General features: G+C 30.1%; 2 protein-coding genes across 2 annotated transcripts; both read right to left on the minus strand.

Moving 5' to 3' along the window:
- Nucleotides 1–8383: 8383 nt before the first annotated feature.
- On the minus strand, nt 8384–115403 carry LOC113376289 (transcription factor collier). Its single transcript, XM_026616194.1, has 15 exons — nt 115379–115403; nt 112085–112379; nt 104466–104619; nt 101319–101382; nt 96627–96682; nt 78421–78494; nt 78272–78340; nt 25825–25906; nt 19307–19445; nt 14993–15150; nt 13459–13585; nt 12351–12495; nt 12083–12186; nt 10033–10215; nt 8384–8490 (listed from the first exon to the last, which is right to left on the minus strand). Exons 1-15 carry the CDS (start codon nt 115401–115403, stop codon nt 8384–8386), a joined length of 1782 nt encoding a protein of 593 aa, XP_026471979.1.
- Nucleotides 115404–117109: 1706 nt separating this feature from the next.
- LOC113376290 (titin homolog) lies at nt 117110–206271 on the minus strand. The gene is made up of 67 exons (XM_026616195.1): nt 206113–206271; nt 159819–159958; nt 155488–155560; nt 154766–154828; nt 154498–154560; nt 150799–150861; nt 149787–149837; nt 149185–149241; nt 148307–148423; nt 147804–147887; nt 142562–142621; nt 142425–142490; nt 142248–142313; nt 142111–142143; nt 141782–141862; nt 141623–141658; nt 140527–140577; nt 140375–140434; nt 139878–140015; nt 138060–138095; nt 137927–137980; nt 136485–136520; nt 136294–136332; nt 136114–136185; nt 135077–135109; nt 134121–134192; nt 131131–131238; nt 130542–130952; nt 129323–129412; nt 128109–128240; nt 127343–127459; nt 127148–127264; nt 126941–127030; nt 126739–126855; nt 126510–126569; nt 126366–126419; nt 126159–126269; nt 125946–126062; nt 125796–125855; nt 125549–125665; nt 124125–124241; nt 123984–124043; nt 123808–123867; nt 123566–123682; nt 123290–123406; nt 123070–123129; nt 122857–122916; nt 122675–122785; nt 122501–122599; nt 122316–122435; nt 122185–122247; nt 121990–122109; nt 121862–121921; nt 121638–121757; nt 121499–121561; nt 121278–121397; nt 121145–121207; nt 120916–121035; nt 120668–120787; nt 120413–120532; nt 120158–120277; nt 119950–120036; nt 119818–119877; nt 119674–119742; nt 119502–119609; nt 117265–117360; nt 117110–117184 (listed from the first exon to the last, which is right to left on the minus strand). The coding sequence occupies exons 1-67, from the start codon at nt 206269–206271 to the stop codon at nt 117110–117112; spliced, it is 6009 nt and encodes a 2002-aa protein (XP_026471980.1).
- Nucleotides 206272–288358: the final 82087 nt, after the last annotated feature.

The raw sequence follows: 288358 nt of genomic DNA on the forward strand, positions 1-288358 counted from the left end.
TAACAAATTATTTATTAGCTTTGATAAAACTTTCCCAGTGATTCTTTAATGCTTATTTTTATTAAGATGATAGGTTCATGGTATCAGATTGAAATTATATCATAAACTTTGAATAATATGTAAACCTGAGAAGTTAAAATAGTTAATTTTCATTCTAAATCAGAATAGATTTGTGTAACATGCCTTTTGTGTTCAAAATCCTTTAAGGATATTTAACGTACCTTTATAAATATAAATACAAAAAATATAACTGTATTCATTTATTATGTAATTGCAAAAATGATGAGTTTATTCCAAATGCGTAATGATGATAAAAGAAATATTCACAAACGAGATGAAGGTTTATTTTATTATCATTAGGAAAAATAAATGAAATAGTCTTGATAATAGCTTAATAATAAATAAATTGTGAATGAAGATAACGAAGGCGTTTTGTAGTTTTTATATATATGTATATGTATATATTTGTATACATCTTATTAATTAGCATCTTATTAACAGAGTTAGATGTTTGGTACTTTACCGTTAGTTAAGTTTAGCTATTAAGAGCCACGTCATACGTATTGGCTATATGCTGAATTATAAAATTAGTGATTTTATAGTTATACTTAGTACTTTTTATATAAAACCCCTTGTTAATCATTCATTAAATATTAAAGTCATGATTTTCACTTTTTATCTCTTTGATATTTTATTAATGTTGTTGATGTATGTACCAATCTTTTTCAAGTAATTTAAAAATGTTTTACTAGCGTTTAGCACAAGTAGCAGCTAACTAGTTACATTGTATCACAGCAAGTTTGAAAATGATATCGATCTTATTACTTGCTCCAGTATATTATTAAATAATTAGTAATGCCTTGCGAGTTGTACAACATACAAATATGACCTTTACGAAAGATCTTATTTCAGTATAAAAATATTATATCAATATTCCATGTAGTATATTGTTGTATATATGTGTATATATTTATGTATGAAAAATTATAATACATTGAAATATAAATATGTACATATATATTTATACATTTAAACTTTTATATATAAAAACTTAACTACACAATACATTTATGTGCTTTCCCAGAACACAAAAATGTTTTCAATATAACCAATAAACTTAAGCTTTAATTTTATTTTATTTAATTTATTGAATTTTAATTTTAGTTTTATACTCTTCATAATAGAATAAATAATTTTTTGATGGTTGTAAATTATAATAAACTATTTAACAAATTATTAATACTATGTATTGCTCATATTTTTGTGTTCTGTTTTATGATTTGTGATATTAATATAATACAAACATTCTCAATGAATGAAACAGTGAAATATTTATATTATATTCCCAAATCATACAAAGCTAAACAAACATAAATCTATTTGTGTAATGGTTACTTCGGTCACAAAGATCATTGTGCTATTTTCTTAAAAAATACATAATAATAATTTGAGACATAAACATTATTTTGTGAATAATTAATGCCTTTTAATGTTTGTTTCCCTTTTAATAACTTCATAGCTTGCCGCTATCTGAATATTAGTACAACAATGATGCAATTGTATAATGTTGTCGATGATATACAACATGCTTGTTGAGAGAGATTTACCTAAGATATACAGATATACATAAATAATATAAAATATATGTATTGAACTCTATAAACACACCTTAAACTTGTTGCTATTTACATACATACATACATATATATTTATATACGGGATATATATACACATACCGTTTGATTAAACGAAAAGATAAATCATTAAATATTGTGTACACACACACATATATATATATATATATATATATATATATACATCCTTAATATTTTGTTGAAGTACACGGTAGCAGATAACTTTCTTATGACAGATAACTTTCTTAAGACTCTGAATGACGGTTTCACAAAATTAGTTAGTCACATAAAAGTGGAAATTTAGTAGATTGTGGTAATAATGTTTATTTCATTTGCGTTTTTTAATTAAAATGATCTTTTATATAATGTTAGTTAAAATTTGTGATTAAAAAGGAAATATTGGATATCTTATTGAATTTTTTATATTTTTATTTTCCAAACTGTTTGTACAAAACAATGTATTTAGGATGATTTTGAAGTTTATATATATGTATATATATGAATGTTAAATATGAACAATACAACACATAGATCTTTAACACACACTTTATTTAATAATTAAAACGTTTTGAGACCATGTGAATATATACAGAAATATTTGAAAACAAATCTTAAGTGTCGAAGATGAAGAGACAGGATGGATATTATTATTATATGTAGTAATAAATGTAATAAGAATACCATGGTGTCAAAACGGCTGTAATTATTAAATAAAGTTTGTGTTAAAAGTCTGAGTGTTGTATTGTTCATATTTAACATTAATATATATATTTACATTACATATATATTTTTACATTAATATATATATATATATATATATATATATATATATATATATATACAATGAAACATTAATATATAGTTAAAACAGCCAATGTGTCGAAATAAAATGAAATATGTATTTCAGTTTATACGTTTCGAGACTATAATTGTTTTATCGTTCAATTAAAATATAATATCATTTAATACAAAATTATCAGTATAACAAACACAAAATGTAAAATTTTACATACCAAACTGGATGACAGCTAAGAGTAAACAATCTAATGCAATTATTATTACCTATAATAATAATTTATATTATTTATTAAAAAAAACTGTAGCATTAATAGCAGGAATGACAAATAAGTACATTAAAAAAATAAAAACATTGTAAAACTATATAAAAACTTATAATTATTTTTTGACATTTGATTTGACATTTGAGGTTATGTTAATAATTGTCAATTAAGAGCAGGACAGAACAATGTTAGAATGAGAAAGTGTAATTATTTAATTGTCATTCTTTTCTTAACTGTCACTTTTATTGACATAACCTCAATTTTCAGAAAAATCATTTTAAATAATCTTTTAATATAGTTGTACAATGTTTTTTTTCTATGTACCTGTTTGTTGTTTCTGCAATTAGTGCTACAGTCTTTCTAAATAAATAGTTGCATGAGTTTGCTGACTCTAGGTTTTCTCCTGGTTTGGTATGTAAAATTTGTCATTTAGTTATTCTTATATTGATAGTTTTGTATTGAATAATGCTATTTTTTAGTTGAATGATGAGACACATCTGGTCTCGAAACGTATAAACCATAATGAATATTTTTTTTCATTTCCATGCATTGATTGTTTTTACTATATATGATTTGTGTATGATGTGAGCGAGTGAGTGAACCAAATATCCAAAAACTGAACCAAATACCTAAATTAAATTATAAAAAATATTTATGAACTTCTTTTAGTAACAATTTTTTATAACCATGATACATTCATCTTTATCAAATTCTTTGTTTACAAAACACCATAAATATAAGAAGTATATAAACATTTTTTGTATATTATTCTGGATTTCTTGAGGATTCACTCAATCACACGCATACTTTATTAAACTTTGAAACTGAAATAAAAATTCCGAATTTAAATAATCTTATCAAAAAACATTGAAATTTCTCGTTTTAACGATATAATCGCTTTTTATCCTTCTGAAACAGAAATATAAATACAATACATTGATAAAATTTACTGAGCATATACCAATTCAACCTCCAATTCACCGATGATAAAGACCATCATATGTATGATATATATATATATATATATATATATATATATGTTTAAATTTATAATGTATCAATTTTAGTACATGCATATATATATAAACGTGTATTGGAGTTAGACTTGTCTATCCGATAATGAAATGCAATCATATACTTATGTACATACGTTCCCATAAATATATATATATATATATATATATATATATATATATATATATATATATAATATGTATGTATAGTATATGTATATCTTTATATATGCATATATGTATGTTCCTAGCAAAACTAAATAGTAACATTAGTTAACAGCATATATAGTATATAATGTCATTAATTATGAAGAGAAATAATTGTAAAAAGTTATAATAGTTTTAGGATGAAATGATATATGTAAATACATATGTGCATATATATTTATTTGTATGTGTACACGAACAATTAATAATATAACATGACATGATTTGCATAGGTTCAAATATCGTACAAATTTTTAACTTGTGATCTTGTTGATGGTAAACTCAAACTATATACTAACATATGAAAAATAAAGAAATATAATATAATGCAATCATAGAATATTTAGCTTAAATAATTGAACATTATACCCAGTGATTAAAGTATTTATTTTCACTTTAATTTGTTTGTGTGGATGTGTTTTAAGTGAATCGCATCGACGAGACCACATAAGTACCTGTACACGCAAATAAATATGTTCATATGTATGTATATATGTATATATTCATACACATAAATATATATTTAAAATTTGTTGTGAAAATATAGAGTATAGACATAACACACAGATTATTTAATTAAACTAACACAAGAACACTACATTTCACATAATTTCACACATTTATTTAAAAGAATATTGTTAGAGAATATATGGAAAAACATTACAAATAAAAATATATTATTATGAATTATAGTTAATAAATTATTAGTTTAATAATATTTTGCTATGAATATTATTATACTATTATTATTATTATTATTACTATTATTATTATTATTATTATTATATTATTTTTATTATTACATTCATATTATATTATATATTATTTTAATTATATTATAATTGATTATTATTTAATATAATGAAAATTTAATTATAAGCATTAAAAGCAACTTAGTTAAAATAGATCTTAATATATAAAAAGATAGTAAGTTTCGTTTGAAGGAGTTTATTTTTATTCAAATTATTATTAACAGTAGTGTATATATAAATTTGTGAGTACATTTTATTGTGAAGAGTAATATATGGGAGTTCTAGGTTTTGGTACAAATTCGTGAATGATTTTATTTTGTAACATTTGAGTTTTATTTTTGTTGAAATATTGCTCTTTCGTTTGAAATGGATCTTGGTATCAGCGTGCAAAATCTTTATTTCATTGGTAAATAATAGATGTTGTATTACAATTTTTGAGGGCTGCATCAAGATCCAATTTAGTTCGAATTAGTGGACAAATTTCAAATTATGGTGCTATAATAAGAACTATTATGTATTGTTTTGTTTATAACAATTAGATTACAATATTGTTTCAGTAACGTTTCTAATTGATAATTGAGAAGTGACTCCACTCTTATAACAAATTTAATTTACATTATCTTATAATACATGCTATTTTATAGCTTCATTTTATTTCAGGGTAAATTGTTATTTAATTATATTAAAATTTTATTGCTATCAAATATATTACTAAAACATTTGTTACTGAACATAAAAATAATTATTCTTATTTATATAAAAAATTTGGCATATTATTTTTATCCTGTTCACCCGTGTACATATTATTAATCCTTTATTTAATTTTTAATATTTTCAGCATTTCAAGATTAAAACATGATCTTTCTCAATATTAATAATGCATCATAATATCTGCCAATTCGGAATATATAATATATTTTGAATGCTCTAGTAAGCTTGATTCTTGGATATTCCGGTGAGAATTATTATGATATTATAATTTTTTACAGATTATTAAAAAAAATTAAGTTTTCGAAAATATTCATATTTATGTACCATATATGAAATAGGAAATTTAAAACGTAGACAGAATGATATATAGAAAAAAGTTCATTAATTTTATATTTACAAACTTACCCATTTGAAATGGTATTCCAATAATCCTAAAATAAATATATATCAGAGACATTTGTAGCTTGAAGTTATTGAAATTAGTGGAAAAAGAATTAAAAGACTTCAAGTATATAAATTAAATTTTATTCGACATTTTTAGTATGATGTAAATATGATAAAAACAATTACATGAAGAATATTTTAATACATGACTTTTCATTCTATAAATATAAGGAAAATCGTTGGTATATTAATGATATATATATATATATATATATATATATATATATATATATCTGTGTTTATATATGCATATGGTTCCTCAGAACTTCTCAGTTAAACAGAATTTGAAAATTTTGTAATAATTTCGTATACATGTTATTTGTGTTTTTGGGTCCAGTTGCATTTAAATTTCGTTGATAAATTTCTATAGAAGTTCTACTTAAGTCTTTTCTTATTGACTTAACACATTTAACTTATGAATTATTATCTACAAACATAACTTATCATATGCGATTATTATTATTTACAATATATACTCGTAAATATGTTTATTTTCTGTGATATTTGATTTGATTTTCTTTAGGCTCGTATAAAATGTTTGTACAGTATCGCTTATAAATATTAATATATACATTTTTTGTTTGAAGTTTAATAACATCTTGTGTAGTTAAACAATTTTGATTATAGATTTTTTTCTATATGTATTCATTATTTCCCAGCAAGGATCGATATGTTTTTTGTTTCCGTGTTATATTTTCACGTCCGCTTAAGATAAATTTGGTAATATATGCACAATTATTTATAAAAAGTTATAATTTAATCAAAATAAATTTAAACATATGGCACTTGAATTGGATATATAAGTACGAAAAAACAAAATAAGCAACTCGAAAAAAACGTTCTAAGGTCAATCTGATCTGAATTATATATGTTTGATAATCTATTAGAATATCAAACACAAATAATATACATAACATTTCTACAAATTGCTATATTTTTGTTTGCCTAAATTAGAAATGGGTTTTTGATTATGGATGTAGAATATTCTGTCTCTCGTTCTTTAACCCTTTCGCTACGGGAGTCGCCTATAGGCGACATCCTGTATGTTATTTATTTTGTTTTTTAAGAAAGGTTTGCTTTTACAACAAACTTTCATCACAAAGTTTATATGCGATCGTTACATATGTCATTGTCACTTAAAAAATGGTGTTGTGATAAAAACAGAATATTCTAGCATCCTTGTAATAATTTATACTTGTTTTAGTTTTTGTAATAATCTATACTTGTTTTATAAAAGTAGTGTTATCACAAATGTTTGGCAATATTGAGAAAAGACGATGATCGCAAACATCAGGTATTGTAACAATATAAACTAAATTATTATGACAAACGGTTTCAACTTATTCGTGGTACATTTACATATAATTATAGCCATATTAAAAAATGCTAATACAGTAATACCCTGCTTGACACTCTATGGGCCGGATTTCTGTTTTAAATCCAAAACAGGGGTACAAAAAAATCAGTAGTAAAATTAAGATTTATGCGTTATCTCACAAAAAAGTCGATAATTATTTGGTAAATCATCGAAAAATTTGGAACGTGACCTGAAAGTTACGGAGACCCATAGGGGATAAATGTTGCTTTGTTTTTACTTAGAACTTTTTTATTATTTAAATATATAAGCTTAGATGAGATAAACGTGGAAGATTTCAGATGCAGGTCTTTTTGATGATTATCTGAAGCGATTAATTGAGCAAGAAGAAAACAAAAATATTGATAGTAGTGATTTCGGAGAAGAGCATATAGAACTTGGTGGTGATTGTAAACAGATTTTTCACCACTATGAGTGAAATTAAGAACCAAGTTTTTGAAAATGTTCCGAATTTTGATAGGAATTCAAAAGCCAGCAGTGGGGTGTAATGGATGCTTTTTCCACTCATTAACAACTTTTAAAAAAACGCCAACTACGTTAGATAACTTTTTGACAAAAAAAAAAATAAAAATTGGAAATTGAGAATTGACCGAATCTAACTGAATTTGATTTTGACTGAAGTGTCTATAGAACGACACCGTCAGCGAACGAAGCTCTGGACAATTGACTGGAAATTTGACTTTTTTACTATTATCCAGTAATCCGAACATTCCAATATTTCGGCTCTAATTTTTAATAGCGCCAGATTAGTGGGATTCCACTGTATATTGGTTTATAATATTTTTATTTTTACCTTATTCTTAGCATGTTAAGATAGCCCTTTTAGAGCTGCTTAGCTTCATGGTCTACTTTGGAAAATTAACCACCGCGTTAAGCGAGGTATTACTGTATATGCAATATATAAAATATTCAAGAAGCACGTGATAAATCGTATATTAATTTCATTTTCACCAAACAAACTTTATATAAACAAATCAAAAATATAATAAAAAAACTTATATACCCCATTTCCTTCCCACGCAAATATCAGTTTCCAAGCATTCAGATTTATATACAATTTCGTATGCAACATTTATTTAACTATGTTTATATAAATAAAAAATTAGATATGTTTATTGAAAATGATTTGGTCACATTGCACATCAGGATTGTAGCAGCTGTCGAAGACTACAGTTGTCTGTTCTTTTTATTTAGAAGAGCTGACCAAAGGGCTCGGGGCGTAGCCTTGGGAACTGCACGTCGACAGGGCGAATGGATTGACGCTGCCGAAGCCTCCAACTAAACCACCGACACCTGTAATGGATAAATGATTTAGTAAACCAGAAAAATTAGATTAATAAAAGATGATTAGGGAATGAAACTATGATTGGAAAATAATGATATAATTCATGTGCGAATTAAAAAAATGGTTTTTAAAGAAAGAGTTTCGATTCTATTTCACATATTTGGGTGGTAGAAATGGATGGAAGGTAGAAATGATGATATAGAATTATTGAACAAGGATGAAATATTTTTCATCTAAGGTGATTTAGGAAATTGAAAACTGTTGTATTACTGATGGGTAATATTTAAATTATTAGAGTGTGCTATATATAATTAAATAAATTGTGATAAGCGAAATATGACTTGATGGAATGAATATTTTACCAAACTCTGGATACCAAGAATTATGTTATACAAAATATTTCTTTTTATACTTAATTAAAAACATAGGTTGAACAAAATATTTTACATTTTACATATTGGATTGATCAGTTAAAAATGGTGAAAAGAGTTGAAAAAGCATGGATTTTTTTCATAAAACGTGATATAGGAATTGAATAACGTTTTATTAGCGGGCGATATAGATTTTAAATATTACATATATTTTATATATATAATTAAATAAATGTGATAAGCGAGAAATGAGTTGATGGAATGAATAGTTTACCAAACTATATAGAATGAGGCATTCGTTAGTATTTTGCACAGGAAACCAATAATTTTGTCAGAAAAAATATCATTTATAAAATGCTTTATAATTGCATATGTATTTCAATTACGGAATTAATATCTTCATAAAAAGTAATCTTAATTAATTTGATTTATGAATGTAGGGTTTGAGCATTTTTCTTAGACAATTCCCCCAAGCAGCGGGTAAATAGAAATTGATTATTTTTCTGGATAGCTATTACAATTTATGATTTTATTTTGTTTTAAACTAAAAGCTTTCTTTTTTCAGAAATTTAATTTTTTATTTGTAAATATTATGGGGATATGCGGTGTTCCCTTCTTCAAATATACAATTTCCAGTTAATTTAAAAAAATTGTTATCTTTGAATTATTGAAACATATTTTTTTTTCAATTTCCAAATACTTAAAAAAAGTGTATAAATACATAAAAAAAAACATTACTCATCTCCGAAACGTATAAGAAATTTATAAATATAAAAATTAAATAAATAATTTTTTAGACTACACGAGTATTTTAGTTCAGTAAAATAAAATCATAAATAAAAATAGCTATCCAGAAAATTATTATTAAATTATATTTAATGTCAATATAGTGCATAGAATTGGCCAGACTACCCAGTTCAGCACGCTTATTTTCTTTTATTTTCAAAAAGGTACATAGTATTATTAGTACGTGTAAATGCACGGAGTTTAAAATGCACAATTCTGTATAAAATTTACTAATTTTAAGGTACATTCCAGAAATATATGAATAAAAAAATCACTAAAATGTCGATAAATATTTATTCAAAGATGAATTTGATTTTTTGTATTTGAATTTAACTGGCTGTTGGCGGTTGTCTATAAATTTCGATATAGTTTGGTTTCTTCGAGTTGACTCACGTGATGTGGAATTGAATATACCAGCAGAAGCCGGCGATCCTGGTAACCCGGACATGTTTGGTGCAGGCGCGTAGGCATTGGCACCACCATATGAACCACCACCAGAACTATGAGGAGTTGAAGCACTCGAACAATATCCACCACGTGGACTCACGCTACTACTTTGCTGTCTACCGTATTCATCTGAAAGAGATTTTTTTTAAATATTTATCTAACAGCAATCGAAGATAATATAATTTTTATTATAAAATTAATAAATAGATTTTTTTATTATTGAAATTAAAATTAATGTGTTGGCCAATTTCTTTTGAGGTTCTTATAAAGTGTTTAGATATAAAACTTCATTAAAGTTTGAAATAATAAATTATATTTTCTAAATTAAAATATTTAAATGTTTCCAAATCTCAATTATTTGATAGTTCTTTCAACTTGTCTTAAGGCATTTGTTGCAAATAATTGCTAATAACAAAGTGGGCAAATGTACATATCAATGTTATTTTTTTCGCCAATATTCTATTAAGCCATATAAGTTATACTATCAATGCCAAATAACATAGCATCGACATCTATATTACAGTTATGCAAAAATCGTTTGCCAGGAACAATTGTGGTGCGAAGTTCTTTGCAGTTTGATAAGGAATTTTTGGGCATGCAAGTACCTCAGTTACTTGTTGCACTTCAAGGTGAAAAGGACAAAAGTGTAGTGTAGTGTTCCGAGAAAATATTTCGTACTGAAAGTGTTGAAATGAATCTGATTCGGGTTTGCTGAAGGCGCTTCAGTTATATGTAAGTATCTTTTAATTATAATCTTTGGAATAATTTATGTTAATTGTTTGCTGTAAATCGTTGTTGTAGTTAAGGTGAATCCATAAAATGCGTGCGCAAGTTATATCTTGCACGAATTTATTTATTATAGTACATTTGTTTGACGGCACAATTATTTGAAGTTATGTTCTGTAAAATATGGCGAATATTTTTGTTGATATATTAATTTTTCGACTCTTGATTTTTGTTTTTGCCTGTTTATGGTAAATTATTATTGCACATTTTTGTTTAATGGCACAATTACTTGAAGGTTTATTTTATAAAATATAGCGATTATTAACTTCCCGTAGGGTAAGTTATAGTAATCGCAAAAAAATCGAAAATGAAAATTTTTATATATCTTTACGTTTCAGAGGTTTCTGAATATTTTGGCATACCTAATGGATGTATGTATGTGTGTGTGCGTGTGTGTATGTGTGCTCGGATACAAATTTTTGTCGACGATTTTGGGAACACGGATGAAGCGATTTGAATAATTCAAAAAACATTCGATTCGTATTGAAAAAGAGACGTGTTGATTAGTATTTGGCAAAGGCAAATTTTAAGAGAACGGAGCGTCCGATTTAAATAATTCAAAAAACATTTTACTTGTAATAACAAGATGAAAAACTGATCAAATTTTTATGAAGGCAGGTCTAGCGGTTTCGGAGATCTAGTAAAAAAGTAAAAAAAAAACATTTGGCGGTCAAAAATAATCATTTGATATATGCACATCAAATTATCAGATATTTTATAGAGATTTTAACAATAAGTATAAATTTTGTTTACATTCCTATGGGTTCCGTACCAATGTTTATCCGTTAGACGGCGAAGCGGCGCTTTCGCGCTTCTATATTTCGTCTCTATGCAGTTATAGCAGTACGATTGCTTTGAAAAAAAGTTTCAAAATATTTCAAAATAAATTTTTCTTCAAAAAAAAGTAAATTTCTGTCAAAAATTTATAGTTTCTCAAAAATCTATTTTTTTCAGAGTAATTTTTTTTCAAAAATGTTAGTCTTTTTGAAAAAATAATTGTTGGTACGGAAAGTTCCAGCAATTTGCCTTAAGGCACAATGCCATGCGCGCCACTAGTTTGGCTTTTTCATATGTCATATTACAATTTTTCTAACAATGCTGTTATGTTTTCTGAGAGCTATTATCTCCAAATATATCTCCAAATATATATTAAAATGCAATGTTTATCAAGGTTTCTTTAAATGCAAGATATTGCGTAATGTTTATTTACCTTCAGTCCATTGTGCGCCTGTATCTTGCACACTAACAGCCAGTTGACCAGTATACGAATTGAATCCTCCCATGTTTCCACTTGGGGATCGGGGGGCCCCGAGACTTAATTGATTATTTCTACAAAAAAAATTATCGATGTTTATTTATTGCTTCTAATATTATGAAAAATATCAGGTATATCATATAAAAACAAATGAAAAGTGTTAACAAGGCGTAAAGCAAATAATAATTCTGCTATAAAAATAATTTTTCGGGGCTATTATTACCTAGGCATGGAATAAAGTGCTTCCGCCAGATCAGCAGCTCTTTTGAGTATAATTTCTTTTGGTAATTTATCTGGATCTCCCGGATGCCTTGGAATTAGTTTTTGTAATCTTTGGAATCCGTAGTCGATTGTTGGTTCATTGAGAGCTATAAGAAAAATATTTATAAACACTAACGAAAATAATCATAATGAAATAAATAATAAACATATATATATATATATATATATATATATATATATATACATTTGTGTATAGGTATGTATGTATATTTATTATTGCATATATTTTTTTTATTATCACTTATATTTACAACTTAGAAAATTTGATTTTCGAATGTCAGTTTTTCGAAAGACATTGCATTAAACTAATGACGTGTTAGAAAAACAATTCAATAGTTGATTTTTAATTTGATAGACGAATTACAATAATATTTTATTAATCATAATAAGAAGCTAAAATATATTTTTAATCAATAAAATAAAGATTTAAATTTAGTTTTTATCAAGAATCGATGTTGACCTATTGTTACATCAAATGGCGATTTTTTTTTCAACCTTCCATAAAACTGTTTTTCTAAAAAAATTCTCGAAATGATAGCTGATCATCACTAAAAGCGTCAGTTTAGCATACACTCAAAACTATATAAGTATCTATTTTGAATAAGTTCAAACGAACGAGTGTATATTTCATATATAAGACGTGTTCCTCAGGGACCTTTTTCTCTTCTCGGGGTGTCCTTTGCTACTCAACGAGTGACAATGTAAAGAGAGAGCATGATATACTTCTTCAGATAAACTGACGGCAATATTCGCGAATTTATTTTTCTGTGTTATCGTCAAAATTAAGTAAATGTTTATAAGATATTTTAAACAGTAACAACTCTTTCGTAATATCTGGTTGGCGGATTTTTGATAGAAAATTAGACAATCAAAAGCGATTTTCACCCGAGATTATATGTAACATCTAAAACCTAAAGTGGATATCATACTGCTTGATATCGATCGAGGTTGCGATCGAACCAGGCCTAGTATATGCTAGCCCACGCTCTTAACCATTACACCACGATAGGTTTAGCATTTTAATATAGTAGATATGTTTATATACTCACAGACATAGACGTATCTTGCTGGTGCCCCTTTGCAAAATTGTTTGCTCTTATAGGATAGAGTTATGTCAACCACGCCAGGGATATGCCGTGGAGGCGTTTGGACCCTTATCGCGTGCGGGGTTATCAGCTGAAATTTCAATATGGTTTAGTTTGTAAATATATAATTAGCTGTATATAATATACATGCTTTGTACCAACAATCATCTGTGCTTTATATCAACAATCATCCAATACGTGACACCAAATCAACCTAATACTCTTAGAAGACGTTCATAATCACGTGAGGTTTTTAGGGGGGAGGGGGGGTTGACAAAAAATCACGAAATAACACGTGTTGGAAGAGAGGATATATCACGTGTCTTCATTTTTTACCAGATTTTTAATAAAAAATCCTAACATTTGTAAAAAAAGAAATTTTATAATTTTTTCTCGTAACTAAAAATACACTGCTGTTTGGTGGGGGAGGGGGGGAGTTTATTTTGAATATCACCACGTGTCATCAAAGGGATGAGGGAGGGGGGGTTTAAGAACTCTTAAAAAGTCGATTACGTGATTAATGGACGCCCCCTTAATAAATATGATACCATAAAATAGACCAATGGCATCTTTGTGATGTGCCATAATAACATATGAGTGAAGTTGCATGTTTTGTGTAAAACGCCTGATGGCATAGCAAATACATAGCATTTTCACTGTTTTCTCATTCTTCTATCAAACAAATGCTACTAGATTATTTTTTATTGTCTTTTACAATTTATTTTGTCTATTACTCTAAAACTTTCCTCGACTGTAAGAAATCGTATGTCCCTTGAAAAATTACATCAAGAACCGACATCGAATCGATCTTGCAATGTAAAAACCCTATTCGACCGTTTCTACTTCGTCAGTATAAAATAATATTTTATAGAATGCTCATAAAAATCGGTTTACGAGATTCGATCTGTGAAGGCCGAATGTGGTATAAAATACGATCTCATAAAATAACATTATTATATATTTATAATAATGATCATTAGACATCAGTTACGATGTCGTACGCGTCTATCATATCATTTATTTTATTGTGAGTAAATGGACAAATAAAAATAAAATAGTATGGCGATTTTTATAATATTTTGTGTAATCAAGATTTATTATAGTGAAAATTAAACTTTGGATAAAAACAAACAACTTACAATTATATTAATTTTGAAACAATAGTTAAATTTTTTATGAAAGTTTGTTTTTACGTTATTTGGCATTTTTTGATTTGTAATCATTTTTAAAAATATTACATGAAAGTAGTAAACATGATTTATTGCAAATTTATACATTAATACGAATTCTGAAAAAAATTATATTTCTAAAGCATTAGTTGTGCAAGTCAGTTTCTAAGGCATAAATGTATTTTTTCGTGGTACTACTGATTCATAATGATTCAAATTCTTCAAAAAAAAAATATTTTAAGTTTCACGTAAAAATTTCCTGGTACATTTGAAATATTTCTCCAACTTAAAATATACATTTTGTATAATATTTACTACTGAAATCTTACCTCACTCCAAACCAGCATCGTCCCAAAAACCACCTGAAGACCATCAAAGAAATTATCGCCCACGATTATAACTTGGGATCCTCCTGTGGTCCAACCTTCACTTGGCGATATCGCTTTTATGCAAGGCGTAGCCACGGGTAAAGGCGGGTATAGGCCCACTGTGAAAGAAAAAATAATATAAATAAAATGGAAAGCATATCTAAATTAAATATCATAATATCTATTTGTTTTATTAAACAAAAATCAATCGCCGATATAGATTGATTAGACCACGTTATCATTGATGGGTGGAAATTTGGACTCGTTATTTTCGGACATTAACCGTATAAGGGATCGTTCAAGTATTACGTAAGCATTTATTACAATTATTCGCCCCCCCCATCCCCCTTGTCAGTAAAAGTAAGCAAAGCTCTTACCCCCTACCCCCATGCTTACGTAAACATTTTGCAATTAATGTAAAAAAATAAAAATACTACCTATGACGTAATCATCAATCAGACTCCCCTGCCCCCCATGTCAACCCAAAATAAGCAAATCAACAACCCCCCGCCCCCCTATAGTGTTTACGTAATACTTGAACGGCCTCTAAATAAGTGTTCTGAAAAAAAATATAAATTACTTCATTAAGAAGTTTTTTAAATGAATGTATTGTTTGTCAATTTAGTAAACCTTGCGGCCACTTTCTTTTTGTTTTTTTTACAGGAATTTCTTTTTGCAGATCTTGCATTTGTGTGTTGAGATGATAAAATAATTTAATGTGGAAAATTTTATTAACTGGCATAAATCATTTTCTTAAATAAAACAAACGTTATTTTTGACTTAACCTTTTACATTCTTTTTGACTTTTTCGGTCTGCAAATATTTCACGATTTCATTTCCGCCGTTTATGGTTCATTCTAACAATCGCGCCGTACATTTCGCGAGTTATGTGTCACTCGCGCACCTACTCACATAAATAATTATCGTCACGCGCAAGCAGTAAAAACGATACACTGCTACCAGCCATCCGGCCAACTCTCCTCTCTTTTCTAGTCTAAGGAAAGAGGAAAGCGTACACATAATACGCATAGGAACAGCGAAAAAAACGAATTTGGCAGATTGCCAAAACCTGTGTGAAAAGAACAGTGTAGACAGGGACGGATTAGGACACCGAAATCGTAAAGACACGCCAAGTTTTTTTCTTAACGAGTCTTAAGAGCTGTTGTACCGACTTCTTAAACAAAGTGGCTTTCTAGACCCAAACGGTCACTCTATCTTATGGATTTATTGCTATCATTTTAGTAATACTGATAAATTAACATTATAATATGGTTTTTGTGATTTTTTCCATAATTCATTTAATTTGTATTGTCAATAATGTTTTAAATGATTATTTAATAATGAATTGTATTATTATCATAAGATAGATATACAAAATCCTTATTACTCATTTATTATATTATTGAATATATAAATATTTTCAAACCAACTGATGAATATAAAATTTCAAATAAAACAAATGAAGCAACTTTTTATGCGATCGTTTTTTTTGTAAGATTTTACGAAAACGAAACATTTTATAACGTGGTATATTATTATGCCATAGTTATGTTAAAATATAAATTTTATTCTATGAACGACATCCGCATGACGTGGTGTGCGTACGGTCGTCCATGGACGACATGCACTTTGTCGGACTTTGCTTTAAAATTCATAACTATGATAATAATTTTTAATTTATTTGTTACTATGATAATAATTTTTAGTTTATTTGAAGCGTAATTTCGGCGGATTTTCGGCATTTTTATTGATAATGACAGAAAAAACTTAAATCGTGCTACTGATAACGAAATAAACAAAGTTTGATCACATACATTACATAATAATGAGCAAAGTCGTGAAAAATAGAATATGAAACATAGAATTGTCGTATAGAATGGAAAATTGTAAAATGTTATATACACGTTTGCAAAATAATTAATAAAATGTACAAATTTAAATGAACAAAAATTTAAACAAATGAAGCAACTTTTTACGCATTTAGTTCTTTTGCGAATTTTATATCTATTTTCAGTCTAATGAAAAATAGAAAAAGGAAAATATTTTATAATTTGTGACTAAGATGTTTTCGCAGTCTCTGCGAAGATCGTGAATAGAATAACTATGTAAATAAAAAGAAAATAATTTATATTTACCAGAAAGTTTTATTGAAAATTAAGATATTTATCTAAATAAAAATAAATTTTAAAAAATTTTGTTTTTATTTGGTTTCATTTTATATTTCTGTCTATTATCACAAACTTCACGTATATAATGCTTCCATTAACTTTAAATAATTCAAATATAAATTAGAACAAAAAATTATGCAATATTTTATTTTACTTGATATTATTTAAGAAAAGTAATTTTTTAAATGATGTTTTTTGTGTTACAAAATGTATCGTTCTAATTTTGCAAACTTACTTACGACATCGAAATGTTTTTATTTTGATACCAAAAATCTAGATATTAAAAAAGAGGAAATTCAGTTCGGCCCTGAACCATTGAAAAAGAAGCAAAAAAAATTTGAATTCGTTCTCATGTTATGTGTTCTTAAACTACGCCGGTCGTCATTACCAACATTTATATACATGCTGGCGTTCGCGAATCGCGATAAATCAAGAAAGACAATACGTGTTCGAGGAACGTAAACAGGGTTTTCTGGCGCAGCGAATGCCGGATAAACTCTCGAATCCGGAGAGAGTTCTGGCCCTAGTCACCGGCATCAGTAGACTACGGGAAACGAAAATAAGAATACTACATACGAGTTAGGTGTGTATGCCAGCTTAAATTATTATGTACGATTTTATTTAGAGACCGAGATATCGTTATTGATATGAAATAGATTAAGGGTTCGATTCTGCCGTAGAATAGACCAATGTTATGGCAAGGCTATGTTACGTAACATATAAAATGGTACTAAAAACTATGTATTTGCTGTGCAATGGCCGTTTCATAAAATGTAACTCATATGTTATTATGCCACGTCATAAAAATGCACTTATGACAACAGTCATTTTTGATGTTTGTTTTTAGGTTAGATTTTATATCTAAAACGCCTGACTGCACAGCAACCACATAGCTTTTGTCAAAAATTGTACTCAACTTGTAATTAAAATTCGACCTGATGTTTTTTTTCGAAAATTTTGTTTTATATTGTTAACAGTAATCAGAACTTGGTCCTACATGCTTATTGTAATGCCTACTCGATGACGTAGCTTTAAGATTGTTTTTCGTAACCGTAGCTTTAAGATTCTTTTTGTCTTACTTAATTTAATTTCTAAAACTCTTTCTGTCATCATTTAGAGTAATGTCTACAGTTTTTTTTATAAAAACTCAATATTCAGGTGTTTTATTAAAAACACGTTTAAATACTCGATTTTAGGAGTAGATCAAGACATCAATACTGATATGATATACTACGCAATCTTTGCATAATATTGTAGAATTTTTTCAATAGAATTTTTGTTGGAAATTGTTAGGTTTGCATTACATATTTTTTACTCACATTTACAAGTTACTCACATTTTTTCATGATCAATTAAAGTTATTACTGCAAGTATTTTATCCTTTAATTTTTTTATTGAATTACAAACTGTCTATATTACCAGGACATTTAGTAATTGTTTTGATATCTTGGTATATGACTTGTTCAGAAGGCAACACAGTTGTTGTCTTATCTTAGTTGTGACCAATTATGACTTAACTCAAAAGTATTTTTTGACTTCATACTTTTCATGCAGCAATGCACCCGAAAGACTATTTGTACTTGAGGTCATATTTAAGATCTATGATCTCGAGTGAAAACCTGATGTGATATTGCACGATATCGTACTGACCCTTGGTTAGGATAATTGATACTGTCACCACACCACATTTAGTAATTGATACACCACGGATGGGTCAAATACAAATTTTTTATTTAAAAAATATTTGTCCTACTAATGTAACAATAATTTTTAAAGAAAATATAGGAACATGTTGAAACAAACAATAGAAACAAAATATAGTAACATAGCGTAATAGTTGCATTACAACCTACACGCCGTGACATACGTTCAGTTTTATTTCCCGATTAAAATCATAAATAAATTCGTGAATGATACAGTAAAAAATAAAGATGGTCAAAGAATGAGTTATTATTTTATCTATTTTTCCCGACGTGTCTCGACCTTGGGTTGGCATATTTAGACAAAATAAGAGCGGATATTAAAAGAAATCTTTTTGTTATTTTTTTAGATTTTTTATACGTCTATGTTTGTAATCGCACATCAATTACAGACTACGCATACGTACTCTCGACAGAGTCCTGCGTACCTTCGGCAGGATCGAGTCTCTTGGCTCGCCTGCCGTGCTTCGAGTTGTTGTGGACGAACATGTTGTCTGAAATCGCCAACAAAGGTCCATCTACAGCAACTTGAGTTGATATCACCACCTGAAAAAAAAAAAGATTTCGTAAATTAAAATCCAAATCAAAATTTAGGTTATTAATTTAAGTTGTTATTGTGCATAAATTTTGGCTAAACAAATCGTGAGTACATAAACCTATACTAAGAGTTCATTATTAAATGGTTTGACATTTAATTAAAAACATATTGTCGATGTCAATCTGTTGACATTTCGCTTTTATGAAATTGTGCGATTGCAAGTGATCTCTTGATATGTCAATTTATTCAATAGCGATTGAGTCGCATTACTTCGCATTGGTTTTCTGTTTCTGAATTGATATGTAGAAAAAAATGAAGTATCAAGGATTTACCATCATATATCCACTCACACATATATCACACGCTGATATATAAAAATAAAATCGGGCAGGCCATAACACCAAGCAAAAAAAGATAAGCTTTTTAGAACATCATTTTTGTAGACGTTTCGTCATACAATTTCATGTGATCATCAGTATGTATATGAACAATATTGAAAAACAAACATACAATACATTGTTAACCAAAAAAACTTAATGAATTGGTAACTTTTAATTAATTCTTTTTTTGCAAATATTTTATACAGATGAAGTTGAAATATATATTAAATTAAGTTATATCCTATTTATTTAATCCATAAATTCAGATCTCTATAGTTTATTTTCAAATTTTTAAAATATAGTTAGAAATTGAATTGAAGAATGAATATATAGTTTCATTACCATCATCTTCTCCAGCTAACTAGCTTGCCAATCACATGTATGTAGTTTAACTTGCAGTACAATGTTAGTATTAATTGTTGGATTGTGTTATTTGTTTTGCAATAGTTTTTCCAAGTGTATTTTTCTAAGTAATAGTTCTATAAAATCTTATTATAACGAACGTATATCAATTTCTGTAGTTCTTTCATTGTTACCATTTTTTCACTAGACAAGGTGTTCGTGAAGACCGAAGCGTATGGATTCAATAAATTTGTAATTATAATTATTTAATTATAATTATTTAAGCTCGAACAAAATCATATATATATATATATATATATATATATATATATATATATATATATATATATAATTGCTGCGAGCATTGAAAGAAAAGTGCCAGCTAGGTAAATTCTTTATTCTTACGATTCTATCGTCAGCGAAATAAAACAGCCAAAGTCGTAGTATTGCTTTGCGAGCGCAACATAAAATTGATTATTTTCGTATTTTATGCAACCATCAAACATTGACGACAATGGCGTTCGGCGGAGCGTTTGCGTTCGTATACAGGGCCACTTTTAGGATAGAAATTTTAAGGACCCGTCCGAAAATCCTATACGCAATAAACGTGTTTCGGACCCTTCGCGTTGACTATTCGAGAGTTTAGGAGGTAACTATGGCAACAAGATATCTATAAACTACCGTGGGGGTACACACGGGCCGGAAAACGGATAAGGGTAGACAAGTAAGAAGGTGGGAGTCGGCGAGGGTAGAAGAAGTCGTGAAGGCCTTTACACACACGAAGGGTAAGTCTGTGGGGTGTTTTTTGGAAACGGGTGCATGGCAAAGGCATCCTGTGCTGTGTCCTTGTCCTGCACGACGGATACCCTTAAGAAAGACATCAGACAGTGAACTCCGCGGAAAAAATAACACATACATACTACCGAATAGTACGTGAACCTAGGGTTCCCTCGGCGTAGTAGTGCGCCGTGCCAACGAGCCCCATTCCGTTTGTTCACGTATATAGAGTCGCTGTGTCGCAGAATAAAATAAGATGCCGTGCACACATCCAAGATGATTCTTATGGCCGCGCGGCAGTATATTACATGCAGGCTCGTGTGTGCTCCTCTTTTTTATACCCCTACGACGCCTACGCATTCGAACGACTCCTGAGACTATTTGATGCAAACGGTTGTATGTCGTGTACATAATGTTATTTAAAGACAGACGATTTTTTCTTGAATAATAGAGTTTAAATAGATTTAGGAAAATGATAGATGAATTACAAAAAAAATCGGATGAGCAATTCGTATATAGGGTAGAGCGGGATATACTAGCGAGATGCACAATAAGAAAATAGTACATAATAATTTACAATAAGTTAAAAAAAAAAAACAATTTAACAAGACAAGCTTTAAAGAAAGTCATTCCTACTCTAATGGTAATTTCTTCGGACAAAGTTTTATATGAAAATTATATTCAGTTTAATCTTCACAAAAAATGTGTCAATAAAATATGTATTTCAAACAAAAGCTGTGTTTATTATTTACAATGATTGTATTTAGAGAAACAATGAGTTTGATTATATAAAATTAAATAATAATAACTACCAAATCAAGAGGCCTAAAGTAATGAGAGTTGATACTTTTTTTTGTTTATGTTCAGCATCATGTCCAGATCATATTTTATATTTTTGTTGTTCAACCTATTAATCAAAATCTATCGCATTCAATAATGTAGCTATTATACTATAAAACTTTTTACAAAATTAGAAATAAAATGGTGAATCTTTTTGCACCATGTCGGTCCTTTTTTAGCCAGTTTTTACCCTATGGGGTAAAAAGGTCAAGGTGACAAATATTTAAAACAAAAATCTACGATATGAATTAGCCGGGTGTTTTACTGAACCTAGTAAGATAGTTGTTTTTGTGATATGTATTATTTGTTGTGATATAATTGGTTTGATTTTTACAATATAATTTCTTAAAGTCAAGTTAGATCTTTGTGCCCCGCCCTACTCTATATATGTACATATATTTATAATCATACTGAGACATAAATATAAATAAAATTTTCCTAATAGCTTATAATTAAAACAAGCGAAACAATTAAATTCCAGCGCGAAAACGATATGCATTATTCGCATTTATCCAACCAATTGACATTGCATTACACCGCTTTAGCTCGGCGCGATGACATCGCGCGATAATCATCTCTATTGCATTTCATAATAGAACGCGCGGTCATAAAACCAGAAAACGAAAAAAAGAGCACTCGACCGTGCAAATACTACGGACGAGAGAAAAGGTAAATGCGAATTTTTAACTTCCCGTAGGGTAAATTATAGTAATCGTCCAAAAATCGAAAATGAAAATTTTTACATATCTTTACGTTTCAGAGGTTTCTGAACATTTTAGCATTTATTTATGTATGTTTGTGTGTGTGTGTGTGTGCGTGAGAGAGAGAGAGAAAGAGAGAGAGAGAGAGAGAGAGAGAGTGAGAAAGAAAATTTAAAAATTTTTGTCAACGATTACGAGACACTGATCAACCAATTTGAATGATTCAGAAAACATTTGATTCCTATTGACGGCAAGACGTGCTGATTAGTTTTTAATCTAGGCAGGTCTATCCGTTACGAAGATAAAAGGTATAAAGTGTCGAAAATGGTAAATCGGTTTTAGAGAGAACGGAGCGCCTGATTTTAAAAATTCAAAAAACATTTTACTTGTATTGAAAATGAAGGACTGGTTCAATTTTTGGAGGTTTCGGAGGTGGAGTAAAAGAAGTAAAGACATTTGGTGGTCAAATATAATCATTAGACATACGAACATCAAAATATCAAATATTTTATAGAGATTTGAATAATAGTACAACTTTTGTTCCCATTTCTTTAAGTACACAACTGAAAATAAGATTTTTACTGGCTTTTTGGGAGGAAATCTGAAATCTCTCTCGATAACAAGGTACTTCTGTACAAAACTATCATAGTGCCCATTTGGACTTACGGAATCAAACTAAGGGGTTGCTCTTGTAAATCAAACATAAACATCATTCAAATGTGCTAGAACAAAATTCTGCGTATCCTAACTAATGCGCCTTGGTATATTTCGAACTTTTGCCTACATAAGAGATTTGAAAATCTCTACAGTCAACGAAATGATCAAAATTAGAAGTTCATCTTTCAACAATAAATTAATCCAGCATACAAATCCTACTGTTCAAGCGATTCACAGACCGTTAAGAAGATTGAGCAAGAAATGGCCTTTCGATCTACCAAACACCTAGCCCAATGTCTGCACGCCCCCTGGCTTAGTACGCGGCATACATCATCACGTCTTAGTTCATTTATGTTATTATTTTTGTATTACTGTTTTAATTTTATTTTTATTTCAACTTTTTTTAATTGATATTCAATTTATTGTATTTTTTTTTTTGTACATATTAATTTTGTAAATAAGATATTGAAGTCTCGATTAACAAAAATGAATTATAACAAAAAAAAAAAAATTATGTTTCGTACCAATGTATATCCGTTAGACTGCGACACGGCGCTTATGCGCTTCAATTGCTTTCAAAAGTTCAAAATTTTCAAAAAGATCACAATAATAAAAAAAAATTTTTTTTTAAAGTTTATTTCAAAAATTTCAAAATTCTCGAAGATCTCATTTTTTCAGTTTTCAAAAATTTTCGATTTTTTTTTTTAAATTTTAATCGGTACGGAAAGTTTCAGCAATTAGCTTTAGGGCACGATGCCATGTACCACTTTTTTCTTTTTTCATAGAAACGAAATCGCTACACTGCTACCGGTAAGCGCATGGAAATTATGACGTTGCCTTGTATACACGGCGGTCTTCCGGAGTAGAACGCGGTTCTGAAATTAAGCCGCTAAGGTAATTGTAGCACCTCTGAGATCAGATTAAATCCCCGCCGGCTTTAGTTTAAGTCGCTCTCGTGCCGCTTTCTCTCTCGACAGATCGCCGCCTCGCTTTTCCGTCTCGTCGCTCGTATCTCCTTTTGATGTTTTATGCGTCTTGTGTACTTGTTGATGTTTATATACGTTACGTAAGCTGCGAGCAATTCAGTCATTTGTTTTTATTACGTTTTCAATCTCGTGCGCCCGGCGAGAGGTGCTTCGAAGAAAAGCAGCGCGGAAAAAGGCGATCGTAATTAAAAAATATGATTCCACGTGACTCGTTCGCATTTCTTTTTTGCTTTGTCAGCGATTAATCGTAAATGGATATACGATAGATTCATAAATGGCTTAAACAACTTTAAAAAAACATATTTACGTGTTTATCTGTGAATCCTGGAAGCTAGGGGTTATTTGTAAGTGGGGTAAGTAGTAACAGGCGATTCAATAGGATCTTAAACGATATACGAGCATCGCTGCTGTACGGAGACAGCATACAGGCACGACAAAGATATTTAAAAAAAAAAAAAAAATTTATTAGCCTTGCTTACTCGAGCATTTAGCCACCTACAACATATTTCAACTTCAATACAATATTTCAATTACAATACAATCTTCAGGTTCATACTATTTTCAAAACCATATATATTTCAAGATATTTCTATGATTATCAATAAAAATGTATTAAATTAAAAATTACGCTTCTATTGAACTAGAAATTACAATAAACAACTAGAATTAACTCAATACTATCAATATCAATACTATCACTTCAACTCATACTGATAAATCTTGAAGCAAAGGCAAACACAACACGTCGTCCCTGGACGACATCCGTACACAGGGCACCTCATATGGATGTCATGTGAAAGGGTTAAAATAAATTTTTTGGTCTTGATTGGACATGTAAACAGTCCTGCATAGTTTCTTAAAAGCTACTGCCCATGCAGTGAACAGAAGTGTGCAGGCGCGTCATTTTTGTCAGGCAATATAAAATTCTTATAAAATTTTGGTTTTCATTAGTGTTATAGACTAATTTTAAATTTTATATATTTTATTTTGCTTCAAATTTATTAAATTTTTATAATATATAACAATTTTTGAGATTGCCAAATTTATTAATTAGTAATCTTGATTAATGTAAAAAATCACACAGGGCTGAAACAGAACCTTGGGGCTAGTTGTAGTATCCAAGAATTATACACAGATTCAAGAAGAAAAAAAAAATGGGAGAAATGAATAGTTTGAAAGATATGTGGGCACGTATAAATTCTGTTACAGGAGACACTATATCTTTCATTAGTGTTATGATAATAATTGTAATTTATGTTGATTCACAATATAAATTTATATTACAGTGCTCATTCTATATTTTATTTGTATTAACTACAGTTTGCGCTTATTCATAACAATTATTTAGAAACATGTAAATTTTTCTAAAATTAAGTAAGGAATAAATTTTTCAGATGTATTATTGTCATTTTTTGTTGTTACTACTTGCCACGGTAAATGTTGCAACCTTGCCCCAAGCACAGGATAAATTGTAATACCGCACTTTTTCTAAAAAACTATTAATTATGAAATAATGAACAACAGTTATGGAATTATTTTTACTAGATTCGATAGAGGAATAGTTATAGCATCAATCCGTCTTTATTTCCTACAATGGATTTATTTCCTATCAGTGGATCCCAAGATTACAGCAAGTTCCCAGCTTCCTTATATGAATATGATGTTTTTTACATATTTTATTATTCATGTTTGCTTTATATTTACCTGAAACCTCCGCATGTCCCTTGGATTTCCAGCATTTTTCAGACAATTTTGATTGCACTTAAGGAAGAATTTTAGGAAAAACCTGCAACAAAAATAATAAGTTCATTAAACACAAATTGACAATAGTTCAACAAACCGCTAAGTTATATGAATCCTAATGCCGATAGTCAGGTTATATGAATCTTTAATTAAGTTTATAACTTTGATGGTTACAGATTAGTTTATGTACCTGCGTTTTAACCGATAATAACACTCAAGAGTAAGTGTACTATAACGTCGGTATCAGGATGACTATGATAAGTAGTAAACAGTCATCGGGGAGTTGGTAGATATAACCATACGTCGATACCTTAATTAGTTCCTCTTCGACAGCCACATTGGCTTTAGTATATCTAATGGTTTCCAGAGTATGGAAAATCATATGATGTATCATACCGTTGTCTACACGTAACCCATAAAGTGGCTTCTACGTCGAATATGTATTTCAGTTCCATACGTTATCGACAGTAAATTTGCGAACTTCAAATCAATACATTATTAATTTTATAAGATTCTCAGTATTAGATAGAACATCAACGAAATGAATTATGCAATACTACAAATCATCGGTTTAACACGTTAATTGCCTCGACAACTTTAGAAAAAGGTTCATATGGGTCACGGTAACTTCATTAGATAATTTAGTTAAAATGTATCAAGGAAACTTAATGTATTAAAGAAAAAAATTGTTTATTAAAATTTCTGAAAAAACACTATATTTTATGTCACACATCTCACTGACATGTTATTGACCATATGCAGGAATGTTTTTTTTGTTTTAGTAGAATGTCTGTATGTCAGACATGGCTTATGTACAACTTATTCGCGTCAGATACATATGACTGACATAACAATTAACGTGTCAATATATTATATCATGCATATACGTTAATATATCATGTATATATGAAAATATTGCAAATACTATCATAATTAGGTAAGAAAAGGCATATTCTATTTTTACCATTACCAGCTTTATACTTTAAACTGTTATCTGTGTTAACTAAAATCTGATTTTGTAGATTTTTTACTTACTTGAACACATAAAAAATACTAGTTGTTCAAACAATTGAAAATGCAACTAAGTGGTGCATGGCATATCGTGTCTTAAGGCAAATTGCTGGAACCATCCGTAATTTTAAAAATCTTCATATTTTTGAACTTATTAAATATTGAAACAATTATTGCACTTCTCTATAAAACACCAAAGGCAGGTCTAGTGATTTTGGAGATCCAGACTAACAATCATTTTGGCGATCAATTTTTTTATTATTATTATTTTTTTATTTTAATTACTATCTGTCACACTTAGGACATTCAGTAATTGTTTTGACTTTTCTTCTTACATGAATCTTGAATGGATAGCAACCCAGTAGTTGTCCAGACCAGTTATGACTAATTATCTATACCCGAAGTATTTGCTTACATTTTAGAAGCGATTTTTACTTGAGGAGGCTATATTTGAGATCTATAACTTCAAGTGAAAATTTGACATCAAAATTGCCTGATGTCAGGCTTGGTGGTAGCGGGTATCGAACCAGCGAACCCGGGACTAGTTGGTGCTAGCCCACGTTCTAACCGATATGGCGATCAAAAACGACCATTAGACATATGTTCATCAAGTTTAACTTGACTTCGCAAAGTTTTGATAAATTCTATATTTTGTCAGTCAACAAGTCTTAATTATTGTTTAAAATTGGACGCTCCGTACTCTCAAAAAGTGAATAGCCATTTTTTGCACTTTTTGCCCCGTATCTCCGAAACTACTCGACCTGCTTTTACAAAAAACTAATCAGCACATCTTTTCATCAATAGGAATCGAATGTTTTGTCGAATCTTTTAAATTGGTTGTGTTGTGCCCTCAAAATCGTCGACTTAAATTTGTATTCAAATATACACACCCGCAAATACACATATACATCCATTTTTCTTGTATGCTAAGGGAGCGTCTATTAATCACTTGAGGTTTTAGGGGAAAGGGGGGTTAAAACAAAAAATCACGAATTATCACGTGGGGGAGATAGAGATATAGTAAGATATTACGTGTATTTATTTTTTAATAGATTTTTCTGAAAAAAAAATCTAATATTTTCAAAAAATAAACAAAAATTGTAATGTTTGGTGGGCGGAGGGGGGCGTAATTTTGAATATCACCGTGTATCACCAAGGAGGAGGGAGGGTCCACAAATCCTCAAAAACTTGCTCACGTGTTTAATGGACGCCCCTCTAAAATGTTCTGAAATTGAAGTATATGCAAAAAAGGTTCATTTTCGATGTTGTGCAATTACTATAACTTACCCTATGGAAAGTTAATAATATGTGATTTTTGTAAAAACGTGACTTCTATACGTCATTTGTGGTTACATTCATATCAATTCCTGTCTAATTTAATTTCACATTTCAACTTGAACCAAATAAAGCATTCTTTATCAAATAAGGCACGCTTGTTGTTTGTTTATTTTTCTATAAATTTTTCATTGCCTCCATCTTTTCTCCTAATATTTTCATTCAGTTCGCAAGCACGCGTACGCATATACGTGTGTATCCAAACGCTGTCGATTTCATCTATCATTTATCACTTGCGCGATCCTGGCGTTCCGTCGCCCCTAGAGCGACGCAGCTGACCGGCTGCGCGCTTGTTTGCGAACGCGAACGCTACGAGACGTACCCCTCGTGCTACGCCAGGATTCACCGCACGCGACCAGACACCTGGGGCTGTTAGTAAACCGCTGATCGTATAAAAATATTCATTTGGATTGTAAACAAATGCGGTTAAGATTTGTTTTAAATTATGAAACCGATATTTGTGTAGTTCTGGTACACAGATGTTCTATTACAAGGGAGAATTTTTGAATGAATTTTTTTTATTTTTTTTATTTTTGCGTGATTACTTTTAATCTAGTGCTGTTTCAACCCATAGTAGGTCATTTTAACGTTGGAGTGTTACTGAGATTTCATAGGAACATAATTGCTATTTTTTCTTTACCTATCTTTTGATTAACTCTTTGGGGACGGCTGTCCACCTGAGTGGTCAAACATATTCTGTGAGGGCACAGGCCATTTTATAAACAATGACTCAGTTTGCATCGAAAAGTTGAATAAATTACATATAGCAGTGATAAACAGTGTTGTATTTTAAAAATAATTTTAAATTATTTTAGTAGTATTTTTAGCCCTTTTCTTTTCTATATAGTCTTTTTTTAATATTTAAAACGACCGAGCGCTTTTAAATATGGCAAAACGACTGGTAAATTTTGTGAATTAAGCAGTAGTGAAAATGAGTTTCAAATAGACATTCATACAGACAAATTTTACGAAATTACTATTCGCACCGAAGATAGTGATGAATGTGATGATGATATTATCCAACCAACAAAAAAAAGAAGCTCGACAAATTAAATGAAGAGTGGAAAGACATTAGCGAATGTGCCGATTCTCCTTCAATAATCGAGTTTGACATACATCAACAAGCACCCCGACTACAAATACCAAGCAATATAAGACATCCAATAGATTATTTTACTTTATATTTTATAAATGAATTATTAGACAATAAATAGAAAAAATAAACCATTATGGCAGCAAAATAATGACCAAATATACTGACTAATCAGTGGCATATTCTAAATTTTGAAAAAGAAAGGGATTGTATTGTCTGTTCTGACAGAAAAGCACAAGGATGACGGCGGCGAACAACATTTTATTGTAAAACATGTCAAAATCAACCAATGCATTTTGGAAATTGTTCTGAACGTCACCATTCTTTATAAAATGATCAAAAATAAATTAATATTAAAAATGTATGTCCTTCAATGACCATAAATTTTTCAAACGAATCCATAAAATACACAATGAAATCAAGTTTACAGCCGGTAAAGTAGATTGTTTTGAGATTGGTGTCGTCCCGAAAGTGTTAAAATGGATACCACCAACACATCAGTAACACAATATGACTGACATGGCCCTAAAATAAAACTTTTTTAATTTAATATTTCATTACTTGTTCCAATAAAGGTTCGAAAGTTATGTATAAATAATTATTGATAATTAATAATACAAAAGAAAAAAAAAATCAAAAAAATAACATTGTGATTAAGTAATTAAAAATAATCAATTTAATAAGACATTTTATCATTTGCTCCAATAAATTACGAAACTTATGTATAAATAATTATGAAAATTAATAATACAACAAAAAAAAATGTACGTTAGATATTCTATTGAATCTATCTCCATTGATATTTCGTTAACTGAAATAACAGGATCACAATATGACTGACATACACAACCGTCTGCGTACAATTCCATTTCGTGAAATCTACGACGTATATTCTCCGCATGTAAAGCGGGTGCTGAGTATATATGCAGCGGCGTCAAATGCAAATATTTGATTTATACAATGTAATATATTATTCCAGCACTTAATTCTCAATATCTCACGAACTTCATTACTGTCAAGCGCGTCTACGAATGAACTTCTCAAATGCAATCCTAACATGGAATGCTAATTCCGCTTTCTACACAAATCGGTTGAAATGACACGAATCTCGGAATATCGAATTAGCATACGCAAATTATTACCTTTACTACACAACGGTATTTTTTATACAGATATATATATATATATATATATATATATATATATCTTATATATAAAAATGGAGCTCTCTTTCAAATGTCCGAATAAAACTCGAAAACGGCTGAATCGATTTGGCCAGTCTTAGTCTTGAAAAATTCGTGCCAATCCAGAGAATGTCCAAAAGGTGAGAAATTATTTCAAATCCGCGTAGAAACTTTACATTTATAATTTGAAAATTTTTGTAGAAGCGTAATTTAAATAGAACAATGGACGGTGGCAATTTCGTGAAATGTCAAACGCTTTTGACAGATGACGTTCAATTACGTTTAATAGGATGTTTTACGCAAATATTATTTATTTGTGATAAATTTGTAGTAAGTAGTTTTGTTTGTAGTTTTATTTATATACAAAAACGTTAGTAAACGGGCCCCAAGTGTTACTAGAGACTCAAAATATAAACTTTTTTGATATGTTAATATGAAAATGCATTTTTGGCATATTTTTCTCAAACACGGTGCTCTGAAAGATCTTATTTGTATAATTATATGCTCATTGGTATTTATAAAACATTTTCTAGGTTATATTATTTTTTATTTATGTTATTTAAATTCAGACCCTAAATTTGGTATCGATCAAATGGACCTTTTGTCGAATAACATTTTTCCAGTTATAATTTCCCAGAATTTATCGCAGAATAGATAGTAATATATGAAGGTCCGGGGTTAAAAAGGCCAACCACCGATTTGTCTCGCCCTGCTCTACATATATACTTTATATTAAATTTACTTTTTTTCACCGAATGTTACTTGAAACTTTTCAAAAAGCAGGTAAAAAAAGAAATACTTTTTTGAATTTTAAATATTTATTTTCTATCTTTCCTCGCAAAAATTTGAAAATTTTGTATAAACTCAGTAGTATTATTTACAATTATACACAAAATCCGGAATCCAAAAACAATATGAAACACTTGAAACGTAATCAATTAGTAGAAAGACCAAAAAAGAATTGGATGGTTTATACTGTTTCCTATAGAAAGTGTATAAATCTTCCAGTTTGATTGTCTTGACAAAATATAGATAAACCAATGGGGTTTATTGTTTTTATAATACTTCATTGTCTATATCATTCAAACAACACATCCTTATACACTTAAAGTATTAATATTTTTGATTCTCTAGAAATAGTCTAGAATATACCTTATTTAGCAAAAACAACGTTTGCCGGGTCAGCTAGTATATATATATATATATATATGTCCCTTGCCTGTTTTCTTTAAAAATTTGACATCTTGGTGTACCAGTTTAACAATTAGAAGAAATACTGACAATATGAATAAAGACAACAGTGATCGGCCTCATTTAAAAATTGGCTAGTTTTAATAACTTTTCCGCGACTATATAATACGATGGAAGCTATAATAATAATCATGTCAGATGTTGAGCGTCATTGTCACAGTTTTGTCGGAGTAATCAGTTCAACGTATCTTCAAAAGTTTATTTAGAGGGTGTTTTTCTCGTGTCGTTTTTCGTGACCTATTTAATGTTATTTATTATTTCTATTACAACTATTAAACTTATAACAGCACTAGGGATTGTATTCAATTTTGTTGCAATTATCAGGATAAAATGATATAGTACTATTTTGTAAGAACTAAAGGGTAGCTCATTCAAGACCAATAAAAATAAAATTGAAACCTGTCAAAGGTGAATGGTTTCTAACTTCTACTCTTAGTACTTCTAAAAACAGACCAAAAGCTCCACCAATAAAAAGAAAAGATTTGCAATTATTGCAAAATGTTCTTTTCACGTTCTACCCGAAAATGGCTGTTTATCATTTATGATTTCTTTCTTTAGGGCTCAGGCTTTATTTGCTGATGTTCCAATGAAGACCAAACAATTTATTTGTGAATTGCATCTCAAAATCGTAAAAATTACCATCTCATTCTGTTATTAACTTACATTTCATTTTGTTCCTACCATATGGACAGAATAGATTTTGTAATTAGTTACATTTTTCTTTAACAAATGTAATAGTTACATGAAAGACTACATTGCTGGTAGCCAAATATGAATAGAAACGATTAAATTAATAAATATAATTAAAAAACAAAACACTTCGTCATTTTGTACGTACTTTCCATACTGTAGTAAGCTTGTTTAATCAACTGTTGTACGTTATTTTTATGGCTTTTTTATTATCAAGTAATGTTTCGTATTATTTATACTCAATTAATCCATTAAAAGTGCTGCATTTACTTGCTGTAAGATATTATTATTTTGTTTTTCGTACATAATATTTAATCCCAGTACAGCCACGCCTTTACCAATTTCTATGTTATTCATACTTTTATCTGCTCATATCAAAATTCAATCATTCAATTTCTGATGTAATACGGGAAAGTCTTATAGCCGGTATATAAAGACCGCTGAGTTTCGATTTAATATCGATAAATATTTATCTGAATTTCGACGTGCGAATATATATAAACCAGTAGGCATTAACTCTGACATATTTTATACGATAGATATCGCGGTGTAAGAGGGTCGTATCACCGACATCGGGCTTCGGACGTGGAGCTAATCAGCATTCGGCCTTCTATAAATCGTTTCGGTGTATTCACGGGCCAAAGACAAACGAGCCGGTCACTCTTTCTGGCCGCAAGATAAACCGCGCGACCGTGCTACGTAGAGCAAACCGTAGCGTTCAAATGCTACGCTGTGTAAGGAACACAGGTAAAGGATAAAACTTGGCAAAAAAATTTTTACTTATTCGAAAAATTATTTAGAAGTTTCATTGTGTAAAAAAAGCTTTTTTTGTTATTGGAAACGAAATATTTACTCGAGTCAATGGAGCGTTTTGGGTTTGAATTTTTTTTACTGTTCTCCAATTTGAATGAAATTCCGGAATTAGGTTCATCTCGCTCTGAATTTCAAAAGTGGAAAGAATTTAGACTCCGCCGGGGGGATGACAACCTTTTTCAGCGGTGTAATTTTATTTATTTTTTCAAAATAACGTCGGACATCGATAGAAGAACTGATTATAAGAAAAAAAAAATATGTCTTTCAAAAAAAAGTTACTGACTACTAAAAATTCATTTATTTTTGGCGTTTTTCATCGTTCTTTGCAAATAACTCCAAAAATATACATGTTAACGAAAATCATAAAATGGACAAAATTATATCAATTAAAATCTTAATATATCGGTGTTTTATAATATATTCTAGGAACAATATTGAGTTAGTTAACAATATTAAGAAATGAATAAATTAAAAATTGAAAAACTTTTTTGACTTCTAATACAGAAATACTCGGAACGAATCCTGGTCATGTACTGTATGTTCGTATATGAAAAAGAACTGATGGAAATTCAAATAAATTAATATCAAAGTGAAAAATCGTGATTAAAATATAAAATTAAAAAATATCAATTGACAAATGTACTAGTTCACAAAGCCAAAATTAATAAAATACATTTTTTGTTGGTTAACTTAAGGGTGTATTCTGTTCTAAAACCAAAAATTTTACGCGATTTTTGAAAGGCTCTTAAAAAATGCAAAAAATACTTTTACTATATTTTTTATAAGCTATTAACAAATGTTTCGAGAATTTAAAAAAGTAAATAAAAAATAAATATAGTCAAAAAGTTTGAATTCTAGGTGATACATTTGGAGGTCTATTTTCACGAAATAGCTACTGCCTAAAAGAAAAAAAATTTACAACTTTCTGTTATAACAATTTGGGGATGAAGGTAGTTCATATTGAAGAGAAATATAAAAAAGATTCTGTACAAATTTTAAGCAAATTGGTCGAATGGAAGTTGAGGAATCGTGGGTATCGTCGTAGCAAAAAAGACAGTTTCGAGAAAAACGCGTTTAAAGTTTTGCAAAGGATGTGCTCAAACAGCTACATGCTCGAAAATAATTTAAATTTTGAAAAATCCTTTTGTACATATATTCTTGAATAGTTCAGTTTTGAAAATATTTAAATACCAAAGAATTTTTTTCAATTCTAGACCATAATGCCCGCTTAAACGCATCCTGATATTACGATAGATATTATTCGGTAAATTCAACCGCTGGCTTTCCTGCGTAAAATTTGACAGAACGATCTTGTCGATGAAACTAATGCAAGCAATATAAAAAATAATAAATAAGAAACTGGAGCGATGTAATTGTAATTGTAAAATATTGTCTCACAATGCCTTAGAAAGTATGAAGCAAATTTTGGTTCAAAGGTTCAACTGTGTAGCAAAGCTTTAAAAAGCACATACAAAGTTTTGAAAATGCTCGAAAACGATTTTTTTTCTATTTTAACCCTTTCCACTCGCTAATTCCGAGAGCGAGGGTTAATATTACAACATGAAATTTCCAATATATTCTTGAAAATGTGAGAACAAGTAGTTGTCTCTTCTATTCTTCAATATTCTAGCTACTTAATTATGAGTTGTTCGCTGGCATTATATTTATACTTTATCTTTATATAGCTTCACTTTCTAGCAATTTCCACAATAAACTTATAAATTTATATTTAAATTAGAGATATTGTGAATTATTATACAATTTTATTCTACAAATTTAAATATTGTATTTGCAGCTTGAATTAATTCCCAATTTTACTGTTTATTTGGAGTGTATTATTCCACACGTTCGGACAAAGTTTAGCGCGGATAAGTGGCCATGTAGGGTTCGAAAATCAGAAAAGTTTGAACGGGCAGAGTTGTGAAAACAATCGGGCACGGAAAAGTAAAAATATATTATACCGGTACAGCGCGATTCCTCCCTCGTCGCGAAATATTACTCTACGTAGATAGTTGTATGGCGAGTACGCTGTATATAATATCAATCAAATAAATGTCAGTTCTAATAAAATAATTGATATTGATCATGTCCTTAATGTGATTATTTTCCACTACATAACCAGAAACCAGTGAATTCATCTAGGTACTAATTTAACGCCGTTTTCGAGTTTGACTGCTTATGGATCGGTTTTGGTTAATCATATAATATTATGGTCGTGTTCGCACCTTGAACTTTTTTTGTGGAATAGGAGATACAGCATTATATATTTACGAATCTTTCAAACTGTCTTATAGAGAAGGCGTTCTAAAACTGTTATATGCAGAATATTATAGTTACTTATTCATGAACCACGATCAATACAAATAAATACTATTTCGGGCTCCTCAAGGTACAAAACGGGAACTCACAAGGAAATTCTATGGAATATAATAAATCGAAGGAATTGAGATTCTTGTGAATATATGAGTGAGGTATTTCAAGTACACGTGCTATAGAAGCAGTCCACTTATTATAACGAGGCCAATTCTCGGATAAATTCAAAATATTATTACAATGCTATATTACGGGTCTATCTTTGTATGAATTGGTAGTAACGAATTGTCAAAAAGTTACGTGTTTGCTGTGCGATCAGGCGTTTTACACATAGAACCTTTTTTTTTTTTTTTTTTTTTTTTAAACTCAGTTTTATTTAGCAATCAGAAATACATAAAGATTCCTATGAGCTAAAATGACAATATTTAAGAGCGATGCCTAAGAAGAACTCCAATGAGAACTTCTCAGTTTTACAATTAATATGATATTATATTAGACACATAAAACCTAACTTCACTTATATGTTATCAATGAGGACATAAGAAAGTTTTACTTATAATAAAATTATTTCACGTTTGTGCGTTTTGTAGGTTAGATTTTATGTATAAATACATGGCTTTTTGACAGGTTGTTACTACTAATTCATACAATGATAGACCCGTAACATAGCATTCCCATAATAACATTTCTATTTTATTCGAGATTTGGTCGAAAATATTATGAAATAAACGATAAAATTTTATCGTTACAATTTCAAAATTACCACTTACTAAATCTTAATTATTCACACACAGGGAAGTTTATGCAACTTTCCATAAGGCAGAATGCCACTTACGCCTAGTCTTTCAATGTCTTATAAATATTTGGAGACTAATTTCTATTTTCTTTTTTGTTGTTTTAATCTATTGATAAAGTAATACTAATAATGTTCTAAAGCCTAAAAATATCCGACGCTTCTTGTAACTATAATTTGATTATGTAACTCTATTTCACTAATGATTATGACAAATTTGATATTCTTCATAATCTAACATACGTAGTCATTTAATCTGTATCTCAATACAACAGTTCATTTACATCGTATACAACGCTCTATTAAATACATTTAGCGAACAAAGTATGTTATGACAAAAATAATCAAGTATATATGCCGGTAGAAAATCTTTCCACAGAAGCCACCCTCACATTCTGGGTTGTTCTCCAACCCCTATTATAGGTTCCCTATTAACATTTTCTCTATAAAAATACACTAAATGACGAATTTACACAGAGCTGGGGTATCTTTAACACAATTCAGCATCGCCCGAGAAAGTGTCGCGTTAATATGACCCCCGATTCGATGTCGGGACGGGCGATAAATTCTGTCGCATTGAAGGTCACATATGCCCATAGAAATGTGACGTATAATTGATATGTCTTCGGGCGCATATGCAGCCGTAAATCGTATTATTATACAGAAGTGTGTTTGCATTAGTGCAATGTTCTGAGGGTAGACCCGCTGTACCGTGTTATACGCGGATTAGTCATAGTTTATACTAAAAGTACGTAAGACTGCATGGGTCTAGACCAGAGTCTGTACGTATTGCTTTATTGTCTTTTGACCAATATTATTTTGAATAGTTCATTATTTCAACTTTTTCAAACGACTCAAAGAACTACTCATGCACGGCAATTTGCTAGAACTTTCCGTATAAAAAAAAAAAATTATGAAAGCTTTAAATTTTTTGAAACTTTCGAAAAAATTAAATTATTGAGAATTTTGAATTTTTTTTAAGTTGTAATTTTTTTCAAAGCAAAGCTGTTTTGAAGAAATAATATCGCAATATTTGAATTATTCAAATCGGTTGATACGTGTTCCCCAAACCGTCGACAAAAATTTGTATCCGCACATACACACACATCCATTTTTTCTAAGGTATGCCAAAATGTTTATAAACCTTTGAAACGTAAAGATATATAAAAAAATTTATTTTCATTTTTTTGCGATTACTATAACTTACCTTACCTAATTAGCAAAATTCCCGATAATTGACTTAGCCATCAAGGTTTAAGATTTAGGGGTCAATTCTCAGATAAAATAAAAATGTTATGTTACGGGTCTAAATCTATTTCAAAAACTTAACTTCCAATAGAGCTAAACATCAAACTATTAACTTTGGTAAACAAATACTTCACCTGTGTAGTGTTATCACAAGTGACAACATAAAGTTGCACTTGCGACAAAATTTGTCATTTGTCATTTGTGCTTTTTGTAGATTTTGAAAAACAATGTAAAAATACTCTGTTTTAGGTTTTCGCTCTTAAAATCATGGTTATTTTTTACTATGTTACACAGAAATATAAAATTGATCAGTGTTGTAGTGTTTTTTTTGCTAAAAAGAGGGCTATTAAATGTTTATCGTTGGTCGTTTCCACTTATTTGAATGAGATGTGTTTTTCTGGTTTTATGATACATTTTGTACTAGCCTCCTAGCACTTTTGCTGAACCGCATATAAGGCATGTCGTCGCACATACATTATTCACCGGCATCACGTAAAAATATCATACATATATAACCGTCATATATACATTTGAACATGTACTAAATTATATAAATATAATATTTGCTATGTAAAACTAATAATTCCTAATATAATTTACGTTTTGAGTTATTTTTACCGTCAAAACCAAATTAACTAAATCCCAACACATAACACGTATCAAACAAACAACTATCGAAAATATGTTCAGTAAAATTCCCAGAAAATTCATAATTAAAGAAATATATTTTTTTTTTGTCTTTTTCTAAAATATCTTATCTGTCCCTTCCTACTTCAGGGCAAACAGATCCAAAGTCTTATTTTAAATTTTAAAGGGATTTGACAAAATAGAAGCTGCATTTTACCGATGTAAAATTAAAATTTAAAGGGTATATTTTTTACAAAGTTCACACTGTATATAACCTTGATCTGGTATTTTGTTAGTTTTATTCATAAGCAGAATTAGGATTAATTTATCTCTTGTCAAAGTTAAAAGAACTTATTCATTTTTTTTTTATTGTTCACATCTAGCCAGTGTAAAGATTAAATCGGTCCTTTTTATACTACCTACATATAATTTTCATATTACAAAAATATATTGTAGACTGATATATTAGAATTCTATAATAAAAATATGTTAAAAATTTAAATATTACGCTTCTAATGAATTAAAAACTACAATAAAAGACTAGAATTTTCAATACTTCAAACTCGCAAGGGTTAATTGTGTTAAAAGTGCACAGTATCTGTATAAATGAACATTCAGTTGCATGTTATATTTTTTTATATTCTTATATTTCTAACCGTTCAGCGTATTATTCGACAATCACATAAAATTCTTATCGTAACTCTAGTGGTGTATGGCATCGTACCTTAAGGCAAATTGCTGGAACTTTCCGTACCAAAAATTAAATAAAAAATAAAACAAGACTAAAATAAAAGGATTTTGCTTTATGTTTTGACATATTTTGGCAATTTTGAACTTTTTCAAAGCAATCGCACTGCTTTAGACGCTGCGTAGAGACGAAATATCGAAGCGTGTAAGCGCCGCGTCGCAGTCTATCTGGTAAACTATGTTACGCAATCCATAAAAATATAAACAAAATTTATACTTATTATTGAAATCTCTATAAAACATCTGATAATTTGATCTGCATATGTCTAATGATCATTTTTGACCGCCAAATGGCTTTTGTTTTTTTCAACTTTTTTTACTCGATCTCCGAAACCGCTAGACCTGCCTTTCCAAAAGTTTAATCAGTTCATTTTCTCAATATAAGTAAAATGTTTTTCCAAATATTGAAATTGGACGCTTCGTTCTCTTAAAAACAGATCACGATATTTGGCACTTTTGTCCCGTATCTTCGAAACGGCTGAACCAGCCTTGATCAAAAACTAATCAGCACGTCTCCTTATCAATAGGAATCGAATGTTTTATTGAATCATTCAAATCGTTTGGACCATGTTCCCAAAATTGTTGACGAAAATTTGTATCCGAACACACGCTCACACACACACAAACACACATACATCCATTTTTACAAGGGTATGCTAAAATGTTCAGAAACCTTAGAAACGTAAAGATATATGAAAATTTTTATTTTCGATTTTTTTGCGGTTACTATAACTTACCCTACGGGAAGTTAATTAAGAACTAATTAGTGGACAAGAAGTGATTTGCTCTTGTGTCAGGAACCGAAGTCATCGATGCGTTTAAACGTTGCCCTGTGCCCGCGCTTGCGACAGTCACAACACGAAACACAACAGAACACAAATCTGCTCTCAGGCCATGTGCTTACGCTTGCTGACTGCGTATCAAATTACGGACTAAAGTATATTTTCACACATATTAACGAAAAAAATATGTCACACAATATTTATGTTATCCGGCTCATCATTATGTTAATAGATACATATACGGGATTATTTAACAGCTATTTAATGGACAAGGAAAATGAATGAATCGGATTTAAGTAAGCACACTATTAATGGAGGTGTTCGTGTTGGGTAGCTGGTTTATAGTTATGGTTGAAATTTTGATAATGGGACGAATAATTTTTTTTGATTTATTATGAGACTGGCATTATATAAATTTGAGAAATTATCGAAGAGATTGAAGTGTGAGACAGAACATGAGTTATTTTCATCATTCGTTAATCATCATTTTTAAAACATTTCATAGTTTCATATCATTCAACATATCAATTTTGCTTATTCTATTTGTTTTATGTTAAATCTGTTTTTTTCTCATTTTTTAATATACTCAATTACGACAAAAATCATATCCATACATGTATATAATTATAATATAAAAAGTATCCGTGGATATAAATTTAAATTTTAGTATGTACTCACATACAGGTGATAGTATTTGCAACGAGGTGTTAGTATTGATCATAACTGCCATGAAAAAAATGAGCAAAACATATCTCACCTAGTTTGAAAATTACGACCTTGTAAGTGCAACCTAAAACCTTGGTAAAAATGTGACCAATTTTCGGTTATTGATTGTGGTTAATTTTTATTAATTTTGATTATTTGAACTTTGCATCCGTAATCATAAATGAAATTTTTAGGACCACAGTAAAAAATAGTGACATAATTGCTTCAAGTTTTCAAGAATTAAGACTATGAATTTAAAATTTTTAAAATTGGTCAACTTTGAGAGGTCCTTCTTTAAAAAAATGCACTGAAGTGTGTTGGCAACTTTTATCTAAAATTGGCTTATTAAATCAGGATGGTAATATGGTAAAATATTTGAAACTCCAAGTTTTCAAAAATTAAGACAATAAATTTAAAATTTTCAAAATTGGTCAACTTTGAGAGGTCCCTCCTTAAAAAAAAAACGCGCTAAAGTGTGTTGGCAAGTTTGATCTAAAGTTGGCTTATTTAATCAGGATTGTAAAATGGTAAAATACTTGGTATTAAATTTTCAAAATTGGCCAACTTTGAGAGGTGCTTCTTTAAAAAAAAGCACTGAAGTGTGCTGATTTAATCAGGATTGTAAAATGGTAAAAAATCAAGTAAAAAATATAAGCTTTTTTTTAAAAGTAGTATATTAGACGCTCGTTAGATTTAGTTCAATAAGGATTATATGCTCTATTATGTTGATAATTATTTAACTAATTTTTCGGGAGTATCTACAATTGGACAGAGTAATAATAAAATCTAATCGATTGCTGATCTTCACTGTGTAAATATTGCACACTTTATCACAATTTATGAGAATATTTTAAAAATATTTTTATTTTATAAAAATATTTTAACAGTACTTTTTAGGCCTATAGATGCCTATTTTAAATTTTCATGACTCTTTTTTTAGAGTCGTTAACATAAATCGTAACAAAACGAGTCATAGGGGCTATTGTGATGATTTCTTTATAATGTGGCTTTATGCATGGTGACCCAACGGTTGTGCTATTCCTAATTGATGTGATGTCTTTTTACTGGAAATTCTAATACTGATTAATTTTATAAAATAATATGAGTCAAAAAATCTCGATTTCAGTTACTTTTATGTATCCTATAACTATGCCATCATCCCCAGTGCAGAAATCCACTACTGCGTGTAAAGCACTGATAAAGTACTTTATTAGTTTTTATCTCGGCGCCTGTTTTCATTGAACGACGAGAGCACTTTATTCGTAAAGGTTTCATCTGTGGTATATCATCGTAAATTTGATTTGGTAGCTCACAACGGTCAGATTTTAACAGAGTTATCGAATAAACGGCGAGCGACGATTTAAAACGAAATACATTCAACTCGGACCATTAAACTTCAACAGCTTTATTGTGAGGGACAATTAGAGGAAAATATTGTGCATGCACACAGTTCTTTATTTTGTTTGCCGTGGAATGTAATTTATTAGATGCATTACTGTTCTGGATGTCAAGTGCACTGTCATATGTCGACTTAAATATCTTGAAAGGGTAATTAGGTATGCTGGAATACTAGCCAACTGATATACTGATACTGATGGCATTGTCAACTAAAAATGTTGTAACAATTTTATTTAAGTGGCATGTTTAAATTTATAATTAATTGAATTTTGAATGTATGCACTTTAGAAAGTACTTTTCCGTGGCTTATTGATTCGAGCTTTGTCTCGGACAGCTCTATGTCAAGCAGTATTGACATCGGTTTTCATTTGAAAATAGATGTAAATAAGTTTTCAAGTAAAAATAACTCTTTCCTGGCATTGATGGATCAAGTTAAAAAATAATCAGTATTAAAGAAATTCTAATAATACAAATATATGGGTAATTGCTAATAGTGATCGTTGGTATAAAGTTTATAAAAGTTTATAAAACATCGTATTTTTATCAATCAAGTATCCCAAAAAAAATGTTTTCCAACTGAACTTTTTTCAAACAAAAAATTATGTTTGACTATATTTTGTTTTCCTATTGTATACTTGATATAAACAATTTTTGGGAAAACAAAAAATATATCGCGTGTCAAATTATAAGTGATTAAATTACTTATATATTATTGATTATAATACATCCACAAATATATCAAATAGAGATAAGCCAACTACTGGAATGCCTTTTAAAAAGCTAAAGTAGTTGAAAAATATTATCAAAACAGCTCATATAATTAAATTTCTGATTGCTATTCGAATATAAAGAAAAACTTTATGATGACGTTATTTTCGAAAATCGAACATACGTATGACTTATTATATTAAAGTTATGCTTACTATATATTGATTACTATTGCAACTACAGTAGTAAATTAATTATATTATTACACCTTTAATAAAATTCTTAAAGTTTGTCTTTTCGTAGGTAATAAGTAATGGAAAATGATGGAAAATAATTTGAAATTAATGAATTACATTTTTAAATTAATTTTATATATGTCATAAATTTGTATGCTATGAAAGAAATATTTTTTAGAAAATGTGAAATTGAATAAAACAAAATGTACCTTTATGATTATTAAGAAATATTATTTTGAATTTTTCTATTTAACTTAATATGCTGATAAGTACTTTTGCTTAATAAAAACATCTATTTTATTATTTATTTACTATTATTAATTTATATAATTGCTAAATTATCACTTACAAAATAAACAATGGCGAATTTAATTTCATTGTACATTAATTTAGAGTTGGCCATGTCTTTGGGTTAAAAACGTAGATTAGCAATCATTGATGTCAGGTTTGATACCCATCTCGGACAACTTGATATCAAGCAGTAATATCAAATTTTTACTTACAATTATAGATATAAAATATGATTGTAGGAAAAATTGACTATCGACATGGTTGCTACAAAAATAATAAAAAGTATAAACATGCTACTAATCAAGTGTATGTTACACCTAGGAAGGACAATTACTGGGTAGACTTTTAGCGTCATTTGTCAAAATATTTTGTTATTAAACTTTCAAAAAATATATGTATAAGATAATTTCGTGAACGTCATCAACCAATTTAAAATTGTTTCTATCATTTACCAATAGCTATAAAAACTCTGCCTTTAAAAATCTTACTAAAAGTAGTTGTATACTACTGCAGTTTTATATTTCACATATAGTAATTAAATAATAAGGTAAGGAATAAAAAAAATAGAAATTTAAATTAATCGTTGCTAATCAATAATCTTTAGTATTGAAATAAATGCTGTACATTTTCGCTATCCAAGATCCTCGTCAGAATATATAAATCAATCTGTACTCTGATACAATAACAATATTCGAAGAATCGGATGCGTATACTGTTCCTTCCAGCTTGCCAGAATATACATAAGAAAAAAGCCATAAATTAACAGCCGCGACATCGTTTTGCGGTATTATTTCTGGCTTAGCGTCTGTCACAACTTTTGTAACAGAAAGAAGCACATTTTCAATGTTTGGAGTCAACAACTGGAGAGGAGTTTCCTCACAATCTATAACCCTGTCAACGATTCCGAGATTATATATGTTGGGTATGATATGAGCAAAAAAAAAGTTACCGGGTGTCGGAATTTTAAATCATTATGAGTGAATAATACTGTAAACAATCGACTTCCGCAAAAAAGCAAAACGGTTTCCTTGTACACACTACTTGGATACAAATTCGTTTCCTATTTCAAGTCCGTGGAGCGTTTGCATCTACACGTGACTGGGAATCCTTCAGGGGTTGGTAACATGTAGGTAGACAAATGCTGTTTGCAAGTGAGAAAGAATAATTTCTATAATATATTTCATGATTACTACTTTCAAATTTTGCATTTTATAAGAAAGGGATTATAGGTGGTGAATTGTCAAAATTACATTTTAGTATATTTTTATATATTTTTCATTAAAAAAAATAGTATAAAGTATATAAAATATAGTAAAAATATATAAAATTTAAGGTGGCTATTTAAAGTGAAAGCATTTATTTCAAAAAACAAAAAAAAAACTATGTGAAACAAAAACATTTTTTTTTCATTTCGATTTTGGCTTAAGACGAGCTTAATATGCTAGAGATATTTTAAATTAATAAATGTGTTTTTTTTAATTTTTTTTTCAGATTCAACTGTTTCCACTCTAAATGATTAACGATATATTTTCCTCTTTATATTAAACTTTGTGAAATGTTTTGGTACAAAAATCGATAAGATTTATTTTGGGTCAAGGAAAGACAGTAAAAGTGTTAAACCTATTCAATTGATTAAATAATAATAGAACACAATTTTTTCATATATATTTTTTCCGGAAATCAATCCACTTTTTTGGTTTACCCTAAATTTTCACATCGTTTCCTTTATTGACAATACCATTTAGGAATGCAAGGGAATTTATTTTATTTCTTGTTGTAACAAATTTTATTTTATTTTAATTGATTGTTTTGATATCATGCTTTATCTTCATTTGTATTTGCACTTAGTCCTGAACATCAACAAATTTTTAGTCGTATTTAAAAAAAAATCTAAATCTAAATGATTACACAATTTATTTGAAGACATATATTGAATTAATTTTAATAAATGCTAATATAAAACCTCTATATATTAAAAATACGAGAAGATTATCGGTTTCTTTATACTGCCGATGTTTGATACTCTAGCTATAGACCATGTTCAGGGGTTGACTTCATACATTTATATATATATATATATATATATATATATATATATATATATATATATATATATATATATATATATATCAGTATATACGATTTCATCAAGTACGTTGTAAAAATTTTCACTGAACATTTTGCCATCTAGTAAATGAACTGGACATCATATGACACTTTGAACGCGATTGCCTCTGACCATGAATTTACGATGAACCAGAACGATCGATCAGTATGTTTACAAGAGGCTCATGGGATATGATAATTTTTTTTTTTTTTTTTTTTTTTTTTTTTATTTATTTTAACAGCGATCAGAACTTATGAGTTCTATGAGCTGTTGTGATCAATTATCTTACAATTATTATAGATGGCAACCCAAACAGTTGTCCCATCTCTATGTGCTGAATTATTACAATTGTTGTAATAGTGATGACTTTTTTACTTCCAAGTGGCATGTTGCCACTACAGCTATGCCCACGAAAGGCCATTTTCACTTGAAATCATATTTGAAATCTATGATTTCAAGTGAAAATTTGGTATCAAGCTGCTTTGATACCGAACCGACCGAGGTTGGATTCGAACCCGGGACTAAGATTTGCTAGCCCACGTTCTTACCACGGGACCACGGCCGGCCCTGGGATATGATAAATGAAAGCAATAAAAGAAATTCAAATTTAATGAGAACCATTTGAAATAATTCAAAGTATTACATAATACAGAAATGTACATAAACATGTAGGAAATTATGTTGAAATTTTAGTCACATATTTAGATATATTTGTAAAAAAAATTAACTGCGAAGAACTTGCGTAATACAATTATGATGGCAATGAAATCAAAATCCATTTTTTTATAATGCAGCTGCTAATTACAATTTTTATTTTTTCGTTTGTGGATTTGTAGCAAATGAGATTAAAGGGCCGATCTTGCCGTAAAATAGACGAATGTTATGACAAGGCTATGTTACGTAGCGTTTCTCATACAAAATGGTACTAAATACTGTCAAAATCTTACGTGGTTACTGTGCAGTCAGGCGTTTTAGATAGGAAACTTAACATAGAAAACGCACAATTATCAAAAAATGTTATCATAACTGCATATTTGTGATGTGAGTGAAGTTGCATTCGATGTGTAAAACGCCTGATCGTAAAGTAAGTACATGGCATTTTGACAGTAATTAGTACCATTTTGTATGAGAAGCGCTACGTAACATAACCTTGTAATAATGTTGGTCTAGTTGACGGCAGAATCGGTTCATAAATTGTACTTTATTCCAAGATTTTATCAATATATAGTCAAAGGTACAAGCTATGAGTTCTTTGTATCTATGAATTTTGTAAGTGTTAGTACTGTTCTTTGTCAGGACACGACATGTATCTTTTAAAAAGCTCGGATAACGAGTCGGACCGATTAAACATGGCCGCGTAGCGTATTCATTGCGCATTTTAATTCGAGTTAATTTCTGGGGTATTTCTTGTGTAGTGCCTTGGCCACCTTTCAGTTGGGTTGAGCTCCACCCAATTTACCCACCGACATCTAACATCGCTCGTTTCACCCTTCGCTTGCCCTGGCAAATATTACTTTAATATTCAAGCGGTCCCTTGTTCTAAATTTTCGCCAATTTAAATTACAAATTGGAATATTATTCGTTATGCATCCGTTTAGTGAGTTCAGCGTTTATGTGCCATCATATTATATGACAGTCAGTAATTTATTTTGTGCTACTGAATTAATCAAATATTTTACAACAATCGCTAGCTAATAAATTTGATACTTTTTATGTATTGGAGATTATATCTTTTGTCATTATTTTATTTTTTCAGGGCGCATAAAGAAATTTGGCATCCATCATAATTGATTATGAAAAGTATTATCTGGAGGAAGAACATTGAATTCTTTATCATTTTATTCGAGGATATATGGAGCTGCGTCTTAAGAGCTTTAAAGCTTCCGCTCATATAGGTATGTATCTGTGTGTATTTTATTTGACTGTAGTGCGTGTATAGATTTTTCAAAGCTTTCGAGCCTTGGAAAATCGTAATACACACACATGTATATGTATATATATGTCGGTTCATACATGTGTATTTATAATATACACATGCATACTGCACGATGGACTAGAATACCATTATATAACCTTCTTTCGCATTCACTCTCGATTGTTTTCCTATTCAGATAATTCTCAATGCTTCTCTGTCTCTTGTGTTAGATCCATTGAGAGAGTTGGCGTCCTGTTTTAGTCCGTCGTTTTGCCTGATAACAGCGTCTCTCTCATCCGCCATTTCCCCGGGGTCGCGGTATCGACTGTGTCTCCCTAGAGCTTTCGTCGATACCGTTGGGAACGCCCCCGCTTCTCCCTCAGGGGCTTTACTAACCGAGCTTTTGCCTTGTACAACTCTCCTTGCGAGCTTTCGCGGTCCGAACGAAATCTTGCAACGGGAACGCCACTGTCCGTCTACGCTGAGATGCATTAAAGCGCTCATTAGAGGAATCTAGAGCTTATGAACGTCTCACTGAGTACATGTCATGAACTTTAAATTAGTGCAAGTTTCTTCGAATAAAGCTCAAGGTCGCTTCAAACACTACAGACTTTGAAATTATGTTCTACGCTACGACTTTCAAACTGTTCTCTATTTATATTATCGTAGCAATTCGTAACTACATTACACGTGTATGGTGAACTACACACCGGAACTATGTAACGTTTTATTATCAACTACACAGGCGCATAAAAAAGTTGCCTATATTGGATGTGGGACATATGTTTTCCAATAAAGTATTTACCGCTGAACACATCAAAATTGGGGGTCAAATGACAATAAATATAAAAAAAAAATCAATGACAAAATCTTTGATCCGAATCGATTTTTGACCAGTTTTACCTATTGCTGTTGAGTATTCACTTGAATGATTTATTAAGTTTTTTTTTGTAGAATACACATATTTTCAAAAATTTAATTGCAAGGGTGTTGCAGATCACTCAGGTAATCAAATTATATAAAAAAACTAGACCATTTAATTGAAACCCAATAGTCATTTAATGTAAAAAGCGCCAAAAAAGGTAAGAAATTATGAGATTTTATTTATCATGCCAAAGAATTAAATGGTCCTAGATTCTGTCGATTTTTGATTTTTTTTTCAATTTTCTACCGTTTGACCGCCAATTTTGATTTCAGACTCGTGTTCAGCGGTAAAAACCACATTGGAAAACATATATCCCAAACCCAATACAAACAACCTTTTTGTCTTCTGGACCTGTGCTATCTGCTATTGTTATTTGATCAACATTTACTATGCACAATTTACCATTGCATTTCTCATCTCCGAAGTCCAAGAAAAAACTTTCCTTAGTATCTGGACTTGAATACAGACGTATCAAAAACTCAACAATACCCTGGACGACTACGCCGCGACTCTTGATGTATATGTCATCGGAAAGACTCCCTTCGGACCCCTTTTCTACTATGTGGGGGGTCATAGCCAAACTCCACTGTACGAAGTCCTTGTCGCACGCAACGGCACGCACATCGCAGCGTCCCCATCGCGCGTCGGGGTTCCTCATCTTACGCCATCGCCATGACTACCGGAGGGACCCTCCAATACACATTCACGAATATATATATATATATATATATATATATATATATATATATTCTAACATCTCTACCATTTGTTCGTACACATAATCCTCATACAAGTCACCGTCCCATTAAAGTAGAACTGCTTACTTGCATGACCCATCATGGCCCACTCTGCAAGTCTGGTCCGCGCAAACGGACATTTAATTTTTTTCTATCGTATGTCACGTGAATATACTCACTTCTATCTACTACGGTTCTGCATTACACAGCAAAAGTATAAAAATTCAGATTTTGGATAAATGTATAATAAGTTTTCTTATATTGCATCATTACAATATGTAGGAACCAAGAGTGGACGAAAGATAACTTTCAAAACAACTGTGCAAAATATTTTAAATATTGGAATTGCTAAAACTATTAAAATAAATTTATTTAGAGCTCATTATAATTAAAACATTAAACTTTGAAAGCCTGATCCATTATGATTACAAAGTATATAACTTATTCAATTATTGAATTATAATTTTCAGCCAGTCGTCATTCATTTTTAGCCAGTTCGTCAGTCAGTCAAAATAGACATTTAAATGTTTTATTATTAGGATTTTTGTTCACTGCAATTTTCAAAATGTACAATCTTAAAAAAAATTCCAAGCAATTTGCAATATTTTCCAATACCTGTTATCTATAGATTTCTCTGACATCGCAGCATCTATATGCTTTCGATCTAGTTTTTACAACGCTTTCAGATTCACTCCGAACATGCACTACAGTTTGCTTTATAAAAGATAAACAAACACGCTTTCCCAGTGTCCTGTACATAGTGACCAAAATAGAAGACTTCTTTCTAAGCATGCAAACTTTATGGCAAACGCTTACGACAACACGATCGATACAAAGAAAACGTAATTCTCGTGCTTGACCGATATTCTTGAGAATAACTTTATTTATAAATTTATTCAATGTTGCAAATTTTTAGGGGACGTATCTGCATAAAATGGTACCAATAATTTTTGTGAATAATGTATATGTGTGTATGATTTTATTAATTGATTTGGGTTTTAAATATTGTGAGTATGATTGTGCTGATGCAGTTTTTAGGAGTTTTGTTACTTATCAGTTTATCACAATATTTTTGGATAGCAAGGTGTTTATTACGTAGTGTAACGTAGCTCTTACTGTGAGTTTTATTCAAGTGCTCGTGCAGATAAACTCATCTGCAAATAGAGTAGACAAACTGCAAGTGAACATTCGGTCGTCGAGACCCATTAACCTTGAGAAGTAAAGTCAGGAAGACGAGTGGAGCGGCCACTTAAACATCTCTCACGCTCGGGTCAGCGTGACAATCGGAAACACCAACAGTAGCGGCAAATTCACGATTCGCGGCCGCCAACTCTGTTTCGACTGCTTTTCTTATACTTCTTTAATGTTCCGACACAGTAAAACTTTCAACTTTCTTATTGCAAAACAAATAACACGATGCCCTGAACTTTTATGTCAGCGTAGCAGTTTTGTTTTTGTTTGGTCGAGATTAGTTTGGAGCTGACTTTAAAGCGGAAGAGTGAAACACTTTAAATGTAAATATCTAAATAAATCCTGCATTATAAGGTTGTCTTTGTTTTATGCTGTATATAAAATCCGAATTGTGTTGCGATAGACTGTAATAATAAGCGCATTTAATAGTTGAGAAAGCATTTAATGGGGAAGTACAGAATTAAGGCACAGTTAAGGAATGACAAAGTGAGGAGAAACGATTCTTTCTTGCAAAAATAAATCAGCGTTGGTAAAAGAACGATTTTAATAAATATCAGAAAAATACTGCCAAATAATTGAATGCGTATTCACATATTGCGATATTCACACCACATCACATAGTGTGGTATTCATTTATTTGTTTGCATATGAATAATTTTGTTCTGCTAGTGAATTTAAATAAAATATGTAATAAAAAAAGGCATCACATAGTTGAGATAGCATTTAATGTGCAAGTACAGAATATAGGTAGAGTTAAAAAATGGCGAAGTGGAGATCACATTGTGGGATGTTTGATTGTGAATAATTTTGTTCTGTTAATAAATTTATAAAAAAAAATATAAGTGTAAGATAAAAATATGCATTGAAAATTTAGAATTCATAGTCATATATAGGGAATGTCAATATTTTTGAGTATTGCAACTGACTTTTCTAGATTTTTATGAACTTCCCGTAGGGTAAGTTATTGTAATGGGCCGAAAATCGAAATTGAAATTTTTTACATTTCTCTACGTTTTAAAGGTTTCTGAACATTCTGGCATACCTCAGAAGAAATGGATGATGAGGAATATTAGAGGCCTATGAGTAGCGGCTTAATTATAAAAATTAAAGTTTGCATTTAAGCAGCGCGCGGCATGCATAGCTTGCAATGCTTTTCCTTATCAGTAGCAGATTGGTCGAGTGGCTATTGTCTTAGTTTATAGAATGATATATTTTTATATTAAAGTTTCAATCTCGTTATGCCAAATAGTTGATTAATATCACCTATTGATAGATTTGCATGTGAGTCCAGTTTACCAAGCCAGTCATATTGGTTGTAGATTTCTGGATTTTGCTCAAATTGGCCGCTATCATAAGTGAATCGTCAACCGCTTAAATCTGATAAATCTTAAGTAGATTTGTATTACTCGAAGCGTGCATCATTTGATCGCGCACGGGCCGTTCTAGTAACGCTACTAAAACCATGCTGACTTATATAAACCCCTGCCAAGCACGACCGAAGGCAGGACACCGCACGCTGAGTGCTACACTGTTCCCTGAGGTGCTGTTACAATTACTTCTACTACGTATATAAACCAGCGTGCGAGGGAGAAGGAGAAACCATCCGCCAGCTACGCCGCGCCGTGACTCCTTAATCTTTGATTCGTAGCGAAAAACTTGAATTAATCTTATTTCCTCACGAATTCAAATTGTGTAGATTTCTGGAAAGTTGACGTTGGGAATGGTGTATAATGAATGAAGGTTTAAAGAATATTTAACAAAATTATATTTTTCGTGTAAGTGCAATTATTTTTAGCAACGTCTATTGTTTCTATTTTTAGTACTAATTATACATACAAAAACTATATAAATTAATGGTATATATATATAGTAATGTATATCATATTATTTATTTAGTTTTAATTTTTATAGTTAATTTTGATTACCACTATATGATGGCTAAGATGCTAGCCGAAACGTATGGATTTAAATAAGTAAACTTTAAAAATAACTCTCATACTATTTTTATTGATGTTACGCCCGAATTTTAAACTCAAATTAAACATATATAATACATATATATATATATATATATATATATATATATATATATATATATATATATATATATATATGTATGTAATAAAGTGGACAAAACAAGATAACCAAAGAAGAAATGCTGAAACGAGTGTGCAAAGAATAAACTCCACTGAGCATGAACTTTAAAAGGAAAGGAAAGGAAACTGGATCAGACCCATTCGGACAAAAGAGTACTGTTGTCAAGTTAAAATAGGAAACAATCGGAAAGAAGAAGAGTGCAGATGATTGATGACTGACTTAAGCGAAAAGCAAAGATACAGGAAACTGAAAACCGAAGCCCTGGACCAAGAAGCATGGAGGCAGAAGTTTGGAAAAAAAACTTAATGAAAATGTAATTTGAGTTAGGCAGCGAACAAAGGTCCAATTTGACTTGTGAGAACTAAACTAATTATACCACAACAAATAACAAATATCAAACAAACTACTATCTGACTATGTTCCGTAAAACTCCCAGTTAATTCATCATTGTAGAAATGGGTTTATTTGCTGTCTTTTAGCAATTTTGTCATCCTTTTCATTTCATAGGCAGGGTAAAACAGGTCTAATCTGTTCTATTTTCAAATTTACAAAATAATAGCTACATTATTCAAGCAATGCAAAATATAAATTTTATTGGTACATTTCTTACAGAGGTAACACTATATATAACCTTCATCAAGTATTTTGTAAGAAACATTCCGAACCGGAGTTGGAATAACTATTTTATTTATTTCTTGTAAAATAGCTTTCTTTAAGTTAATTTATATTTTCAATTACTATTTTTTTATTGTTTACACCTTTGGCAAGGTAACGGTTCGATTGTTCCTTTTTATCCCACCCACGTTTAATCTTTTATAGAGGTTATGTAAAAATCCTGTTGAATCTAAACTAAAAAAGTGTTCACAACCAAAAAATCTAAAAAAAGTAAATACTATTATTATGGATTTTCAAACATTTCGGTTATGCCACGATGTCAATGTTGTAAGTGTCAAGGTGATGGCTGCTTATACATTCTTTTTCCTGTACGCAAATATTATAAAATTCTCAATTTTGTTTTTGAGATATTGGTGGTCGGCCTTATTTTTACCCACGAACCTACAAGCCCCGATCTACCCTGATGGTCATGGGAATAATCAACAAGGGATGAAAAGAGAATCATCGACTTGTGATGCTCTCACACGATGGACCTGCCTTCGGGCAGACAACCATTTATTATTTATTATTACATTTCCATAAAATCATTAATTTTTCTGAACTGTCCTTTTCGAATTCGCAACCATTGCCCTGCAATATAAGAGGTGGTGTGTAGTAGTCACCCTAGAGGTGGTGTAGTCACCTCGAATAGGTGCACGCTTTCCACCATCTTACAGCTGAATTGGTTTTGTGTAGACGACTACGTCATGGCTTTACGAACGCGTTTGTTTGCGTCACCAAGCCAAATGTTTGTTGTTTCTGTGTAAAATGTATAATTCACACTGAACGTTTGCATATTATATGGGAATACTAAAGTATAAATGAGGTTGTTCTACGCTTGACATAATAAGTATTTTTTGATACAATTATTGGAAACTATACTTAACTTCCCGTAGGGCAAGTTATAGTAATCGCCAAAAAATCGAAAATAAAAATTATTTTTCTTTACGTTTTAAAGGTTTCTGAACATTTTGAACTGAAATTATACAGTATATGTACCTAAGATATCAAAAAGCTGTTGCAAATATATTACGATTACTAAAACTTATTTTTTTATATTATAAACCTATTAAAAATAATTATTATTATATATAATATATAGTAGTTAGTTTCTGAAGTACTGCTTATACTATCATATATTATTCAAATTACTGCCATTTTCTAGTAAAATTTTAGTCACGAAATCTCCAAAACATAATGAGCCATTAAACAAACTAATTCGAAATACTTCTTTAATACTCCTCCATCTGCACACGAAAAGACTTTCAACTATGATTCACGTTCATATTATAATCACATTTTGTAAAACCTCGCGGATGTATTATTCATAGAGCGTTTAAATTTGTTATACGATATCTGCTTGAACATTTTCATTCATGGCGTATAGCTGCTGCTGCTCAGTATATAACGCTGTTGTACAGATAAGCTCCTTGCTTGTCGAACTTCTGCGCTATTATTCCGTGTTTATTACTATAAAACGCGAGTTAACATGTAATCTTCTTATAAGTCTTGAATGTGTGCATTAACAATTTAGTATTCATCGTCATATATAGAGGTATGTCGATATTTTTGAGCATTAAAATTTACGTCTAGATTTTTTTGACATGACTTGGCATTATACATGATATACATAGTACATATATGAAATTCAACTTTTTTTAAAATTTAGTTAGAATTTTTGGTGTATAAATATTTTTCCGTTTTTTCAATGTGAAATATTATGTAATTTTAGTTATTTATATTTTCGAATAATATTACACCAAATTGGTGACCCCGACGTGATATCGCGACATCAAATTGGTGACCTCGACGTGATATCGCGATATCAATTCCATTTAATTTCTTGACTTTCTAAAAAGAATACCTCCGTCTAATACCGCCACAAGATATATATTTTGACTAGCAATATTTGTTATGCGACTTTATTTTAGTATTTGTTGTTTGTACATTATTTACATAAGAGAATATAACTAAAATAAGTAGAAATTAACATGGTTGTATTATATACCAAAATGAATACACAAAAATTGCAAAATAATTTTGATTTAATTTAAAATATTAAATATCAAACGGATCATAAATAGTGGTTATAGTCAGCTTTATATTAAGAAAAGCATCAGTATTTAATATTTAATTAATTTGACAACAAGACCTTGTGATTTTTAAAACACTAATTTTATATTTTTTTTTATTATTATTAGTTTTATCGCTTAAAGTTCAAATATGATTCATCATTCATAGAATTCATCTTACATTATTTAATTGTAATCACTTCTTCCTAATTCAATATAGACTCTATCATTTTTCGGGACTTTCACCACAAAAGTTTTCTTTATGAGTAAAGTCAATTAAGACATCATCGCACTGTCCACGTCTCTTTCATCAATTTAATAAGTTGTTCGAGATCGATATATAAAGAAATATATTGGTATTAATAATTCACTTACTTGTGTTCAATTTGAACGTTATTCAGTTGATTAATATAAATATAGAATTTAAATTTTAATTGAGATTTTAACAAAAATGTATTCCACATCATTTTTTTAGAACTTTTGATTTTGACTGATTAAATAAAGAACAATAAAAATAATATAAAGCCTTTAATATTAATAGTAGTATTAACAGATAGTAAAAAATAAAATATCTTCATCCTTAATTTTAACAATTTGTTAAATTTTTTTGTTGAGTTTAATCCTTTCGCTACGAGTGTCGTCCAAGGACGACTTTTGCTTCAAAATACATTACTATGAGTTATATTTGAGAATTGTAGTTTTTCATTAATTGTAATTTTTAGTTTATTAGGAACATAATATTTAATTTTTACCATACTTAAAATATGTTGTTGTGTATAATCCGTTCAATAGCGCTACTGATACGAATATAAATCTAACAGTTTTAAAACAACATAGTATATGGGTAAGAAATGTACTTTTAGTTTAATTAATTTAATTTCTTAACTAAATTGCGATTATAGGTATTTTGGCGGCTTTTTACAAGATATATAAGAAAGCATTAATTGTTTATACAAGATCCATATATAGTCAAAGTAGGAATTCGGGTATAGCACCAATAATAATATCAAAATTACCTTCCTTTACCATACATTCAGCACGATTCGCACATCAAAGGCGCAAGCAGTACGAGGCAACGAAAAGCTCAGCGCAACTTTCACTCAATATTATTCCGACACTTTTGTGCGGATAATGCGAATCACTTATACATTTAACCGCGTGGAATGAAGCTTCGTGCCACGATATATAATATTTCGCAAGTACGATGATCTCGAGATGATATATACCTACTGGCAGTAATATATTATACATAAATTTACGCCGAACTATTTTTGAGAGAAATTTTTCACAGAACAACGACTGAGAGTTTACAGACAAAAGAAAAAAGTAGTTATTGTTTTTGGCACGGTGTTTTTAAATTAAATACTTTTATAACCTTCTATAAACAATTATAGAGATTTTTTTTAAAAACTGTCATCTAATAAAATAATAGCTTACTAAGATTACTAATTATACAAAATTTAAATTATATTTGGAGTTAGAGCTGCTTGGGCACGATAATATTCCTCTGTTTCATTCCTTTACGAAACTTTAAACGCGTTTTCTCGAAACTGTATTTTTCGATACGATACCCACGATTTCTCAACTTCTACTGGATCGATTTATTTGAAATACCTACAGAGTGTTCTTTATAGACTGAAAAAGTTGTAATTTTTTTTTATTTCAGGCACTCACTATTTTGTGAAAAAACATTGATTTTTTACATGCCCGTAGTTCATACAGATACAGACATTGTTCTGGATTGATAACAAATGTATATTTTTTTCTTCAGATTATTTTGGAGGCTAAAATCATTGGTATGGTCAGGTGCCAATTTTTTGAGATCCTCCACTTTCACACCTCCTAGAATTAAAACTTTTTGACTATTTTGAATTTGTTTTTGTATTCTCAAAACAATAACTTGTAAACAAAATTAAGTATAAATATTGTTTCCTGTTTTGCGGTCTTTCAAAAATCACATAAAATTCATGCCTCTAGACCAGAGTACACCCTTAAATATAAATAAAAAGTTTGTTGAATATTTTTAGTGTGGTAAATAACAATACTATTATAAATTCCCGATAGTATTACACCGTTTGATGTGCGAAAGAAAGAAAAATGTATAGATGTTCCCAATGGAATTAATTCTTACAAGAACCTTTCACAATATTTTACAAATGTTTGTACAAGCAACAAGTATTGTTGCTACCTAACCGCAAAATAGAACACATTTACTACCAAACCCATGGAAATCTTAGTCTATACCGTGACTTTCATTCAGTTTGATCGAACGTCGTTCGGCGCTTTTCAAGTTCAGATCGATTCATTGTCGGATCGTGCATGATTAATAGTGCATAAGCTAATAATGTGCTACTCCACACTTCTAGTAGAATTCCGAATCCACGTAAATCGCGATGTTGTGTTCGCGTGTACACCGCCGCTCGCCGGGGGTCTAACGGAGAGGGCGGCTCGAGACATGTTACCTCGCACTCATGCGTACTCCCAAGGCAGATGGGATCAAAACCCGCGGGAGAGCGCGATCGAGGGTGTCCCTTTTCGTACTAGAATACCTTGCTCTCGTCTCGATGTTTGGCATCGCGTCGATATATTGGCCCGACGCTATCGATGTCTTAAAAACTGTTAATGTTTGATGATGTACCTATTTGTTACGATCTGATGTCCTTTTAATTTTTTTTTCCATATATTTAGGAAAGAGTGAAAATACAATATCATATTTTTATTTATCTTGATAAATTGATGTTCACTTATTTAGCCTGATGTAGAAACAACTAATGATGTGCGATATTATAGTCCGCTGTGACTTGAAAGTCACATAATTTATTAACACCAAAAAAATTTAAATATTTTTTTTGTTTTTTAAATTGCATATATAAGCTTATAATTGCTGATATTGTTTTATTTTTCATGTAAAACAAAAATTCGGTTTATAACTTTTACGATCTGGTATTGTTTTTGGATACATTTCTGCTCATTTATTTATCACACCATATACCATTTATTATTGTTCGTAGTTTTTCGTTTATCGAAGAATTAAATATTGCTTTAGATCTAACAATATTGATAGAATATGCAGATTTATTTCATCAATTAATATTATTTGCAATGTGTATTTACAAAGACTCTATTGGTTACTAGTGGCTTTCTGAATTTTTTCAAGTAACAAGTTGATGTTCAATCATTCAAATTTACATGTAACGTTTTAATTTTTTTTATTCAGATTTCTACATCCCTGATAAACAACATATATAGATTTTATACAATCTATAACTGTTAGGTTATCTCAAATTTCAAACTTCTATTCCTCCGAATGTACATTTCACGTCTATTCCCCTAAATTCGATTTCATCAAAGTTTTGGACAGCAATTTAAATTGGTCATAAAATGAAGATATAAACCTTTATTATGGAAATAAGTTAGATTTATTACATAAATAATGACTATAAAACCAGAGGCTCTTTGTCAGCTTATCATATGTGCATCGCGCGAGGGTATGCTTTTAATGATAAATTTATGCTTGAACACCTTTAACCTTTAACCCGTCTTGGCATTTGCAAGCTGTGCGTATACCCTCACATTTGATTGCAATTCGAAATTTATAAATCCAGTTTTTTTATTTAACACTACGTAAAATAGAAAAATACTTTCTGAATTAAATTTAAAAAAATGTGAATAACATTTTAGTCACGTAAGTACTTAAAGTTCAGGGTTCCATTTTACTAATAAAACATTTTTCAATTTTTTTTCCGTTTATACAAGGAATCTCTTAAACTCGAATTTGCGAATAGAGATATCTCGGAACCCCAAAAACTCTGTCTTGATGCGATTATGCGTTCATCCAACGGCGGCAAATGTCATTCGCATTAATGAGTCCGGAAAGTTGAAAAAAAAACATCCGAAACCGACCATGCCGAATCCTGAGCTCTCGTGGAGTATTCGCACGGAACCTCATTCATACCTAAATATATATCGTACGTACTTTTCTCTGTATACACATTTTTCCGCTTAAATATTTTATAACCCAATATCCACCGCCGGGAATAGAATAACTGGGAAAGGGAAACTTTTCAAAATAAACAACCGCACATTCTCGAGCTCGTTTTATTTTTTTAAAACTGAGAATACTTAATAGATTTCAAGCGACAAATCGTGATAATAGTCTCAAATTTAAATTTTATAATACTTTTTATAGTCTTCTACTTACATCAATAATCTTACATTAAATTATTTATTTTTGAGATTTAAGTTGAGATGTAAAAACGCTTTGTTTTAAGTAATCAATGGAAAATACGAAATGTAAGAGAGAATTCCACGTTGTCCATTTTTCAATGATTTTTAAAAATCTATCCGAGGTATCCAAATTTTTAAACTCACTATTTAATAAGAGGTGCTTCAGATAATGCAAACGGTTCGAAAACAATGTACATCTAGAAGTTTCTGGTATAAAATAATAATGCCGATGGTGTCCAGGTCCAGCGGGCTGCACACGCAGCTGACTATTTGCAAATGGTGTCACTAATCAGGACGGAATGTTAATTGGTCAGCGACGTCGCCCACTCACTATTCCGACAACGAGGCCCACTTATAATGGCTGAATTTTTTATTAACAGTCTTCATTAATATTCTATTCCGTTAATGTTTGAAAACGCGCGCCATTTCGTTATACGGCTCGATCGGAAGTGCTCGAGTAAATTCGGAAAACGACGAATATGCCCGTTGGGGCAAACAAACGGATCGTTTGGGGATGAGATATCCGGCGAGGGAGAGAGAGGCCTGAATAAAAAATCAAGGCTATTTTAAGTGTTTTCTGTCTGTTGGACTCGACGGAAAAACGCTATAGGCTTTTTATTGAGCTGCTGGCACTTAAACTGCCCAATATACAACATTCTGTGGACTCGTTGTTATCAATTGATGATGTACAATCCGATTGGCAATTTGCTACGACACGTAGCATTTAATTCGCCGACAAAAATAAATTGGATTTTGTCACTCGGTAATTATTAACAATCTCACCAAAACAATTTTAGTAGTATATCTATGTGCTAATCAAGCTTTTTCACATTATGAAAAATAATTTGCTAAGCATCATTATACACAAAAATGATACTGGTATTTGACCAACAAGGAGAACCTCAGGTTTGCCCTTTTAGGATTTTGATAAAACTTAGCATGGTGATAGTGCTAATAGTCAACAAGACTCCCTTAAAATATTACAGACCCACGAGAAGTGGTTTAATTACAAAAAATATTTAAAGATTTTAAAAACAGGCTTCATGTACCAACAGTGTTTCGAGATAGGTGTGAGGTATATAGCGAAAAACTCTCATTTCTACATTGAAATATCCAGTAAATAGATATATACTTTGCTGCTAAAGATAGTGCTCGAACGTATAAGAACCACCCATTTGTCAAAACGCATACTCATGACGTCGAACTAGTAGAATTTTCAATTTTATTCTAATCTGGATCAGTGACTTTAAAAACCATTTTTTTCTATTCGTTTATTTTTATTTTCATCACATTGTCTGCATTTCCTATTTTAAACATTTTCGTCTTCACCGTTTGTTTGCTATTTGAAATAAGTAGTATTTTTAAACACGCCAGCAGATTTATTGTTGACTTTTTTTGTCAAGCAGTCGCTTCAGCATCTTTCTTTGGATGTTAAACTTAACTTCGGGTAGGATCTTTTATTTTGGGGTGATACATACCGGTAAGTTCACCCGACGTCCCACGAGATTGCCCAAATCTCCCAGGAGATACAAAGCTACAATGTATTGCGAACGGTTACGCGTGTTACAGAGAAACGAATATGGGAGGTTTTTGATGATTTTTGGTTTCCTAGGTCACTTAAGATTAGTCAATATTTTTATATTTGTATGTTTAGGAACTTTTTTTGATTTTAGCCTGAATACATATTAAATTTAATGACAAAGCAGTAACACGCAAGCTCTCGTTAGCTAAATGAACTTGAGTCATTACTGAGAGAGTAACAGTATCCCTTTACAATCCGCACGCGATTACTTCATTGGAATGCTCGTGTTTTGAACGCAATTAAATGCATGGCTTTTATACTAACTCAGATCATAATAGAAACTATAAATAGTCAGTATAATTAAAAAAATATGTACCAGATCTTCTAATTCTGCTCTACACTTGACATTCTAGATTGTGGGATTACAGCGTGTTAATTACTGAAATATTTGGTGTCGTCCAAAGATCATTATCGATAACAAACGAAAACACTAAACATTTAAACCATAACTATATTGGAGCTGAGCACGAAACATAATAGTGAATAGAATAGTTAGTGTGTTGTGTGAGGGCTACATGCATGCAGTATTATAATAAGTCATATGTCAAAACATTCATAACAACGCTTTGAACCCCTCTCGGTCTCTGACACGATCTACCCAACAAAGCGGCATAAATGAAGAGGACCCTTAATGATGATTTGTTTGATTTGCTGTCGAAGCGTATGTCGACTTGAACGAATATTGTTTATAATTGTAATATTTAATCTAGCAAAAAAATCATAAAATTTAATTCAACTAGATCAAAAAAAAAATTGACGTTTAAATAAACAAAAAATATGTCCTATAATTTTGTTTTACATATATTTGGCTAAACTTTTATGGCTTTCTTATCTAATTTTCAATATTTCATCGAGATCTGCTATCAGTCATTGTATACTATAAGTTGTTTTGATGTAAATTTCCTTAACCTAGTGTTTCTTGAAGACAACTTCATAGTTGACCATTTTCTTTCCGAAGAGATTATATTAGTTCTATTTTGAATAGAGATGTGAATATATATTGCAGCAATACCCGGAAAGGCTATTTTCACGTGATATTTTATATGTGATCTATAATTTCAAGTGAAACTCTGCTGTTTGATAGCAAGCTGGTTCAGGTGGATTATCAAACCCAGAATCAGCAATTGCTAATCTACTTCCTCATTGTAGAAGTGTAATGTTCAAATTTGGTGTAATATTAAAATTTAAAATTATGACATAAACTGCTCTTATTCATAAAGAAAATTAATGTTTTGAGGTACAAACTAAAAATGATGATAGAAATGAAGGAAGTTGTAGTTAAAAATTAATGCTTTGAGAACTACAGTTTGAATAGCAAGGTTTTCATTGATTAACGTGATTTGTTATGGAATTATATGTCGTTTTTAAAGATAATTATTTGTTTATAAATCTATTTATTTATCTAGTAAAAATACAAAAGTCATACAAATTATATCAACTATTTGAAAAAAAAGCCTTCGATTTGAAAACATCTAGTTTTTTAAATTAGATATTACAAGAAGCTTTATAGACATTTCAATATACATAAAATATGTACCTATAAATTTTGTTTTTCATTTTGCTTGATCTAGCAAACACTGGTTCGGAGATTTATACCCATGACGATCAGCTTGATATCAAGCAGTTGTGATACCAAATTTTCACTTGACATTATAGATCTCAAAGATGATATCAAATTTAAATAGTCTTTCAGGGTATTGTTGTAAGTATATTGAAGTTAAAAGTACTATATTAAAAATATATCACAGCTAGAAAGAACAACTATTGGGTTGCCCTCTAATCGTCTTCTCCTAAAATCATGAAACAATTACAGAATGTTATCATATTGTAGACAAATTGTAATTCAAATAGAAATAAAGGACGTTCGTCAAAGCTTTTGGAGCTTTATCATACTTTTGTTAGCGTGATTATACTGCAAAAGGTATGAAGTAACAGATTTACTTCTCCTATTTAGAAAAAAGTCAACATTTCATGTTTTGTAGTGCAAAGTCGTAAATTTTAGCATGTTGCTGATAAAAATAGATACTAGAGTTTCAAGTTCAAATACAAATGTTCATTGCAAAAAACATATTCGTTCAAAAAAAATCTCCAATTTGGATTTTTGATTGGACAAAATAGTAAACACTCATGATTGATATGCTGGGTGAAATATATTAAGTTTACCATTATCCTTGATGGTTTTCATTTTATATATCTTTTAGAAGAGTCGATCGTGTTATTTAGATAGAGCCGTTGGTCATTTAGGTAGAGTTGGCCTCACATTTACGCCACGATCGGACATGAGAATGCGGACGCGCGTATAATGTAATTAAATGCAAAACAGCCACGCATACTGAACACGACGCCCTTCCACCCGCCACTTTTACTTTAATTTGATCGTGGAAATGGATAGCACTCACAAATAATTTGCCTATCGGATTAATTAACACCAATTCTATTATTATTCGTTATCATTCTGCGTACGAGCGGTCACGCGCCCGGATCGAGTTGCTCTGCAGGTCTATATTATATTATAATTAGCAATTACATACGAACGTTTAAATCGACTATAACATGCATCAATGCTATATTTATTAACATAATTGTATGAAATATTTTTTTAACTACATATTTTTTTAACATCTAACATATCATAAAATGCCAGAACGCGAATGTTTGTGCACTTTTTCATTTTTTTTTTATTGACATAATATTTTCATATCTCAGCTTATTCAAATTAATGTTTATATTTTACCTGTATGATGCGTATGCACTTATTGTATGATCAGTATACGTTTTGCAATAATTTAGCAAAATAAAAAATTACATACAAATTGTACATTCACTAAAAATTATTTTTGAGAATTAGTCATCAAACGATAAATGTTTTTCATCGTTAGTGAGAAGTCTATAATTATCATTTCATTTTTTTAACTTACTTATTGTTTGAAATTTGTCTGTGAAGAATCGCGCATTAAGTCTTTGCATCTTGAATTCATTGTTTTTGGAACTATTAAAAAAAAATTGCAATTGTTTGAAAAATTAATTTCGCTAATTATATAAAAATTAATTCCCTTTGAGGGTTCTTGTCTGGGTATAAAATTGTTCTTGAGAAGACAAAAGTGTGTTTTGTGCTCAATGTATGTTTTATTAGTGTAAATCTGTTGGATAAAGTATTATATTTATAAACCTTTCATCTTCTTTAACTAAACTTTCAATTTTTTTATTTCGTTTGTCCTACGTACGATGCAGCACAATGATTACACTTCATTTTGTACAATGTGATGTATTTGCTTTTTATCTGATATTGTTAGTGTTGTTACAAAAAATATTTAAATTATATAGTATGTTGCCTGTGAGTGTAATCTTAACGATTTTATAATTTTCTGTAATTATTCAAATACATTTGGTAGAATTTCCTACATACTCATGAATTCCGTTCTGACACAAGACTAAAAAGTTATGATTTGTATTTCAAAATGTAGTAATTAATAATTAATTTAAATGTTTCCACAGTCTAATTTTTGATCAGTTTGTTTAGTTAATTATATAAAAAGTTCATTTATTTTTGAGCATTTGGCTGTTTGATCTGCTAATTATTACTCAAGTTTCGATGCCAGTCGAACGGAATTGATAATGTGTAATATTTACCGCTTTTTTTTTTCTTTATAAAAATTGGTAAACATTTTCACGTATTGAGTTTGACACAAAACGAGATAGTCATACTTTTTTTCAACATTTGAATGCATTTACATTTTTTTTAAATTTTGCAATTTATTAGCAAGGAGAGCCTCAGATTCACTCTTCTGGGATTTTGATGAAACTTTGCATGGTGACAGAGTTTATAGTCAAACCGAACACCTTAAAATATTATAGGCCTACGAGAAGTTCTTTAATTATAAACATTAATTGAAGTTTTGAAATTAATATTGTAAGTTTATGTCCAGTTAATTATGTAAATATATAATTTTATTTTCCAGTCATTTATTTTTGTGAGTTTTACTATTCGATCTTCTAATTATTACCCAAGTTTCGATGTCAGTCGAACGAGATCGATAATGTTTGACTCGTATTATACTTGCGGTTAGTTTACCGCGACTGTAATAAAGCACCCTTAGGCCACTTGAAAACCAGCCCTTCGCCACACTTCTAATGCGTAATACATGTAGTCGCGTATAAATTTACCCTGTTACAAAACGCCATATGTTGCTCCATAGATTATTTACATATCTAGCATTCACATATGTAAGTGAATTAACGCCGAATATAACTCAATGACCATATTCATCCCAATGCATTTGTTCTGCCGATTGTGAAATTGTTCGGCAGAATTGTTATTTATAAAGTTTATGGAGGCACTGATACAATTCGTCTATTGTCATACGATTTGTGTATTGTCAAGTGTTCTGTGATTGCTGGTTGGAGTATACTGGGTACACAGGGGACAAGGGTTTATTGATTGAAAGATTTTCAAGATCTTCAATAAGTAATCACACATAAGATATAAGGAACAAATTCACAAGAGTAAATAAAATTCATATTTATATTACTCCTAATATTTTTACAATACGAGTAGTTGAAGTCTTCCATTGTAACATAAGTGTCAAATAAGAGAATGCCGAACATTTGGCCTTTTGGTCACCTCTGAATCAAAATAAAGCAGGTGACTCCTAAGAATACCAAAACAAAATTATTGATTTCATCTCATCTTTTTTAATGTTATCGTGCAATGTGTTGGTAGTCAGGAAACTTCCAAAAATCTCTATCTCTGATGTTTATACAAGCGTTAATTTAAATTTTTGATACTGCCAACGGCTGAAAACCTCCAAATAGCACAAATATCAACATAACATTAGTTAGACTTCTCCTGAGCGTTCATCATTAGGTTGTATGTAAAGGTCAATTTTGACTCTAATGATTGAAAAGCAACTAATACAACTAATCAAATTTTAAGTTAAGAGTACTCTATTTTTAAAAACAATATAAGAATTGATTCAGAATTCCGAATTACCAAACTAGAGAAAACCCATTACTGTGGTCCTCGAGTGTTCGCTCAAACGCAAAATCAGGGTTGGGTTCAAACTACAATCGGAACACTGGTTTTTATTTGATAGTGTGTGTTTCAAGTCCCGCGGCAAACAAGATTTATTTGAACTATATCACGTATGCATATATTTATATTGGTAAAATTAAGAGTACATATTTGTCAAACACAAATATTAATTACTAGGCACATTGTGGTACTTCAGAAAGTAGTTTTCAAGTACGGGATATAGAATTAAATTTGTATATATCAGCAATAGTGTAATCAATCAGAAAAGATAGTATGATGTAATCAGTGAAATTAATGCTAAATATAAAAAAATATTTTTTCTGCGAAAGCCATCCATATTATATCCAGTACCTACTTTTTCCGCCGTTAAAGGGCATTATTTACCCAAATGTGTAAGAGGAGGGAAGAAAAGCTCGAAGTCGGCAGTCGGGTCCCGGTGATGTATTAACAAATGCGATTCCACAACGCGATAGTCTAATGGATTATAATAACATGCCGCTGAGAGCGATTAACAAGACGCGTTAGTCGGATAGCTAATTTGTCACATCATTCAGGCACAAGCAACTGGCTCGCCCAGGCCGCCCTGGTATCGACTGATGAAGAATGACATCAAACTCATCACAATTAGGCGACGAGACTATGATGCATACATATAAATCATCATACGATTTAACGACGACGAATGAGATGATACGGATATTGTGATGCAGGAAAATTGGTTATGGTAATTGAAATAATTTTGAAACGTTTTTAGCTTGCAGTTAATCATTGAGCCACGTGGTATAAATTTTGCGACTGACTGGAAAATAAACTTGTCGACCGATTCTGCCGCACAACAGACCAATGTTATGGCAAGGCTATGTTATGAAGAACTTTCCATGCTAAATATTGATAAAAGCCATGTGGTTGCTATGCAGTCAGGCGTTTTTCTCAGGTTGTCAGATAGAAAGCCTAACCCCGAAACCGCACAAATGTCAAAAAAGCGTTCTTAGATAACAGGGTCTTTCTGACCCAGCTTCATAGCATACAAGTGACGTTGCAGTTTTTGTGTAAAACGTCTGAGTGCACAGCGAATACATGACATTTTGACAATATTCAGTATGGTTCAGTCGCATAATGTATGGAAGTTAGAGCGTAACATGGCCTTGTCATAACATTGGTAACTATTTCTCATCACGTGTAATAGTTATGACGATAAAACTTGTGCACTTATAATTTATTGATGTGCAAGGTTTTATTAAATTATTTATTAAATGATGGCAGTGGTGCACAACATTACTTACCCAGTTACTTTAGAGTACTTTTGTAATAATTTATATTAGTATAATTGCAAAAAATAATGGAATAAATAGAAGCTTCAATGTTTATATTTACATTACATAATATAGTGTAATATTAGGATGAATTTTCAACTGAATGAAGGCTAAGATTATAGCCAAAACGTAGTTTTTTCTTCAAATCATGTTTTTGATTATGTTATTTCTGATTATTAGACTCTGTCAATACATATTTCAACATCAAATTCAGTACAATTTTTGTAGCAATAATTCTAATAATTATTAGAAAGCTGGATTAAATTATACACTGAAGCTAGTCAGTCAACCCCAATATAAATAGATACGTAAATAACATTTTTGACGATTCAATTAATACGAAGTTTAATCAAGTGAAGTGTATGTCTACGCAGTGTCTGGCCACGCGATCACGTTTTCCTGTCCGGAAAAAAAACCGTGGACGCTCGATTGCCTCCTTGCGTTCAGCTAAAGTAATTGCTCTTATTGAAAAATAACGTACCTTTTCAGTTCGGATTTTTATTGAAAAATAATAAACTAATTATAATAGTTCTATATTAAAACTGATAATAGTAACCCTAAATATCATTTTTAGAACTCCAGTCAAAAATAATTACACAAGTTTCTAGAAATTTTCAAAATTGGTCGACTTTGACAAAATAATGAAAAACAAAAAAAAAAATTACAAAAAAATAAAAACAAAAAAAATTATAAAAAAAATAAAAACAAAAAAAATATTCAAGTTCAAATGTTTATTTGCCCAATGGTAGTGGGCATATTTTCCAAAAGTATAAAATTTAGAGCAATTCTAAGCAATATGTTGAAGTATTAGAAAACGTGTTATAATTTTTACCATACTAGCACTAGAGCCGATATTTAAGATACCGTAAATATCAGAAACACCTTGTTTGCAAAACTAAGGATAAAACTAACAAGCAATTAATTATATTGCATTTGTATCAAATATACACTGAGTTGTATCTATTTTTATATAAGTTCATGTCGAATCATGTTGTCCAAAGTGAATGTTGAACAGATGGCATCAGTGATCATATGTCTGTGAATGACGCCCACGACATTCCACCTCTCGCCCCACGTGCTCGTTTCATATAATTTAATCACGTGAATTTGTAAACTTATGCCTAAGGCTTATATTTCTAGAAAATTATATCGTTCGCAATATAGGAGTCCTAAATCAAACAGTATGTACGATAGCATAGCAAATGTTTGAGCCTAAGGGGTTCGGTAGTAGTAATATCAAAATTATAGTAGAAATTTTTTAATTTTGATATAGATGAAATAATGACAATATTTTTATCGAAGGACGAAGAATAAATTTTTATAAACATTTATGATAGTTTATTTCGATAATAATAAAAGATACTATAAATACGGGTTTCCTGTTCTTTATTCGCATTTTTATTAGCTTTAAATTAAAATCATCAATTTTTTTTTGCCAAAAGCTGTAAGTTTTATATTTTCTACATAAGGCTTGTGAATATCAATATACAGTAAATATTAGTATTTGGTTGAAATATGATTTTCATAAGTGCATGTGTCACCTATAAAATTTTGTTAAAGCTACAAGTTTTTTTTTACTGTTTCACGAAATATTGTGAGTAATTCATATCATTGATGATATTATTGCTAATAAGTTTATAGATTAAACTTTTTACAAATTTTCGAAAATAATAAATTATTCTATTATCTATCATATTATTATGTTGCAATCGAAAATTCGATTTACTTCAATAAACTTTGTGTCTAAAAAAAACTAAAAAACTTGATAGATGTGTGAAACATAGTAATTTAATGTTGCATTCAATTTTAATAATATGAGTAAATTACTTCTAATGACTTTAAGCGGATTTGATTTACAATTAAAAATTTGATTTGCTAAATTTTAAATATTTATTTGTTATTTATTTTATTACATATCCCACAGAATAGTTCTATAAGGATTTAAAAATACAATTACAAAAATGCATAATAATTTATTGTCAACACTAAATTAAATATAATACAAAATACGCGTAAATGAAGATAAGTAAAAACCTAATTTGTGCAGGTGGTAATCACTTATTTTATTTATGTATTGTAAATATGGGAAATTTTTAATAATTGAGTTAAAGTTGGAAGGCATCAGTACTGTATAAAATTTAAAAGAGCGTTAGATTCACAAGGGGAACCTCAGGTTTACTTATCTGTGATTATGATGAAACTTTGCACAGTGATATAGTTGATAGTCAAACCAAACCCCTTAAAATATTATAGGCCTATAAAAACTAATTAAGTTTGCAAAAAATGCGCTGGGCGCTATATCAAACAGCCTGTTCATACGTAGCTAGGAATAGCATACTTGAAAAAAAAATTTAGATTTATGTAGAAAATCTAGGAGCGTTAAAGAATAACTGTTTAAAAATTTGAGGACAATCTATATATAGCATTATGGGTAAACACAGAACAAATGTGTTCTACCCTGTTTAACTGTTTTCCGCACTCAACAGAGGGTCTTCTGTACTTAAATTCATCACTCCGTTTAAAGAACTGATTCTCCTACTACAATGCACGTACTATAAACGTTTACTATTTTACTTTTACATAGTATTGTAAAAACATTTGTGATTTAGTTAAATATCTACTAATCAGGTTTATCTTTTCTAAATAATATATTTATATAAATCTTATCAAGAATTAAACCTAGGGGTAAATTTACTTGCTACGGCTGGTGGCGCACTCTATCGAGTGCGCAAACAATTAAATTAAAGGTATTGACATAGCGGTTGTGTTTGTCTGTCTATTTATACTTTTTTTTATCTCTGGGCGCCAGATATGATAACTTTTCGTATTTAATAGGATTTTTATTATTAGTAGTAAATTTTGCATTGTAAAATTTCTCGTACAAAACTTACATTCCTTCACTAATTCACCAACAATCAAGTCATTCATCCATGTTCTGCGTAGCATTAAATGCGATCAAGAATCGGGCACTCGTGCTCCTCTAACAGCCCGAACTCTGTGCTAACTACATCGTGGACATAAACCTCTAAATACTCGGGATTCGTATGTGAGCCGTAGTGTGCTTTTCAAATGGCGCTCGAATAATTGAATAATTAGATTTTCAGGAAACAATTGAATTGTCAGTGCCGGTACCGGACCGAATAGGGATCATCTTGTTTATACGATACACGTGCACTTACCGAGAGAATGATGCCACTTTTAGAACAATGTTAAATATTCATAATAGTTTTATGAGTCACCTGAGGGATAAAGGACTAGATATTTATTTTTTTATCATATTTACATCTTTAAATCATTATACTTTGTTTTAATTGTATATTAAACTATCCTACGAAAAAAGTGAGAAAATTGATAAGCGGTAAATCTGAGTAATATAGTATAAAATTCAAAAAAAAAAAACTATCGGACAAAAATTAATAAATCGAATAGAACAATTACAACTATCTGGCAAAAAATTAAAAAAAGTGAGTTGACGGTAAATTTTAGTAATTGATATAAAAAAAATCTTTTAATAGCATTGATGTATTTAATGAGTTGCACCGCCAAGTCACTGAAGTTGTAGCACCAAGTTCATTGATATTCTACAAAATTCAAAAACTATGGAAATTTCGATAAAAAAAGAAATATTTAGAATAATTTAACAATTTTTTTATTTCTGGATATATTCGTAATTGGCACATAAAGCCGACGAAACAATTGAAAATTTTTACTAATTCAAGTGGATAAAAGTGCAGTCGTTCTCTATATTTAATCGAAAACCGATTTTTGCTCTATTTTCCTTAATCATTTTTTTTGGAAAATACGATCTCGGCGTGTTAACCAATTAAATTTACGTGCGTGCTTATGAATAAATAAATTTAAAGACAGGTCCAGCCTTTTTAAAGGTACGGGGCAAACGTGCCAAAACTGTCAATTTAGTTTTTGAGAGAACGAAACGTCCGATTTGAATGATTCAAAAAAAAAAAAATTATTTGTGTTGATAAAATGAAGAATAGATGAAATTTTTGGAAAGGCCAGCAGTTACGGTAATCCAAAAAAAAATATACAAAATTTCCATTTGGCAGTCAAAAATGATTATTGGACATGTTTGTGGAAACAATATTTACATCAAATCATCAGATATTTAATAAAAAAAAGTAGTAAGTACAAATTTCGTTTTCAATTCTTTGAGTTCCGTACTAAGATTTGTTTCAAATTTACTTGCATAGTTAAAACAAATGTTCTCAACATTTTTGGCGCTATGATTCAACTGACTTAAATGGATTTCTAAATTTTTATAAAAGTCGATTTTGTTCTTGAATTAAAAGAAAATTCAAGAATGTTCTAAAAAACTCAATTCTCAATTTTTTTCAAAATTTTTAACTTAAAAGAATTTAAATTACGTACGTACATTAAAACCTTAATTGTATGTTTAAAATTAGTAGAAACTTCCATTTTTTGTTGCATTTATGTGCCAAATACGAATATATTTAGAAATGAAGCAAAGACTGAACTATTCTAAATAATTTCATTTTTTCATCGAAATTTCCATAGATTTTATGGAAGATCAATGAACTTGGTACTATATCTTCAGTGATTTATTTTGGTTAAAATACAATAAATTCTTACACATTATTATTACAGAACAATACCATTACTTAAAACAATAGAAAATATGCAATCATAAAAACATAATTCAACAACTAGGAATTTATAATAATTACGATTTGTGCTCAAATATTGAATATTATTTTGCTTTTCTATCAATGTGAATGAAACACGTATTAACAAAATTTTTGTAAAAATTCCCTCAATTTTGTATAATTGATTGCTGAATATTTTCCTTCATCGTTTCTACCAATTCAAAATACCTCGTTTCGTACAGTGGTACATTCTCATAGGGTAGGAAGCGTGCATTCTCGTACACGACAGCGATAAAAAGAATATTTTATTTAGGCTAGACTTGAATGTCGCCGTTGCCGTCACGGAATATCAAACGAACCTTGTGTATAACACCAGTTACAGGTTACTTGCCCGAATGTTAGAGAACATCCCCCCGACTCTGTGACAGACGAGCTTTCGATCTTACGCGCGGACCGTCATCATCGGCAACCCAGCCCAAAAATCGGTATGTATATTTTTTCCATTGTGGCTTCGGATAGTTCGGAAGAGCTTTCAGAAAGGCGCTAGGCGATGATACTGTACATTTGTCGCGAAATGTCACAACGCTCTATATGACTCTTGTCCCAGCAATCGATTTCTGTTACCAGAGATGAGGGTTTGGCGATTGCGATTGGTCACTGAAGTCGTATGTGAGTCAAGACTGTGTGCGTTTGCACGTTTTGTCATTGCTACTTTTTAGTGGTTGCTTTTACTTAAATCGCACTTCGGATGCTTGTTAAGGATGGATTCAGGAAGGTACTTTGAATTTATCATGCCAATCATAGTTTTTGGCTAGAGATAAAGAAATGATGAAAAAACGATATCATAACAAGTTGTATTTGCATGAATTAACTATTAATTCAACCTTTGGCCTGTATCTTTATTTATGGCCTCTGTTCGAAATTTATGAAATATATACTTCCCTTTTTAATTGCAAGTTTTTCAGCTAATTATTTAGCAAAGCAAAGAACTTTTACACTATTTGGTGATTGTATATTAGGCTGGTCCTTAATATTGACATTTTCGAATTTCTTTGCTCCAAAGAGCTCAAATGGTCCCAAATTGCTTAAAAACAATTCTCTGAAAGTTTTAGCTCTTATTATTGTCTTTCAGATAGTGCGCAATTCAATCGAAGCTTTGTATGGAAATAGAATGGAAAAATTTTCAAGAATTTTAAAAATATATTTTAGATATAATTTAACGAACAAATGAATGAGTTTTATTCAGAATTTGACGCTCCACAAAACAAATTATAAAAAACTGTTTTGTAGAGCGTCGAATTTTCAATAAAAGATGACACGAATTGTCACTTTTAATTCATTTGTCTCCAAGTTATACCTTAAAAAATTTTGTTTTGATTTTCAAAATTTTTTCCATGCTATTTCCATACGAAGTTTGATTGAATTGCGCACTATCTAAAAGTTAATATTAAGAGCTAAAACTTCCAGAGAATTGTTTTTTATCAATATGGAACCATTTAAGCCCTTGGAAGCAAGGAAATTCGTAAATGTCCATATTAAGGACCACCCTATTGTATATATAATCGAATTAGTATTTCCGTAGAGTAGATTATAGTAACAGCAAAAAATTGAAAATTAAAATTGCTGAATAGCTTTACGTTCAAGGATTTTGACAGATCCTAGAAAATGGGTATGTGCGGATGCAACTTTTTTTTCATTTACTCGTATTATATTAAAGTTTATTTTTAGTGTTTTTAAATTACCAATTAAACAATGTTTTATTCAAAAATTCGAAGTGTGATTAAAATGGACATGACGCGTTTTTGGAACTTGTGAACGCAAACTTTCTCTGAAATTAATATAAAAGCTTTCCAAGTTTTATAGATAAAAATTTAGCAGAACATTTATTTTCACATTTTTTTGTTGTTACATAAAATTTAATTTTTTAATATTATAGTATTTAATTAAATGACATTATATTGATATCTATTCGTAATATTCTTTACAAATTAAATTTTGTTGATCCATATGGTTTAAGACTTGCTATGCGTGGCGAAAATGAACATGGTACGCTTTTTGTACTTTCAAACTTTTCTGAATTTTAGATAAAAGCTCAACATATAAAAGCTCCGAATAATTCTTTTCTTGCGATTCAAGGATTTCAACGTAGATAATTGCATTTTAAAATTCTAAGTTGGTATATGAATTGGAAAGTCAAGAATAGCATTAAAAATTGTAGTAATAATTATAGTACATGAATTGCTTTAATTTATAATTTTTTCTGTAACCCGAACAAATCTATATTTTGTAGTTTTTCTAAATATTCAAACGTATTTTATTTTTCACATTTTTTTAACATTTAAATTAATGATATTTATAAAATATTTGGAATTCGATTTATGGTGACCATTTTGCATGGAATTCAAGATTTTAGTTCCAGTTCGTTCTCGTTTATTATTATAGTTCTTTGAGTTATTTAAGTCTTGTTTCCAGTTTCTATCATTTCTACAAATTATAATTTTAATATTCAGTAAATATGTATGAAGAACCCATTGATAGTAGATAAAAATTACATCAGTGTGCAATAGCAAAAATTATAACTTGGTATAAGAACTGTTTTTGATATAAAAACGCATCGTACATTTGTTGGTTTTTGATTTTGTGCCTTCCTATGACTCTAAAAAAAATCCAAATTCGTATTTTTTCAATATAGTAACGTATTTCATTTCATCAAAATATTGGGATTTATTTGAAAAATATTTAAAAATAGAGTTATGATGACCATTTTGCATGTGATTGAAGCTTTTACTATCTGTTATCGTTCTCTATGAATATCATAGTTTTCTCAGTTCTAGAAATAAAAACTATTATTTGTTCAACTCATTGCATTCAAAAACGTTACATGATTAAGTATCATTTCCGATTTCCTTCAATTCAACAAATGATGTTTTATTTCTAGAATCTATTTCTTGCTTAACTCAATAGATATGTAAATATTACATCAGCATCATATGAAAATTACATCAGAAGCAGAACAACTACGTATTCCCTATGTGATATATTCTCAATATTTCTATTTACCCACATCTCCTGGTATTTCCTAGTACTAGTTAGTTACATTACATCATACGTGCCACGCTTGAAATAATCATAAAGTACATTCTTAGATTGTTCGTATGATATGCAACGTGCCCATCTTCCGAGTGGCGTCGATGGCGCGCAGGGTGCGATTGCTTATTTGCATTTTAATTGCATTCGTAATCATAAAACTGATTGAATGTGCTACGGCTAAGCAAGCATCAACTTCTCTGCAACCCTGCTCTCTGACACGTAGGATCGCGACACACTCGTTGGAAATTATCAAGTTATTGGTGAACGAAATATTTTGGACACCAAAATGGCAACAGATAAGAATCTTGCTACTCAAAAGCTTTGTGATTTGTGAGTTTATAGAATCGATATAAAAATATATTCGTGGCTACTATATTGTTAACACTTTCGCTACGAGAGTGTTTTTCGCAGAAGTGCCGCTGCTGTACAGAACAGCGTGTCCATTAGTGGTGCCACTGAACTGACCAACGGACAACAATATATTTTGAGATACTTCTATCATTATCAATAAAAATGTGTTGATATATTAAAATATAATACTGTTATCAAGTAGATGTCGTCTATGGACGACACTCGTAGCGAAAGGTTTAACCATTTAACAGACTATAAATTCGTAAGAGCTAGTTCTTGTACTTGCCGTTCATTTGTAGAGTTGGTGATGATTTCTTGCTTTATATCGAATTGTTTCCAATTAATTAAATTTCCTACTATTGTCATTGCTTTTTAACGTTACATTATTATTACTCTGGATTTACAAATCCACCAAATAGAGATAGTCCAGTCATTTGGTCATTTTGCCGGTACAGTACTCCGGGAATTCTGAAAATTGGTAATCTTATAGATTTCGAGGTGCTCTTTACGAAAATCAACTTTGCCACCTCAAATTTGAACGGCAAGTTGCCGCCATATTGAAAAATGACGTCAAAAAACAGCTTTTTTAAAATATCTCCTTTCTGGCTCATTCTGCGATAAAAGTATCTATGTACGAATTAAACTAGATAAAATTTCCTACAATTCTTTAGAAAACCGTTTTTTTGTAAAATTGATAGTTTGAGAGTATGGCCGCCTCAAAGTCTTTGCTGCTCTCGCCGTAGTATCAAATCTGTCCATATATGACAGCACTTCGAACTTGACCACATTCCTTCTAATAAATAAATATTTTCAATGTTAAATTAAGCGAATAAGATCTAGAAATAAATTAATTCAAATATTTTTCTGTTTTTTGGTGATTTTTTAACGCTTCAAGCTACTTGAAGCTGTAAGGTGCTACTTAAGCTATAAGTATACCTATAGCTACTTTGCCATTGAAGTGTTAAAAAATTAGCAAAAAAAACGAAAAATATTTAAATTATTTTATTTCTAGATCTTATTTGCTCAATTTAACATTGAAAATATTTATTTATTAGAAGGAATGTGGTCAAGTTCGAAGTGCTGTCATATATGGAGAGATTTGATACTACGGCGAGAGCAGCAAAGACTTTGAGGCGGCCGTACTCTCAAACTATCAATTTTACAAAAAAACGGTTTTCTAAGGAATTATAGGAAATTTTATCTAGTTTAATTCGTACATAGATACTTTTATCGCAGAATCAGCCAGAAAGGCGATATTTTAAAAAAGCTGTTCTTTGACGCCATTTTTCCAATATGGCGGCAACTTGCCGTTCAAATTTGAGGTGGCAAAGTTGATTTTCGTAAAGAGCACCTCGAAATCTATGAGATTACCAATTTTCAGAATTCCCGGAGTACTGTACCGGCAACAGCCTTTTTTTGCACCAAATGACTGGACTAAGAGCTAACTGGAAGTATGTTGTTTTTCGAGTTTCGATTTTGAGAGATTATAATGGAGTTAAAAACATAGATTGAGTCTCATACTATTTTGTTCCATGATTTTTGTTAATTTGGCTTTTTTACATTAGCTTAATATTTTAAAAATCTAAATAATCGTCATTAATTACGAAAAATTCACAACTATCTAGTTAATGAAATTGACAAAAGTTGAGTGGCTAAGTAAAATCTCAAAATTAAGGAAATAAAGATTCAGTCAAGAATTAGTATAACATGCAAAACAAATTGAAAAATGAGTGGTTGAAGTAAAAACCCAAAATTAAGGTAGAGATTTATTTAAATAATCTTGGATTTAAAGTCGCATCGTTTGAGTCTTATTTTATTAAGTTGAAAGAGCTTTTTATCTATTTGGCTCTTGTTCGAACTCTTAAAATATTTTTCTACAAATTTGAGAAAGAAAACCGAAAATTAAGGAAATAAAGATTTATTCTAAAATTTGTATAGCATGGAAAACAAATGGTAAAACGACGAGTGGTTAAAGTGAAAACCCAAATTTAAAGTAGAGAAGATTTATTTAAATAATCCGTATGATTTGAATTCTATTTTATTAAGTTGGAGGAAATTTTAATATATTTGACTCTTGTTCAAACTATTTGAATATTCTTTGCAAATTTGAAAAAGAAAAAACAGAGCGTCATATTTATTAAGAAGAATTAACACAGCGTGCAAAAAAAACTTATCAGATGGAGTCCTTACCGAGTTCTATTAAATGGCTTTAAAAAATTCGACGAAAGTTGAAATTTGGGCTCACATACACACATACACACATTTGCCAATTTTGATGTCAAACTATTTTGAATAACTCGGAACGTCCAGAAAAAAATAAAAATTGTATCCGCACACACACACATATATATACACACACATGCATACATACATAAAAATATTTCTAAGGTATGCCAAAATGTTCGGAAACATTTGAAACGTAAAGATATATAAAAATATTCATTTTCGATTTTGTGGCAAACACAAGTTATTCAAGTAATGAATGTTTTCATTACATTACTACATTTTTTATACTCATTACACATTTTTCTTAACGGGTGATTTTGTCACGAGTACGAATATGAAAAAAATCATGAATTTCAGCACTAAATTTAATGCTTTTTTTCTGAAACTTATGAATTTAATACATATCTAAATACAGTAGAACCACCCGTTAAGACGATTACGCTAATAACGATATCTCGCATAATACTACCACTCACGCCCGTTCCTGCACTTTGAAACATGTCTCTATTTTGTATCATGTCTTTTCTCGCTTAAGACGCGTTTTTGGTTCCATTTCTGGAGAATTTTCTTCAAGAAGTCTTTAAATTTTTGGAGAATTCGAATTTATGAAATCCAATACAATGTGCAATGTACTGTTAACTAAAATTGTTTTTCAATATGAACTCTACCATCGCTATCATCCTCTATCAAATAAGTTGTTAGAATTCGCGCGTCTGCGTCCGTTTATATGTGCACATGTGGGTATGGGGGTGTTAGCCGCAAGAAATCGGTAATATCCGTCCGGTTTTATATACAATCGGATCCGATAATGACGTCGTAGATATCGTGGTACGCCGTATATCATATGCCAACATGAACTCCGCGAGAATAGGGTGCATATGAGAGAGGGATTCTCGGAATCAAATTCACAATTTGTCGAAAAAATAAAATAAAATAAACTCGATAAGTAACTCATATTGCAGTTATAGAGAAGTTAACCAAACCTAATGCGTCTCACAAGTTTTTGGACTTTAGTCTAAATAGATAGTTTGCAAATTCCTACCTGTCGATGATGACTGGATCTGACGGAGTTTCATTCCGGTTTCCACAACTTTTTTTATCACAGCACCGACTGCAAATAAAACCACATTTTATTTAATTCATAAAACAAAACAAGTCAAAAATTATTTTACTTTTTGTATCCTTTATTACCTGCACATGACTTCGTGCGTTAGCAAGACTCTGCACATTTCTGGATTTTTGTCCTGTCCTTCATACATGATGGCCTGTAATAGAAATATTTATAAAATGATATATTTAAATAGATATATTTTAATGTTTACGTTATCAGTATGATCTATAGTAATTATCTTTATGCTGTCCCCTAACGCTATGGTAATAACAAAATTATGTATATTACAAAATTTATTCCTCGAGCAATTTATGCTTAGGATGTTATCAAATTGGTATCTCTAACCCCTTTCATTTTTTTTGCTTTTTGATTTAATCATTGTTTTAATTTAGATTTATGTAATTAATGTATGTTTTTATTGTTATTAATGTGGTGAAGCAATTTCCATAGGAGAGAGTAAATATAAGTTGTCAATTTTTTTTTGAATATGTTATAAAATTATTTTTTTTTTAACTTTTTTCTGCGATCTGTTTATGCAAAAACAATAAGCTACCAAGATACATGAGAAATACAATATTGATTAAAATTTAGTAGATACACTTGACGGCGTATCTACTAGAAGTAATAAAATTGATTTAATTCAGGAGCCAATTCTTGGACAAGATAAGTGTTATGTTACGGGTCTATAATCGTATGAGTTGGTAGTCACAAACTGTCAAAAAACTATGTCTTTGCTATTTGATCGAGCATTTTGCACATAAAAAAGTAATTTATCAAAAATTAAAACGTCTTAAAAGTATAAAATTATGTATTGAAATCTCTGATCGTCTTACAAATTCTACAATGTCATGGCACGTATTTTACTTTGTGTTTCTACTGCCGATCAAACTCCACTCATTGTCAACTTGTGTTGCCACACCACTCCCTAAATCGCTCGGTTGCAAAAAAATTGACAGTTTGTGACTGCAAATTCATACAATTAATAGACCAGTTATACCCCTTGGCGTAAATTGGCCTCTAAGTTTTACATTAGTAAATGTAAAATTCTATTCCTTCATTTTTTATTCTTATTATACAGGCGAACTTGAAACCTCCTTAAATTCTTCATGATACCATCCAGCCAAATACATCATGTTCGAAATTTATTGACATTCGACACTGTGGCAAATGTTGCGGCCCATGTGAGATATTGGTCATACGATGACGTACTGTGGCATCAAAAATGAATAATTCGCGAGTAGCTGGCTCTATACATTTTTTTTTATTTTGATAAAGCGATAGTGCATTCGTTCGCCGAGGGTAAGGGTCTAAATTATTCCAATCGTCGGCATATCTGTTGATTTGAACTGCTCGCACGTGCTCTATCGAGCTTCGCACCCAGCGTACGCGCGCGTGCCGTAATTAGCAATTAGATCTTCAGCGTGAGCATAATTTTTGTTACCCCTTGGTATAAAAACTAGTTTTATTCGTGTCATTTTGTTTTTTGTAACATTTTATTTAATTGGCGTGAAATATTTCAATTGCCCTGAACGCCGCAATTAGAGAATGCAATGGCTAATAAAAAAATTTGATATTAATACCGGCGTTTCGGTATTTTTGCTTCTAAAACCGGTAATAAAATACCGGTATTAATTCTATTCAAAATTTTCTGTTTTTTTATTTTTTTTAATAACAATCTGTCACACTTATGATATTTAGTAATTGTTTTGACTTTTTTTATTTACAAATAAAAATGGATAAACAAAATTGAAAGTTTAGGCCTGTTCACACGACGCTTGTTTTGTTGCTTTTTTAGCCCGTTGGCTTACCATGCTGGTTTTTAAGTAGTCAAAATGACGACGTATCGATCTCTATTTGTTTCCAGCAAGTGAGATTTTGATATTAGAACGTGCGATATTTTTGTGGATGGATCTTATTAGACCTATGAATAAAGCCCGAATCGCACGATATTTGTTTTCTAGTCTGGCAACATAGCATGCTTGATTTTTAAATGTCATTTGTTTTAGCTTACTTGATTTTTTAATTGCGATTTGTTTTGGCTTGCTAGATTTTGGAGTGAAATTTGTTTTGGCTTGCTAGATTATCAAATATCAAATATTATAAATCACATGTTAAAATACTGCTTCTCTATTCGTTCGATAAAGCCCTAATCACACGACGCTTGTTTCGTTGCATTTTTGGTCTGCTAGCTAGCATGCTGGTTGTCAAATCAGCAAAATGTCGCAATAGAAAAGTTCGAACGTGAGCTATTTTTGTCGATGAATTTGTTCGTTCGAACCAATAGCGGGGCAGCATTTGGTCATTTGATTTATAATATTTAATAATCTAGTAAGCTAAAACAAATCACACTTAAAAATCAAGTATGCTATATAGCACGCCCAGAAAACAAATGTTGTGTGATTCGGGCTTTATTCATAGCTCTATGATCCAACCACAAAAAACAACGAAACAAGTCTCGTGTGAACAGGCCTTTACTTGTATAAATATAAAAATAAACCTAATCAATTATATTTTATAATTCCTGAGATTTTTTTAGATTTTAAGATTAAATTACAATATGTTTTTAATAACAAAAGCGAGATTTAGTAATTATTATGATTAATACGTTTAAAGTTAGAACAAAAATGAAAATTACCCTGAGGTAAGGTAAGCTTTATTTTGTTGATTCTAAATATTTATGGTATGGAATATTTCGGCGCCAACGTCACTTCAAAAAACTGTTTCATTTTTACATAATAGCAAACAAACATTATTTATTAGTTTGATTTCTATCCATTGTGATACGATACAAAATCGTTCTAAATATTGACAAAAGCCATATGGTTCCTGTGCAGTCAGGCGTATTTCTCAGGTTGTCAGATAGAAAACCTAACCCAGAAACCGCACAGAGTCAAAAAACTATCTTAGATAACAGGGTCTTTCTGACTCAGCTTCATAACATACGAGTAACATTACAGCTTATGTGTAAAACGCCTGAAGGCACAGCAAATAGATGACATTTTGACAGTATTCAGTATAATTCAGTAGCATAATGCATGCAAGTTTGAATAGTTCCAAGAAACTGCATCAACTAGAACTAATTTTTCAATACCGAAAATTCCGGTATTTTTTAACTAAATACCGGTATTAACAACACTGAGAATTTAGTCGGTACACCGGTATTGGATTCCGTAACCGCAACGCAATTGTACATTTGAGTTTTTCAAATCCTTAATATGCGTGAAGCTGTATTTGTTATACCGGGACCTCAATAAAAAATTTCAATGTGAAAATTGATGCACATTGAATGGATTATAAAATAATCCCAGTTGTCAGTTTCACGAAAGATAATTTTCTCTTACGCAAATTGATAATTAAAACCGTGTTGAATTTACTCGACGCCTTATAAAACACAAATAAAACTGGTTAGCCATCAGCATTTAAAGTGTAATTAATTATATAAAATCTGTAATAATCTCTCTCGCATTATGCTTAACCACCGTTGAAAACTTGCGAAAATGTAATTATAATTTAAAATCCTCTCAGAAAGCGAAGGAAAAATTTCGCGAAGAGAATTAATTTATTCATATGCCACTTCGTAAGGCAGTCCATAGTTGGTGTATGTTTAAAAAGTCGTTATAATTAGTAGCTCAACTTCTTAAACGTAACCTCTTTCTATGCTATGGCTTCCTTTATACAAAGTTTTAAACCTACTGTGTTTGCTATTCATATTACTTTTATTATACTGTATATCAGATAATAAGAAATCTTGCCCGTGGCAAACAAATAATGCAGTATCAAAGGCAAAAAGTTTTTATTATTTCATATAAACGACCTCACTTCTATTTACCGTGCGAAATAAATTATTTTAATTACGTTAAGAATTTTTAAGCAGAATCAAAGTTTGAATAGAATTGTTTTGTTTTATTTAAGAATCATATTTGACATGCAATAAGATTTTATTGTGAAGCATTGTTTTATATTTGGGAATGGTTGGCGGGTTGTTTCATCATATTCCCTAAAATATAATAGGTTGGTTAGAAATAGCAATTGTCTAATATATCGCTTACATTTATTTTCACAATCATTATTTCTATATAATAATTAGATACTTGATTAAATATCTAAAGAAATATCAAAATATTAGTTTAAATTTTTGAAAACAATCGATTTTTTTGTTAATTTAAAGAACTAGTTCTGTCTAATTAATGGTACTAGAATAAAATCATACAATGCATTTGTACAAAGCTTGGCAAAAATGAATGAATTTATGCATCAATTTTATACGAATTTTGTAAGGCAAACATTTTTGTTACAATTAATTATTTAATGTTTTGAAAATATATAAAAAACTAAAAATTAAAAATGGTCAAAATGTTTTAATAGTAGTAGGTGATAAAGTGGGGGGCCAAAAAAATTTGGCCAACAATCTGAAGAAAAAAATGTATATGTTAATGTTGCAACTGTATGAACTACGGACAAGTTAAGGAAAAGTTTTTTCACAAAATAGCGACTGTTAAAAAATACTTTTACTTTTTTTTATTGATATTCTCTAATTTTTTAAAAATTAGTAAAAATCGAAATTTGAAGATGAGCGTAGTTCACACTAAAGAGAAGTCCATAAAGAAGTTAAGAACTCGTATTGAAAAACGAGTAAGGAAACAAAATGAGATTGTTTTGCTATCTCTAGCTATATCTCCGAGAATAATTTTAATTATATAAAATTGTTTTGTTCTTATACTTTTAAATAGTTAATCTTTGAAAATATCCAAAATCACGAAATCATTGTCTTAAAAATTCTAGACCAGAATACCTTCTTAACGCCATTAAATTTATTGTACTGAATAAGTTTGATTCTTTTAAGTCTATATTTGGAAGTTGTATCATATAATTTATCTGCAAAATTTTTGCTATAAATATCAACATTTTATTTGTGGTTTATAGATTTTTTTTATTTTTTCTGTAAGGGCTCGCCTATAGAAAAATGGTTAAGAGTGATGGGACTTGATTCAGAGGTCTCGGGTTCAAGATTTGGTTCGAGCTGCCTGTTGTCAAGCAGTATGGACAACTGCTTTCACTTCGAAATATAGATAGCAATATGTTTCGAAATGAAAATAGCCCTTGTCTGGCATTGCTGCACCAATAAAAAGTCCAGCCAAATTATATTAATTCTAATAGTAAAACCAGCAAATATAGATGGATTAACCATTGGGTTACCAGCTAACAAGACGAAGTAGGGAGATGTTTCAGCCCAACAACTTATATGATGTAAAGTTCTGATTGCAGTTAGAATATGAGAGAATAATTTTTTTCTTTAACTGTTATGGAGTTGGTAGCATAAAAATTCATTTTTAACCAAGTCTACTCAATAAGTTTTGTCGTTATTGGTCGTTGTATGTTATATCTATGAATAACGAAAGTGACAGCACGTGCAGCCTGGACGAATTGCCAGTAAATTTTGGTCACTAGTGTAAACATAAACACGCAGATTTTGGCTATATCTCGCGTATTAGCGAGATTCGTGTAACCCGCAATGTTAGTACTCGATGCGATGGATGTGTATAATATGCTTTCGCATGCACGCGCGTTTACGTACTCACGAATACGTTCCGGGGCCACTATGGCAACACTAATTGAACATAATTGACAAACGCTTGGCTGGTCGGCCGTAATATCGTAAAATGTAATTAGGGAAAACGGTCATAATATGGTTGCGAGAATTTACCAGTTCGGTACCGCCGGATTGCCGATGGTCACGCATCCAGGATAGGATACACACAAACCGAACTGAAAGCGCAACTATAGTGGTAATGAATTAAACTGCGTGATGGACTCCACCACTGCCTGCCTTCCTTCCTTCCTTCCTACCTTTCTACCTATCTAATGTCGCATGCTACACGTTAATAGTCATTTGATAGCATTTAAATTAAGATGTTTCATGTTTTCTATACAACGTTTCAAACATTGTTTTAACCTAATTAGCTTAATTTGCGCATTTACTTTAAAGGTACATAAAGATAAAATAATGTGCCATTGGGAAATAGTTTTTGAAACAACAATTTCTATTTTTGTCTTAAAATTTTGCTTATATCAATAATTTTTAACTTCCCGTAGCGTAAGTTATAGTAATCGCAGAAAAATCGAAAATGATTTTTTTTATGTATCTTTACGTTTCAAAAGTTTCTGAACATTTTGGCTTACCTTAGAAAAATTGAATGTGTGTGTGTGTGTAAAAGAATACAAATGTTCGCCGACGATTTCGAGAACTCGGATCAACCGGATTTGAATAATTTAAAAAATATTCGATTTGCATTGATAAGTAGACGTGCTGAGTAGTTTTTGGCAAAGGCAGGTCTAACCGTTTCAGAGATCGAGTAAAAAAAACTAAAAAATGCCATTTGTCGGTCAAAAATTATCATTAGATATTTTATACAGATTTTAATGACAAGTATAAATTTTGTTTAAATTTATACGTAACACGATTGCTTTGAAAAGAAGTTCAAAATTTTCAGAAAAATTCAAAATGTCGAATTTTTTCAAAAATTCTCAAAAATCTTTTCTTTTTCAAAGTTTTCAAAAAATTTAGATTTCGATACGGGAAATCCAGCAATTTTCCTGATACATGGCTTTTAAACAGTTCGTGATTACCAACTCATACGATTATAGGACTCATAACATAGCATTACCATAACATTTATGTTTTATTCGAGAATTGGCCCTGAATTAAAATTTTAGACCGATTTTAGAGAATTTTAAGAATCCTTCGAAAAATATCAATTAAGAGTCGTGCTGTTCAATTTTTTAGCAATGATCGGCCAAACCATTTTCTTGTAATTGGTATTTTTTTTTGTTCATAATATAAAATAAACCCCTGTATGATAAGAGTTGTCATGATATTAAAAAACTTCTTAATATGTTACAGGTCTACAATAAGTGGTTTAATTTGTTAGAAACTGTAAATTGCTTCCAAATTTCAAAATTTTATTATCACAAGTTGCTAAATCTCAATTCTTATGGATTAAGTCAATGATCAAATAATATATAAATAATCCGTTTTTTTTGCAAATTGCCACTTACAGCTAGCACTACATATTTATCATCATTCAAATAGTTTTTTTTATCAGGTATAAAAAATAGAAAAAAGGGTAAATAATTACAAATAAATTATAAATTATAAAGCGACAAAAGACATTTGGAGATCTCGTTTTACAGTAATTATTATTGTATTAAACATTCTTGCTCATATGAAGTTTTTACTAAAATAGCTAACTTTTATATTTCTTAGTTAAATAAATAATAAAGAATAAATGTAGATAAATGAATATTACTCTAGTATTTGCAAATTCCATATCAATTAAAAAAATTCTCATAATTCCTATCATTAACAGATCTGCACTAACTGACTGCTATCATAAACACGAATCAGAAACCAAAACCATTTCAAAAAAAATTTTTTTGAGAAAGTTTTAGATTTTGGCAATCTATATTGGTGTTAGTCCTACATTTCGTCAACTTCGAAATTTACATACAATCTCATTTTATAGCATCCAGAAGCCTTTTGTATTAAAAATCGAACATTTACCCCGCGACCCCGACAGAATGCCACCACGATCCATTCTATACAACTGAAGTGCTACTACAGCATCCCATACGCACACATGTGGCATTTAGATGCTCTTTTGGCTGCTCTTATCATCGAACGTAATACGAGATTAGCTAAAATAAACATGCCTTATCAGATTACACTATGAATAGAAGTAAAATGCATTATAAATAATGAATCATTATTATTCGAAAAAATACAAACGCATCGAGGATTTGGGGTTTTCCCCTACGATTGAAAACGCTGCCCTCACCAACCCTCGATAAGCTGGTGATAGGAATTTTTGTTTTATCAAAATTTTGCGTCATGTCGAGTTGTAGAAGGACTAGCAATATTTATATGAATCATCAATATTATAATAATTATTTTTAAAGTATATTAAAAATTTTAAAATTTTGGATCGATTGTATATTCATTTGTTTTCAAATTGACTTAAGTTGTGCTTTCATAAAAATCAATTTGATATAGCATTTTAAATAATTATTTCATTATTTTGTATATGAAATAGACCGGTTTTTGGAAAATTTATTGATATTTTCGTATTCTTCTTGATTTTTGGTAATTCGTGGTTTATTCTATTTTATTATTTTATTTAAAAATTTTTTTATTAGTTTTTTGTTTTTTATTTTATTAGTTCATTTTTTTCTGCATTGTATTACATCATTTATCTCAATTGGATAAATGAATTGTATATTTTAAACATTTTTATTAATAACGTAAGCTTTTACATAGGTATGTAAAAAACAACTTCTATTAAAACAAAAACACATACTATTTTATTTTTCAAATATTATAACAAAATCGATGTTTATTAGAATAAATAAGAAATTTGTAACAAAATTTTTATGAGATCGATATTTATAAAAAATAGTTATTCTTTTAAAATGTAAAACCAAATTCATTTTATTTTTATCTAAATCAAACTAATGAAAAACATAAATAAAAGCTGTTATTTGTTATAGAATTTTTGTTTTATGATTGTATATGTTTACAGCTTTAAATTAAAATAAATTTTAATTCATTTATTTTTATTTGTTTTCAAATACCCACAATTTCTTTTAAAAATATTTAAGAGACATCGTAGTTCATAGAATAAATGAGAATTTCTTAACCAAAATAATAAATTTCCTTAAAAATGAAAAAACAATGAAATAGTGCTAAATGAAATTCTTTTTAAACCTAATTTAGTCATGTCAAAACTGAACAATTCATAATTTGCAGTATTTTAGTTCAATTATTTAACAAGCTTGCTACCTTACATTTAATTAAAATAAATATTCTAATAATTTAACTTAGGTACGTTTTTATTTAATCTCAAATTCATTTTAAAAATATTATAAAGAGATCATAATTTATAAAATCCATGAGAAAATTTTAACTAGTTTTTTATAAGAAACAAAGATATTCTTCTTCAAAAATAACAATAAAATCGTATTTTTAATGAAAAAGCAATCAGGATTTGAGAGTCCTATGAGCTACATGGCTGTTTAGCAAGCAACACAATGGTTGGCATATCTCTATTTGATACATTTTGTTATAAGAATTTTTCTAAAACTAACCTTCTTCCAAATTTCTTAAAATTTACCCAATATAATCAATTTGTCACCAAATCGTAATCCCATAACATCCAGGGTATAAAACGTTTTTGTTTTACATGGCAAACTCTAAAAAAACATAACTTTTAATTGCAAAATTTGTTCTTCGTCTGAAAAGAAGTTAATAAAAACCAATTTTTATTCATAAAATCGTGTGTATCATCAATTATACAGGCAATTAATACTGTTTTTTCTTAATACTCTTTTTTTTTGAAAAAAACTTACTGGTATACTAATATTTCTATTATTTTGTTATATGAGCCACTCATTTATATATATATATATATATATATATATATAATTTTTATTTTTATTATTTTGTCATCTTATATGATATAAATCTAAATGATTTTTAATTGGAAGCAATAATGCCGGTAGAGGGCTTTTTTACTATGAAACATATTTCCATCTATCTAAGTCGTATAAAACAGGATGCAATTTTTCCTAGGTCTAAATCACAATTACGTAAAAGCAGAATACTGGGTATTTCAATTTTTAGTATTTTAGTTGTGTTATTTTATAAACTCCATACTTCTATTACCTAACGCTTTGAGTATAGATTATTATCTCCTTTATTATAGTTCAACTCCGAACTCGCAAAGTGCAGACTCAAATTTCAAAGTCTGTGCTGTCATATTACAGTTATAGGATTATAATCGTATACGAGTCGCCTCGCCTGCATGTATTGAAGATTGGCGCTATTGAGGGTCTGCATCCCGGTTTGCCAGAATCCGGAATCATTGCGATAGAATCAAGTCCGTCGTCCGACCAACCGAGACTAACACGACAAAACTATTCGCGGGAGATATACAGCGCGAAACCCTCTGAAATCCGAATATAATTACCCTCACCCCGTTGCCGAATATTGCTTCCTGATACGCCCCTCTGTAATATCAACCCCCGCGGCACTGGAGCCGACCACCAGTGGTACGTATATATGATAAAGCCGAAACGATAACTTTCTAGAACGCCGAATGTGATTAGACCCATGGTAAGAATCATAGGAATTCGATGCCTGTACTGTAGTCTATTAGTTTAGAATATATGATACATTGTTTCGGAAGTACAGGATCGATGTCCGTGGACCGAGGGAAAATTTAATTGTTTATCAGATACTATTTGTGATTTTAATTTTTTGAATAATCAGTCTAGTTTTTTGTCTAAAAAATTGTTTGTTTCATTTTCTTACATTTCACTAGTCTAGAATATATGGGAGGTCCCTTTTAGGAACTATAAAACTAAAGTATGTTCTAAGTTGGACACTCGTTAAAATCGTATTGAATAATCACTAAAAATCATTTCTGAAAGTATTTCGAGCTTGTATTTTTAAGAACGTATGAACACTGAAAACTTATAGGCCGATTCTGTCGTGAAATAGACCAATGTTATGGCAAGACTATGTTACGTAGTAGTTTTTATACAAAATGGTACTAAATACTATCAAAATGACATATATTTGCTGTGCAGTCAGATGTTTTACACATAAAATCCAACTTTACTCATATTTTATTAACCCTCACCATAAAGATGCTGTTCTGATAACATTTCTTTTTTGACTTTTGTGCGTATTCGAGGTTAGGTTCTCTATCTAAAACGCCTAGCAGTAAAGCAACCACGTGGCTTTTGACAGTATTTAGTGCCATTTTGTATGAAAATTGCAACATAACATAGCATTGCCAATCTTACAATTTAGAACTAAAAATCTCTAAATTTAATTTTGTTCTATTTTCAATTATTACGATTCAAAAATCACAACCATACAACAACCATGTGTGTGGAAAATGTTTTAATGTTCCAGTGCTTACAACTATGAACAACCAATTTAATTTTTGTTTAATTTAATGCAACTTTACTCGTATGCTATTATCCCACACCATAAAGAAGCAGTTCTGATAACATTGTTCTTTTTGGCATTTATGCATTTTCTAAATTAGATTTTCAATCTAAGACTGCAAAGCAAACACGGCTTTTGACATTATTTAGTACCATTTTGTATGAAAACTGCGGTAATAACATAGCCTTGCTAATGTCACAATTTAGAGCAAACAGTCTTTAACTTTAACGTTGTTTTATTTTGAATTATTACAATTCAAAAATCACAATTTATAAAAGCAGAAGCGAGAAAACAATCAATGGAAAATGTTTACCAATTTAATTTTTGTATGTGCATCTATTACATGTGTATTAGTTTTTCATGATATTTTTTGTTTAATTTGTATTAATATGATATAATGATCTATATTATAAATAATAGAAAAATTTGTAATAGACTAATATTCATGCCAGTGGTTAAAACTTGAAGTGGGCTATACTAAAGCTGACTATCTAGTAAAACGTAAAGTTTGTTTCAGTTTGTTAAAAATGTAGTTTTCATATATATTTTTCTTTTGCGACGATCGTGGCCAAAGTGCTTCCTAGAGTGTGGTACTCAGATCGAATCTCGGTCGAAAAATAGAAAAATGACAAAGTTAACGTATGAGTACAGGATTTTAAAAAAGTAACAAAAATTAAATATTTTTTCGTTGTTTATTAGTTTTACATACTTAGACAGAATATAATTGACATAGGATTTGTTTCCACATCCAACGTTACCATTTAAAAAGTGCCAATTACAAAAACATTCAAAACCTATAAGTGTTATTAATGGAAAAATCTGTTAGTTATGAATTGATGGCACTAAAGTATAGATGAGAATAACAAAAGAATTAATGCATAATGGCAAAAGCAGTTAAGATCGACATGACAGTGACAGACCACACGTGTATATGTAGAGACGAATAATGTAATAGAGTGTTATTAGAGACAATAAACGAGTAAATAGATTAAGTGTATTAATAGAGACGGCCAGAGTTAACAATGCTTATATTTTCACTACTGTATGATCTTCCCTGAATAGAGAGTGTTATTAGAGACAATAAACGAGTAAAGAGATAAATTGTATTAATAGAGGCGGCCAGAGTTATCAATTCTTTTATTTTCACTGCTGTATGATCTTCCCGAAATGGATGATTTTCTTAATTCTACGCTCCTGAATATCGTCATAAATTAAGGACGTCAAATTTCCGTTTTCAAATGCATTCGTTTGGACGAGGCGGTAGCTCTCGTTATCTGAGTCCTCGCCCGCGGGCTGATCGGTTCTGGCATCGCTTACCGCCGATGAGATGTTCGGCCCGCGCTATTTATGGTATTCAAAGAGCGCCACCTTTGAATTTCAGATCGAGAGAAAGAATCGTTTTCCTGGTAGTGCTACTATACATAGTAAACGAATTCGTGTAATATCCCGGCTACAAAGTTACTACGACCTTTTGGATATATTGCACAGAACTTTTTTTTCAAGGACCTCAAAGTTCGTGGATGATTTACGAGTATAGTAATAAGTTTTTACCGATCTTGGTATTCAGGGAATACGTTTTAATTAGTAATATTTTAGAGAGGATAAAGAACATTTGATTCCAAACAGTGTTTGCAATCCTACTATTTGTAGTGCGGAAAGTTATTTTCCTTGCTACACTTAGATTTCTTATCCGGATTTTGTACAATGCAACTTTGGGATATATTTACGACTTTCCGAACAATAGGATGCATTCGATTCAAACGGAATAAGTTAAATATACAAAGCTTCTATACGATAACATTCATCAGCTGATACCAAATCAGAGGGTATTTGTTCTGCGAATATTAATACCTAATTATATGATGATGTGTTACAGATGTAATTCCAGAATATTACTGGAAACGATTGAAATCTGACATAAATCAATTCCAAACTCAACGTAGTTTATATGAAATAAAATAATGCAAAAAGGCATATAAAATATAGAGATAACTTTATTTTCTCGTGTAGCGAAGCTTATGTATCTTCGAGTAACGTGTTCACATATGTATGTATGAAATTCTTCGTATCGCGCCATTCAATGCGTATATACATGGGGAATTTTCTAAAAGTGAGAGAGGCGATGGAGCAGAGATAAAAGCATCGATTCCATTTGGAAGTGAATAGAAAACAGGGCTGTGCTGACAGGTGAGACGGGCGTGTTTCGAAGACGACCGACTAAAAACAAAATTGTACGTATTGATATTGACGCCGCTGCGCCGAGACGTGCTGCCGTTGTCGTCTTTTTCTTTGTTCGGGAAGCTTAAAAGCACCATGGATGCTTTTTCGAGGTCGACTTCGTGACATAATCGAATCATTGTGTGCGACGTTTAAAAACACCTCAAGAAATCGATCTGATTTTTCTTTTACTTATCCATTTATTGCACATTTATACTTTCTTCTTCTACAGATTGATGAGCTATAAAATTCTAAAATTATGTGGTTTTCTTTGTATAGCTCTAAGGGATCTTTGAACAATTTACTGAATCAAAAAAGTAATCAAGGAATAGTATTATTCCTTGAATAGATTAACTATTGCTTGCCATGACATTTGTTCTCACACATTTATAATTAATTTTTACAATTATACCACTTCTCATAGGTCTATAATATTTCACAGTGTTCAATTTGACTATCAAGGCTATCACCATGCAAAGTTTCATCAAAATCCCAGAAGAGTATACCTAAGGTTCCCCTTGTCAGTTCCAAGAAAATATTTTAAATTACTTTTTCGACGTTGGCGATCATATTAATTATTAACTTTTGGCTAACAAAATTTATTTCATCCTCTTTTGAAAAATGCAAAATATAGTATATATCTTAGAAAAGAGATATTGAGACCATGAGAATAGTTTCACTACTTCACTTAGGTGTATTTAATTGTTTATGAACACTGCTTACAACATCTTCACCTGAGCCATATAAGCAATGCCAAATTTTGTTGATTCTTATGTATCAATTTTTCATCAAAATCAATATATATTTTATATATCTCCCTTTTCATTCCCCATTATTATTCCCCTTGTTATCTGGTGAACGTTGAACGCTGCACCATACGTTGATACTAGAAGGCACAAGCCGATGGCTTAAGAAGGTTTAGAGAATGACATGGAATGCAAGTCAGACTGAATGTTGCGCTTTTTGTTTAATTGAATATCTAATTCTTCTTCGATGACTTTGTGCATGGGGAAAGTGTTCGTACGAGTTCATTTCAGGGCGGGGAATATCAGAAGGATTACAAGATCCACTCGTCGAAGTGAGCAACGATATAATTGAAGAGCACGGATCTAAATCCGTTTTCAATATGTTCACTTGTAGTCACTGGAAATTTGATTGGGGTACGAAATATTAGTTAAACTTGAATAATTTGCGAAACTTATTTGTAATAAGTATAAAAACACGTGCTTTTTTTTTCAATTATTATGATAGCTAAAACTAGGTCTCTAATTACCTTCATAACCATAACGGAATTGTACGATTGCATTGCTTATAATATTCATCGTAAAATTGAATTCTATATATGTATAATCTCTATAAGCAGAATTTTTATGCTTCAGTTTCAAATCATTTTATGAAGTGAGGCAAAATTAATTCGATCTCACTGGCTCCTCTGACCAGAATCTACGGCAAATCCAAGTTAATAGATTTGTGAGCATCATATGCTTGAGCAACATGTGTTTTGCAAATAGATTTGTGGATATAAAAACGGATGCCCTTCGATGGAGTGATACATAGGATTTTCTTGGCCATTGTTTTGTTTATCCCTGGGATTCACAAACATCAGTCCCCTACTAAGGCACGGGCAGAATATATAAGTAGAATGGCACCACACACTAAAGCCATAGTTAGATTAAAACATTTTTTGCTCGGTATTGTCTAATTATTTAAGGGTCAATTTTGCTGCAAAATAGACCAATGTTAATTCAAGCCTATGTTACGCTGAGTTTTTTGTATAAAATAGTACTAAATCTATTTAAATTCTATGTGGTTGCAGTGCAGTCAGGCGCTTTAGATATGCAAGATCAAAGTAAACAGGTCATCAGATTCGAACAAATGAGAATGACATTTCATAATATTTATTTTTCAAACAAATAACAAAATAAAGTTGGAAACCATTAATTAGAAAATAACGTCGTTCCCACAGACATAACACCTAACATAGAAAACGTAAACACGTCAAAAAAGGAATCTTATCATCAGTGCATCTTTGTGATGCGTTATGATAACATATGCGAGAAGTTAGATTTTATGTGTAAAACGTCTGAGTGCACAGCAAACGCATAGAATTTTAACAGTTTTTAGTGCCATTTTATATGAAAAACACAGCGTAACACAGCCTTTTCATCGGTGGTCGGAGAACCGCGGTAAATTACCCCGAATAAAAAAATTAAATTTTTGGCGGTGAAATGTAATTTTTGGGGATAAGAATACATTTTTGGGGGTAAAAATGTAATTTTTGGGGGTAAAAGTGGGGTTTTTGGAAGTAAAAAATATATTTTTAATTGTTATTTACTGTATTTGCTACGTAGCTGTTTATAAGGGGGTTATCTCTCTTTGCCATGAGGGTAATATCAACTTAGACAAAAATATTTTGAGGTAATGATTAAAAAAGTTTCCCAACCGCTGCTTTCCATCAACGTGGCAGACCGAATTGGACGGTTAAACTCGTCGATGTTTTTTTGTTTTATGGTTATTCGAGTATGGATTTGACATTATTTTTAATTACATATACAGCACCAAATATAACCAAGTAATATTTTTATTTCTTTTGCATAATCAATTTTTTATTGCTATAAATACTTTTTAATAGTAAATTAGATTGCAATTGATGAGATTTAAATTTTGCATATGTGTCTAAAAACTTTTTTTCGATTATATTCGCATATTTGCAATTCTTTGACAATTTTCGATTATTTCAGGTAGTCAGGTCGGGCGGTGAATGAGTAAGTGAGTGATAGGGGTGATCCCGCAAGAGTCGCGCGACTCGATAACCGGCGCGTGCTCCGATGACAATCGGCCGCGTGTTCGCGCACGTGACCTGAGCTCCCAGTTCGCCTGCGCGGCTACCAGGCCCGAAATGGTAGAGGTAAATATAATATTAATCGACACATTTAAAAATGTTTCTACTGTTTTTTTTAATGAACGAATCAATAGATTCTGGTTTCTAAATGCTCATATTTGTGGCGTTTAAATAATTGTCTTATAGCAAATAATCGAATTGAGTTATTTTATTATAATCATATCTTTTTTTTTTTCTAAATTACATAATAATTATATTCCACGTCATTTCGTTAGAAAAACTATAATTTTTTTTTGCATAGATTTATTGCCGATCAATAATATAATTTTTTAAGACAATATGCTGGGTGTGAATGCATTTAAAGGTTTTATCTCCTACAATAGGTTCAAATTTTACAAAACTGTTTTGTTTGTGTGATGTTTTGACTTTGTATTTTCCTAGTGGCACTGCTGTACGGAACAGCAAGCCGCCCAGTAAGGCTACTGAACGGATCAGACACGTTATATTTCAAGATTTAAGATTTCAATTCTATTTCATATCTATTAAATTTTTCATTTCAATTAAATATTTTATAATAATTATGCCTGATTTTTTTTAAATCATATAATAATTATATTCATCATCCATCATTTTGATGGAAAAACGATAACAGGTTCAATTTCATAACGATGTTTTTCTTTATGCAATGTTTGGTCTTTATATTAACTCTTTCGCTCCAGCAGTGTTGTTCGAATAACACTGCTGTACGGAACAGCGATCTGCCCAATAGCGCTATTGAACAGAGCAAACACAATATATTTAAAGATTTTCCCATCATCATTAAAAAAATGGATTTAAAATCTAAAAAATAGATTTCTAAAAATCTAAACATTACAATAACAAATTTTAATTTTCAAAAATCAACGCAGAATGATAAATGTTGAAACAAGGATCAAAATACTGGATGTCGTCTATAGGCGACACTCGTGCACACAGATAGTCATGTGGATGTTGCCTATAAACGACTAAATCCTTTCAAAGCAAAAGGATTAATTAATTATATTTGAGTAAAATCTTAATCATAAATATGCATTTTAAAAATGTAACATAGATTAAAATTTGTGATCTTTTTATATAACTTAAAATATTTACTTGCAAAAAGAAATGTATTGGACTCATTTGGATTCTGAAACGATTCGCCCACAGTATTAGGGGCTTCGACCCTTAAGGAAACGATTCACACACAATAGTAAGGGCTTTACATTTCTTCATTCAACAAATGTGAAACAAATGAATTAATATCTCGGAAATCGTGGAATCTATTAACTCGTTCACGTACAGCAAGAGTTTCAGCAAGGTACGAAAAATGGTCATTTTAATTTGAAATTCGTTGTAATATGTGAAATTTGATTAAACACCGAGTGACACCATAAAATGATATTTTAATCTTTATATACCGTGAATGCTATAGCATCCACGTCAAATATTTCGCTTGTATTGGCAATTCATATAATGGTAATTAGTGACATTGGGAAAAAATCTGGCAATACAAATTACAAAAATGTAATGAGTTAGTCATTACATTGACAAGTGTACCAATTACAAAAACGTGAGGTTAAATTCAAACTAGATGACTTCAAAATTTGAATGCTATAGCATCCACGTTATTTTGTATTACAATGAAAATGAATGCTATAGCATTCAAGAGCCAATCTTTTGCTGTCTTTGCTATTACTTATTCAAAATAAGTTTTAAAATATGTTTTTCAATTGCGGACCTGTATTTCCTACCGGGGGATGTACAGACAGCTAATAACAGATTTAGGCGCGATCATCGGATTTCCTCAACTGTTTACTTATAGAAATTGCCAGTGTCGTGTGCCGCAGCCCTATGCCACTGATTGCACGCGCACGCTAAAAGGAGTACAACGCATTTCCAAAATGACAACTCGCCTTGATATCTCCGAATGTATGACATCACATAATGTGATTCTACGTTTTATGCACTGTGCTAAGTCAATTTAATTGTTTGCCTACGAGCTCTATTGATGGTATTAGATCAGAACGTGGTATATCGAACGCGTGCTGGACTGCAATTCGAATTGATTAGATGTGACACGATTGGTTTATATGTGCTGCTCGGTAATAGTAATACAAATATCGTTTTAGTAGAAAGTGTTTATAGATACCAAAATTATTTATAAAATTTATGAATTGATGACTATGCTCATAACTCACCTGTTTCGTCACCGAATCGATAAGTCTGACATAAATATCCTGTTCCTGTCGTACACCTGTAATAAAAAAAAACACAAGTTAAATCAATTTACAATTCGAAGTAAACTAAAAATATTAACTTCTTTGATGGTTTATCTTTCTATTTACTCTGCTCGTAAACGAGAACAGAGTAATATAGATAATTGTTGCAACATTGCGCCCGAGAGTATAATTACGGTGGAAATGCATATATAGATAGTCAGGTGAAAAGCGTTGTATAGGGCACAGTCTGTGGTATTATATCCATTAATAGCTTCGTGAAATGATAATATTTAAAACTTCGATATTTTTTCTTTAAACGTACTTGCATTGGATTCTCAAACTTATTTTAAAATAATTGAAATTTAAAATTTAATTCAAATAATTGTGTAATGATAATACTAAGTTATGCTAGTGGTCAAATTATATTGAAATTTGACATGAGTTTTTTTGTCATTATTTCAAAATTATCAGAAGGTATAGATTGTCATTGCCACTTACACCTAGTTATTATTATAGACATGGTTCATGATATTAGTTATTAAAGTGACATAGATATTTTAAATAATAAAATAAATAAAAGTATGTAGTAGGCAATGACAAATTTTCGGAAAGCATTAACAAATTTGACAGTGCCTATAACCACTAAACTAGGTAAAACAAAAACCAGGTGTAAATGGCAAATGGCCTTAAAGCAAGTATCATGAACTTCTTGATATATATATATATATATATATATATATATATATATATATATATATATATATATATATATATATAATTGACTTTATCAATTGACTGAAATTCATAAACAGAAATTGTCATGTTAGAATTTTGATATTTTGACATGGTTCATGATCCAATATTCCAAATTTTATTGGTTTCTTATAAAAATGTTTTTAAGGTAAAATACCACTTATAACAATTTAAAGCATAGACTCAAAATATTCTAATCATCTTGAAATTTGAGAAAATTTGTTTTTAAAGTCGTAATCTAATCCAGTGGTCAAAATTTATACTCATGACAAGTATACTTGTCAATACACAAATTATTCCATTTGTCAATCATAGTTAACTAGTAAATTCTTTACCTAAAACTAGTCAGCACTATTCCCAAATGATTTTTCGAATGGATTCTAAATTTTCAAAATCGGTTCAGGATTTTGTGTCAAATCGTGGACGAGCAATTTCGCACGTTTCTACTGATTTTAAAGTAGGGGCTCGGCTAATTGTCTTGCAAAAGTAAGCAACATTAGTCCTTATCGAGTTTCATCAAATGGCTTTCAAATTTTTGAAATCGTTTTTGTGAAAACGTTACATGCTTTTGGCAGCGTCCATTATTTACTTGATCCATTTTTAAGGATTTTTTGCCCGTGGTGATATTCAAAATTACCCCCCTCACCAAACATCAAGTGTATTTTTACGAGTTACGAGGAAAAATTGTAAAAATTTTGATTTTTTTTTTTTTGAAAATGTCTGGATTTTTATTTAAAAAAATCACGTAAAAAATAAATACACGTGATATCTTACTATACCCCTTCCTCCCACACGTGATATTTCGTGATGATTTGCCAAACACTCCTCCCCCTAAACGCCCCACTCTTCCAATTTTGACGCCGAAAGATTCAGAGTGATTTGAAACATTAGCATATTGGATTTTCTGGTGCAGGCATAAACATCTTCGCGAAGGTGAACAATGCAACAATCTGCTTTGTCGCAGTTATAATATTGCTAATTCTGCCAACGCGCGATTGGCATGGTATCTTTCGAAAGCACCACAGAGTTAGTGTATATAGAGAGAAAATTGCCCACCGTAGGAATAATTCTATAGTTATGGTGCAGACACCTAATCTACTAAACTACGTCGAGGTGTGCACCCTACTAATCGTTCGCGCCTCGTACCGTGTGGTAGCGGCTAGCCCTTGACCACCTGCTGCTACGTTATGCGTGTGCAACGGGACGGTCGCTTCCTACACAGTTTCTGAATATTTTCTAGAGAACTGGGGATGTTAGTAATATGATACTCATAGTTCGAATAATTAAATGAAACTTTATATTAGATGTCTTCTGGTGTTGCTAACTTTGTCGTGATCACTGGCGACATGCATGATGGATATGAGCTGATACTACGAAATTCAAGTGTGATTCCAAAAGAAGTTGAGAAATTTAAGAAAATAGTTGAAACTTCAAAATAAAGTAACAATTGAAAATTGGAATGTCCATTATTTCATGATGTTCAGAATTTCGACATAATTAGAAAAAACGACGCAATAGAATAAGTAGAAAATGAAGAAAATGGATTCAGAGCAAATTAAGATAATGGAAGAACGAATTAATAGAACTATTTAGGAAGTAAATAATGTCTTGAGTTAGAATTTGAAATATAATTCAAATTAATTAGAATTTGTATTGTCGATTTGAAATTGCATAGAAAAATAAGTCAGAAATAAATTAAATAAATTGATATCAAACTATGTTCATGCACTATGAAACAAATGTGTACCGTGTATCTTCCACTAATACTATAAAAAAATGTAGGTATTAAGTTATTAGTAATTAGGCTTTTATTACGAGAGGATTCTGACAAAAATTACATTACAAATTAAAATTATATTTTGCTTTTTAACCAGTATATAATAACATAATTTAACAGCATAGGTGCAAATATTTTTAGATTCATTTAAAAGAATCGATAGAATTGCCAACTCATTCATTATTCTTATAGTTATAAAAAAAAAAACATCGAAGTGATAAAAAGTCGTAAGGTTTTAGTTTTATACACCTTTTACTAAAAAATAATCAATTGAGTTAATTATTAATATATATTATTATTATTATTAATATAATTATTTTTCAATATTATTGCTTAGAAGAGATGAAAATAAATTCGCTCTAAATTGTCAATGTCTATAATATAGGCTCTATGTGCCTGATGGTTTTAATAAGCATTTCTACTTTATTATCGGAATTAACTCTCACTAATTGTAAGTACACAATAAATTATTGTTGTAAAAAATTAAGCTTTTCTGTAAGTTCGAGCAAATTTTAATTGAAATAAACTGAAATCATTCGATTACCAAAATGACTATTAGAAGTAGGTGTTTGAAGTGAGAAGGTAAAAAGTTAAGGCCGTATGTGTTGAATATATAAAAATTGGTCTCAAATTAAAGAAAAACAGTGTTAGGGGTGTACAACCCTCAATTAAAAATAAGTTTTTTTTGAAGTTACGCACACTAATTATTTTTACTTGTATTATTTATTATCATTAAAGGTGCTATTCTGTTTTTAAATCAATAATTTTTTATCATTTTCCAGTACACTTATAAGAGTAATTTCAATCTTCGATTAGTTAGATCCATTTTAAAAGCCTGGCTTAATTTTTCTTATTGTTGTAAATTACAAGTTTACATTATAATTTTATAATTACTTATTTTTAAAATAAAGGGCAAATTTTTAATTCCCTCTTTATTTTTTATCATGTGGTAAATATGTGGTAAGGCGATCACATGTAAACAAGCGATTAATATCAGATTTTAACGAGTAAAGAATGTACCATATAAAAAGCGGTAAGATGCATCATATTAGGTTGTCAAATATCTCCCTTCCGCTTTTTTGCTCTTTGTTTATAATAGAAAAAGGCGGAAGAGAGATATTTGACAACCTATTATTTTAAAAATACGACTAGCATATAAATATAATTTAACAATTACGCCTACAGCGACTACTTTACGATCAAAATTGTATTTTAATAAAATCGGCTGATACGCAAAAACCATTTTAAAGCATATTCAGTTTGTTTAACACTTTCCGACGATGGAGTTTCCACTGCTGTACGAGCCAGCATGTTTCCCAAGTGTTGAATACACAAAATATTGATCAAAATTTAAAAAAATTGAACTAAAAACGACATAACTAACTACAATTTTCAGTAATTTAATATAAAGTGATGAATATTCAAGGAAAATGCGACTTTATACGACTACAGGCGACACTCATTCATACAGGGTACCAAGCGGATGTCGCCTATGAGCGATGTGGTTAATTGTTTTTTGGGTATAATAAAACACTCTATATACGTTTTTTATTAGTATTTTCAATGAAATTTAGACCTTATCTAAATAAGTATTTTCAATAAAAATATATCAATTGTTCGACTATTATCATCGATGTCCACCTACCTGTTAATTTTGAGAAGCGTCCCCGTTTGTCGGAAAGTGCAGTAGCACTTGCACACCGCGGTAGCATTATTGTGTACGAATTATTGCAAACAAAGCGCTCATAATCCTTTACCGAGGTTAAATGTGATTTAAAGCGTCCGCGTCGTGCAGTCGTGCCAGTGGCCCCGCTTTTATTCATATGTGATTATGTGATATACCTACTCGTACACACCTAACCGGCAACGGCAACTTCTACATTCATGAACGAGAACTCCACTTGGGAAAATTGATTTCGCGAGAGAAGTACACACGTTAAAAGTAAAAAAGTTTCGCTATGATAAATGACTGTGGTATACTTAATACTTGGATATATATTTGAAAGAAAGACGAGAGTTGCTTGGTTTACTACAGATTTATTATCGTAACAATCAATCATTTAGGAATTGAAATGATTTTGCTTCTTCTACCGAGTAATGTTAAGTTTTCAACTTCCGATTTTGCTAATGAGTTGACTTACCGTTTGCGTAGAGGAGCTGTAACCTGTACTGTATTCCATTATTTGTTTTTTGGCTATCGGATTCCTGGAAATAAAAATAACATCACTTTAATTTACTTGAAATAATATTGTTAAAAAAACATTCGTTTTCTGCAAAATTAAATCTGATAATAAAATTAGAAGTTTCGATACTGCTGTACGAGCCAGCCGACCAAGTAATTTTACAAATATATTTAAACAATTTCCAATAATCATCAATAAAAAAAATATTTAGAAATCTGCATATACACTTCTAATTTGTGATTAAAATTGTTAGTTTTTTAGAATGCATTATTAATTGAAGCGGAATGTCGTCTATAAGCGACATAATGGTCGTCACCTATAGGTGACGTACGTGGCAAAAGAGCTAATAAGAAACGCCTTAAATCGAAATTTTTCTGTTTGAAATGATTCGGATATAAATACCATCGAGTCAAATCACCCTTAGTATGTTATTTTTTTTCATAATGTAAAAAATAATTTATAATATTCTCGACGAAGTACAGATTTAATTTTTTATACAAACAAATACAATAGAAAATGTATTTTGCCTCGTTAAAATTACTTAGACTTCCAGTATCGTTTGTAGATCTTAAACCTTTCTATCAACTAAAATTAGGTACATATGATAAAAATTTGCTCCAAATAACTGTGACTAGCAGCAAAACAAATTAGAGTAATTCGGGTTAAAGGACTAAAAGTATTCTTTATTTAGCGTTATTGTTATGCTAAACTTTGCATCATTAGATTTTCTGTTTTTTCTATAAAATATTTAACGAATTCAACAAAAATTAATTATATTTGGAAAAATTAATTGATACTTACTAAATCATATGCATTTTTATCATTAAATGTCTATGAAAATTATTAGAAAAAAGTCTTAAAGCATTTATGAAAAAAATTTAAACAATAGAATTTCTGTTGAGTAAGTTATAGTAATTGTAAAAAATCGAAAATATTTTGTGTCATATATTTTTACGTTCTGAAAAAATGGAGGTATATGCGTGTGTGTGCGCGCGCGTCTGTGCTTGTATGTATGTGCGGATATAATTTTTCGTCGACGATTTCGAAAATACGGATCAACCGATTTGAATGATTCAAAAAACATTCGATGCATATAAATCGAAAGAAGTGCTAATTAGCACGTCCAAAACACGTGGCAAAAAATGCCAAAAATGGCAAATTCAATTTTTGAGAGAGCGTTTTGAGGATCGTTCGACTTGAATGATTCAAAAACCACTAGTTTTACATCATATGTCCATGCAAATTATTAGGATTTTTTTAGTGAAATGCAACATTTACAAAAAATCTTTTGATTAAATTTTACATCAACATGTATTGCCCTCAGCAAAGGCAGACCATGACTTACGACTGCAGTAAGTGCGATTATTTCAGTTTACAAGGGACTAAAATTACCATTGTGTAGTGCGGTTGCAAGGACGTTTCGTGTGCAACCGGTGATTATATTAATGTAGAAGGCGAATGCAAATACCTAACCACTATGTTAGCGAGTTGGCAACGAAGACAAAGCCTTTGCACTGTGTACCCATCGTTTGTACAAATATTTAGGTTTATGGCCATGAGCTTTGATAAATAAACGGAATATAAAACTATACAGTTGCCAGATTGCGGGGAATAATATAAGCTGACACAATGATTAAATCTTTAGAAAAATAATATTGAAATAGAATTTCTCGCTATTTAATTAATCTCAAAATATACTTTGAAAATCCAGTATAAAATATTAGGAATAATTTGTTAAATTGAGCACATAGTTTATGATGCTTAGGTCTATAGAAAAGTTCTGGCCTCCCTTTTGGCACGTTTACATGCTATGTTCAAAATTTTAATTTTATTAATAATGTATACATATTGACTAGATAATGAAGCTGATCCGCATTAGCCTTAAGTGTAAAATAAAAACACACCCAAGGTGACTGGTAAAGTTCATTTACGTCACTGTATTTTATACAAATTTCGAAATAGAAAAAATGCTGCAAAAGCTTTGCAGAAATTTATTGAATATGTTTCATGAAGATGCAGTTACTGATAGGATATGCACAAGATGGTACAAAAAATTTGAAACAAGTGATTTTGACCTTTCTGTTCTGGCCGAGTATTTTTGATAGACGATGACCATGGTTAGGTAATGTAGGAGCAAGATCCTTTTCTGACAACATCAGTGATTGCTGCAAGGCTTAATTGAGCTCAACAAACTATTTTCTACTATATTTGAAAGATAGGATTGCTGTGGAAGTATTCAAGATGCGTGATACTATGTTAAATGACGTGACGATATTAAAATAGTCAGAAAAATTTGGGTGATCGAATTGTCATATACACATCTCTACTTGCTGGGAACAAAATCGAGCTCTTTTTGAACCGAACTGAGGATGAAAAGTGAATTACATACAACTTTTGAATATCACATGTTTTTGACCTTTCAAAATTTTTTGACGAGCAAAAAGTTCAAAAATGGAGAAAATGACAAAGAAGCACTGGTTCTATTTTTTGCATCAAAAGATGAAACACTCAGTCAAAAATTTTACGTATAATACTTAATTCTCCGTGGTACGTTACAAATGAAACCATTCACAGCGATCTCAACATAAAAACGGTGCAATTAACGTTCAAAGAATTTAAGGAAAAATACAAAGGTGAACTGGAATCACATTTAAACCCATCAATAGGCGACATTTTACAACCATTCGGCGTAAGAAGATTGAAACGTCAATGGCCTTTAGATTTAGTCTTAGATTAGTTTCAATGTATCATTATCTTTTTAATTGTTAAACTAAGAAGATCTCATTGGAGTTCTCCTTAGACATCGCTCTCAAATATTGTCAATTTAGCTTATAGGAACTCCTATGTATTTCTGATTGCTGAATAAAACAGTTAAAAAAAATGAAACATGCGATATGCAAGTTGCTCTTACGCTTGCAAGAGGTAAGTGATAACAATGACAATTATATTGTTCAATAAGGTTATTTGGCGAAAAAAAGTATTTTGTTTTGTATTTGTATTTGGACAGAACTTTCTAGTAGACCTAATACATTAACACAGTGGATACTAAATTTTAGTTTGTTTTGATTTCTGATTCTACTAAAAACGATTCAATTATCAACTTACTTGGTCTTTCTCGATGAACCCAATGAAGGCCGTCCTTTCGATCTCCACCGGCTGTCCAGCCCTGTCATACAGGGCGACGACGAAATGGAAGAAATTGCTTTTCCGCAGATTGCTCGGCGGCTGCTTCTCGAAATGCGCGCGGCCTATGCCCACACTGCAACAACCAGAGAAACAACTGAAAAGAAACGTGCATAGAATGTAAAGAACATACGCACATAGCAAAAAGTATGCGCGGTTGGGGATCGAAACTTTTCTTTACCGATTTTGAAAAAAATATTATGGAATATTATTTAGTTCATTACTGTTGTATTCAGATTGTGCGAAGAGAATTACATTTTATAGCGATTATTTTGTGCGAACGCAAAGATGTTAAATTTTTTTAAATCATGTTTTATGTTGGCGTTTGAATAATTTTTTATTTAATAATGGATATTATAAAAATATTAGATTTGTTATTATTACATTATTGTTTTTAAAACGGAGTTAATAACCAACCCCGCAAGAAAAGTGATACAACAACAAAAATTTCAGATGTCATATTAGTGCGCATTAATTGCAATTACATCAATTTTGACCCTTAAAAATTATTATTTAACTTTTTGCAATAGAATAACATAAAAAATGATATAGAAAAATGTCACAAGTCAAAATAAGGGTGAAATTTAAGGTTTTTATTATGAAGTATAATCCAAATCTACTTTCCAATCCAAAACACAGAAAAACTAACGAATGTGTTCAGATAATTAGTTTTGATAAAAGATTTGCATTTCATTCAAAAGTCTAAATTTTTGACTTTTGCTCTTCTGCTTATTTTTACTTTTATGACTTGACACTTTTCTTGTGGATGTGCGATATGATTATAATTTTATTTTAACACAGATATTTATACTTAAAATTTTATACTTTATATATAATTTAATTTTTATTTTAACATTAAGCCACAGTAAAATTGTTTAAAACTTTTTACCCGTCCCGAAAATATATTTTGAACAAGTTTTAGCTATAAAAGTGATTCAGTTATGATAAAAATCGTCAAGTATTCAACATTTGCAAACAGCAATTTTTTTAATTGTATTTATCATAATATATGAGAATCCTATAACCTGTTGTGATGATTTTTCTTAATTACGTAATTGTTTTTAGAAGTCGACCTAACGGTTGGACTATCTCTCAATTTGATTAAGTTTATTTTTAGAATTACAGTTATGGTTTTTCATTTAAAGCATCAATCCTGAGATCTTTTTACAAATTAGTAAACAAACAATAAAAAACGTAATACTACTTCTCTCATTTGACTAACACTATTAATTCTTGGCCTATCTCTATCCGATGAATTTTATTTTTAGAATTTCCTTAATAAGAATAATTTTTGATTTGATTGCAGCAAGGCCTATTTTCATGAACGACAAAAAAATTTTTTCTTATTCCACTAATACTATTAATCCTGGTTTTTAAAACAAATATTATTTAAAAATGTCGATATATTTAAAATTTGAAATTGTTGTGACAGACAAATTTGCCTATCAAATCTGTGTTGAATGGATAGACAAATGATTAACATTGTCCACACAATGTCACAATCCATGACGATCTAATCTATCATTTGATAACGATTAAAACAGACATCACAATTAATATGGACATGATGTTATTAAATACGATTATCACATGTAGCAATTCAGAGCAGTAAAATAGCATGTAAAAATATCCGATGGATTTTGTTTAATCGAAGCTTAGACAAAAATATTCATTATGTATAGTTTTTAGAGAAAAGCTTGCAATAAAGAACTCTGCTGATCACGATCATAAAAAGAAGAGAAAACTGGATAGGATCCGATTTTCAAAAAGCGTGCTTCCTACATGACGTGATCGGAGGTAAAATGGGACTAAAATGATTGGGAAGAAGAAGAATGCAGATTATTGATGACTTTTGCGAGAAGAGAAAATACAGGGAACTGAAAGGCGAAGCGTAGGACCAGGAAACATGGAGGCAGAAATTTAGAAAGAAAAATACATAAAAAAGTGCTCAATTGTTATAAAATTGTATTACCAGGGAAGGGAAAGGGTAGTCATTGATTTGTGGTGCTCTCACATCATGAACCTGCCTTTCGGCAGGCTACCAATTATTATAATTATTCTTACAATAGGTACTGAAAACAAATTAGTTCAAAATATTATTTTGAGTTCATTTCTTTTTTAGTCAATTCACTCAGAAAATCAGAAACTATCAATCGCTTCTGACAGACCCATGTCAAGCATTCATTAGTGGCATCGGTTTTTATTTGAAAATATACATAGCAAATCAAATTGCCTTTACCCGAAATTGCTGCATCCAATAAAAAATCATCAGTATTGGGGTTATTCTGATATTAAATTATCAAATTGAGATAGGTCAACCGTTGCCCTTTGGAGTTTCCATCTAAAATGCAAGGTTGTTAAGAAGTTATTAATTATAACAAACTTAAAGAATTATTAGAATTCTGAGTGCTATTAATAATAATAACAAATAGATGCCAATAACAAGATTTTTGAAGGACTTATAGATCAACATCTACATCAACAGATCCAAATTTTACGAAAATATTTTAATAATAAATTATCAAATTGAGATGGGTCAACCGTTGCCTTTTGGAGTTGCCATCTAAAATGCAACGTTGTTAAAAAGTCATTACAAGTTTAACGGATTTTTAAAATTCTGAGTGCTGTTAATAATAATAATAAATAAATGACAATAAAATAACTTAGATTTGAATAGGTCAATTTCCATCAACAGATTCAAAATTTACGAAACATCCGTACATGAGTGATAACACTGCGTACAAAGCACGTAAAAAATATATCAAACGAGGACATGATATTATTGTTTGATATACCTGTATAACACATTTGCACGAAAAATCGTGCACGATCAGCGTTTTCATCATGATATCTGTGACAGCGTAGGCCTCCTCCGAGTGAGAGGGAGAAGTTGGGAGCTTGCAGGATTTCTGAGTCGTCATAAAATATAAGTGAGAAGCAGGCGTGCTATGTAAAATACAAAATCGCTTTATTGTTTCGCGAGCGGAACGGCGAATGTTATTAATGAAATGGCACTTCTTGCGACAAGAATGATGGTGTACTGTATGAGAGCGAACGCCGACGGTAAAAGTATGGGTGCCATGTTTGTGTGTGCTCAGTCGGGCTATAAAATTGATGATTTAGTAGGAATCGCAACAGGTTGCCTTAACGTGCACGGAAATGCGCAACCAAAATACACAACACCAGATGGCAGTCCGCGATGGTAACGATACACTGGGTAATTTATTTAAGATTCCTGATTTCAATCAGAGATCATCGAAAATTGGTAAATTGGGAAATTGAAAAATAGGTCAATTGGTAAATTTGAATATAAGAAAACTGTTGTTGGTATTAGAAAAAAAGTATGATAATTCTCTATTTTTGCGTTTTATATCTCATATTTCCTAACAAATACCTATTATGCAAATTTGATTATTTTTTGCGTTAGGTACTGAAAAATTTTGCTATATTAAAAGTCATGGCAAGGCTATGTTACGCCGCGTTTTGTTTTTCATATAAAATCCTACTAAATACTACCAACATGGCATGCATAAGCTGTTGTTTTGTATTAGACAATATGTATGAATATTCTCTATTTTTGCGTAAAAATACCCATTATGCAATTTTAATTATTTTTTAATTTGCATTACTAAAAAATTTTACTGTATTGAAATAATTTACCTTAATGGGCCAATTATGCTCAATGTTATCATATGGGGCAAGGTTATGTCATGCGTTTTCCATATAAAATGGTACTAAATACTGTCAACATGCTATGTATGCATCAGCTGTTATTGAATATTGGAAAAAATGTATGATAACTCTCTATTTTTACGTTCTATATCTCATATCATCTAACAAATACCTATTATGCAATTTTGGTTATTTTTTTGCGTTACTGATAAATTTGACTGTATTGAAATAATTTATCATAATGGGCCAATTCTGCAGGGCTAAGTTACGCTGCATTGTTCATATAAAATGGTACTAAAAACTGTCAACGTGGTACGCATTAGCCGTTGTTGGGTATTAGAAAAAAATATATGATAATTCTCTATTTTTGCGTTCTATATCTCATATCTTCTAACAAATACCTATTATGCAATTTTAATTACTGAAGAATCTTACTGTATTGAAATCATTTATTTTAATGCGCCAGTTTTGCCCATTGTTGTGGCAAGACTATGTCGCGCTGCGTTTTTCATATAAATTCGTACTAAATACTGTCAACATTTTATGCATTAACTGTTGTTGGGTATTGAAAAAAAATGTATGTTAATTCTCTATTTTTACGTTCTATATCTTATATCATCTAAAAATATATAATATGCACTTTGGTCATATTTTAAATTACATTACTAAATTAATTATACTAAATAATTTATCTTAATGAGCCAATTATGTCCAATGCGATCAGGCGTTTTACACATAACATTTTTTCTCAAATTTTTTTTTCTAATTTATCTAATTATGACACATCAGAAAAATGCACTTATGATAATATTATTTCTTTGACTTTTGTGCGTTTTTTAGATTTGATTTTGGATCTAAAACGCCTGACTGCACAGCATCCACATAGCTTTTGACAGTTTTTAGTACCATTTTATATAAAAAAACACAGCATAACATAACCTTTCTATAACATTAGTCTATTTTACGGCAAAGTTAGCCCATAAATTTCGCACATGCTTCACTGTATTCATTTCATTATTATCAATCGTATCAAAATGTAATCTTTGGCCATGATTTTATCTTTGGACAAAAACGCCAATAACTAAAATCTTAAAATGTAGGTGAGAGGGTATAAGAAATAGGTGAATTAAAAACTTGGTAAATTAGAAAATAGAAAAATTTTTGCCAGATATTAGAAATAATGTATGATGATTTTTTATTATTGATTTTTATTAATAGATATTTGTTCTTTATGTTATTAAGCTTTGAAAATTTACATTTATCGCTACTAAACTAAACATATCCCACAAGAATTATTAATCTAAAAAATACCTACTATACAATTTAGGCTGTTTTTACTACTGAACAAGTTTTATTGTAAACATTTATCTAAAATATCATATGTTTCACTCTGTTCAATAATGTTAATATTATATTAAATTAAATATTATATATATTATTTAAAAAATGTGTAAATATATATATATATATTACTAGGTTTTTATTTTTTTACTCCAAAATTTTTATTGTGAAACATTATAGTATTATACCATTTTACAATCATGATTAAATGCGCCAATATTTGGTAGAACTTGCCAACATTTTTTTAAAGAAAAGCGCCTATCATAGTCTACCAAATTTAAAATTTTTAAATCTCATGGTTAAACAAGAACTTCTAATTCTTGATAATTGTTGTCTTTATTTTTGACTGTGGTCAAAGCCTAAATGAACAAAATTAATAAAAATTATCCACAATAACCGAAAAATTGTCACTTTCTTACTAAAGCACCACTTGCACTTAAAAGATTATAATTTTTAAAATACGTGATTTATAAAAAAAAATTAGACGTGATAAAAATTAAAGTTTTCTAATTAGTCTAGTTGGCATGCTTTACACCAATTATTTATGTGGGAGATTTATCATCAGTAGAAATAAATTTAAAAACAGCTTATTACAATTAACGATTGTGAACTTATTATTTCTAAAATTTGTGTAACTGCACTGAATATAAGTATAATAAAAATCTGTATTACTGGAACATTAAACTTTATTCTATTTTATCGTTGTACACTAACAAATCTAAATGTGATGCTTTATTACTTAAATAGTAAATATACTATTTATATGTATTATTCATTTTATATGTATTTAAAATTAGTAAAAATGTTTGAATTTTTTATATGTACTTTTATTAAGAAATTATACGCTACTAACAATTATTTATCTTTACTTTTTAATATTATTTTCAATTTTACTTCGATAAAATTTTAGGAAATATTATCCAAAATTTAATCAAATAAAATGAAAGTTAATTTTAGATATCTTGCATAGCTAAAAGACATGTATTATATAATTTATTTTTAATATGCATTTTTAATAATTTTGTTTTTATTAGTATATTTATTTTTTATGTTTAATTTCAACTAGTGCGAACATTCTAAACGTAGAATTAGAAATGCCGCTAATAATAATAATGAAAATGATAAAAAAAATATATAAAGAAATTTAATTAATTTTATCCATTAACACAGGTGTTTATTATACTTGTTTTCAGTACAGTTAGACAAAATTTAAAGTCAATATAAATTATTATTGTAAAATTAGATTATTTATTCATGAAGTTTTTGAGATAAATCTGACTCATAATTTATAAATAATGATGCTCATTTACAACAAAATTATGATACAACCGTTTTATGATCAAAACTAAAAATATCTGTTTTTGATTGTTATTGCTGGTAATACTTTTTTTTGCTATTTCACTGTATCCCTGTCGTGCAAATTTGAATAAAGACGAAATTTACCTTTACCTAAATGCAATTACAATGGATTTCTGCAAAAATCAGCAGGCATCATAAAACTATGTTTCGGCTCGTTAAATCGATGATTAGCGTTCGTCACACGCAAATTATATTCACAATAGCTGACTGACAGCATCCTCGAGGACAAATATTTTTGACTTCTTTTGTGCTCATTATTTACGACTTTCATAAATATGTATTTGACCACGGGCAATGTAAAATTTTTTACAGTAGCGCGAAATGTCTATGAAAATAAATATTTTATTGTGTGTTTTCACGGAATTTTTTGTACACGATTTTGTATAAAGGCATTTGCATGATTGTCACATATTAGATATTTGCTCACCGAATAATAAATTTTAAAAGTGATAAAGAATTTAAAATTTGTTTAATATTCGTTATGAAATAAAATGTTGCATATGGCATATAAATTAAATCCGGAATAAATTTTTCTTTAAAATAATAAAATTAATAAATTATTAACTTTTGTTTTAAAAGCTTTAACTTTTTCTTTAAAGTAAAAGAATTACTATATTATTAACTTTTTAATTTTTTTAATTTTAATACTTAAGGGTTATATTATGAATAACGTATTTCAATTGTTAGTTTTGTAATTACGGTAAACTGGTTTTTAATATTGGTATTAACCATCTAATGCGAAAATGTTTTCCCTTAAGCGGATAGACAAATTTGCCGTCGCTTGAGTACGCAATTGCGAAATTTTCCGACGGAATTTTCTTTTTTAGAATAATTCGTATTTTTTATGATTGTAAACAAAACAATTATTGATGAAAACACTTTGGGTTGAAAAAGTTGATGGAGAAAACTTTCTTTTATATAGTTTTTTTATTTTGCAATGTATTTTTAATCATTTTACATAGTTGCACATGCCAATATTTTCTATATTATGTTGCAATATGTAAAATCATTGCTTCTAATTACAATTACTGAAATATAAATTATTAATCGATTTAGACGAACTTTTTAACTTAATGTCGGTGGTTTTTGCTACACTTGTGTTAATTACTACGTCTCAAATTACAATCCGTTGCACGTGTCCTATTTCTTATATCTAGTTTTGTGCGTACCTCGTTTGATCGACAGTTGGTTGCATCCATGATCTGGCCGCTGCGAGTTGTGATGAAGTCAACGGTTCCTCTTTGAGGGACGTAACTGGACCACGAGGCTGGTTGATGTTCAGGTTTAAATTGAGGTCTGCACCGGCTCCGGCGGCGACGGGCGTTAAACCAAACACCAGTCCGCCTGGGCCGGTGCGGCCGCTGGACGCCGGCGGATACAGCTTGCGGCCCCACTCCAGGTCCAAGGCGGCCGCTGGCCAAGGGGACGCCGTGATTAGGCCGTGAAATTTCACAGACTCACGCGCTTAGACACTGATGCTCATGCATCTCATTGTTCGATAAATAATTAATGCACTTTGATTCAACACTTGTTATAAACTCGCGACACTAAATATGTCTTAAAGAATATGATACAAACACAACATAAGTGACATAACAAGTTATGTATTTAAAAAAACTATTTAATCGCACGGAAAAAGATTTATTTTAAAAAAAAATATTTAACAATTTTTTAATAGTGAAATGCAGCACGTTAAAATCAAAAACAACTGCACGCCGACCTCTTCGGATTCTGAGCGACAATTCCCGTTTGGCTTATATCCCGGGTGACTGCGTAACCCCAACTGAACGTCGAACAGTTCTCCGAGGGGTAGCTAATGACGCGCTAGGGCGGAGCGCATTACAGACACACCCCGGGGGATGGTTTACTTGCGTCTAGCGGGCACGAGGCTGCGCGGATGATGTCTCTTTGGTGACTTCCGGAATCCTCGTTGGGCTACAACAGTGGGAAATCTGCAATTTCTCCGTTCTTCACTCAAACAGAAAAATAATCACCACGTTGTTATAAAGTAATTGAACTTAATAATATTTACACTACAATTGATCACAAAGATAAACGAATTGAAAGGCACATCTCACTTTTTTATATAACACAGGATTTGAAAATTTTGAAATTATTTCTTTGTGAAAACTTTAAAAATTTTTTATGTCGCGGGTATAAAAATAGGCGCGTTAATCCAAAAACGGCAAGTTGATCACTGATCAACGTTGGACGTTGTTGGGAAACGGCCGGCCGCTCGAGAACCAGGACTGCACATCCCACGAGAACACGTCGATGCGCTCGAGTCAGATGGGTATGTGCACCACGCCCGCGGGCCAATGGACGCCTGGGATGCTCGCGAATGGCGCCAAGCGATCCCCGTACGCGAGCAAAGCGCGAGCGAGAGGACGCGGACGCTGTAATCAGAAGCGCGATATGGGACAGAGCGGAACATACGGCGTTCCGAGTGCTCCGCCGAGACCGAGAGACGAGGCAAAACAAGCTTCATTCGACACCGTTTTGTGCCAGCGGGAAGACCGCTTCGAGTTGACTGGTGTGGATGCTGACGTTAACATCACCAGGCGCACAGGTTCGTTCTGAACTGTCCAAGTTCTCTACGGAGCCACTAATAAAGCAAAGCATAGTTAAATTTTGACAAACTTTTGATATATAATAGGATGAAAATGTATTCAGATTCAAACGGATTAAACCAGATCTGAACTTCCCTGTACCACCAAACCACCTAGATCTCACTTTTTATAAATATATAATTTTACGACACAGTTCAAATTTATTATGCAAATTAATCGAATATTTTAATGATGTTATAGTTGTGTGCATGATGTCCTACTAATGACGTTGATTGATGGGCGGTGTCTGTCAATTTATATGCACACGCAACATGGCATGTTAATTAATCTAAATGTTCTGGCTAATTGATTTTCCAATGCATTTAGAGCTATCTATCAGTGGGGGAGACAGGGTACGGTTGTGCCACTTTTTTTTTGATCAGCACTAATTTTGTTAATTAGCTGGGAGAAAAAAAAAGAAGTGATTATTTGAACGTGAAAATACTGAAATACTGTCCTTAAATATAATGGATCTGTCATAAAATTAAATCATAGGTTAAAAAACAATACTATTAACACTGTCGTTGACAACAATAATATGTTACACAACACAACATACACATATGATTAAACCTTATAAATAAAATATAACAACATATAACAAAACATATTTTTTTAAACAAAGTTAACAAGAATTCTTTGTGAAATCTTTTTTTCTTATAATAAATTTCCCTTTCTCTTTCTCTTTCGTATTTTGTGTTAGTTAAGTTAGATTTTTTTCTGTTTAATCTTATTCCATAAAAGACAAGAAATACGGATCACACCAGTGCCGTCAACGCTTTTGGAGACAAATCATCGTTACATTACATTACATTACATTACAGCTAATTTAGCTCGATCATAAGATCGAGCTAAATTAGCTATGCAAAAAGTAATTGTAAATAATTACTAATATGCAACTTACAGCAAAATAACAAACAAAGTGAACCTATCTGTATTCAATTAACAGCTATTATTAAAATAATTCGAACATGAAAACTTACTTTTGAAGAAAAACATTTGACTCTTTAAAAGCAATGCGGTCCACAGATCATTTCCAAAATGCATTGACTGAAAGCAGTAATAGCAACTCATTTGAACAAACCTATTTCATTTTCCTCTTTCTGGGCCCTATCTCATAATAGGTCATTTGGTATGACGACTGTTACTACGGAACAATCGTACCTAGTCCTCCTCTCTATAGTTAAGTTTATAAGAAATGGCACCGCTATATATTTATAAAAATTACCTACAATATTTACTTTTAGAAATTTGGAAATCAAAGACGTATTTTTTTACAATTACTTTTATTCTAAATTATATGCAACTTATTATAAATATGTAAATATTTAAATGTTTAACATTTATTTATTGGGAAGTGTGGAAAGGGAAATACATAAGTGTATTAAGGTAATGAAATGTTAACGGGAATAATACACAAGGGAAGGAAAGGGAATCATTGATTTGTGGTGCCTTACACTATGGACTTGCCTTTAGGCAGATTACTATTTATTGCTACTATTATAACCTCATAAGTAAAAATTCTAAATAATTAACAAATTATCGTTAAAAATATCACATTAATCACAAATCACAAAATGTTTCATTTTTACCCTTAACCATAGTTACATATCACAATTTTTATTTCGTTTATCATTTCTTTTTAGGTCCAAAGGGTTAACATGCATACCATACAAAATCAGGTGAATAAATTGATTATTTTTATATATATTGCTAATTTTAAATTATAAGCATTTAAATTATACACATTTTGTGTATATGGGATAATAGCATCTAACTAGTATTTGCAGTCGGAATATTGACTGTTACGGCTGTGATGTTAAACTCGAATTTTCACAAGTTTTTCGTTCTTACTGTTAACTGCGGTTCTAAATGCCATATTTTACATTGTCGCTTGTTGCTGGATTGCATATTGACTTCATAACAATAATTCTGAAAACATAAGATTTCTATATGTAATACGTTTTAGCATAATTAAAACATGCATGCTTAAAACAACTTACGTGGTGAGAGTCAGTATTAAATTTTATATTGGGATCAGCATGATTATAACGTCCTGAAATATAATTTAAAGCATTAATTACCTAATATTTTACATAAACTTTACACTGTAGAAATAATTTCATTCTAAAAGTAATACTTAATCCAATAACTTATTTGATTTATAAGGATCAATGTTGTTTTTGGTACATACATGGATATAATATAATGTCATTATCCAAGTCCACTAGAGTTTCCGTATTTTTTACCCGAGAAATCGAAAATGTTTCAGAAGTTTCTGAACATTTTGGATACCTTAGAATATGCGGATGTGTGTGTTAGTGTGCGTGCGAGTGTATGTATGTGCGAATACAATTTTTTATCGACGATTTCGAAAATACGGATCAACCGATTTAAATCATTCAAAATATATTCAATTGCTATTGATAAAGAGACGTGCTGATTAGTTTTTGGCAAAGGCAGGTCTAGTCGTTCCAAAGATACGAAGCAAAGAGTGCCAAAAATGATAATTCAATTTTTGAGAAAGCGAAACATCCGAATTGAATATTTCAAAAAACATTTTATTCGTATTAACGAGATGAAGAACTGATGTAATTTTTGGGAAGGCAAGTCTAGCGGTTTCGCAAAACCAAAAAATAAGTCAAAGAAAACTATTTGGCGGACAAAAATGATCATTAGACATATGCACACTGAATTATCAGATATGCTAAAGATATTTTAATAACAACATATTTTGTTTACATTTTCATTGGTTTCGTACCAATGTTTATCCCTTATACTGTAGTGCGGCGCCCACGCGCTTCGATATTTCGTTTCTACACAGACGTGCCGCGATTGCTTGCTGAATAAAAAGTGGAAATTTCTAAAATATTTGAAAGTATAAAAAAATTAAAATTTTTCAGAAAGGTCATTTTTTTTTCAAAACATTTTAAAATTCACAAAAATCTATCATATAAATCTAAATCTAAGTTCTAAAAAAATTGAATCTTTTTTAAAAATTATAAATTTTGATACAGGAAGTTCCAGCAATTTGCCTTAAGGCACGAGTAGTTTGAATTTAAAATAGATTCTAAATTAACAAAAAAAAACTAAATCTAACGTTTTTTCTAGGTACTACAAATACATGTGACATAGATTGGGAGAGGAGAGTAATTTTATATTTCATCAAGTATCACTAAGCGGGGGTAAGGGTCTAAAATCCTCATAATCAATCACGTGATTAATGGACGCCCTAAGGAGGCTAAAAAAATTGTTTACTAAATGTTAAATGTTCAACCGTTAAATTGAAACGGGGCGCTTACGCGCTTTGATATTTCTGTCTACGCAGCGAATAATTTAAAAAACATCGAATGTTTTCAAGTAATATTTTAGACAATTCAAAATTTAAAAAAAATAACATTCTCAACAAAGTTAACTATATCAAAATTTGCAATTTTTAAAAAATTTGAAGCTGGTAAAAATTTTTAATCACGGTACAAGAAGTTCCAGCAATTTGACTTGGGATACGATGCCACACACCACTAGTAAGTAAACTAATTGTGATAATTGTGATTTAATATTTATAGATATTCATAACTCACCATGTCATTTTCTGGACGTCTTTTTGGGAGGAGGAGGACTCTTTATTGCTGCGTCCATTATTTCGCGTTCTCTTTTTTCCTACAATTTAAATTTCAATCCCGTTATTTCAGATATTGACGGGCGTAATGTTTCTAAATGAAATTATTAAATGAACTTACTCTCCTCAACAGTCTCTTCAATTCAGCATAATGTGTGAACTTCTTCACATCTTCCTTCACGATTCTCAATAAAGCCTCAACTCTTCGTTCACTCACCTAATAAAATTATGATATTTTGTACTTTATTGATAATTGCCAATTAACACTAATCATTTCAATGGCGGGTTAGGTTAAATGACCCGTTTTAAACTTGAATTTGAAAAACGTATATAATTTTGTTTTTGCAAATTTGACTGTTACAACTTACTGTACTAATTTATTGTTAAAACAGTTTTTTTTTTAAATTTTTTGTGTTTATTTTGATTTTAATGTATACCGTTATCTATCACTCCGGGTCATTTGACCCAGGGAGCATTCTTTTATTTAATAATCTTTTATTTTGCTTTATTTCTGCAAATAACGATGTATAAAGTAGTTCATTCAAAATAGCCGAGATTAATGTACAAAAATATTAAAACTTGTAAAAATACAAAGCTTCTAGTAAAAATTTATCTGAAAACATATCAAAAATTGTTTTTTTTTGAAAGCAGCTTTTCTGCGCAAGAAATGTTGTATAAAACAAGACAGTACAAGATTTTTGAAGATATAAATATTAAAATAAAAATTAGTACCTATTGCATTTTCATTGATAATTGATGATTGTATCATGGAATATGTAAGATCATGCGTAATAGGAAGCGATCCAAAGAGAGTGTTAAGATACAATTGGGAGAAAAATAAATTTATTTATTAACATTTTTATTGTTTTGCATAAAATTATAGTCGCGGGATTTTTGTTTTATAAAACTATGATTAGAAACAATATCAACGATACTCTTAGTTGATTTGATAGTCAGCAGAACCAACTTCTGAAAACAGATTAATTTGAAATTTTCTTTAAAAAAAACTCTTTAAAGCAATATAAGAAGGCGCTCATTTTTGAGAAACCCGTGAACAACCAAAAAAAGAACAAAACTAGCTGTAAGTGGAATTCTGTCTTAAGGCAATTAAGGCATCGTGCCTTAAGGCAAATTGCTGGAACTTCCCGTACCAAAAATTATTATTTTTTTAAAAACGATTGACATTTTTAAAACAAATTTACTTCGAAAAAATAAGATTTTTGAGAAACTATAAATTAAACAAAAAATTACTTTTTTTTGAAAAAAAAATTTTTTCAAAAAAAAATCTATTTTTTTTTTTTTTTAAATTTTTTTTTGGAAAAAATAATGTTTTCTTCTTTATTTTGGCATATTTTGGAAGATCTTTTTTCAAAGCAATCGTACTGCTTTAACTGCATAGTGCCAAAATGTCAAAGCGCGTAAGCGGCGCGTCGCCGTCTAACGAATAAATATTGGTACGGAACCCATAGGAATGCAAACAAAATTTATACTTATTGTTAAAATCTCTATAAAATATCTGATGATTTGATGTGCATATGTCTAATGATCATTTTTGACCGCCAAATGGCATTTTTTTTTTACTTTTTTCGTTAGATCTCCGAAACCGCTAGACCTGCCCTCATGAAAATTTGATTAATTCTTCATCTTGTCAATACAAGTCAAATGTTTTTTGAATTATTAAAATCGGACGCTCCGTTCTCTTAAAAACTGAGTTACCGTTTTCGGCACTTTTTGCCCCGTATCTTTGGAACGGCTGGACCTGCCTTCGCCAAAAACTAATCAGCACGTCTCCTTATCAATACGAATCGAATGTTTTTTGAATTATTCAAATCGGTTGATCCGTGTTCCCGAAATCGTCGACGAAAATTTGTATCCGCACATACATACACACACGTACATACATACATACATACACACACACACACACACACACATACACACACACACACACACACTCACACACACATACATCCATTTCTTCTAAGGTATGCCAAAATGTTAAGAAACCTCTGAAACGTAAAGATATATAAAAATTTTCATTTTCGATTTTTTTGCGATTACTATAACTTACCCTACGGGAAGTTAAAACGAAAAAATTATGGTCAAGTCAAATATAGATGCTTGTCTCTATAGGAGGTGTCAAATTGGATACTGCGAAGAAAATAAAACGACCCAAATTTGCTCTAAATAGTCTAAATGCTAATATTTTCAGATTTTTTTAAATCTAATTTTCATATTTTATACACTCAAGCAGGGTCGGGTCATTTTACCCGCTGTGGTAGATATAGGTATTAGTGTTAATTAATATTTTTTCAAAACAATTATTGTTACAATTATCTCTTATCATAATATACTGACCCTGACTCGTATGTTTGACGCACAACTACCATCGTCTACATATGACTCGAATTTTATCTTGGTCTTTCCCGAGTTTCCGAACAACCAATCTTCTCTATGTTCTTCTTCCTGTAAAATCGTTTATTTGTGTAACTTTTGATGACATAATATTAATATATAAATACAAATTTACTTCGTCTTCAAACATCGCGTCTTCAGAATCAATATCCGTCCAATCATCTTCATCTGTATCTTCTGGATCCTGCAAAAATGGAAAATAAGAAAATTAATCAAGAAAAGCCTTTTTGTCATGTATATGGATGCAAAATGTACTTACTTCATCGATATGATAATCGTCCGTGGCCCACTTAATATTTTTAGGTGCAGATTGCTTCATCTTTTTTAATTAAAATCAATTAGAAATAATATGTAAAACTGCATATACACAATGTAATGTTATATGATATACCTTAGTACAGAAAAACTTCTCGTCCATTAAATACATCATCTTTCCTGGTGCGCAATCTGTATTTGGATGTTCTACTTCTCTTGCACGCTGTTTGTAATTTAAGTAGCAAAAAATTATTTGAATTGAACATACTTTCACTTTGTTTTAAACAGATTTTATAATATTATATTAAAAAAATATTGGTATCTCAATTATTTTTATCACGTACCTCATATCTTGCAGTAGCATAATCTTGGTCAATCTCAGGCATATTGTGTTTTGATGTAGATGGAGATGGTTCTTTGCTAGTACTTGGTAAATTTTGAGATTGATCATCATTTACAGGCTCCTAAAAATAATTGTACGAACAAATTGAAATATTTAAGTTTAGTGTAAATTATAATGATATCTTAAAATAAAATATTGGTATCTCAATTATTTTTATCACTTGAATTATAAATGTATTAACAATATAAAATATTACTTGATTTCGTGTTTCACACGTTCCTTGGCCAATCTCAGGCATTTTGTATTTTGAGGTAGATGGAGTTGGTTCTTTGCTAGTACTTGGTAAATTTTGAGATTGATCATCATTTAAAGGCTCCTAAAAATAATTGTGCGAACGAATTAAAATATTTAAGTTTAGTGTAAATTATAATGATATATTAAAATAAAATATTGGTATCTCAATTATTTTTATCACTTGAAATATAAATGCGTTATGAATTTAAAATATTACTTGATTTCGTTTTTCACACGTTCCTTGGCCAATCTCAGGCATTTTGTATTTTGAGGTAGACGGAGATGGTTCTTCGCTAGTACTTGGTAAATTTTGAGAATGATCATCATTTACAGGCTCCTAAAAATAATTGTACAAATTGAAATATTTAAGTTTAGTGTAAATTATGATATCTTAAAATAAAATATTTGTATCTCAATTATTTTTATCACTTAATTTATAAATGCGTTATGAATATAAAATATTACTTTATTTCGTTTTTGGCACGTTTCTTGGCCAATCTCAGGCATTTCGTGTTTTGAGGTACATGGAGATGGCTCTTTGCTAGTACTTGGTAAATTTTGAGATTGATCATCATTTACAGGCTCCTAAAAATATTGCTCAAATAAATTGAAATATTTAAGTTTAGTGTGAATTATAACGGATATATATATATAAAAATAAATTATTGGTATTTTAATTATTTGTATCACATACCGTAGATGATGACATTGTTGCAGCCTGATCGGCATTCTTTGGTTGATCATCACATTCAAATATCTGAATAAATCGAATGAATAAAATAGTGATACCTTAATAATAAATGTATTAAAAAAATATAAAATATTACTTGATCTAGTTTTTCGCACGTTTCTTGGTTAATCTCAGGCATTTCGTGTATTGAGGTACATGGAGATGGTTCATTGTTAGTAATATGAGAATTTTGAGATTCATCATCATTTACAGACTCCTGAAAATATTGTACAAATTGAAAGATTTGAGTTTAGTGTCATTTTTATTGTTATTATATTAAAAAAAATTATTGGTATCTCAATTATTTGTATCACATACCGTAGATGATGACATTGTCGCAGCCTGATCAACATTCTTTGGTTGATCATCACTTGCTAATATCTGAAAATATCAAATATCATGTATCAAAAATAATGATACATTTAATCATAAATATATTAAAAATATAAAGTCTTACTTGATCTCGTTTTTCGCACGTTCCTTGGTTAATCTCAGGCATTTCGTGTATTGAGGTACATGGAGATGGTTCATTGTTAGTAATATGAGAACTTTGAGATTCATCATCATTTACAGACTCCTGAAAATATTGTACAAACAAATTGAAAGATTTAAGTGTAGTGTCAATTTTAATGATAATTTATTAAAATAAAATATTGGAATCTCAATTATTTTTTCACGTACCGTAGATGACATTGTCGCAGCCTGATCGGCATTCTTTGGTTGATCATCACATTCAAATATCTGAATAAATCGAGTGAATAAAATAATGATACTTTAATTATAAATGTATTAAGAATATAAAACATTACTTGATCTCGTTTTTCGCACGTTCCTTGGTCAATCTCAGGCATTTCGTGTTTTGAGGTACATGGAGATGGTTCTTCGCTAGTACTTGGTAAATTTTGAGATTCATCATCATATAAAGGCCCCTAAAATATAGATCAAATAAATTTAAATATTTGAGTTTAGTGTGAATTATAATGGATATTATTTGTATCACATACCGTAGATGATGAGATTGTCGCAACCTGATCGGCATTCTTTGGTTGATCATCACATTCAAATATCTAAATAAATCGAATGAATAAAATAATGATACTTTAATTATAAATGTATTAAGAATATAAAATATTACTTGATCTTGGTTTTCGCACGTTCCTTCGTCAATCTCAGGCATTTCTTGCGTTGAGGTACATGGAGATGGTTCATTGTTAGTAATATGTGAATTTTGAGATTCTTCATCAGTTACAGACTCCTAAAAATATTGTACAAACAAATTGAAACACTTAAGTTTAGTGTAAATTTAAATATAAATATTACCTCATCTTTTCTGTCTAATGTTTCTAACGATGGTATCTCCATCTCCGTATCGGGCTGTATCATATCGGAGTTAACGAACATATCAGGATTTTCAGATTGCTGGATGCATGACATAAATAAATGTAATAATATTATTAAAACGTTAAAATAAAATGAGTAAAGTATGAATACTACTTCATCTGTTCTGTCACTTACGGATGTTTCTATCACATACACTATATCAAAATCTGATAGAGATTCAGGCTCCATTATATCGGAATTTATGGGCAGATCACCATTAAGGGGCTGAATGTATAAGATAATTAAATAGTAAAATATTAAAATAAAAATCATTCGTATTTTTTTTTGTTACGTACTTGCATCATGGCATCTGATTTTTCCAAAGAATCCTCTTCAACATTAGAATCAATTTCGATCTAAATATGAAATATAATATATATGAGCACTATTATATAGTCAATATTATATTTGCAAGCACATATAAAGTTTTTTTAAATATAGTGTTTATAGTATATAAAATGTACATAAAATATTAAAATAAAATCATTAGTAATTTTTTTGTTACGTACTTCTATTTCAGCATCTGAATTAGCTAATGAATCGTCTTGAATATCAGATTCAACTACGACCTAAATATGAAATATAATATATATGAGCCCTTATAGTCGATATTATATTTGCAAACACTTATAAAGCTTTTTTAAATATAGTGATTATGCGATAAATTGTTACATGAAATGTAAATAAAGTATTAAAATTAAAATCATTTGAGTTTTTTTTGTTACGTACCAGAATTTCGTCAAATGAATTAGCTAATGAATCCTCTTCATTGTCATGTTCAATTTCTTGAATGTTGACATCTGAATTTGCTAATGAATCCTCTTCAATATCAGAATCGATCACGACCTAAATATGAAATATAATATATATGAGCACTATATAGTCGATATTATATTCGCAAACACTTATAAAGCTTTTTCAAACATTGTGTTTATGCGATGCATTGGTACAAAAAAAGTACATAAAGCATTAAAATAAGTCATTCGATTTTTTTTTGTTACGTACTAATATCTCTTCGTATGAATTTGTCAATGAATCCTCTTCATTGTCATGTTCAATTTCTTGAATGTCGACATCTGAATTTGCTAATGAATCCTCTTCAACATCGGAATCAATTTTGTTCTAAATATGAAAAATAATATGTAGGAGGCAATTATATTTACAAACACTTATAAAGCTTGTTTAAACATAGTATTTATGCGATACATAAAATATTAAAGTAAAAATCGTATTTTTTTGTTACGTACTTGCTCCTTAGCATCTGAATTAGATAATGAATCCTCTTCAATACCCTGTTCAATTTTGACCTAAATATGAAAAATAGAGCACTTTTAATCGATATCATGTTTGCAAATACTTTTAAAGCTTTTTTAGACAAAGTGTTTATGCTATGCATTGGTAATATGATAAATATATTACGTACTTGCACATCGGCATCTGAATTAGTTATTGAATCGTCTTCAACTTCAGCATCAATTTCGCTCTAAATATGAAAGATAATATATATGAGCACGATTGGTACATAAAATATTTAAATTAAACTTGTATTTTTTTTGTTACGTACTTGTGCCGTGGCATCTGAATTAACTGATGAATTATCTTCAATATCAGGTTCAATTTCTTTTTTTTCGTCATCTGAATTACTAAATGAATCTTCTTCAAAATTTGGATCTATTTCGATCTAAATATGAAATTTAATATATGTATATATATATATATATATATATATATATATATATATATATATATATATGTTAAAGAAGTTAGTTCTGATGTTGAGAAATATATATAATTAAATATATATATTCAATATAATGAATATTGAAAATTATATATTATATTTTTTCAATATTCATTCTGTAGATCCACTGATGATGACATAAAATACTATGTCGAAACGTTTGGAAAAATTAAAGATTAACTTCAAAATCTTTGCCTTTTATTTGATGTATGCCCTTGAAGAACTTACTCATATATATATATATATATATATATATATATATATATATATATATATATATATATATATATATATATTGTAGAGTTTCGAACAAGAATCCAAAAAGTAATAAAAAACAAAAAAAGTTTTTTAAATAAACTATTTCTTTATTTATTTATTGTAAATAAATAAACACAGGAACAGGACCACGCGCCAAGCCTCGCCTGTGACGCACACGGCTACGGCGACAGCAACCCTGTTTTAGGCGCAAAATCACGGCGTCACCTAAATATCAATGGAAGTTATTCTAGCATATTTATGCATTTACATTTGAGGGGTATTCAAAGATAAAAGTTGTACTTGTTATCCGTAAAATGGTAGAATATGATTAGATCTTTTAACCAATTTTAGTAGGTGCCACCAAATAAACGAAAATGTCTGTCGCTTAGCACCGGACACTAAGTCGTCCCTTAGTGCCGGACAGTAAACACATTGATATTTCTTGTGAGAATTTTCGTAATTTATTCCAATTATTTAATTTTGTTCTGTATAAGTGCTAACGATCACTACACATACTCCCATTCTTCATATTTCCTAGTAAAAGAATGAAAATCTTATGATGAATGCTCCAGCTTAGAGCATCGGTGTGGCCCAGCCAAAAGCGTGGATAAATAGTGATTTTTTTTGCAATATCTAAGAATATTCGTCAAAGACACATGTGCAAACATTCCAAAGTGTGAAGATGGCTACTTGATTAATGCAGGTTATTTTGAAATGTCCAGTGCTAGGTGCCACTGTTTAAAATCATATTTTTTGATACCAAAGTCTGATTGATAGTATTAATTATTTTTTAGCAAAAATTGCCGGTTTTGTTAATTTAGTTTGATTTCTAACTTTGTTATATAACATAAATCATAATTTAATAAACATTTCGTAAAACATTTTTTGATTAATTTATAAATAACCTTAGGTGTCCGCCACTAGGGGACTTCCTCCTACACAAAATATTAAAATAAAAATAATGTATATATTTTTTTTTTGTTACGTACTTGTGTTGTGGTATCTGGACTAGCCAATGAATTCTCTTCAATATCAGGTTCAATTTCTTGAATGTTGTCATCTGAATTATCTAAAGAATCCTCTTCAACGTCAGGTTCAACTCCGATCTAAATATGAAAGATAATATATTTGAGCACTATATAGTCGATATTATATTAGCAAACGCTTAGATAGCTTTATGCTATATATTGGTACATAAAATATTAAAATAAAACTCGTTTTTTTTTTGTTACGTACTTGGACATCGGCATCTGAATTAGATAATGAATCGTCTTCACTATCAGAATTACTTTCGCTCTAAATATGAAAGATAATATATATGAGCACAATTGGTACATAAAATGTACATAAAATATTAAAATAAAACTGGTATTTTTTGTTACTTACTTCTGTCGTTTCATCTGAATTAACTGATGAATTCTCTTCAATATCAGATTCAATTTCTTGTTCTTTATCATCTGAATTAGTTAATGAATCCTCCCCAAAATCAGGATCAATTTCGCTCTAAATATGAAATATAATATATATGAGCACGATTGGTACTAAAAATATACATATTTTATTAAAATAAAACACGTATTTTTTGTTACGTATTTGTACCTTTGGATCTGAATTCGCTAATGAATTCTTTTCAATATCAGGTTCAATTTCTTGTTTTCTGTCATCAGAATTAACTAATGAATCCTCTTCAAAATAGGGATCAATTTCGCTCTAAATATGAAATATAATATATATGAGCACGATTGGTACATAAAATGTACATATTTTATTAAAATAAAACTTGTATTTTTTGTTACGTATTTGTACCTTTGGATCTGAATTCGCTAATGAATTCTCTTCAGAATCATGTTCAACTTCGATCTAAATATGAAAGATAATATATATAGCACGATTCGTACATAAAATGTACATAAAATATTGAAATAAAACTGGTATTTTTTTGTTACGTACTTGTGTCGTGCTATATGAACTTCCTAATGAATTATCTTCAAAATTATGTTCAACCTCGATCTAAATTTGAAAAATAATACATATGAATACTATAAAGCCGATATTATATCTTCAATATATTAGTTACACGGCTTATACTAAGTATAAGCTTATATAGCTTATACATTAGTGCATAAAATGTACACAAAATATTAAAATAAAAATAATGTATATATTTTTTGTTACGTACTTGTGTCGTAGTATCTGGGCTAGCCAATGAATTCTCTTCAATATCAGGTTCAATTTCTTGAATGATGTCATCTGAATTATCTACAGAATCTTCTTCAAGGTCAGGTTCAACTTCGATCTAAATATGAAATATATATGAGCACGTTTGGTACTTAAAATGTACATAAAATATTAAAATAAAACTGGTATTTTTTGTTGCGTACTTCTGTTGTGGCATCTGAATTAACTGATGAATTTTCTTCAATATCAGATTCAATTTCTTGTGTTATATCATCTGAATTAATTAATGAATCCTGTTCAAAATCAGAATTAATTTTGATCTAAATATGAATCATAATATATATGAGCACGATTAGTACATAAAATGTAAGTAAAATATTGAAATAAAACTTGTATTTTTTGTTACGTACTTGTACATCGGCATCTGAATTAACTGATGAATTCTCTTCAATATCAGGTTCAATTTCTTGTCTTTTGTCATCAGAATTAGCTAGTGAATCTTCTTCAAAATTGGGATCAATTTCGATCTAAATATGAAATATAATATTGGTACATAAAATGTACATAAAATATTGAAATAAAACTGGTATTTTTTTGTTACGTACTTGTGTTGTGCCATCTGAATTTTCTAATGAATTCTCTTCAATATCAGGTTCAATTTCTTGTTGCTTGTCATCTGTATTTTCTGATGAATCTTTTTCAATGACAGGTTCAGCTTCGATCTAAGTATGAAAAATATTATATATGATCACCATATAATCCGTATTATATTTGCAAATGTACATAAAATATTAAAATAATAATATTTTGTTTTTTTGCGTACTTGCATCTTGGCATTTGAGTTTGCTGATGAACCCTTTTCAATGTCAGGTTTAATTTCGATCATAAATATAAAATACTATATATATGAACACCATATAGTCGATATTATATTAGCAAAAGCTTTTTTAAACATAGTGTTTTTGCTCGAAGTGTTAGATATCCCTCGAATAAATTAAACGGAAGATTCAATTAACATTCAAATACAGCTAACATTCAAATTTCAGAAATATTGAAAATATGTCATTTATAACCTAAAGCATGTGTTCTATATAATTAATAATAATAAATTTTAACTTACATTTGTAACTGCACAATGCATTTTTGAATAGTTTTGCGTAAATGCATTTAATTCATCAATTGTTTCTTGTATTCTCTGAAAATCATATGTTCAAGAACATTAAACCCGTATTAATTACAGCGATTGAAATTTGAAAATCTTGTAAACAAATGTAAATTCTTACTTCTCAAAAATAAAACTTTTTTTTAAATTTAATTTACTAAACATTGACCTATGCAATGTTAATATTTATTTTCTGTTTTATGAATTACCTCTTCTGAAAAATATGTCCCTAACATATTTTCAACAGCATTAATTTCTTCTGATTGATCTTCCATTTCCCTCTCAGAGTATGAAGATTCATTATTAATAATATATTCTTCTTCTTGTTCTCCCCTTTCTCTCTAAGAGTATATAAGATTTATTATAAATATGTTCATTATATAAAAAATCTAGTAACATGATATATTGTAAAACAAACTGTCGAAATATTTGAAAAACCGTTATTCCCATAGTTATTTAAATTTTTATTTAAATGAAACATTCAGGTTTTAAATTGAAACTTCAAAATTATTGTTTTTAACTTGAGAATATACTGTAATGAATATTTAGGGAGAAGTCCCCGAGTGCCGGACACCTAAGGTTATTTATAAATAAATCAAAAAATATTCTACGAAATGTTTATTAAATTATGACCTGTGTTAGATGACAAAGTGAGAAATCAAACTTAATTAACAAAAACGCAACCTTTGCTGAAAATAATTAATACTATCAATCAAACTTTGGTGACTAGAAATATGATTTTACAAAGTGGCACCTAGTACCGGACATTTCAAAATAACCAGTATTAAACGCATAGGTAGCCATCTCCACACTCTGGAGTGTCTGCACATGTTTGACGAATATTCTTAGATATTATATGTTTACTGTATACTGTATACAATATGTTTACTGTACGGCACTAAGGGACGACTTAGTGTCCGGTGCTAAGGGACAAGCATGTTCGTTCATTTGGTGGTACCTCTTTAAATTGTTTAAAATATCTAATAATATTCTACTGTTTTAGGGATAACAATCATTTTTATAATTGAATGCCACTTAAATGTAAATGCATAAATATACTAAAATTACTTCAATTAATATGTAAGTGACGCCGTGATTTCGCGCCTAAAACAGCAAAGGGTTGCTCCCGCCGTGGCCGTGTGCGTCACAGGTGAGTCTTGGCGGGTGATTCTGCACCTGTGTGCCCCCCGCGCCCCTTTCACTTGTATTTTGATAAAAAAAAAATTATATTCGCTTAAATAATTCGTATTAAATAGAGTGTCTGGCATTATGTGCCGTCCGGCGTTACGGGACTTCCCCTATCATGTAATAAATATTTCTGGCAAGAGATGATACATTCGCGTGCAGTACACAAATTCATACTGTAGTGTTGAACTATTATTAATTCATTATTTTGTATGATTTAATATTATATAATATTCACCCTTGCATTAGCACACGCTTCCAAAAGATCAGCCATTACAGGTGATAGATCAAGCAAAATGTCGCGTTCCGGTTGTTCTACTTCTTCAGTCTGAATATATAAATTATCATTTAATAAATATTACCGAATACGATTGCATAAAATTTATAACCGCCCTTTACTTGAAAATAAAGAAAATATGATGCATAAATGTCAATGAGCAGAAGTTACCAATAGCACAATTTTTATATATTTTTTTTTGGTTTTATAGTCAATTTTTATAATAAATTTCTGAATACTTTTTGTTAACATTATTCTATTTGGAATTTATTGCGCTTTTTGAAAATTGTTTTGTAATTGCAATGAGGAATTGTTATTTTTAACTTTTCGTAGGGTAAGTTATAGTAATCGCAAAAAAAATGGAAAATGAAAATTCTTTTATATCTTTACGTTTCAGAGATTTCTAATTACTTTGGCAAACCTTAGAAAAAATGGATGTATGTGTGTTCGGATACAAATTTTCGTCGACGATTTCGGGAACACGGATGAAGCAATTTGAATAATTCAAAAAACATTCGATTCGTATTGATAAGGAGACGTGCTGATTAGTTTTTGGCGAAGGCAGATCTGGTCGTTACGAAGGTATGGGGCAAAAAGTGCCAAAAACGGTACCCAGTTTTTAAGAGAACGGAGCGTCCGATTTGAATAATTCAAAAAACATTTTACTTGTATTAACAAGATGAAAAACTGATCAAATTTTGAGCAATGAAGGCAGGTCTAGCAGTTTCGGAGATCTAGTATAAAAAGTAAAAAAAATGCCATCTGGCGGTCAAAAATGATCATTAGACATATGCGCATCAAATTATTAGATATTTTATAGAGATTTTAACATAAAGTATGTTTACATACATTCCTATGGGTTCCGTACCAATGCTTATCCGTTAGACGGCGGCGCGGCGCTTACGCGCTTCAATATTTCGTCTCTATGCAGTTAAAGCAGTACGATTGCTTTGAAAAAAAGTTCAGAATTTCTAAAACATTTCAAAATAAATTTTTCTTCAAAAAGTTTTTTTTTTAAAAAAAAGTAAATTTTTGTCAAATTTATAGTTTCTCAAAAATATAATTTTTCCAGAGTATATTTTTTTCAAAAAATTCTTTAAAAAAAAAAAAAAAATTGCTACGGGAAGTTCAGGCAATTTGCCTTAAGCCACGATGCCATGCGCCCCACTAGTTAATATACCTTTTTATCTTCTGAATGGTTTTCAGTTTCTGGCAGATTTTTGATCTGCGACTCATCTTCAATTTGCGGTTGATCTTCGGAATCTTTATGCTCTTCCGTTTGCGACTGTACTTTTGTTTGTAACTGCGCGTCCGTCTGTGACTTCACTTCCGTCTGTGACTTCACTTCCGTCTGTGACTTCACGTCCGTCTGTGACTGCATGTCCGTTTCTGACTCGGATTCGGATTCTGACTCGGTCTCGGATTCTGACTCGCTATCGGAATCTGACTCAGTTTCGGATTCTGGCGCAATTTCCGTTTGTGTCGCAATTTCGGGTCGCGGCTCAATTTTAGTTTCTTGCTGATCTTTGGTTTCTGCATACTGTTGAGTTTCCGAAAGCTGTACAGTTTCTGATATATTCTCCAAGGAAACCTGAAATGTAATATAAATATGACAAAAAAATATTTATATTATTGAAATGCGTATTACAGAATATGTAAATGTGTAAAAGTGAAAATAAGCTTCTTATATAAAATTACGCTTTTTTAAAATGATTTCGTAATTGCAATAAGGATTATTGTAATTTTTGTTTTATATATTTTCGTTATACCTGCTCTTCAATTTCTAACTGATTTCCAGATTCTGACTGATTATCAGATTCTGACTGATCATCAGAATCTGACTGATTTTCAGATTCTGACAGCTCGTGCAAGGAAACCTGAAATGTAATATAACTATTATGAAAAAATTATATTATTATGATGCGTATTACGAAATATATAATTGTGTAGAAGTGATAATAAGTTTCTTATATGAAAATATGAAATTTCAGTAATGGTTCATTTAACCATTTCGCTGCGGGAGTGTTTTCCACAAATATGACTCTGTTGTACGAGTCATCAAGTCATCCAAGTATTTGTTTTGGAATTTTTTAATCATCATACACAAAGATGTATTCAAGAATTAAAAATTTCACTTGCAAGGACCACAAACTTTAATGGCGTATTAGAAAAATTCGCTCTCACTTAAATCTAAACTGTGCGATTTCCAATTGTATCTCACACATCTAAATTATCTATAATTATATTCATTATAGTGCTCTGTGAAATTATAATTAATTTATATAATTTAAATTCTAATTAATTTATATAATTTAGTGCATGAACATTATCGCCATTTTAAATTTCATTAAAAATTATTTTGAGAAATATTAGGCATCTACACTGGCACGATTACATATCTTCCTATTATTTAATTATAGAAAAATAATTTAATCCTTACTATTATTTAATCATTTGAACTAATGGTAACATTTTTATACAACTAGAGAAATTCTGTAAGCTGCTTCTCCACTTCTTTGCTAGTTTTAAAGTTTTCTCTTTATCGAGTTTATTCCAATGGCTTTTAGTTTCATAAAATTCAAATTTTGACTTATCACATCACAAAAACTACTTTTGACACAAATTCTGACAATCATATTTTTTTAAACTTTGGTGAATTTTTAAAATAAAACTAATAGTCGTAGGTCCGTAAAATATTAGTATGTTCTTTAGAACCATGATATGTCAACATAAAAAAATTGTCATCAAAAATTTCATAAAACAATTTTTTCAGCACTTAATTTCGAAGAAAAGGTTTGGCCTATCTTTATACAAAAAAAATCAGCACGATTGCCAAACAATATCTTTCAATTAGTATTTGAATTTTTTAAATAGATTCAGAATTTTGGCTAAAACGTAGACGAAAAATTTTAACTTTTTCGTTAATCACCAAGAAACGGCTGGGCCGATCGTCGTAAAACACTGAGAAACGATATTAAATTTTTGAAATTATATTCAGAAGTTTTCGTGAAAACGCTGATGCAATTTTAATAAAGTTTTGAGGAAAAACATATAATTTCAATAAACGTTCAAATAAAATGGTTAATAATAATAATATAATTAATGATAATAAATTTTGACTTACGTTTGTAGCTGCAGAGAACAATTTGCAAAGTCTTTGCAGCAATATGTCTAATTTATAACATGCCCTTAGATTTGCTTTTAGTCCCTGAAAATCAAATATAAGATATATATATATATATATATATATATATATATATATATATATATATATATATAAATCATATACCGGCATTAATTACAATTAAAATTTGAAAACAGTAGTGTGAATCAGTGCTTTGTAAAAAAAAATGTAACATCCTACTTTTGAATCACAAAATATTATTTTATAATTACAAAATAAAATTCTAATTGGACTATAAATTCTACAATCGCCCTTTAATTGACAATAAATAAAATATAATAAATAACTAACAATGAATAGATGCTATTAGTCCATATTAAATTTTTGTAATTTAAAACTAAATTTTCTAATAATTTCCCCTAAAACTTCAATAAACCAATAAATTACTTTAGAGCATTATGGAATTGATTATCCTCTTTAAAAATGGAATTGTAATTGCAATAACATTTAACCATTTCGCTACAAGAACGCTTTTCGCAAGAGTGACACTGCGGTACGAGTCGTGAAGCCGTCCAAGTATTCGTTTTGGGTTCAAAAATTATACTTCTGAGGAACTAGTAATAATATTAATAATTCGATAACGTATTAAAATTGTCGATAATTTCTATAAGCAATAAATATTTAAGCAAAATGCAATAAAGTTTATGTCGCCTTTAGATAGTACCCGTAGACAAAGGTCGTCAAGCAAATGTCGCCTGTAGATAACGCTTGTAGCAAAAAGGTTAATTTTATTTTATTTTTCACTTACTTTCAGTGTTTCTGGTGAAGAATTCTCCAAGATATAACATTGCTGAAATCAAATATAAGTGTTAAAAACAAAAATATATTATATACAATGATTCCCCGCATTACGTACTTTATTCGTTCCTGGAGAAAGTTTGTTGTACGAAAAGTTCGCTATGCGAATAGCGTTTTTCCATACAAATACATAAAAATAAAATTAATTTGTTTTTTATTTTGGAAAATCATTTACTTAAAAAAATTAGATATATTTTACATATAATTACGATATTTAAAAAAATATTACTGATTTACGAAATCAGTTATTATCACAGTCGTGCCGTTTTAGCTTCTGAATTTTTAAAGAAACTGTCGATAGTTTTTTTTCAAAAAGTATATTCACAGCGGAACAAAAATTTCCAAAGTCTTCTCTTTGAATTAATTTGAGCATTTATAGTATTATGACTACAAATGACAACGATTTAGTACGTTGTGTGAAGCAAAGTCGTTGTGTGGAACGTTCGAGACCGAAAAAAAAGTTCCTTATGCGCATCGACCGTTGTGCATGGAGTACGTTATGCGAGGTATCAATGTTCTATATATATATACTATTATGATACGTATTATAAAATATACGATTGTGTAATAGTAACAATAGGTTTCTATATAAAAATATAAAATAGATATGAAATTAAATTTCTGTAAGTAGCAGAGTTCTAGTAGATAGATTGGTAACGATTTTTGATTTTTAATAAATAATTGAATGGGCGATTTTGCTACAGAATTTTCAAGCATTATAATTCATTAATTAAAGCATATGCATTATATAATTAATCATAATAAATTTTAACTTACATTTAAAATTGAAGCTCCCATTTCCAACATATCTGGAACGAATGAACTGTATGTACCACCCACTTCCACTGTCTGAAAATCAAGTGTGCAAAATTTATATACATATATTAGAACGGGTCGAAAAAAGGATCAAAAAAAGTCGCTTAGGCACATATGATTTTCGGATACTGGGGATCAAAATAAGAGACTTTGCTGAAGAAACCATACCTCTAAAATAAATTATGATATCCAGTGCATTGACCCAATAATAAGGGTTAAAATTTGCAAAATTCGATTTTGCAGGCCGCCCCCTCTAACTTTGGAGGGCCGATCCAAGCATGCCCATGGTTCCTCTTTCGGAATCCCTTATCTTTGGGTAAATGCACGGGACATCAGAATTCATTTTAGAGGTATGGTTTCTTTAGCAAAGTACCTAGAATCCGAAAATCGTATGTTTCTAAGTGACCCTTAAATAAAATTATTTATATTCAAAAACAATATACTGATTAAGTACAACAATTGAAACTTGAAAATAGTACGGTGAATCCGTGTGTTGTAAATAAAAAATAGTGACATCTTACTTTCTGGCAAAAGATTATTTTTTATATTTTTTTTATTTCATAACGAATTTGTGATAAATTCCCCAATCCTGAAATATAATATAACTATTATTGAAAATAATTATATTATCATGATACACATTATAAAATATATAATTGTGTAAAAGTAAAAATAAGTTTCTTATATGAAATTATGATTTTTAAAATAGTTGTAATTACAACTATAAGTATTATTTCAATTTAGCCGTCCAAACTGGGATTTCAATAATTCATCCCAGAGTGATAAATATTGAAGAAAATTACGATAAATTTTATATCGTCTTTAGACAACACGCGTACACACAGGTCATTAAACGGATATCGCCTATAGGTAACGCTCGTAGCAAAAAAAATTTATTTTATTTTTTTTAACTATACCTGATAATTTCTTGAAGAAATTTGCGAAGGTTCCTGAAATCAAATACAAATTTTATATTACAAAAATATATTATGTTATTATTAATAAATATATTATATTATAAAATATACGATTTCAATTAGTAGATTGATTGGTAACGACCTCTAATAAGTTGAACATATTTTACGATATTATAATTCGTTAATTAGAGTTCATGAATTAGCTTTAGTTAATGATGTACATACGGCATATGTCTAATATAGTTAATAAAAAGAGTGCGCGTATGGTTCACACGTGATTGAAGTAAAACAATTTTGCTATCGTACGAGTTCGGCATTTAAGTTAAAAATAAATATACCATATAACAATTTTGAATAATGTTTTTAATGTCAAACATTATACATATTTGCTTAATAATAAATTATAAATTATATATTTATAAAAGCATTAAAAATATTTATAATATTTTAAAACATTAATGTAATTAAAGTCATACTTCAAATACAACATGATCGGTTTGTCATTGTAATTTGCATTTAGAACTTGAAACTTTGAAAAGTCAAGTAATTGTTGATTAATAAATTCTATAATATTCGTTTACACTGCGGACAGCTGAAATATAATAATTTTGAGTAATTTCGATAGCACTAGCAATAAATAAATTGCATAGATGTCCTTTATGAAGTATATCTGCATATAAATGATACACAGCCACACAAATTATTGTTGTGCTTGATTTCTTGTTTAGAGTAATAAATCTATCAATTCACTTTTTATTATTTATAATTATTTAGAAAAATATGCTTTTTTGTAATATATTATAAACTCTAACATTTGAACGGGAACAGTTGTTTTACTTATCATGTAATCAAAGCAATCATATTTACGCGACACAACGACCAATCACAATCGACCCGTATAGAAATGATCTCATCGAGAGCGAATGATGAATCATTGGCACTCGACTCGAGCGTAACGCTCTTCCGTTGCATTTTCACAAATTCACACCGTAGTCGCGCCTAAAGAAGTTTTACTTCAATAATAAATACTAACTTACGTTAAATGCAGAACACAATTGGAAAGCTTCTTCCGCTATAGAATCAAATTCATCACGTTCACGAGGTTGTACCTGAAAATCAAAAATATAGAAATTCACACAGATTAAATATTAGGGTGGCCCTTGAAATGGATATATTCGAATTTTTTTTTGTTAATTTTATTTCATTTTTTACTTTACCTGCTGTACTGCTACTGAAGTCGGCATCTCCAAGTAACTCTGAAATGAAATATAAATGTTAGAAACAAAAATATATTGTACGTATTATAAATATACTAAACAACACCCGTACACACAGGCCGTCAAGTGTATATTGACTGTATGTAACGCACGTAGCAAAAAAGTTAATTTTACTTTATTTTTTACTTTACCTGCACTTCTATTCCTGAAGGCCTCGTCAAGGAATTCTGAAATCAAATATAAGTGTTAGAAACAAAAATATATTACTTTGGCACGTATTATAAAATATACGCTTGTTTTAGAGTAAAAATAAGTTTCTATATGAAAATATAAAATAGATATGAAATTAAATGCTATGCATAGCATAGTTCTAGTATATTGATTGCTAACGATTTTTGCTCTCTAATAAATTGGTTGAACGATTTGTCGACGGTACAATTTTCAAATATAATTCATTAATTAAAGCCTATTATTTATATAAATAATAATAATAAATTCGAACTTACATGTGGAAGATTAGCACACACTTCAAAAAGTTGGTACGCAAATGCATCAAATGCATCACCTGGCTGTAAATGAAATATAATGAAATTCATCTATATATATATATATATATATATATATATATATATATATATATATATATATATATTTGAAAACAATATACTGGTATTAATTACAATGATTGAAACCGAAAATAGTAGTGTGAATCAGTGGCTTATAAATAAAACTGTAACATCTTACTTTTTAAAAATGCCTAAGGTAGGCCCAGCCGTTTTGGAAGATCCTGGACAAATAGTGGCATAAATTTCAATTTAGTTTTTCAGAGATCGGAGCGTCCGTTTTGAATGATTTAGAAAATATTTTACTCATATTGGCTGAGAGAAGATTTAATTAGATTTACAGGGGGCAGGTGCAAATTGGTTTTAGAGATCCAATAAAACAAAAGTTTGAAAAAATGCTATTTGACGATCAAAAATGTTCATTAGATATATCAGATAATTTATAGCAATTTTAATATCACCTAAGCCTTCTCTTTATATTTCTATGAGTTCCGTACTAAGATTTATAATGTTCCATCGTTTGAGATTGCGACACGGCGCATACGAGTTCCGATATTTCTTCTATAAAACAGCTACACAGCGCGGTCGCTTCGAAAAAAATTAACAAAATTGTTAGAAGCAATCAAATTTTTTAAAAAATTCTTAAAAGAAATATTTGTTTCAAAATTTTCAAAAAAAATTAAACCCTTAACGATGGCCAGGCCAAACATAAAACGTAAATATTACAGGCATAGCCCGCGTACGATGATTGGGCCAGAAGTAAATATTACGCATTACGGGCACGGCCCGGTACGGTAATCGCAAGTATCACAAAATAGTTATTTATACGAAACTATAAAATAGAAAATTATTTTCATTTTTGTACACTGTGTGGATAAATAGTCACAAACGCTACGTCAGTTCGTACAACTTTAGCCCAATATTTTCGAATCTAAATCGTAAGTTATGGGGTTAAAGCCATAATCTATGTAAATTACGGCACTGGAAATTCCAGATATTTTCTAAGGCACCACTATTTTTCATTTCATCCTCTAATCTGTATTGACATTCTCCACTGTTGGTAAATTTACCATCGGTTCGAGAGTACTGGATCTGTCAGCTAGGGCATATTCTGGCGGTGGATTCTGTAAATATTTTTTTTGATTTACAAAGTTTATTTAGAAATTTTATTAATTTAAATTAAATCATTATTTCATTGCTTACCTCGATCGCCACAGGATAGTCTTGCGAAGTTTCAACCTTTAAAAAATATTTATTATTAAAAAAATAAAAAAGTAAATGTATAACACAATGATAAATTAATACAATTTGTAAATAATCAGAAAAATATGTATTTCTCTTAGTATTTTACATATATATATATGATTGACTTATATATAAACTTTTACCCGCAGGTATATTATAAAATATACAAATATGCAAAATGAAATAGGTATGATAATAAAATATACAGTAGATCTTATTTGTTAACAAAATAGGTTATCTGGTTAAAAGCTACAAATTGGTTACAATCTAAATTAGTACATTATTCTAATGTAAATTAGTACTTATTATCTAAACTAATCTTCTAATTACTAGTTAAACTACTATAATTTTTGTTTGATTTTTCACTCTACCTGCTCTTTTGGTGCTGGAACATCTACCGGGAAGAACTGAAAATATAAAAAAGTGTCTTACTAACTAAACAATAATAATGGAATAAAATATATTATAATAAGAATATAAATGAATATTTAATATGATAATGAAACGTATATAAAAAATTAAAAACAAAACATTTTGTGAGAAATAATGTTGCTCCTCCAATTTCCGCACTCCCTATTAACCAAATCATCTAAGGCAATTTCTGGTAATGATGAAAGCTGTAGGAAATGAAAGATTTAATAAATAAAGCAAAGAAAATAATTTCTTACAAAATTTAGTATGCCAAGTTAATAATTTTTTACGAAGCAAATGATGTGCTACGGAAAGTTCTGTCCGTTTGTGGAATAAAAAAAAATAAGATTATTGAATAAGGTTATTGCCATTATTATTTTTTGGCATTCTGCGGACAATTTATTTACCCCATTTTTGAAAAATGTTCTTTCTTCAGTTGCAAAAATTCTAATCAGTGTTTGTTATCTTGCCCGTCAAAAAAAATATTAGGGACAAAAACAAATGACAATAAGAGGTTCTATGTAATCCATTATAGACCTTATATTACATGGACTGCTAGTCGAGCGCAAAATAAGTGCTCAACCATAGAAGGGTATGTGACGTCACATGTCTGAGCGAACATTGCCGACGACAATCGCGGACTCTCCCGATTGATGTCATATGTCATATGTTTTATTTTAGTAATATAATAGCAATTGCGACGGCTGATAATTTTGTAAGAAATGATATTGATAATATTTTTCCTGTGAAATAAATGTACATAAAATTGAATCCACCTATTAAAATCGGTCTATGTATTTTAAGGCCTATATTAGGCACGTAACATATGATATATGAAATTTGATCAATCGGAGAAATCCCCGATTGTCGTCGGCAATGTTCGCTCAGACATGTGACGTCACATACCCTTTTATGTTTGAGCACTATATATAACGGAAAACATATGTAGTGCAATGTCTATGAATCCACTTTTCGGCCCCAGTTATCGCCTGGTTCAAAAAAAAAACTCAATTCTGTTCTGAAAAAAAAAACAAACATGCAAATATGACAGCTCAATCATCAAATTTTTTCATGTGGATCGTATCTGCAATCATTCCACACCAATCCTATCCTTTCTCCAACAATTCCTTGCCAACATAGTCGTCTATCAAAAATGCTCGCCCGGAATAGAAAGGTCAAAAACGCCTATTTAAATTTTTTTGTATCATCTTTTGCATACCCCATCAAAACCTGTACCTTCACCAAAAACTTCCAATAAATTTCTACATGCATTTCCTACTTTTAAAAACTACAGTGCCGTAAATGAATTATAGTTTTTCAATGACTGATGATGATTTTCTCAAACAATTAATTTTATTAACATACCAGGTTATACTTTTCATCATCCTGAGATTTTGTCACCGTTTCCATTTTTGGTCTTTTGATAGCTGGGGAAGGCTTGTCGATGTTTTGGCCCGCTTTTCCAGTTTTAACATTTGGCTGCTTCTTAGCTGGCATTTTGCGCTAGAAAAATAACCAGATTTATCAAATTTTCGAAAACAAAAAATAATTAAACATTTTATAAATTTTAATTTTTGGTACGGGAAGTTCAAGCAATTTGCCTTAAAGCACAATGCCATGCGCCACTAGTTATTTATTAATAAATTATTAGACTGAATTCAATGAATCTGTATATATTCTCTATATGTCCTGAATTTTACAATATTTACTATTCAAATTGAATGAACCTTAAATCAAAACATCGTTTGTTATAATTAAAATAGCATAAGACAGAATAAACAAATTGCGCAAATTACAAATTTCTAAGTAATATCAATAAGTCAATCCAAAACACAAAATTTATACATATTAAACACACTTACCTTGGCACCACGAGTTCTTTTATTGGGTGCTTTGACATCCACTGCATTCTTAGAGCCATTCTATAAAAGGTAATTTGATAAAAATATAATTATTTTTTGAATTAAATTTAATAAATTAAAATTATAATAATTATTATTAATAATTTTCTTACCTCTAACTTTGCACGATACTTGGCTACAACGTCTTCCGGCAACCGGTGTAACTGTAAGAAAATAAATAAATATATAGATACATACATACACATAAATAAATAAATACATGAATACATATATACATATATATTCATGTCTGAGTTGATAGTCAGGAAAAGGCAATGTCTTAGTTGTTCGATCGAGCGTTTTACATATAAAAACTAACTTCCAATTGGTCCAAATGTCAGAATTTTCTTTTAGTATTCGCCTGTGTGTTAAAAAAGGGCTATCATAAAGTTACATTTACTATTTGACATTTACGACATTTGGAGGTTAGGTGTTATGTAAGAAATGCTCGATCGAATAACGATCGACTACAAACTCATACGATTATAGACTCAATTTACAAGTGCTTCTGACAAAAAATTAGTGATATGAATTCATATGAAAGTTGTTGAAAACCATATAATGGAACGTATTTAGTTTTGAAGTGTAGTTATTTTTATAATTTTCAAGCTTTTACTTTTTTTAAACATGTTCAATTTAACGCCCATTCGTCGGAATAAAGAAATGAGTTAAGAAAAAATTATTTTCTTATACTTTTTGACACTTGATGTGAGTCATCATTAAGCAATCACTAGGTCAAAATCATAAAACTTATATATCTTAATCAAAATAAAAAAAAATTCACAGAAATTAACATGATCAATCTACTCCGAAAAAGTTCAAAACCAATGTCGACATTAATATTTACATACTATTAAAGATTGATAAATTTGTAACGAAATAAGATATATGAAATTTAAAATTAGTCGATAATAATAACGCTAACTGAAAATTTAACATAGAGCAATTTTATAGAAATGACGCGTCTGCACACTCCTGTTTACTGTGTCAAAGAAAAATAATCCGTTGAAAAACGCGCTTCATAGATAGTCGAAGTAGTTGATTTGTTCAATAAATTTTTATCTCATAAAAGTTTTGTATGGCCTTTTTAAATTGTATATATATAGTTTCATATAAAACATTAAGTTGAATTAAAAGAAAATAAAAATAATAAAAATTAGGATAGGATAAAGAATTAAGTAAATTAAAAATAATTGTTTGTTCACTTACCACAACCGAAACTTCCTTTAGATCACTGGCAGATATCTGAAAACAAATTCAATTAAAATTAAATATTATTTTCATTTAAATAAACTATATATAATTTTTTAATATATATATATATATATATATATATATATATATATATAAATTATTATCAATGCTAACCTGCACGTGCTTCTTGTTCTTGGTGTTGACCTTACGAGTTGTAACTCTCTTCTTAGCAAGTTTAATCTTTGGAGTACGATCCTATTAAACATAGAAATTTTAAATACTATGTAAAATGTGCCAGAGGTAGTTTATAGGCCATTTGAGTACTACGTTAACATAATTTTGAAATCTTTCAATTCCTTCATCCCCAAATAGGCAAAAGTGAACAAAGGACAAACAGTAGGAAAATGAGATTATGAAAAATAGTAATCAAATAGAAGAAACCCCGCCTTAATTAGTGCCTACTTAATACATCAATGAACTTTTTATCAACTAACAATAATTACCGAAAGTTTATACACAGCATCAGAAGCGCTTTTCTGAAAGAAAGAAAGAAAAATAAAAAATAAAATAATTATAATGTAAATCAATAAGTAATAATATATCACGCATTAAATTTTTAGTTGCAGCACTTTCCTCTCACCTTTGTTCTTTTTCCTGATTTTATTTTGGATTTGGCTCCTTTGCCAGTGGTCGGCATTGAAACTTCCTAAATTTATTTAGTAATTTATATAAGTTAACTTTGGTAGTAGTCAAAGGGTTAAAAGAATTGTAAAAGTCACATAAACATCAGTTATAATAATTTTATTTCGCAACTGACCTCCGAAAAATTAGATTTTTTCAAAATCGTCTTCAACACCGGTGGTACACTTGATGCAGAAGAATCCTGAAGAATTTTGAAAAATTTAATTTGGAAAATCAAAAAAACATACAATAATAATTTTATATCTCATTTACCCTTGGTTTCATAACATATCTGCCTGGAGTTGTTGGTTCATATTCAGTTACAGTGAAGCCCTTGAAATGCAATTATAAATTTTAAATACGTGGTAAATGTATTTTTTATTGTTGGCAATATACATATAATTGTTTTATTTTGTTTGAATTGACCTTGGAAAGTGACTTCGTGAAAACAGTTGCTTGTTCTCATATATAATTGTTAAAATTTAAAGTTTTTGATATAGAAATTAGGTATATATTTAACTTCCCGTAGGATAAGTACAGCAAAAAATTAAGTGAAAATTTTTACTTTTAAAAAATGCATGTATATATGTGTCTATGTGTTTGTATGTGCGGATACAAATTTTCGTTGACGATTACGAAAGCACGGATTAGCCGATATGAATGATTCAAAAAACATTCGATTCCTATTTATAGGGAGATGTGCAAATTAGTTTTTGGAAAAGGCAAGTCTAGCCGTTTTGAAGATACAGAGAAAAAAATGCAAAAAATGGCAAATTAGTTTTTGAGAGAATAAAGCATCCGATTTGATTGATTCAAAAAACATTTTACTTGTATTTACAAAAGATCAAATTAAAAAGGTTAAAAAATGTATATCATTTGCCGGACATCAAAATTCATTTTAGAGGTATGATTTTTTCAGCAAAGTATCTTATTTTGATCTCATTGCAAATCATATGTGCGTATGTGACTTTTAAACCCGCCATAATATTATATATATATATATATATATATATATATATATATATATATGTATATATATTAAGGTGGTCCTTAAAATGGTCATTTGCGAATTTCCTTGCTCCCAGGGCTCAAATGGTTCCAAATCGATAAAAAATAATTCTTTAAAAGTTTAGCTCTTAATATTGTCTTTTAGATAGAGCGCAATTCAATCAAAGTTGGAAATAGCATGGAAAAATTTTCAAAAATTTTAAAAATGTTTTTTAGATGTAATTTAGCGAACAAATGAATTAATAAAACTTATTCATTTGTCGCTAAGTTATACCTAAAACATTTTTTTTAATTTTCAAAATTTTTTCCATGCTCTTTCCATACGAAGTTTGATTGAACGTTAATATTAAGAGCTAAAACTTTCCGAGAATTGTTTTTTATCAATTTGGAACCATTTGAGCCACTGGGAGCAAGGAAATTCGAAAATAACCATTTTAAGGACCACCCTAATATATATATATATATATATATTATATATATATATATATATATATATATATATATATATATACATATATATATATATATATATATACATATATATATATACATATATATATATATATATATATATATATATATATACTAGCTGACCCGACAGACGTTGTTCTGTACCTACGTCTACAATTTTTCAATATTTTATACTAATATTTACTGCTTAGTTAAAAATAATAATTACTGTTTTTTGAATTACTATTTACACCAATATATAAGTGATGTTGAATGTAAAACTGTTTCAAATAAAATGATTGTTCTCAATTCCCACAGTTAACACTTTAATTATTTATTTAACAAATATTAAAAAATGTTCAATAAAATTGTATATTAAAAATTATACACTGCGATTTATAGAACAAATTTATTTCCAATAGCTCAATTTATTTTATTGCATTTAAGGGTTATATAGTATTTTTAGCCATACCTGTAGATGTGGATGTATAAATGAATGATTTTTTGTTTATTCACGACTAAAACATTGATTTTCCAAATTTATCACACTAAAAATGATCGTCTGCCTTTTTGATTTATGGTCTTAGCATAAGATACTCATGTTGAAAATTGAAATCTTTTAAAAAGTACAACAAATTCAGAAAGAATTAATATATAGCATTCGCGGCAAAGGTGCAATATCACCTTTTATTTTTCTCACCCAAAATAATTGCTTCAATAATGTTGCCTATAATTTTTATAATTTTGTACCATATTTTAACTGGCTTTAAGTAATTTTAATATCTAAATTGCATTTTTTTCTCTAATAAATCAATATACATTATTGCTTAAGTTTATATTTGAAGTGAATTAATTTGTCAAATTCTGTTCACATGTGCTCTATTCAACTTACGATCAACAAAATTATTGCTCTGTAATTTTTTTTTACTGTGCTCCAATTTACTTGATATTTTGGAAATAGGCTAATCTTTATCTTAATTTCAATGTTTTTAACAATTTGCACTCCGTCACCATCCACAGCATTAATTGGATTATTACTCTTTTAATTCTGATTTTATCAGAACTTGTAATACACTATTTTAAAGGTGATTAAATGAGCTACAACTTTCTCTATCATTAATTTTACCGTAACTTCTCTCATTGTAAAACGGCGAAGGGTTAAAGGGCTCGAAAGACCTCTGGTTGGACAGCTCCTTAATTAATCATACATCTATCAATATTTGTGTAACGAAAAAATAATAAACAATAATAATTAGTCAAAAAAATACCTCGAATTTTCTTATATATATATACTTTTATACGTTTTCTTTCAGAGGTATTATGATGAGAAATTGGTTGTTTTTTTTAAAATGTTTTTTTTTTCATGAAATCATGAGTTTTTTAAGAATCATTTGTACTAAAGTTGTGGTATTTTCTAGAATCCATCAAGATCTCTTAAACCAAGTTAATTCTAGATTGAATACGATTATTTTTAATTTTGGTGGATATGGCACTCAAAGTATTTGATTTAAATGAAAAAAAAAACATTGCATGCGTCCTTTATCTGCATGATAGCTCACTCATTTTACACGCAGAAGTACTCATTTTAAAGCTTATTTTGAGCACTATAAAAACCCATTTTCATATCTAGCCTAATAATGTTCCTAAAACACTATAAAATAACGATTTATTAAGATTTTAATTGATATAATTCTGTTCATTACATGATTTTTGTTAAAATGTATATTTTTGAAGGTGTTAGCAACAAATGATGAAAAACGCAAAAAAGAAACAAATATTCAGTAGCCAGTAACTTGAAAAGTATTTCCTTTTTTGAAAAACATTATTAAATATTTTTCTCGTATAATTAGTTCTTTTATCGATACCCAACGTTATTTTGAAAAAAGTAAAATTACACCACTGAAAAGAAATGTCATCCACCCGAGAAATGGTAAAGGAGTCTAAATTGTTTTCACTTCTGAACAGTAAGATGAACCTAGTTCCAAAATTCCAAACGAATTGGAAAATAGTAAAAATTTCAGACCCAAAGCGCTCCATTGAGTAAATATTCCGTACCCAATGACAAACATATGAATTTTTGACACAATGAAACTTCTAAATAATTTTTTTTGTATTGTGACTTAGTATAGTAAGGCAAAACGACTGCAAATTGAATATGTTTGAGCGCAATCACTTATGGCTCGCTCCTTTGCGCGAATTCGTATGGCGAATCTGTTCGCAAAGTGCGCAAACAAAATTATTGCAAGCAAAAGCGCACGTCAGACGCATGCGCAGACTGCATCACTTGTCAAATGCATGTTATATTATTTGCATCTTATATTAATTTAATTTTTGGCACATCTCAGCTGCTTTTCGGCATTAATAATGTAGACACTACATTTTCCTTATTCATAATTATGAATTTATTATATTCTAATATTGCCTTAGCCTATAAGTGAATAGAAATGTTTGGCAAATGACAGTCCTCAATTGTTTTTAATGTCAAACTAAGCTTCAAATATTTTCAAGGGCAAACAATGATAAGCGGTTTTTTGTAATTTTTTCTATTTATTTCTACAATTTAACTATATTTCTATGAATCAAAACATTCTAAAAAATTTCCCGAACAAACTTTAGGAAGATTCATGAAAATCCGAATTATAGTTTAGGAGGAAATATGAAACTTACATTGTTACAGAAGAATTTTATATATAAGATATATATATATATATATATATATATATATTTTGTATGATTCTGAATTTGATGTTGACATATGTATTAACAAAGTCTAATAATCGGGCATAACATCAATAAAAAACATGAATTTCTTTCAAAAATTTATTTTAAATCCATACGTTTCGGAAAAAAATAAATTTTTGAAAGAAATTCATGTTTTTTATTGATGTTATGCCCGATTATTAGACTTTGTTAATATATATATATATATATATATATATATATATATATATATATATATATATATATATATATATATAGGGTGGTCCTTAAAATGGTCATTTTCGAATTTCCTTGCTCCCAGGGGCTCAAATAGTTCCAAATTGATAAAAAACAATTCTCTGAAAGTTTTAGCTCTTAATATTAACGTTTATATAGAGCGCAATTCAATCAAAGTTTGTATGGAAAGAGCATGGAAAATTTTTTGAAAATTAAAAAAAAATGTTTTAGGTATAACTTAGCGACAAATGAATGAGTTTTATTCATTCATTTGTTCGCTGAATTACATTTAAAAAACATTTTTAAAATTTTTGAAAATTTTTCCATGCTATTTCCATACAAAACTTTGATTGAATTGCGCTCTATCTAAACGTTAATATTAAGAGCTAAAATTTTCAGAGAATTGTTTTTTATCTATTTGGAACCATTTGAGCCCCTGGGAGCAAGGAAATTCGAAAATGACCATTTTAAGGACCACCCTAATATATATATATATATATTATGGTACTTTAAATTTTTATGAAGTCATTATTTTTGCATTTACTAGGTGCGTAATTGAATTTTGGACTGAGTACTAAAATGTATTGGATATTTTCTGGAATATATAGGTTTTATTTATTAGCCATTTGTCTATCGAAAATTTAGAAACATGAAATGGATAATTTTTATCTCGATTTTGTATAAGATTTTTTAATTTCTGTATTTGTTCATTTTTAATAATATAAAAGTGTTTATCGTATTTTGTATTTTCGAATACTAAAAACTTGTTAAAAGTATTTTTATCTATTGTTTTTCGGAGTGTATTTATTATCTGATCTATTCGTGTTTTTTTATTTTTTATGTCCATAAAAGAATTATTTATTTCTAATTTAAATACTGAATTTTGTAAGTATATTTGCCGCTCAATTTTATATATATTTGAAGTTTTTTTGGAAAAACTGTTTGTTAATAATATTAGTTATGAAATTCGGTACAATCCATTTATTTTTATAGTGTAATAAAAATATTTTTTTATTGATGGCTTTTGCATATTTAATATTGAGTTTTGAAAATGTGTTCTTCAGAGTCGATAATAGTTTCCAATATATATATTTATATATAAATTGTTATTGATGCTAACCTGCATCTGTCTCTTTGTCTTAGGACAGTCGTCTTCACGGAATCGTACCCGCTTTTTGCCTGGTTCAATCCGTGGACGACAATCCTATTGAATATAGAAATTTTAAAATATGTCAGAGGTAGTTTATGAACCATTTGAATATTACGTAAGCGTAATTTTGGAAATTTGTATGAAAAAATTTTCAAAAATTTTAAAAATGTTTTTTAGATGTAATTTAGCGAGCACATGAATGAATAAAACTCATTCATTTGTCGCTAAGTTATACCTAACACATTTTTTTTTAAATTTTCAAAATTCTTTTCATGCTATTTCCATACGAAATTTGATTGAACTGCGCACTATATAAAAGTTAATATTAAGAGCTAAAATTTTCAGAGAATTGTTTTTTATCAATTTGGAACCATTTGAGCCCTTGGGAGGAAGGAAATTCGAAAATGTCCATATTAAGGACCACCCTAATATATATATATATATATATATATATATATATTACTAATGCTAACTTGTGTACTCCTCAGGTTCTCTTCGCAAAACCTAACCCTCTTCTTCGGTGGTTCATTCGTCTCCTTCGCTGGTTCAATCGTCTCCTTTGGTGGTTCAATTGCCTTTGGACGCCCAAACTATTGAATATAGAAATTTTAAATATTAGGTAAATTATGTCAGAGGTTATTTATAGGCCATTTGAGTATTCAGTAAGCATAATTTTAAAATTTGTAATTTCTTCATCCCAAAATCAGCAAAAGTAAAAGAAATTCTAATGACCGGGTTCTAGGCATATTGTTCTGCTTAATTTTGAAGTCAAACAGTAGAAAAATGAGATTATGAAAAATTGTAACTATGTAAAAAGAATATTGCCTTAATTAGTGCCTACTTAATACATCAATGAACTTTTTATATATCAACCATAATTACCAAAATTTTATTCAAAGCCCTTACTCCAGTGTACTCGTGTATTACGTGCTGTAAATGTAAGTGATACTTAAATAAAATTAAATAATTATATTGACCATGCAAATTATTAAGTACTAATATATATTCCACATTACATTGTTACAATTTCTAGTAGCAGCACTTTCCTCTCTCACCTTTGTTCTTTTTTTCTTGATTTATTTTGTCTTTGGCACCTTTGCTAATTATCGGTATTGAAATTTCTTAAAATTATTTAGGACTAGTTAACTTTGGTAGTTGTAAAACATGAGAAATGTAGAAGTAACATAAAAATCGATTATATAGTTTTGCAACTGATCCATGAAGATTTCGACTTTTTTGGAAATGAGTTCTTTACCACGTTTTCCAACATCAGTGGCACGCGTGATTATTTAATTTTGTGAAATCAAATTTAGCAAATCAAAATTAACCGTAATAATTTTATCTGACTTACCATTGGTTCAATAATAAATCTCCATGGACCTGGTCGGTTCCCTGATACAGAAATTCCCTTGAAATGCAATTATGAATTTTAAATATCTAGTAAGTGGGTTTTATTACTGTTGAGGATATACATGTAATTGTTTTATTTTGTTTGAACTGATCTTAGAAAGTGGCTTCGTCAAAACATTTGCTTGTTTTCATATTTAACTGTTAAAATTTAAAGTTTTCGATATAAAAATTAGCTATATGTTCAACCTCCCGTAGGGCAATTTATAGTATAGCAAAAAAAATCAAAAACAAAAATTTCTGCATGGTTTCACCTTTGAAAAAATTGATGTGTATGTATGTATGTGCGAAGATACAGGGCAAAAAATGCAAAAAATTGCTATTTAGGTTATGAGAGAACAAAGCGTCCGATATGAATAATTCAAAAAAAAACATTTCATTTGAATTGACTAAATAAAACACTGTTTTTTTTTTTGGAAGACAGATCCAGCATTTCGTAGATCCAACGAGAAAAAAGATTTTAAAAAAATTATTTAATTCAAACCTGTATTAAAATAACAAAACAAGATCAATGTTTTGGAATTATAGTATTATAAAAAATCTTACCGATCTAACAATTGCTGAGGAATTTGTGCCATTCACCGTTGGCGGGTATGCCTGTAATTTAAATTAAATTATATTTGAACATACATATTTTTTCTTGAATTAGTTATTAATAAAGTATTCAAAAAAATCCTGGCAAACTTTCTATGAAAATTCTTTTTATATGGTGGTAAATTCAGATTTGATTGGATAAGCAGTTTATAAAAAAATCTACGGTTCTAAAAAAAATACACTAATTTAAAAATGTGTGTGAGAGTTAATTACATTTCTTAATACTATATATAAACGTTAAATTCAAAAGCTTAAAAAAAACAGGATTTTGTATGAAAGGCATTACAATTTTCTAATCATTCAGCTTTAGAAAGACTTTTATTGAATATACAGTACCCTTGTTTCAATAATGAATCTCCATGGGCCTGGTCTGTTCTCTGCTGTAGAAATTCCCTTGAAATGGAATTACAAGTTTTAAATATGTGATAAATTATTTTATTACTGTTGAGTATATACATATAATAGTTTTATTTTGTTTTAATTGATCTTGAAAAGTGGCTTGGTCAAAACCGTTGCTTGTTTCTATATATAACTGTTAAAAATTAAAAATTTTGATATAAAATTTAGTTATATGTTTAACTTCCCGTAGGGTAATTTATAGTAAAGCAAAAATATCAAAAACAAAAATGTTTGCATATTTTTAGCTTTTAAAAAAATTTATATATGTTTGTGTGTATGTGTATGTATGTATGTGCGGATACAAATTTTCGTTGACGCTTCCGAAAGCACGGGTCGAAAAACATCTAATTCCTATTTATATGGAGAAGTTAGTTTTTGAAAAAAGCAGGCCTAGCCATTTCGAAGATACGGGGAAAATGCAAAAAATGGCAATTTAGGTTTAAAAATAGCTAAAAACTTGCAACTATGACTCTGTAAAATCATTGTATATTAAACTTCAAAGCTGTATTAAAAAAACGAATCAAAATCAATTTACTATAAAATTATAGTATTATAGAAAACTTACTGGTCTAACAACTCCTGAGGGACCAGCGGTGGAATCATTCCCATTCATACTAGTAGGGTTTACCTTTAATTTAAATAAAATTATATTTGCACATACTTATGTTTTCTTAAATTATTATTAATATAATTTTCAAAGAAACCCTGGAAAACTTTCTATCATAATTCTTTTTATATGGTAGTAAGTAAATTCAGATTTGATTGGATAATAGTCCAGTCATTTGGCTCAAAACAGCTGTTGCCAGTATATTACTCCGGAAATTCTGAAAATAGGTAATTTTATAGATTTCAATGTGAGGGTTTCTTACAAATTCTAACTTTGCCGCCTCTAATTTTTACGCCAAGTCGCCGCCATATTGAAAAAATGGCGCCAAAAAAAGTTTTTTAACAGTATCCCATTTCCCGCTCATTCGACGATAGAAGTTGTTACGTACGAATCAAACTAGAGAAAATTTCCTACAATTCATTCAATAACCGTTTTTTTTTTTGTAAAATCGATAGTTTTAGAGTACGGTCGCCCTAAAGTCTTTCCACATTCTTCTAATAAATAAATATTTTTAATGTTAAATTATGCAAAAAAGATCTAGAAACAAAATAATTTAAATGTAGGTTTTTTTTGTTGATAATTGAACACTAATGGCAAAATAGCTATAAAGGAAATTAAACTAGAGCAAAATTTCTATAAATTATTCAATATTTTTTATTTTATTAAACTAACAGTACTTTTTTATTTTTATTTAATATTATTCTGCTATCTGTTCTTTTATGAACAATAAGCAGATAAATATCTTATAATATAAAACACTAAAACAGTACATTCAGAATATCAAAAAATTCTTATTATCTTGTTAGACATATTGTACTTATAAATTTCTGAATATTTTACTAGAGATCAAAATTGTTAGTAATTTAGAAAATATAAAAATAAAAACATATTATTATACATTACTAGCAAACCCGACGAACTCCGTTTCGCCACCAGATGGTTTCGTAAGAAAGATCAAGAAATTTTTTGTTTGTTTTATATTTGAAAAGAAAAAAATTGATTTTATTATACAGCAGTAATGAATTTATTTCGATTACAAAAATGAAGTGTTTTCTAGTTGAACTTCTCTAAGTAAATGAAAGTGAATCCGCAAATTATCCGTTTCATTAAAGTGCTCTTTGGTAAACCACATTTGTTGTTTTTTGGTCTGACGTTAACAGAAACAAAGCGGATGGTTTTCCAACTCGTGAACAGGCAACGTATAACTGCCCATGTGAAAAACAATGATTTTTAAATAATCTATTTGAAATTTATCCCGCAAACACTAAGCGATTGGCCTTGCGACTTGTTAAAGCGAACGCAAGGCGAACTGGAAATTGCAATCGTTTGAAGTCAAACGGAAGACCAGTCAGAATCATTGGTATGTCATGAAATCGCCAGCAATTTTTGATTGAGTGATGAAATTCAGTGCGTGTACATCATTATTCTTTGCGGTAAGAATTGCTCGTTGACTTAACCAAGCATAATTCTGATAATTCTCACTAATGTCATTACTCGGATTTTTAATTACGGTGCGTAAAGTTCCAGCAATTTGCATTAGGGCACGTTGCTATGAACCACTAATTTTCTTAGCTATAAACATTGCGGAGCCCGAGAACTTTCCAACGAATGCAAAATTGTCGAAATCGGTTCGTGCGTTCTGGAGTTATTTCGTCAGGAAGGAAAACCCGACTTATTTTTATATATATAGAGGATTATTATGATTTCTTAATCATTTCATCATTTTCCTCTATAATCAAATTGAAAACCGTAATAATTTCCATAACATTTTTAGATACGACAGCGAATCGCACAGATTTTATCTCATAATTCACGTAAAAAGATGAGTGATAGGGTGCAATGAAATGTACATTATATCATACAACCTGTTAATAAAAATACGCACACACATGTCGCTATATCATACGCGCATTGCCGTTTTGTGTGCCGAAAGAATGGGGTCCCTCGCGCCCGTTTCGAGCCCGAGCCGAAATTCAAACCGGCTAACACATGGCAACGCATCGGGCGACCGCCGACAAACAATGCCCCGTAAGAATTGGATAATGGGCAATATGTTGGCCGCGAAATACACAACCGAAGGGCTCGGCGGGGGAATGATTCAGGGCACTCGATAAATGTACTTGAAAAAATTTAACACGCGAATTTTTAGAATAATTCAATAAAATATGAGATATTTTGTATTAGAATTGTTCTGATAATAATCAGTTATTATAACGATATATTTTTAAAATAGTGCAGCAATTCTATAATTAGGCGCTATTTTAACTTGAAAACACATTTTTAAGGGGGGAGCCTGTTTTTAACTTCCCGTAGGGCAAGTCATAGTAATCGCAAAAAAATGGAAAATTAAAATTTTTATATATCTTTACGTTTCAAAACCTTCTGAACATTTTGGCATACCTTAGAAAAAATTGATGTATGTGTGTTTGTGTGTGTGTGTGTGTGTGTGTGTGTGTGTGTATGTGTGTGTGCGTGTATGTATGTGTGTGCGGATACAAATTTTCGTCGATGATTTCGGGAACACGGATGAAACGATTTGAATAATTCACAAAACATTCGATTGGTATTGATAAGGAGACGTGCTGATTAGTTTTTGGCGAAGGCAGGTCTACCCATTTTGAAGATACGGGGCAAAAAGTGCCGAAAATGGAAACTCGGTTTTTAAGAGAACGGAGCGTCCGATTTTAATAATCCAAAAAACATTTTACTTGTATTAACAAGATGAAGAATTGATTTAAAATTTTATTGAGGGCAGGTCTAGCGGTTTCGCACGCCTAGTGAAAAAAGTAAAAAAAAAAAATAATTTTTTGTCAAATTTTTAGTTTCTCAAAAATCTAATTTGTTCGAAGTAAATTTTTTTCAACAATGTTAATCTATTTAGAAAAATAATAATTTTTGGTACGGGAAGTTCCAGCAATTTGCCTCAAGGTACGATGCCATGCGCCCCACTAGTTTATATATTTTTTTTCACAAAAATGTCTCACAAAACTAGTGAAGAATATATAGCTAAAACTTCAGGACCAAATTCAAATTATTTTCAAAGTTACAGAAGAAATAGTGAGCAAGTGTCGAGCATGTATATGAGCGGAATGAAAACATCAATGCTCGATTTCTCGGCTTTTAATTTTTACGTTTTTACCTAATTGACGAGAAAGATACCAACAAAACTGAACGTCCTATCGAAACTAGACAAAATAGATAATATTCAGGATTAAAATCTCTTCTAGTTGAACCTGAAAAACCTTATAAAAAAAGTTATATTTAACCCACATTTTAAGTAATCTAAGTGATTTTTTTTTTATCAAAAAACATGATTTTTTTAAGTTGGTGAAATTCTCGTTTAACTAGAATCTATACTAGTAAAACTATAAATTTGTTTTTTTTTTGGTTCGGATCAAAATGTGACCTGCATCTTTCACGCCAAATAACATCTGCACGCTCCTGGCGCATGGGCAAAATGCTTGTACCCGACATATTATGACATATATTTTAATGAAAAAATTTGAGAAAAATGTTGAAATACATAACAATGAAATCTATTAAATATTTACTACTTTCCTTAAAAATTTCTCCAAAAAAGCGATTTTTTAAATCTCTAAAGCAGGCTCCCCCCTTAACTACTGTGGTAAAAGTTATAGTAATAGCAAAAAATCTTACCGTTCCACCAACTCCTGAAGGACCAGCGGTGGAATCATGACCATTCGTAGTAGTTGGGTTTGCCTTCAATTTAAATCAAATTATATTTAAACATGCTTATTTTTTCTTGAATTATTATTAATATAATTTTCAAAAACAAAAAAAAACTGGCAAACTTTCTGTGATAATTCTTTTTGTATGGTGATAAATTCAGATTTGATTGTATACCCCTTACTACCCCTTTAACTTTCCGTAAAATAGAAGTTATAGTAATCGCAAAAAATCTTACCGTTGTACCAACTCCTGAGGGACCAGCGGTGGGTTCAGAGCCATTCACAGCAGCAGGTTTTGCCTTTAATTCAAATCAAATTATGTTTGAACATACTTATTTTTTCTTAAATTATTATTAATATTATTTTCAAAAGAAAAAAAAACTGGCAAACTTTCTATGATAATTCTTTTTGGATGGTGGTAAATTCAGATTTGAACTTCATTTGACTTTTCAAGTCATTCTAAACCGTTTGAGATCAAATTTGGAAGAGTATGTGTATGTATGAACGAGAGGCCATTTTTAACCTTTCGTCAATATTTTTTCCAAAACGGTTGCACTAATGTCAAAAATTTAGAAGCTAATTGAGGAAATTCGGTACGCACTCGCGTTGATTATGGATAGTCAAGCAGAATATAAAATAATTCTTCCAGGCTATGAACTGATTTATCATGGCTTTTCTCAAGGTTTTTCCAATCAATTTCCAAAAAGTTATTACTAGAAGTTTTAATGTTACTGAAAATTCTTATAACTATTATTGTACATTGCAATCATTTATATAAAAAAGTCAGATAAAGTACAAATTCACCTCAAAATGGAATTGTAAAGATGTTCTAAAATCTTAACAATTTTCTTTTTTACTCACTGTAAACTTTTCTTAACATAAACATATGCATATAGAGACATGTATATATATATATATGCAGTCCAATTTATATTATTTATTTATTTATAGTACTTACAGCATGGATCGCATGCAGCAATTTCTTATAATCGAAATTAGACATCTCTAAAGTTGCGCAAGCAGAAAGTAACCTGCAACAAAAAATAATATATTTACCAAATAATGTTAGAAACCAATGCTATATTATTATATAAATTAATTTGGTGCATAAATGCTAATCGTGTCAGTAAGTCGTAGTATGTGCAATTGCATACAACCCGTAGACAAAAAAAAAGCTTTAAAAAGCTTCGGGCGCAATAGATAGTGAGCAGAAGTATCTCAATGATGAACGCACCCCAACTTTGCTAAATCCTGGCATAAGGCCGACAGCAAGTGTGTTAGTATCGGATTTCAAAGCCATTCCCTTTGAATATCACAAGTAAAACAAGAATTATATTATTGTTGGTTTACAATTTTTTTACTGTTGGTTTTATCGATTGCAGCTTGACTTTCGTAAATAAGAAATAAAATGCAATAAATTATTACGAAATATATTATTACAGTTTTGCTATAATTTTAGGGGTTAATTAGCTAAATTTGATCTTAAAGATTGTATTAAAATAATTACAATTGCTCCAATAAATAGTACACATACATTTTGTCCGTTCAAAAAAAAAACGGGTTTTATAAGAAAAAATGATAAAATTTCAAAATCGGTTTTTAGTGCAAAATACCGGTTTTCAATATATGATTTACACCTTTAAAAATGTAAAAAGACAAATGTATTATCGATGGAAAATCTATAGTCTTACCTCGTCACCCTTATATGTAACAATTAAGCATAAACAACTGATTGTTTCTAAAGTTATTTAATTTTGGTCAATTTTGCTTTTGTTTTACTAAATTGCATAAAAAAATTATCAATAAAATTGAACAGTAAATAATTTCAGTCAAAACTGCTCTAAATAACACGAAATTTTCTGATGACATTTTTTGTTCGGATTTTTCGAGTAAATTAATAATTTCCTATGAAAACTCAAAACCGGTTACAATCAGAAAGAACCTTCGAAAACCGGTTTTCTAACATATTTTAGGGTTTTGTGTAAACCCTAATTTCTATTGATTTACTTATTTATTTTTTCAAAGCATAAGTGCATTGATAACACTATACGTACAAGTCAATTATGTTATATAAGATGTATTTTAGCAATGTAAATATTTTGTTCACTAAATTTATAAGTATTTGTAAGATGAAAAATAAGTTCATAATTATGTGAACGATGAACATTTTATATTATAGCATGATTTTAAAAAATATTCGATTAGAAATATATCACAAATTCAATTTGTGTACAATTTCTTTTCAATCTAATATTGAGCTAATAAACAATATTAATTCATATTATAATTCTAAAATATTGTCGACTATATTTTCAGATAATTTTGGGCCAATTCGACTTCTGTACATCACTGCACGAATATGTAAGTAAATATTTTTTTATTTTTTTTTTTTGACGGTAGATACTATAGTCTTATAGATCATACTAAAATATTACGGCCCTACGACAAGTCGTTTAATTTTAAAAATTCGTCAAAGTTTGCAAAAATTAGTATCGGTATATTAGTATTAGTAATTTTTTGGCATTTGTCAAAATTAGACCTTTCATCGACGTTTTCTCAAAAACGCCTGAACCGATTTTAGAAATTTAAAAGCCATTTGATGTACCTCAATTAGGACTATCGTTCGTGAGTTTTGTGCGACGATCTGCCAAGCCGTTTCTTTGTAATTTGGAAAAAAAGGTTAAACTTTTCGTCCACATTTAAGCTCATACTACCGAATTGATTTTAAAAAATCAAAAACTTTTTGAAAGATATTAATTGAGAATGATACTGATTAGTTTTAGGGGAAAATCTACGGAACCCTTTTCTTGTAAATAAAAGAAATCTAAGCCGATTTTTATTGAACTTTTTTGGTGATATATATCATGGCCTTATAGAACTTACTGAAATATTACGGTCTTACGACAAGTTGTTTAATTTTGAAAATTCATGAAAGTTAAAATTAAAATTAGACGATTTACTTGGTATAACAATAGAGCACTTGGTCCTAATGAACATACTAAATCATTAAAGCCCTACGGAAACTGGTTCAATTATAATTTTTTTTTGAAAATTTGCTTTTAGAAAATACTCTGATTTAACGACGTGCTCGTTATGTGTAATAAATCCACTCGGAATACTTTTAATCACTCATAAGTTAATTTATTTTTTATTAATTAAATCGATTATTTATACATTTCGGGAAGTTCATGTAACTTGCCTCAAGGCAAAATACCAATACCAACTAGTTTAACATGTAGACACATATAGTTCCCATGTTTCTCTGTTAAAATATATAACTACATACATATTTGCATAGATAAGGTTTTTTTAACAAAGGTCTTTGTGTGACGTTCTCATATTGTCACACAAAGACCTTTGTTGTCAATTGTTTTGTCAATTGTCAATTTGCTTTGATCTTAATATAAACGAATTCAAATGTATTTCTTGCAACCAAAGAATTTAAGAGGCATCATATGATCACAAAAAATCTAGGTATCTTCGCAAAATCACTAGCTCTTTAGTTTATGAAATATTGATTCATATACTTCTATTTCCTCAAAATCAATTTAAATCGACGTTTCATCTACATTCTACAGCAAGTGTTCATGATCTAGGTATCGGTTGCATGTCGCAATCTCATCCTAACACTCGCGGCTGGCTCTGATCCGTGCATCGCCACCCCGACGCGCGGTTTAACGAGCCGGAACTATTTTAGATCCATTATACCCCGAACAAGTACGCAGCTCGCAAACTGTACAGTATTGCAGTATTATATCTGCGATGACGTGATGGCTCGACATGTGCGCAACTATGCCTTTCCATTATCGGTCCGTTTGTTTCACTTGCAATCCATCGGAGTCGATCTGATCGGCGATAAACTAATCTCAAGAAATGAGAGATTGATATTGAAATAGTCAATGAAATTGTGAGGAAAAGAGATTCATGTGCTCCTCCAAAATTATCTATTTTGGACTTAAAACTTTCGTACGTGAACTGGAATTCCTGACGTTACGAAAAGTGTGATCGGAAAGGACGAACGAAAGTTGAAGAAGATGCAATTGAGAAAACACAGAGATAATGTTAGGATTTGTATAATACTAGAGGGGGAGATAATAGAGCTATTTGCTAAAAAATACAGTTGAAAATACTAGAAACATTTCATAATAAAACTATGCAAGATCTTTACTGTTGTAGGCTCTGAAAAATTGACGGAATACCAGCGCCAATTCTCAGATAAAATAGAAATGCTTTGATAATGCTATTTTACGGGTCTATAATTGTATGAGTTAGTAGTCACGTACTGTCAAAAAGCTTTGTATTTTCTGTGCAATCGGTCGTTTTATCCATAATTACGCGTATGTGTTGTTACCAAAGAGACATCATAAAGTTGCACTTATGATAAAATGGTTAGGTTTTATTTTTTCAATGATAAATAATAGGTGATACTGCCCTAAGGCAGGTCCGTCAGCTGAGTTGAACTCCAACTGGATTCAGGGAAGAATAGAGTGAGACATCTCCATTGTCATTTCACACCACAGTGCCAGAAATGATCTTATTTTAAAATGGAAACATATTTTTGATCTATATTTAACTTTCCGTAGGGTAAGTTATAGTAATAGCAAAAAAATCGAAAATGAAAATTTTTTAAAAAAGTAAAAAAAATGCCATTTGGCGGTCAAAAATGAACATTAGACATATGCACATCAAATTATCAGATATTTTATAGAGATTTTAACAATAAGTATAAATTTTGTTTACATTCCTGTGGGTTCAGTACCAATGTTTATTCGTTAGACGGCGACGCGGCGCTTACGCGCTTTGACATTTTGTCTCTATGCAGTTAAAGCAGTACGATTGCTTTGAAAAAAAAATTCGGAATTGCCAAAATATGTCAAAATAAAAAAAAACATTTTTTCAAAAAATTTTTTTTTTTTCAAAAAAAGGAATTTTATGTCAAATTCCTAGTTTCTCAAAAATCTATCTTTTTTGAAGTAAATTTTTTTCAAAAATGTTAATCGTTTTTTAAAAAATAATAATATTTGGTACGGAAAGTTCCAGCAATTTGCCTTAAGGCTAGATGCCGTGCGCCCCACTAGTTTAAATTATATTATTGCATCTCCAATTCGAAAAGATTTTTAATATAACCATTGATTTCTCGGTTTCAAGTTGTCAACACATGCAATCATGGTTGAAATTTGTCACTACTGCTTTATTTTAAGATGAAAGAAATTTTCCGAGCTGAAGTGTATGTCTTGGAAAACTCTTGTTGGTGCTATTAGAACTAAACTATACACCGAAAGCACGTACGGGCGCGAAGCGCGAGGTGTCATATCACTTTTCGCTCTGAGAGATTTTTCGTATTTTCCCCTTTCGTCAACACGTCTAACAGGATGACAATAACACAACACACGTTCTCGCGAACGTCTATCTTTAACAGTGATTTCAAGCTGTAGTTCATAAAAAATATAAAGGAACACAGATTGTATTTGAGAAATTAATCACCATTAACAATGTCCTTAATTTTAAATAGACAAATTAGGGGCCAATTCTCAGATAAATTTGAAATGTTTTGGTAAAGCTATGTATTAGTTTTACACATAAAACATAACCTACAAAATGCACAAACGTCATAATTTTAGCTTTGGTTAGACTTCACCTATGTGTTATCAAAGAGACGTAAGAAAGTTGCGTTTCTGATACAATTATTATTTGACAAATGTGCCTTTTGGAGGTTAGGCTTTATATGTAAAATACCTGATCGCACAGCAATTACATAGTTTTTTGACAATTTGTGAACACCAACTCATACGATAATAGAACCTTGCCATAACATTTGTAATTTACCGGAGAATTAAAAAGATAATTGACTAATTGATTCTTGACTTTTATGTGTTTATTTTTATTTTATTTTTATTTTATTTTTTTATTATCAACAACCAGAACATTAATTACATTCTATGAGTTATTTTGATTTACTATAATTAAATATAATTATAGATAATAGTTACCCCAGTGGGTAATTACTATTAGTAACAATTTATTAGATCATTTTAATAGGCCATAATTTTTTAAGTTTTCTATATTTTGATGTGCAGTGAAGCAACGAGTGAATCGGAGTAATTTTCTAATTTGTGATGATGATTAATGGATTTAGTTTTTTAGTTTAATGGATATTATAGGGTAGGGCGGGGCACAAAGGTCAAATTTGACTTTGAACAACTATATTGTGAAAACCAAACCAATTATAACACTACAAATGACACATACCAAACAAACAACTATCCGACTACGCCCAGTGAAACTTCCAGCTGATTCATCATTGTAAAAATATGTTTTTTTGCTGCTTTTCAAAAATTTGTCGCCTGGTCCTTTTTACCCCATAGGTTGGGAAAAAGGGACAGCTAACGGGCAAACAGATACGATGTCTTATTTTTATTTTTAAAGAAATTATATGCAAAAATAGCTATATTATTCAACCAATGCAAAATATAAATTTTTTGGGCACATTTTTTATAGAGACAACACTGTATATAACTTTGATCTGGTATTTTGTCAGAAATAATCATCAGCATAGTTAGAATAAATATTTAACTTCTCTTATAAAATTGCTTTTGTTAACTTAATTTACCATTTTGTTACTATTTTTAATTGTTTACACCGTTTCCAGGGTAAAGGTTCAATTGGTCCTTTTTACGTCACCCACATGTAGACTTTTTTAGAGGTTGTATAAAAAAATGTTGAATCTAACTTAAAAATAATAATACATCTTATAAAACCAATTAAATAACGTATACTAAAAATTATATTAAGGTCTCGTAAACTAAACAACAGTGCTCACAACCAAAAAACTAACTAAAGAAAATATTTTTGTTATACATTTTCAAACATTGTCGTTTATCTCCCAATAGCGGAGTCGTAATAATCAAGATGCTTTCATTCTTTTACATCGAGCATTTGAATTAAAAATTGCTAGTTAATTTTGTTTCTAGGTAATATTTAAAAAATCTTTTTTTATAGTAAAACTTTTGGATCCCTGGATATCACTGTTACCCGCGATAAAACCAACCGTGGTGATATGAGCGGAGAACCTGGTAGAGGTAGTGCTTCATTTCGTATGCGATATATCTATCGAAATGCACCCTCAAACTCTTTTCTTGTCTGTTGTATGTTATAACACTTTGCCTAACCCCTTTTTTGCAAGTGCCTTTCAAAAAGCAACCGCGATAGAAGCGCTCTCTACCCGCTGAGAGGGCTCTATATCGTAAAATGACAATACAAAACGCAACAATATAATAACAACCGAATTGAAAAACTGCATTTCAGATATAATATAAATAATATTTGAATAAATATTTGTTTTTTGAGATTTGTAATATTATGCACTAAGCATTTCTTGTTTTAATGACGAAACCTCGACTAAAATTTTAATGATTTAACAACCAAATTCAACTTTGCGTAGAGTCAATAATTGTAATTGCAAAAAATCGAAAATAATAATTTGTATATGAATGGATATCTTTTCGTTTCAAATGCTGAGCATTTTGGCATACCTAAGAAAAAACTGACGTGTGTGTGTGTGTGTGTGTGTGTGTATGTGTGCGTGTGTTTGGATACAAATTTTCGTCGACGATTTTGATCAACCGATTTCTGTAATTTAAAAAACATTTGATTTGAATTGATGCTGATTAGATTTTGGCAAAGGCAGATCCAGCCATTTCGAAGATACGAAGCAAGTGTAAAAAATGGTAATTCAGTTTTTGAGATAACGAGGCGTCCGATTTGAATGATTCAAAAAAACATTATGTAAACATTTGTACTAAATTTTTTTGAAAGCTTGTTTAGCTATTTTGAAGATCCGGTACAAAAGTAAACTAGTGGTGTATAGCATCGTGCCTCAAGCAAATTGCTGGAACTTCCCGTACCATAAAAAATATTCGAGGAATATTAAATGTTTTCAAGTAGATTATTATAAGTACTGTAACTACGTTCATTATTCGTATTTTATAGACAAAATATAAGAGCTCATTAATTAGACGACGACTTTTATATATGTTTGTATAAAAAGTAAATAAACAAAACTTGATCAATCAGATTTAAAATAAAGGACATTGTCCAATATTTATAAGAATTATATAAGCTGATAGCAAAGTTAAAATTATTTATCTGAAGTGATGTTATGAACTTTAGCTAGAATTAGAATTAAAATCCGAATTATTTTCGATGTTCAAAAAAAAAATTTTTTAGAAATTTAGAAAAATAAATTAAATAAGCGGAAAGCTTCTCAAATCATTCAAATGTGATGCTTAGTTCTCTCCAAAACTGCTATTTTTTGCACATTTAGCTTCGTATATACACACATACACACACATTCATTTTTTCTGAGATATGCCAAAATGTTCAGAAACCTCTGAAACGTAAAGAAATGATTTTTTTTTCTAGAAAATCGATTTTTTCAGTTTTTTAAATTTTTTAAAGCTTTCTTGAAAACTTTAATTTGCTGTACGGGAGGTTCCAGCAATTTGCCTTAAGGCACGGTGCCATGCATCACTAGTTTTGAAATCTGGTTGAAACTTATTAAGCATATTAAATTAAAAACAAATTACTCATTTATTCCAACATAAAAGTACTTAAGTGGATGAATATATAAATAATAATATATTTTTTACAAAACTAATATAATTTTTAGCGTCGCCGAACGACATAAATATAAAGTTTACGCAATTTTAGTACCCATGAAAGTACTTGGAGGAACACAAACCGTGACTCCCCGAAGCTCCCACAAGTGCTATTCTGCATGAACATCGTTTTGCTTTTGATAATTTAAAAAAGTCTAACATTGTACCGAAAATATTCAACTAAAACAGGATAAAGCTTCGTGTGTCCGTTATCACATTCGTTGTGTGCGTATCGCGTCTATTTGCTCGCTGAACTTCAATCACACCTTAGAGACTAACTAGGGGACAAAGTTGCGACTAACTATATATTTTTCCACTGTTATTAAAATGTTAAATATTAAAGTAAATTGTTTTATATTAGTATTAGCAAAAAGTTTTATGTCTCAACGACGACATTTCTTTTCGCGCTGTGCGACGTTTGAATGAATCACCCTCAGGCTGGCCTTTGCGTAATAAAATGAATTGAGCGAGATTAGTGATAGGGTGTGGTGGGGCATAAAGGTCCAATTTGATTTTCAGTAATTATACTGTCTAAAGTAAATCAACTATATGATAACCATAGATATTACAATACACGGACTACTAGTCCTCATACTTTTCCGTTGTATATAGTGCTCAAAGATAGAAGACGTCACATGTCTGAGCAAACATTGCCGACGACAATCGCAAAACTCTCATATGTTACGTACCTCATATAAGCCTTTTAAGATATAAACTGATTTTAACAGGTGGATTCGATTTTATGTATATTCATTTTTTAAGGGAAAATATTATTAATATCATTTCTTACAAAATTATCAGCCATTATAATTGCCAATATGTTATTGAAATAAAATTATTACAGATAATATTTGAATTATATTAATATTATAATAAATATTATTAAATATTATTGATATCATTTCTTCCAAAATTATCAGCCATCACAATTGCCATTATAGTATTAAAATAAAACATATGACATATATGACATTTAATCAATCGGGAAAGTTCCGCGATTGTTGTCGGCAATATTCGCTCAGACATATGACGTTATATACCTTTCTATGTTTGAGCACTTATCTTGCGCTCGACTAGCACATTTTTACTGGTTACACATCTTTTGCCCTCTACTTTAAAATAGTATCACTAAAAAATTCTATACTTTGCTTGTTTTTGAGATAATAATGATAGACTTTTGTACCTGCGTCCCTTTCTGCAGAAGCTACAGAAATATTATAGAATAATAAATCTATATTAAAAATGGATTTAAAACAATTATGGATTTTCATAATTAACTTTCCTCAGAAATTCGTCTACGCCAGCTAATCCGATTTGCTAAATTTATTTTCTCGACGTTTCATGTCATTCTGAGTCGTCTGACACCATGTGTATATTAAAGTCAAAATTTGACCATTCGTTAAAGTTGTGCACCGATTTCAAAAATTTAATAGACTTTGATGTAACTCGGTAAGGACCCGTTCATTAGTTTTACCGACGATCAGATTCTTTATTAGCAATTAAGTGCAAAAGTTAATTTAATTATTAGATAATTATTTTCAGGTGTCTCTTACATAAAATATCCTACGACCCCTGTTGCTTTATTATAGATCCACAACAACTTGTCCAAACTACAAAATTTACGGTTTGCCTACAACGAGATGCTCAAGGTTCAACAATAGAAATATCACATTCAGAGTCAATTTAGTTTTTTTTTGTGTATTCGAGGGTTGTTGGAATAATCTGCTTGTAAATCTATTGTAAGAGTTAAATTTTGTGGAAACTTATTCGCTTATCGAATTGGTTTGATATAGTAAACGTAATTTATTACTGATTAAGTAGTTATCACTTCATAAAAATAGAGTTACCGTGTTTATAATATTTTGGATGATAATCTATTTATTTAGATGATAGTTTTGTTTTATTTCAGAAATTCTGAGACAAATATTCTATATTGGGTTCACTAAGACACCAATACGGAATGTAGTGCAAAATATAAGAAACATTAAAAAAGAATTTCGCCAAATATATTGAAGTACATTTCATTTTTATTAAGTTTCAAATTAAATTTTATTTATTTTTACTGATACTGATAAAAATTTACTTTTCTTTATACATTGAGTAGAGTTTTTTTTTATTTTCAAATAAATCTCGACTAAATAATTGTAATTTAAAAGACGGAATATACTTTTTTATCGAATTACTGTAAAATGAAAAAATGATTAAATTTTTTCATCAATAGGGTATAGTTTTCAGATTTGTTTCTCTAAGATTAATTGAGAAAAGTAGAAACTCTAACATAATTAATAAAAACTATAATAAAAAAATTACAGAAAAGAAAATAACGAATCGAAAATGTAAAATAAAATTTTTATTATCCCTTACAAAAAGTTTATGAAAAAGGCAGAGACGTAGCTACTGTAGTTATATGCTTTATCAATAATACAGGCCTTAGTGCCACGTGCGTAAGCAAAAAATAAATAAATATTTACCAATTTTTTATATAGGCAAATAAAATTCTTACAAAATGTAGTCAGCTATAAATGATTTAATAAATTCGTTTGGCGAAAAAAAGACAAAATGAGTATACATATTTTTAAATTGAATTACTTGAAAAAAAAATGGAAGATGTGCCATATAGATAATTACGATGAATATATTTTTTTTAATTTTGATTTTAATTTGTCAGATTTCTTTGATCTTTGATAAGGCTCTTGAGACTTCTAAACAAATTTTTAACGTATCTTAAGTTACAGCAATCGCAAAAAAATCGAAAATGAACATTTTTATTTACCTTTAGGTTTCAGAGGTTTCTGAAGATTTTGGCATACATTAGAAAAAATGGATGGATGTGTGTGTATGTGTGTACGACTTTGGGAACACGGTTCAACCGATTTGAATGATTCAAAAGAATTGGATTTCTTAAGATAAGGAGGCGCGCTGATTAGTTTTTGGACCAGGAGATGAAAATAAGTTTAAAATTTGTAAATTATTTCAAAATATACAAAAAAAAATTTTCTTCTAAAAAGTAAGTTTTTTCAAAAATTTCAAAATTCTCAAATCTAATTTTTACAAAGTAAAAATAATTTTTATTTAAAAATAAGAAGTTCCAGCAATTTGCCTTAAAGCACGATGCCATATACCACTAGTTACATTAAAGACAAATATGAAAAATAGTTTTCTATTCGAGTGCTATTCAACTCTCCTATGAAACTTTGTCATTGTCGTGAACAGATGTGAATCAGTCAGGCGTCAACCCTATCGTTTTACGATTACTACCAGCATAGTGGTGCTCGTCCTACCCTCGCACTTTGCCAATCACAAATCACTTGATATCACAAACGCACTAATTGCAATAGGAAAACAAACAGGTTGATGTTAGCATATTGCGTTATTATTCTAAGCAACGCTTGGTTAACCAAGAAAATCTATCCAAACCAAACAAATGCATCGGTTAGAGGTCGCAATCGTAATTGTTTGTCAAGATTTATAGATTTATGGGCTGATTGATTTGGGATTTATGATTATTTTTGATTAATGAAGAGTGAACAAACTAACGCAATTATTTATTTTGAAAAATTATAGCACTAATTACAGGAACAACAAATAGGTACATTCAAAAAACTATTCGAAAACTATATAAAAAAAACTACATAAAATCAATTTTTGATAATTGAAGTTATGATCACCATGTGGAACATCTCAGAATTGGACAGAAGAATGACCTAATGGAAAGGTATAAATACACCTTTTGGTGAATAAAATCAGGGGTAAAGGCATAAATCAGATTTACAAATGTTAAATAAATTTTGATAACACTTAGATATAAAAAATCTCAGACAGAAGAAGAGTGATACTTAGATATAAAAAATCTCAGACAGAGAACAAGTGAAATTTAAAAAAATTAAACACGAATCAGCAAATATTCTAAGATCAACATTTTTTCTGTACATAGAATGATATGATAATTAACATTCATTTCCATATATAAATAATAGGATGAGTTAAACGAATAAATGAATCATATGCATATGCACAGAATATAGTTTCATTTTGTTTAGAATTTTTTGAGTCACTCTTTTGCTATTATATTGGAAGCTTTTTCCAAAATAACAGCTCTCACAATCTTTATAAACTTTATAAACAGTGTCGGTAATTTTATCAGTATACAACAACTAAAAGTATTACCAAATACAAAATAGCTATTCAATTGAAAATAGCTTTTTATTGAAAAGCAAAACAAATTTCTTAAACAGCTAAACAAATGACACCTTCTTATTTACAAGAGAAAAAGAACAATGGGAATCGGAACAATAGATTTATTAGACAATGAGGAAATATTTTTATTACTGAATTTATTTAGATACTCTAATAACCTATTGTTATATATTATTTACTAAAATTATTTATGAGAATAGACTGAATAAGATCTAAACTTTTATTTCAAAAAAAATTATTATTTAAAAAAAAATCATAGTAGAATTGTTATTGCCCATATAGTATGCGAATTGAATGTGTTTATATAAATTATAGTTAAAATAGAGCTTTTTCTATAAATTCGATATCATTTTTATCAATTAGTTATTATTTTTTTTATTACATACTACATATTTACATACTACGTATTCGATAGTACCAAATTGTAAGTACATACTATCATTTTCAACAAATGATACATTTTTTAAAGCAAATGCAAGTATAAAAACTAAAATTGTATAAATTTTAATTTTAAATATATACAGTTAATTATTTGAATAAAATTTATCAAAATTCAGAATTTTAGATTTTTTATATAATTGAAAACGAGACTAAGCTCAGGAATGTGGGGTAATCAAATAACTATTTGTAAAAATCGGGTGGTGCAACTGTATACCAGTCGTTGCCCTAGATAATTTTGCGGGGTGCATTCATATTTTGTTTAATATTAATATAGCTCATAATCCACGAATGCCAGGGCCGTATTTGATGTAATTAAAAAAAACATTGAATTTTTTTTTTCAAATAAATGCAAAATTTACAAACATGCAAATATGCTCAAATATGTATTAACAAAGTCTAATCGGTAATTGCATCCATAAAACTTATTTTGCAATTCATGAATTTCGACTAAAATCCTAGCTAGCCTAGAAACTAAAGTAAATTTAAAAATAAAAACAATTGAATTGAAAAATTACAAAAAATAAAAAGTACTTACAATTCGCTTATCCTAGTTTCAAAACAGAAAAAACAATGATCCATGGTATGAGAATATAGTAATGCACTAAACTATATAACATAAACATTAAACTTGTTCAATATTTATAACAATATTTCACAATTTCACTAAAATAACAATTTTCACAACGAACTATGTAACACGAGTGTTATCTGTGTACTAGCTGGAGACATAATGAAGAAAGGATTTTTTCACAAAATATTTTTACTAAGATTGTAACATGTGTGGAACTAATTGTGAATTTTGGCACATTTTTTCAATGTTTTGTAAAAAAAAACTTATTTTGTAAAAGTGTGCAAACAATTCACAATCACAATTAGTTCCACACATGTTAGGATCTTGGTAAAAATATTTTCTTACAAAATCCTTTCTTCATTGTATCCATCTAGGTTTATTGATGTCATATATATTGCGCACTTTCTCTTTTGTGATCATTTAATTTTAGTATAATTGTGAAATATTCTAGAATTACAAGGTTAATGTTTATATTAAACAGTTTAGTGCATTACCATACTTTCATATCATAGATTATTGAATTTTCTGCTTTTAACACTAAAATTAGCATTGTAAGTACTTTTTACTCTTTATCTTATTTCAATCACAATTGTAATTTTCAAATATTATTTTTAGTTCTCACTGAATGATGGCTAGGATTATAGCCAAAACGTATGGATTGTAAAAAAACAATTTTGAAAAAAAATTTATGGTTTTTATTGAAGATATACCCGATTATTAGACTTTAATACATATGTCAATATTAAATTACACAATATATAGTACAGAGCGGGGCTTAAAGGTTCGCGTGTAAAAAGGTCCTCAATCAATATCTCAAAAATTAGTAAGTAAAGAATTTTTAACAACTATATTTGAAAGTAGAGGGAAAAAGATGTATATCTTAATTCTTGCGACGTTGTTATCAGGAGATAAAAGCCAATGTTTGAAAATCCATAACAAAAATATTTCTTTTGTTAGTTTTTTTGGTTGTGAGCACTATTGTTTAGTTTACAAGAACTTAAAATAATTTTTGAGTATACGTTATGCAATTGTTTCATAAGAAGTATTGTTAATTTTAAGCGAGATTCAGCAGTTTTTTTATATATAACCACTTCAAAAGCATACTACTGGGCGGAGTAAAAAGGACCAACTAAACATTAACCCTGCCAAAGGTGTAGAAAATACTCAATTGTAAAATAAGTTACAAAAACATTTTTACAAGAGATGAATTAAATAAATCGTTTTTCTAAATTTTCTGATAAATATTTCTGACAAAAAACCAGATGACAAATACAGTGTTATCTTTGTCAAAAATGTACCAATAAAATTTATATTTTGTATTTGTTGAATAATGTAGCTATTATTTCGTAAAATTCCTTCAAAATTAAAAATTAGACATTGGACCTGTTTGCCCCTTGGCCGCCACATTTCCCACTGTATATGGGGTAAAAAGGACCAGGTGACAAATTTTTGAAAAAAGCGAAAAAATCACATTTCTACAATGATGAATTAGCTGGGAGTTTACTGAACATGGTCAGATAGTTGTTTGTTTGATATTTGTTGTGATATAATTGGTTTGGTTTTCATAATACAATTGCTCAAAGTCAAATTGGAACTTTGTGCCCCGCCCTACTAGCTTAATATTATATAGGTTAATACGCCACTTTGGGCAGTTTCTTGGACTGTGTGTGAGCAGAAATTTGTGCAGAAGACTTCCTTAAATAACGAATTACCTTCATCTAATAATTTTACACAATACCCTGCGCAGTTGGGCATTATGATTTCTCATACTATTCCTTGAAAATTTCATTAAGAATCACCTTACGGCTTTCGGCTTCTAAAGGCCAATGCGATGACTTCTCTCCTACTATAACACGGTGCTTATTAAACGATTACGTTCCTGCTTTTCGCAATGCAAAGACTTCCTTAAATAACGAATTACCTTCATCTAATAATTTTACACAATACCCTGCGCAGTTGGGCATTATGATTTCTCATACTATTCCTTGAAAATTTCATTAAGAATCACCTTACGGCTTTCGGCTTCTAAAGGCCAATGCGATGACTTCTCTCCTACTATAACACGGTGCTTATTAAACGATTACGTTCCTGCTTTTCGCAATGCAAACCTAATAACACCGACATGTGTTCAGATAATCCAGGGCTCATCCCTCGCAACTATCTGCACGATGTGCATCATCTATCTATTTACACAATGGGGTAGCTGGTGAATGCATACTCTTTTGGAGTAGATAAACTTTTATTATATTTGGCCAAGAAGAAATAATTTAAAAAATAATCATATTTATAAATTTTCTTTCATTACGAATATGCTTAAGATGTTTCAATAATTATTAATATATAATATTGTTTCGGATTAAATTATATTTTTCTCTTTATAACACTTGTCATGCAACCAATTTATTTTTACTCGTACTTTTAATATGATTTTATTCTAATATATCTAAAAACAGTTTTTATCTTTGTTCATTTATCTTCTTAATATAATTCTCGTCTTAATATAACTTTATTTTAACAAGTTCACACGAAAAATGTGTTTTTCTTGTACTGATGCATGTTATTGTTTATTGACTACTTCCAAAATATAAGTTTTCTTACTAATAGAGACTCGGTTTGGCTTTTGTTTCCATGAAATAAATATGCATGAAATGCATTTTTAATCCTAGTTAAATATAAAAATTTACTTATAATAAATTACGTTAAATATGAATAAATAAATAAATAAACAAACAAATAAATAACAATAGCTTAAAGAATACCGAGTTAGTTGTTTTGCTTGTTGTTCAATGTACATAAAAAAATATGCTTATTGAGCGATATTATTTTATTAAAACAAAAGACAACCCGATGGGCCAATTCTCGGATTAAATAAAAATGTTATGGCAATGCTATGCAACGGGCCTATCTTTGTATGGATTGTAAATATAAAAATATAAAAATCCATTGGATGAAAACATAAACAATTTATTAATTACAAAATTTTATGATAAAATGAAAATAACAAGTTATATTGTTTTTTCCCAAATGTCTAGCCTGCTTGATTACCCACAGTATCAAAGTATAGTTTACCCATAGTATCAAAGCGTATTTTACTGATAAAACAACCTACAAAACGAACAAAATGTCATACAACAATTTTCTCAAAAGTTCACCTTTCTAATGTCTCTTTGATCACACATACGTAAAACTTAGGTTTTATGTGTAAAATGCCTGATCGCACAGCATAAACATAGGTTTTTGACAGTTTATTAATACCAACTAATAAGGAAATATATTCGTAACATTGCATTACTCTTATACTTGTAACATTTCTATTTCATCTAAGAATTGGCCCTTTAGATCTGTATTTTGAAACTAATATCACGACTGCTTGATATCAGGCTTGTTGTTGCAAAACTCTTACCTCTTAACAATGACAATTGAAAAATTTAATTTGCTTTTTATTAAGGTCTTAAAATGGGAAATATAGAATTATATATGTCTTTCCTATATAATATATGTACATATTATATATAAATATAAATTCAAAAGAGTACGTGAATTAAAAGTTGTTGTAACTATAAATAGCGCTTTATCCCAATTACTACAAATTGCTTCCAAAATCGTATACAATCTTAAGATAGCATAAACATAAACGTCGACAATAAATGTAAATAATATTATTTTGACATTTATTAGGATTTTGAATATTATTTATACTAGCTTGCCGTCTAACAACGGTGTCGTCTTACAAAGCAGGGTGGAACCCCGACACCAAGCTGGCCGAGTCGACCCATTCGACTCCGCCGATGATTGCAAGTTAGCCCTCGCGTAATTGTAGCTTCTACTGTGCATATGTATATATTTATTTTTGCTATAGGTTTACAGAAGACGTTATATAAAAGATATTATAATGTGGTAGGACGGGGCACAAAAGTCCAATTTGACTTTGAGCAATTTTATTGTGAAAACCCAAACCAATTAAGATACGACACAGAAGAACAAGACACAAACTAGCATATATAAATTAGCCACAGCTCTTTCAATACGATTGACGGTTTATGTATTCAACTTATGAATAAACTTCCACTCAATATCAGAAACTTCGACAACAAAAAATTCTATGCTACATTAGTTAAACTTTTCAATGAATTTGCTTTTTATGACATTACAGAATTTTCTCAATATAATTTCAATAATTATTGTTTTTACATACTCTTTTTAACTTCCCGTAGGGCAAGTTATAGTAATCGCAAAAAAATCGAAAATGAAAATGTTAATTTATCTTTACGTTTCTAAACCTTCTGAACATTTTGGCATACCTTAGAAAAAATGGATGTATGTGTGTGTGCGTGTGCGTGTATGTGTGTGTGTTCGGATACAAATTTTCGTCGACGATTTCGGAAACACGAATGAAGCGATTTGAATAATTCAAGAAACATTCGATTCGTATTGATAAGGAGACGTGCTGATTAGTTTTTGGCGAAGGCAGGTCTAGCCGTTTCGAAGATATGGTGCAAAAAGTGCCAAAAACGGTAACTCAGGTTTTAAGAGAACGGCGCGTCCGATTTGAATAATTCGAAAAACATTTTACTTGTATTAACAAGATGAAGAACTGATCAAATTTTCATGAAGGCAGGTCTAGCGGTTCGGAGATATAGTAAAAAAAAAGTAAAAAAAAATGCCATTTGGCGGTCAAAAATGATCATTAGGCATACGCACATCAAATTATCAGATAGTTTATAGAGATTTTAACATTAAATATAAATTTTGTTTACATTCCTATGTGTTCCGTACCAATGTTTATCCGTTAGACGGCGACACGGCGCTTACGCGCTTCGATATTTTGTGTCTATGCAGTTAAAGGAGTCCGATTGCTTTGAAAAAAAAGTTCAGATTTTCCAAATTATTTCAAAATAAATGATTTAAGATAGAATGATTTAATATGGTTCGAAATTCTATTAAATGTTTCAAATCATTCATCAACTTTTATTGATTATTATTATTGATTATTTTTAATTACTCGAATTTTGAATTGCGGTATGGTAAGTTCCAGCAATTTGCCTTAAGGCACGATGCCTTAATTGCCTCAAGACAGAATTTCACTTACAGCTAGTTTCGGTTTTAAATAAGTATAACTTTCATCTTTGTGCAAGAATTTTGGGCTTGACTGTAGGTTTAATAGATTTTATTATGATGAACTTGATGACGAGGTAAAGGTAGAGTACCGTATATAGGTAGAGTAAAGGTAAAGATAAAAAATCCCAAAAAAATCAATCGATCGACGTGATTAATGGGCACCCTCTTATGTCGCAAGAAATAACACATATCAAACAAGCAACTCTATCTGAATATGATGAAGTAAAACTTCCAGCTAAATAATCATCCCAATGAAGCTTATATTATTATTTATCAATTAAAGCTATATTGTTTTTAATTCTAACAGCCAGCAATTAAATCATAAATCACGATTCGACCATCCTAATTTATTGTGCAGTTTAAAAACTGCCACTTGAGTTTTTGTTTTGTTGCATAAATATCGCGCCCTCCTGATTAGTCTAAACAGCAGGCTCTCCAAATATCATACGTGATTAGTTACTTGCATGACACTGCTATTTTGTATGAAAAACTAGCCAAGTCCCTAACATATTTATATGTATACATTTCGAGTAGAGGAGTTTTGCTGGCATATAATAGAAAATGTGTTAGGGCATAAAACCAAACACAGTAAGAACATAATGATGAATTAAAAAAACAGGGGGCATATTTAATCTCGCGCACTGTTTGCTACGAACCCCTCTGACCACCCGCTGAGGTAGCAGAATGGCACGTCGACGATTTTCGACTTCACTGCTAACATTTATCATAACTAAACTGTTTTGTCAACTTGGTTTATTGGATATAAAAATAAGCGATAAATTAGCCCGGTTAAACATTTATGCTTAGCCATTTTTATCATACTTGCAAAAGGGTTCAGAAGCAATTAAAGAATAAATTAGTCTCAATGTTTCAAATCACAATTTTGTTAAAATTTTGTTTTCATTGTACATAATTATACATAAGTCAGAAATGCTGCAGGGTAAAAAAAATCCACCACCGGTATCTCAAAAACTACTAAAGACTCGATTTTTTAAGAACCATATTTGAAAGTAGAGTGAAAAATGTTCTTGTTGGGTCGCAATTGGTAAGGTGACCATACGTCTCGGCTTTTTCAAAAAGGAATATTTGTCCCGGTTTTAGGTGTTTTGTACCGTATTGTCCCGGTTTTAGGAGTTTTGTCTCGTATTGTCCCGGATTTTAAAAAATGTTTTGATTGCCAATAAATTTTTAAATAAATTTGAACTAAAAAATTTGAACCGAAAAAATGTGCACATAAATTTTTACCTCAACTAATACCTACCCCCCCCCCCCCCTCCTGCTTTCACACACTTTATAATCCGTCCCAGATTTCATTCAGAAAAATATGGTCACCTTACTATTGACAAAGTTTGAAAATACATAACAAAAGTTTTTTTTTCATTGTTAGTTTTTTTGGTTGTAAGCATTGTTGTTTAATTTACGAAACCTTAATATGATTTTTAAATATACATTATTTAATTGTTTTACAACATAAATTGTTAATTTTAAGTTATTTTCAACAATTTTTTACATAACCTCTGCAAAAGCTTACACGTGGGTGGTGTAAAAAGAACAATCCGAACCTTTACTCTGCCAAAAGTGTAAACATAGGAAAATAGTAAATAAAAAAAAGTAAACTAAAAAAGTAGAAATGCAATTTTACAAGAGATAAATTAAATAAATAGTTACTCCAAATCTGCTGATGAATATTTCAGACGAAATACCAGATCAAGGTTATTTACAATTAAACAATGTACCCAAAAAAATTAAATTTTGCAATGGATGAATGATGTAGCTATTATTTCGTTAAATCTCTTTAAAATCAAAACTAAGATATTAGACCTATTTGCTCTTTACCTTTACTCTACCTCTACCTGTATTACTAATTATTAATAATAATTGTGTAAATATGTTTTTGGAATGTGGGAGTTTTTTTACGCAAAATCTTAATGTTTTAAATAATGCTAATATAATTATGACAAATATATTTTTGTGGTATATAATATTTTTTGATTGATTTTGATTAATTTTCCATTTTTTTGGCACTTATTCTAGCATAATCTTTTTTTTTTTAAGTTGAAAATCGTAGATCATTTCAAAAATCACAATGACTTCATTTAATTCAATTCCCACGTATAACAAATTCGGTTGAATTGGAGAATAAGAATTCATGAAAATAAAATAATTTGATTCAATTTTGATTTCTCTATTTTTTATGTCCGCCAAATTGTTTCCACAAAAAAGCGTCTCGTTTTGTCTCTTCGATAGTATTCCGCACCCTGTCTCATACTCGGCGAACTGGCGCGATCTTCCATATAACAGATGTGTGTTTGAATAATTGATTGTAGCATAAAATAGAACAAAATTGTATTCTATAAAAACTACCCTTAATGCCCGAGGGTGAGCCCACTTGCCCCAATTTGAAAACATATTCAATGTACCTAGTATCCGCGGAACGCTGGAATAGATTCTTGTTGTCTTTTTATTTATGAAAAGAAGGCGGATTTGCCACAGTGTTTGAAAGTAAACGAAAATTTAGAAATGTCAAGGGTAAAAGATACGTATTAATCCATTATATATATTTAAAATAATATACATGTTTGCTTGAAAAAATACTGGTACAAACAAGTGAACATTTTTAAAAGCCTATTGCGCTATTAAATTATTCTATTGTCAATTTTTTTTTAACTTCCCGAAAGAAAAAATATATTTTGTTTTACTTACGAAAGCCAATTAATTTTGTTTTTTTGGCGTTTTAATTCATTTTGAATCGTTTGAGACAAAAATTGAACTTGCGCGGTGTATGGTATCGTGGCTTAAGGCAAATTGCTGGACCTTCCCGTACCGTAACGAAATGTTCGAGGAAAATATTAAATGCTTTCAAATAGATTATTATAAATATTGTAACATTGCCTAATATTTATAAGAATTAGATAAACTGAATTGCAAAGTTGAAATTATTTGTTTAAAGTATATTAGAACTTTAGTCAGAATTAAAACTAAAATCTGAATTATTTTCAATATACAAAAAGAAACCTTCAAAACGACGAGAAATGCAAAAATTTTCAATTTCGATTTATGGACGATCACAATAACTTACCCTACGGGAAGTTAAAAAAGTACGTGTAGTGAGCCGTTTTTTATCGAAATATCGTCGTCGATATTTTCTCAAAAACGGCTAAATCGATTTCAAAATTTAAAAGCCATTCTATATAACGAAATAAGATATTAGTTTCACGTGACGATCAGCCTACTCGTTTTTTTTATAAGTAGCAGAGAAATTTGGGTGTTAGCTAAAAATCCTAAATCAGTTTTAAAATCTTTAAGATTTGATACTGGTTGGGAATCGCTGATTAGTTTGTACTGAAGGTAGGTCTAATCGTTTCTTCATAATTGATTGTTAAAAAAAATGTATCGGTGACTTTAATGAAACTTTATATCTAGCAATAGCGTTTACGATTTTGAAGAAAATACTAAAATATCAGAAGGTTATGAAAAAAATTCGTCTAATTATAAAAATTAATTAAAATTTAGGGTAAACGGCCGCGCATTTAGAAAAGACTACGTGTTTTGCAGTCAGGCGTTTTAGGTCCAAAATCTCAACTAAAAAACAATGTTTTCATTACAATGTAGTGTGTTATTGATAACGCATACGTGAAGTTAGGTTTTATGCGTAAAACGCCTGATCGCACAGCAAATACATAGCATTTTGACAGTTTTTACTATTAATTAATATGTACTAATAAATACTAATATTAACTTAGTTTTGTATTTTATTTAAAAATTTAATAGTGAACACGTCAAAAATTTTCGTTTGCCAAAATTTAAATAATTTGGCTTCGTCAGGCTTAGGGAAACGAAACTCATTACTACTTTTCATTTAAAATTTGAAAAATAAATTTTGCATTATTATTATATTAGATTTCTGACTTTTTTACAATATTTGTTTGCAAGAAGGATGAATATATAAAGAACTCAAAATTCATACATACACCAGCAGCCGTATCCATTACGAGAACAGTACGGGATGAATATTTTATGCTTACTATGTAAGCGCATAATCTTTTAGTAGCTTTTGTTCATAAACTTGATATTTATTCATTGCAGCAAAAGTAAAAAGAACAACTCTTAAGTAAAGCGTTTCTATGAAGTATTTTAATACAATATAAATGAAAAGAGCTATTTGAAATTTTTAAATTAGATATGCTATGATGGTAAACTATCTTTTGTGAAAAAGATTTTCTTAGCATTATCATAATGGTTCAGAAAATATAAGGGATAGAACATTGTTTTAAAATTTTGCGTTTTTTCAATATATAATGACTGAATTTTTATTGGTGTTTTTTGTGTTTTTTTTTAATAATTATTTATGCTTATTAATGTTTATTATGGTAGTGAAATAAGTGCTAAATTAATTGATTCTATAAAATATTTTAATACGATTTGTTCAAAAGTGCTATTGTTATTAAATTAAAGTAACTGTTTTTAAATTTGTTGATCGTGATGATAAAGTCCCTAAAATTCAATAAGATCACAAAACAACATAAAGATAGAAAAGAGTTAGAAAAAAATAAGTTCATTATATGTAATGACTGTTTTTTTTTTGTTAATAATATTTTTTAAATGGAAGATAATAGCTCTATATAATGAAGTGTTTATTTACAATTTGTACAAAAGAACTACTGCGATTAAATTAAAGTAACTAAAAAACAAATTTAATCGTGATGATAATGCACTTAGAATAAAATACGAGATGGAAAAACGATTTTTAGATCATAAAAAAGATTTTTTTTTTAATTTTCAAAAAATTGGTTTGGATTGAATATTTAAGTTTTTTTTTTCATTCTGAAGCAATAGCGCTCCATAGCTGTTTCAAACACAAAATGTGCAGTTATTATTAAAATCTCTATAAAATATCTGATAATTTGATGTGTCTAGTGATCATTTTTGACTGCAAATAACTTTTTTTTTTTACATTTTTTATTAGATTACCATTTTTGGCTCTTTTAGCCAGCATCTTAGAAACGGCTGAACTGGGCTAAAAATTAATCAGGACGTCTTCTTATCAATGGGAATCGAATGGTTTTTTGAATAATTTAAATCGGTTGATCCGTGTTTTTGAAATCGTCGACGCAAAATTGTATCTGCACATACATACACACACACAAAAACACACATCATTTTTTGTAAGGTATGCCAAAATAATCAGAAACCTTTGGAACGTAAAGTTATATAACAGTTTTCCTTTTCGATTTTTTTGCGATTACTATTAATTACACTACGGGAAGTTAAAAAATTGTATAGGATATATTTAAAGATAGTGTGGAATATAAAAATGAAATGTTGTAGGTGGCTATATGCTCTTAATAAGCCAGGTCAATAAAAATTAAAAAATAAAGTAAAATATGTTCGTCTGGCGTGTAAGAGCCAAACGAATACGATTTCTTTGCTTTCAACAGATAATGATCATCGTATCTGAAGAAGTTATAAAACAGTGTAGTTTATGTATGTTTACCAAAACTTTTTTTTTTCTTAAATTACAATCTGTCTAAATAGAAAGACATTGAGTAATTAGTTTGACAAATAACATATTAAATTTACAACAGGAAAACCCCAGTGGTTCACCTTTTATTGATGTACTAAATTATATTTTAAATTTGGTAAAATAAAGAAAAAAAAGAAACTCAAATATACATACAATTATAAACAAAGTACATTACACAGACTACATATACACATGCATACACACACTTATTTTAAATAATATGGTAGAACAACTTATTATTGATTAATGTGTTAGATCTATTAATTGTATTCTTTTTAATCTTATATTATGTGTGGTGTTGTAAAGACTTGCTATCAGTTCGTTTGGATGGTATGTTTACCAAAACCAAAAAAAATATTATTAACCCGTAAACATATACCCGACCACATTAACCAAGTCACTGAAGATATCAAACATTTAACCTAATGCCGTCGAGCGGGCTAATTATCGCTCAAAACGACACGATGGCGCAATTTGGGCGGTTTTGCGGTGTTCTTTGCATTGGCCTCTGCGGGTCCGTGAGGCTCCGTTTTCCCAACGAACGGTCTTGATTTTCAACCCGCAGCTTAATTAGACACGGGGGCAACCTTCTCGGCGCTACCTGTTGCTCGGACGCGCTGCCATGATTGCCCGGTACGTCTGATTACGATAAGTGCCTGAGGCATTGGGCGTGGCGGTGGCCGACAGGTAAAAGAAACTTGTAAAGCAAACCTAAACGGGCAGGTTTTTAACGGTTAACACCTACATCAAATGGTTTACAAGCACCATTTATGTGGGATTCTTATAGCGTAATCGAGCATGCGATGATAGAGTTTATATTATATTATTACATATTGTGTATATGTAAATCGGTAAAAATTGTGAGATGGGTGAAATTATATAAAGTGAAATATAAATGATGCAATTGTTTCAATCTATTAAATATAAACTATATTTTCATTATTAATAAGGTGATCATACGTTCTGACTTGGCCGGAACAGTTCCGATTTTCCGCCTTGCGTCCTGGCTTTTTCTAAAAGCAATATTTGTCCCGGTTTTAGGTGTTTTGTCCCGGATTTTTAAAAATGTTATGATTGCCAATGTATTTTTAAATATATTTCAACTAGAAAATTTAAACCCAAAAAATGTGCATATAAGTTTTTAGCTCACCAACACCCCGTACCCCCACCCCCTGCTCTCAAACACATTCTAATCCGTCCCGGATCTTATGCAAAAAAAATATTGACACTTTAGTTTTAATCCTATTAAATATAAACTACATTTTCATTACTAATAAGATGACCATACGTCCCGATTTGGCCGGGACAGCCCCGGATTTTCACCTTGCGTCCCGGGTTTTTCTAAAAGCAATATTTGTCCCGGATTTAAATTTTTTGTCCCCGGTTTTTCGAAAATTAATAGCTAAATGAACAAAAACTATGAAAACAAACGAGCAAGTGTCATTTTTTCTCAAACTATAAAGGAATTTTTGTTTTTTAATTTCATTTTTATTCTGCAATTTATAAAAATAATTACATTTAGCAAAGAATGCTGACAAGTTGTTTACAATTAATTGTCTACAAATTAGTAGATACCCCCAGTGGCGTATCTATAAAAGAGCTAATATAAAAAAAAACAAAAAAAACTAAAAACAAATGGGGAGCAAAAAATTATAAAAAAGCTATATTAGATCTCCAGGTATGAAATTGAATAGAAATATTATTATCATATTATATATTGTATAGTATATTATGTATTGAATAGGAAAATTGAATACAAGGCGCAAAAGTGAAATAAATATATAGATAAAAAAATATAGAATCGAATATAATATCATAGATAGAAAAATATCACATATAATACAATAATAAAGTTCTTACTAAAAGTCTGCACAGTCCGATAAAAATATGATTCATAAAAAAACATTAAAAACATGCAATCATCGAAACTATTACATTATATATTGATTTTTTTTTTAAATTATGAAGAGCGAACAGAACTTTAGATTGCCAATTTCTTCGACAAAATAGAAATGTTATGTTACGGGTCTATAACCGTATGAGTTGGTTGTAACAAACTATCAAAAAGTTATGGATTTGCTGTAATCAGGCGTTTTACACATAAAACCTAACCTCCAAAACGCACAAATAACATAAAATCAGCTTTGGTTAGACTTCACATATGCGTTTTATGAAAGTGACATCAGAAAATAGCACTTATGATAAAAAAATTATTTGACATTTGTGCATTTTAGAGGTTAGCTTTTATGTGTAACACGCCTAGTCGCACAGCAAATACAAAGATTTTTGATAAAACATGACTACGAACTCATACTATTTTATCGAAGAATTGGCCACAAAAAATTCTATGAGCTGTTGTGATGAATTTTATTAATTACGTTGATTTTTCAGAAGGCAGCCCAATGGATGGCACATCTCTATTTCACTTGTTTTTTAATAAAATTTCTCTAACAATGGTGATTTTTTATTTAGTGCATCAGTTACCCGGGTAAGGGCTATTTTCGAATAGAAACATATTGCCAATTATATTTCCAAGAAAATTAAAGGTATAAAATATTGTTACGAAAACGATAACGCCCTAATATCATTTAATGAAATGTCATTTTTACTTCCATTGCCATTACACATTTAATTAGTTTTTATGCATTTTTATTTAATTAATTAAATCTAATAAATGTAATTAGTTTAATATACTAAAATATTAGCATTGCAAAATTAACCAGATTTTTCAACTGCTGACATATATTCTACAAATTATGTTGACAGAACTTGTATCTTTGTATGCAGAAAAAATAACAAAAAAAAACAACCACCAAAGGCACCGTTCCAATCCTCTGGGTATTTATAAATGGGGTACTCGTAAATTTTGACGATATATTTATCAGTTCCTAAACCTTGATATCTAAATTGTAAAACTCAACTTTTCTTTTTTTTTTACTTTGACCAAATATTCTAATTTTATGCTCCCAGGGCAAGATATCAGAACATTGCCATTGGGTTTTGGGAGCCCAAGGGATAGATACCATACGAGCATAGGTCGCATTTTTCCAATGTCGAAGTCGACTTTCTTATTATGCAATTCTAAGCCTTTAGCATTCGGTAAACAAATGGTTTTCCTAACGATGTACGAAGAAAGTACTGACTAGACAAATCTTGACAATATAAAAATATCGGAAGCATGTGATTGGAAAATTATGCAAGAATTGATATGGATAATAATTCAGTGTGAATTACCTTTAAACAATATGTCATGCCCGATTAATAGACACTTAATACACATGTCAACATCAAATTCCATGCACACACACATATTTTTAGTCTTTTGTATAATCTAAATTTTGTATTTTTATTTTTTAAATTTTTATTCACAGTTTATTCTAATTTCAGTTCTTTCTCGAGTCTCAATTTTAATTTAATTTTTTATTAACGAATGAAAAAATTACTACGAATATTTAAATGTAATTGAACTGAGTACACTAAATTTTTTGCACAAACTTTATCACAGTAAAAAGAATATATCTACTATTAACACATTATAAAATATTAATCATAAATTATCACGGATGAACTATCAACTTTCTCTCACAAGACTTGACACAATACTGAATATTTAAAATGGAATATTCAAAAATAAAATCTTAAGTACCAAAAGGGACAGGAAGATATTTTTTAAAGTAAACAAATGGAGTGATCGCATTGAACACTAATACTAATATCCTCCAATGTGAAAAGTAATAAATTAACCACTTTGAAATTTTCTATTGAAAAAGAATCGTGATTTTTTTTATTGATTTAGTATTGATGTGCAATTGGAAAAAAGAAGAAATGATTTTCAGGGGCGTCACAAGAATATTTTTTTTAGTAGGGGCAAAATGAATTTTTTTACAAATAACTATTTTTTAGGTATATAGATGTAATGTAAGAACATAACAAAACATAAAAACATAATCATAATATGAGGAAAAATACTCAAACTGATAATCAAAGAACGTTACAAATTTTTAATAAGGTTTATATATGAGTTGCGTAAAATATTTGTGATCACATATACATTAAAAAAAAGTATGTAAATTTACTGTACATATGTATTATAATGATTTTGTAGATTCAGGCAGTAGTGCCAAATAAAAACAAAACTAAAGCAATTAAGAAATCAATATGATTAACCCATACATTTCGGTCTGCATGAATATCGTCATTCAGTGGAACAACTTGAAAGTTCTTACAATTGATTTGGAAAAGAAAATAATTGTAAAGATATTCGACTGACAAATAAGTACCTACATCACTAACAAATTAACACTACACTAGACTAATTAACACAAATATAATACCAAGCTATCAATAGTTCAAACATTAAAAAAAAACTATCTAATTGTGATGTTAAAAATGTTGTGCATATTGTTGTTATAAGCACAGAATGAATTGTGTTTACCAAATTTTTTTTTGAAATGTATAAACTGGTAAAACATATGGTTTCGCAAAGTAATAAAAAAGGATTCGCTTCATCCACATGTATTCTGAAAGAATCTATTCAGAACGAAAAACTGTCAAGTACGTTTATTAATGGTTTTATTGCATAACAATATTAGACAACCCTTATTGAACCTCCTTTAAAATATATTATTTTCAAAATATAAGATACTCGGGTTAAGGTCGATGCTATGCTGAAGATTATTTATGTGTTGTGTAAAAATTGTTCTGTCTGGTTCTTATTTTTTATTTATTTTTATGTTCAGAAAATTTTTTGTAGCTTGGTGTTTGCAGCACATTTGTGTTAATTATTGTAGTGTGGTGGTAATTGTAAATTTGTTAATTGTAAAATGTAAACTGTGAATAATTTTCTGTAAATCTATTATCTCTACATTTTTTTAAATCAATTTTAAAAACTTTCTAGTCGTTCATCATGGAGTCCGACACGTATAGATTATTAAAGCTTCTTATTTGCTTTCGTTTTTAGCTTTCCATGGGGTAAGTTATAGTAATCGCAAAAAATCGACAATATTTTGTTTTATATATTTTTACTTTACGAAACCTTCTGAACATATTGAAATACATTAGAAAAAATGGATTTATGATGCGTCCGATTTGAATGGTTCAAAAAACATTCGATTCCTGTTGATAAGAAGACGTGCATATTTTTGGCAAAGGTAGGGTAGCCGTTCCAAAGATATGGAGCAAAAAGTGCCAAAAACGGTAAATTAATAAAGTAATAAAAACGTCCGATTTGAATGATTCAAAAAACATTTTGCTTGTATTAACAAGATGAAGAACTGATCAAATTTTCATGAAGGCAGGCCTAGCGGTTTCGGAGATCTAGTAAAAAAAAAATAAATGCCACCTGGCTGTCAAAAATGATCATTAGACATATGCACATCAAATTATCAGATATTTTATAGAGATTTTAACAATAAGTATAAATTTTGTTTACATTCCTATGGGTTCCGTACCAATGCTTATTCGTTAGACGGCGGCGCGGCGCTTACGCACTTCGATATTCCGTCTCTATGCAGTTAAAGCATTGTACGATTGTTTTGAAAAAAGTTCAGAATTTCAAAATACCCTTTTCTTTAGAGTCTTTTTTTTTTCAAAAAATTTTTGTCAAAAATTTATAGTTTCTCAAAAATCTATTTTTTTAGAGTAAATTTTTTTCAAAAATGTTAATCTTTAAAAAAAAAAATTTTGGTACGGGAAGTTCCAGCAATTTGCCTTAAGGCACGATTCCCCACTAGTTTTAAAATCAATTATAAAAAATTTCTAGTTGTACTGATTGACGGTCACTATTTAGACTGAAACGCATGGATTATACGCAACGCAACGCAACATACTCTCGTTATAGTACCTATATTAATATAGTAAAAGAAATACATATGACGCTGCTTAGAATGCCTCCCTGCTCTCTTGACATATTATAATCGGCGTATATATCCGTCGCCGTACCTATTGCAAAAATAATATCTTACTTTTATCTTTTTTTACGCTCAAACTTTTATTTTTTCGCGAAGGAGCAGCCTCCTTCGGGTTGCGTGCTGGAGGGTGCTTCGAATGCGTGCGTGCGTGTAGTGTTTTGTGCCCCGCGCTGAGGTATTATACGACCGATACAATATCGCACAAGCAGGATTAAAATAACGAGTGTTTCCCCGTGGGTGTCGTTTCACGGACTTGCGTATGTCCAATCAATTGACTATACAGAAGAATTTGATCGTTTCTGATCTGACTCTTTGCACGGCACTGACGCAGGATGGTTAACGATTCTGAAAGTAACACGTGGATAACAGGCCTTGGACGAAACAAGTTACTGACAACGCGTTTAGTTTTAATCAACCATCTATGGTCTCAACTTAAACTTGCAAAATAGTCGTCACTATTATTATAAGAATTCATATAAGGATGCAATTTAGAATGATCATGGTAAACCTTGATTAGTGTTTGGCATGCCTTGCGTAACTCATTAGTAAAGTGATAAAAAAAAAAAACCTTATCTATTTTGTCTATTTTAAAGATTATATGTTGAATGCCTAAATTCAAGATATTGAGAAAATTGTTTTTAAAGTACGACGATTCTTTACCACATTTTATAATTTCTATGCTTTCATAAATTTATAAAGGATTTAAGGAAATATGCATTGACTGCGCATCAAAGTTTTCTCAATTTCAGAACAATCTCAATTTTATTGTTCTGGAATTTTGATGAAACTTTGCATGGTGGTAAAGTTGATGCTCATTGTAAGCACTTTAAAATATTATAGTCTTATGAGCTGAAGTTTTATTATAAAAAATAGTTGAAGTTTTGTAATTTGCGTAACATTAAATTAAATAGCTGCTCATAGGGCTATAATATTTCAAGGTGTTTATTTTGACAACTAGCTTTGTCACCATGAGAAGTTTCTTCAAAATCCTAGAACAATAAATTTGAGGATGTCCTTGATAAACTTTGGTGTAATATACGTGATATTATTTTAGATTTATAAAAATATTTTATAAAAGTATCAGATGTAGGACCAAATATCATGATATTTATTGAAAAGAAGTCAAAATTTATCAAAAACATCAAAAGTACGATTTTATTCAAATTACCAAAATGTTGCTAAAACTTCCAAGATCAATTTTTTTCAAGCATAATATATGGTAAGGGAATGTCACAAGAAATATCATGATATTTATTCAAGAAGCGATCCAAATTTACCGAAAGCACCAAGTGCACGTGACTTATTCGAATTAACAGAAAGTTAACAAAACATTTAAAATCAATTTTTTTTAATAAACGTATAAGATGTGACAAGAAAGCGTCACACCCAAATACCACGTTATTTAATGAAAAGAAGTCCATATTTAACAAAAGCATCTTATGTACGGTTTTACGATATTGTAATATTTATCAGTTGAGCTATCAGTGGATAGTTATCCTTCTGACGCCATTTTCCATAATTGTCAAAAATTTTAGCCTGATGTACATTGTATAAATTGCATTGATAAATAAACAAAAAAAGTATAGGATTCTTATTCAAATTAATGGAAAGTTACAAAAACATTTAAGATCTGTTTTTAATAAAAAAATTATTAGATGTAGTAAGAAAATATCCTACGGAATATTACTATATTTATCGAAGAGAAGTCAAAATTTACTAAATCCCCGAATGCAAATTACCAGAAAGTTACAAAAGCACTAGAGATTCATCTTCTCTAAAGAAGAGTATAAGAAACCTGATACCAAATATCACGTTATTTTTCTAGAAGTCCAAATCTAACGTTAGCATCTTTTGCACGTTTCTTATTCATATTAACAAGTAGTTACAAAAATGTTTAAGATCAATACAATTCAAATTCATATACAAACAAATTATACCAGATGCAGAAAATTTTGTTATCGTGTCTCAAAAAAAATCCATAAATTCATAAGATTTATGAAGCAATCTTTAATGAACGCAATAAATTCATTACTCCATAAATTGAACTGGAATCGGCGTGAAATCGTCGACAAATATATCTCAATCGTTTACGTAAGGCGATTCGATACCGCTCCTGATCGCCGGCACTAGATCAGAAAGCAGGCGGCGAAGAGTCGTGCAGAAACAACCCCGGTCAACGAATATATCCGCGTGCGTCCATTATCCTGTGTCGTAAGCAAGTGCGAGAGATCGAGCAACCCGCTACTGGATTGCCGATGGTGTGGGTCGGAGAGGGTTGTTCGAAACCCACGGCAATCGCGTGTAGTAACAGTTAGGGTCAGAAGAACTGCCCTCCGGGGTGCCCTAAAGGAACACACGCTCGTATACACAAACACACGCAAGAACAGGCGCAAGCGACCGGTACGGGCACAGATATTCCAACATTTAGTGGATTATAATGTTATTATAAGTTTAAGATGAAAAACTCGCTTAAATATAAATTTTAATTTTATAACTTCAATTTTATTAATCAACGCAACTTAATTGTAGAAAACTGAACATGATGAAAGAATAACCTAGAAACTAAAATCTTCAGTTCCGAAATCAACTAAATATTGATCAAATCTATTTGAAATTCAAAATTCTACTCATGGTGCAAAAGAAAAGAGCCGTTTGGGACATTGCTGCAATATATGTATATATATACTAGGCAATGCAATGCCGATGGAAAATTTCAATACCGGTATTTCGGTAATTTTTCATTTTAATACCGGAATACCGGCAAATTACCGGTATTTTTATTATCTTAAACAAACGTAAACAAAAATTAAAGTTACTAGTACAAATATAAAAAAAGTCTATACAACTACAACTATATTCAACTAAACAATAAAAACAATAAAATCCAATTTAATTAATTAAATAAAATTAAATATCCAATTTAATGAATTCATTATCACTATCGAGTATATTGAGTACTTTTCACGAAAACAAACTTATGAGTAAGAAAGACCAAAAACTCATAAAAGATCATATTACATTATTATAATAAACTGTATTGTCTTAAATATATAATTTAAGATCGGAAACTTTGTCGAGATATATAATAAGTTACTATAATTGTTGAGTGTTATTTAAAACAATGTAATGCTTCTATAGTATTTAATTTATTTTTATTTTTCGAAAGCGACATTTTTTTATAGCTAAAATTTTTGCATCTAAGATGACTTAGAATTTTTAATATTGAATAATTCAATTCTGAGTTATAAATTAGTCGTATTTTTTTTTATTAAATATGAACTCTAATGGCAACCTGGACCCCAATTTATATATCAAAAACATTTATAATGAATTTTGCATCCGAAGTTTAATTTATATTACTATGTTGCGTTTATTTGATTTGTTGCGTTGCATAAGTGCAACTTTTTGATTTTATATTACTATGTTACTAAGTTCTTGGACATTATTATTTTCATCAAATAAAAAATATTACATTTACTAAAACATGAAAATTAATGAAGTTTCAGTTTAAAAAAAACTTATATATTTGCGTAAATGATTTTTAGTTGTTTGAAACACCTATAGTGCAAGACTCTTGCAGCAAGAGCTATCAATTAAAATTTTTGGTCTATGTATAAAATAATTTTTAGTGTTATTTTTAGTGTTTAAGTGTCAATACTTCAAATATAAAGTGACTATTCAAAATTTGAGTATAAAAATAGTATACGATTTCTTTTAACAGCGATCAGAACTACCTATTCTATGAGCTATTATATTTGCTATTGCTCATCCCAATTTAGTATTTTTTCTTAAGAGGGCAACCCAGCGGTCAACTACTATTTTTTTTGTAAACTATATACATTAGATATGTATATCTAATAGTATTAGGGCACAAATATAGCAGCAATGCCTCCGAAATGCAATTTACACTTGAGATTATATTTGAGACCAATAACTTCAAATGGAAATTTAATATCATACTGCTTGATATCGAGTTGACCAAAATTGGGATGGAATTCGGGAATAGTTTAGGTTAGTCTACGTCCTATACCTTTACATCTCGTTGGGCTCAATGGTGAACGAATTTATAAAATTTATTTTTTTGTTTTTAACACTTTATGAAAAAAAAGGAACTAGGATATAAGACAACCCATATCCCCCGAATCGTAGAAATTATTTATAAATGTAATTTGAAAAAAAAGGAGGCGTTTAGTTAAAAAAAAAATCAATGAAAAGTTTTAATTATCAATTATAAATATGATAAATTACACAGGCCAACAAAGAAAATGGTGCAAACGATTTTAATGCTGTTTTTAAGTATATTTGGGGCTCTGATTTCAAAAATGACATTGTTTTTTTTTCTATGAGCTTTAGTTTTCAAGATATGATATATATGATATATAAGGAATGACAGTACAAAATAGTAATACAATGCAGAATGCTATTTTAATGAGATATGCTTATTCGTACATACAAACTTACAAGACCCATTCGGCCTTAGTTGATACTGTGAAAAGTTCTTTTCCGCGACAACCTAGAATAGACCTGGTTTCGGCAACTTCTTTCCAAGTTCCAAACTAGAGCTGATATAAAAAAAATGGTTTGCAGATTTGAAATCAGCGCAAAAAATACTATAAGAAACAGCTCTAACATTTGATGCACCAAACAAAAAAAAAATGTAGCCTGTCTTATCGCATGTCCCGTCTAAGATTTTCTCTATTTTTTCTTTTTTGAGAAACACTGACCCGTCGAAATGCGTCTCGGTGTGTATGGGTGACGCACACGGGCCCTGTTCCGAAGTATTTGTGGTCCGTCTGTTCGAGCCTTCGTCGAGTTGTGACTAGGAGGGAAAGGTACACTTGATCCGATGACTTTTTCTTTCGTGTTTTTGATCGACCGCTGATCCGTGACGGGACTTGTCGCGATAGCGTTTTCTACAAAAATTGTTGATTTCAACATTCGGAAGACGAGATGATTTTAGTTATGTCGTGTATGCCCTAAAGTTGCAATATAGTATTTTTTTAATTTAACCCTCTATAAGGCAATGAAAATTAGGCGAACAAGAATTTAGTAATTATGAACCTATACAAATGTGCAAATAAATAACAAACTAGTGGTGCTTCACATCGTTCTTTAAGGCAAATTGCTGGATCTTCCCGTACCAAAAATTAATATTCTTAAAAAGAAACTTTAAAATTTTTTGAAAACTGAAATTTTTTTTTTTTGAAAATTACGGTTTTTGAAAAAAAAATTGGCTTGAGAAATTAGATTTTTTTAAATATTTTGAATTGTGAATATTTTAAAGTAATCGCTGCGTAGCCGTTTTAGAGATGAAATATTGAAATGCAAACAAAATTTGTAACTATTATTAAAATCTCTATAGAACATTTGATAATTTGATATGCATATGCCTAATGAACATTTTGATAACTAAATGGATTTTTTTTCATTGTCATTCCGAAAACGCTTGACCTGCCTTTACAAAAATTTTACCCGTTGGTCATTTCAACAATTAAGTAAAAGAAAAATTAAAATATTAAGTTTTGTTTGATTATATGGTTTAGACATGACATATATTTAGAGATAAATAATCTCGGATAAAATAAAAATGTTATGTCAGCATTATGTTACGAGTCTCTCTAAGTATGAGTTGGTAGTAATGATCTGTTAAAAAGCTATGTATTTTCTGTGCAATTAGGCGTATTACATACAAAACCTGACCTACAAAACGCAGAAATGTCGTATAACAAATGTATCATAAGTGCAACTTTTGGATATTTTTTGACAACACATATGTAAAGTTAGGTTTTATGTGTCCCACAGAAAATACATAGTTTTTTGACTTTGACTAGCTTTGATATACTAATTTTTGCATATCATAATAAACAGAAAACTTTTTTTAAATCTAATTACAGAATATTTATACGTAATTATGTCAAACGTAATTATTTCAAAATCGAGGTTAAATTTTTTAAGAAAAAAATGCTATAAATATACAAACCATAGAATTTACAGTCGAGCTAATACATACTTAAATTTGCTGCACTATATATTATACAAAGGGCTAAGGCAGTTTTATTAAATCACAACCGTAATTTTTATATATAGTAATGATCCGAAAATCAAAAATAATTTTTTTTTGCATATCTGCACATTTTGAAGGTTTCTGTACATTTTGGCATGCCTCAGAAAAAATGTATGTGTGTGTGCGTTTTTGTGTGTCCGCATTTTTTCGTTCACGTTTTCGGGCGCACGGGTAAACCGATTTGAATGGTTCAAAAATTATTCGATTTCTATTGATAGGGAGATGTGCTGATTTGTTTTTTGCAAAAGCAGGTCCAGCCGTTACGGAGATACGGAACAAAGAGTGCAAAAAATATAAATCGAGGTTTCTTCATTTAATTTGTAATATTGGGAGAAGTTTCGTTTAGTTTTTGGCAAAGGCAGGTCCAGCCGTTTTGGAGATACCGAGCTAATTGTGCAAAAAATTGCAGTTTTTGATAGAACTAAGCATTTGATTGGAATGATTCAAAAAAATTTCTACTTGTCTTGACAAAATAATGTCAAAATATATTTCAAATTTTCATTTTTTTTTTAATTTTTTTTGTATATAGAAAATAATTCAGATTTTAATTTTAATTCTGGCTAAAGTTATAAAGCTCAATTATATACTTTAAATCAATAATTTTAACTTTGTAACTTAGTTTATATAATTCTTATAAATATTAGACAATGTTATAGTATTTATAATAATATATTTCAAAACATATAATATTCCTCGAGCATTTCGTTACGGTACGGAAAGTTCCAGCAATTTGTCATATGGCACGATGCCATACACAACTAGTTTTTAATTAATTTAACGTTTAATAACTATTTGTGATGCCCCATGAAACGTTAACCGTTTATTCAAATCGACAATTTTTAAATCTAAATTTCGGATCGTGCTGATACTACCGTGAAAAATCTTTGAGTTTATTTATTCGATATAGGCATAAAGACATAACAACTTATTTTATATTCAAAAAAGTGTATGAATTAAGGAAACCATGTATTACATTTTATGTAGGAATCTCTGTATCGTTTGCAAAAAGAGCAAATTGATACGAGGCAGAAAGACGACGGTGTGGCTTTGGCACACAATTACAGACCAGCCTTACAACGCTATTCACATTTACTGCCTCCAGTTAGAGCATCGTGGCCGATGTCTAACGTCTCATTCGCTCATTCAGACCGCTGTCTTCGGATTGGCACCTATATTCGACTCTTACCACTCACTCACCTTGTTCAAGAATTCATCGGTTTATACACATTTATACACTTTCATGCTTATACAAATATACGTGCAGACACACGATTCGAAACATATTTTTACGTACATGTGAAAACATTACAACGATAATCGTTTTTGCTACATTTGCTACATATTCCTTTCGTATTGGCTGTTAACAGGCGAATTCTAGAGAATAATTTCATACTGAAGTAATATATATATTATGCATTCGTCACATTTTTTTTATTGATAAATATTTTGCATTACAAAGTGTTATTTTTAAATTACATTAGATGTTTTCTTTTTTGTTAATATTAGCACCTACTTCATATGAAACAAGAGCAAATTTTTGATAGTACTTAGGGGGCGTCCATTAATCACGTGATCGACTTTAAGGATTTTTGGACTCTCCCTCCCCCTTGGTGATACGTGATTATATTCAAAATTACTCCCCTCCCCCAACAAACATCACGTGTATTTTCAGTTATGTGAAAAAAATGTAAAATTTTTGATTTTTTTTTTTTGAAAATGTTTGTATTTTTAAAAAGTTCAAGTACAAAATCAATACACATGATATCTTACTATACCCCTCTCTCCCCCAAGAGATATTTCGTGATTTTTTGTCAACTCCCCCCTCCCCCTAAAAAGATCTCGTGGTTAATGGACGCCCCCTTAGAATATCTAAATTGAATGCCAATCGAGTGATTGGATTTTTAGGCGTGATTCTATAGACGTTTTTATATTTAAACTGTGTTACTTCACTCTTAATTGATATATTTTAAAATTCAAGGACTGCCCCACCTAATATTTTGATATATGTTACAAATAGTAATAAAAGTAATAATCGTATAATACTGGGTATTATGCAAAGATTAAAATAAATATAATTTTATCAAAAAAAAAGCATAGAATTGCTCCAGTTAGTGATTTTCTAATAAAGGCTAAGGTAGGTCCAAAGCAAACATTTTTTGAATCTGCATATTTCTTAGTAATTGATTTGGATAATTTTTTAATCTTGGAGTGCTGCTTCTATCTTTAATTACTTCACGTACTTGAGGTATTTTTATTTGTTGTGGATTGTAAAATCATATACGTACTTCGGTCTATAATATTTTTTAAAAATTTTGCTGGTATTCTTTCCATTTTAACAATATTGGACTTATTCGCGTAGCTCCATAGCTCAATTCCAAAAGTGCACACAGATTTCAAAACGGATTTATATATCAACACTTAGTTTTCTGCGGGTTTTTTTCCTATAAGCCACTAGAATTCCTGCATTTATGTGCAGAATTTTTGACTTAACAGTAGCTATTAATTTTCATCATTTAGTAAACATTGTTTTGTGGATTTTTTCATCATTCAAATAAACAGGTGGGGCTTTTGTTTTCTCGCAAAATTAGATCATTTTGTTTTTAGCCTAATATGACTAGTTAAATTTGATTGCTCTATAAGGTTACCAATATTGTGCCTATTTTAGTTTAACTTTTTCGATACGCTTGTTGCGAAATACCAATAATTTTAGGGCCATCACTGGGCGGCCTGACACTTTTTTTAAAAATCAGTATCTTTTATTTTTTTCAATTATCTAAATTACTAGTTATCATACTTTTAGACGCTGTAATTATAAAATATATTTTTTCTCAAAGTGAATGTAATATACTGTGATTTGTCTTGATTTAATTTTATTTCCACTGATTTGACATTTGACATAGGGGACACATTTGACTGTGATTTGACCTGTTTTCATTTTAAATCCAAACATTAAAAAAAAAAAATTACAATTATTATAACAAAGAATCCACATGATATTTGGTGGGGGAGGGAGGGTAATTTTAAATATCACCACGTATCACCAAGAGGGTGGGGGTGTCAAAAAATCATTAAAAAATTGATCACGTGATTAATGGACGCTCCCATACATTTTTTTCATATTCTATTTTGTTGTTTTGTTTTATTCACCCCCCTAATTCTAAGAGAATTTAATATATATGTATATTATTTACTTATGAGTCTTTATTATATTCATTTAATCAATATCTGTTATAATTTGTATGCATTATCATACTGCTGGAAAAATATCCTGATGAAAACTTGTAAAAGAATAAATCTGGCTTCTTGCTGTCGCCCATTTCGGTACTGCGTTGTCAAACATTATTCGTCGTTTTTTTCCTTTATTAGCGGCAGCATGCTCCTGATATATGATTCATTAGTCAATTTTCAAACTGGGCTTGTTTAAATATGTGTCATCGCGCTCATCTCTTCTATATCATCACGCGGCGAATGAAGTAAATCCCAGTGCGCTAGAATTACATTAGGCTGCCCCGTCGGGCTTCACTCGTTGCCCCATATACGCAAATTTAAGGCAGGTACGACGCCAAAAAGGGTCACCCTCTGATGATAATACACCGTGTAATCTAACATTACCGTGCATAATGCATAATACATAATACGTCGCGTATAAATGTAATTATGTTACACCGTCCCGTGAGCCACGCAGCTCTCTCAGACAATATATTATTTTATTAATTCGCAATGTATTAAAAAGACACAGTTATCTTAGTTAGTCATGATGCCATTACCATACATGTAAATACAGATATAATGTACACGGTGGGTACAGTCGACGGATTCATAGCTGGTCGCAGACGGCGACGCTTAGTGATCTCCTAAGTTTAACTTTGAATTGCACGACTATGCCATATTCCGTTGACCCTTATCATCTCAGAGTTCACATGGTTAGTACATATATAGTGCAGCGCGGGACGGGGTTGTTTCGCACGTAGAACACTTACAGAAGCGGATCGACTTAACTTGTCATCTTAAACAATCAAATGCGTTTTTACGAACCAGAGAAAAGCCAGGATAATGAACTAATTTCTGCACGCTTACTGCACCTTTTGCTAAAAATTGCAGCTTTAATACCCAGTGAACACTGTGTGACCTGAGCGGCAATCTGAAATCCACAAGCTTGTTTTCAGCATTGTGACATCTATGTGGAATCTATGTGGATTTCAGATTGCTACCGCCGCTCGGTGTTTACCAGGTAACGATTGAATGATGATTCTTCATGCGTCCATTTACTCATATTCTTTCTTTAGCATCCATTTTTATTTTCTTTTCACTATTCTCCTATTGTTATTGTTTCTGCATAGTACTGTACACTCACGTATCTTCATCATCTTTAATTTTTCTAAGTTGTTCCATCATTCGACTTTATAAGTATCTTAAAGATTACCACATGTTATTGACATATGAGCTTAAATCAAATGTAAATTATATCTTCCAAATGTCAAGTGCTTTGCTTTTCTGTCATTACCTCCTAATTTGGCTCGCGCCAAGAGGTAAGTGGTCAGTGCTATGAGATTTGAAACAGACATTCCAGGTTCGATATTCATCTCGAGTAATCTGATACCAAGCAGCAGTGACATCGAATTTTACTTGAAAATATAGATAGCAATATGTTTTCAAGTAAAAATAGCAATTACCCAGCATTGCTGTATCACTATTACTGAATTTGTAATATTTGCATCTATTACATTAGAAGCGAGATAACTGTTTTGGTTCCCATTCATAAAACCGACGTTGTTAGTTAAGACAAATTATTATGACAGCTTTGAAACCTTTAAGTTCTGATGGATGTTTTAATAATATATAATATAATAATGGATAGTACTACTCATGAGCAAGTCCGTGAGCTGATTTAAACTCGAACTCGATTCAGGGAAAAATACAGTGAGAGATTTCTCATTGCCATTTTAAACCGCAGTGCCCAAATTGGGTTATTTCCAACACTGAAAACATATATTTGATCCATATTTTCAATATGGTAATGCTATGTTATAGGTCTACCTTCCTATGAGTTGGTAGTAACAAACGGTCAAAAATCTACATATTTGTTGTGAGATCAGGTGGTATACACACGAAACCTAACCTACAAAACGCACGAACGTCAAATAACAAGTTTATCAAAAGTGCAACTTTCTGATGTCTATTTGATAATACATACGTAAAGTTGGGTATTATGTGTAAAATGCCAGATAGCACAACAAATACATAGCTTGTTGACAGTTTGTTATTACCAACTCAAGAAATGAATGATATAATAAGAATTAAATATTTGTGTCATTTGGAGGTTAGGTTTTATGTGTGTTCTAACTCGTACAAGTATATAGCCGTAACTTATAGCATTACCATAACATTTCCATTTCATTCCAGAATCTGCCCCATAATTTTTCAACTGATTTAAGCACATCATAACTTAAGAACATGCTATAAAATTAAAAGAATACTTATAAAATTTAAAGATAAATAAAATTTTAAAATGCCAAAAATTTTATATTATATATCATATTAATAAAATGTCAGCAAATACTTGGAGTATAGATAATTAGTCATAACTGGACTGGACAACTACTGGGTTGCCATCCATTCAAGATTCATATAATAATAAAAGTCAAAACAATTACTGAATGTCCTAAGTGTGACAGATTGTAATTAAAATAAAAACAATAATGCATAATTGAGGGTGTTTAATGGCGTAGTGGTTACGGACTTTATTTGTTTTCTCTGTATACCATTTATGTATATGAAAGATTTTGCTCTAGATCAAAGTTTATCAACATTTTCGCATAGTTGCAATTCTTATTATTGATCAATTTTATCCATTTCATTTTGTATTCAATAATTTTCCTCAAGGCACCATGGCATTAGTTTTTTTTTTGTAAATCCATAGCCAACTATAGTTTTTGTTATTAAAATATTTTATTTTATTAACAAAAAATAATAAACAATTCATTGAAGCCTTTTAGAAATCTTAATACTAATTTTTCGTTATCTCAATATCATCATCTTCCCTCATCCAAAACAACGGATCTGCAAAACGCGGTACACGTTAGCACGCAGACTATCGCAGTACATGGCGCGTAACCTCTCAAAGTGTTGGAAACTCTGGGATCCCTTGATAATATGTGTTAATAAAATGATTTTTAGCTCGGTAACTTTGCGGTAGACCATTAGCCGCTGGTGTGTGTAGTCGGTCGCCGGACGAAGTTAGAACCAGGACGATGTGAGGTCGGCATGAAACCTCGCCGAGGTTGGTCGGCGTAACGTTTTCCTACATATGACATTCGGAGAGATGGACATGTATGAATCAACTATCTAACTAACTCGAGTCATTTCGGATGTGTGGGTTTGAATCGTACTTTCTACATATAACATGCCGGAAAGTTTCCAGTTGTGATTTGGAAATGAGCTATTTATTACCGTTCTGCGTCGGTGGTAATAAGATCAGATTGTATTTAGATCAATAGTAATGAAAAATTTTGATTTATAACTAGCGAGTGATATCTCGCTAATATGACACTATCAAGAACTAGAAGTCAGATTAGTGTAATGTTCGGATTACTAGATTATATTAAGAAAAATTCATCACATATTAGAAATAGCGGAAAAATGTCCAGCTAATTTTCACAAAATTATCCAGCAACTTGGATGGGGTGTCGGATTATTGGAGGTGTCGGACTAACGAAGTGCCAAATTAACTGTTCATTCTACTGTATATTTATATTTTTATTTTTTACTTCATTTTATAATTGTTCTTTAGTTTCTTAATTATTATTACTTATTATGTATATTGTTTACTTTATTTGATTATTCTTTTTATTATCTTAGCAAGCAGTTTTGTATTATAAAGTCTTATATAGTCTTGATTGACAAAATAATAAATAAAGTAAAAAAAAATCTACTGTATTTTATGCCCATTTACTGACGTTTTACTATATTTCACCACTAACATAAATCAAACTATCCAGAAATTTATTTTCAGAAATTTTAAAAATTACACTGGGGTTATCCATTCTTGGATAAAATAAAAATGTTATATTCCTACTTGTGGGGTGCGCCCCAACATTTTTTCAAATGATATTAAATAATAAACAAAAAATAATTAATTTTTATGCATATTTCTAGTAATATTCCATATTAATTTATAATCAGATAATATCAGTTGAGTATTCTATATTATAAAATTAAATTGTTGAAAAAAATAAGAGGCGCGCAACAATTTTTTTTATTAAAGCAAGGGGCGCGATGCAAAAAAGGTTGGACACCACTTTGTTACGAGTTTATAATCGTAGCAGTCAGACACTATTGAAAAACTATGCATTTGTTGTGCGATCAGACGTTTTACACATTCACTTCTTATTCTGTCATTCATGTCATTATATTCAATTCTTAGCTGTTCTACATGGTCACATAAGTCAACATAACCGCAATTTTCAAATAAATATTAAGTAGTTTTTTATGTAGTTTTACAACGTTTTTTTTTAAAGTACCGAATTGTTGTTATTGCAAATAGTGCTAGAGTTTTTCTAAGCAAATAATTGCTTTAGTTTGTCTAGTCTAATCATTAGTTGTCTTCTTGTTTGGTAAATAAAATTTGGATTATTGTATTTGATAATTTTGAACTTTTGTGTTAAATGACGTTATTTTTCACCTGTATGATAAGACACATCTGGTCTCAAAATGTATAAACTAAAATAAATATTTGATTTTATTTGGATGCATTAGTTGAATTTACTATATATCACACATATACAAACACAACAAAATGTTTTTTTTTTTTAAAAAGTCATTATTTTTTGTCAACGTGTCAAGAACATGATATTGATTAAAAGATAAAAAAACAAAACTAATAATATATACAGTAAAGAATAGATCAAAATTTGCGGATTGGAATTTAAATAAAAAAGTTATGAAAAAAGTGGATTATATATAGTATATGATAAAATTTATAGAAGAATAGATTATAAAACAAAATATGAAAATGAAAACTAGGTATTCTTGAATAAACTTGTTGAGAAAAGTGATAATTGAGCAAATAAAAACCTGCAAGATTTATTATACACTAGCACGTTGCGTATCACAAAAAAACAACTTGTTTATAAAAGATGGTTTAATTTGTTTTCATTCTCTCTTTTTTAATAAAAGAGAACACTTCGTATCTAAAGGTTTCTAGGTATATATTTGTTATTTTTATTTCCTAGATGTAATTGGAATCCGATCTGCAAAAGGGCCACTTGAGTATGAAAATTTGTATGTGTTAGAGTTTACATCGATGTGAACACTTATAAAATTTACTTATTTATATTTGATGAAATATATTTTTCGTTTTTTTTATTAATTTATTTGTATATTTTCAGCAGAAATCCAATTCTGAGAACATAGGTTCTCGAAAATATTTCAAAAACGAAGTGAAGGGCACTAGAACAAAGAAGATAATTTTGATATAGTTTATACACAAGAATTATTAGATCGTGTTTTTCCTAGTAAGTTTCTAAGTGTCGGTTGAGAGAGTGATACCAGAGTGGACTTCATCCACTTATCCAGTCAAAAGATTCCAGGTTTCACAAGAACCAACAATGAAAGTGGAGATGCTAAAAAAACGAATCTTTATGTATTTTATTGTTAGTGGTGAAAATTTTGTGAATCAGAAAAACATTATAAAAATCATCGAAGTTCCATCATTAGTGATGAACAGTATTTTTAAAAAGACACATATTCGCTTGTAGTGATCGTTGGTTTCGATTTTTGAGCGATTTTTTAATTCGAGTTTTTTTAGTGCTTGTGTAGTATTTTATAAAGGTCTGTTAGTGTTTTAGTGCAGTGATAGTGTTTTGCTCCCGGATTCTGATTCCTGGTTCCAGGTTCCTGATCAGCTCTCTTCTGGAAATCACGAGGTAATGCACAGGTTTTTTAGCACCAATTAATATTTCATAATGCATTTAAAAATCATCATTGTTTTCTCTGTTTTCAGACAACAAATTGGTAATCGGGATGTTCCAGAAGAATCGGTGATTTGAAACAAAGGTCAGTGCATTTTTATTCCTAGGCATGATTTCTAAGGGTACGTCACACAAATTCTTACAAACGTTGTCGAATTTTTACATATATTCTAATCTTTATTTTTTACCAGTCTATCGATAATATTGTCCCACAGAACCGTAAAAGGGTATAATTAGGTAAATGTCCAATAATTATATAATTAATATCAATTTATATTTTTAGTGTGAACAAAATTGTGACTGTACCCTTTACTAATCTATAAATTTCTTTCAGCCTAATAAAAAGACTATTTAAAATAGAAGTGAGTGTAGCAGTGTAGTAATAAATTTCGCGTAAAATAATTAATAATTAAAACAAAAGTGCTAATTAAATCAATTTTGCTTAATTTCGCGTAAAACAAAGTGTATGTGCCTGTGTGTGAAAAACTTGACTCTGTGCAATTTTGCGAAGAAATGCTGACATCCATGCAGCCTGAGGTAAGAACATAGATAAAACAAATATACATAAATGGATCGCAAACACGATCGCTTTCTCTTTATTCAATTTTGATCGTTTTCGCAATTAAAAACAAAAAGTATTAAACAGTTACATATCACGAAAACACATATCAAACAAACGACTATGTGACTATGGTCAGTAAAAATCCCAACTAATTTATCATTGTAGAAATGTGGTTTTTTGCTGTTTTTTAAAAATTTGTCACCTGATACTTATTAACACATAAGCGGGGTAAAATGAGACGGCCAGGGTGGCGAACAGGTTCAATGTCTTATTTTTAATTTTAAAGGAATTTTACAAGATAATAGTTACATTATTCAACCGATGCAAAATATAAATTTTACGGGTAGATTTTATACAGAGTAACACTGTATATAACCTTGATCTAGTACTTTCTCAGAAATATTCATCAGCAGAGTTGGAATAAATATTTATTTAATTTATCTCTTGTAAAATTGCATTTTAAACTCAATTTACTTTTTTATTTACTATTTTTATTGGTTACACATTCGCCAGGGTAAAGGTTCAGTTGGTCCTTTTTACCCCGTCCACGTGTAAGCTTTTATAGAGATTATATAAAAAAACTTTTGAATTTAACTTAAAAATAACAGTACATCTTATAAAACACATAAATAACGTGAACTTAAAAATTATATCAAAGTCTCGTAAACTAAACAACAGTGCTCACACCAAAAAAACTAACAACAAAAAAAATACTTTTGTTAAGGATTTTCAAACATTGCCATTTATCTCATGATACCAACGTCATAAGAATCAAGGTGATGGCTGGTTATAAATCCTTTGCCCTCAACTTTCAAATATTGATATTAAAAAATTCTTAACTTGGAAGTGAGATATTGGTGGTGGACTTTTTTACCCGCGGACCTTTAAGCCCCGCTGCTCTACCATCTCATTGATTTAGTAATCAAATCGATTAACGCAAATTTACTTAAGATGTGATTCTCATTCACGAAATAACATTTTATCAAGTTGATTGCCGTGCCTTCGCTCCGTTCTCCATAATTTTGTCTTTCGGGCGGAGTTTTCGCTCTGTGGCACGAAGGAAGAACGCATTATATTGTCAACGAACCGCAGCGACAACCCTTCCGACGATTCACTTTAATATTTATTAATGTTTTAATATTCTAACGAAATTCATCAGACTGCGCGGTGTTAGTCCGCGACACATCTTCGCGTTAAGCGGTACAGAGGACAGAAATTCGCTTGCCAGTTTCTACCAACATAAAGTCAAAATCTCAATTGCTTACGATAAAAAAAGGATCAAGAATATAGATTCAATATCATTCATGGTTTTGTTAAAACTTGCTTGAATGAAATTTAAATATGTATTATCATATCATAAAAATGTAGAGCGGGTCTTAGTGATCCACGGGTAAAAAGGTCCACCACTGATATCTCCTCAAAACAAGTAAAGTTACGAATTTTTCACCTTCCCTTAGGGCAAGTTATAGTAATCGCAAATAAATCTAAAATGAAAATGTTTGCATATCTATATTATTTAAAATGAGATTACTGATTTTGTTACAATTTTTCTAGGTGCGTACCAAGATTTTCTTTCATTGTTGATTTATTTGGTTGTGAGCACTTTTGTTTAGTTTGCGAGACCTTAATATAATTTTTAAGTTTACGTTAATTGTATTGTAAGATGTATATTGTTATTTTTAAGTTAGTTTTAACCGTTTTTTTATATAACCTCTACTAGAAGCTTACACGTGGGTGTGGTAAAAAAAGCTAACTAAACCTTCACATTGGCAAAGATGTAAACAATAAAAAATAGTAAATTAAGTTACAAAAAGCAATTTTACAAGAGATAATTTAGAATAATAATTATTCGACTTCTGCTGATAAATATTTTTTTCGAAATACCAGATCAAGGTTATGTAAAATGAAAGCTTTGTGAAAAATGTTCCCATAATATCTGTATTACACATTGGTTAAATAATGTAGCTATTATTTCGTAAAATTCTTTTAAAATTATAAAACAACGTTGGATCTGTTTACCCCCTGATTGTACCTTCTTAGCCCGCCTCTGGAGCAAAAAGATATAGATGACAAATTTTAGGAAAATAGTAAAAATATATTCTTTAATTAGGAATTAACTGCGAATTTTACTAAGTTCATTTAGTTCAAACAGAATATTTACTGAAACTTTACTGAATATTTACTGAAACAGCATCTACGCCAATGATTTTTGGAAATTCTTGAATTGTTGTTCATTCTTATTGGTTCTGAACAAAAACATTTTTTTTTTCAATAAATTGGTTTTTTCATTATTATATTTTAAACAGCATTCAAAACTTTAGTCGAGTGTCTTTTTTTTTAATAAATGTCAAACCAAAGGTTGTGCTATCTTTATGTGATGAATTTATTATTACAAATTCTGTAATACTGATGAATTTTATATTAATGCAGAAATGCAGCGTAAGAGCTGTTTTACTTTAGAACATTGCTATATATATATTTTCAAGTAAAAACCGATGTTACTACAGCTTGACATCAGGCTATCCGAGACGGGTGTCAAACCTGCAATCTTTTAATCAAAGACCATAGTTCAAACTAATACTAATAAACAACATTAAAAAAATTGAAAAAATGTAAAATTTAAAAAAAATAGCGAGTAAAGGATATTTTCATTTGGATACATATTGCTAACAAAATTTTCAAACAAAAACCGGTGTCACCATGGCTTAAATCTCTTAATCAAAACCCAAAGCTCTAACTACTACGTCACGGTAAAGTCCAAATTGCGAATCATCATCACGCTTTTTTTTAAGAACATAATAAGTAGATAAATCTTGTAATCAACAATATTAAAGGAAAAAATGTAAAGTTTACAGTAATGAAATATGTGTCTCTGCTAAACATTGTGTAAATGACTGTATTGTGTACCAAAAATTATTTACATGTGTGCTACATGTGCGCGTGTGTCTGGCACGTGTTATAAAATGGCACATGTGTGGCATATATGTATATATTAGCATATGTGTATGTGTTTAGATGGGACGGCGATCGAGGAATTTTTATACCTGCATCATACCATATCGATGCCGCGATCACTGATTGGTCAGTTGATCATAGTTCCTAAACATATATTGTTCTAATTCTGCCTCTACAAAAATATAATTATGACATATGATCAAGTGCCTATAATTAATTTTTTTATATTCAAATGATTTGTTTTATTTTTTTACAAATTAATTTTTAAACTGTAGCAGCACTATAATTTTTTGTAAAATTTTTCTTAAAAAAAAATCATGACTTAGCAAATTTTTAGGAGTTGTACAATTTTATTTTTCTACGGAAAATTTATAAGCAGTAGTAATTTAATATATTTATTAATTATTTTTGATATTTCTACTACAAAATAAAAATTGGTACCAAAACAAAATGACTCATTTAATTTAAAAAAATGTATAGGCACTTGATGATAAATAATAATTATATTTTTGTAGAGCCAGAATTAGAATGAAATTTTAAAAATTGGAATTTGTGTGGAGATAAAATATAATTCTTGAATATTTAGTAGATTATCATCTTTTTTTTAATTTACAGACAATCATAAATTTTTTAGCATCAGTAAATTTAATTTATTGGAAACAATTTGGAATTTTGTAAAAATAAAGTTGAATTCTTGAAAACATATCATTAAATTTTCTTAAATTTGTAGACGACAAATCATAAATGATATTTCAGAAATAACTAGAATAATACATGATTAGAAAAAATATAGGATTTATCAGCATTAATATAAATGGTACCAGAGAAATAATTGAAATCATTTAGGATTTATTAGAATTACATAATGTACATTGATCGATTGATTAATTTTATATTTTTACTGAATATTTGAAAATTTATGTACGCATATTAGTTACTAATTCTTATAAATACTATTTACCAATACTAATAAATTTTGTGATTGTCATTAAATTTTAAATAATTTGATGATTTAATAAATTATGGAGCTCAGTGAAATATCATATCATAAAATTAATCAGTCAATCAATGTACTTATCTAATTAATAATTTTGATAAATCCTAAATTATTATTTTAATTATCTCTCTATTTTCAATTATGATTGTCTACAAATTAAAAAAAAAATGATCACTTCATTTTCAAGAATTTTATTTTATTTTTACTAGTCCAAAGTTTTTGTAATCAAACATATTATCACTAGATAATGAAGTTACGATTGTCCATAAATTTTAAAACATGATAGTCCACTAATTTGCAATAATTCTGTTTTTTGCACAAATTCCAAAAAAATGTTTTTTGTAAAAATATCACAAAATTCATCTGTGTATAATTACTATTAAAGAAAATAATAAAAAAAATAAAGCGTAGTACTATTTTAGGGTAGGTCTGTGAGCTAAGTTAAACTCCAACTCGTTTCAAGAAAAAATAGTGTAAAAGATTTCCCATTGCCATTCCACATCGCAGTGCCCGAAATGAGTTATTTTCAATTGGAAACATATTTTAATCTATATTTTCAAGTGAAAATGGACATCGCTGCTGCACGATGTAAGGTTGTCTGGATATAGGAAATTAATAGTCGAAGGATATAGGAAATTATTACTAGGCACAACACTTTACATAATTTAGTTGAATTTTAAATTTGTGCATTTATTAATGTGGTTTACATAGTTGAAAAATTATTATGAAAGTTTACAAAAAAATGTATCAACAGGGAATGGTTTCCCGTTTCCTCTAAAAAAATGTCATTTCCATAGTGCGGTCGGACCAACTTCGTAGGTCGTGCTCCCTAGTGTACACCTACCCGCTAACTTTTTAATGCAACATTGATTCGCCCGACTGTCGTAAATAATTTTAAACCGAATTTCATGCTAATGAAAAAATATTTTTAATTACATCCTCCTGCCTTTTGTCGTATCCTTTTCCCTCGGAGATGAAACGCAAGGGAATAAACGAGTGTGTAGCGGTTATCATATGTAAATGTACCAACTTGCCGATGCAATCTCGCACAACGCTAGATCCTAATAAATCTGCTTGTTTTGTTTTTTTAACTCTGAGGATTGTTGATTAACATACTGATATTACGAATGGGATATTGTCATAGGAATATTGAGAGTAAAACCAGATCCTGTTTGTTTATTTACAAGTCACACGATGAGATGGTAAAACTCTCGAATTACAGTATGTGTTTTCTTATTGTTGAGTTTCAAGTGGTTTAGATTGCTTTAGGAGTAAACGTTATTTTTGTAATATCACTTAATGATTTGTATATATTGCCGTAAGTAAAGTTAATTTTATTATAATATAATAATAATAACAATAATAAATATAATAATAATTACATAAGAATAATAATAAATGACTGTCCGATTGACTATTCCCTCCTTTGATTATTTTTTCCATTACAATTTTTTACTATTAATCACTTTTAAGCCTATTATTTTTCTTTCCAAACTTCTGCTTTCATCTTGTCTGGCCATGTGCTTCGGCTTTCAGTTCCCTGTAGTTTCTCTTCTCGCGTGAGTCATCAATCATCTGCATTCTTCTTCCTGTCAATCTTAATATTTCTTCCATTTTACCTTCAACGACATCATGTAGGAGGCACTCTCTTTGCAGTCTGAGCCCAATCTAGTTTCCTTTTCCTTTATGCATTTTCCTTTCCCAACTCCTGCTTCATATTTTCTGGTCATGTGCTTCGGCTTCAGTTCCCTGTATTTTTCTCTTCTTACGTAAGTCATCAATCATCTGCATTCTTCTTTTTCCTAATCTTTTTATTCCTTCTATTTTACCTTCGACGACATCATGTAGGAGACGTTATTTTTGCAGACTGAGTCCAACCTAGTTTCCTTTTTCTTTCTCGCTTAAGTCGTCAATCATCTGCATTTTTCTTTTTTTAATAATTTCATTCCTTCTATTTTACCTTCGACGACAACATGTAGGAGGCACTCTTTTTGCAGAATGGGTCCAATCCAGTTTCCTTTCCTTTTCAGGATCGTGTTCAGTAGAGTTCTGTCTTGTCTCACCCTCCTCAACAGTTCTTTATTTGTTGTTTTAAAGAAAATCATTGGTTTGAGGTGCACTCACACCATGGACCTGCCTTCGAGCAGATCACCTTTATATATATATATATATATATATATATATATATATATATATATATATATATATGTGTGTGTGTCTGTGTGTGTAATCAAAATAAATGAATGCATTATATAACAAAATATTATATAATCCAACAAGAGTTAATTATTGGAAATTTTTGAAGTAATTAGATATGTTATTTTTCGAGTGTGTCATGTGATACAAGAATTTTTGTTCCTTCGATGTTGTAGGAATATGATATTGCGATAAACTAATTACTTTTGTTATCACTGAATTATCTGTTCGAAGCTCTACACAATATGTACAAATGCAAGACTAAACAACGTAATGTAATATAATATATAGACTTTCCATGCATAACCCTTCTCAATTGCAATTCTATTGTCTTATCAATATTTGATATATAAATTTGTTATATAAATTTTAATAGAACTTTTTTCATAGTAATAAAAATTTTTTAAGGTAGCAGCAATGTCGTGAATGGCTATTTTAACTTAGAAACATACATTTGGATAAAAGTGGGTATTACTACTGCTTGATATCAGGTTGTCCAAAACGCGAGTTTGAATTTTTAGTCCTTATTCATTACATTTATCTCGTTCCACAAAAAAAAATGTTATATAAATTTAAAAAAAAACAAACCCAACTCACATATTCACAGAAAGAGTTAATTGTGAGTCTGATTTTAAGAGCGCACTCCCTCCCTTTGGCGGGCGGACCGCCGGTAGATTTATATACAAGGTCGGCTGATATATGGCACCTGCGTTTGAATCGAATGTGCAATTGTTGCCATGTATATTTTCAGTTTATATAATGGACATTTTGTTTGAATATACCCCCAAATTGCTCAATACGTGTCATGATTTGCTTTTAGTCGAAGAATAATGATGCGGTAGAAATAGAAATAGAAATAAAAAAATGAGGTGCGATATAATCAAAAATTCAATAATAATTTCAGTAAGCAATGTTTGTTACTACTTATCTATAAAAAATATCTTAACCAGTTTTATTCATTGTTGATTCATAGAAAACTATAAATTATTGTATTATAATAAAAATTATTTTTATTTAGTACCTACAAGGCTCAAAATTACTGAATCTCTTTCTTTCGTTATGCAAAGACAGATTGTGAAAAATAAAAGAATTAATGAAAAAAATAAAAAAATTGTACCTTCAAAAAAAGTTAACACAGTCTATAATTTGAACTTGTTAATGCCTTACAACAAAAATTGATTTTGCACACTACGCATATTATATAATTATTTGAATTTTACATTTATACTGTTTTTAAATAGTTTTGTTGATTATTCTCTAAACTATGTTTTTTTAAGTACGCCACTGGAAACCTATTTTTTATTTGCCCTCATAATATCTACTTTAGTAGTGATTTAATTGACGGCATTTTAATTGGGTTTATTTATTAAGTTTTTAAGATAAAAATTTCGAATATTTGCAATAATTCAATTTGTTAATGCCATGAGATAAAAATATTTTTCACGCACTTCTCATACCATACAATTATTCGAATATTACTTTTATACTGTTTTCAAATAGTTTTCTTGATTATTTCCCAAACTATATTTTTTTAAGTACGCCACTGGAAACCTTACAATTTTATTTGCTCTAATAATATCTACTTTATTAGTAATTTAATTGACGATGTTTTAATTAAGTTTATTTATTTAGTTAAAAAAAAAATCAATAAACATTGGTGAGTAATGATTATTACCATATATGATTTTTTTTCTTTTTCTATAAGATATGTTAATTTGGCAATTTCTTGCAACAAAAATATTTTTCGCAAACTAGGCATACTATATACTTATTCGAATAATACTTTTATATTGTTTTTGTTTTTAAATAGTTTTGTTGATTATTCCTCATACTAGAAATTAAATAAATTTTGGTGAGTAATGCTTATTGCCTTATATGAAAGCTGTTTATTGCTTCTATGATTGAGAAATGTTTATTGCTTATATATACAAAGAAAATATAATAATTTTGATTTATTGTTGATTTGTAATTAACTGAAAATGTTTATGTTCTGAGAAAAATTATGTTGATAACGCAATTTGTATTATTAATGATATTGAAAATTATTCGAATATTGACACCACAGACATTTTAATTTGGCAATGTTTTACAACAAAAATAGTTTTTGCGCACTACGCATATTATATAATAATTCAAATTTTACATTTAAATAGTTTTTAGATAGTTTTGTTAATTAATTTCCATACTAATTTTTTTTAAGTACGCCACTGGAAACTTTCAATAACCAGTGTTTTAACTAAGTCTAATTATTTAATTTTAAAAATAGAAATTTATATAATATATGAAAATCATCAATATAAAAATGGATTAATGTTTATTGTCTTGTATTAAAATTTTCGATTCTTTATTCTCTGAACACAAAAAAGTGTTGCCGGTGATTACTGATTAGGAAAAATTATAATTTTCTTAGTACATTTTCTGCTCGCTGAAAAGCTTTGAGTATCGCTGGTCGCGCGCTTTAGATTTGCATGGTGTGTACCCTCAATTTATCTAAAGCATAATTGAGCTTAATATTGTTTAAAACTTGATATTTAATTTATTAATAGAAAAGTTTATGAATAAATAGTTATTTTATTTCCATCACAAAAGTGTAATATATTGCAAAACAAACATGGTCTCCATAACCCAAAATGCATTGCGTGTGCAGCGCGGCAAACTGACCTTGAACGAAGTACACCTGCATAGCAACACACAATTCTTACCCAAAATTTATCAAAGTATTTTGTTAATATGATTATATACTCCATTTTCTATTCTCAAAGTTTACTTTTTTCAAAAAATATTTGACTCTTAATAACTTATATTATTTCGATTTATAAAGCGCAATAATACAGAAAATCTCTATTTTATTCAGAACATGATAATGGCTGCCATTTCTTGCACAAACACAACTTGCGAACAAATCGTACATAAACGCAAAAATATGTTGCCAGAGATTAAGGATAATTAAGGAAATGCCATTTTCTCTGTACATTTTCTAATAATTTTCACCAGTGTAGAGCTTTGAGTGTCGCAGGCCATGAGCTATAGTTTCACAATGTGTGAACCTCTAATTTAACTAAAGCTTAATTGAGTTTAATATTGCTCAAAACTTAATATTTTAGTTATTAATAGGTAGATTTACGAATAAATAGTTATTTTCTTAAGTAAAATATTACAAAACAATCATGGTCTTCATCACCCAAACGCTCGCGCGGCAAGCAGTCTTTGAAAGAAATACATCTAAATAACAAAAAAAAATTACCTTAAATCCAACGAAGTATTCTTCACTATAACATTGTCTAATTTCACAATGATTAAACTCACTATTTGCGCTAATAGATCAAATTAATGTTCACGGTATAGAGCACAAGAAATAATTGATCGAACAGTATCACACCACGGCCGGTCGATAACTAAATCTGCACGTCGATCAAGGCAGGAGAAGGGATAAGGTGGTGGTACCTGATTCGATTTCTCGGAAGAAATTGACCGCGATAAATATTATTCGGGTATAATTCACGGAACGAAAACAAGAGGGCAGATTTAAAAATTAACAAATTTTTTAAATTAATTAAATTAAATTAATTAATTTGAATTAATAATAATGACAGCAATTACTAATTAGCAAAATTATAATTTTTTTAGTACATTTTCTGCCCGCTGAAAAGCTTTGAGAGTATTGCTGGTCGCGCGCTTTAGATTTGCATGGTGTGTACCCTCAATTTATCTAAAGCTTAATTGAACTCAATATTGTTTATAACGTGAAATTTAACTTATCAATATAAAATGTTATTAATAAATAGTTATTTTATTATTTCTATCTCAAAAGTGTAATATATTACAAAACAAACATGGTCTCTATTACCCAAAATGCATTGCGTGTGCAGCGCGGCAAACTGACCTTGAAAGATGTACACCTGCATAGCAACACATAATTCTTACCCAAAATTTATCAAAGTATTTTGTTAATATGATTATATACTCTATTTTCTATTCTCAAAGTTTACTTTTTTCAAAAATATTTGACTCTTGAAGTATTAAAAAACAAAACTATGAGTCTTTGTATGTGAACTTTAATGAAAAATTATAATAAATTACTAGACTTACCAATGAAACTTTACTCTAATTGTGCACACATCAAAACACTTAATCATTTATAATATTTCAATTTATAAAGCGCAAAAATACAGAAAATCTCTATTTTATTCAGAATTTATAATGGCCGCCATTTCTTGCACAACACGCCTTGCGAACAAATAGTACCTAAACGCAAAAATGTGTTGCCAGAGATTATTTATTAAGGAAATATCATTTTTTCTGTGCATTTTCTAATAATTTTCACTAGTGTAGAGCTTTGAGTGTCGCAGACCATGCACTATGGTTTCACAATGTGTGAACCCCTAATTTATCTAAAGCTAAATTGAACTAAAAATTGTTCAAAACTTAATTTTTTAGTTATGAATAAGTATATTTATTATTAAATAGTTACTTTATTAAGTAATATATTGCAAAACAATCATGGTCTTCATCACCCAAACGCTTGCGCGGCAAACTTTCTTTGAAAGAAATACTTCTAAATCACAAAAAAAATTCTTACCTTAAATCCAACAAAGTATTCTTCACTATATTATTGTCTAATTTCACAATAATTAAATTCACATTTTGCACTAATAGATCAAATTAATGTTCACGGTATAGAGCACAAGAAATGATTGATCGAACAGTATCACACCACGGACGGTCGATAACTAAATCTGCACGTCGATCAAGGCAAGGAGAAGGAGAAGGTGGTCGGTGGTGGTACCTGATTCGATTTCTCGGAAGAAATTGACCGCGATAAATATTATTCGGGTATAATTCAAGAAACGAAAACAAGAGGGCAGTTTTGAAAATTAACGAATTTTGTTGTGATATTATTAATATTACACAGATTACTGATTCGAAAATATTATAATTTTCTTAGTACATTTTCTGCCCGCGAAAAACTTTGAGTATCGCTGGTCGCGCGCTTTAGATTTGCATGGGGTGTACCGTCAATTTATCTAAAGCTTAATTGAACTTAATATTGTTTGAAACTTAATATAAAATTTTTTAATAGATAGATTTATAATTAAGTGGTTACTTTATTATTTCCATCACAAAAGTGTAATATATTACAAAACAAACATGGTCTCTATTACCCAAAATGCATTGCGTGTGCAGCGCGGCAAAATGTCCTTGAAAGCAGTACACCTGCATAGCAACACGCAATTCTTACCCAAAATTTATCAAAGTATTTTGTTTATATGATTAAATACTCTATTATCTATTCTCAAAGTTTACTTTTTTCAAAAAATATTTGACTCTTGAAGTATTAGAAAACAGAACTACGAGTCTTTGTATGTGCTTTGAAGGCCTACCAAGGCTATATGTGTGAGCTACATACTTGAATGAAAAATTATAATAAATGACTGGGCTTACCGATGGAACTTTAATCTGCTATGATTGTACACACACCAAAACACTTAATAACTTATATTATTTCGATTTATAAAGCGCAAAAAGACAGAAAATCTCTATTTTATTCAGAATTTGTAATGGCCGCCATTTCTTGCACAAACACAACTTGCGAACAAATCGTACATAAACGCAAAAATGTGTTGCCAGAGGTTATTTATTAAGGAAATATTATTTTCTCTGTACATTTTCTAATAATTTTCACCAGTGTAGAGCTTTGAGTGTCGCAGACCATGAGCTATGGTTTCACAATGTGTGAACCCCTAATTTATCAAAAGCTTAATTGAGTTTAATATTGTTCAAAACTTAATATTTTAGTTATTAATAGGTAGATTCACGAATAAATAGTTATTTTATTAGGTAAAATATTATAAAACAATCATGGTCTTCATCACCCAAACGCTCGCGCGGCAAACAGTCTTTGAAAGAAATACATCTAATTAACAAAATATCGCTTACCTTAAATCTAATAAAGTATTCTTCACTATAATATTGTCTAATGTCACGATGATTAAATTCACTATTTGCACTAATGGATCAAATTAATCTTCACGGTATAAAGCACAATAAATGATTGATCGATCAGTATCACACCACGGACGGTCGATAACTAAATCCGCCCGTCGATCATGGTAGGAGAAGGAAACGGTGGTACCTGATTCGATTTCTTGTGTCTCGAATTGACCGCGATAAATATTTTTCGGGTTTAATTCACGAAACGCAAACAAGAGGGCGGTTTTAAAAATTAACCAATTTTATTGTAATATTATTAATCCGTGTAATATTAATCAATTTTTGTTTCCACATTTGTTTTGAATTAAATAATACAGATAATTATAGTATAAAACTTATTTTAAGTATATATAGAAACTATTGAAACACATAAATATTGCAGTTAATCTCGAAGAAGGGACATTACGCTAGCCAATTTTTGCACCTCTACATTTGTCTTTAATTAATAAATACAAATAGTTAAATTATAAATTTCATTTGATTAATCATTTTGTGCAAGTTTAATGTAAATTTTGTTATTCATAATACCAAAACTGTTAAACCAAAAAGTTTGCAGTTAATCTCGAAGAAGAGACACTACGCCAGCTACTTGTGTTTATACGTTTGGTTTTAATTAATTAAAATAAATAATTAGATTATAACTTTTATTTTTACTAGTTATTTGAAGTTATGAGTTAATTTAATGTAAGTTTTAATATTCATAATATCAAAATGTTAAAAAACAATAATGTTAATCTCGAAGAACTACTTACGCCATTTCCTGTGCTACAGGCACAGTTTGTTTTTAATTAATTAATATAAATAGTTGAATTATAAATTTTATTTTTATTAGTTATGAGTTAATTTAAGGTAAGTTTCATTATCCATGATGCAAAAACTGTTAAAACACAAAAAATGTAGTTAATCTCGAAGAAGAGACACTACGCCAGTTATTTCTTGTGTCCCTACATTTGTTTTTAATTAAATAATCCAAACAATTAAATTATAAATCTCATTTGATTAGTCATTTTGTGTTAGTTTAATGCGAATTTTATTACTTATGATACGAAAACTGTTAAAACACAAAAATATTGCAGTTAATCTCGAAGAAGAGACAATTTACATTCCTAACCGATTTTTCTAGTAATTTTATATTTGTGTGTCATCTGTAATCATTCTGTAATCTTTACTCAGAGTGGTATTGATAATCTTCATGTATTATATTTTTATATTTTATTTTTTTAACTGAATGACCTCTGTTTCTGTCAAATTTATTTGATTTTTTTTATTATTTATTCTACGTTGTGGAGATATGGTACGTATTATTCCTCAGAAAGTATTAAAAACAAACAAATATTTTTTTTTTTTTTACTGTATTACAAGTTGCTTTAATTTTCCAATACATGTAAATATTCAACTAAGTCAACAAGAATCGAGATTCAGCTATTTACGTAAAATGTACAAAAGATAACCAATTATAAATAAATAAATAAATAAATAATTCTTAGTGTACAGAATTTAATTTTTATGTGTGGTTATTTAAAAAAAATTTATAAAAAGTAGGTAAAAAATGGATACAGTTGTTAAATAACTAAAAAGTGTATAAATGTGCAAGAATATTTTGTTTAATTTTTCTAATAGTTTTTGAAGAAGAAAGCATCTCATACCTCCAAAACGTTGAACTAGTCATTTACAAATAAAAACTAATTATAGGTGGCATCAACTTAATTATCAGGAATTGAGCAACTTAGGTATATTGCTCAACTTTTCATTTTAAAAATGAAATTGTCGTTTTCACTAAAAATAGTAAATACGATTATTAAAACCAAACTTCATTTACCAAAAACAATTCAGCAAGATTTTCAGATGATATCTTAGAATTCATTTAAAATTTTTAAAAGTTGAGGATTTTTATCAGCGAATACATTGACGAAAAATTTTGCACATATTTGCAAATTGTAAAAAAAACGGCTTGGCTGATCGTCTTTCGAAAAAGTCTTTATCGAGTTTTATCAAATGAGCTTAAAATTTGTGAAATTGGTTCAGCCGTTTTTTGAGAAAACTTCGACAAAAAGGTAAATTCGGCTCACATACACACACACACTTATACATATTTGGACGCCAAACGATTCAAAAACACATTAAATCTCGAGGAAACATAAGAGTAGAAAATCGGATTTTCTGGCTTAAAACATGAACATCTTATTCGGAAAGATAATATTTTTTTGATTAAATACGAGGCTTTTAGTTCTTATTATATAATACATTTATGTAATATTAGCTCTCCAGAAAAAAATATCAATGTTTTTTTTAAGTTTTGTTTTAAATATATAATATCGATGATGAACTTTTTGACGGAGTATTAGAGTAGGAGCATCACATAATCAGTTATTTTTTACAGTTTAAAATTATTCGTACTGCAAATATATGATGAGTTTTTAATAAATCCAGGGTTCAATTTTTTGTGACAAATATCGTGTTGTGCATCGTGTCAAATATAATTCTAATGAAAGCTTACACATGCACCCATGAATCTTTTATGATCTTCATCAGAGCCAGTGATTTTATTACCGGCTTGGGCTGTATTTTCATTGTAATGCGTTTAGCTGCGTTAAGCGATTGCAGCAAATACAGTTAGCGACATTAATCGTTTTCGATAGGAATAACAAATTACCACGGATGCAGCGGCCGAAGTGGCAGCATTTTACCTCTGAATATGCGTCATAAGGGACCCCAACGTTGTTACCTAATCATAGTCGGAGGGCAGATCAATCCATGTAATATATAAATTTTTTATATCTTTTGAAATAATTTATATAGTTTTGTTGATAAATGGTATAGGGTAGAGCGAGGTTTAAAGGTCCACGGGTAAAAAGGTCCGTCATCATCTCTAGAACATATGAAGTACAGTATTTTTTATATGTTTGTAAAATAATTAGAATATATAAAAATTAGAGAACTAGAATTAAAATGAATTGAAGTAAAGATTTTGGAAGATGAAATAAGAAGTATAGTAGAAGAAGTAAGAAGTGTTTAGAAGAAGAAGTGAGAAGATACTAAAGAAGAAGAAAGAAAAATGAGTTATATAAGTTAAGAAGTATAGAAAGAATAGGATTATATGAAGAAGAAGATGTAGATAGGATAATGTAGATGGCTAAATGCTCGAGTAAGCAAGGCCATTAAAAAAAAGTACAGTATTTTTTAACGATACTATTTTAAAGTAGAGGGCAAGTGATGTGCAACAAGCCATCGCTTTAAATCGGGCGACATCGCTATTACGAGATGAACGGCCACATAGTAAATTTTTTACCAAACTTATTTTTTCCTAATTTTGTTTTTGGTTTTGAGCTTTGTTGTTCAGTTTACGATACTTGAATATACTTTTTAGGTATACGTTAATAGTTTTATAAAGTATATTGTTAAATCTAATTAAGTTTCAACAGTCTTTAACTTCCCGTAGGGTAAGTTCTAGTAATTGCAAAAAAATCAAAAATGAAAATTTTTATATATCTTCACGTTTTAGAGGTTTCTGAACATTTTGGCATACTTTAAAAAATTGGACATATGTCTGTGTGTGTATGTGTGTGTGTGTGTGTTCGGATACAAATTTTCGTGGACGATCTCGGATACAAGGTTCAACAGATTTGAATGATTCGAAACACATTTGTTTCTTATTTGTAAGGAAACGTGCTGGTTAGTTTTTGGACAAGGCAGGTCTAGTCATTTCGAAGATACGGGGTGAAAAGTGTCAAAAACGGTAACTCAGTTTTTAAGAGAACGAAGCGTCCGATATTAATAATTTAAGAAACATTTCACTTGTATTGATAAAATGAAGAATTGATTAAATTTTTGGGAAGACAGTTCTACTGGTTTTGGAGATCGAGTAAAAAAAGTAAAAAAAAATTTTTTTGGCGGTCAAAAATGATTGTTAGATTCATTAGTCATTTTTTTTTTCAAAAGTCTTTTTTTTATTTCAAATTTTCAAAAAAAACAAAATTTAAAACATTTTTAATCTTCTCTGAAAGAAAATTATTTTTGGTCAAACCTGAACCTGAATACTGGCAAGGTGAACCTGAATACTGACAATAACAAAATACTAAATAAAAAATTAAAATAAGGTAAAAAAAACAATTTTACAAAAGAAAAATTAAATTAGTAGTAAAGATGTCTTTTGACGAAATTCCATGGGCAGGTTGTATGCTTTGTGATCTTTGTAAAAAATGTGCCCATAAAACATGCATTAGTTAATTCCTAATAATACAAATGTTATTATTCACTGTTTTTCTAAAATTTGTCAAATGCCCTCTTTTACCCCATAAGCTGGGTAAAAAGGGATAGCCAGTGGGACACTACATAAAAAAGTCTGTTGAATCTAAGTTAAAAATAACAAAACATTTTATAAGATAATTAAATAACGTATATTAAGATTTTATTAAGTTTTATTTTATTATTTATTAAGTATATTAAGGTCTCGTAAACTATACAACAGTGATCACAATAAAAAAAAATAGCAACGAAAAGAAATACTTTTGTTATTGATTTTCAAACATGGTGGTTTATCTTTTGACTTGTTACACATCTTTTGCACGCTATTTTTCGAAAATTGTTTTTAAAATTTTTTTAACTGTACTTGTTTTTGCAAAATTGGTAGTGAGTCTTTTTGCCCGCGAACAAATATATTTATCCGAAAATCAAATTTATTGTTTTGTTCTACGGACGAAAAATATGTTTATAATTTATGCGATAAAGAGTCTATGATTAGATTGAATATAGAGTATACTTTAATTTTAAGTTTTATTTTATTATTTATTAAGTATATTAAGGTCTCGTAAACTAAACAACAGTGCTCACAATAAAAAAACTAGCAACGAAAAGAAATACTTTTGTTATAGATTTTCAAACATAGTCGTTTATCTCCTGACTCATTACACATCTTTTGCACGCTATTTTTCAAATATTGTTATTAAAAATTTCCTAGCAGCACTTGTTTTTGCAATATTGGTAGTGGGTCTTTTAGCTCGCGAATACAAATATTTATCTGAAAGTCAAATTTATTGTTTTGTTCTACGGACGAAAAATATGTTTATAATTTATGCGATAAAGAGCCTATGATTAGATTAAATATAGAGTATACTTAAATTTTATTAAGTTTCATTTTATTATTTATTAATTATATAAAGGTCTCGTAAACTAAACAACAGTGCTCACAACCAAAAAAACTAATGACGAAAGAAAACACTTCTGTTATAGATTTTTAAACATGTTCGTTTATCACCTGACATTTGCACGCTATTTTTCAAATATTGTTTTTAAAAATTTCCTAACAATATTTGTTTTTGCAATATTGGTAGTGGGTCTTTTGTCCGCGAACAAAAATATTTATCCGAAAATCAAATTTATTGTTGACGAAAAATATGTTTATAATTTATGCGATAAAGAGCTTATTATTAGATTGAATATAGAGAATGACTTTATTGTTTACAGATAAAACACACGCATATAGCCGTGAATAATTCCTAATAAATAACAAATATATAGCAATAACATATCCTTTGATTATTCATAAAAGAGTTCTTCGCGTGTTTGTTATCTCAAAAGTCGATAAAGATTAAATTATTATATATACAATAACGAATTCATTTCTTCATATAATCTTATGTAAACTAAAGACTTCTAAATACGATGATAGGTGGTAGATAAGAATTGATTAAGAATAAGAATATATAATATAAGAATTGATTGATTTTTGTTTATAACGTTATAGTTTTGGTTATAACACGATATATTTATATATTGCAATTTTTAATTATTCTGCATTGCAATGATTAAATAATATAACCATTATTCCGTAAAATCTCTTGAAAATTAAAAATTAAATAGTGGATTTTTATGCCCCCTGGCTGTTCCTTTTTACCAGCCTTTGGGGTAACCAGACAACCAAATGACAAATTTTTGAAAAATAGCAACAAAAAAAAACATTTCTACCTAGAAATTAAAAAGCTCAAAATTTTACAGAACATATGTAGTTCGATAGTTATTTCTTTGATATGTGCTTTTTGTTTTTATCTGGTCGGTTTGGTTTTTACAATATAGTTACTAAAAGTCAATATTGATACTTACAACAATACTTATAACACTCTTACCATAAAAATATAGTTATTGATTTTTTTCTTTATTTTAGCAATGAGAAATTCTAAGCTAAACTTATTAGTTAGTTAGTTTGCGTGTCTTTTTTTTAGTATAATATGTACATAATATTCCTCTAAGCTTCCCTTAAGGTGAGTTATAGTATTGGCCCGAAAATAAAAGTGCATTTTTTTCCATATTTTGTTTCAGAGGTTTCTGAACATTTTGGCATACCTCAGAAAAAATAGATGTGTGTGTATGTGTGGAGACAATTTTTCGTCGACGACTTCGAGCGTATGGATGAACTAATTTGAAAATTTTATAACGCAATCCATTCCTATAGATAGGGAGATGTGCTGATTAGTTTGTAGCAAAGGCAGGTCTAGCCATTACGGAGATACGGAGCAAAGAGTGCAAAACCGAGTTTTGGAGAGTTCGGAGTATCCGATTTGAGTGATCCAAAAAACATTCTGCTTGTGTTGTTTTTTGTATATCGAAAATAATTCAGATTTTATTCTGGATAAAGTTCTGAAGCTCATTTATATACTTTAAATAAATAATTTCAATTTTGTAATTCAGTTTATATAATTCCTATAAATATCAGAAAATGTTACAGTATTTATAATAATCTGTTTGCAAACATTTAATATTTCTTGATCATTTTGTTACGGTACTGGAAGTTCCAGCAATTTGCCTTAAAGGACGATGCCATACACTACTAATTTATTTAATTTTAACTTCTTGTAGGATAAGTTGTAGTAATCGCAAAAAAATCGAAAACAAAAATTTTTATATATCTTTACGTTTCAAAGGTTTCTGAACATTTTGGCATAGCTTAAAACAAATGTTTGTGTGTGTACCTAAATTCTCGTCGTCGATTTCGTAAACACAGATTAACCGATTTGTATAATTCATAAAACATTCTATTCGTATTGATAGGGTAACGTGCTGATTAGTTTTTGGACAAGGCAGGTTCAATCGTTTCGAAGATACGGGGCAAAAAGTGTCAAAAACGGAAACTCTGTTTTTAAGAGAACGGAACGTCCGATTTTTATTTATAATTCAAGAAATATTTTACTTGTATTGACAAAATGAAGAACTAATTTCTTAGTTCGAGTAAAAAAAAGTAAAAAAAATGCCATTTGGCGGTCAAAATAGAGATTTTAATAATAAGTATAAATTTAATTTACATTTCAATGGGTTCTGTAAATTGTTCATCCGTTAGACTGTGACGCGGCGATTACGAGCTTTGATATTTTGCCTCTACGCAGCTAACCGAGCGTAATTACTTTGAAAAACTAGCTGTAAGTGGAATTCTGACTTAAGGCAATTAAGGCATCGTGCCTCAAGGCAAATGCCAAAATGTTCAGAAGGTTTTGAAACGTAAAGATATATAAAAATTTTCATTTTCGATTTTTTTGCGATTACTATAACTTGCCCTACAGGAAGTTAAAAAAGGTTCTAATTTTTTAATAAATATCAAATAAGGTAATATTTTACAATTTTTCAAAGTTTTCGAAAATCTTAAAGTTTTACAGTTTTTAAAAAAATTTAAAGCGTTTTTAAAAAATTTTGGTACAGGAAGTTCCAGCAATTTTCCTTATAGCACGATGCCATGCACCACTAGTTTATTTTCTTGAATATTTTACTCCCTCGCTCTCACTAATATGTATCTGATACGATACGGATGCCTCTGTTATTTATGTCTACATATTACCGAATAGCTTATGAAATGCAATACGCGCGCGCCGTTTGTTTACACCTGGTGCATCCATCATTTTTACAAAACAATTAATGCTTACATAATTGATAACTAAATGAGATATATCTATATATTCAACTTGAGTACTACCCCCTCCTCCTTGGTCATGAACTTCGAATCAGATACTGCTGGTTCTATAACTAAATGAGAACCTGCCTTGAACATCTTGATATCAAGCAGTAGTGACATCTAAATATAGACGATATTATGGTGATATATCTTAGAAAAAATGAAAGAAATAGAGCGCAATTCAATGGAAATTTTGTATGGAAATAGCATGGAAAAATTTTCAAAAATTTTTAAAAATGTTTTTTAAATGTCATTTAGCGAACAGGTGAATGAATAAAACTCATTCATTTGTTGCTAAGTTATACCCAAAACATTTTTTTTAAATTTTCAAAAATTTTTCCATGCTCTTTCCATACGAAGTTTGATTGAATTGCGCCCTATCTAAACGTTAATATTAAGAGCTAAAACTTTCAGAGAATTGTTTTTTATCAATTTGGAACCATTTGAGCCCTTGGGAGCAAGGAAATTCGAAAATGACCATTTCACGGACCACCCTAGTATGCATGTGTGTATGTGTGGATACAATTTTTCGTCATCAATTTTGGACGTACGGAACAACCGATTTTAATGATTCAAAAAGCAATCGATTGCAATTGATCAAAAGTTGGTTCGGCCGTTTCAGAGATACGGAGCAAAGAGTGCAAATAATTGAAATAGTGTTTTTGAGAGTACGGAGTATACCATTTCAATGAATCAGAAAAAAACATTCAAATCGTGATGATGGGAAGAAGTAGAAAACACAGGTTCAGATGTTTCGGAGATACGGAGCTAAATGTGCAAAAAATGGCAGTTTGTGAAAGAACAAAGCGTCCGATTTGAATGATTCAAAAAACTTTCTACTTGACGAAACAATTATTTATAGGAAAAGAATGAATGTTTTTTTCATATGTTTTTTTTGATATTTAAAAAAAAATTTTTTTTTTAATATCAAAAATAATACGGATTTCAATTTTAATTTTAACTAAAATTTAAAAGCTCACTTTCAAGATTCTTCATCCTTACTCTCCTTCATTAAGTTTGTTACATTTACATTTCATGTAAACTTTATAAAAGTCATCAACCAATATATAAACCGTTATATTTTGTCAATAAAATACGAATAATGAAAGTTACAGTACTTATAATAATATATTTGAAAACATTTAATATTATTCGAATATTTCATTAGCTTATTCTTCAATTTATATTACTATAATACTATTTTTGTAAGTATAATATCATTAAAATATACTATTAATTGAAATAAAACTTACCTATCGCCCGAAAAATGTCTATTGCGATCACTTTTTTATAAAAATACTTCTAAACTCTACGCTTACGCGTAAAACGGTTATACTTGAATCTTTAATATGTAACGTCGTATTATTATTTTAATTAAACATCTTGAAATGAGTCAAACACTAAAGTGAAATAAAATAATATTAATTATATAAAAGTCGATCAACATCACACAACCTATACCTTCCGAGTTTCTTCACTGAATAAATGCAAAACGGATCTGCAGAAATTTGACGACAAATTTAATGAAACGATAACATTTCGAATCATTTCCTTGGCATTGTTGTTTTCATTAAAAAAATGTTTAGAATATTTGGCATGATACCACTTAATCATAAATATTGATTGAAATATCTTCGCTGAAAATGCGAATTTTGCCATTGTTGTTTCAAATTTCTGTGAGCAATTTCCGTTGAGGAATTGAATTGAATCGATTGTAATGTCGGTGAAAATAATAATATTTGTTAGTACATACAGTTGTTATGGTCTAGGTAAAAATTTCTTAATTAACATTGATGATCGTACAATGGACAAATATTTTTCTAAAAACCTTCTGCTTGTATCGACGAAATTATTGTTTTTGGGGAAAAAAAGTTTAATTAACTTCCCGTAGGGTAAGTTATTGTAATCGTCCAAAAATCAAAATTGAAAATGTTTACATTATTTAACGTTTTGAAGGTTTCTGAACATTTTGGCATACCTCAGAAAAAATAAATGTGTGTGTATGTATGGATACACTTTTTCGTCCACGTTTGGGGTAGCGAAAGAAAACTATGGGGTCGCGAGAGATTTTAATGTCAAACATATCTACCATTTTGTAACAAAACGTCTAGATTTTTGTACGGTTTACAACGAATTCTAAAACCATTAATTTTTATTTGTATTTATGCATAGGTTATCTAATAAATAGATCATCTAAAAATATTAATTTTTTTCGCAATTATAAGTGGGGTCGTCAAGAAACTCGCAATTATAAGTGGGGTCGTCAAGAAACTCGCAATCATAAATGGGTCGCAAATGAAAAAAATTTAAGAAGCCCTGTTATAGATCATACTAAAATATTATGGTCCTACAAGTCGTTTAATTTGCAAAATTTAGTATAGTTTTTTTTGCATTTGTCAAAATTAGATCTTTGATCGACGTTTGCTCAAAAACGTCTGACCCGATTTCAGAAATTTAAAAGCCATTCGATGTATCTTAATGAGGACTATCGTTTGTCAGTTTTGTGCGACGATCGGTCGAGCCGTTTCTTTGTAATTTGGAAAAAGTGTTAAACTTTTCGTCCACATTTAAGCTCACACTACCGAATCGATTTTGAAAAACCAAAGACTGTTCGAAAGATATTAGTTGGGTATTAATGATACTGATTAGTTTTAGGTGAAAATCTACCGAGTCTTACTCTTGTAATTAACTGTTGAAAAAAAATTTAAGCCGATTTACTGAAATATTACGGCCTTACGACAAGTAGTTGAATTTAAAAAAATCATCATGAGTAGTTTTTTTGACGTTTGTTAGAATTAAAATTAGACGATTTACTAGGTATAACGATAGTGTACTTGGTCTTAATGAACATACTAAACCATTAAAGTCCTACAGAAACTGGTTAAATTATAAAAGTTATTGATTTTTGAAAATTTGCTTTTAGAAAATACTCCAGGCGTGTTATGGGGCGTCCGTTAATCACGTGAGCGGGTTTTAAAGGATATTTTGACCCTCCTCCTCTTGGTGATACATGGTGATATTCAAAATTAACCTCCCTTCCCCACCAAACATCACGTGTATTTTTAGTTACGTGATAAAACTGTAAAATTTTTGAATATTTTTTGAAAATGTTTGAATTTTTTTTGAAAAAATCAGTTAAGAAATAAATACAACTGATATCTTACTATATCTCTCCCTCCGCCAAGTGATATTTTGTGATTATTTGTCAGACCCCCCCTCCCCCTAAAACGTCACGTGACGCCCCCTATAAGTGTTTGTTCATTTTCAATGATGTGTATTAAATTCACTAGAATTATTTTTAACCTCTCATAAATTAATTTATTTTTTACTGATTAAGTCGATTATTTACACATATCGGGTAAGTCCATGTAACTTGCCTTAAGGCAAAATACCAATACCAACTAGTTTTAATTATTATATTATTCGAATATACTATTAAGTGAAATGAAACTTACCTATCGCATGAATTTATTTTATTGTGATCACTTTTTATAAAAATACTTCTGAACAACTAAAATGAGTAAAACACTAAAGTAAAGTAAAATAATATTAATTATATGAAAGTCGATCAGCATCACACAACCTTTACCTTCCGAGTTTCTTCACTGAATAAATGCAAAACTGTTCTACAGAAATTTGACGACAAATTTAATGAAACTATAGCGATGTGTAATAACATTTCGTATCATTTCCTTGGCATTGTTTGTTTTCATTAAAAAATTATTTAGAATATTTCGCATGATTCCACCTAATCATAAATATTGATTAAAATACCTTCGGTGCAAATGCGAATATTGCCATTGTTTTTTCAAATTTCTGTGAGCAATATCCGTTGCTGAATTGTAATGGTTTGATTGTAATGCGGGTGAAAATAATAATATTTGTTAGTAGATACGGTTATTATGGTATTGGTAAAAATGTCTTAATTAACTTTGATAATTTTACAATGAACAAATATTTTGTTATATATACAAAAGGTGATAAATATTAATTGCCAGATATTATAATTAGATATTTTCATAAATATCAGCTAATTGCTTTATTGCGTGATTTGTTAATTGTTTTTGCACAAAATAAAAAATCCTTTTGATTGACTCATGGTGGTGACTCATTAGTTTTATTTATACAGGCATTGGATTGGATTCTTGGCCAACAGTATTTGAATTCAGGGATGCTTGATTTTTTTGAACACCTTATACATCTATAATCTTCAATTTTTATTTGTACAATATATTGATGAATAGTTGCATTTTGAATTTTGTAAGATTATCTACCTCGGGCAAAAACTAACCTTAGCAAACCAGGTAAGGTTTCGTAAAATCTGGATGAGAGTATCAAGAGTGGTGATGTTTTTGTTCTGGAATAAACAGTTCTTTATTTGAGTTTTACAACCCTTAAATTTATTTGAAAAATCTATTTAAAAATAGTTAAATATTATATAGGTGTATCCCTTATGGTATAATTAAATATCCATGTCAATATTAGAATTCTATCATCTATTATCTTGAATTTGAGATCAATATGCTCCAAATGGTGATAAACTTTGCTATCTCTGATATGAATAGTTTTATATTTAAGCTTTACCAATACTGATAATTAATTGAAATTTAGGTATATGCGCATTGAATTCTGGAGTTTGCTATACCTACCAAAAACAAATCAAGACCAAAAACAAGATGTCTGTAATTTACTATCTTTTATCTATTGTCAAATGCTTGAATTTTGAAAAACTGCAAATGCTATTTTGTGTATTTTCCTATTTATGATATAAATAGTTAAGCTTTTCAACACTTAGCTTAATTTGAATAATATTTTTGCAAATAGTAAAATTTTGGATATATGCATCCTGAATGGTAAAATTTGCTATCTTTGACAAATACAGTTCTATATCATATCTTACCCTATCTGGTAATGTAATTTCTTAAATTTTGTTGTTTCTGATATAGATTGTTTTACGATTGTACTTTATCAATCAATTGTTTAATTTGGGAATTTGTCGATCAGTAGTTAAACTTTATGGAATATGGAATAAATGCCGAATGGTGAAATTTGATGTCTCTGGTGAATACGATACTCTATCAGATCTGAACTAACCCTTACTCCAATTTGTAGAATCTATAAAAAAAATTACAATTTTTTTTATTATTGTGTACTAAATGGTAAAATTTTGCTGGTCCTTATTAAAATGTTTTATATGTGATTTAGTTACTTACTTTAGTTACTTACTTTGAATTGTGGAAGCGAACTATTTTGCTTACTGAGATAAATACAGTTTTGAATATCATTAGCCTATTAACCCTTACCTGAATTATGGAATTTTATTTGCAATTTCTTTAATTTTGGATCAATATATTCTGAATGGTAAATTTTGCTGTCCCCCATATTAATTGTTTGCTATCTGAGCTTTACTGATAAATAGTAAAATTTTGCATAAATGCCTTCTGATTGGTGAACTTTGCTATCACTGGCAGTTCTATATCAGAGCTAAACCTACCCTTACCTTAATTTGTAGAATCTATTGGCAAATTGTCGAATTTTGGATCAATGCATCCCAAATGGTCTCTAGTGCGTGTTGTGCGATGGTCATGTCAGTCCATTGATACATGTCTCGCCATGTGACAATTAACGTCAGCTCCCTTCTGTAGCTAATACGCAGTGACGTTTACAAGTGACCTATACGACTGAACTTGTGTTACGCTGATTAGTGATGCAACGGAAGTCGATCGCTAATTATTGCAGGTGGAATTCCGATGAACGAGGAAATTGAGAATTTTACCCAAGTTTAGAAAAAAAATATGTTGTTACGGTCAACCCCTACGATAACGAGATGAGTGCGTATCGTGTAATATGGAAACCTAACAAGAAATGAAATATCGATCGTATGAAATTCGAATTTTCCTTACTATTCTGGCTAATTCGTGAAAACCGTTGTTCGCGGAAATTCGTTCAATAGAAACGGTCTATTGCGTTGAATGGGAACTGTGCTATTAGAAACTCCTATTAGGACAATTCACAGCATTTGTACCGCGTTATATAGAGACCAATATATACAAATGATAAACTAGTGCGGCGCATGGCATCGTGCCTTAAGGCAAATTGCTGATACTTCTCGTACCAAAAATTATTATTTTTATAAAGATTAACATTGTGAAAAAAAAATTATTCCGAAAAAATTAAACTTTTGAGAAACTATAAATTTGGCAAAAAATTACTTTTTGAAAAAATTTTTTTTTTGAAAAAAAAAATGTTTTCTTTATTTTGATATATTTTGAAAATTCTGCACTTTTTGCCCCATATCTTCGGAACGGCTAGACCTAAACTAATCAGCACGTCTCCTTATCAATACGAATCGAATATTTTTTTAGTTATTCAGATCGCTTCATCCGTGTTCCCGAAATCGTCGACAAAAATTTGTATCCGCACACACATACACACACATACACACACACATTTATTTAAACTGATTTATTTATATTTTTAAACTGAAACTATATTTTGTTATTGAATGTAAAAGTTTATATAAGATTATAATAAAAAAATAAAACTAAAAGCTAAACTAAAAATACTCTTTCTAACACAAAAAATTACCCGCAGATTTTTTTTTCAATGATTTACGTTTTGTAAAAGAGCTCTACCAAGATATACGATTCTGAATCGTTTGACACATTGAAAATTATGAATTTGTCTATTTGCCGTGTTTTGCATTTGAACCAGGCGTATTTTACATTTAAACAAGCAAGGAATAATCTTATGATAACATAATTCTATATGGTGCAGTTATCATAACATTATCCCTTGCTTGTTTATATGTAAAATACGCCTGATTGCACAGCAAATAAATATACAATTTCATAATTTTCAATGCCAAGAACAAGCTTAGGAAAGCGTTATGACAACGTTATTTTATGAGCTTTGTTACGGCAGAATTGCCCCATTTATTTGAATGTAATTATAGGTTTTCCGTAGTTTTATAATTTTCGAAATCAAAATTGTACGCATGATATCATTATTCGCGACAGTGTTTTTGGATTGATCTTCCTTCGTTTATATTCACAATGTCACATTATGGGATGCTAACATGTGCTTTATTGTGGCGTAAAAAAACCTAACCTACAAAACGCACAAATCAAAATTGTTTATGCATACTGTAACTGACTTTATTACCTTCTACTAAATTCATATACATATAGAAGCCATTATCAGAAATATACCCGTTGTCTGAGTTATTTATAAACACCTGACTGTACAGTAACCACGTAGCATTTTGACGGGTTTTAGTACCATTTTACATGAAAACGCGGCGTAACATAACGTTGCCATAACATTGATCTCTTTTACGTCAGAATTGGGCCAAAATCAAGAACCAACCAAAAACCTGCAAAGTAATGTTATATATGAATGTACATACTAAGTATATACTGTATATACTATACTAAAGAGCAATATAAAACTATAAGGAAAAAGATGTATAACCTTAATCAGCCTTAATGTTTGAAAATTTATAACAAAAGTATTTTATTTTGTTGTTAGTTTTTTTGGTTGCGAGCACTGTTGTTTAGTTCTTAATATAAATTTCAAGTATACGTGATTTAATTGTTTTATAATGTGTATTGTTAATTTTAATTTAGACTCGACAGTTTATTTGTATATAACATCTATACCTATCCTGATAAAGGCGTAAGCAATAAAAAATAGTAAATAAAAGAGTAAATTAAAGTAAGTAAGGCAATTTTACAAGAGATAAGTTGAATAAATAGTTATTCCAACTCTGCAGACGAAATACCAGATCAAGGTTGTATACAGTGTTATCTGTAAAAAGTGTACTCACAGAATTTATTTTTTGCATTATATGAATAATGTATCTATTATTTCGAAAATCCCTCTAAAAATAAAGACATTGGACCAGGTTCCTTCCAGGTGATGAAATGAAAGCAAAATACACATTTCTACAATATTGAATTAGCTGGGAGTTTTACTGAACGTAGTCTGATAGTTGCTTGTTTGTTATGTGTTGTGAAGTAGATGGTTTCTTTTATACAATATAATTGCTCAAAGTCAAATTGGACCTTTGTGCCCGCCCTACTCTAACATTATTTTATAAATTTTAATTAAATTATTTACAAAAATGTAGCAAACAGAATTTGCCGCAATTATTAAGACAATGTAAACCATTAAGTTTTTCATCGTTGGCGTTCAAATAAAGTTTCCTCGGCGTCGGGTAAGAACGAATGAAATAAAAGAAAATTACGTGTGCGATTATGGGTGTGGGAGCTTTACAACATGTATCACGAACTCCAACAGCGGCCCCACGTCCCCAAGGAATAAAGATATTTAAGGTTGTGCCCAATCGTAGATTAATCTGCAATAGATCCAATGTACGTTGTATCGTATCGTATCGTATGTGTAAAGGTATGGGCACATACGACTATATACGGCAACTTTTAGTGGTTCTCAAGAAAAAAATGTAATTGGGAAAAATTAAAGTTTACAAGTAACATTCTGAGAGATGCCGTAGCGATATCGATGATAAAGAATTTAAGAGCTAATTCTTGAATAAAATAGACATGTTATGGCAATGCTATGTTACGCTATATGAGTTAGTAACTAGGTATTTTTAGTGCAATCATACGTTTTGCATAAAAAACCTAACTTGACGTATGTGTCATCAATAAGACATCCGAAAGTTCCACTTACGATTAAATTGTTATTTCGTAAAAGAGACCAATGTTATGGCAACCCTATGTTACGCCTGGTTTTCATATAAAATAGTATTAAAACCCGTCAAAATGCTATGTGGTCGCTGTGCAGTCAGGCGTTTATAAATAACTCAGACATCGGGTACATTTCAGACAATGATTTCTATATGTATATGAATTCAGTAGAAGGTAATAAAGTCAGTTACAGTATGCATAAAAGAATCGAATTCGCAATCGAGTGGCATTAAAAATGAAGAACGTGATGTGAATAATCACAAATCGCGACGGTACACAAACTATATACCCAGAGAAGCGACAATGGGTTGGATTTTTAATATAATTTCTTTACTTGTTATGCGTGATGTCGATTTTTGTAAAGTTTATGATTTTGCTAAGATCCACCGAGATATCATTGACTAATTTTCTTAATCCCAAAATCAGAAATATGTCCCAAATGACCTCTAGAAAAGTTCCAAAGTTTGCAATTGAACTTGGAGATAATTAGGATATTATGATAAAAAAAATTATTTGGAGTTTGGAAAAAGCTAACTGAAATTTTATTATTATTTTCATATGTGCTTCAATTATTCATACTATTTATTTAATTTATCTTTTGTAAAATTGCCTATTTTAATGACCTTGCCGTAGGGTAAGTTGTAGTAATCGCAAAAAAAAAACGAAAATGAAATTTTTTGGCAAAAAGTGCCAATAACGGTAACTCAATTTTTAAGAGAACGAAACGTCCGATTTTAATAATTCAAAGAAGTTCTTTTTGAAAAAATCTTTTTTTTCCAGTCTTTTTTTTTTCAAAAATTTAAAATTTCTCGAAAATCTAAGTTTTTAAAAATTAAATAAAATTAAAGCTTTTTTACAGAATTTAGATTTTGGTACTAGTTTAGTACCAGAGTTTTGGTACTTAGTTTAGTTCTAGCAATTTGCCTTAAGGCATGATGCCATACACCATAAGTTTAATTGACTTTTTTATATTTTACACCTTTGCCAGGGAGAAGGTTTAATTGGTCCCTTTTGCCCCACCCAGGTGTAAGCTTTTATAAAGATCATACAAAAAACTGTTGAATTCAACTTAAATCTAAAAATACATCTTATAAAACAATTAAATATCGTAAACTTAAAAATTATATTAAGGTCTGACAAACTAAGCAACAGTGCACACAATCAAAACAAAATACAGCGAAAGAAAATACTTTTGTTATGAATTTTTAAACATTGCGGTTCTTCTTTCGATAGCATCGTCCTAAGAATCAAGGTGATGTCTGGTTATACATCTTTTTTTCTCTACTTTCAAATATTGTTGTTGAAAAATTCTTAACTTACTGTGTTTTTGAGATGTTGGTGGAAGACCTTTTCACTCGCGGACCTTTAAGCCCCTTTCTACCTTATAGAAAATTCTACCAATAATGAAACGATCCATTGCAAAAGTCTCCAGATTTATCTCCACCTAGTGCGTTATTTGATGTGTCATTGCCTCTAAATTGTCCGAACATCATTAATTCTGTTCACCCTTCTGGTTTTATTTTTCTGGTATGTGTTGTTGGGCCACTCATAAATCGATTATTGACGACAGAACAAAAAGCAACCGCGCGACTAAAATAAAATTGCCAATAAGCCAACTCGGCGCGACCACCCCAAGAACACCGCTACGCACACACGGCGGCAAATGTGTGGTCGCCGTCGCGAACTGACCGAAGTCGTCGGATAGAGGAAACCGGGGTAAAAAATTATAAGGGATAATTAGGGTCGAGTAAGATAGTTTTGCATTAGATCAACATTTTTTTCGCATTCAAACATGCAAAAATAAATTTCTTAATGAAATGTTAAATGCTCCAAAGTATGCACCGAGTTGGTTCATCCATTTGCATCCTCGATGAAATACGAACGCATTCAGAGAATCACAAAAGTCGTCTTAAAGATCATCCAAACTCGCTACGCCTCAAGACTACCAGAGCAATGCTAAAAAGAAAATTAATATTATATTAAAATATGTCAATTTTCAAAATCTCTGACAATGGTCAGAAAATTTTGTATTTTTTATCTTTCCGTAGGGTAAATTATAGTAATCGCAAAAAATCGAAAATGAAAATTTTTATACATCTTTACGTTTCCAAGGTTTCTGAATATTTTGGCATATATTAGAAAAAATGGATGTATGTGTGTGTGTGTTTGTATGTGTGTGTGTGTTTGTATGTGTGTGTGTGCGGATACAAATTTTTGTCGACGATTTCGGGAACACCGATCAACCGATTTGAATAATTCAAAAAACATTCGACTCGTATTGATATGGAGACGTGCTGATTATTTTTTGGCGAAGGCAGGTCTAGCCGTTATGGACTCTCAATAAAAATAAGTTAAAAAATGTCATTTGGCAGTCAAAAATGTTCATTAGACATATATACATAAAACATATTCAATATGTTATAGAAATTTTAATAATGCGTATACATTTTGTGTAATTTTTTTTGGTTTCTGTACCAAGATTTTTAATTACGGTACGGAAAGTTCCAGCAATTTGCCTTAAGGCACAATGCCATGCATCCCAATAGTTTCGTTACAGTTTTACTTGTTCATATCAGCACAGGTGTAGAAATTACTATATAATGATTAAAGAAAACATAAATTGTGAGAAAAATTACAGTTGTTTGCCTACATCATTTTTATGGATGGTACTAAACACTGTCAAAATGCTATGTATTGTTGTGCGATCAGGCGTTTTACACATAAAATGTAACTTCACTCATATGTTATTATGCCACGTCACAAAGATGCACTTATGATAAGTTTGTGCGTTTGACGTTTGTGCATTTTTCAAGTTAGATTTTCTATTTAAAACGCCTGACTGCACAGCAACCATATAGCATTTTGACAGTATTTAGTACTATTTTATATGAGAAACGCTACGTAACATAACCTTGCCGTAAAATTGATCTATTTCACGGAAGAATCGGCTTCTGAATCAAGGTGTATCATTTATAATAATGTTATCATTTTAGCATATTTATGATTGAAATTTTTGTATGGAATGTAGTAATTTCATTTTTTTCAAGTCGTTTAGGTTTATTTGTCTGATAGTATTAGTAAGATCAGTTCTTCGTCATCGTATTTTCTAATTTGAAAAAAATTAAAATCTGCAAGTAGTTGTAGAGCAGCGCTACGACAGCTTTGTTGCTTTATAGAGTAGTTAAATTTGATCACTGAGCCTATAATTATTCATTTTTTCCAAGAATAATGTTATATATAATTTATATTAAATATTTATTAATTAATAAAGAATTATCACTATTAATATCACAACAATAATTATCACCACAAATTAACTCTCATATTCAAACTACTCCCAAATCTTTCGCAACCAGTTTCACACCTTAAGCGAAACTTGACCATCGTCTGATAGCTTAAAGTTAATATATTAAGGTTTATATCATATATCATATACCACATATTATGTGGTAATTGACGTAGATTTACGGTAAATATTTTGAAACGATACAAGGAAATAGATAAATACTATTCATTTACAAATTGTTCATTGTCTTGAATATTGTCTATAGGGAAACTCTTTCTCTATCTTTTTGAGACTGATGTCAGAATAAAATTTGTATAATTTTCCTGGTTTAGAAAATGTTGATCACTGGTAAGTTTTATTACTACTCTGTCTATGAATTCTATATCAAAATCGTCCTTCAAATGGCTAAGTTTTGCACTTTAATCATACAGAATTTTCAACTTGATTTGATGGTTTTTTGGATTATTTCAAATTGGTTGATCATTGGTTGAAATGATGCTGAAGAAATGTATCCGTACATATATACATACACGAATTCCATATCATACACACGATATATAAAAGCGATCGTGGATGTGGATTCATAAAGATATAATTTTTTTTATTTTTTTGTGATTTCAATGAGTAATTAAACCTTTACAACAGTTCTCCCGTATGCACTGTTTATACAACAACATTACACATATAGCCTGCGTTCCGTCGGTCGTTCGCCATAAACACTCACTCCAATGTTTGCAAAATAAGCAATTTTCTCGGCTTGTGATTGGTGGCGGTCCCGCGGGACGGACCACAACCCTATCTACAAATGAACACCACTGCTACGCCGATGTCGATGTTCCGGCTTCTGGCGTCGAAGACGTAGCCGGAAGGTCGTAGACTTGAGGAGGATGCAGACATCATTGATGTATTTAACACTAACATTGATTGCTAATAATTAATCAAAGTACAAATATAAAATATCTTCACTGAAATATATTGACGAAAATAGATTTTTTTTTGAATTGATAAAAACAGCCAAACAACATTATATATTCCAAAGCTCTATTTTGACTAGATAACTCGGTTTTGGCACTTATCATACTTTGAGAAGAAGTGTTAGCTTGTCAGATTATATTTATACATCGGTGTCGCTGTCGTTATTTCTTCTGGCGTTAAAGACATTTTTTGAGTCTATACAAGATATTTTTTTAAGTCAAAACCGGGGCGGCAATTTTTAGTTATTCTAACCCGGGACGGAGAAGACAAATGCTAACATTAAAATAACAGTTTTTTATATGAATCATTTTTTTTAAACAGAATTGCGAACTCTAAGAACTTTATCATTACTATCTATATTACTATTATCTATATATTTTTTCGCTTTTGAGCTTTGTATAAAATTCTATTCAGTTTTTTTCATAATTTGAAAAAAATTACCCCTTGTTTGTTTGTTCTCAAAGATTTCGTTAATTTACTTATTAATTTTGGAAAAACCCGGACAGTCCGAGACAAAAGATTTAAATTCGGGACAAATATTGCTTTTAAAAAAAAAACGAGACACACGGTGGTTAAACCGGGACGTATGGTCACCTTAATAGTAGATTTAAGGAAACTCGAATACTTTTGAAGTAAAATTTCTTAGGCGCGACTAGATGGTAGCTCAGTAAAATAAACGGTTAATGGGACGGAAATGCGTTACGCTACAAATAGTGATTCGTCATTGGCCATCGATGTGTTTATTTGAAATAGATCGTTGCCAATGGCCAAGATCATTTTATCACGTGTATATAACTGTCAACCAAGAACCAAGTTGATTTTTGAAATGTCATTAGATTTTGAGGTTACGACCTAATGCAAATTTTGATTTAATAAAAGTGTCTAAATTATGAAACCCGTAATTAATTATGAAAAAAAAAAACAAGTCAAACATTTGAAAATTTGTGCCATTTCAGAAATGTAAGATTCTCTTTTAGTATTTGTAGTTGCTATATATCATTTAGGTAATTACAATCAAAAATATTTTTATAGGCAAGTGAAATGCCTCACCAATATTTGTTGCTTCATATATGTATATTAAAGATTATACCATTTAGCTGATCAAGAAGCATACGTTTGTCACAAATTCCATAAAAAATCATTTCTTGAAACAGGAGGGTTATATAACACCTGATGTTGTCGTAAGTGATGGTTTAGTTAATATGACAGTAACGATGAACAGAAATAAAACTAAATCAATATAAAATCTGCTTGTATACTTACAATAGCACAAACAAAAGCAAGTGTTTGCTGCATGATATAAAACAAGAAAAAATAGAACTAAAAGGATTAAGAAGGAAAATACATATAAGTTGTGCAGATTTAGGGAAAATGCAAAACATTTTTAGTTCCTGAAAAATGTGGTATACTAAGATGACCGTGAAGATAAAATTTAAGAAAGTAAGGAAATAATTCCGGAAAAAATCATTCATAGAACTTTTGTTGACCAAAAATTAAACATTGCTGTTGAAAAATTATTAAATTCGTTATTGTCAAATGTGTATGTAACATGAAATATTACAAATATGTACAGGATATCATAAATTACACCAAATGGATTTGGATAAAGCCAAACAAAAAATAGGACTGAAAGAATTGAGCCTAGATTTCAGCACATAATTAGGCGCAATTGTATATGATTGACCACATCTATGGTGTCATAATATTATTACCATTGTCCTTAAGAATATTTTTTGCAATAAATATGGCATTTGGAACAGTTTGCTAAAAAAATTAAAATACATTTTTAATTTCTGAATGATTTATATTCTACTTATTGTACTACAAAAATAATTTTTGCTATAAATGTGGTCTTTTATCTGGAATACTAAACAAATTAAAATGAATGTGCAATTTTTTAAAAAATATTTATTTTATTTGTTCTACTAATGGAGTACAATTTTTATCTACTACATATCCATATATGTAAACCCCAATGTATATGTAATAAATGCCGCGAAAGTTGATTTATCTGGCTTTTTTTTCTAAGTTTTTCAGGTTGACCATCACTGCTTTATCTGGCCCCTTTTTCTAAGTTTTTTAGGTTGGCCATCACTGCTTTATCTGGCCCCTTTTTGTAAGTTTTTTAGGTTGGCCATCACTGCTTTATCTGGCCCCTTTTTGTTCGTTTTTCATGTTGACCATCACTGCTTTATCTGGCCCCTTTTTCTAAGTTTTTCCTCCACTTTCTACACTAGATAATTATTTTTTGATTCCACATTAACTTCGATCAAAGAAAAATTTAATAAGTTTATTCAACAATAAGCAGAGAAAGAATTTGCATGAGTTATATAATTGTTTCTACAGATATCACATTGCAAACTGAATTTCTGTTTCTACGTATCCATAGTTAAGTTAGATTGTTTATTATAATCTATTAAGTATTCTAGATTTTATATTTAAAAAAATACTAATAATATATTATAAATTTTATTTCCGAATATCGTTTTGGCGACCCATAAGCCGTGCGCCTGCATTTTTTGCATGCATCGCATGCAAGGCAGGACCGACCCTGCATATATGGAAAAATTACATTGAAAGCATTCCAGTAAACGTGATTAAATATGTTTTCATTGCAACTAATTTTGCTTGCTTTCAGGCAAACAACTTTATCAAGATGGAGAAATAAAAATAATTTTTGCTATAAATGTGGTCTTTCATCTGGCGTACAAAACAAATTAAAATTAATGTGCAATTTTTTAAAAAATATTTATTTTATTCATTCTACTAATGGAGTACAATTTTTATCTACTACATATCCATATATGTGAACCAATGTATATGTAATAAATGCCGCGAAAGTTGAGGAAAACTTCTTAATGCCACCGTATCGTTATCTACACGGATCCCTCTTTTTTGGCATGCAAATAAAAGCTCGTAAACATATTATGCAATCCCGGGAAAATGTTCGTGCGCAAATTCTGTGTATGAGAAATTACAAGTTGCCCTCCGCGCACTTTGACTCGCGTAACGCTGAACTATTATTGTATATTTTTCCATTACATGGGGAATATTAAATCTAGCTCCTCGAGTAAATAAATAAAGACAAAAACATGGAATGTCTGCATAAGCGGCAAATCATATGTGTCGCGACTCGCGACTCGCAGTAGCTCCCTTAGGGTACTTTGCATAAAGATAAATGTCGATCTGAACTCTGTCCCTCCGCCCCAACGTTAAAAACATAGGAGGCTACTTTACCTCAAAAACTCAAACATAAGCTGGGGGGTGCATGTGTGTTGTAAGAAACTTTTGCGAGGATGAAACTGATAAATTCATTCTGTCTACAAAACCCGTCGGTAGGTAAAACGATAGCTATTCCTCAATACCTACACTTACATTACCTTTCTGCGGGTTTAAATATAAAGTAAATTTTAACTATATACTTATTAAAGATATACATTTCTGTTGGAGAGCTTTTTCCATAAATATTTATTATCAATTTCACAATTATACTTTATAAGCTTCCATTAATATTTTCACTTTAATTTGGTTTCGCTAATTAGGCAGATTTAAATAAACATTATTTCACACATCAATAATAATTTCATTAGACATTAATATTTTTGTTATAACATACTTATTGTTAGTCTATATTGAGGCTAATTTGCTCCAGCTGTTATGGTCATTTTTAATGCATGATACAGTATTAAATTTTATTTAGAATCACAATTTAAATTTTGAAAAACCCTTTCGTCACAATATTCTACCAACTTTGAATAGTCGATAGAACTTCTACATAAGTGGTTAAGACCAGAGGGTCAATTCTCGAGTGAAATAGAAATGTTATGGTAATGCTATGTTACGGGTCTATCTTCCTATGGGTTGGTAGTAACAAATTGTCAAAAAACTATGTATTTGCTGTGCGATCAGGCGTTTTGCACATAAAACCTTGTTTCACATATGTGTTATCAAAGAGACATTAGTAAGTTCCACGTTTGATAAAATTATTATTTGGCATTGTGCGTTTTGTGGGTTAGGTTTTATGTGTAAAACGTGTGATCGCACAGCAAATACATAGCTTTTTGATAGTTAATACGAACTCATACGGAGATTCATTTGTAGCATAGCATTACCATAATATTTCTATATTATTCGAAAATTGACTCTATAATTACGACTTATACATGTATAATATGTATTATATATAGCTTCTCTCTAGCTCTGTGGTGAGAGCTTGGTCTTACAACTACGGCTTTCACGTTCTGTTCCCGTCTTGGATTTTTCTCTTGAAATTATCTAAATTTGAAATATGATTTCCAGTGAAAATAGCATTCATAAGAAGAGGAGGAAGAGTCTAATTATAATATCATCAGAAAAAATGTCCATTTGTTCGTGTAATATCATTCCTACTTTGAATGTTTGAAAAAACTTATGCATATATTGACGACTATATATTCTCATAAAAGATCAAATATTTTTATTAATACTTTTTAAAAATCATTAGTTGGATTATTAATTATCAAATAAATTAAATATAAGTTAATTTTTTTTTATTATTATTTCATTTAGTAATTACAACTGTCTATAAATATGACATCTAGTAATTTTTTTGATTAATATAAATAGAAAGAACATATCAGGCCGCCCAGTGGTGGTCCTAATATTATTGTTGTTAAAGTTACATTTGAATTGTGAATTTAAATTTATGATTCATATACCATAAATAGTAAGTACTACAGAGGGTTATATGTACAAATGCATAAACATATAAATAAAAATGTTTATTAGAGTAATTTAAGAGACCAATTTGCCAATAAAATAGACCATTGCATATGCTACTTTCTTCGTACTAAAAACAGTCAATATGCGTTGTATTTGATGTGCATTCAGGCATTTTAGATGTAAAACCTAACCCAAAAAACGCACAAACATCAAAAAAAGAATGATAGCATAAGTGCATTTTCTATTGTGTCATAATAAAATATACAAGAAGTTAGATTTTATGTGTAAAACGCCTGACTCCACAGCAAATACATAGCATTTTGATTGTTTTTTGTACCACGAAAAAAGCATAACATTGCATTGCCATAACAACCCTAAGTTATGGTCTATTTTACCTGAGAATTAGCCTCTCAGTAATTTCAAAATATGTAGTTCAAAATATTTCTATATTACAAACAATGATATTTGTATCTTAAATTATAACTTTACAAACTTACAAAGTAATCTAACGCAATAAATTCTTAATAATAAGAATATTGAGTACAACAAAACCGTAATAAGATCAAGTCCAGAACAAATTTATCCAGTCTATTCAGATTATTACATGCAATGATCTCAATCGCCCACTCTGAAAATTTTCCTTATATTCATACATCCCTTCAATATATTAGCCTATATCTCAGCAGAATGTAATTTCATTCAGTTTGAAGTACGTTTGATCACGATATGTTATGTAGTCGGACTCGTATATGCGTTTGTCCGTGTATTGATGGCAATGGAGTGAGTGGTGGTCCACCTCGGAAGAAGCATCAGACCTCAGATATGGGATGATATGCATAGCCGAGGCGCTCCGGTTTGAGTTAATAAGGTTTCCAGCCGACTTCGTATCGAGTTACTTTCGAGCGAGAAATTTCGCTTGCCACGGTCACCAATCTGGGCGGACGCTCGCCAATGCGCTATGTAGGGTTGACAAATTTCAAAATTCGAAATATATCGCTTTCAGTGAATTCAGATCATTTCCAAAAAATCATTGTAAACAGGTGTTCGATTTTGTGCCATATTTCCTAAACCAATGTTATTATTGGTTTATTGTTTGTTATAAATATTGGATACAAACATTAGATTTTTGGGAAAATTGATTTCTGTTGAACAATTTAGGCATCTTTTCTTGAAAAAATGCAAAATTTTTAAGATTTTTTAAAAACTTTCTTAATTGAACCAACTTGACCAAGTAATCAATATTATATGTTTTACAGACACTAAAAAATCTGTACAGATGGCATGGAATTCTACAATTAAGTAATTTATTACTTACAATATCATAGCAATATCTTCATATTAGAAATCCTGGTCTTAGTGTGTAACAGCATATATTGTTATCAGCACGGAATTTGATTTTAGGAAGAAATTCTAAAATCGTCAACTAAAAAATCTAAAGCTGTATATGTATAATTTCATTAGTCTCCAATATAGCATTGTTGGTTATAAATATGGAAGGATATAGAATAGGAGAAAATCCTAAATTTAACTGAAAAATCTAAATTTATATTTTTCTCACATGTCTCATATGACACACAATTTGTCATCAGTATGGAACTTCGAATTAGGAGGAAATATAAAATTTCTCAACAGACGTATTTCTCATATGTCTCAAAAGTATCAACATTTTTTGTTATAAGTACGAAAATTTAAATTAGGAGAAAACCATAAATTTCTCAACTACAAAATCTAAATTTATATCATATAGTTTTATATGTATGATATGCAACAGCATTTGTTATCTGTATGGACTTTCAAATTAGGAGAAAATGCAAAAGTTGTGAACTGAAAAATCTAATGTATCGTAGAGTGACTATACTATACTATAATATAGTCCAATACTATGTGCTTTCAAATTAGGAGAAAATGCAAAAGTTGTGAACTGAAAAATCTAATGTATCGTAGAGTGACTATACTATACTATAATATAGTCCAATACTAATAACAATTTTTGTCATCGGCAAAACTTTAAATTAAGAGAATAACTTATAATCGTCAATTAAAATTCGAGAGCTATATTATATGTTATATAGTTGAAATATCTGTTTGGAATGAATTTTATGCCTTCAGTATAAGATAGAATATTTTTTTTACACATACCCACACACACATCCATTTTTTCTGAGATATATGAGATATGTTTCAGAAACATGTGAAACGTGAAGATATGTAAAAATTTTCATTTTCGATTTTTAGACGATTGTAAAAATTTACCCTACGGGAAGATCAAAAATATATTATCACATTTATGTAATTAAGAATTAACTGGGAATCTCACTGAATATAGTTCGATAGTTGTTGGTTATCTACTCATTTGTTGATGCAAACAAGAAATAGAAAACTGAAAAATTTGTAAGCAAAACTAACTCTATTCGAATATTGCAATGTTAGTTTATAATTAATCTTATCTTCAGTATAAATTCTACAATTTTTTCAGAATACACATTTATTAGTACGATTCTGAAATTTGGTTGATAAACTGACGTGTGCATTATATAAATTCAAACCGCTAAATTGCATGTAAATCTACTAATACCCTTTTTCAGATATGTAAAACGCCTGATTGCATAGTAACCATATAGCTATTTACAGTTTTTATGGTAGTTTTTTATAACAAAGCCTTGCCTTAACATTTTTCTACTTTACGTCTGAATTGGCCAATAATTTTTATTTTAGATTCTTGTGTTTCAATTGTGAAGTGAGTCCAAGATTTTCATGTAATTCACAGGGTTCAGAATTAGCAATTTTTAACGTAAATTTTATTATCCTGGAAATATTATCAGAATTCTCATTTAACCGCATGTTTTTACAATTTTATTCGTAAGCTGTAGAAGTCAGGTCTTTTTTTTAATGGTGTACATATTAGTGCATATGTTTATGATTAAAATATGACAAAAATATTATTTGGACTTATTTATAGAAAAAAAATTCTGCAAATATATTACTCATAACATTTGACTGCCCTTTTCGTTGTTCCATATGCCAAAAACTGTCTGATACAAAGTTGATTTCATCGTCTATCTTAAAATCTTCTTTGTGATAGATACTTAAGATAAGATATAGTGTATGATATGAGATAGTGCACTTGAAAATGCACATCAAAACTTTTGACTTTATGTTTGAAATACATTTTCCTCCTTCATTGTCCTCAACAAAACCTCGATTTTTGATCTTCCACATAATATAATGGGGTCTAATTTTTTTTGCTGCCGCAGTAGAAGTTAAATATTTAAATTTAGTTGCATCGCACGAAACAGAGAACGAACGAACGAACGTCCATGTATTTGGATATCATAATTGAAAGCTGCAGCGAGTACGTCTAGTCTTGCTCTCCGGGGATGAAGATGACGCAGTTATAACATAGCCGCTGTCCTCGCAACACTACTCGTATAATATCACGCAAGCGTGGTCATCTTAATTGCTATCGTGTTCTGATGTCGGACACTCCTAGACAAACTTTGTCATATCGTTGACATATACTGATATATATATATATATATATATATATATATATATATATATATATATATATATATATATATATATATATATATATATATATATATATATATATATATATATATAGGGGATATTCCCCAAGTAGCGGACACCTAAGGTTATTTATAAATAAATCAAAAAATATTTTACGAAATGTTTATTAAATTATGATTTATGTTAGACAACAAAGTTAGAAATCAAACTAAATAAACAAAACCGCAATCTTTGCTAAAAATAATTAATACTATCAATCAAACTTTGCTATCAAAAAATATGATTTCAAACAGTGACACCTAGTACCGGACACTTCAAAATAACCTGCATTGATCACATATGTAGCCATCTCCATGCTCTGGAATGTCTGCACATGTGTCTTTGACGAATATTCTTAGATATTGCAAAAAAGTCACTATTCATCCACCCTTTTGGCTGGGCCACACCGATGCTCTCAACTGGTGCATTTATTAGCTTTTCATTCTTTGACTAGGAAATACGAAAAATATGGGTATGCAGTGACCATTAGCACTCATACAGAATAAAATTAAATAATTGGAATAAATTACGTATATTCTCACAAGAAATATCAATATGTTTACTGTCCGGCACTAATGGACGACTTAGTGTCCGGTGCTAAGAGACAGACATTTTCGTTAATTTGATGGCACCTACTAAAATTGGTTAAAAGATTTAATGATATTATACCATTTTACGGATAATCAAGTACAACTTTTATCTTTGCATACCACTCAAATGTAAATTCATAAATATGCTAGAATTGCTTCCATTGATATTTAGGTGACGCCGTGATTTTGAGCCTAAAACAGGAAAGGATTGCTTTCGCCGTGGCCGTGTGCGTCACAGGCGAGACTTGGTGCGTGATCTTGCACCTGTGTGCCCCCAGTGCTTTCTTTTTCTTGTATTTTGAAATGAAAAGATTTATACTTGCTTAAATAATACGTGCTAAATAGCGTGTCCGGTGCTTGGTGCTGTCCGGCGTTACGGGACTTCCTTCTACTTTATATACTACACATTCTTTAATATTTTATTTAAATTACATTTAATTTTAAATAATTGGACAAAAAACACCAACTATCCCTTGCAAAGCTTGACACTCTACTAAACTTGTGAAATATTTTTAAAAAATCTTAAGTATCGAGATGAAGAGATAGAATGGATATTATTATAATGTAAACAAATGGGGTGCGCGATCGCATACTAAAATCAACAAATGTGTCAATTTATTGAAGAGAATAAGATAATGAAAAAAATTTATAAATTATTAATGATGTTCATATAAGAGTCGTGTAAAATATTTGTGTCGGTTCTTCAGATTTGCGCTATTGTTAGTTCAAACTGCCAGTTGAAGGTATATAAAAGTAGTCTTAAAATGAATGGCTTTCTTTTTTTAAGGTTCAGTACATACTGTTTTCTTCCATGTCGAAAATCGGCCAGTTTTTCGTTTCCGAGGTTTATAACCCAAACTTGTTTTTAGTACATAAAGTTTCGATGTAACCAGTGACTGATACACGTCATGGGGTTGAAACCATCATCCTGAAGAATCTTCACGACGGTAAAACATCGGTCCGAGATAAAACATATCCCGAGGGTTCGCTCTGTGGCATATAATTATGTCGCTGGTGTGAAAAACAAACAACCCTTACGATAAATAATGCATCTGATATGCAAAGGTTTTAGATATGACAAAAGCTATTAAGAGTTTTTTGAGAAACTTTGAGAGATTTAGATAATTTTGTCAAAACGGAGTTAAACTCTAGGTGTACGTGGCATATTACCATATGCATGAAATTCAGATATATCCATCAGAAAATAATCGAATTGAAAAGACAATGGGTCTGATCAGGGCCGGTCTTGGGGTCCTCAGCGCCCGCAAGCAATTTTTTTTCTAGCGGCCCACTCCTAATAATTTTAGCTGTTTAACGTTTAAAATTAAAATTATATAAGTATCAACGTTTTTTTGTCTTAAGTTGTTGACCCTTAATGGGTCGAATATCGAAAATGCAATTTTTGCATATCTTTATGTTTCAGAGGTTTTTGAACGTTTTGGCATACCTCAGAAAAATTTTATATGTGTGTGTGTGTTTTGTGTGTCCGCGTCCACGTTTTCGGGCGCACGGATCAACCGATTTGAATGGTTCGAACAACATTCTATTATTAAGAAGAGTATTTCAATGGATTCAGTGGACTTAATGGAAAAAAAGAGAACCATTTTACAAGCTGTGTCAGGAAGTAAATCGAATAAATTTTGTATCTTGGAATATCTTCAAAGCTCAGAATTAAGCGTCACATCACCACCCTTAATTTTTGCAAAGTCAGCCTTACCATATTTTGCATAAAGATAAATGTAAGAGACTTTTAACTGCGCCCTCGAGCCCATAGTATCATCTGCGGAACTAAATCCCACATGTGGAGTTTTCATATAGATAAAACTAATAAATAATACGTATATACTTAAAAATTGCAAAAAAGATATAGAAATATTATAAAGTTTACATAAAAAAACTAAACAAAAGTAATGCAATTTTAAAAGCAATAACCTGTTTAAAATGATCTGCGAAACTCGCTTAAAATACCAAACCAGCAATCTCCCCAAAATCGCTTTAAATTTAAAACATGCCCCTTTATTGCTTCGTAAACGCATTCTGATGGTTGTTTTATAATAGGCTATTATTGCGTATGTATAAATAGATTACCATATCCTGATTTATAGACGTATTTATGAGCTCCATATATTTTCCACTTGAGTTGGATAATTTGTCTAATAATTTATTGGCGTATGCGGAAAAATCATTACCTTGACGTATTTTGTTATTTAAATTCTTTAAGCTACTTAGCCGATTTAGTTCAGAATTATTTAACACGTAGGAAACGATGCAAATTGAGAATAAAAAAATATATTCTGATATTAGAAATATCGAAGTCGAGTTAGGAAAAAAATCAAATCAAGTGTGAACCAAGATCCAATGGAGAACATTGATTTTTATGTGAATTAATACAAACTATACCTAACAATAAATTATTTACTTAATTTTTCTACTCAAATGATAAATTATATATTATTTCTATATTAAAGCAAATTTAAACTGGGCTATTCCTTTGGGATAAATAAGATTTTGCAAAATGAGCAACTGAACAAGAACTTTGTTCAAGTATGAGCAACTCATGCGTTTTGCAGCCAGATTTAATCTTCGTGTCATGTAAAACTTTTATACAATAACTTCAGAGTTGATATAAAGTTATGGGTTAAATTAAAATATGAATAGTGTTTGTATTATGTGAAATTTTGTTTTACTACCGTAAGGAAATACCACGGAAACAATATGTCTTAAAACAAAATTTAATAACTAACTAAATATATAAAAATTTAAAGAAGTCTAAATAATAAATATGTATGTAAAAATTTACTACATTACACACTACATTAGCATTAACGTTATTTTTCATTATAGATATCAATCTTAATAAACAACCTAGATTGATACACCTACTGAGTTATGAAATGAAAGATTTTGTTTTAAAAATAAAGGTATATTTTCTAAAAATAACACCAATCATAAATTCTAATTCAAATTTGTTTTCTAGCTTGGAAATAATTTCGCCAGACTATAGCAAGACTTCATAACAAATATGAATATTGGAACATACTCGTAGATTTCCAGAAATAAAACAAATTAAAATATTCACATTGTGATTGTTTGCACTGCGTAGTTTTTTCATATAAAAATCTCTACACGAGATTTATATCTCGACAATATATGGGTTTTGACTATTGTGTGATAGGTTAGTTGTCTAAATCTAATATATACTTATATTATAGCTACTAATTTCAATACCAAATTTAAGTCTTAAGAATAATGCTCCTAAATGCAAAATCTGTGCATATATGTAGAGAGGGAATATATTTCTTCAGGAATATGAGCATGCTGTGAAAAATAATATTTTGTTTTTAAAACAAAATACCAATTTATAAAATTTATTTACATTCTATAATCATAGATAAAAACAAAAAGTATCTACTTAATAATTTAACAAAAACAATTGATCTACTTAAAAATTTCTGATTTAAAAATATGAACTTGCTTAGTTAAATACAGTAATACAGTATTTATTAACTTATATAGAAAGTTCTTTTATATAGTACACTCACATACATATATTTGGATTCCCCCTCCCTCTTGGTGATACATGGTGATATTCAAAATTACCCCCCCTCTCCCACCAAACATCACGTTTAATTTTAGTTACGTGATAAAACTGTAAAATAATTGAATTTTCTTTGAAAATGTCTGAATTTTTTTAAAAATTTCAGTTAAAAAATAAATACATGTGATATCTTACTGTACCCCTCCCTCCCCACGCGATATTTCGTGATTGTTTGACAATACCCCCCCCTTCTTACCCTAAAAACCTCACGTGATGAATGGACGCCCCCCAAGAAGCTGAATGACTATAGAACGTGAATGATTTTACATATTGTAATGCTTCATTTGACAACTGCATTAAAATTATGTCACGTTATGCTAAGATAGTACATTTCAAGTTGAAGACTTGTTCTTAGACCACAATGCTATTAAATGTAAAACCTGTGTTTATTCACCTCTTAGTTTGTTGTTCGTCCTTTTGGCTCGGCTCGGTAACCATCAGTCGCAAGATAGCCTAATGCAGATAGATCGCTTTTACACACACGCCCGCATTCTCGTACATCATACTCGGTTCTTTGGATGCGGCGCGGCGCCTCCACCGTGAGTTCTATGAAAGCGGCGGTGGTAACCTAGTTTAGTGGCCGATGTACTCAAAACTCCTTCAACTCCTTCATATGGAAGAAAATTGTGCTCAATGAAGCGAAATGTAATTATCAGTTGAGGAGAGTCTCGATAAGCTTTTGTAGAGAGTACGGGAAAAGAACGTTACAACTAAATTATTAATTGTACAATAAACGATAAAAATTAATTTGTTTATTATAGAAAATATTTCAATAACTTTTTCACAAAAATTCTAAAAATAAATTCCAATCAAATCAAATTTACTTATAATTTTTTTTTATAAATTTGGACATACGGTATTCAATTATGGGGTTCAGCTTTTAAAGAAAACGTAATAAAAATTCAAAAATGCCAAAATAAATTATTAAAAAAATTTAGAATGCCCCATAGTATGTATCAAATTAGTTGAAATAAACTATGAAATACGAACACATTCAGAAAATGACAAAAGCCGCCTCGAGGATCATCCAAACTCACTTTCCAGACAACTACACAAGGGCAAGATTGAAAAAGAAATTTATATTAATATATATGTCAATTTTCAAAACTTCGGACTAATGGTCAGAAAATTTTGTATTTTCAAAGTCATTTTTTCCTACAGTTTCACTTGTTGTCTTTTTCAGATTTTTTTACACCTGACTAGACAAGTGTAAAAATTGCTATATAATAAAAAAAAATTATAAATTTGATTTAACACAGTTCATAAAGAAATTGATTCCAATTTTACTTAATTTTATTCCATTTAGGGCGATTTAAAAAGGTCGTTGACTTTTAACATAAACTAAAAAAAATTTTGATCTATAATTTATTTTAATGGAAGCTTTAATCGTGGTTCACATACTATATGTATTCATGTATTTACAAAAATCTTAAATACCTTTTATAATATTTTTATAATATTCTAAATGTACTTCATGTCTCTTTCAGGTGGTTTTCCTGTCTACTATAATTGGGCTTGTCATATTCGAAGTTGGATTTCTGCAAAATATCATTTTGATAGGTAAGAGTCCTTTTTATAAATCATATTTTTATCACAAATGTGCTTCATTCGTGATAAGTAATTTGTATATTTATGTATTGGTTGAAAAGTATTAAGTTTTTTCAGTAATTAAACAATCAAATAAAAATTATCAGTAATTAATAAAAATGACTTGGGTATTTCAAAATAATTATTATAAATACTGTAAATTTCATTTCGGCGACCTTTATTTATGTTTCTCTACAAGAACAAAAACGTAAAGCAAATAAAACCTAATTATTTTTTTGTAAGCAATGTGATTTTTGAATCACTCTAATCGGTTGCGCAGTGTTCTCAAAAACTGCAATTTATTACACTTTTTGCTCCGTGTTTCTGAAACCGCTAGACCAGCTTACACATAAGAGTAATCAATTATTCACTCGGTTAATACTAATTGAATATCTTTTGAATCATTCTAGTCGGATATGCCGTTGTCTCTGCGGTTGTTTTTGTACATTTTGCTTCATATCCCCGAATCGGCTGGACCTGGACAAAAACTAATCAGCACATCTCCCCGTCAATACAAACCGAATGTATTTTAAATTATTGAAATCGCTTGATCCGTGCTCTCAATATCGCGGAAAAAATTGTATCCAAACATGCATATATATACACACATACGCCACACATATATCCAATTTTTCTGAAGTATGCCAAAATGTTCAGAAACCTTTAAAACCTTCAAATGTATAGAAATTTTGATTTTTGATTTTTTTTGCGGTTACTATAACTTACTTAGTTAATAAAATTGATGGGTCAATTCTGCCGTAAAATAAACCAATGTTATGACAAGGCTATGTATTTCTAAAGCATGCCAAAATGTTCAGAAACCTTTAAAACGTTCAGTTGTATAAAATTTTGTTTTTGATGTTTTTGGTTACTATAACTTACTTAGTTAATAAAATTGATGGACCAATTCTGCCGTAGAATAAATCTATAATATAATAAGCAAGGCTATATTACGCTGCGTGCTTCATATAAAATGGTACTAAAAACTGTCAAAATGCTATGTGGTTGCTGTGCAGTCAGGCGTATTAGATGTAAAATCTAACCTAGAAAACGCAGAGAAATCAAACGAACAATGTTGTCATAAGTGCATCTTTGTGATGTGTCATAATAACACATACGTAAAGTTAGGTTTTATGTGTAAAACGCCTGATTGCACAGCAAATACATAGCACTATGACAGTTTTTAGTACCATTTTAAATAAAAAACGTAGCATAACATGACCTTGCCATAACGTTGGTTCATTTTACGACAGAGTAAAATAAATTAGAATCCAGCAAACACATAACATTTTGACAGTTTTTAGTAACATTTTATATGAAAAACGCAACATAACATGACCTTGACATAACTTTGGTTTATTTTACGACAAAATTAAATAAATTTGAATTTGGAAAAACCTTTACCTATTTCATTTTCTATTGATTCTGAATTTTGACATTTAAACCCATCGATAGGCGACATTATCCAACCATTTGGCGTTAGAAGATTGGAACGTCAATGGCCTTTAGATTTAGTCTTAGATTAGCTTCAATATACCATTATCTTTATAATTGTTAAACTAAGAAGATCTCATTGAAGCTCTTCTTAGACATCGCTCTCAAATATTGTCAAATTCAGCTTATAGGAATATTTTATGTATTTCTGAATAAAACAGAGTTAAAAAAAAAATCGACATACTAGCGCCTGGGCAACTTGAGATGATTTTGAATAAAATAGATTTAAAAATTATAAACAAAACAAACTTCAATTTTCAAAAATCTTTTACCCATTTGATTTTCCATTGAATCTCTTCAATCTTGACCTACTAGCGCCTAAGCTACTCGAAGTGTTCGTCTCACACCTTTAATATCGTGCATATGTAGCCCGTCCGTGCATGTATAAATACCTCTAGGTAAAGGACGAGCGACTAAACGTCCACCCCCGTAGCGGTGCGCGAGATTCGCCCCCGAAGTGCTGGGACCTGTTGAGATTTGTAAGTCCCAGTCTACTTATAACACGCCACAACTGCTCCTCGCATACGACGACGTACACAAAACCGACCGCCACAGGTAAGAGGCGCATCGTCGCACTATGCTCTCGGTCAGGGAACGAGGCAAATAGGAAGGGTTGGACGGGTTATTTTGTGGTATTAGCTAATATGCGAAGCAAATATGTCTTAGCTACGACGAGACCTCTACGAGTTGGGAATTGAGGTGCATAAACGTATATGGAATAGGTGGTATGATGGTAAATAATTAAAATTGGTTTTTAAATACTTTAAAAGATGAATTGAAAACCCTATCAGATTGTTCACATTGCCAGAAAAACTTTAAGACTTATATAATATAATGCATGAAAGAAATCACAAGCTAGATTAGATTGCCTAAAACTATAAAAACATATTATCCTCATTCAAATAAGTTAGCTGCCTCAAAAATAATAATGACTTCATCCAATCTTTTAGGTCCAAATTACTATAGACTTCTCTCTCTCTCTGAAGTGTATTTTTTATTTATATTTTAACATACATTTCTTGTTCATTTTAAAAAATAACATAAACCCTGTTATTCGTTTATTCGCTTCAAAAACAGTCATATAATATATGACTCGGGTCACATATTATGTGACCCTCGCACACTTGGAAAATGACATAGCTGGCGGGTGTTGATCACGAAGGAAGGTAATTAATTGGGGACTGACACTATAGTTTTATACTTCAAAAATTTCATTAAACTCATACTATTTAAACACAAATCAACGGATTCTTATTTTTTACTTATATTACACGTTTGATGACATAAGGGCTGCATATTATCAAGATTATGAATTTAACTTTTTAAACAGCAATATCTCAAAAAAGATGATTCTAACAAAATAAAATTTAATAGAGATTTTTATAATAAATAAACCTATCTAACATGTTTTTTCTATATTTGTTATGGTTTCGGCGGAAAACCGCAGATGTCTAATCGATGACGACTTTCGACATTTCATTTGTAATGGCCTATTTAACATATGTACCAATTTTCAGGCACTGTATAATATCCTTATAACTAAATAGATTTTTAGTTTGGCGATTAACTAAATTTGTTAGCTGGTCATGAGCAAATACTGTCATGAGAAAAATCCTGATTGTCACAATATTTAATATTTGCATTTGCAAACCATGTTCTGGATTGCGAATTTCTAATGCCAATGGGAGATTGACATTGCTTTTATATATTGCATTATCGGACTGAATGTAATCCTGAAAAATAATTAATGGCCTCTTTTTCTGAGAAACTTACTTTGGGTTATTAGCAAATTTGTAAACAAACTTGCAAGTTCTGGAATTCAATTTTAGTAGCTTTCAACAACTTTATTGCAACATCAATCAATTAATATTTTGATTTGAGAATAATATGTTGAATTTTGATTTTTCAATTTAAGTTGAAACTGGTCATTTTTTTATATATTGTATTTTATTATATTATACGTAGTGTAATCAGTTTGTGTATAATGCTTATGAAGTCTTTCAGTTATTTGAAAACACCAAGTTTGACATGTTAATTGGTCATAAATGATACTATCAATTCCGGACATCCAACTTTCCGGGCCAATCACTGGATAGGCATTCGATTATTATATTTAAGTACTACCAAGAATTTCCTGACGTTTTATATAAATTGGGTACAGATAAGAAAAAAAATTGATCATAAACATATACGTAAACAAACTTACAAGTTTTAGAATTCGATTTCAGTATATGTATATCACATTATTTAATATTTGGGTTTTGAAGTTCACGGTTTGGATTTTGAATTTTCAATTTAGCTTTTTTTATTTGAAGTGATAATTTTTTTATGAGGCTACCCAGTAGTAGTTGACTTTATAACAGTGAATTTATAACATATCTAATTAAAATATCATACAAATATTGTGTTGCAGAATTCCAAAAAATTAAATTAAAATGATAACAATATTTTTAAACTAATTTAATAAAACAAGATTAAAATAAATCTATTGTGTTAATTCTATTTTGTTCTCTTAGATCTAAAAGATTGGATGAGGTCATTATTATCATTGAGACTGGTAATTTATTTGAATGGGGATAATATTTTTTTTATAGCTTTAGGCAATCTAATCTACCTTGATATTGCTATCATACATGATATCATATAAGTCTTAATGATGTTCTGGCAATGTGAAGAAGAAACTAAAGACAAACCCTACTAATTCACTAAAAATGCGTTAAAATACAGCACTACATTTTTATTTTTATTTCGATATCAATATAAACAAAAAATCAATGAGAACATAAAAGTGGTTTTCGAAATCTTTACATAAATGCAGACGTTATATTTTATATGCCCATTGAAAATCATTGCTTCATTTTCATTCATACGTACGTATCAGTACAAACAAAAAATCGCTAAAAGAAACAAAACAAGAAATAACCTGTTATTCAAAATCCTTACACGAAGGCGTGGCCCTTGTGGTAATTGCAAAATAACAACCTTTACGAAGGCGCGTGATTCGCATCCGAGATGCCCCCGCCGTGGTAGAGGTATCCCATGTTTCCGTTCGACGTGTGTTATTTTCTCGTACGAAATACAGAAAATTCGCAAAGGGATGATACAAACGATAATGAGGAAGAAACGCATACTAGCGATGTGTAATTGAACGTCCTCCCGAAGTGATAAATCGACATTCGCCGATATTGATAGATTGTCTGGAAATGTGATTTGTTCCTTGCAATGAAAACCCGCGATGGGTTCAGGATATATTTTCACTGTTTTCGTTCTACCGACTGCTTGATTTATTGCATCCATATGCAAATGAATACGTCATGGAGCTATTGAATGAGCAATAGAATTGTCATAATGTTACGATGTGTTGACAAATTTAATGAATTAATTCATTATTAATTTGTACCAAAAGTATAATTGTGATCAAGCGCAACGCTTGATTGGACTGGTCAGCGTAATGACCAATAGTGTAACACTCAATGTTTGCTGTTGTTTCCACAAAAATATTTATTTTGAAAAATAATTAATAAAAGTGATATTTATTGCTTGAATATAATATTTGATAATACGATTATTTCAATAAACATTTCAATATATCTGTAGCACACAATATTCTTTGTAAATTCTAAAATTATATCGGAATAGTTAATACGCAATATTGTTTTAGCCATTATTAACATTAATCATAAAATTCTGAATTCTTTTTAAACGACGTGTTTTTTTATTATTGGCAACCCAAATGGTTATCCTATTTCTAATTGAAGTATTTTTATCAATAAAATTTCTGTAATAATAATCATTTTTTTATTATCAAATTAATCGCCATGTCAGTCATATTTGTTATACCCTTAAAAGTGCTACATAAACTATGTCAGACATATATACCTGACCTTGGTAGAAGGCTATGCCAATCACAGATGTCTGACGCACACGATACATCACAGATGTTTCAAAAGCTTATCAGAAACAAAATTTGAATTTCTTGGCGTACTACTCTTGGCTTCTCGTGAAAAAAAAGTTTTAATATAGATTATGCCCCAACTTACATACATTATGCTACTGAATCATACTGTCAAAATGTCATATAAGTGTTGTGCATTCAGGCAATTTACACATAAACTGCAACGTTTTATGTTATGAAGCTGCATCAGAAACACCGTGTTTTCTAAGATAGTTTTTTTTAACATTTGGCAGATTCTAGGTTAGGTTTTCTATCTGACAAGCTGACAAATACGCCTTACTGCACAGCAAACACATGGCTTTTGTCAATAAATAGTATGGAAAGTTCTTTATAACATAGCCTTGCCATAACATTGGTCGGTTGTGCGGCAGAATCGGTCCATATGGTTTCTTGATACATTTTTACCTATATCATCTAATAAAGTTACAATGACCCATGTGAAAATTTAGCTTATATTATCGTGGCGTTCAACGTGTAAATGGATCAAGTGAAAACCTGTATTCTGAAAAACCATAATACTTATCTCTAATCGTAGGCAAAGCCATAATATCTAATATTTGTTAATATTTCACAAAAAAAAATTATAATGAACTTTTATTATTAAATGAAATTGTTATAAATTAATTTAGTTTGTATTTAAACATAATAAACTTAGTCAACATATTCATGTCTTTCATGAATTATTTCACTTCATAAAACAAACATTTTCACCAAACATACATTTTCCCAAACTCACAAAAGTATAAACACTAAGTTAATAAGACACAATTTTTATCAACGTGTCCTCGTATGGCGTAAAAGGTTGAAAAAGCTCTGGATGACCATAATAATATAATATATGAGCTTGGTACATATATAAAACATACAGTAAATTGAAAGTCAAATGATGGATTTGTAGTGCTATGGGGAATAATATTTAGTAGGCCAGAAACAGAAACTCTCATTCGGGGCGTGAGGGTTGCCGCTGAATATATCATACAGATATTGTGTATTTATGTTTGGAATTTTTCATATTGAGATTTATCTATAATATTTTTTAAAAAAATCTGCTGTTAACTACGTTATTTTATTATACGTGTATAATAAAATGATTCAAACGTTGTGTTCGTCCAAAGGGTGATGGAAAAACAGGTATATATACACACACATATGTAAATAATATATATATATATATATATATATATGTATATATATATATATATATATATATAGATAGATAGATAGATATATATAGTAGTCTGCCCAAAGGCAGGTCCTTGGTATGAGAGCACCACAAAATCAATGATTTTCTTCCCCTCCTTTGTTTATTATTCCCATTACCGTTTTAATGCCATCAATTAATAACCATTAATCACTCTATATTCGTTTTTATGATTATTTTTCTAAACTTATGCTTTCATGCTTCCTCTCCATGTGCTTCGGCTTTCAGATCTCTGTATTTTCTCTACTCACGTAAATCATCAATCGTCTGCATTCTTCTTCTTCCCAATCCTTTCAATCCTTCGACTTATATATATATATATATATATATATATATATATATGTGTGTGTGTGTGTGTGTCGTGTGTGTGAATTGTGAATTACTATTAAAATGCATCGTTCCTTTGTTGGCTGGAGTTCTGGCCGGTTTTATATTGCATTCTTGTGTAGTGTTAAGTATTCCCAATGCCTGTAATGATATAAACTGTTTATCCGCGTCTACCGGCGACTAGAATCCGTGCGCACCGTTATAAATCCGAGTGGCATGATATAAAATCCAGGATCATAAAAATCTTTCCTGCTTCCACCTTCCGTTGCATTAATAATAAAGAACAAGTGTGCGGCGCACGGATAAAATGTCCATGCGTCATAAGAAACGGAGACTTGTTCTAATATTAATCAGCATGGCCCCATGCCGGTATGTCCCGAACAATCGTATACGGTCACAAATTTCGAACCTACGTCGTGGTTCATTCTCCATAGCAATTTTTCTTCCTGCGATATTGCTATCGAAAGACCGCGTGTCCAGTGCCGTCATCCACTAACCCGCTTCGAACGTGACGCGAGTTCTTCGTCGAGGGAGCACTGCCGCTGGACTGCGGCGGTGTAAGCAATTCTCTCAAGTAATAATAATTCATTCCGTGTTTTGGGGCTCAAGAGTTTTTTCTTCTGCGTTGATCCGACATCGGTGCCTTCTGCACACCGACGTGTGCATACACATTCGTGCAATGCCAACGAAGTTTTCGCATACACATAAAATAAACACACGTCACACGTACTACCGACGCCTTCGTAAAACTAAGTTTTCCTTACTTCAACCTACCCGTTAGCCCGATGGGTCAGTGCGATGATTTATGGAAAAAATAACAGACAATGTATTCTCAGGTCCTTTATCAGTGTTCTGGTTTGTGTGTTGGTCTGGTTGTGGTACCTGTGCGCGTCATAAAGGCCCGTTTTAACAAATTCCACCAGCGCTCGACCTTCCATTAGGGAATTACCAAAGTTTAGCCGCAACAATTCTTCTGCATTGCGAATTTTTATTCTGAAATATCAGCGAGCAGGCGCGCGAGCGGGACAGACGTACGTGTTAAGCATACATATCTGGTGAGGTGGTGGAGCAATATGACGTGCCAAGAAGAGGCGCGAGCCTGCTACGTCCCAACATCCCCAGAGTCCGAAAATGACAAGAATGCGGGATGCAGTACTTTTCATTTTATTATTTGATAATATATGTGCGTTTTCTTTTTTTATTTACGCCTTGATGTTTTTTTGGCCAGCGATGTTTCAATTCTGATGTGGTCGCGCTAGGCACGTGGTGAGCGATAATCCGCGGCCGTCGGACGGCTGACATTCCGTGCCGTGAATTTTGATGCAGAGCGGCCTGTCTCGAGATTTCGCGGGAGACTTATTACTTTCAGTTGTATTGTAGGTGATTTTTCTATTGTTCTATACGTGGTAGTGCTTCTTTTTACAATTGTAAATAATCGAGGATATTTGATGATACATTTGTTTTTATTATTTTCATATAATTACAAACTACCTGCAAAATCATTCAGTAATTTTGGTGACTAATGTGTAAGATAATATTTTAAAATGCTAAAGTAATAAATGCTGTAGTAAATTTAATTGTGGTAGTTTGAAAAATATATGGGAAGAAGATACAGAAAAAATAGTAATGAATATAAATTTATTAATATTTTAAGTCTTAAGTCTTAAGTCTTCTAAGAATGTTTGAGGAAATCAAATCTTTCGCCAGTTGATTCGGATAATTTTTCTGTTTATCTTGTACTAAGTTTTGTTGAACGTAAGTTTTTTTATGATACAATATAACATTGATTTATTATAGTATAATAAATCTTTTTGGAATTTCGATGTAACAATGTTATGCATATAAGTGGGATATTATTTTCCTTATTCTGATACGTAAGGCGATATCATCTTTATCAATTTATTATCATTATAAATTCATTAGATATGAACTTTTTTAACTTTGAAGGAGAAGTTTGCTTTCACGAAAAATTCGATGGCTAGTTTTATATTATCTTGACGTTTTAATACGTCATTCTGAATCGAATAAGAACAAATTCGAAAAAATATGTATGCGTGTTTGTTTATGTATGTGTGACTTACGGTAAGCAGTTGAAATATCAAAAATCATCAAAGGTTAGGGCTTGAGCAATTCCAATTAGAATCTATGCCGAACATATGTACGTTTATTGCTTCGCATATAGTTACTGATTACAGTTGACGTGTACAGTTAAATAAAATACATTTTTCAGTTCGAAATGAAATGAGATTTGTGAAACAAATTAATATAATTTATACAATTATAGATTTTATAAGTTTGTTTAGAAAACATCAATTGGAAATCGCATCGACTACTATTTAGTAAAAGTGAAATTTTTTTTTGAAATAAACAGTTGAACATTTTTCCTAATTATATCTAAATAGCTGAATCCTCAATTCTCATTGATTAAGGTAATTATGTGTATGTATCGGAAAGTTTATGCAACTGCCTTAAAACAAAAGGCTACTTACAACTAGTTGAAAAATTTATCAGACAACTAGTTATTTAAGGGGCGTTCATTAATTACGTGAGCTATTAAGGGGGAGGGAGGGTTGACAAAAAATCACTAATTATTACGTGTGGGTGGGTATAGTAAGATAACATGTGTATTTATTTTTTGCCTGATTTTTTTAAAAAAAAAAAATAAATAAACAAAATTTTAAAAAAATTCAAAAATTTAACATTTTTTTATCGTAACTAACAATACACGTGATGTTTGCTGGCGGAGGTGGTTATTTTGAATATCCCCACGTATCACCAATGAAGAGGGGGGTCCAAAAATCTTTAAGAAATCGATCACTTGATTAATGGACGTCCTCTTATCAAAAGCATATGAAATTATTTCATCTTATAGTATGTAAAATCCGCCTGAGAAGCGAAACCTGAGTAACGCGTTGACAAGAGAAAACTTGTGTGGGTCTTTGCGTTGCGTATTGCTCAGATGAAAAGATGAGGGTTGTAGTGGACATATGACGAAAAAAGAACGGTCAACTTTTCTCCCCTAACTAAAACTCACACCTTCATCTCGGCGAACATGCATATATATTCATGAAATAAAAATTCAAATCTTTCGCCAATATCTGCCAATTCCTTTTTCTGCAGACAAGTTGTTTTCGGATTTGTTTTTTGTGCTCTCCCTGGCCGTTGTCGTTCTTTGCGTCTTTCACTACCGCCACTATTTACATCTCTAGGGACGAGTACCGGGCGTCGGACGCGCTTTTGTGATTGACTTGTCCATTGCCGATTCGATTGTCATAATATTGGTTTGTTGTCGGCGAATGAATAATGATTTCTCAGGTACCAATACAAGCATTCTTTTTGCAGGTTTAGTTTTCTGGTTGAGGTGTTTTTGCCTTGTCGGTTGCATTATTCTGCGAAATGCGTACGATTGTTGTACGGTGTATTTTGAGAAAAATATGCCATGTTTCTAGCAAAATTGATGGAAATTAATAATGCTGTTGTAAATGATTAATAGTTGGTGACTGTCAATCAAATAGGATGCAAATAACAAAATTTGATTAGTAAATAAAGCACTCGCTTAACTTTTTAACATCTAATACTACAATAGGATAAAGTATCAGCATAAAATAAAATGTTACTACGTCATTTACATTTGAAATATATCCATTAATTAGCAAATGACGATTATTTCACTAATTATCTATAGGGTATATCTTTACGTTTCAAAGGTTTTTGAACTTTTTGGCATACCTTGGGAAAAATGAATTATGTAAGTGCGGATACAATTTTTGTCAATTTCGATTTCAAGAGATTCTTGATTCCAATTGATGGGGAGACGTGCTTATTGGTGTTTGGGAAAGGCAGGTCAAGCCGTTTCGAAGTACGTAATTCAGTTTTTGAGAGAACGAAGCGTCCGATGTGAACAATTCAAGAAACATTTTACTTGTATTGACAAAATGAAAAACTGACCAAGTTTTTAGGACGGCAGGTCTTGGGTTTTGGGAAACCAAAGAAAAAATTGAACTGGCGGTGCATGGCATCGTGCCTTAAGGCAAATTGCAGGAACTTTTTGTATCAAAAATATAATTTTTTTAAAAAAGATGTAATTTTTTTTAAAACTCTGAAAAAAAAACGATTTTTTAGATTTTATAAATTTTTTGAAAAATAATTGATTTTTTTGAAAAAAATTGATTTTATACTTTGAAATATTTTGGAAATTTTGAACTTTTTTGGTACGAAATCCGAAGAAAAGTAAACAAAATTTGGCCGTTTTTCACTTTTTTTATATCCGAATCCGCTAGACGTGCCTATCTAAAAATTTCACCAGTTCTTCATTTCATCAATACAAATAAAATGTTTATTGAATCATACAAATCGGACGCTCCGTTCTCTCAAAAAATCAATTACTAATTTTGACACTTTTTGCCTTGTATCTTCGAAACGGTTAGACCTGCTTTTGCCCAAAACTAATCAGGATGTCTCCTTATCAATACAAATCGAATGTTTTTTGAATTATTCAAATCGGTTGATCCGTATTCCCGAAATCGTTGACGAAATTTTGTATCCGCACACACACAAACATTCACACATACGCACACTTCTACACACACATATACATCTATTTCTTCTAAGGTATGCCAAAATGTTCAGAAACTTCGAACCGTGAAGATATGCAAAATTTTTCATTTTCCATTTTCAGCCCATTACTATAACTTACCCAACAGGAAGTTCAAAAATGCCAATTGGCGATAAAAATTAATCATTAGACATGAGCGTATTAAATTATCAGATATTTTAGACATTTTGATAATAAGTATAAAATTTGATTACATTTCTGTGGGTTCCGTACTAAAATTTATAATGTTTAAACGTTAGATTGCAACGTTAGTGGCGCTTTCGCGCTTTGATATTTTGTCTCTAAAACAGATACGCAGCGCGATTGCTTTAAAAAAAAACTAACTTCTCAAAAAAATATTTTTTTTAAAAAAAACGTTGGAGTTCTTCAAAAATTTCGAAATTTTCAAAAAAAATTTTTTTTCAAAGTTTACAAAAAATTTAAAAGTTTTTAAAAATTTTACATTACGGTACGGGAAGTTCCAGCAATTTACCTTAAGGCACGATGCCGTGCCCCCCTAGTTGAATTTGTGAATCAGAAAAAAATGCTCAATAGACACACATTTGTATCATTATGGCGCAGATCCTATTTGACCATCAATTATTATGTTCTATAAGATATATTATAATAACTTATTACTCTTAGAATTTCTGCTTCTCTATAATAACTTCGAATTTCCGTGAATGCTTGCGCCTAGCTCAATCTAAGTTAGTTCTATATTACATTGGCATCGTGATTGCAGTCCGATTCCCAGGCGTAATATATTTGAACAAACACCATTCGAAAATGTTGCAGCGATGCTAATATTAGTTTTACACAACGTGTAACATTCATAACGAACGTGTTACAAATATAATAAAAGTTAAATTATAAGTCCTCAGTTGAATTTGCATTTATTAATGATATTTTCTGTATATCACGAAAATTGAATATCTTCCAGATAAACATACATTATTGTACATTGAATTATTTGAACATGAAATATATATTTTTAATATGTATAAGTAGATTTGTTCAACATTACATTAATTAAATTATTTTTCACAACACAGTTATTATACTATGTGTATGACTTGCACTGGTAAAGGAAACAATATTAAATTTGGAGCATCAAATACAGAACAAATTAGTGGTGTATGGTATCGTGCCTTGAGGCAAATTGCTGAAACTTTCCGTACCGAAAACTTATTTTTTTAGAAAACTTCTAAATTATTTCAAAATTTTGAAAAATCAAATTTTTGAGAATTTTGAAATTTAAAAAAAATCGAATTTTTTGTAAGCGCGGCATAATAGTCGATCGTGTAAACATTCGTACGAAACCCATAAAAATGTAAACTATATGTGTACTTATTATTATAATCTCTATAAAATATCTGATAATATGATGTGCATATGTCTAATGATCATTTTCAACCGCCTAATGGCGATATTTTTTACTTTTTCATTGGATCTCCGGAAACGCTGGATCCGCCTACTCAAAACTTTTATCAGTTGTTCATTTCGTCAATACAAGTAAAACGTTTTTTGAATCATTCAAATTGGACGCTCCGTTCTCTCAAAAACTAAAAAACCATTTTTGGCACTTTTTGCCCCGTATCTTCGAAATGGCTAGACCAGCTTTTGCCAAAAATTAATCTACACGTCTCCTCATTAATAAAAATCGAATGTTTTTTGAATCATTCAAATCGGTGGATCCGTGTTCACGAAATCGTCGACGAAACATTGTATCCGCACATATACGAACACACACATATATCCATTTTCTAACGTAAAGATATATAAACATTTTGATTTTCAGTTTTTTTGCGATTACTATAACTTACTCTACGGGAAGTTACAAATAAAGTAGTAAATTGTTAGTTATTTTCATAAGAAATGTACTTCATCACTCAATCAGTCCGTAGGATGGCGTTGCTATATAATAATCCATATGGTTTGTAAGAAGTACCAACTTTAAAAAGTTATATGTCCAAATTTTAGATTAGCTTATAAGAGGTTTATTTATTGTTGAGTTTTTTTTAAAAAAATCATTTTTAAAGCAATTTTTTGTATTAATTTATTATTGCTTTTTTATCGGTAAAAATATCATCACAGCCAGAGCACAGCTCTTGAAGAGCAATTGAGGTGGTTAAACTTTACATTATTTTTTGAAAAAAATTCTTGTACCTCTCGTTTACCGTTAAAACACGTTATTTCACAATGGACATGTTATGATATTAATTATATTTATTTACGTACTATAATCATAATACTTTCGTACAATATATTGCTATATCACTTGATTAATTGCGCACTTCGTTTACTTCTAATCAAAAGGGTACAGTCAGATTTCATTGGTTAATTATAAAGGTTGGTTTAACCAAAAAACCATGACCAGTACATATATTATTTATAATAAAATTCTACACATAAAACCTACCTTAGAAGAAGCACAAACGTCAAATAACAATTTTATTATAAGTGCATCTTTCTAATGTTGATAACACATACGTGATGTAAGGTTTTATATGGAAAACTCCTGATTGCACAGCAAATACATAGCTTTTTGACAGTTTGTTACTTTATGAATTATAAGAACATAGACACATAACATAGCGTTACCATAACATACTTATTTTATCCGAGAATTAGCCCTTTACCCTCATTCATTTCTGTAGTTTGTTATGTTCAAAAATTATATTGAATACAATATATCACTCGCTGATTTTTTCAAACTTCCCGTAGGGTAAATTATAGTAATCGCAAAAAAAAATCGAAAATAAAAAAAATATATATATCGTCACCTTTCAAAGGTTACTGAAGATTTTGGAATACCTTAGAAAATATGGATGTATTTGTATCGACGATTCCGAGAACACGGATTAAACGATTTGAATAATTCAAAAAACATTCGATTCGTATCAATAAGGAGACGTGCTGATTAGTTGTTGGCACAGCCAGGTCCAGCCGCTTAGGAGATACGGGACAAAAATATGCAAAAATGGTAATTCAGCATTAGAGAGAATGGAGCGTCCGATTTGAAAGATTCAAAAAATATTTTATTTCAAAATTTTCAAAAATTTTTTTTAGTTTTTAAAACAATTTTAGTTTTTTAAAAAATCTTAATTTTTGGTACGGAAGGTACAAGAAATTTGCCTTAAGGCCATTACCACTAGTTTAATCTTGTTCTGCAATCCGTTCAGCTGAAAATTAAGAGATCAAATGATTGCATGCAAAAATAGTTCTATCTATTACAAATTTTATCTTAAAATGTATTATTTGTGTAAATAAACGGTATTTGAACGTACCTATCTGCTCACCCGAACATCATCTTCAATTGTCAAACGAAAGATATAAACCGGCGATAAACAAGTAGGTGACGTCGCGCGATCTGAAAAGTCGATTACTAATCGAGGATAGCGTGTCAGAATTTAATTAGCGCCTGAAACTAATTAATTAAAATACTATATTTCGTTTTTTGAACGTGTTCGAGCATGTTCATCAAAATATTCAATGCGGATACACATACCGGCTCATACTGGCTGATGATGATGATGGATGTATGATGAGTAATGTTAAACAAATATATGATATCTACTAAACATTGTAGGTTTTATATTATTTTCATTTTTATAGATATAGATGTACAATGTACATACTTTAATATAAATGTATTTCGATAATTAAATTTATATGTGGAGGACAACATTTTCTACATTTCCCTTATGGCGCTGTCGCATATGAAAAAATTTAGAAGACAAAGATGAAAAATATTTATTCAGTAGGTATCTAGTTTTCTCAAAACAAAAAATATCAACTGTTCGAATCAACACTTTCTACAAAAATGTTAATATATCTAGAGTGGAGCGGGATTTAAAGCTCCGCTGGTAAAAAGGTCCACCACCGATATCTCAAAAACTGGGACAGTTAAGAATTTTCAATAACAATATTTAAAAGTAGAGAAAAATATATGCATATACAGCCATTACATTGATTCTTACGACGTTGTTATTAGGAGATAAACGACAATGTTTGAAAATCCTTAACAAAAGTATTTTCTTTGGTTGTTAGCTTGTTTGATTATGAGCACTGCTGTTTACGAGACCTTAATTTAATTTTTGAGTATACGTTATACAATTGTTTTGAAAAATGTATTTTTAATTTTAAGTTAAATTCAACAGTTATTTTATACAACTTTTATAAAAGCTCACACGTGGGGTAAAAAGGACCAACTAAACCTTTAACCTGGCAAAGGAGTAAACAGTGTATATACAGGACCTCAACTGCTCTAAACATCTAGTTTAATATTCCTTCATTTGTATTTTGTATATTGGTTGTTTTGTTATCGTTGAAAATTGTGAATTGTACATTTAATACATCTAATAAATACATCTAATACATCTAATAAAAATGATAAAAATAAAAGTTAAAAGAATCAATTTTACAAGAAATAAATTAAATAAATAGTTATTCTAATTGTGCTGATAAATATTTCTGACAAAATACCAGATCAAGGTTTTATACAGTGTAATCTCCGTAAGAAATGTACTTATGAAATTTATATTTTGCATTAGTTGAATAATGTAGTAATTATTTCGTAAAATCCCTTTGAAATTAAAAATAAAATTTGGATCTGTTTGTCTCCTGGGTCATGCTATTTTTTCCACCTGTGGGGTAAAGCAAACCAGGTTACAAATTTTCGAAAAACAACAAAAATACATTTCTACAACCACGAATTAGCTGGGAGTTTCACTGAACATAGTCAAATAATTATTTGTTTGATAAGTGTTATTTGATGTGATATAATTGGTTTTCAAAATATAATTGCTCAAAATCAAATTGGACTTTTGTACCTCGTCCTACACAATTAATAAAACCATCATTTAAATCAAAACTTATTTTGTTGCTTTACAAAACAATTTTTCATATGGATGTCCTCGCTTTATAGATTATAATTATTTTGTATATGAAAAAAAAATTCTTTCTAATATACATTGAATTGCAATCAGAACTAAAATAGTTACATTCTAGAAGCCATTGGGCTTTAATTTTGATCCCCATTTAGGAAGATCAAATATGACATGGTAGAAAATCTCTAGTGAGGTATTTAAACTTACTTCTATGAGATCGCTTTCGCTTTTGTTTTAGCCTATATAAAGAAATCTGCAGGACAATCACAAAAAAGTTTAATTTAAGATTACCAATGCTGTTATAAAATTATATTTCACAGACCAAGTGAAGATGTTTATATGAATAAGAGTGTATCATACAATATTTAACATTTACCAACAATTTCGTCATGTTTAATTTTTCAAAAATTTAAATAAACTGTTATTACACATCACTACTGAAGGCGTCTGAAGTGGGATCTCGGGGGAGGCAGCTCCTGCTCCTCGCACTCACACACAGGATTACTTATACAATAATAACCGTGCAGGGTCGTGCAGTCGCGCAGCTAATTTATTCATTAACACCATCACTTCATCTGTGAAATATGCGTTAATAACTGCGATGGCAATTCTAAATTAAACTTTGCCGTGGTCGTTCTGAAGATTCAGCTATATACGAGATCATGTGAAAAAATATGAAAAATGTAAATGGAAAAATGGGTCGTGAAAATTTTTAACAGAGGTTGATTGAAGTGTATAATGATGTATAAATTTTTAGGTGAATATTATTTTTTAGGCACAAATAACTTAGGGGTTAACATATTGGAGATTCGTTCAATTCAATTTAATATTTATTAGATTAATTTTTATAATACAAAATATAGTGGATGTTGCATGAGTTTTGTACTAATTGTATGACGCTTCTTATCTTATATTTTTTTACAAGCGAGCTTAATACTTTCTCTAAAAATTCACAATTTTTACTACATATTTTAGGTATGTGAGTCTGACCTTAGGATCAGCTTGCATTGTTTGTGGTGATTGTTTTCAATGAGTTAAGGATGTCTTGTATGTTACTAATAAAATAATTTTTGGAGTATATTGACCAAGAGTCAATTGTTTTCATTGAATTCATAATAATTTTCTTGAACAATTTTTGCGTTTATAATAAACTGCTTTATTTCTAGCAATACTATGTTGCTGTCAAAAGATATTTCACTAATCTAGATTTTACATATAGAACTAATTCAGATTTTACATGAATAGAACAAATTTTAGTGCTAAAATGTAATGCGTCAGTTTAAGTAACCATTTGATAAACCACTTCTATGAAACAAATATATTTTTCATATTTTACTAGTTATTTTTTATTCCTTCAATTTATATTGATCTTGAAGTTACAAAATATGATTATCTTTTCTTGCATATGTAATTTCCATTTGAAAGGGATATCAACTGGGATTACATTAATATTTTATATGTATTTAATTTTAAATTGTTTTTGGTTTAGTCCCGAGATGTGTTGAAAGTTAACAGCCCAATTTAGTATGAAAATATAGACTTAATGCAACTTATTAACAAATAGTTTCTTAATTGTTTGAAATGATTTATTTTAATATTACTCTTAAATTTAATAAGGGTCTTAACGTGCGTAAGTAAAAATTAATAAAATTTTTGCGCGTTAAAATTAACTTTATTTAAGAAAAACTAAAGTCATCATCACCTAAACGATGAATAAGTGTACCAAAAGAACACAAAGAGTGCAAAAATTTAATTTGAATTATTTGTAAAAAAAATTGGGAAAAAGTGACAAATACATAATTAAAATAAATAACTGTTTTTAAATTTTATGCGTTTTTTTATTTTGTGAGATGTTTTTGGCATATTTAAGTGCCCCTAAAACAAATTTTTATATGTTTTTTTTGTAACATTTTTATATTTATAACATTTAATTTATTTTAGCTCTCGATGAACCAGAGAAACTAACAGGTCACATTCCAAATTGTTCGATATTTCACTTAATATTTTTGACTTTTTGTTTAAATTATCGCATAAATCTTAATTCTATAACGTTACCATTGCAACCAATATCGATAACATTTTTATACACAGTAGTGAGAACATCATAGGCCGCAATGACTTGAAAGTCACATAATTCATTAATACCAAAAAAAGTTTAGACAAAATGTTTTGTTTTTTATTTGCGTATAAAAGCTTGGAATTGCTGATTTTTATTACACTATTTCTTTATGTAAATTATTAATTGAACCCATGGAGGGTAAAAAAAATGTACGTTTGGTTTTAATTAGAAAAAATTTAAAATAAGAAAAAATGAATTGAATTAAATCTGGAACGTCAACCTTGCGTAAAATCAAAGTATAATATGAGTTAAACTCGTTCTCGTTGTCGCTCGAACATCGTAACTCGGGCGCTCATCTACCATCTACCCCTATATTCTTTAGCTCCGCTCGTCAACGACTCTCCGGCGCAGAGCGAACGATCGCCATTTTAATAAAGTCCAGATACGCCGCGCACTGGGACTATATAAAATACAAACTTATGAATAAATTAATTTATTCCGTACGTAGGTATTCGCCCTGCCGCCTTCCCGCCGACATAAACGCGGGAAGGACGCCCTGTCGTTGCATGCGACGAACCTTAGATTAAGAGTGAAAAAGATTCCACGACCGTTATGTTTCACTTTTTTGTCTTCTGCTTCTGTTTATTTTTTCCTCTCGAGTGCGGAGGCAAAATAGAATGGAATAATATGTGTGTTTCGCGCGCCGTGTGTTCGGGTCGCGCGATGTCTTGTCGCGCTCCTTTATAGGGCTTATGGGATATTACCAAGAGCGCCAGTGCCTGGATGATAAATATTATAACAGCCAACTCGCGTTTGCTGCGGCTCCTTCCACTGGGATGCGCTCTCTTGCCGCCCCGTCGTCGTTACCTCGAGCCCACTATGGACTTCCGATGCCAAAGCCGATATATAGAATATATATATTATTACGTAACAGTCCAGCAATAAACAGACTTTCCTACTAGTAACCAATAAGGGCACGCGCGCGGCCGTCTCGTAACTTGTGCCAACTCAATAATTTTCACCAGACGTCTCCGCGCCTCTGAATATTTTATTAAGTCCACTGCAGGGCATTTTCTGCACAATTATCAGAAAAAGTGTTCGAAAAACTTGCACAAAATAAACTTGGTAAAAAACCAGTGCTGAATACAATTTCTCATCACGCATTCGTTAATCATTGCGTTTGAATTTAATACAATGCAGTTGTGATTTAATCGATAATGACTGCTCGAGCAGTCATTAATTAGTACTTCTGTTTGCATTTAATAATTCAGTGCAGTTATAATTTTATGGTTAAATGTGGATAAAATATTTGTAACTATGTATTTATACTAAAAATATATAATAACCTATTTGGAATTTTATTTATATTGGCACAATAAGTTTAGTAAAATTTTGTAATTGGCGATCACCAGCAACATAAAATGAGGGTGCGAGACTATTTCTACTTTATCATTTTATAGGCTTAGAAGAATTATTATAATTTGTACGCAAAGTAATAAACAATTCGAATAAATATGTTTTATTTTATAAGTTTTAACAACATTACCGTCATATTTTTCTTACTTTTTCCCTTCGATGCCTTCATTTTAGTACTCTTAGAAAGTATCTGGCGATGCTGGATCAGGCGACGATCGTAATGTTGATAACCCTTCAAATTGATGGCAAATTCGATTTGTTTTGACTTGTAGACGTGACTTCAGGTATTAGAAACTTTAGCGGAAGAAATTTTATTATATACCATTATATACTGAGGAACAAAATCACTTTATAGAATTATATTTTGTGGCAATAACTTTACAATAAATTATAATTCTTTTGGTTATTGTTCTCAGTCAGAAATTTCAGGATTATGTACTTTGATTTAAAGGTTTAGTCAATTAATTGAACAACATCCATCAAGAGTTATTCAGTTTCTTTTTTACATTTTTACCGTTTTTATTAAAACTTTTTAAAAAAACACAATTTTTTCGCGCAATATATAGAATAGAACCATGTTAAGACGATTATGCTTAATGACTACTCTTCGTATAATACGCCACATCACATCAGTTGAATACATATTGTTCCTATCTCGTATAATACATCTTCTAACATAAGACACGTTTTTTTTCGATCACTGGAAAATCGTAATAATAGGGTTTTTTCTTTATATATATACTAACTTTTATATGTAAATGATTTTAACAATACTTGATCGAGGGAATGAGAAATTATAATTTCGCGTTTACAATTTATATGGTTGATATATAAGTACAGTCAATTCTTCTGCATAACGTAGACCTCAGGAACACGGTTTCCATAGAACGCGGAGTTGATATTGCGATAGCTCTCCTATAACACGGAAATACTGTAGCCTTCAACAGCCCTCAAGTTCCTTCCTCGCAACTTACAACTCTCTGAATAACTCTAGTAACTAGATATTGCAAGAAGCTTTGTAAGATTTATTATCGACTGTTTTATATTTTCCAATATGTTTATATAAACAGACTCTAGTGTCAGAGCTCTTTCAAAAAGTCTTTCAAAAAAAAAAAAATGTCTGAGAATCCTTTTGTTGGAAAATAGTTTTTTAGATTAGCTTCTGTTTTTCTAATTTCTTTTATATCCTCATATAAACCTTTTACTCGAATATAAATAATATATAATTTATTGTGTCTTGTACATTTATAGGTTTCCAAAAAACGCTTTATAAATTATATGATTTGTACAAATTCTGAGTTTCCTTCAACGCGGCTTCTATACAACGCGGTTTCCATAAAACACGTTGCAAATCAGCTTGGTTTGTACGTTAATTTCGAGTTTATACAGTGCGGCTTCCATGTTACACGGTACGTACTTACCGCGTTATAAGAAGGTTGACCACATATTCAAATGTGCAATTATTAAAATACTTTCTGGCCAACATTAAAAACTCAGCTCAAATTTAAATTTTGCCTCATTGTCAGTTGTTAGCTGTTTCATTCAAAAACGGTTGTGACATCTACGAGAATATCACATGTACCCTGCGTATAAGGGGTGCGAATCTTTAGTATCATTACTCAAATCTTTACAATCAAATAAACGCAAAGGTTTATTATATATTGCAATATGAATTTTATCTATGCAAAAATAAATAATTGCGATGATTTAGGAAAAATAAAGCATGATTTTAGATACTAATCTAACGTTAGAAACAAACCCATTCAAAACAGCAGATTTATTTTGTGGCGCTATCTATCAATGATTTGATATTACTATTTTTATCTTTACCTTATTATATTTGTCTGTGGTTCTTTATTGTTACTTTGAATATATTTTCCATAATAATAATATAATTTGTATTACTCGATTTCTCAATTTGATTTTTTTTGCTTTTTGAGATATATGAGATAAATAAAACAAAAAATTATGATTCTTTAAGTGATATAAATTATATCACTCTTATATATTTTTAAAACATTGTACATTTTGTATCGTTTTCGTTTTTATTTACAATGGCATACATATTTTCATTCTATATCTTCATATCAATAGAATAAACATTGCTAATTCTTATTGCTTGCTAAAACAATTTTCTCTAACCTTCAATTTGCAAAAAACATTTTTTCTTTAAAATTTTTCATAAAAATATATTCCAAAATTGGATATCTTACATTCAGTATTCTAAATAAAGGAACATCGTTTACTAATCTGATCAAGAGTCAGTTACATATATGCATAATATATGCGATCAATTTTTTCAAACCTAATTTTAGATGATTTTTAAATATAAAATTAAAATATACATGAAATAAATAATTTATGGCAATATGGTAACAATTCTAAGGTGATATTATAAATAAGGACTCACATGATATAAATTAAATTACTTAAAATTTAGGACTAAATACTGATATAATAATAAAATTATGCCCACTAGAATGGAATGTTCAAATAAATAGTAAATGCAAAAACCACCATATCGTCGAAGTAATTACCATTAAAATTAATACACATTTCAAATTTTGGTTTCTACTGCTATTGGCATCTATAAGCGTAATCACTTAGGTCTTATGGTTGCAATTCCTTAGTCGTTTTAAAATCATCATTCTGCAACGTCTCTAACGTCTCTAGCGGGTAATACTGATGACACAATAAAGTAAGAAAAATATAGTACATTCACACAGACATTATCCAATAAGGGATTCATAGTCTCAATAAATATTATTAATTAATATCACAGTCTAATAAATTATTCTAGTTCAATACATTTCATACAGTTGTCAGCTGATTCTTATTTGGCTTTTGGTTCAGGCGCTTCTGCTTCGTTTTTGATGAAATTTTTCCTCGTAAATTTTTTTGATGCTGATTTCGACGATCGTATTTTTTATTTGACAATTTATGTACATTCATTTCATTTTTGATAGGGCGCCGCCCAGGGATACCTAGAGCTTTATCCATTTTTCTCGAGGATTTTCCTTTTTCTAGTGCTCCTTGATTTTTTCTCCTGTTTCCTCTGTTGTGATTTTTTTTATTGGATTTACCTTGCTTGCGACCACCGCTCCTTGTTCTTACCCCATGGCAAAATGCTTTATGTGCGTGGCGTAAGAACAATTTGTATTCATCAAACAGACGTAATTCAGTCGTACACATTACGCCGGCGTTTATGGGACGCAAAAACGATTGATTTGCCATTTCGTAACAAGGATAATCTTTTGTTGGATTCTTGCCCCACGTATCTGATCCTTCTTTGACTTCAGTCTCCAGAATGAGAAGATTCTTGATAACAGTGTCCAGAATATGATCTCGCGCTCTCGTGTCCTCCGCTACCCTCGTGTTAGGAGTTGAATTTCGCAGAGTGGTGAATATATGCGTGAAGGAGTGGAGCGATCGGTTCAGCTTTTGATACTTCATTTCCTGCAATCAGAATAATTGTCGTTGAGTGCATGTCATACGCGCAGACTCGGACGTCAATTAGTTGCTAATGAGACCGCTTCGTGGTCCGCGAGAGTGGAAGGCTTGCGTGCATGCGCTTTTCTGTCGCAAGGCACAAAAAATTCGAACGAAAGAAAGCCGCCGCACGCGTTAAAAAAGTCGCCGTCGTAACTGCAGGTTGGATACGAACAAAGGGAGTGGACTTCTCCGATGGGAATCATGGGGACGTTTCCGCGATTTGCGATCTGTTCGCAGCGCAGCACGGTTTGCGTGCAGCACTCTCACGCTCATTATTGACATAAGCTATTAGTATTTAGGTCGTACCAAGCCGCTAGGCCTCATTATGATTGCTATAAAGACACGGCTCTGCGGTGGGCCGCTCCTTTGATATTTTTTAATGAACGGGCGACGCGCGATCTTAAATACAATTTGCCCAATGCAATGGCTAAGCGGACGCAGATGATGCGATCGGTCGAGCTCTACAAAAACTTAAACGGCGACTCGATTCTCCGCGGTCGTAAATTATAATTTTGTTCAGAAAACGCCGACTTATTATTGCGCGAGCGTGTGCGAATAGCACAGAACACACAAAGCTGTTGTGTTCTTATACAACGCGAATTGTGGGACGCTGTCGATCGAAAGGAATGAATTGTAATGATTTTTAATTATAAACAGTCCGTATAGACGCGAGACACGACGTCAAAGCATTAAGAGGGATGTGAATGTGACGCTCGGAAAATTACTAATCCTTATGCACGTTATTTAAATTCCACTCTCGCGCGATGGTACATACTAAACCTTTCGAAATGCCATCGTAAAACCACAAGATTGATTATGATTCGATAATTAGTTGCGCTCACCATAGATGGTACTCACCTCTGTAAGATTTTTCTTAAGTGGACACCTCTTCTTGAATAAATGGGAGTTACTGATATTGAAACTCCGGCAACCTTCCGGGTAGGCCGATTTCAGTTTTTCTGTGTCACCCTCGAAGCTGCTGTTTGCCACTTTGATCTGCTCACAGATCTGCAAGGATGGAAAATGATTTATAGTCCGCGGTTCTGATTTATCGCCATTCAATATCCTATCTCAGGGCATCGAGAGTGACGGGTGGCAGCGAGAGACCCCCCGTCTTGCGATGCGCACTGCTCGTCACAGACATTCGACACACTCAGAAACATCTCGTTTATGCGCAAAGTTAATTACAAAATGCTCACGCCATCGATTATTGTAAAAAGGTAACACAAACACAATCGGATACTCACCACATTTATCAGGCTGTGTGACTGATATTCCGCCGTGGATACATGATTCGCGAGAGTCGCCAGGGTCAGAGCGGCGCACGTCACCAGATCTGCAACAACAGAGGAAAATGCTTTAGAGTAATTACTAGCGCGTTAGTCATCGTCATATGGATCTTCATAGAGAATACAAATTTACAAGGCGCTCTGGGAAATTCCCATATCGCAATACGAAAAAATATCTATCCGGACTTATAATGCCGTTCAATGGATTTGATAATTCCCCGTGATTTTGTTTGTTTTTACTATTGTCTGTCCGATTCGAGGCGCACGCGCTTGCGTGTCATGATTGTAATTAGAGGTACTGAGGTAGCGCAAGCGACTTCACGCTTTCGCTGTATGAGTGTCGCGGATTTCCCTGAGCGACGGGTAAACCCGTCACGATATTAAAATAGGATTAGAATACTTTTTATATTTCGAAGTAAGCGAACTTCTCACTACGGCGACAATTAGTCTGCGCGCGCGTACGCATGTGCGTTTGCCATGTACATTGTTTAAACACACCTGATCGTACGTACGTGCCAACGTGTGACAACCACAATCGAAACAATCATAGAATATACCTACAGCATAAAACGTTCATGTCTTTAGTGATTATCTCTCGTTCAGAAGGCCGCGATTAGGCTTCAGTACGATAAGTATTCCACGGAACCACATAATTTGATTTTGATTTTAATTTAACTAATTAACACTATTCCATTTGTCTAAGCACTTAAATTGCACTCAAGTTTTTATTTCACTCAGTATTTCCTCACTTGCACTTTTTATTACAACTAATTCGATCATGAACGGTAACGAGTTTCAATATTCGCGCTTACTCAGTAGCAAAATCTTGAGATGCTGGCAAGACGTGTGGTTTGACGAATGGCGCGATCTCAACTGAGCTCCTCGACCCAAGACTTGCGTTCAAATCTCCGCAGTCAGCCGTCCGAGCGAGTGTTGCACTGGATACCGCAACAGATTGCCGCCCAACGTGTTGCTTCACGTGTGTCTGTATGCGTTTAACGTTGTGTCAGTTAACGTGAATCCACAGGTAGATCACAGACGCCGTGTTAGCCGAGGAATTTCGGACTGACCAATAGGAATTTCAAAGCGACCGCCAGTCGGGGCGGCGCAACATCGAACCCCTCCTCAACCCCTATATCAGAATATTTGCAACTGCATGATCAATTGCTTTCCAAAGACCACTACGTTCACGCATGCGAAACGGAAATACCAACGGATCTATTTCAAGTCTAAATATATCCTTGATCATGATCAAATCATCTGTTCCATATATTTTGCTTTACAAGTCGCAAAAAGCTTTTTCGCAAAATATTAAATTTTTGCACTCGTTAGATGCTCTACTAAGTGTACGCGAATTCAAATTTTGGCATATAAATGAGTGCAATCTAATAAAAGTAATGAGCAAAACAAACAGCGCAAAACGGATATCATCGACATAAATCAGTCAAGACTCGCCACATAGGTGAACCGGCGTATTTCTGATTCATTTCGGAGAGAGTTCCTCAATTGACTCATCAGATATCTTTTATCTCAAGTGCATCAGTATATAGAACTACACTTCAAATATTTGTTATTTCAAAGCATTTGATAGAAACATAAAATTGAATAACATATTATTTTCAAGTAATTATAATTAAGAGATCTATTTTCTTAATTTGTTCATGTGTAATTATTTAAAAAACAAAAGCTCATAAAGACACTTGAAATTGGTCAAACGGAATCTGTTGTCGATTGCATCACTACGTGTGGGGACACCGGCCTGAACGCGATATGATATGCATTACTCATCAAGAGAGTAAGCATGTATGCATACATCTCGATTTCGTAACTTTTCTCAAAACGATTTTGTATTGTATATCACACTTATTTGTCTAACGCATCTATTTATAGTCAAAATGTTCACGTTGACACGTCTAAGTCGAATGAATGAATCAGCTATGTGTACTTTTCTAATATATCTATTATTACCTATTTTGCGTATTCGTCAATGGGATTCAATGCATGCTTCAATGACTCGAGCACGTAAGTGAGATTATTTGAATTAAATTTGTATTCTCTATATATATTTAGTGTTGAATGAAATCGCGAAAATTCATCATAGGGAAATTTTGTTGACACAAAGCTATTAATAGAATACTTACATTTTGAAAATTGTGCAGCTAGCTTCATATTATCCTTATTTAATATCACAAGAAAATCCTCGTAAATCACTAAGTATATTTATCACAATAAATATAATAAAATTAATCACTGGCACATGAACTTTTGCACTTTTATGCACTAGTCAATTCTGGGTATTGAATCTTGGCACAAATCACAGTATGGTATTTGAAATAAATGATTAACGAATCGAATTGATTTTTTTACTTTAATTGTATCACATATAATTAAGTGTCAGACCGTAGCACTTGTTACTCGGTCCGCTGATTTTCAGTTAATCTTTAGCCAGCGATGCGAGATTGCAATTTTATAACCGGCCTCCCGTTCGGCGTGTGGGCGTTTGTGTGATGCGTTAGTCTAACAAGTGGGGGAAGCGCCACGCTAAAGATATTGCGGGCTACGTCATTCCAGTCTCCCTTTGCTCTATATTTATTTTCCCAAAGTCCACGAGCCAAGACGTTTCCTCGAACGTGCCGACGTACGACCACCACTTTTCTCATTGGACACAGGAATCTACTCTACACTTTAGTCCAAACTACCAAACTAGTGGTGCAATTGCATTGTGCTTTGAGGAAAATTGTTAGAACTTTTCGTACTTTAATTTAATATTACTGAAAAATATTGTCCTTTTTGAAAGTGTTGAAATTTTATGGAAATTTTTGAAAAATTTGAAAAAATTCAACTTTTTTAAATTTTTTTTGGAAAATTGTGAAATGTTTGAAAAAATTAGCATTTCTTTAAATTTCGAAATCTCTTGAGAATTTTGAAACCTGAAGTCCATGAGCCAAGACGTTTCTTCGAACCTGTCGACGTGCTACCACCACTTTCCTCATTAGATACAAGGATCTACTCTACAATTCAGTCCAAACTAGCCACTAGCAAACTAGTGGTGCATTTCATCGTGCCTTCGGGCAGATTGCCGGAACCTTTCCTACCGCAATTTAAATTTTCTGAAAAAAACTCATTTTTGATGATTTCGAAATTTTTGAAAAAATTCAACTTTTTTGAAAATTCTGAAATTTTGGGAAAATTGTGAAATTTTTATAAATTTGTGAAAGTAGTGCGTGGCCCATCCGTAATTTGATATTTCTGAAAAAAATACTTTTTGAAAATTTTGAAGTTTTTGAACAAATCAACTTTTATGAAAATTCTGAAATTTTTGGAAAATTGTGAAAATTTTGAAAAAAATAGAATTTTTTGAAATTGTGAATTTTTTAAAATATTGTTAAACACAGTCAAGTCGGTTGATTCATAGTGTCGAAAATTCATCTACATTTTTTAGTGTAATTTAAGCATTATTTGCATGGAACCCAAAGAATTAAAAATTTGTACTTATTATTAAATTCTCTATAAAATATCAGATAATTTGATGTGCATATGTCTAATGATTATTATCGACTGTCAAATATGATTTTTTCTACTTTTTTTCTGTATCTCCGCAACCGCTAACCTGCCTTCCCAAAATTGTAATAAATTTTTCATTCTGTCAATACAAGTAATATGTTTTTTGAAACATACAAATCAAACGCTTTACTCCTGTCTGGACTTGTCTTTGCCAAAAACTAATCAGCAATCTTCCCATCAATAGAGCACTTGAAATCGTCTAAAAAATTTGTATCTGCACATACATAAATACATACACACACTTATTTTTTCTAAGGTATGACAAAATTGCATAAAAATATACAAAAAAAAATATTTTCGATTTTTTTGCGATAACTATAACTTACTCTACGAGAAGTTAAAAATTATTACTTTTCAGTCATTCTTCAATAGATAAAATCCGCACGGAGTCAATAATTAGTCATGACGTCATGTTAAATATATTTCACCTATTTGCAAAAAAAATGTAGAATGACTCGCATAAGTTTTTATAGCGATCGCTATTGTTATCAATACACAGTGCAGATTGATGTGTAATATTATTATAATATCACTAACACAAATGTAAATCATTATTAACTCGAAATACTTTATCTTATCTCTGTACACCTTCAACGGTTTCTGAATTACATCAAATTTTACAATTTAAATGTGAAGTATTTGTTTGGTTGTCAAAGTATTTATTTTAAAACGACTTTCAAAATTTCACATGATTTATAGATTTTTTAGTATTTGAGTAGAAGGACCAGCAATATATCCATAAACATATTGCACATTGGGAATAGTGTAACCGTCAACAATAAATTTTGAAGGACGCGTTTTCTGAACACAATGATATTACCTGCACAAATGAATCCTTATGAACTAACTCTACTGATAGTTTATGCCATTAGTGTAATATTGCATGCAAAATAATGGTAAACTTCTGAGAATTACGCGAGTATACTATATTAATCTACTTTGGATAGAAGAGATCTTAGAGATCGCAAAATCTACAGTAATAAAACAATCGCAAACTAATAATAAAAATCAAATTTTCTGTTCGGAGCGAAAGAAGAAATACTAAAATTACCATCTTTTAGAAGGCAATGCCTTATACAAAAATGAAAGCAGACGTTTCGTGTACATATACTACTTAGATAAAACTTCAAATTACGAAACCTATAGGAAATTGTGTTGGGCAAATGTTGACATTGGTCCGAATAGGTTATTTTCATGCATGCGATATTTGATTTATAGTATTTGTAATAGTTCACTATTAATTGAATTGATTCGATAATTAGATACTTTAGATTATTCTGATCTAAAATGGAGTGCACTTGGAATGCATTTATAGGAGCAATTTTTTTGATTAGGATAATCTACACGTAAGTGTATCGGAGTAGATGGTTGAACTTGAAATCAATTTTAATGTTTTTATGTACTTGACCTCAATTTTAACTTTATATTATTGTGTTACAAATAACAAGCGTAATTTATACTAAAGCTCCACATTTTCATCACGTATCTATATTCGCGGATTGAATGTAGTGCTAAAACAATATGATAAAATTAAGAACTATTGCAACAGTGAATCAAAAATTGTTCTTAAAATCAATCATCACATAAACAAGACTCCCGTGGCCAATGCTTGAATAAAATGAAAAATTATGGTAACGTTATGTGACGGGTCTATATTCGTATGAATTGGTAGTAACAAACTGCCAAAAAGCTTTGTATTTGCTATGCGATCAGGAGCACCACAACTATTCTGTTCAAACGTATTTTCATTTTATCATATTGGCCATGAAGGTGACAACGTTCAGGGCATTAAACTTTACAGGGAATGGTTGCTACCCCTGGTAGAGGGGGTAGTGGTGTGTTTTAATTGAACTAGTTGTTCACTTTCAAATGTAAAGTCCGCGCAACAACATGTATAATAAATAACCAATAAATATATCTTCTTTCATTATAACTTAGTAACAAATCAGTGATTGTAATGAGAACTGCAACAAATACATAATATACAAACAAATCAGTGTTTAATACAGTCCACAGCTACAAGGGTTAAATTATAACCCAACATCCTGAATTATTGAAGGAGAGTTTTAATACATTTTATAAGTACATAATTACAATTCCTTATAAGGTATTGTTATGTAATAGTATGTGAACGTGAAAAACCGACAGCAAACTATTCGATTAAATATTTCAACAAAATTGTAGCATGTTACGATACAATTATAAATCACACAACTAATATATTAAAAATTTGTTGTAGTAATTTATCCTTAACTAGTGACAAAACTGACTCTTATCATCTCAAAAAAATTTAGCCAATTCTATTTTAAAACCACAACTATTCCTTATAAGGTAATATAATATAAGAATGTGAATCTTCGAAATCCGGCAACAAATTCTTCGATTGCGCAATAAAAGCAAGTAATGATCCGTCCAGGTGAGTAATCGAACGCACGCTTTTTCTCCGGAATACGACGCCGATTTCGCGGAACAATATTTAGCGAACGCGTGTGTGCCTCACTTGTCGAATTCGATAACCGGAGTACTACTTCGGAATACATACATACATGTGCGTTGGCATCGGTGACATCGATGCGATTTCGCGGGGATTGATAATTGCTCGATATGCTGATATAACTAGTGGTGCATGGCATCGTGCCTTGAAGCGAATTGCTGAAACTTCCCGTACCGAAAATTAAATTAAAAAAAAAGTTTTTTATTTTTTTGAAAACTGAAAAGATTTGATTTTTGAGAATTTTGAAATTTTCGAAAAAATTGACATTTTTGAAAATATTGACTTTTTTGAAAATATTGACTTTTTTGAAAATATTGACTTTTTTGAAAATATTGACTTTTTTGAAAATATTGACTTTTTTGAAAATATTGACTTTTTTGAAAATATTGACTTTTCTGAAAATATTGACTTTTCTGAAAATATTGACTTTTTTGAATAATTTGACTTTTTTGAATAATTTGACTTTTTTGAAAATATTTTTTTTTCATATTTTGAATTTTTTCCAAAGAAATCAGGCTGTGTAGCTGTTTTAGTGCCGCGTCGCGGTCTAATGGATTAATATTGCTACGAAACCTATAGAAATATAAATTAAATTTGTACTTATTACTGAAATCTGTATAAAACATTTGATAATTTGATGTGCATATGTCTAATGATCATTTTTGACCCCCATATGCAATTTTTTAAAACTTTTTTTACTCTTGAACCACAAGATCTGCCTTCCCAGAAATTATATTTATATCGTCAGTGAAATGTTTTTGAGTCATTCAAATTGGACGCTCCGTCTCAAAAACGTAATCGTCATTTTTTGTAATTTTTGTTCCGTATCTTCGAAAAGGCTGAACCTGCCTTTGGCAATAACTAATCAGCATGTCTCTCCATCTATACGAATCTTCTATTCTATCTATATTCTCGTGTTCGAGAAATCGTCGACAAAAATATGTATCCACACACACGCGAACACACACACATAATACATATATACATACATACATACATCAATTTTTTCTAAGGTATGCCAAAATGTTCAGAAAGATTTGAAACGTAATGATAGATAAAAATTTTATGTATTTTACTTATTTTAGATTTTTTGGCTATTACTATAACTTACCCAACTGGAAGTTAATTAATGAAAAAATTGTTTGGGTGTATGAAAAATATTTTTCTCTTACATAAATTTAAGTGTATATTTGCTATTAACCCAATTTTGAAAGGCGTGGTAAAAAGCATCTGCGGGAAGCATGGTAAATCTAATTAGCGAATATAGGATAGTATGTACTATCGATGTATAGTAGTACAGTAGTTTCAGAAATACTTGAAAATACAATTGTATTAATGAATAATATAAAATTTGAGACCAACAGACTCCATTGAAAATTTGATATACTACTTCATATCGAGCTGCCGAGATTGATATCAAACCTGGGACTATTTTAGCCCATACTCTTAACCATTAGACCAAGACAGGCTTCAATTAAATAAATACGTTTAATATATTATTAAACAAATTGTTTGTTCATTATCAGTAATTATGAAACTCATTCTATTTTATTCCCATTAAAGAAAACCAGATTTCTAGAATTGATGCTCTACAACGTTATCTTTGTATTTTGCGCTGATACTAAACGATAAATAATTAGTATTATCAAAACAATATGACTCAATGTGTATACATGAGTTTTCAGATCTTAATCACCTTTCAGATTATTTATTTAAACAATTAATATGTAAAGAATTTTATATAAATTACAATGATATCATGCGGTGAAGTAATTAGCATGTGAGAGAGACTTCACATACTTTAGTAAAAAAAATTGTTATACGTTGTAATTGGGGCGGTGGCGTAATCAGTTCGGACGTGGGTTAGCACAAACTAGTCCAAGATTTGCCGGCTCGATCCCAGCCACGACCAAATTCGACATCAGGCAGCATTTATGTCAAATTTTCACTTGAGGTTATAGATTTCATAATCGCTTCTCGTGGACATAGCAGCACATAAAATCATGAAATATCAAAAAATACTTCGAGTATAGTTAATCAGACACAGCTAACTACTGGGTTGCCATTCATTTAGAAACCATATAATAGTCAAAACAATTACTGAATGTCTTAGTATAATAGATTGTAATTAATAAAATAACAAAAAAAGTTGTTGGTGTTGTTTATTAATGCATCTAAGAAAAGACAAGTATTAGTTAACAAATATGCAGTTTTTTTGTGAAATATTATCATACTCATATTTATCATTCGTAACCAATTTCTTATATTTAATTCAATTGGAAATTCCTAAACTTTCTAATAAATAATCATTTCTAATTGATAATTCACACCTACCTATTAAAAATAGTGGCGCCTTGTTACCATACATATTTGATAAAAACATATTTATTTCAATTAAAGATATCTAATCTGCTATAAAATTGTAAAACAAATATGAAATTTCACCGAAAGACCACTTCAAATCGAGAATTTTCTAGTTATTGTTTGATCTTATGTAATCCTTTGATGCATTTAATATAATAAATCATTGGCGGTATTATTAGCGGTTCCTGATAAGATTTTTCACATTCCACTTTATTTTTTTTTAAATTCACTCAACAAATAACTAGACAAAATATGTGAAGAGCTATAACATATTATGTGAAATTTGGATTCGAGTAGAGATTGTTTGAAATATTATCTCTATTACAATAGATTTTATTGTTTTTCTTCTATCAATTTTTCACTGCGACGACTTCTATATGACAAATGATCACATGAATTATTTTGGTTCTGTATTTGAGATAAGTATATCAAATCAATATAATCTTTACGGAGTCAATAATCTATTATACGAAGTCATTTCCTACAGGCAGGTAATTCTTAGTATATTATCAATATTATCTCATCTGGTTACATTATTGTGAATCATTTTCACTTCGATTTTCAAGATTTTGCAAAATCGATTAAAAGCACGTAGCTTTACATTTATCTCATTTTCAGAAACAAAAAAACATGATTTGTTGAGCAAAGCAGTAGGAGACGTATTGAACATGCAATTTTTTTTTTTTTGCAAACTGCTGTAGACTGCATATTCTCAATTTTAGAGCCTAGTTGTTTAAGTTGGAATAAACTCGAAACATTTACAAATTAAATAATTAATAAATTTGCATTTACTTATAGAGTAGTAAAGATGACGAATGATGTTTCTAGAGAACTGCATATTTGTCCATTTTATTTGCCTTTACACAGATGCCTTAAATAATGAAAAGTACCAGTATTTATTTTATTATTTATTCAACAATAGCATTATTTAATTATCAATGTTTTGAATTTTTGATTAAACTTCGAAAATTTGAGAAAATCGAAAATGTGATTTTTTTTTTAATTTTTCAAAATGTATTTTGAACCATTCAAGTCGGTTATCCATACTATAAAAAATTTCGAGAACATTTGTTCTTTAAAATATATGAGTGAATTTGAATTATTATAAATCTTGCTACAAAATCCATAGAAATGGAAACAAAATTTGTACTTATTATTAAAATATCTAATAATTTGATATGCATATGTCTAATGATAATCTTTGACCGCCAAATGGCATTTTTTTTAACATTTATCTCTATACCTCTAAAACCGCTGGATCAGCCTCGCCAAAATTTTAATCAATTATGCAATCCGTCAATATAAATAAAATATTTTCTGAATCACTTTAATTAGATGCTTTGTTTACTCAAAAACTGAATTGCCATTTTTTCTACTTTTTGCCTGTATATTCAAAACATTTGGATCTACCTGCCAAAAACTAATCTGCACGTCTTCCCACAAATATGAATCAAATGTTTTTTGAATCATTCTAATCGGTTGAGCCGTGCTCTCAAAATTGTGGACTAAAAATTGTATCCAAACATACATACATACTAACACACATGCGCCTAACATACATCCATTGTTTCAAGGTATCCTAAAATATTCAGAAGACCTTAAATTTGTAATTCAATTTTTTTTTCGATTTTTTTGCGATACTATAACTTATCCTACGAAAAGTTAATATTGATATCAGTGATTAGTAGACTAAGATTTAGATTTATATCAGATTCAAACTAAACGTTATCAAAATTATATAAAGTATATTGATGGTGACACACGAATTAAAGTATTTCACCCTGACATTGTATATTTGTTTACAATTATTAGTGAAAAATGAGAAAAAATTAAAAAAAATTTCAAAACAAAATTCCAAAACTTCATATGTAATTTTTACGTATTCTAATGCTAGCATGGGTCAAATCAGGCTGCAGTTTGGCATGGCAAATTAGTATAAATTAACAAAACGAGTATGTTTTATAATTATCAGAAACAAATATTATTATTACTAGATGACCATATTATGTGTCTGCTTACATGAAGCATTTCTGATCTTCCCTTGTTTTACGGCTGATAAACTATGGTAACGTCTCGGTCGATTTTTTCTGCTTCTACGTTTTAAAAAATCTGATTGAAAAAGAGTCTCGAGTTTGTCTACTGATCACGGCACGTTTTTATGTTCCGTGTCCGATGGTAGATATCAATAAATATTTATTGTGGGATTAGTGTTCATTATGTTGGACGGATGAGTCCCGGTTACGACTGAGAGCTTTGACAGCATGGTGCCAACGAGGATTTGCATACGCTCCCTTAAATCAAATTTTATAATGGGAATGCGCACCGTCAAAAAGTCAACGTTCCAACGCGCATTCTCCTTTACGAGATTCCAAATTGCGTTCCGAGGGGCACGTGTTTATAAATATTGCTTGTTGAAGGCTAACGTTATGATTTCGATTGTTTCATTTTTTTATTTCAAATATTTCATTTCAATATACAGAGGCTGACCCGTGCCATTTGTAACTTTCTAAAGGAAAAGTTTGCTTTTGCGGAAAATTCGATTTGCTAATTTTACGCATTCTTGATGTTCCACAATATTCAAAATAGTCTATCATGTTAACTTTGTTCGTCTCTAATTACCCTTTTATTGTTTCTACATACTTTCTCTACAATATTCATCTCTATATGCTTCTATTTATCTCACACAATATATGTCACATATAATCTACTCACACAATATATATATTATTCATTTGTTATTCTATACATATGTCATGCTATTTATTTACGTCAACAATCAATACTCGATTTTTTTAGCTTTGCAAAGTAGAAGTTTAACTTTTTGCCAGAAAATCCTACTTGCTTGGATATTTCTAAACGTTTCCATTCCGTCTGAATCGTGAACATGAAAATTGCGAAAGATATTTACGTAAAATTTTCGTTCACTTTGTTTAAGTTTTCTCAAAAACGACTTCACTGATTCAAAAATTTTAAAACCATTTGATGAAACTTAATCAGGTTGATTACATTTTCGCAAAATTTGAGCGGTTTCTTTATAATTGGCAGTCAAGTCTACAATAGGATCAAAACTGTTAGCAAAAGTTTTGATCCTATTGTGAAAATTGAAAAATAATTCGAGAAAAATCAATTGGAAATAATGCTGATTAGTTTTTTGGTAAAGATCAACCAGGCCGTTTCTACGTAATGAATTATTGTAATTTTTTCGATGATTCTTATGAAACTTTGTATGATGATAGAGATCATAGTTTTAACTAACATCCTGAAATATTACAGACTAACGAAAATGGATGTAAGTGTAAAACCTATAAAATTCCATTATCACAAAAAATATTAATTACTATTGATTAACATAAAATGTTTACATACATCGGCAGAGTTTTTACACATATAACAATTTGGTTATTAAAGTCGCATAGATTTGCAAAGTTTGTATTCAGGAGAATAGATGCAACTAACAAGGAGAACCTTAGTTTTTAACTTCCCGTAAGGCAAGTTATAGTAATCGCAAAAAAATCAAAAATGAAAATTTTTATATATCCTTACGTTTCAGAGGTTTCTGAATATTTTGGCATACCTAAGAAAAAATGGATGTGTGTGTGTGCGTGTATGTGTGTGTTCGGATACAAATTTTTGTCGACGATTTTGGGAACACGGACAAAGCGATTTGAATAATTCAAAAAACATTCATATTGACAAGGAAACGTGCTGATTAATTTTTGTCAAAGACAGGTCTAGCCGTTTTGGAGATACGGGGCAAAAAGTTACCTACATGAAAAACTGATTTAATTTTTGGGAAGGCAGGTCTAGTGGTTTTGGAGATCCAAAAGGATAAAATGTTATTTAGCAGTCAAAAAAGATTATTAAACATATGCACATCATATTATCAAATATTTTATAGAGATTTTAATAATAAGTACAAATTTTGCTTACAATTCTATGAGTTCTGTACAAATGTTTATCCGTTAGACTCTAACGCGGCGCTTAAGCGCTTCAATATTTCTTTTCTAAAACAGCCTCAACGAATAACAACAATTTTGATAAATAAAAAAATTCAAATTATTTAGTCATTTTTTCCAAAAAAATTCAAAATTCTCAAATTAACATTTTTTTTCAAGATTTTCAAAAAATTCTGAAGGTTTTTTAAAAATTTTCAAAAAATTCTGAAGGTTTTTTAAAAATTTTCAAAAAATTCTGAAGGTTTTTTAAAAATTTTCAAAAAATTCTGAAGGTTTTTTAAAAATTTTAATTTTTAGTACAGAAAGTTTTAGCAATTTGCCTTAAGGCACGATGCCATGCACCACTAGTTCAAAATGAATTTTTTTTCTTCTGCTATCAATTTTCTTAATGCTCCCCACCACCTTGCAGTATCATATCTGTTAATATCAATAAAGCATATTATAGTTTGTTAATTATATTTGGGAAGATTATCTGCTGTGATTATATCATTTGGTTAATCCATTGAAGTCTTGTTACAGGTTTTGTGTCGGAAGAGTAGAAAATCTAATACGTTTTACTCGGCTCCTATGTTTTGTTATCCTCAGCATTAATCCTTATAAGCCACAGTAAGTACCGAAGTGCCGCGCTTACAGGTGCGCTAAATGCATCGGATTCGTGTTTCTCTAACGATCATAAATTACATTTTACAGCTTTAGCAACAGTATGACATATTTATACGGACCTTCAACAAAATATGACATATTTTCGTTGTCCGCGTCCATGGTCAAAGCTTTTCCTTTCCGCGTTTCAAATGCCGGCCGGCACTTCAGATGATTTTGAGATTTTTTGACGGCACTCAAAATGTCATCGTTGCCATCATTTGAATTCATTCGCTACCTGTGAATGTTCAGAAAAAATAAACTCGATATTTTAGGGTTAAATCAACAAAAAATAAAAAATATACTGTTGCCAATATAATTAATGATGGTACTAAGGTTTTGACATACTCTTCATATTGGTAAATATTTGGAGTCCCATCTGGATTTTTTAAATAAGGGAATAATTGATCAATAAAACATTTGCAATAATATTATTCTTTATCTAACTTTTTATATTTTTAATATATAATGGAACTATGTGTTCTATAAGATGTTATGATGTAATTCTTCAAACTAGTGTTATTAAAAAGCAACCCAGTGGTTGCTTTCTCATTCTGATGAGCATCTAAAACAATAAATTGCAAATCAACAGCAATAAATTGCAACAATTCCTAGAAACAAAGTTATTGATTTTATTTAATAGATATTTGACCAACTCCTAGAATTATTTTTATGATCATTTAGTCCAAATGTGATGTTTTTTAAATCGCAGAAATAATTTTGTTTGTTATAGTAGTTTGTAGCAATGAATTGCAACAATTTCTAAAAAAGTAAGAAGTTTTAGTAGATTTTATTTAATAGATATTTGACCAACTCTCAGAATTATTTTTATAATAATTTTAAGTCCAAGGTGATGTTTTTTGAATCAAAATAATTTTGTTCGTTATAGTAGTTTGTAATAATGAATTGCAACAATTTCTAAATAAATGTCTGAAATTTTAGTAGATTTTATTTAATAGATATTTGACCAACTCTTAGAATCATTGTTATAATTTAAATTTAAAGTTATATGTGATGCTTTTTAAATTGCACAAACAATTTTGTTTTTTGTACATCTACATTAATGAATCAAGTACTAGATAAAATAAGTTTTTTAAGAATAATGGAAGTATTGGTGGGTTTTATTTTATAAGGTATTTATGACTCTTACTTTCTCTCTTATTGAAATATTTTGGCTCAGATGTTCAAAATATAATTTGCAGGTTGAGAATTTAAAAAAAAAGAAATTTCTTTATTGTAGTTTTGGGTCCTGGTTGGAAAAACAAAAATATGATACACTAATTAATATAAAAACAAGTTATATGACAATAATTTTCTTATAAATATTACGTTAAAAAATAAAAATAAAAATTATCAATCTTAAATAATTATTAATTATCGAGTTATTCGTTTGGAATTTGTTCGACAAGTTAATTTTACTTGTTTTTTTGTTTTTTTTTTTTTAAAAAAATATTGAAACGTTTGATACTACAATAAAGACATGTTTCTTCACTAAAATTGTTTAATTATTGGATTAATGCCCAAGAACAACTTTATCATATATAATTTCACCAAATTAAAAAGCTCACTATATATATATATATATATATATATATATATATATATATATATATATATATTATCTACTACTCTAGATAATTGCTGCTCCAATTTGATATCTAAACCTTTCAACACTTTAATTTTATCTGAATTCTTGTATAATTTTATAAGAGTATAATTGAATAATCATATTTGAGTGCATAAAATTAAATCAAGTACTTTCAATTCGAAAAATATTTCAATTATTTACAATATTTTTTTTTCAATTTTATACTTTAAGTAGAAACTAATTCCTCGAAATCGGACAACTTCTATCAGCTGGATCTTTGTTATTCCATGTAGTATAGAGGATTTTATCTAATTTCAAATATGATTCACAAGCATTTATGTCGGTATACATATTATGATGAATACAATATTTAAAACCGCAAAATTGAATTATTTTTAGACTAAAATGCTTTATATGTTGTTATATATTGAATAGTACTTCCTTTGTGCCATGCGTAAAATTTTTAATTAAAATGTAAATGACGAAATATAGTTCCAAAAATATTGCTCATTATGTTTAAATGTATAGTAAAATTTCATCGAAATTTTATATGTTTTTTTAGAATATTATTTATAATCTTGTACTTCTTTTTTGTCGAATACGTAGATGCAAAATTTTGCAATAATCTGCTCATTGAAAAGAAAGGGGTTTTCTGGTATACTATCATAAAGATAGTCTATAACATAGACTCTATGTTATTCAATTATTCTATACTATTCCAATTTTTTTTAATCTGACTTCTTTACTTACCGTAGGGTAAGATATAGAATTCACAAAAAATCGAAAATGAACATTTTTATGTATGTGTGTGTGTGCGTGTGTGTATGTATGTGCGGATACAATTTTTGTCGACAATTTCGAGAACACGGATCAACTGATTTAAATAATTTAAAAAGCGTTCGATTGGTATTGTTAGAGAGACGTGCTGATTAGTTGTTGGCTAAGGCAGGTTTAGCAATTTGCCTTAAGGCACGATGCCATGCACCACTAGTCTTCTTTTTTTTAACCAAACTTCTTCTTCATAACTTCTTATTCTGTATCTTATGCCAACAATTCAAATTCTACTCAACTTCAATGTAACAAATTAAATGACAATTCTATGTCAGTGCCAGGACTCGAACCGAATAACCCTGGCGTGTGATTCGGGCACGCTATTGGCTGAGCGATTCCCGACACAGAATGAAAATATAATATAATAATTAATATTATACTTAACAATCTTGTCATTGCGTTTACTGTTAATTCATGTATTTATAACAACGATATTTTTATGACGATAACATATACCAACTTTTCCTAATAAACGAGATATTTATTGGTTATTCTTTGAATAAATGGTTAACCATACGTAGTATTTGCATTTGTAACTTCAGAATGGCATACTAGTTTATCAAAACATTCCA

This window comes from Ctenocephalides felis, unplaced genomic scaffold (assembly GCF_003426905.1).
Source record: "Ctenocephalides felis isolate EL2017-DRISC unplaced genomic scaffold, ASM342690v1 CF-g0.4_SCAFFOLD_01886, whole genome shotgun sequence".
In the NCBI taxonomy this organism is placed as follows: domain Eukaryota; kingdom Metazoa; phylum Arthropoda; class Insecta; order Siphonaptera; family Pulicidae; genus Ctenocephalides; species Ctenocephalides felis.

What these genes read in the sequence shown, in the direction of transcription:
- LOC113376289 (XM_026616194.1), bottom strand. Translation starts at nt 115,403, where the DNA reads ATGGCATTTAGAACCGCAGTTAACA. An exon ending in ACGCACGAAGTCATGTGCAG is followed by an intron (nt 78,341 to 78,420) that starts GTAATAAAGGAT and finishes TTTTATTTGCAG; the next exon opens with TCGGTGCTGTGATAAAAAAA. An exon ending in GATCCAGTCATCATCGACAG is followed by an intron (nt 25,907 to 78,271) that starts GTAGGAATTTGC and finishes TTTTTGTTGCAG; the next exon opens with GTTTTTCCTAAAATTCTTCC.
- LOC113376290 (XM_026616195.1), bottom strand. Translation starts at nt 206,271, where the DNA reads ATGACTTACGTAAGAAGAGAAAAATACAGGGAACTGAAGCCGAAGCAC. An exon ending in TTTCTTCAAGAAATTATCAG is followed by an intron (nt 134,193 to 135,076) that starts GTATAGTTAAAA and finishes CTTGATTTTCAG; the next exon opens with ACAGTGGAAGTGGGTGGTAC. An exon ending in ATGCTACTGCAAGATATGAG is followed by an intron (nt 120,037 to 120,157) that starts GTACGTGATAAA and finishes AATTACAAACAG; the next exon opens with CGTGCAAGAGAAGTAGAACA.